This window comes from Siphateles boraxobius, unplaced genomic scaffold (assembly GCF_051911475.1).
Source record: "Siphateles boraxobius isolate OS27281-9 unplaced genomic scaffold, OSU_SipBor_1 24, whole genome shotgun sequence".
Lineage (NCBI taxonomy): Eukaryota > Metazoa > Chordata > Actinopteri > Cypriniformes > Leuciscidae > Siphateles > Siphateles boraxobius.
The window spans coordinates 11209097-11497454 of NW_027508855.1; the positions used below are offsets into that span (position 1 = coordinate 11209097).

Sequence of the window (288358 nt, forward strand, 5' to 3'; positions counted from 1 at the left end):
GTACTTATATATGTGAATGAAATGTGAAATTTAAAATGTCAGTGGTTTTAAGGCACTTTCTGTAAGTAAAACGAAAATGTAACAGTGTCAACATTCTCCTGTATTATTCACACAATAGTCATTTCAGGAATAGATACATTATCTTAAATAATCCCATGATCTGACAGAAATGTCAGGTTAACATGCTGAAATTCAGTCTTCTATAATAAAGGTCAATGCCACTGCATTGCAGGGCTCTAAATATGAATTTGCAGGTATTCTGCAGGAGGATGTAGGAATATCTATAAAACTTTACAGTGTCAGATGGATGTTGAATGTAATCACCTGTCATCTTCTTTTCCTGTCTTGTTAGAAAGAAAGGCTTCTCAAAAATGCCAAAGCCAAGAAAATCAAGGCATATGTACTTGATAAACTTATAAAGGAACAAACAACAATAACAACATCTAGTATTCGGATCAACTGGTCTTGATCTTCAGATTTAAATTGTGCGTAGCCAACGCGCGTTGACGTCGCGCATTGCGCTGACGTCACCGTCTCTCTGCTCCGGTTAGGCGCGCACGAAAGTATTGGAGTGAAATCTCACGAGCTCGCACTGGACAAACCGAACAGAAACTCTCCTAAATCTTCAAACATCTGCTAAAACAATGTCGGACCCAAAAGTAAGTGTGACATCATCTTCTATTTCTGTCCCTTTCGGACCGCGAGAGATGGTTATTTCGGGTGTTTAGTTGGCGAGAAATGTTTTATACGGGTCTTTTTTATCAGAGAGTGAAAAGCACTTGTTTTTTCCTCTACCTACGTCGCACGCCTAACACTAGACGTTAAAACCGCACTTTTCTGTTTTCTATTCTTAATATCTTGTAATTATACGCTGTCAAAGTCGTTTGTTTATTTAAAATCACGCTACACTGTTAATAGCAGCAGTACGTTAACGTCCTTAAAATGAGTTATATGTGCATTTGTGTTCGTCACTTACTTAAACATAAAAGACAATCAAATAATTGTTTTCATTTACGTAATAAAACTATTCACGGCATGTTCCAATTAAATAGTACTCATAATTTGAATTGTAAAGCTGCCATGCTAAGACACCGTTAGCTTGTGTGTGTGTGTTAGCATCGCTAACATGCCGCACATGTGACGTTCAAACTCAAAGCCGGTTTATTCGCAGCTTTCAAGTTCATTTGCGTGTTTTAACTGTATTCGCTCAGTTGTATCAAAACAGTGGATTGAGACGGGAGATTCAAACTCTTAAACATCTTTAGGCCGCTTATTAGCTTCTGTTAGCCTGGGTGCTAAATGAATGTCCACTTCTGAGAAACTATTAACTCACCCCTTTAGACATAATTATCTGATATTGAGTGATGTAAACTGTTTAGCTAAATAAACTTCTTGGTATTATTAAAATGCTGACTGAACAAACTTAACTATGAGGGGTTGAACCAGTTTAAAGCTTCACATGTGTTGAAGATCTGCTGCAAGAGTTGGAAGGAAAGCTTTTGAATAATTCAAGCAAAAAGGCCCTCATGGATGTTAGACTAGTGATTAGTGGATAGCAAGAGCATGAATTCGAGCATGAGAATTCAAGTTAACTGCTCAGCACCAGTGAGTGTAAGTTTGGTTGCAGCAGCAAATTTGGAGACAATAGGCCAAACTCCAGAGAATGGTCCCTCCAAATCCTACAGCTTTTCACTCCACTGATCTGATGAGTAATGTGGAAGCAGGATCCCCACAGCCGGGATCAGGACAGTGTGAAGCTCAGCAGAACAAATGCCAAAGTACATTTTTTGTTATTCTCAACAACAAAAAAATGGGTCTTATCCTTGATCATGTCCAACTGCAGTAAGTCATTAGCATATTTGCTTTTTGACGTTTGATTAACAAAAGCTGCTGTGATTAATTCTCTTTCCAGGAGGCACAAGATGATCATGAAGCAACCCCAGAAAATGTAGAGGACTCCAACCATGATCCTCAATTTGAGCCCATCGTCTCCCTACCTGAGCAGGATGTTAAGACCCTAGAAGAGGATGAGGAGGAACTTTTCAAGATGTAAGTCACTACCCAATACTAAGTATGTTCAGATTTAAAGTGTAAATTGCAGGTTAACCACCACAATCAATTAATGTGTTAAAGTGCTCTCTCTCTCTCTCTCTATATATATATATAAAAAAATTTCTGTCTTAAAATGCGTTAAAATAACATTTATTGGGGTTTCTTCAAAGGTAGCATGTTTTTTACAGTAACTGGGTGATGACGTCATAACAGGGAGTAGCAACCCGTACTCTGCTAGATTCCTACTGTTTGCGGTTTGACTATGGAGAACGACTGGGAGACTGAAGAGGTGGGAAACCATCAAATTCTTGATGGACCACAGCCCTACAATTTTGAACCAGTCAGGCGTGAGAGAGGGGAGGAAATTGTCAGAAATCGTGGCCCTCAAAGAGTTATTAATGCTTGGTGTGAGGAAAATGAGTGGAGGGTTGGCCAGGTTTCCTGGTGAGTAGCTAGAGCTAGCCTAGGTTAGCCTGGTGCTAGCCTGGATAACATTAGAAAACAAGCTAAAGTCTTTTCAAAATCTTGCCGTCATGTAGAATAGCAAGAAGGGACAACAACTGAAGACATTATTTACTTACATGGTGTTAGTGGTCCTAATCAGAGCTGTAGAGATGCACACAATGCACAGGCACAATGGCGCTTTTGCCGGCAGTTTGTGGGAGTTTGCGCAGTTTTTGCAATTTCCCGCAATTTTTGCAAGTTCCCTCAATTTCGTCGCATTAAATTGCATCCCGCATATTCCATCGCTTAAATTTTTAAGATTAAACGTGCCGCATAATCAAGGATGTTTGCCTGCAACAATCACAAAAACGCGTTTTTCTGGAAGGACTGTAAAATTGTTGAGACTTACCGTAGCCAGCTCTCGCTTTCGGCGAGCACCCCGAATCTTGACTGGTTTCTTCGTCCAGACTGGACAGGTAGAGGAGCAGGAATGGGAATGACGTGAAGGAATTGCATCATAAAGAAGTCGAACCCGACGTTTAAACCCCAAACTGAACCGGCGCATGTCTCCAGGGTCATAGTCGTCGGCAGTAAAGTGTTCGCCGGATATGACAGCTGACTTTGTCACAGAGGCACCAGTAAAATCAGCTTGCTTCGTAGCCACAAACTTCACCCAGGCACGAATCAGCCGTTTGTCTTTGGGGAACTTGTGGAGCCTCTCTCCCGTATTAGAAGTATTTGTACATCCCGCACAAACACAATAGTTCACCATTTTTTATTACTTGCCGTTAGACTAACGGTAACTCTAGGCTTGGAGTCCCTGTTATGACGTCACGCCCAGCCTAGTGGAAGGGAGGGGGCGTTCTTAAAACCACTGTAAAACGTACCAACTTTTCATATTCGGCATTTTGGTATAAAAAACAATGGTGGGCGGTTCTTATCTTTGTTTAATAAGCACATTGCATTATCTTCGTGAAAAATTTAACCTGCAATTTACACTTTAAAGGTACACTATGTAACTTTGTTTTTTGTTCAAATTAACTATTTAAATGAGTCAGTACAACATCAATCCTTCCAAAACGTGTTTTTGTCGAACTGATTCCCTATGGTAAGCCTCGGCCTAAAAAAAAAAAAAGATATAATAAAAATTAGATAAATACACAAATAAGAAATTGAGGCGAACTATAATTTACGTATTTGTACAGCACCGTTTTTGTATAGCACAAGGAGTCCTGCACGGGTCATATTTTGTAAATCCGCACCCGCCCGTACCCGCAGTGCTTAAAACCGCATCAGACCCGTTATCCGACAGTAGCACTAATTAAAATTCGCACCCAACCCAACCCGCTTTAAATAGAACCGACACCTGATCCGCACCTGAAATACAATCAGTTTAGCCAATTCGTAAAAAAAATGAGAATCGATTAAAATCGAGAAATCGATATTTTTTTCCAGCCCTACTTATTATAGTGTTACCAAACTATACAGGAGATAAAACATGTTTTATTTGACTTAACTGTACTTTTATTTAATCCAAAACTGCGTTCATATTTTTAAACCTGCTAAGAGTTATCCAGTCAAGAATAGGCCTAGAACTGCTTTTCTGACGGACTGATATTAATGACTTGGGTGTCGGTCCGATACTGTGCTCATGTACTCGTAAAACTAAGTTACCCCGATACAAACGCACCCGATACCACTTTATGATAACTGCAAATTTGTTATTTCAAATGTAGCCGTGCAGCAAGCGGGCTAAAATAGAAGCGATGCGCTCATTTTTTCCAGGCGCGCCTATGCCGCAGCGAGATGAAAGCATCTCATCTCAACAGGTCATATTACAAAAACCAACCGATCAACTTCAGCCTTTCCGCAACAAAATCGAAAGCTCGGCTGAACAGCTGATCATAGCTGTACAGGGCGGCTTTTTATTTCTCATCTCCATAAATATAACTAGTAGCAAAGCTAATGCAAGGGCTAGAAATCAATTAATTCTTTGCTGATACTTCCTTGTCATCATGGAGTAGGGCTTTGACTTTTTCCCAAATATCATACTCGAAGTTCGTTTGTTTATTAACCCTCTGGGGACGGATTGGGCGGTACCGCCCAAAATGGCATACTTTTACAAATGTGTCATTATCTTAAAAACTATTAATGATAGAGATGTGCGGTCTTTTTTGCCGTCTTCCTCAGATTCCGCTGAAAACAGTGATGATAAACTTACCCGGCTTGTAAACACACTTCCTTGTTGCGCAATACCACTACGTCAAAGGCCAATGAAATCGACGTTGTTTGGCAGATTCACGAGCAACAACCAATGGAAAAATTGCCGATGGAGGAATATTTCTCTTACCCAATCAGAGGAAGGTTACTATGACGTATTCTAGCAAATCGGAGGACTCTGTAGCCGTGCAAGGGGTGGTACTATATACTATTACGCAAACAGCGTTGAGTGGCAGAGACTACAGAAAGCGAACGGACGCGTCGAGTATAAACAAGGCTTTACGGAGCGAGAGCACACAGAGATATGAGAGAGAGACAGAACAATTATAATATACACATACAATTATAGAATTATTTATTGTTTTAACACTTATGATGGCAAGGAGTAAACGATTTAGGTAGAACAAGCTCTGGAACAATTACTGGAGAGTGACTGGGAGAAAGCATTGCTTAGAAAATTCGAAGCATTCCTAAGAAAAACGCCTGGGACTATTTGTAAATAGTTAAAATTTTCATTGTTCTTTACACATTTTATTTAACAATTACACATGTCTGTCAAGCAAAGGCTTTGACAAATACATTTTTTGTTCAAAAACTGTTCACTATTGTTGTGTGATGTGTGATTTTCAGAAATAAATGCCAAAAATCTAATTTCCGTTTTTGAAATTCACTAGTTTATAATACATTTTCACTCATACTTCCTTTATAAACATATTACATGTGTGCTTATGTTAGATTAGGGTCTTCTGAATCCATAGATACCAAACACATAGTGTTCCATCTCCATTACATATAGGTTATAAGCCCAAATGTAAAAATAGAGAAAACGGACCAAAAAGAGCTTAGTCCCCAGAGGGTTAATATTAATATTCGAATATATTCAAATATTAATTATTACTATTTTGACCATTAAATGCCGCGGCGCTAGGGCTAAGGGGGCTTAACCCCCAGATGTTTTAAGTAAAGCCCTGAATATTTTGTTACCTTGTCTTTCTCAGAGCAAAACAATTAATCAGAAAAACAAATTTGAATTAGATTACAGCTGCCGCGATTAACTTACCTAATCATGTAAAGTGCATAGGCTATTACGGTTTTATTTATATTTTTACCTCTGCATTAAAGGTACTTGCAACGTGCTTTTGCAGCTTTGAGAATTGTAGCCAATCACAGACATGTCTGTTGAATCGCATCGGCCAATCAGATGCGTTTAAATTAGTTCCTGTGCTGAAGATGTGTTTTGCGCGAGCTCACCGTCACAGAGTTCTACACTTTTCGCAAACCTGTCATTATTATTGGCAATAAACTTAAGATGCAAATAAGAGATTCTCGGCAATGTATTTGATATTCTTGATGCTGATATGATGCACTCCATTACGCACCGCTCTGTTTGTTTTCATGATGACTAAAAGTTCAGCAGTTTAACGTTAGCTCATCGATGTCAAAATGATTAAAGAAGCCGGGGTGTACCGTTCACAGAAGGATGTTAACAAAACGAATACCTGGTAAAATGTAAGTAGCGCCACACGTTGCTTTTCAAATTGTCAGGAGTGTAGATTTCGAACTCCTCGTCAGGAGTTGTTGTTGTAGGCGTTGGCGCGGCCATTGTTTGATATACAAAATAGGCGCTGTACTAACCAGGACACTAACGTCACCTACAGGAGCCCAGATGACCAATAATTGCCTTGCTAATGAGCTCGTGATTGACAACTTCACCAGGCGTGAAAAAGCCTCGGAATCTGAATTGTGCACGCAACTGTGCAACTTTCAGAGAGCGCATTAAGAACCGGATTAACCCGGTACTTCGGTACCACCGGTTCTTAAGAAAAGCTGGTACCGTAACTGTTTAATTTTTTTAGTATCGACTTGGTACCGAAGTACAGTGTCTTTTGACAACACTACTGCATACACACACATCCTGACTCTGGCTGTCACAGCTCGACGCAAATAAAGAAATACTGCTCATATTATTTAGAGTGCTGTCACTCTTAAAGTATCGGTACTAATAAAATTTCATATCAATAAAGTTTTTTAATAGCAGGGTATCGCAATACCTTTCTAGTACCGGTATATCGCGAAACACTATTACAGCAGCCATATCACCCTGTAGCCCAAGACTGGTTGCCCACTGAAGCTAAGCAGGGTTGAGGCTGGTTAGTACCTGGATGGGAGACCTTCTGAGAAAACAATTTGCTGCTGGAAGAGGTGTTCGTCAGGCCAGTAGGGGGTGTTCACCCTGTGGTCTGTGTGGGTCCTAACGTCCCAGTATAGTGACGCGGACACTATACTGTCAAAGAGCACTGTCCTTCGGATGAGACGTTAAACTGAGGTCCTGACTCTCTGTGGTCATTAAAAATATCAGGATGTCCTTCGAATAAGAGTAGGGGTGTAACTAGTGCTGCCGCGATTAGTCGACTTAGTCGACGTAATCGACCATGCAAATTAGTCGACGGCAATTTTTTTAGTCGACGTGTCGTTTTACTATTGACCGCCTATTTATTTTTGGTCTCCCGTCTCAAACGGCTGACTTTAATTCACCTCCACACAGCAGTCTGTGCGCCGTGCGCGGCCTGCTGGTTAATCTGCTATCCTCTTCCTTCACGTTCCCGCCCCGCCTTCACTGCTTTGATATGAAAAATTGCGGAGGCAGGTGACGGTGCTTTCAAAGTGGGCTCGTTTGCTGCGGTCCGAGCGCGATTGTTCCCGGCGCCCCCCGCAGCGTTGGTCTGTTTCACACTCAACTTAATTCTATCGAACACTGGTGCGTTTGCGTGCATATTATGCCATCGCAAACGTGCACGGCGCATGATAGAAAACAGAACGCGGGTCAGTATTGTGTTTTTCAAACGGACTCTTTTGAGGAGACAATGGATTTCCAAATGTGTTGCCCTGATTCCACGCGCAAAGCACGAATACACTGCAGGCTCACTCTCGCTCGTATCCAAGGTAAATCATCAACACTATCATCCCTTACATATGTTTTTTTAACTAAATACATCATAATAAGCTAAAACGCATGCGCAGGTTACTTTACTTCCTGAACAAGTGCGCACCTGAGTCCGTGTTATTTTCACATTCACGCAAACCGCGGCACGGGCCCGCCATGCACGCAAGTGTAAACGCGAGCTGCATATCTGCCTGCCTGCTTTCAGCGCGACTCATTATTAGGCAGAGCTATGCGTAGTGGGCTAGACTCTTTCAATTCCAATTTATTTGTGTAGCGCTGTTCACAATATCAGAAAATGCATGTATTGCATCTACTTTACAATTCAGAGTGATGTTATCAGTTATGCATTTCAGAAATGTACATAAAAAATTTACAGTAAGCTAATAAAAATTTATTTAACAGCATAGATGAACAAAGAGCTAATTTAATTAATACATACATGTTTGTTAATAGAGGATTAGATTAGGACTCCGACTAATATGGTATAGCATAATGGAAATGCAGATAGTTAATGCTTTGATTGTTAATACATAATGTTTTTGAACAGGTGACATTTTATGTTTTGGCCCTTCAGTTAAGTTCAAAATTAAATGGACACAATGAAATAACAAACACTTGATTTTTTTTTTAAATTAGTCGTTTAGATTAGTCGAATAATTGAAAAATTAGTCGAAAGATTAGTCGTTAGAAAATAAGTCGTTAGTGGCAGCACTAGGTGTAACCCCGGCATCCTGGCCAAATTTGCCCCTTGGCCTCTGTCCATCATGGCCTCCTAATCATCATTATATACTGATTGGCTTCATCACTGTCTCCTCTCCACCAGTAAGCTGGTGTGTGGTGGGCGTTCTGGCGCAATATGGCTGCCGTCGCATCATCCAGGTGGATGCTGCACATTGGTGGTGGTTGAGGAGATTCCCCCTTCCATGTAAATCGCTTTGAATACCCAGAAAAACACTATATGAATGTAACAAATTATAACACTACTCGGATGCCTGTTAGTTGGAATGTGTAACTCGTGTTCCATGGAAACTTAACCCAATTAATTCACAAAGATTTATTAAAATATCGTTCTCATTATAATGTTATGTAGGGGTGTAACGATATTCAAACCGAACCGAAAACCACGATACAGAACCCACGATACGAACCGCGATTCTCTCATGGCATACCGAACATGCCCCGCCCAGCCCTGGCTCATCGGACCTCATGTCTTATGTGTACACAACGAAGTCAGTTTTGTAGCCTAACCACCATTAACACCATATAATAGCAAGCCCCATGTTTTGTTACTTTCAATAATAAGCAAGGTGTAATCTTTCAAATTCTGTCTATTTGATCTCGAAATTCAAACAATAAATGGCGTTTTGGCGCTCTTTGATGTGGCGTGACAGATCGCTGTACTAGCTCCTCATTTCAAGCGGCAGCATGGAGCGCGAGTAAACACGATCATCACTTCCTCAGTTACAGAATAAACATGAATGGACACCTGAAGGTATGTTGAAAGATACAGTATACTTACTGAAAGGCATCACCACTCATGTAATCGCTCAATCTGTGTTTCAGCAGCGGAAAGACGTCAATAAAACAGCTTAGTTTTTCACATAGCATTATATTTACCTCAGCAGGGAAGTCATCCAAATTAACTCTTGCACTAAATAATATGGCCTATATTAGGCTATATTTCACTTGACCTATTAATGATATCTTGATTATTTAATATGTTTAAAATATATTTCATAAAAATGACAGCAACTGTGTAAATTATTATATTTCAATATACGAATTAGAGTAAAAATACAAGTTAATGCAAAAACTGCCTCATGTTCAGTTTACATGTTTTCATACAATGTGTTGGGTGTTGATTTTTATATCTAAAAAATAAATAGCATCTGAATTTAGGCTAAAAGTCTAGGCTCTGTTGTTAACCTTAATGTTATAGTAATGTGCGGGCTCCTTATATAGTTTACACCATTAGCATATCTTTCTTTTTTTAATCCTTGCTTGTTAATCCGAAACGTTTAATTGTATCAATTTAAAGACAAAGACACAATATTTTCATTAAACCACTGTTTAAAAAAAACAAAAAAAGCAATTTTAGCTTTCTAAGCCCCACCCCACCGAACCAAGATTTCAAAACCGTGGGAAGAACCGAACCGTCAGTTTTGTGTATCGTTACATCCCTAATGTTATGTAAAATGAGTCACAATCATAGTTATAAGTCGTGCATTGTTGTTTTGGCTGTGTGCGCTGAATGAACACCGGTAAACTGAGTTAAACCGTTAAACTCATCGAGACGTGGGTCTGGGAACCACGTTCATTTTCTCGTATTTGAGACGTGGTTTACGAATGCCCAGAGCTGTTTATTGGGTGCTACGAATGTCTATCAAATGCGCCTGTGCGTAGCTCATCGCCAATCGTTTCAATTATACCAGATGACGTATGTAGAGCGACAGAAATTAGACGAGGAAGACGACGATGGGTCAGAGATTTGTGTACACGATGCTCTTTTTTTCAAAATAAACTACTTATAACAATATCTAAGGCTGCATCGAAAGGTAACTTCGGTCTGCTGCCATGTGGGATCCATAGGTATAAACAAACTGCTTCGGTGTGTCGCATAGACGTCGTCATCGTCTTGCTGCCTCCCCGTTCTGTGATTGGTCCCCTCGCTGGTCCATGTAATCCAGGCTGCCTAGCAGCGTGAATAAAATCGTTAATTCTTAACCAAATGCATCCTATATGAGATCAATCAGATATAGGCCTACACAAAATAAACACAATATTTCAACTTCCATTTGCACAAAGCAAACGTGTGATCAATCATGAAGTTGCAACTAGCCTTTTAAAGGCTAAACTGGCGTGCTCCCTTAATTTCTCGTGTCTGCTTTACGTGTTTTGCAGTTGAGCGGCACGCACACTTATGACCTTGCTTAATCGACCATCGATAAGTTTTGATTAAATTATCAACAATTAATCGATTATTTAAAAAAAAATGCATTTTTTTTAACAAATAATATGACAAATACAATAAAATATACAAGTGAAATAAACTGCTTTAATTTTTTTAGCTGCAGCTTTTCAAGAAAGAAATTGAACAAATGTAAAAGATAAAACACTACATAGACTTAACTGTATATTAGGGGTGTAACGATTCATTCGTTTGCATATGCATCGATCTTGAAACATGTATTTCGAATCGTGAATCGTTTATTTCGGTCAATATTAGATTTAAAATGCTAATTATCGAATAATTTGTGATTCTATATCGATTCAGTGCTTTAAAACATATAAACATTAAATGACTACATGCGCGAATTGAGGCGTTGTGCGGCGTCATTTCGCGTCCACACCTCTCTCACATACTCGCTGCACTCTTACCATCTTTCACTGGATTTCGCTCGCGCTCGGTCCCATATAGCTCTCATCTACAGATTTTTGAGCAATCCATGTTTGAGCTCTCCTCAGGACAGCCATTGGTGTTCACATGAGCAGATGACAGCTCTCTATCGAGAAAGCGAGCCATTGATAAAGCTGCCAGATCATTGCGCGGGCACTGCTATGAAACAACGCGCTCGTTGCGTGGAAACGTCACCGTTATTTTCTTTAATATAAGATACTGAAGTTTTACGGAAATGGGTCATACCCGTCCTGAGCGGTTAAAGTAAAACCCCACTTAGTCAAGGGTGCGCATTTATTACATGGAAAGAGAAAACGTATAATAGGTGTCTAAAATGCACACGCTTCCGATTAATCATGAATGATGAATGAAATGTAACTTAATGTCGTTAAACTGAACTGATGAAATAACTACAACATTAATTACACTGAAATAAGAGCGCGTGGTTTATCCATCAATCAGATGCGCATTAAAGTTGCATTCATAATCGTTACTATAGCACAAGTAGACACCCGGCGCGTTTTCTTTCAGAACCACAAGGAAAATGTTCAGTCGGATAAAGAGAACAAAGAGTAGCTATTCCATGAGGAAACGTTAGTTAAGGTTTAGTTGGGAAAGTTCATGGTATTTTTAGTCTCACAATGGAAGGATGTTTAATGTACCAGGAACACTTTAAGGTTGTGTTCCTACAAAATAGTTAGCATGATGAACTAACTATACTTTTAAAGCCTTTTTAAATCTTGGTTTACATTTTTACAAATGCTAATTTATAGGCTTTGGAAATATTTTTTATAATAATAGATTCATTAACTGACATGAACTAACGTTAACAATAGACAATGTCGTAATTTTTTTTTTTTTGTTCCCACTCTGACCCCCGAAGGCAGCTGTATAATTCACACCCTGACTAAGACCCATTGGGGGAAGCATTTAAATAATCCTATGAATGCATGTAAAAAAATAAGAATCGAATTATTCGAATCGCATCGAATTTTAATGTGAATCGCATCTTTCTGAATTTGCAAAAATCGTTCTTGAATCGAATCGAAAACCTATGAATCGTGAATCGAATCGATTCGCTGCCTACCCAAAGATTCACAGCCCTACTGTATATTCATCAGTATTCATCAAGGATACTCACCAATATGGGCATTTTGACAATTTTATCTGTTTGTCTGTTCGAGTGCAATGGTATGCAAAAGAGATCTGCTGCGAGAACTGAATTTTTGCTGACATTTATCTTCAACATTGTTTTTGTAGGAGGGCAAAGCTTTATCGTTTTGCCAGTGAGAACGACCCTCCCGAGTGGAAGGAGCGCGGGACAGGTGATGTCAAACTCCTGCGACACAAAGAGAAGGGTACCATCCGCCTTCTCATGAGGAGAGACCGCACCCTCAAAATCTGTGCCAACCACAACAGTGAGTGTAATCGTTATCTGTCCCCCTGTTCATTTTCCAATCATGTGCTGGCTTTAACTCATTAATTTAAATCCTGTGCTCTAGTTATGCCGTTGATGGAGCTGAAGCCCAATGCAGGCAGTGACAGGGCCTGGGTGTGGAATACACATGCTGACTTTGCAGATGAAAAACCCAAAGCAGAGATGCTGGCTATTCGATTCCTTAATGCAGAGAGTGAGTACAAATGAACATGTCAAAACAAATCTCAGGGATCTTGTTAAAGTTAGACTAATGCCTGGTTCACACAGGACGACTTTAAAGTTGTCAGCTGATTTTCCCTGAGAGACCCCACACACGGCGATTAAAAAATCACGGGTCTAACAGTTTTGGTTGCAGCCACACGGCAAAATCAACACATCACACACGAACCGATTTGACTCCCGATCATTCCCAGGTCAGACGGAAAATCTTGCAAAATCCCTCGAGATCAAACGTGACTTCTGACTTCAGAGTAAACAATCATGGCGGACAAAGAGGATGCAGTGGCGATAGTTTGTTTTTAACCGGAAAAAAAAAACTTTATCAAAAGAAAAGGCGATGGTCAAAGAAGTGGAGACAACGCTAGCATGGATGGCTAATTTGATTTTGTTTCCCGGTGCTTCCTCCGCGCCTTGCTTTCTGATTGGCTACACGCCAGTCCACAGGCTGCGTGCTCGTTTGTCTGCGGGGGGCCAAAAAAAATCCAACATGTTGGATATCCCCAATTTGAGATTGGAGCGTTCCCGACGTCCTTCCGAGCAGACGAGAGCAGTTTTAAAACACCACACAGCAGGAATATCTGATCAGATTGTTTTACGTTAATCGGAGCATCCTTAAGATTGTCGGAAGGGGTAAATCGGGGCTAAAATCAGCCTAATTATCCTGCCGTGTGAACCAGGCTTTAATTGAAGCCCTACAAAATACAGAAAGAAACCATAGTAGCGATAGAACCTTTCTTGCATGCGAGTGAATCAAAAATATTAGGTGGGGACTTAATTCTATCTATTGTTGATTGGATGGAGATAGATCTGAATGCAAGCTTGTAGTTGATTGTAATAATGGGTTGGTTTTAAGCTGGAGAAGTCCGGCAACATCACTAGACAGAAATGTCCTTTCTCTAGAAGATTACAAGGTCAATTTTTGAAAAAATTTAACTCATGCATGGATGATTTATTTATAAGTTAAGATGCATTTAGAAAATGGATACTTTTCCATTTCCTGCATACTATTATGTATGCATACTGCATAAATAATTACAATTATACCAGTTGTGAATGGCATAATAAATACAATGCATTTTAAAATGTAATTTTATCATTAGTGTAATAAAATTCTGCTTTTTTTGTGCCCTTTTGTTTCCTTTGTCTTGCAGATGCACAGAAGTTCAAGATGAAGTTTGATGAATGCAAAGAAGAGGCCAGAAAGTCTCTAGAAGGTAAGATGGTGGCTTTTTCTACCAGGATTATTGCAGACTCACTCTGTTTAAGACTGACAAATCCAGCCTTAGACTTTTTCTGTCTGCTACAGTAACATGAAGATTGTTACAAACTGCCTTGCCATTCACTTGGGAGGAGACCGTATCTTCTCAAACATTTGTCATAAATTTGTGTAAGGCTTGAGTTGGAGTACTCTTTGAAGAGCCTTCAACTTAACTGTTTCAATTTCGTTTCACAGGTAGCATGAACAGCCCTAACAAAGTGGCAGAGAAGCTGGAGGAGCTGTCTGTGAAAGATGACAAAACAAAGAGTTCAGAGGACAAGAAAGAGGAGGTGAAGGAAGAGAAGAAAGAGGAGAAGGCTGGTGAGGAGAAGAAATGAGCCTGGAACGTCGCTTCATACGGATCCTCCACTTGCCATTTACCCCTTTTCTACAACAGACTCTGAAATTGAAAAATTGGACACTTTTGTTTTTTTTCTTTTTGGCCTCTTGACTTCACAAGACCTTGGTGCCACTCTTAATGCGTCCATTTCTCAATCATCAAGATGTTGTGAGCTTTTGTCCCATTCACAAACTCTCATATCGCCCTTCATTTTCTCATTCATTGTGGACCAGTCGTCAGTCATCATGTATTTGTGTATTTACACGACATGCTATGATACAAGGCTTGTGCTATTGATTGATTCCCACATTGGGTAACTTCTTTTGTTGTTTTTCTTTTGTACTTTAAAGAGTTATATTGTGAGCGTCTAGATGAGCACTGTCTGATATGAGAGCGGGCTGTTGAGTTGATAGGGAGTATGAGTATCTGCGATCTTTGACTTTTCCTTACAATAAAGTCACATGAGGAACATTTGGCTTCTCTGTGGCTTGAATTTACTCTTGAATGACTAACATGATTCATTTTCTGTGGAGGGCTGCATCTGGCAAAAAAAAGACTGCTCTGAATACCTGAAGGAAGTTTTATTATGAGTATGACCCTTATATTATGGGTGTGACCCTCTTCTGTTTGAATTGGAAATCAAGAAAATAAAGAATGGTTGACTCCGTTATCACTTGAGTGTGGAAAAGCAGCGAGGTTTTAAATAGTTGAAAACCTGTTGTCATAATGCATAAGCGCTTTTTAAAAATATATAGGGAGATAAGTAAACTAGGTACTGTATCACTAATGAAATACGGTTTTCATTCCATAAGGGTTGTTACAATTTCAATTCCAAGAAACAGCATTGATAAAGTTTTATAGGCCATGTCTAAGGTTTATCCTATGTAATATTACAACGACTGCATGCACAATAATTTGGTCTCTTAGACATTGTTTTGCTTTTTTATTTTGAATGTACATTTTAGCAATTGCGGTTTTGATGTGTTTGAACCGCACAATTTCCACATTCCCAGTTTGAGTATTTTTTTAATAAAAGCAGAAGGGTCGCTTAAGTTGCATTTGGCATGTGATGAATGACTTGAACTCTCACATTTTATAGTGGTTACTAATGTACATCATGTAAAAGGATTGTGATCAAATTAAAGACTGATGCTTTGTCATACATCAGTGTCTGTATGGCTTCCATTCAAAAGCCTAATGGGGCAAATAAGATTTTTCAGTTTGTGTAATAGCATATGATTTGGAGATGTTAGTCATCAGACGGGTCTTTGTCTACTCATTTGATAGCACAATAATACAATTTTAAACAGTTGAAAAAAAAAAACAAGTTTAAAATCATACTGAATGATTTAGACAAAAAAAAACGTCATATTGCAGCATGTTATGTGATTTAGATCAGTACATTTACAATTGGTCAGAAGTGAGCACTTTTGATTTTTAACCATAAACATTATATACAAGTATGATTATTGATATTAGATTGTTGTAAATAATATATAGCAGGGTATTTTAAATCCATAGATTTCTTGCTTCCGTAGCTACGCACCGGCAGCAGCTCTACGCGGAACCTTTAAATTTGAGCTAACCGTTGTGAGACGGATCTGTTTGAAGGACGGAACCTAAACAGCCACGTAGTATAGGCAAGAGCACGTCTAAGGTTGGTGCTTAGTTACTTTTTATCATCTATTCTAATCTCCATACTAATAATTCACCATTGCACGCGACGACTGGTATGCAGAAGCGTGGCCGCGTGTCAGTGTCATGCATCAGTTGCTTAAGGCTTTTTAGATACCGTGCGATGTGGCTAAGTAGCTAAAAGACTGATGCTAATGAGATCAGAGATTTATAATGCTAAACTCACTTTAACACCGTTTCTCCAGTGGTTTTTCACTTTTTCCGTGCTGCTGGCTATTTATTATGATTGACGTGTTTGTTGCTGTGCTTTCATTTTCAGTTCATTGCACTGAAATAAGGGACATACTCTCTGTTGAGCGACAGATAATCAAAAATGCTGTTGTCAGTCTGATCTGTCTATATGTGATATTATGACAAGGTTGCTTTGAAGTAATGACAGCTTTTTTTGCATGTCAGATGTCTGATAAGTGTCTTAAATCGCATTAGTCTAGAGTTAAACTCGTGTTAATGGTAAGTCTAATCCTCAAGCATTGTGTGAGACAGAAATCTCATTCCTCCACCATAACGACACTTAATGATGACACTTCATGATGCCTACCATGACAGTGCTGAAAAGTTTATATAAGGAAGAATATATGCATACATTTATATGAAGGATTATTCTGTTCAATCTCCTGCTGCTTTTATTTTCTCATGAAATTGTTTTGTTTGCCTATAGCTCAGTACGAGTCATCACCACCTGTCAGCAAAAGTGTCCAATATTTATTATAAATATTGACAAATAAAGCATTCACTTCAGTGAGTGAATGGAGACTAAATATTTAATATAAAGCAGATTTTTACTTTAATGATTGAATTTTCTTCGCAGTAAGACAGACAACCATTGTGTTGACGGCTCAAAATGTTGACAGCTGACTGTGTTGACTAAAGCATATATTGCATATCACGCATGCATTAAGCACTACAGGAACTGTTTTCTAATGCATTGGAAACCTAATAAAAGAGGACTATTTTAATTGTATCGCTTTTCTCCATACGAGACTTTTGTATTACTGTTTTTATTATCTAACATTTTAATCTATATGAATTGTTCTGCTATGGTTGGAGCGGACAAATGGTTTTAGAGGAATTAAGTGATAGTAGCCCCCTTCGCACCGGGTAGTCATAGGTGTTGTTATAGTTATAGTGGGTAGTTGAATGTCATGTCATAATTTCTATAAAAAAGGAGAAAATCAGAACATTTTAGTGATAATATCTGATTCATTTCCTAAATGGAAATGTTGCTGTTTTGAAAGTTAATAGCAGGTTTAGATGTGGAACATGTTTTGTCCCATGTCTCAAGAATCAGTGAACTGTCATTTAAAGCACTGTTGTTTGTACTAAGTTAAAAGTGTGAAGTTATTTTCCCTCTTTCTTGCCCCAAATTGAGGTGGTATGAATTAGTGGGCTGGTATGTAAAAGGTTGTAGGTAAAAAAAAAAAAAAAGTATTTCTGAGGGCACTTTATATAAACGCAGATTAAACAACTAGTGCCACTTCCAGCAACACTAACAAAAGTATCTCACTGGTCACCGTGATTTTGCCAAGTAAGACAGTTCCTGGATCAGCATATTTTGTTGATTCTGGAACAACATTCCTGTCCAAAAATGTAGTCCTATCCCTACCCCTACATAACCCTTCCCATAACTTATCCCCAAAATCACAGGGAAATGATATGTGAAAAACACTGATGTAGAAGGATCTAACCCTGATTGTAAGCCTAAACTTGAGAAACTATAAACTTGTCGCTCAAATCTGATTGGTTGATTGGAATTTTGTTCCAGGATCAGCAAAGATATTGATTTAGGAATATGTTGTGAATCACGTTCACTGTATATCACCATTTAGCCCTTAAACAAGACTGCTTTAACTGTGCAATGAATCTTGAACCCTTCTCACAGTATGGATGATTTTAGGTAATGTTGTCATTCCTCAGGTTCACCAAGGACTGAAGCCGTCTGCACCATCCAGGCCAGCCTGCAGTCTCAACCAAAGTTCACCGAGCATGAAGTAAAGTTGAATTGAACTAGTGAGGCTCAGCTTATTTTTTAATGGATGCTAGAACAGCATCTGTATTTCAAGAGATATGGAAAATGGAAACATTGAAACGGCCTCAATTGAGGCCATCCCTCAGCATCCAGACAGCAATACTGTAGAATCTCTGAAGTCGGAGCGATCACCCGTAACAGAGAAAATACCAAATGGTGAGTGTTTTTATTTTTTTTAGATGAAATTTGATGGATGATTTTTTAAGTCAGGGGTTTTCAAACGGGTGGTGACTCACAGGCTAGTGGAAAAGTTCAGAGCAAAACAAAATACATTTTTAGTAATTAATTAATGCTTTTAATTTAAAATTATGGAGAAAAATAGTGGGCTAAATTGTGCGCATGATTTACTAATTTGTTCCCTCGATTTATAAATCGTGCGCACGATTTACTTTTTTCTTGCATGTCATGTGTGGGGCTCCGTATAAAATAAATTATTTAAAAACATTTATTTCAATAAATAAATAAAAAGGTGGATTTTAAATAGCTAAATAATAAAACCACTATTAAATAAATAAATAACAAAAAAATAGGCTACATCCAACAGTACTATAGTGAGTAGAAAAAAAGCATAGTGTAACGTAAAAGAAACTAAATATTTTACACATATTTGTAATATATTTTATAGATTTTTTATAATTTGGTCTTTATGGTGTATACAAATATACAATTTATACTCAAAATGTGAGCGCATGCAGGATTCACTGTTAAGCTTGTCTTATGAGAGTTGTTTGTTGTCTTCATTTCATTCAAAACTTGGAAAAATTTCAAAGTGAACATTTGCTGTTTACTGTGTCACTTGGCTTTGAGATGTTTTTTCTTGCCACGTTTCAATGCTATTTGTTACCATATTAAGAAGTTTTTTTCTCTAGATATATCCACAAACTTCCCCCTCACTTTTAGTGTCAGTTTCCTGAACTGTCCCTGTAGCTCGATTAGGCTGTTTTACTTGTTCTGCAAGACTTGCACACAGGAGAACATTCGGGCTATGCTGGTCTCTAATTATGAAAGTTGTGAATGACCAAAAAGCACCAATCATAACCTCATAACATGGATATAAACAGGCTAATTTAGGCCGTGCTTTGTACTTTAAATGTTTACAAAGTAACATTTTACCCATAAGGAAAAGAATAATGCTTTGGACAAATATGTTCAAGATGGTCCCCCTTAATGCTGGACTATTCACTTTATATTAGTAATAGATGCTTCTGTCTGCAGAATAAATGAATCATGGATGACAAATATGTCTATGAACGGGCCATTGTTTTCTACAGAATTGTTGGTAACAATCAGGTTCAATTTGTTAACATTAGTTAAATGCATTAGTTAACAATGATAAATAACAATGACAAATATGAGCATTCTTAGTTAATGTTAATTTCAACATTTACTAATACATTATTCAAATCAAAAGTTGTATCTTTTATTAATATTATTAAATGGACTTGAGCTAACATGAACTAACAATGATTAGTTGTATTTTTATTAACTAATTTGCAAAGATAAATAAATACGTTAACAAATGTATGGCTCATTGTTAATGTTAGTAAATTCATTACTAATGGGATCTTATTGTAAAGTCTTACCAAATAGTTTTTGAGTGGAGTGATATTTACTAAAGCATAAAAAGTGCTATTTTGGGTAATACTTTTTGATAAATATGTTAATTTTATTTTATCACATTTTTACTTAATTTTAATAACTTTAGATGCAATCATTTTAAATAACTTTTTTTAGTGTTTATTTTTAGCAAGACCTACAGTTGTTAAATGACCAGTCAGTAATTTTATTTTTCTGTATAGTAATTTATGTGGTCCATAGAAGGCTAAGTGCACATAACGGGTCAGACAGAACAATGAAAGTTGTAATGAACCAAAATATATTTCATGATATGTCATCCATACTGATGCATGGTATGTATTGGCCTGTGAAACACTAAAAACACCTGTAAATGTAACGCTGTTTGCTGAATCCCTTCTCTTTGTTGTAGGTCATATCAAAGCAGAGCTGTTGCCAAACGGAGAGGCCGTGGTGGAGGGTCAGGAAGCTCACGGAGGCAGAACCCCACCTCTGGCAACTCCTTCCCCGGGCAGCCGCCTTGCCGAGTCCCCCCTGAGCGCACAGCTGGATCCAGGTGTGGCCTCTTTCCCTGAAAGCCTAGAGAAGTCTGAGGCAGCTCTTGCAGAGGGCTCTATTCACAAGGGTGACGCATTGCAATCGCTCAGACTAAGTATTCCTATGCAGGAGACCGAATTGTGTAAGCATACGATATTGGATAACCCCCCCTCCCCCCGAATCACCCTCGTCCCTTCCTGTTGTGTTGTAATTCCCCCCAGTTTGGCTTTTGAGGCTGATTTAGGCTAACCGTCCCTGTTTGCTGTATCCTATTTTTGCCTGCTTCTCCATTTTGGCTTGCAGAGAGATTTTAATGGGGATCTCTTCATTGCATAATGTCCTAATTAATTATTTTAAGGCTAATTAGTCTCTCCAGTGATTGTTGGTGCTTTGATTTCTTACAATTCTGTGCAATACCGTGGTTGTTGTGCTGGTTTGTGATTCAGGAAAATTTTAGCTTTTCTGGGAACAACATAACAAGATGTATGTTGTCTTGCCAGTATTTAAGTCAATTTGGCTTGGATGTGAAATATGGCTGAACTAATAACTAACTGACGCAGAAATTGAAGTGTGCTTTTCTCTTTTTCTAACTAAGGCAGATGGAATGGCTTATTTTGGGTTGCAGAGATCACATGGTGTTTGCTCTACCAGGATGAGCATGAAGCTTCACTCTTAAAAGACTTGAGATGGGAATCATGAGACATTTGAATGATACTGGTTCCATTTCCACTTTACAATTCCCCTAATGATTCTAATTACTGATTCCTCTGGTAATTTTGCTCTGGAAAATGCTCAGCAGCCTGGTTATTATTAATTTCGGATTTTAACAGAGCAGTAATAACAAATCAGATTTTATTATACAGTTCCAGCAAGAACAACAAAAAACACCTTACCATATTTATTCTTTTTAGCAACTTATTTATTTAGACCAATACTTTGAATTTAGTTTTTCTGTGAGGCCATTGTACTGAAACATATAAACCACCAAAAATGTTAATAGCATTAAAACTAATAATAATGTGTGCATATAAGACACTCGATCGTCATCACAACTTTAAAAAGATGAGAAAGATGACTGTGGATATTGCGTTATAACAGAACTAGTAAGTTCTTGTATTTTTAAAAAATGGAACCAGTTGTCAAAGCCATCGCTAGAAATAGCATTGTCAAAGAAAGCATGTTTCAGGATTGATGAGCTGTATTATCAGTCTCGTATAATCAATAGCCTGTTGCATTCAATCTAATACAGCTTGGTTGACAATATCTGAACACCTGCCTATTTTTATGTAGCAAGATTTTTTGTGCATTTGTTGACTGTGTCTTTCTTGTAGCTTCAAAAGAGCCATCAGTGGAGATGGAAAATGAAGAAAAAATTCGCCAGGAAGCTCGCCGGCGTCTAGAGGAACAGCTCAAACAATACAGAGTACAGCGGCACACAGAGAGAGTGAGTCAGCGAATGAGAAATTTCAGTTTCTATGAAATGACAGATATTGAATTAAATTAATAGTTTGGCAAAAAAAATTAAAATTGGCATAATTTACTCACCCTCATTATGTCTTCTGAAGTCATAATATAATTTTGTGAAAGGAACAGACCATATTTTAAGTCCAGTGTATTTAAATATGGCACATGAAGAAGCATCACACTAAATTGACTTCAAGAATGTTAAACGATAGGTTAATTGAAAAACTTTTGGTTTGATATTCACGATTTATTTATTTATTTAAGGGGGGTGGGTAGGGGGTAGTGGGGGGTTGTAACAACAAGAGGGTGGCCAAATCATTTGAGTAAATAATTTATTTAATATTAGCTATAGGTGGACTTGATGGACTTAATGTTAGAAATAGATAAACAGTTCAGTGTTTGCTACTGTTTCCTGTTTTACATGTCTTATGTTTAATCGCCATTTCTTTGTCTCGTTCAGAGTCAGACCAGGCGGTCCACTCCTAAGAGTCGCCTATTTAGCACTTTGGACCCAGAGCTCATGCTCCATCCCGAGGGTCTCCCAAGGGCCAGTACTGTTGCCATGACTAAGGAATACTCTTTCCTGCGCACCAGCGTTCCTCGTGGTCCCAAACTGGGAAGCCTAGGAATCCCTTCCAGCAAGGAGAAGAAATCCAAATCATCTCGGTCCAGCAAGATCCACTCTCTCGCCGACTACAAAACTCCCGAAACTGACGTTAAAAGCACAGAAGCACCTGGTGGGGTAGTTTCTGCGTCTGCCGACTCATCGTTTAGCTCGCTGCATTCCTCCATCAGCTCAGTTTCGACCATTTCGCAAATCAGCATCAGCTCTGAGACCAACACCCATTCGGAAACATCTCAGCTAATCAGAGACAATGTCTCTGAGGTGGATGGCAGCGAATCAGGTTTCAGAGCTGACGGTAATGACAGCGATAGCTCGTCCTATAGCAGTGTGTCTACTACAGGAACATATAGTATGTTAGCTGCAATGGCCAACAAGCCAAAGGCTCCATATACTGTTGAAGGGAGAGAGATTGCTCCAGAAGCCATGGGCAACTTTCCATCACTGCAGGAAGTCCTGCAGGCAGCCACTGAAGAGAGACACATGGAAGAGCTGGAGCAGGACAGAGAGGGCAGCATAGAGCCTCGCAGTCGCAGGGACAGCTTCTCCAGCAGGTATGTGCCCGCTATTTCCACCGGTTAGTCCATTCCCTAAATATCTGTAGACCTTTAGATGAACATTTTTATCTAACCAGTCCATTAAACCTTCATGATTGAATTATGCGTTTTCAGTGTGTCATTTGGGAGTTCTGTGATGGGGACTCATGATGAGATGCTGCAAGTGCTGAAAGAGAAAATGAGGTTAGAAGGACAACTGGAGTCTCTTTCATCCGAGGCCAGTCAGGTGAGTTAACCTGGGACTAAGCATTTGTCCAATATTTGCTACCTGCTACCAACAGAATACAAAACTATGTATTTTTATTAGTGGTCAACTCATTTTTTTAAATTGTCTGATGCCCATATTTAGAGAGGAGATTGGTTTAAATATTTCTAGTTATGTTTTAAATATTTAAAAAATTGTGTGTGCATACACACACACACACACACAAACAGAAAACGCATACACAACATTGCTGCAATATCACTAATATTTTTTTATATCATATTTTATTACAAAAATATTTAATTTTAATAATCCTATTATAGTATTTTTTTCACAAATAAAAACGTTTACATTTTTTAATACAAATACAAAATAAAGTAATCACTGTAACAACAGCCACTCAGTCAAAGTGACTGTAACAAGAGCCACTCAGGCTCCAATTAGATTTTTTTTTAATGTATTTTAGAGAAGTTTCTCCTTTTTATTTGATCAAAATACAGTAACAAAAAAAAAACTATACAAATATTATTATAAATGTAATTAAACGTTTTTTATTTTAATATATTTTAAAATGTAATTTATTCCTGTGATGGCAAATCTAAATTTTTAGCAATCATTACTCCAGTCTTCAGTGTCACATGATCCTTTAGAAATCATTCTAATAAGGTGATTTGGTGCTCAAGAAACATTTCTTATCAATGTTATCTTAATATTATATCATCATTTTTTCTTTTCAGAAATCTTTGATAAATATAAAGTAAAAAAAACATTTATTTGAATCACAGTTTTATTGTAATATTATTTATAAATGTTCACTGTCACTTAGATCAATTTAATGCATCCTTGTTGAATAAAAGTATTAATTTATTTTAAAAAATCTTACTGACCTCAAACTTTTGAACAGTAGTGTGCATATATACATGTTTATATATTTATTGTTATGAATATACTTCTTAAAAACATGGTTGAAACCACATGGGTCATCTAAAACCATACCTTCATTTCTAGGCTCTGAAAGAAAAAACGGAGCTCCAGGCACAGCTGGCTACAGTAAATGCTCAGTTGCAGGTCCAGGTGGAGCAAACCCAGGCCAGTCAGGAGAGGCAGAGCACCCTCACCTCTGAGGTCACCACGCTACGCTCTAACTGCTCTGCACTGGAGAAGGCTATGGTGGATCTCCAGGGCAATCTGGAGGGGAAGAACGCCAGCCTGGCCTCGCTGGGCAATGATCTGCAGCTGGCTGAAGAGCAGTACCAGAGGCTGATGGTCAAAGTGGAGGAGATGCAGCAGAGCCTGAATACCAGAGACAACACAGGTGAGGACAAAGTGGTAGATATACATGTCAGGGTTGAGCTTGACCAGTTGGTATACTTAGTATCAGTCTCAAAGTGTAAACTTTACACAGATATCGAACTGAACTGAACTGGACCAACACTGAACTGACTTGAGTTGACTTGACTATCATTACTCAGGACGGTTAACATGGTGATAGTGCTTTTGCCCGCTAGTACCAGTAGATTTTAGTACATTTAGTGACCTGGGAACTATTTCAATCACTGTTAAAAAATGATCTAGTAACTGACCAAAATATTGGCCAAGGTGATTGATTGGATTTTTCTGGTTTAAAAAAAACAACAACCTGTTGATAAACCCGTAACTGTGCTCACTTGACTGGTCAACATAAGTAACCTTGAGCTTGGGAAAGGCACTTTAAAAATAAAACGTAATGATTATATGAATATAAATAAAACTTAATGAATAAATAATAATAATTATAAGTGAAAAAAAAATAAAACTTAATGATTATATGAATATAAATAAAACTTAATGAATAAATAATAATAATTATAAGTGAAAATGTATAGAAATATACATTCTATTTATAATAACTGTAACATTATAATAATAATAGTATAAAAATCTTTACGTACTAGGGGTTAAACGACATTTATTTGATTAAAGTCAACTTCTATATGTCGCTGAGACTCGAACGCAGGTTGCCTTGTTCACAGCTATGGCATATGACACAGCGCTGCCCACAAGGCTACTGCTCCTACATAATAGCTTATTTTTATCAGTTCTTTTGGTCATTAGGTTTCTCACAGATTTCTGCTCGTTCTAAATCAGATACAGAGAAAGTAGCACAGTAAAGATTAAATGTATATGAATGCATTTGATTGCATGTGAATTAATTGTACCTGGCAGCGTCTCTCTACTAATAGTGAAGTTGTGGGTTTCAGTTACTAAGAAATATATGCTAGAACCTTTCATCTTCTAAGCTGTATTATTGATAAATCACAGAACAGCGTCGACAATACATTTCTGTGCTACTAAATGTGTGTGCTACTGTCTGTGTCTTAACTTAGTGTACAATAAGCTGTTTAAAACGTGCATTCACATGATCAATTTTGAGCATCCAGATGGTATAATCAAGCGTATCTTGTGGAGCGCTCTCGGAGTATGCATTTATTTGTCATTTACCCACTAAACCCATTGGGTCGAGTTTACTCACTTTAATTAATTCTTGTCTTAGTCTAGGTTGTGTCCCAGCTGCATTTAAACATGCTGTGGTCAGGCCGCTACTTAAGAAGCCAAATCTTGACCCTTCAGTATTATCTAATTTTAGACTAGTTTCTCATCTGCCTTTTCTGTCAAACGTTTTGGAAAAAGTTGTTTTTATACAGTTACAAGCCTTTATGCAGAAAAATTCTGTGCTTGAAAAATTTCAATCAGGTTTTAGATCACGTCACAGTACTGAGTCAGCAATGCTCAGAGTACATAATGACATTGCCTTGTCTGTGGATGCTGGGAATCCTGCTGTTTTAGTGCTTTTGGACCTCACAGCGGCGTTTGATACGGTGGACCACGCAGTCCTCCTATCTCGCCTTGAGCATTGTGTGGGCATTCGAGGTTTGGCCCTTCAATGGTTTAGCTCCTACTTAGCAAATAGGAGCTTCTCAGTTATGATTGGTGAATGCTCCTTGTCAGCTGCTCCTCTTTCTTGTGGGGTACCCCAGGGTTCAATTCTTGGCCCAATCTTGTTTTCTTTATATATGTTGCCGTTGGGAAGTATTATAGGAAAGCACAATCTGTCCTTTCATTGTTATGCTGATGATTTGCAGATTTATTTGCCTTTAAAACCGAATGATAGTGTCACACTTGACTCCCTACTTAGTTGTATTGATGATATTGAGTTGTGTTTGTCACAATTTTCTTAGTTTAAACAAAGCAAAAAATGAGTGTATCATCTTCGGTAACCCAAATGGTTCAGCGGTGAGTTTGGGGGCTCTGGCGCCATACCTTAAGCCATCTGTCAAAAATCTGGGGGTTATTTTTGATTGCAACATGAAATTTGACAAGCAAATTAGCAATGTTGTCAAAATGAGTTTTTTCCAGCTTCGTCTTCTAGCTAAAGTTAAGCCTTTTCTTAACAAGCATGATCTAGAAAAGTTGATTCATGCTTTTATTAGTTCGAGGTTGGACTACTGTAATGCTCTTTATGTTGGTTTAAATAAAAGCTCCATTGCATGACTTCAACTTGTGCAAAATGCTGCTGCTCGGCTTTGACTGAGATTTTAACTCTGCGTGAGCACAGCCGGTCGTTACGGTCTTCAAACCAGTTTGTTTTAGAAGTCCCAAGGGCAAAGTATAAGCGATGGGGTGATCAGGCGTTTGCAGTTGTTGCCCCGAGACTCTGGAACAAGTTACCCCCTGAGTACAATTACGGAATTACAATTACAAGTTACCCCCTGAGTACAATTACGGAATTACAATTACAAGTTACCCCCTGAGTACAATTCTGGAACAAGTTACCCCCTGTGTACAATTACGGATGAAACTGTTTTTAGGTCTAAACTTAAAACCCACCTGTTTATAATGGCTTTTAATACGCAGTAGTGGTGTGACAATTTCCCTGTTTTTGTTTCTTTTCAATTTTACTTTTCTTTTTTGATTTTCACTGTTATATGTATTTATTGTATGATACGTTTTATTTTTTATGATGTGAAGCACTTTGGATACCTGACGGTTGTGTAAAGCGCTATAGAAATAAAGTTGATTGATTGATTGATTGATTGATTTGTCATTTTAATGGTTGAAAACGGAGCATAAAAGTGGACTTCAGGGATTTCTTATCCTGTTGCGCCCTCTATAGGCCATGGTCACCGACTAGTCGACGTCAAGTTTAAAGCATCATGGCAATCTGTGCAACCCCTATTACATACGTTTTCACGTCTCTCTCTATACACCTTTGTTCAAATGTTTGGGGTCAGTGATTTTCTTTTGGTAAAGGCAACAAATTGATGCCTTTATTCAGCAAGGATGCATTAAATTGATCAAACGTGATGGTAAACACATTTTTTAATGTTACAACTTTATTTTTTTATTTTTTATAATTTCTGTTCTTTTGTACTTTCTATTGATCAAATTATCCTGAAAAAAATGGTCAGTTTCTACAAAAATATTAAGCAGTACAACTGTTTCCAGCATTGATAATAATACGAAATGTTTCTTGAGCACCACATCATATCAGAATGATTGCTGAAGGATCATGTGACACTGAAGACTTGAGTAATGGTGCTAAAAATCCAGTTTTGCCATCGCAGGAATAAATTACATTTTAAATATATTGAAATAAGAAACAGATATTTAAAATTGTAATAATATTTCACAATAAATGTAGCCTTGGTGAGCAGCAGAGTCTTTAAAAAATAAAACATTAAAAAGTATTAACCCCAAACTTTTGAACAATAGGGTATAGCATGTTTTGACACTCTCCATGTTGTTAATTCAGTCCCTCCAGTTTGACTGGTCTGTTCAACCCCTTTTACATGCCATGTTCGTTGTTTTTCCACTTAGTCTCTGAGTTCCGACAGCAGATGGGAGGCCTGCAGACACAGCTTCAGCGGGTCCAGAGCGAGAGGAACGCTCTGCAGAGCAGACTGAAGACCTCGCAGGCAGAAGTGGACTCCCTGCAGCAGCTCCGCATCTGGTACCAGCAGCAGCTGAGTATGGCACAGGAGGCACGTGTGCGACTGCAGGGAGAGATGGCAAACATGCAGGTATAATGTGCCGTTGTAGGTGAAGTGCGATGGAGTATAAATTAGTTTTCCCATAACATGTATACTACCATTCTCAGTTTTGAGTCTGTAAGATTTTTTAAATCTTTTTGAAAGAAGTCTTATGGTCACCAAGACGGCATTTATTTGATCAACAATACAGTAAAATTGTAAAGCATTATTACAAAATAGCTGTTTTCTATTAAAGTTTTTTTTCCTTTTAAGACAAAGCTGAATTTTCAGCGTCATTACTCCAGTCACATGATCCTTCAGAAATCTTTCTAATATGCTAATTAGAAAGCTAATATCTAATATCTTTGGTGCTCAAGAAATTTTTTTTTATTAATGTTGTAAACATTTGTTAAAATTTGTTTTGTGGAAGAGAACTACATTTGCAACATTATAAATGTCTTTATTGTAACTTTTGATCAATTCAATGCATCCTTGCTGAATAAAAGTATTCATTTATTTCAAAAACTTACTGAACCCAATCTTTTGAACGGTAGTATATGTATTCAAAATCAGAAAGTTAATCAGAAAGTTTCAGATGCAGAATGGCCATCTTTAGTGTGCACTTGTTTGTATATTTACTTTCAGGCCGGTCAAATGACTCAGATTGGTGTGTTAGAAAATCTGAAGATGGAGAACGTAACTCTATCTCACAAACTCACAGAGACGAACCATCGCTCTATAAAAGAGAAGGAACGGATTGCTGTACAACTACAGAGTATAGAGGTCTGTCACCTATTTTTAATTTAGTTTTTTACTTGAGTTAATAAACAGTGAATAAGTTAAAGAAGGAAGATGAAATTGATTAAATCTAAATACCATAAACAATAATATTAATAATAGATTGATTCTTATCCAGGCGGACATGTTGACTCAAGAAGCATCCATACATCAAATCCAGGAGGCAAAGACGATGGTGGAGGAAGATCTTCAGCACAAGCTGGAAGAGTTTGAGGAGGAGCGAGAGCATCTCCTCAAACTTGCCAATACAGCCACAACACTGGAGAGAGAGCTAGAGCAGGTATCTAAACACCAGTATGATTGCACACACACACCCACACATATACACACACACACAGTTGTAGATTCAAACCCATCAGCATTGTGCTCTTGAACAAGACCTTTAATCCAAGGTTGCTCCAAGAAGGTTGCTTCCTTCTTGTAATATGTTATTTTGAATATAAGCATTCCCTAATGACGTCAAGTTAAGTCACCTTTATTTATATAGTGTTTTATACAATGCAGCAGCTTTACAGTGATAAAAACTGGAAAGTATTGATCAACGATACAAACAGTATTCAATTCTGCTGTAAAGCAGCTCTAAAACGACAATAGTAAACCGTCATTCAGTTGAAAGTAGTTCAGTGTTGATTTAGTTTGGTACAATAACTGTGTAAAGTTCATCAGTTATGAAATGAGGTCAATTAATCTAAAAAGCAGCTCTGGAGAAAAAAATGATGCCGTCATCTAGCTCAGTTCAGTTCTCATATAGTGCCAGTGCATTGAAGTCAATAATATTACCGAATATAAAGGGTCCCCTTCAAAGAAAGCCAAAAGGTGACAGTGGCGACAGTTCTCCTCTGGCCAGGCGAACCTACATGGTGTGGTTTAATTCCAGGCCGCATCACAGGTCAGATTGTGGATTGATATAATTCAGAAAATTTCATCCAGTTCCTTCCACTTGAATATCGGGATACATTACTTGAGTATTTGGTGGGGAGGGCATGGGGTTTGCGTAGGGGACTTTATTTTAGAGGACTTTTTTTCTCATGGTCTTTACTGAGGATCTGTGCCGATGACAGTCTTGTCGACAAGGTCTTTGCAGGGGACCTGTCTCTACGGCTCGTCTAGTTGTCATGGTGTCCTCTCACATTCAGGGCTGTTGTGGTCGTCTCTAGGTGCAGGTCTACCATCTGGTCTGGATGCGGACTAGACCTGGTAACCTCGGGATCAGAATGAGACAGACAGACTAATATTAGCGTAGATGCCAGGCTTCTGACGATGTAACAATTACATCGGATGGTATGGGAAGTGTTCCCGGTTCTGGTTGACCTAATTTATGCAGCCTAATGACTCAAACGACTCAACTTCTTCTCCATCCAGGTCAAACTCATTCTCTCCCAAAAAGACGCCCAGCTGGAGTTGTTACAGCGTGAGCACTTAGAGCTGATGAAGCAGCTCACCACTACTCAGGAGAATCTCCAAACCAAAGAACAGGCCCTTAATCAGCTGGAGGCCCGTTACCAGGAGCTCCAGGCCCAGCTGGAGGAGCTACAAACTGACGCTACAGCTAAAGAAGAAACCCTGCAGTATCTCCAAAATGAGAAAATAGTCCTGGAAGTGGCTCTGCAGGCAGCAAGGGCAGATAAGAGCGAACTGGATGAAGGAGCGGAAAGGCTTGGAGAGGAAGTGCTGTTGGCCTCAGACACACTTGACCAGCTTAGACAGGAAGTGCAGGTTAAAGCAACCCAGGTGAGAGGTTTGAATCTGAGTGATGTGCTTTTTTGTAACTGCAATATTAGGATGGGTTCAGATTGCATCTTTTCTCTTTCTCTACAAGATTGAAGCTCTAAAGCAAGAGAATGGCACCCTCAAAAAACAAGCACAGAAACTGAAAGAGCAGTTCATGCAGCAAAAGGTAGGTGGCCCAAAGATCAGAGTTCCTTTAAAATATATACTCCAAACAAATTTAGATTTATTGAATTAAGATGTATGTATTTGAATTGCATTTAAAATTCTGTTACACTTTATTTTAAGGTGTCATAGTATGTAAATATATAATTACACTGTAACTGAGTAATATTAATTAACAACATGTACTTACCGTAGGATTAGGATTTGGTTGAGGGTTATTTGCATGTAATTTTGAATAATTTTGTGTTATCAATATGGTAAGTACATGTAACATATGTAACAAGGAGACTGTAAAATAAAATGTTTCCAAAAATTCTGTTAATTTGGATTACACTGTTTTAAACAAACTAATAAAGTGATGCATATTTGTCAGTCAGACATTAATGAAATGGGTAAGATTTCTGCACTTAAAAATAAAATCATGGCATTTTTTATAATTTACCACTTGATTATATTTTATTTTTAATAATATTTTCAAAATGCATTTATTCAAATTGCTTAGAATCAGTATAAATCTGTTAATTGTGAAAAAAATAAAATTCATTCGGTTAAAAAATATAAACGTTAAAATATAGCTAGCTGCGGAACAAGCAATATTCAATTATTTAAAATGAATGAGACTGAAACTAATTGGATTTATTGATGATAAATATATATAAAACTGTTTATTGTGTATTTAAAACATATTTAGTTTATTAGTTCTATTATAGAAATCTTATTTGTTTCTTACTGGTTTCATTTATATATGACTGACAAATATGCCTTGTTTGTTGCTGGATAAGACCAGTTGCGAGGAGGTTTTACCACAACAAAATAGTCAAAAGGGTTTTGGCAGAAGTGTCCTTAATCTACCGTACTCTTTCTTGCAGGTGATGGTCGAAGCTTACCGGAGAGATGCCAGCTCCAAAGACCAGTTGATCTCTGAGTTGAAGGCTTCTAAAAAGCGTCTGGTGGCGGAGGTGAAGGATCTGAAGCAGGAGCTGTTAAGAATGCAGGGAGAAAAGAAGAGTGCAGAGCAGGAACAGGATCGCCTTCAGAAGGAAGTGGAGAGAGTCCAGCAGCAAATGGTCAGCCTGGAAGCCCATTTACAATCCGTACAGACAGAGAGAGACCAACTTGACTCTCAACTGCAGGTACGCACCCACTGCATTACTAAGATCATCTCGGTTGCAAGGATACAGACTTTTTCCTACGTAGAGACAGTGCGCCACGCGTCAAAATCTGAAAACAACTGAAAACAACGCTCACTCGGTGGGGGGGTGGGGGATGACAATTGACTTTGTGTTGCGTGAAGCTGCCTCCTTGTTATAACAAAAAACAGAACAATGTCTAAAGGCTGTTATGTGACAGGGTGTACATCAAACAAGAACAATACCCAGAACTAAGTTTTTATAAGCTGTCGACCCCCCCAAAAAACGAGCGCTTAAGGACACAAAAGTGGATACAGGCAATTGAGACAGAGCGCAATGTGTCTTATTACTCTGAGAACTAAGCCCACTTGAGGGGAACGTTATCAGCAACAGGATATGCTAAAAAAACAAAAACATTTATTATTTTTAACCATGTCAAAGGATTATTTCAACACCCTATGTATTACTGCACACGTAGGCATACTGACTGTGTCAGGATCCCACAATTTACTCATTCTTCCTGCTGATGCTTCACATCTTATTGCCTGTACCCACTTTTGTCTCCTTAAAGGCTGGCTTTTACGTTTTGGTAACTTATAAAAACTTAGTTCTATTTTTTTTTTTTTTTTTCAGCTTGTTTGCTGTACACCCTGTCACATCAGCTTTTAGGCATTCTGTCTTTTGTTAGAAGCAAGAAATGACAAGGAGGAAGCTTCACGCAATTCAATGTCAATGGAGAGTGTTGGATTGTCGTCCCCTGCTGGGGGCGTGGCCTAAATGCTCTCTGTCTCTCTCTATACACCTTTGTTCAAATGTTTGGGGTCAGTGATTATCTTTTTAAACAAATCAATCCTTTTATTCAGCAAGGAAGCATTTAATGGAACAAACGTGATGGTAAAAACATTTAAAATGTTACAATATTTGTTTTTTTATAATTTCTGTTCTTTTGAACATTCTGTTCATTAAATAATACTGAAAACATCTATCAGTTTCTACAAAAATATTAAGCACACTATTTTCAGCATCGATAATAATAAGAAATGTTTCTTGAGCACCACATCATATCAGAATGATTGCTGAAGGATCATTTGACACTGAAGACTGGAGTAATGATGCTGAAATTCCAGTTTTGCCATCACAGGAATAAATTACATTTTAAATATATTAAAATAGAAAACAGATATTTTAAATTGTAATAATATTTAACAATATTATTGTTTTTACTGTTTTTTTGTATAAATGTAGCCTTGGTGAGCATCAGAGACTTTTTTTTTTTAAACAATAAAATGTATTAACAACCCCAAACTTTTGAACAATATTGTATATAGCATATTTTGACACTCTCTATGTTGTTGCTTCAGTCCCTTCAGTTTGACCAGAACCATCTGGCATCCGTGACCGAAGAGAATGAAAATCTGAGGAAGAGGATTGAACAAATGCAAGATGAAGCCAAGACGTGAGTCACAATCACACCGCCTCTTCTGCCATAAGGGTTTCCATAGTGATAGTTTTGCTGCTCAGTCTTTGACATCACTGATATGTGATGTGACATATAGACAATAGTGCCGAAGTATTCCACCAGTTGTACATGTTTGCTTATGATCTTGCGTCTCAAGATTAAAGCATGAGGGTTTGGGATTTATTCTTCCTATTTCATCTATTTATTAAACAAATTAAAAATGACCCTGAATGTTGAGAAGAACAATGGTGAAGTAGACCAACATTTTTTTGTCTAACTTGCTGTTATGCACCTGCTCTTCCCTCTTCCAGGGCTATCTCAGAGCAGAAGGTGAGGATGAAGCGTTTGGGCACAGATTTGACCAGCGCACAGAAAGATATGAAGGCCAAGCATAAGGCCTATGAGAATGCAGTTGGCATTCTGAGCCGCAGGCTACAGGAAGCTCTCGCCGCCAAAGAGACAGCTGAGGTTGAACTTGACAAACTCAAAGCTCAGGTTTCAGAGGGAGGAAATAGCCAGGAATTTCAGGTACACTGGTACATTTATTTCACAATTACATTTATGCATTTGGCAGATGCTTTTAATCCTAAGCGACTTGCAATGCATTTCAAGGTACACATTTACATAGTTCTCAGTTCTTGCTTTCTCTGGAATCGAACCCATGACCTTGGCATTGCAAGTCCCAACGCTCTACTGTTGAGCTACAGGAAGGCTCTAGTGATGGTCTACAATATAAACACTAAAATTTAACAGTTGCATAGTTCCTAAAAGCATTGGGACACCAAGTTTTTAACAGTGAAAGAATTAAAATCATTAAGAATTGCAGTGGTGCCGTGAGTAACTACAGTGGATCTTATTTTCTAATAACTGATTTGTGTATTTTTGCTTCAGGCCAAAGTGGAGTCCCTACAGAGAGAGCTGGAGGCAGTGAGCCAGAGTAAAGCCATGCTGGAGAAAGAGCTACAGGAGATCATCAACCTAACCAGCACTGAGCTGGAGGAATATCAGGAGAAAGTGATGGAACTGGAAGACGAGGTGAGCGAAAAAGTATTCTTAATGGCTTAATATATAGCAAACCTGCATGGTTTGGTAACAATTAACATGTTTACATGCACATCATTTTCTCAGGTCAGAAAATTGTAGATAATCTTTTTTCTGAAATGAATATGCTACTGTTCAAAAGTTTGGAGTCTGTAAGATTTTGTTTTTGAAAGAAGTCTCTTATGCTCACCAAGGCTTCAGTTATTTGATCAAAAACACAAAAGAAATTGTGAATAATTATTACATTTTAAAATGATTTTTTTTAATTTTTATATATATTAAAGGGTCATTTTCAGCTTCCATTACTCCAGTTTTCAGTTTCAGCTTCCATTACTCCAGTTTTCAGTGTTACATGATCCTTCAGAATTCACTTTGGTCAATCAAATGTGTCCTTGCTGAATAAAAAAATAAAAGAAATAAACCTTATTACCTAAACCTAAACCTTTGAATGGTATTGTATATGTATGTGTATCCCCACTATTCTCTTGTGATTCTAGAGATGGTTACTCAGTTAATTCATAGTATTTCGGCTCAATAATTCAATGAACTCTGATTTTGACTATCTGTACACTGATTTGCACATTTCTTTTAATTTTTATAAAAATAAATGGTGTCCTCCTTGCTCCAAATTTCACTGATAGTTTTTATTTCATTAAAATACTTGTAATATGATGTATTTTTTAAGTGAGTTTTACATAATGGACAATCCATTGCAATTTGTGAAAGAAGTGGTGTTATCAAAATGTAAGAAATGTTTTTTCACTTTTTTTGGCACAGCTCCAAGAGTCCCGAAATTTTAAAAAGAGGATTCGTCGCTTGGAAGATGCTAATAAGAAGCTTACGCTTGAGCTAGAGCATGAGAAAGGGAAACTCTCCGGGCTTGGAAAATCCCACAGTGCATTGCGGGAACATGCCAATATTCTAGAGGCTGCACTGGCAAAGAGAGAAGCAGATCTTGTCCAGCTCAACTTGCAGGTGTGATGCGACATGTCATGTCATCATTGACGATACTTTAATCAGTGGAATTGAATAGTTTAAAAAAAAAAATTGTTTTGTTTAAACATCTCTGTAATCTTTCTCTCCAGGTTCAGGCAGTATTAAAGCGTAAAGAAGAGGAGGACCAGCAGATGAGACAGTTGGTGCAAACGCTGCAGACTGCTCTGGAGAAGGAGAAAATAAAAGTCAAGGATCTGACAGAGCAGGTTAATATATGGTTTAACATCTGCATAGCATTTTCAGTTCCCCTTGAGAACTCCCGAAGGCTTTGGTTTATTTTGTTATGTGCATGTGTGTGACCCGTGTGTTTGTACGCTTTGTTCAGGTGGCGGAGGCCAAGCTGGAGGCAGCCCATAACCGCAGGCACTACAGGGCAGCCATGCTGGAGCTCAGCGAGATCAAGAAAGATCTGCAGGCCAAAGAGGAGCTTGTCAAAGCCCTGCAGAAAGAGGCTAAGACACTTGCGTAAGTTTTCCAGACACTCTGGGTTACAGTATCACAACTGCGTCGGACACTCATAATATAGAACTGCTGCCACACATCAAGACATCTGGACATGAGGTCCAGTTTTTTTTAGAGTGATGTACTGATGCTTGTAAAATATGTGAAGAACTGTAAACGCAGCAATGGAGATCAATACCTAGATTGCTTAATAAACAGATTCAGATGTGTGTGACTTCTCAGATTGTGGTGGTGTCTTTTGTGAATTTCTCTCTCTCTCTCTCTGACAGAGCTCAAGATGAGAAGCACTCTGAGGAGGTTTCTCATTTCCAGGAGGAATTAGCTGATGCCCATGCTCAACTTCAGATCCTTCAAAAACAACTTGATGATGAGCTCAACAAACAACCCCTCACTAACCAAGAGGTACAGTGTGGCTTTATTGCAAAAGCTAACTCTCTGTTTGAAACTTCACAGAGCCTCTTTCAATATATTACTGTTATGCCTTAAAATGCTTTCTGGGTAGGCAGGTTGCAAGGTTTCACAACCTAGTTTTGAGTTAATGTGAATCAGTTAAGTGCAAGAGTTGGAATCCTCCCCCCCCCCTAAAAAAATCATCATTGCATAATATAATATAAACTATATTATCGGCAGGGAATAAATATTTAGAATTGGATATACAGTGCATGCATGTAGACAGCACACTCACGCAAAGCAATATATACTATACAGCAAATCTCAACTTGTTTATATCGTCTCAAAATGTAACTATAATATTGCTATATATATATATATATATATATATATATATATATATATATATAGATATATATATAGAGATATATATATATTAGATATAGATATATATCCAAATTTATTCACATGCATACAGTATACTCTCATAAAGCGATAAAGCAAATCTCAACTGCTTGATTTTGTACCTGCACACATATAGTATAGTCACATAAAGCAATGTATGCTATATATATCTCAGCTCCATGATTGTTTATATCTTTGCAAAATGTAAAGTATATTAAATACATAATCACATAAAGGGATATATTTTTAATCTAGCAAATATCAAGCTGTAATCTGCTAAATGCGACTAAGGCATGAAGATATTACAATATTGTAAACAATCATTAACATCATGATTGTGTTTTGAAACCGTGTGTATGTGTTATACAAATATATTTGACTTGACATTATCTTCACTCTCAGAAAAAACTGTTTTTAGTACTAGTAATTTTAAGTAACTACTAATTTTACGTTTTTAGTCATTTTAGTACTTGTACACTAATTTTAGGGGTGGATAAGGTACAAAAAGTTGTTCTTTTTAAGGGTTCCTTACCAGTGAGGGTACACATTTTTGCTTTTGTTTCCCCCTGACCGTTACATTTTAACAACATGACAGACATAACGGAAGTTAGTTTCATTCATGGCTTTCAATCATGGCATGACAAATGAAAAAATACTTCACTACGTATTTTATCACACTGTGTTCCTGTCTCATTGCAGGTGGAGGATCTGAAGTGGGAGGTGGAGCAGAGGCAGCGGGAGATCGAGACACAAAAACAGCAGCTGGAGATGGTGGAACAGTGTCACCATAGAGAGATGGACACCCTGCAGGACATGCTACAGGTGCGCTGCTTTGTTCAGCACTTTCACTCAGTCAGTTACTGTTGTAAAAATGTTAGTTATTGCCCCCCCCCCCCCCCCCCCCTAAATTCTGGGCTGTTTTTTGTTTGATGTGATGTGTAGAGGATAAAGGTGGAGCTGGAGATGGTGCAGGAGGATCTCAACGGCACGCGGAAGGATAAATTCATGCTGCAGGCTAAAGTGGGAGAGCTGAGGAGCAGCATGAAGACTGTTCTCCAGCAGAACAACCAGCTCAAACAGGACCTCAAAAACAGCAGGCTCAGAAAGGTAAGACTAATGCTCATTTTAATTCAAAATTTAGACTGGATGTAGGTTTGTAATATGTACAGGTAAGTGTGTAATGGAATATTTTCTCTCAATATTTGTGTTCCCACACCAGCGGATGGATCTAAAGGGGGAATCGACCCCAGTGACGCCAGTAAAAATCCCAGATTGCCCTGTTCCTGCTTCACTTTTGGACGAACTGTTGAAACCCTCAACATCCGTCAATAAAGAGCCTCTCAATAATCTCCACAACTGTCTAAGACAGCTAAAGTAAGACTTGCACACATCATACCATCGCTTTCTATGTGAAAACTAGAGGAGAGTGTGCACCCTGTAACACTGTCCCACTATTACGACAAACTATGTTGAAACAAGTAGCAGTGAAAAGAGGAAAAAAGGACTTTTTACACCTGGTCACTTTATGCGTTTTCTCTGATCGTATAGCTATCCAATCGTAAAAAAAAAACAGGTGTAAAAATCCCCGAACCAGACCACCTCCTGAGTGATCGGACTCAAATCTGAGGCGAAACTGGGCAAATGTAAATGCATCTGGTTGTTGAAACCGCATATGTACTCCTCCCAAAATGTTAAAAAATGTATTTTAGAGCGTGTGTTATAGCCTATATAACGTTATTGCCAGATATGACCGGGCTACTGCAACACGAATCGCCGCAGATGAGCAGCTTTCTTGCGGTCTTTGATCTTGAAAAAAGATGATGATAAATAAAATGCAGCTCTCACTTTTATTGACATGAATTAAAGAACGCATATATGTGACCCTGGACCACAAAACCTGTCACATGGGTCAATTTTTGGAAACTGAGATAATTTTTCCATTGATGTATGGTTTGTTGGGGCATGACAATATTTTACCGAGATACAACTATTTGAAACTCTGGAATCTGAGGGTGCAAAAAAATCGTAACATTGAGAAAATCGACCTTTAAAGTTGTCCATTTATGTTCGCGATTGTGCTGCATTCACTCACAAAAATAAATGTTTTATATATCTACGGTGGGTAATTTACAAAATATATTCATGGAACATGATCTTTACTTAATATCCTAATGATTTTTGGCATAAAAGAAAAATCTATAATTTTGACCCATAGGCTACAATGTATTGTTGGCTATTCCCACAAATATACCCGTGCGACTTGTGACTGGTTTTGTGATCCAGGGTCACATATATTCGTTTTGCGGAGACCCATTTATGCTTCAAAGTGTAAATGAAACAGTTTTAAAAAATCAGATAGGTATCCGATCAGTAAAAACACATGAAGAGAGCAGGTGTAAACAGAGCCAAAGAAGAAATGATAATAAGAAATATATAAGCATTGTCTTTTTGAAGAGATACTCAGCTACTCATCCGCCGCAATTCGTGTTACAGTAACGCTGTCATATCTGGCTGTAACATGTCAAATAGCCTTATAATAAATGTACTATATATTATTCAATAATTTGGGGTCAGTAAAGAAAGAAATTAATACTTTCATCAAGAACTCATTAAATTGATCAAAGGTGACAGTAAAGACATGTTTAATGTTACAAAAGATTTCTGTTTTAAATAGTTGTTCTTTTGAACTTTCTATTTATCAAAGAATCATCCTGGTTTCCACAAAGAATATTAAGCAGCACAACTGTATTCAACATTTATAATAACATTTTTTTTTTCTTGATCACCGAATCATATTAGAATGATTTCTGAAGGATCATGTGACACTGAAGACTGGAGTAATGATGCTGAAAATTCAGCTTTGCCACCACAGGAATAAATTGCATTTTAAAATATATTAAAATAGAAAACATTTATTTGAAATGGTAATAATATTTCACAATATTAATGCTTTTTCTTGTTTTTTGATCCAGTAAATGCAGCCTTGCTGACCATAAGAGACATTATTTTAAAACATTAAAACCTCTTACTGACCCTAAATTATTGAATGGTTTGAATTTATTTTTTATCAAACTTTAATAGAAAAATAAATAAAAAAACACAATATATATACAGGTCCTTCTCAAAAAATTAGCATATTGTGATAAAGTTAATTATTTTCCATAATGTAATGATAAAAATTAAACTTTCATATATTTTAGATTCATTGCACACCAACTGAAATATTTCAGGTCTTTTATTGTTTTAATACTGATGATTTTTGCATACAGCTCATGAAAACCCAAAATTCCTGTCTCAAAAAATTAGCATATCATGAAAAGGGTCTCTAAACAAGCTGTTAACCTAATCATCTGAATCAACTAATTAACTCTAAACACCTGCAAAAGATTCCTGAGGCTTTTAAAAACTCCCAGCCTGTTTCATTACTCAAATCCGCAATCATGGGTAAGACTGCCGACCTGACTGCTGTCCACAAGGCCATCATTGACATCCTCAAGCAAGAGGGTAAGACAGAAAGAAATTTCTGAACAAATAGGCTGTTCCCAGAGTGCTGTATCAAGGCACCTCAGTGGGAAGTCTGTGGGAAGGAAAAAGTGTGGCAAAAAACGCTCCACAACGAGAAGAGGTGACCGGACCCTGAGGAAGATTGTGGAGAAGGACCGATTCCAGACCTTGGGGACCTGCGGAAGCAGTGGACTGAGTCTGGAGTAGAAACATCCAGAGCCACCGTGCACAGGCGTGTGCAGGAAATGGGCTACAGGTGCCGCATTCCCCAGGTCAAGCCACTTTTGAACCAGAAACAGCGGCAGAAGCGCCTGACCTGGGCTACAGAGAAGCAGCACTGGACTGTTGCTCAGTTTTGCATGTCATTCGGAAATCAAGGTGCCAGAGTCTGGAGGTAGACTGGGTAGAAGGAAATGCCAAAATGCCTGAAGTCCAGTGTCAAGTACCCACAGTCAGTGATGGTCTGGGGTGCCATGTCAGCTGCTGGTGTTGGTCCACTGTGTTTTATCAAGGGCAGGGTCAATGCAGCTAGCTATCAGGAGATTTTGGAGCACTTCATGCTTCCATCTGCTGAAAAGCTTTATGGAGATGAAGATTTCATTTTTCAGCACGACCTGGCACCTGCTCACAGTGCCAAAACCACTGGTAAATGGTTTACTGACCATGGTATTACTGTGCTCAATTGGCCTGCCAACTCTCCTGACCTGAACCCCATAGAGAATCTGTGGGATATTGTGAAGAGAAAGTTGAGAGACGCAAGACCCAACACTCTGGATGAGCTTAAGGCCGCTATCGAAGCATCCTGGGCCTCCATAACACCTCAGCAGTGCCACAGGCTGATTGCCTCCATGCCACGCCGCATTGAAACAGTCATTTCTGCAAAAGGATTCCCGAACAAGTATTGACTATTGTGTGCATAACTGAACATAATTATTTGAAGGTTGACTTTTTTTTTTGTATTAAAAACACTTATTTTATTGGTCGGATGAAATATGCTAATTTTTTGAGACAGGAATTTTGGGTTTTCATGAGCTGTATGCCAAAATCATCAGTATTAAAACAATAAAATACCTGAAATATTTCAGTTGGTGTGCAATGAATCTAAAATATATGAAAGTTTAATTTTTATCATTACATTATGGAAAATAATGAACTTTATCACAATATGCTAATTTTTTGAGAAGTACCTGTATATATATATATGTATACATATATATATATATATACAGTATAATATTTGTATTGACAAATTGTTTTAGTTTTTATTGTGACTTTTTTTTTTAATAAATGGGGTAATTTTAAGCTGTCATAGTCATGACACAAGACCACATATTTATACCCGACGTTTAAAATGAATGTGAACAAAAGACGAAATAATTTGATTTTGAGCCCCTAGTGCAATTGCACAATACCTGCTCTCCCTTTTCCACATATTTCATATAAATAAAGCTAGCACAATCACATAACAGATTGCATTCACCTTGTGGGCGTCTTCTTTCTCACTTCTCTGATGGTCATTTCTTGTAGGCTGGAGATGGACAGCCTTCAGAAGCAGATGGAGGAACACACGGTCACAGTGACGTCATTAGCCAGCGCAGAGGAGGAGCTCCAAAAACTAGGTTTTCATGACAATATCACCAACGATTCGTCTAATAAAGAAGAGAATGATGAGATACCAGGGGAGATGCAGCCCTCGTAATACACAAAGAATCCTTAAAGACACCGAGGAGAGAGTTCGGTTTTATCTTCATGGGCACTTTTAAGTTTCTTTGTTTATTTTCTTGAATCAACTGCCAACATTTGGCTTTATCCTTACCTAACCAAGATTGTTTGGGTGTAACAAAGTGTTTCTTTAAACCACAGATTTATTTTTGGGGGGACATTTTGGTGTTGTTATTACTTTTATCACTATTTATTTTCAGTTTGACGAATAGAGCGCCTCTCTCTCTCTCTCTCTCTCTCTCTCTCTCTCTCACTATGTCTATCTGATCTGTTTATCTCGCTTGCAGTTTCACAGTAGTCACCCACCTGACGTTCAGCTTTGATTTAGTTTTCTTTCTCATCTCATTAGAGGTGAGAAAACTCCAGTGTTATAGTAACTATTGACCTAACTGGTCAGGTGTATATTCTACATATCCGTTCTCACTTCCTGCATGGAGAATTCAGCAGCTGAACTGTTCTTCCATTCCTCTGTGCCTGTGAATGAGCTGACCTCTCATTCCATCAGTGGACAGATGCCTGATCTAGAGCTGTTCCCTGCAATATAATGCAAATACTATGAAAAACAAAACAATACAAGGCCCCATATTAAGCATTTTAAAGCACAGATCAGCCCAGAATGTTTTGTTTTTCCAAAAAACAGATTTTAAATCAGCATTCTTAGTTTTTCCAGGCCTCAAATCAAGTCTAGAGCGATGACAACTTAACGTCTACACGTACTCTGCACTGTGTTCTGCGTTACCAATTTAGGATCACTGTTTTGTAGCGCACTGTAATGGTACCTTGAGGTTGCACTTACAATATTATACTTCACATCACAGCCTCTTTCTGATTCAAACTCAGGACCTGAAGCTCCAGGAATGTAAGTGTGAGACTGGGGAAATAGTGGCCCTTTTTGTACAGGGTAATATCTCATACATCAGGTCATCTAATATCTGTTTTTTGTCTATGGTTTGCAGATGTGAGATCCCATAGAAAAGGTCTTGATAACAGCTGTCAAAGTTTGACGTTCTCTTTAGGGCTGCGCCTTAAAATTGATCAAATATTGAAACCTTTGAATATGTATAGCTTGAATGAACCTATAAATAAATATTTCTGTCTCAGAGATCTTGGGAAATGTAAAATAAGTTGAGGTGTTGTATGTACATTTATAATATATATGAACGGTGTTGACTTATATTGCACAATTGATAAAAGAAAACAAGCTTACTGACTTTCAGGTATGGACAGATGTAAAATATTACTTTTTGATGGAGAGATCTTGCCATTTTTTTGCCAGTGTTGATACTATGTTCAGTTATTTAAAAAACATTTTGCATCCCAATATTCTCATGGAAAGTTTGTCATTACAGCCTTAATTATTGGAGATGTATGCAAATATATTTTGAATAATGTATCTTAAGTAGGTGTCATATTTTTTTTTCTTTCCCCTGATGTGTTCATTTCACAAACTCCATCTGTCGGTTGTTTATGTGGAGCTGAACTTAAATTTGTAATTGGCTTGAACTGTTTTAAATGTGTTCTGAGATAATGACATTGATCTCCATGTACCGTGATAATATTAATACTGCTTTAAATGGCATAATGGGAAATGAAGCTTTACACGCTGACATGTACAAATTTATATTCAAATTATTAATACATACGCATTCAGCAAAAGGGAGGAAACTGTTTTTAATTCACTGAAAATATAATGTGTGTTAATTACTGACTAAAAGCACGAGTTTCTGTTCAATGTTTACAAAAAAAGTTTGTCTTTTAATTCTTTGCTTGCTAAGCATTTTTATGGGATGTACCATATTGAGTGTAAAATATAAATCATTCTGTAAAATGATCACATCATGTCTTCTGTTCCTATGCAGTGTTAATTATAATGGTATTTTATGTTATGAAAAAGTACAGGAAACAATTAGATTCCAAATCTTTATTATATTATAACAGACATAATTTATAAATTGTCAGTAACTGCCTAATGTTGCTTGAAGACATTTTGTATGATTTTAATCGTTAAAATGCAATATCTACAGATATCTTGGGATAATGTTTTAAATACTGACTTGCTATTCTTCGTATTATTGTTGCAGTATAGCTATGCATTGTAGAGTCTGGAAACATTTTATTATTAACTTAGATGTATTATTTCCGCCACGGAATAAAATAACAATAAAAAACGTAATTGCGGCTTTTTTACCTCACAATTTTGACTGTTTCTTTTTAAATTGAGTTTATCACAATTAACGGTGGAAAAGGTCAGAATTGCGTAATATATTTCGCATTAGTTTATATGTGACAATTCTGACTTTTTTTCAGAATTGCGAGATATAAATTCGTTATCTTTTTATATTTGTATTCCGTTGCGGAAAAAGGTTCCATTATGTTAGTATAAAAATTACACGAGGTAGACACGTGGGAGCGCTGCCTAAACCAATTCAAATACAAGCAAAGATACAACGAGCGAGCGAGAGAGATTTCCGGGAGGCATATTTTTTTCTGCTCAGGCGTTAACTTGAAACAACTAGCGTGATTTCCGAGATCCCCGTATTTTCAGTTGTGCATGTTTATTATAGCTCTTCTTGAATAGACCATTATCGAGCGCGACATATTTGTTCCTGTTCTGCCACAATAAGTGACAATATTAGGCATGGCTATATGGAAACTAAGCATGTAAGGAGCTCTTGGTGTGCAGCCCATCTCCACTCGCAGCCTTCATATATGTGCAGACAGAAGCAGAGGTAATATTTATATTCTTATATATGAGTTTTTAATCACTCACTTCTACAGCTTATCTCCCTTTTTGTCTTTATTATTAGTTAAGTCCAACGTTAAATATCACGTGAAGATATTTATAATCGCTATATTGTGGGATGTCATTGTCAGAGTGTTGACTTTTAATATGTGATTATTACTGATGAGGGAAGTCTGACTCTCTGAATCGGTTCTTTTGAACAGTTCGTATCAATCAAGTCTGTCATTCCTTTACGTAATGATGGAATTTAAGACATCCCGGCGTCGCATATTACATGTTATTGTTGATAAATTTGTAAAGAATAAAATACAAAATAAAAATGGCAAAATATTTGTGTAACTGATTCAGGGTAATCAAAAACATTTTGTGTTTATCTTTCTTACATTTCTGCAAATACTTCGCATGGACATATTGTGTAGAGAAATATAAATGCGTATCTTTATTCGTATCTTTTATAGCCCAAAATTACTTGAACGAATAATTCAGATCGGTTTTGTGAACCGGTTTATTGGATTCTTTGCAAAGATCCGACTCACAACCGGCGTTTGAAACGCATGAACCCTGGCCGGCGTACTGAGCAGGCGCAGGCTGTACCACACGCATGCGCAAACCGAGCTGTAAACAATGCGACCCTTCCAGAGCGTCCGCTTGATTCACACTCATATATACGTTTAAGAAATCACACATGCAAGTTTGCGCTTTCACATCACGCACGGAAGGAATCACTGTTCAGCTGATAGATGGTAAGTGTTGCAAATATCACGGGTGCTATTTTCATCATCCATGTTGTGATCTGTCATCTCCATTAATCATGATCATCTAATATACAGACAAAAACTACAATGGAATGGGTGGTAGTTTGGGCGTGACACCTCGGTTTCAACAAACTTTTTATGTTGCAGACGCATTGCCTCACAGGGGATGAGATTTAGAGGCGGTTAGTTCCAACGTGACCGGTGACACGATTTGAGCAGCTGAACCTCATGTCGCTCGTTTTTGATGTTTAACAATGTAAAATGAGCTTTATGCTTGTCATTTTAACCGCCGCGATGACGCACAATGACGTCATGCCGCGTTTCATAAATGTGAAAGAAGTAATACATTTCAACAGTGTCATATGTCATATTGGGAGAACTTTGTTTTCGGTGTTGTTTTGAAAAAATCATGGACGTTGCGTTGTCTATACATATCTAATAAAGTAAGGGAAGTGTGTCTTCTTAATTGCTACTTGGAGTTTAACCAAAAATGTATATTTGAAAATGTTTATATAAGAAATAGACACAAATGTTTTTTTGTGGTGCTTCTAGTGAAACTGTACTTCATATTTGATGGATTTTCCTTTTGTAAAATTGTTTTAGTTGTTTTGTTTATTTACCAAAATGTGCTTTTTGGTTTCACAGTGCTGTTTTAAATATTCATTTGATTTCTAAAACGTCCTGCACACACACACACAAAAAAGAATTTCTTTTTGAAAAAAAGAAGAGTATATCATTATTAGATATCATTATTAGTCTTTTAGTGCTCCTTACCAAATTTCACATTCAATATAGTCATCAAAAGCCCATTTTTATTGCCTCTGACAAAGATTTCAAGCAATATATCCAAGCTATTTCATCTTCAAAGAACTCCAAACTCATAGCTCTCAAGGCGGTACACCTGTGTTGCCTTTATAGTTTACTTGCTTAACTGATGCAATGTATTTTGATGCTCATGCCCATTTATTTTTGTAACCCCAAATGTGTTTCTTTATGATCAGGTAGCCAAAGTAGCAGAAGCATGGACGCGGTCCTGAGCAGGTTGAAGGGTCTCACTGCTGACGAGTTGAGGGAGGAGATCATTAAAGCCAACTTGAAGTGTGGCCCCATCACTGCCACGACAAGAGCCATATTTGAGCGCAAGCTCGCCAGGACTCTAGTGGAGAAGGCTGGACTTACTGAGCCTGATGGCAGCAGTGGGAACAGTGCCTCGTTGGAAGGCTCTGGGAGTGTAGTGGCAGCCAGTGCCACATCAGAAACCCCAGATCCGGTCATAGGCGAGGATGGAGATTTTGGGTACGGCATGGGCCTCAATCCACCTGAGGAGGAAGCTCTGAGTGGAATGGTGTGCCCCGGTAATGTGGAGAATTCACAGTTGGAGACACAGACACCCTCTAAAACTGCACAGGTGTCACCCACCTTCTTCTATGGGGTGTGTCCATTGTGGGAGGATGTACTGGCTAGGAATGGTAAGCAGTTTTACCTTTACTTCCCTATGAGCAATGTTCCTTGTATTCTTTGAGGAATAGAAAGTTAAAAATAACAGCATTCATTTGAAATAGAATGTATTGTTACATGATTAATGTCTTTACTGTCACTTTTGATTAATACATTTAATGCATCCTTGATGAATTAAAGTGTTTGTAGCTTCTTAAAAGTTAAGAAGGTTCTTTTGAACCATTGTGTACGTTTTGTTAAAGTCAGCATCGAGTTCTTTGTACCCTCTGTAATTAGTTATTAGCACTAATACTGTTGAGTTGTTAGTACAATAGTCTTTTACATTAAACCTGTTATGTTGGTCTAAGACTGATTTTCTTTTCATCTGCCTCTGTAGAGAGAGCCCATGTGTACACGGACAAGAAAGAGGCTTTGCAGGCCGTTAAAATGATGAAGGGGGCTCGGTTTAAAGCTTTCTCCAATCGTGAGGATGCTGAGAAGTTTGCCAAAGGCATATGTGACTACTACCCTTCGCCTAGTAAAAGCAATCTCTGTGTTTCTCCCGTCAAACCTGGCTTGGTGTTTAACAAAGGTTAGAACCTCTCCATTATTTCAGATGTAATTCCCATTTGAAAAATCTTTTTATTTTATTTATACATTGAATTAGTTTCATCCATGTTTCAAAATGTATATTTTAAATTTTATAATATAGTAAAATGTTGTACAGAATTATGATATGTAACCTTTATGTGTGTGTTTGTGTGAAATTCCCCAAACCAGACCACCCATCTATGATGGAGGCAGACACAATCAACAGGGAGAAGGCAAACAGTTTTAAAAGTCCTCGGACACAAGATTTGACGGCCAAGCTAAGGAAGGCCGTGGAGAAGGGAGACGAGATTGCCTTTACTGAGCTGGTCTGGAGCAACCCTCGTTACCTCATCGGGTCTGGGGACAACCCAACTGTAGTCCAGGTGAGCACTTTTGTACTATGATCTGTTTGTATGGAGTTGTTTTGGCTCTTTACCACTTTATACGGTGGGGTATTGGCTTATTTGCAAAGTTCAAAGTCTCTTTTCAAACTGGTCTTGTATCTTCATATTAAGTTATTTATTTCAACAGCTATATACTTTTGAGGTCAACATGAAATCAAAATAGGCAATATTTTTTTTTTTTCATGGAACATTGCAGTATTTATTATGAATGTTTTATTAGTGCACTGCACATTTTTTTAAATATTTTTTTTTATATTCATATGCCCTTAAAAATTTTAATCAAAATAACTTCCCCTCCCTCTGGCAATGAGATCTCTTCTCTTTGGAGAATGTATTACCGCAACTTCCGTTTCATGTTGACTTTATCCATGTTCTTCTTTGTATTCACAACAGTTTATTTAAAGTCTCTGAATGTTGTTCTTTGAAATGTTTCTCTACTGTAAATGTGACTGCAGGAGGGCTGCAGGTATAACGTGATGCATGTGGCTGGGAAGGAGAACCAGCCAGGCATTGTTCAGATCCTGTTGGACACTCTGGAGAACCCAGATTTCATGCGTCTCATGTACCCAGATGACCAGGAGAGCATGCTGCAGAAACGCATCCGTTATATCGTCGACCTGTACCTCAATACGCCAGATAAAGCTGTAAGTGTTACTTCTTAATCTGTCTTTATTATTTAACTGTTCAAACATAATATTGTAACATGAGAGTTGAGGTAGCAGCTTCTGCATTCATGTGCTATTTTTTTTGCTGGTTAACTTTCAAGGCAGCTTCCTAACTATAGCAGTGTGTATATAGTAGTGTAATAGTGACTGAAATGGGCATCATCTCCATTAATGGTCACTCACACAGTCATTACCTTAAAATTAATACAATTGGTGTGTTTATGCAATGTCAGAATTGCCATAATTGCGACATTCCAACTGGTAAAAAACTGCAGAAACACTGAAAATGGTACTAGTTTCAGCAGTCAAATGTAGTTAAGTAATCTCGTAATTTCTTTTTAAAAATTCCAGTAATTGACTTATTAATCTGAAAATAAACAAGACATACAAAACAGTTTGATGTATCTAGCAAAGAGTTGCATAACGTATGTCTAATGTCATACTAAATAAACTTTATTTTTTAAAGTCTATCAAAAATGCATTTGCATAACAACTGTTACTTGTTGTATAAATTACATGATACATTTAATATTGTTTCCATAGAAACGCATAATTCTGAGTCTGAGGATGTGAACAGCTCAGAGTAGAACATCTGGGTTATTATTATCTGGTAATCACGTGAACATACTCTGATAAGCACAAAAATATTGTGTAAAATTTGTTCCTACAGGCATTTGTCGTTTCTGAATAAAATATTTTAAAATCCATAAAAAAATCCATCTTGGATTAAAAACTTCACAATACATTGTGGTATTGCCTTGTGGACAATTCATTCAGTGATGCCTAAGAATTTGACAAAGACGATATCTTAAAAGCCAACATTTTGATGCCAATGTTTTATGACATATGATATGTAATGCGCTGTCTAGGTAGCTGACCTGGGAGAGCCAACTGAATGCTGTATCCTGTGTTTTATAGGGGTTTGAGACTCCTCTCCACTTTGCGTGTAAATTTGGCTGTCCAGAGGTAGTGAACATACTCTGTTCTCATCCAGACATTGACAAGAACTGCAAGAACAAATACAACCAGAAACCTTCTGAGGTACGGCAACGCTGATACGATAGCTTTCATGCTGAGGATTTCATAATTTATCAAAGCTTATTTATCAGTCATCCATTGTATTTCCTTAATTTAGGTCATTTGTGAAAGAATGAAAGAAAAGGGTAAAGTTCAGGAGGTCAAACAGAAGATAAAGGAATATTTAGAAGGTAAGCCGATGGTAAATACCAGGGGTATTCAATTAAAGAGGTCTGCTCTCTATATTTCCTTCCCAGCGGAGGATAATACTTTTTTGGAACAGTTAAACATTTCCATCGAGCAGCCGTAGTACTTTGTAAAAGAAAAAAATCCTAAACATTCAAAATAGTCGTCAAAGATGAGAATCTTTGCGAGAGCTAAAGCATTGATGTCTATTTCTCCTAAATAAATATGAATAGATCAGGCTATTATTATTATTATAAAATATTTATAATTTGCTCAAAGTTATACTAAAAACAAACAACGTTCATAATCGAATAATCAAAACTCTCATGAGCACAAAACAAAGTTAACTAGTAATTTCAAAGTTTTTTTTTTTGTCTGCCCTTTCCACCTCTAAATAATTTTCCAAATTATAACATTGTTTATCATGAAATGCTCTCACTATGCTGCTTAATAATGTTAAATGTATGGAAAAAAAACAAAACGTCTGAAGGCGTCACAAAGCTGGTTTAGTTAAACGGTCAAGTCATCTGTATGACAGATAAAAATAATTGCATTCGTTGCTTTCATGTTTTCTGCAGCGTTTCAGCAAAAGTATCTATTTTGCTGCTCACCGTGTTTCCGCTACTGTTGCTAAAATAACCGTGTCGTATGCAGCTCATAATGTGGCACCTTAGATTTTAAGCGAGAGAGAGAAGCAACGCACACAGTGGAAAGGGCTTGAATTAAGTGTGCTACATTTTTTTAGAGGATGTAAATATATGTAAACGACCAAAAGCACGTGTGGTGTGAACCGCTTCGATGTTTTGACGGGCTGTTCACTTTAATCTGTGGAAACGGTAAAATGGCGCAATTATGTCCGGATGGAACCAAGCCGGGCTCAGGAACCCCGGTCTGCCGTTTGAATACCGCTGGTATACACTTGTGTATTAATACATTTTAAAAATGTTCATTAGTTGCATTCCATATTCTAACACCTGATTGGTTTCTGATTGGCTACAGATCGATTATACATCCCCTTATTGAGAGCCACTGATAATTCCTCCCAGCCTGTTATTGGTGCACCTTGGTCCCCTGAGCCAATGGAAAACCTGTCACCACGGTTACCCAGAAGCCCAAAGGATCCAGTTATGGCAGTCAGAGCCTTTGCTGGGCCTTTAAGTCCATCTAAAGTAAGTGTTTTTTTTTTTTTTTGTAGAGTATATTAGTTTTGTGCTGTCAGACTCAACAGGTGTTAGTCATGTGTTATGACCTTATCAAATTTTTCTATAAATGAAAACCATTGTGTTGTGATAGGCGGATGAGTTCAGACGGGCGTGGAAGACTCCTCCCAGAGAACGGGCACACCATTTCCACAACATCTTAAAGTCTGACCCAGACCGTGGGGCAGAAAGAGTTGGCAGGTCAGTGCTAACTAAGATATAATGGCGCTTTTCCCGTGCACGGCTCGGCTCGGTTTGCTTTTCCACTGCAGTTTAGTGCCGCTCCTCGGCTACCAACGAGAGGAACATCTGCACCTTCTCTACTGACCAATCACCATGATTCAGCCATTTCTTTTTTCAAGTTTTTTTAATTTTTTCAAGCAAGTTGTTTAATAAAAATTGTGCGAACAAATAATACTGCACTGTCTGTTGCTGACTATTTAAATCTAGCGGGTTTGGTGTCTCGTGTTGCAAATCCAATGATGCTGGTGGTGACGATTCTCTTTGACCAATCAGTGATCTGTAGTGTTTTCACATCACATTTTAGTATCGGTACGGTATGCTTGGAACCTCAACAGAGGTGGTACCATTTAAACCGAGCCGTACCATGCAGTGGAAAAGCGCCAAAGTGATCTGCACCAAACCGTATCATACAGTGGAAAAGCGCAGTAATTGAAGGAAGCTAGACATTACTTGTACATCACAGACGTTCATTTTATGTTCTTTAGGCATTAATAGAGAACTGAGCATTGATTAGATATTGGTGTCCTGTCTGTGAGCAGAGATCTGGCCCATGAGCTCGGTCATCCCTGGGCAGAGTACTGGGATTTCCTGGACAGTTTTGTGGACCTGCAGTCATATGACGGCCTAAAAGTGCTTGAAGAATACCTCAGTAAAAAGGACTTCAGGGAACGCGCTCATGAGGAGACTGGAGAGAATGAAACCAGCAACAGGTTTAAAACCCCATCTCCTGGTAAGACCACTGACTCTTAACATACCTGCAGACTTTTGGCAGATTTGCTGTTCTGATTACAATAGGCCATTCACCTGATTCATGCAAATCTGAGGAGTTTTTATTTGGTGAGGGGTTATGTGAATTGACTGTTTTCACAAAAGTTTTGATGGCATTTTCCAGCCTATGGTGTACTTCGCTCTGCTTTCAAACACTGTAGTTGTAGCTGAGGCCTAGAAGAGATCGGTTTTATGTATAAATATACATACACAAAGTTTTAAGTTTTCTATATGTAAATTGTGACTGGCTAGCATGTAAAATGATTTTATTGATGTGTATATGTGAGCAGTTATATTTTGGGGACTGGGGAAAACTTTTGGATTTCAAAGACCAAGGGAAATCCTTCAGTCCATGAAATGTCCTCTTTGAAATTTCAGGCAAACTGAAGAAGTTCTGCAACTCTATCTCTGTGGGGGCATTTCTGGATGAGGGTGATGATATCAGCCTGGAGGAGATCAAGAACAGGCAGAATGCTGCACTCACCAGTATTTCTTCTGTGTGCTCCAAAGATGGCCTGAAGGGGGCGGTAGGGGGCCTTGAATTTCACATCCTACCAGTTTCCCACAGCGCTGACCTCATAGAGGCAGCGGCAGAGCAAGATTTACTGCTCTCTGAGAAATCCTTGATCTCAAGCAGTAAAAATGGCCTGTGCGAACAGGGCCCCGGGGACAGGACACCAAACGGGGACAATATGTCCCCTCGCATCTGCAGTTCCTCAAATTCCTGCATGCTGTCACCAATCTCAAACCTAATGGCTGAGTTTGAGAGGATGTCTCTGTTGGATGAGCCAGAGAGGACAAACAGGGAGAGAAGAAGGAGTGGCGGGAAACGCCACAGAGACGCCCAGGCCACAGAGCTTGCCTCCGGACTGGGCCGCCTCTCACTGTCATCAGAAGATGACTCTGTGTTTGAGAAAGACAGGACGTCTGTGTTACGAGCAGCTGAGGAGGATGGAGTGGAGCAAAGAAATGAAGTTGATGGGAGGTCCAGTGCAAGTTCAGATGAATTCTTTCTGGCCAGTGAGAGGTTAGAACTTCTGAACCAACAGACTATAGAGACCTCAGGGGGTGAGCGCACAATATGTGCCAGATCAAAGTCCTGGGATCATGGGGGGAGAGACCTCAGCTCCTCAGGGTCTTCTAGCTCTTACAGATCACTTGACAGCTCTCAGGACTTCATACTGCGGACCCCTCCCAGAGTGACGAAAAGACTCTTCATTGAAGGGTGAGAGGAGCCCTGATCACTTTGATATTTCCAGCTGTATCAGAGAATTTCTAAATTGTGATTTCTAGACTAGAAAAATAGTGGAATGAAATATTAAGACTCTTGTAGTACACTTCAGGGGTGGTTCCAGGCCCTTTTTAGGGGGGTCTCAGCCCCCCTAAAACTATAATCGACTATCTGAACGATTGGGCCAATGCTGCTTCCACTAGAAGGTTTATAATTTTCACGTTTTTAAGGCTTGTCAGTTTAACCATTCAAATGATTTTAAAAGCGCGAAAGAGAAAAACGCGCTGTGATAGATCGTTGCATACACCTGAAGCGCACACACAGACCGTGAGTACCGAATTCAGTTCTCTTTCGCGTCTTGAGCAAATACACACAAAATTATGTAAAGATGCAAGTCTTGATAAGTATACACATAAACCTAGTCGGTTATGACTTAAGTGAGCATAAACAGTTCAGATAATTATTGGATGCGTTTTAATATAAGATTCGTGCGTTAGGTCTTAAAGTGACAGCAGCCTCATATACCTTCTGTTTCTCCCAAAATGTTAAAGACCCCCTGTGGTGAAATCACATTTTTAATGTTTTTTATATACCTATTTGGTGTTTTTAATATGCTTTAAAGCAAACCATGTGCAAAATCATCAGTCAACACCATCAGTTTTACCCAAAAACTCACCCTCAAGCCATCCTAGGTGTATATGACTTTCTTCTTTCAGCCAATCACAATCTGAATCATATAAGAAAAAATATCCTGGCTCTTCCAAGTTTTAGAGTGAATGGTACCTAAGGCCAGAGACACACTGGCAGCGTGGCGTAAGCGTCTCAGCTGCGTGGCGTGTCCGTTTTTATTTCGGCTCGTATGTTAACAGGTTAGAGCTTGCACACTACCTGCGTGACACGCGCGTCTCAGGCGCGGCATGAGCCGCGCGGAAAACGCGTGCATGCTAGAAATAGAACCGACGCCTATTTTTCACGCGACACGCAAGCGTGTTGGAAGCGTTTCCAGGCAAAATAGAATAGGAAAAGATGTTTAACTGTTATTTTGTACACAAATACATATTAATAAATTACATTTTTGACAAATTTAGATATAAATATAGGCCTAATTTAAAAATAAATAAATAAATAGGCCTAATTATCAATTTTCAAATATTGCACCTGTCAATACAGAACGACATATTCTGTAGTCTAATTTGCTGTCAATACTGCTGTTCTGACAGTGTCTTTATCAGTAGGCTTTATATTTATGCTTAACACAAAGTATAGGGCTTGCACAACTCTCTCCCATATATGTCGAACAAGGGTGATGCGTGTCAGCAGCGCCGCGTCAGACACGCTTCTGATGTGCAAAGACACAGAAAACGCGACGCAGCCGCCACGCAGCTTACACGCAACAGAAACGCCACGCTCACGCCACGCAGCCAGTGTGTCTCCGGCCTTAGATTTTGAAGCCCAAAAAAAGCACATCCAGCTTTCATAAAAGTAATCCATACGACTCCAGGGTGTTAATGAAGGCCTTTTGAAGCGAAGCGATCTGTTTTTGTTAGAAAAATATTCATATTTATAGCTTTATAAACCATAATCACTGGCTTCCGGTAACAACCGTACGTGAGTGACCTCTGACCCGATGCATGATGTATTGATGAACGTGGAAGCGCAGAGGATAGAGCAAAACAAAAGAGTGTTCACGGATTAGAAGTCTAAAATGAGAAGTTTTGAAGAGAAATGTCAGAGGAGCTTGAGTTTGTTGCCCAGCCCTGTTTGTTGGTACCGTAAGAGAAGTTACAAAAATTGAAACCCTTGTATAAAATTTAGATTGAGCTCTTGTGGTTGTCATATTTTCTGAAGGTAAAAAAACTCCTTGACTCACTATTTGTTATAAAAGAAATGGGGGCAAAAATCCTTTTAGGTCCTATTTTGTACCATGTGTGAAAATTCCCATACACTTCTCTAGTTATGCTCCATTCAAATATATTCTAGGAGCTAGAATCTGTCTACAATGAATGAAAAATTCAAGTTTTTGGCTTCAAACATTCCCTCTCTCTTTCCTTTTTCAGTGATTCACCCAGCAACTTGGACAGAGAGGTTTTGTCAGCTTTAGGAGTAACAGATGTTGACCCTCTGAAGTATCCCAGCATTCACAAATGGAAGAGCACAATTCAGGCATTCTCCCACTTAGAAATGCAAAGGTATGTATGTGTGGCTCACTAGTGAAAGTTGTGTACTTGTTCAACCAAAAATGAAAAGTCTGTCATTTACTCACCCTTAAGTTGTTCCAAAACTGTATGAATGTCTTTCTTCTGCAGAACACAAAAGAAGATATTTTATAGAATGTTGGTAACCAAACAGTTGATGGGCCACATTGACTTCCATAGTATTTTTCTTTCAATACTATGGAAGTCAATGGGGCCCATCAACTGTTTGGTCACCCACATTTTTTAAAATTTCTTCTTTTTTTCAGCAGAAGAAATAAATTCATACAGTTTGTATTACAGCAAGACAATTTTCAACATTGATAATAATAAATGTTTCTTGGGCACCAAATCAGCATATTAGAATGATTTCTGAAGGATCATGTGACACCGGAGTATTGGCTGATGATAAAAAAAAACATTTTAAATTATAAAAAAATATGAATAAATTACATTTTAAAATATATTAAAGCATTAAAACCATTATTGTATGTAGATTGTAATTTCACTTTTTTAAAAGTTTTTTTTTATATTTTGTTCAGATTAAAGTAGCTTTAGTGTGCAAAAGAGACTTATTTTTAAAAACATTAAAAAAAAAATCTTAACAAGGCCAAACTTTTGAATGAAATTTTCCTGTTTGGCTGAAAAGTCCTGTTTGGCTATTTGTGTATATATATATATATATATATATATATATATATATATATATATATATATATATATATAATTTGTGTATATATTTATTTTTAAGATCCCTTTTGAGAGTATCTTGTGACGTGTACACTTAAGAGATCTGTATTTATGTTTTCAGCTGGCAGACTTCTGCAATGCACAAGAGCCATTTCAGGGCTCACTCAGTCACCCCTGGCTCTCCAGCGAGTGGCTTGCTGTCCCCCGTGGGCCGTTTCAGCCCAGCTCGTCACATGGGCTCACCGGACGTCTGCAGCCCCGGACGCTACAGCCCAGCACACTCCAGTTACAGTCCCGCTCATTCAAACTACAGCCCTGTCAGCTACATCCAACGTATCCGACTAAAACATTTCGGCGACTCCCCCATTTAACAAACCCTCTCCATCCCGTCCCACCCCATCGCCAGTTTCTACCGATTAGTACTTGAAATAACAAAAGTAACTAAATCCAGCGTGGGCTGTTTCAGAGGATGGAACATCACAGAGGAGAACAATGTCATAACGGAAGCCATGAAATCTGCTCAAACTAGGTTCTTAGTGCAAGGCAAACCGCAGATAGGATCACGCAACAGGCCGTCCTTCAGTTCGAATGCTCCTTGGTTCATAGAACACAGCTCTAATAATAATATGCACATCTCCTGTGGGTTTTTGAGTCATCATAGGTACTTCTGTGTTTGACACTGAGTATGTTGATTTGTGACTTTTCTAACTTGGTTTTGTTTTCTGTTTTCTGTGTGTGTGTGTGTGTGTGTGTGTGTGTGTGTGTGTGTGTGTGTGTGTGTGTGTGTGTGTGTGTGTGTGTGTGCGCGCGCTTGGGAGAAACATCTGTGGATTTACAAAACTGTGTCTTTAATGGAAATGAACAATTTCCCACTTAACACGGTCATTTAAATTGGGGGAGAAATTAAACTCAGAAACACAGAGCTAAATTAAAATAATGTAGTAGTAAATTATTTAATTATTTTCGCTAGTTAACTGTCAGTAGCACAAAATGATCATTTTAATGGCAATTTAATGTTTTTTAAGGGGGGAGTTGACTGACTGCCAGAAGTTTTTTTTATTCTTTAATTGGAGAACTGCCTTACATTTCTTAAAAGAAAGACCTTCTTCTGAATCTCGAAAGCAGGTGTTTATTCGTGCATTGTTATTGCAGCCTTATGTGTTGGGAAAAAAAGTGGTTATAACGTGTGAAAAATATTCCCCTTTTTATTTTTAAGTTAAATAAATGTGATTTATCATTTATATGTACGTATTTGCTTGCACTTTTAAATTCTTTTTGGATTTTGATGCAATTCATCATGAGCATCAGATGAGACTTGGTTGAGTTTGTTGTAAAGATATGAATCTTCATAGTTTGAGCCATACTGTGTTCAAACAGTGTGCAAAGTTGGTGATTGATAATGAGTGCGGATGGCAAGTGGGTTCTATCTTGTTACATAAATGTCATAATAGCTGTAAGACTTGATTGTGAATCCAGAGTGTTGTAAGTGCACTTTAAATGTGTTCGGAAATGTTCTAAGATCATGGTCCCTCATCCCATCTTCAACGGACAATGTTTCAACATCACCACTAGATCATGTCAATGTGATTCTCTCATTGGCTTTTGAAATGGACCCATTTTGGCAGGTCTCAAACGATTCAGCCCAGTCATTTTCAAATCAAAGCTACATGTGCAAAAGCAGAAAAGCTCCAGTTAGAGTTTTATGTGATGAATATCTCAAGGAAATTAGTTCAGAACATCCTCTGTGGTACTTTCAGATCATGTGATCTATTTCTTCGGTGCTCATCGTTCTCAGTGTAGTGCTGGCCTGTTGATCATTGCTTTGTAAAGCTTTAGTGCCTTTGGTTATGATCTGTTTGGAAGGGCCTGTGGCTCCTCTGTGCATGACAAATGCACTGATCACATACTAGCTGAATAGACCTTTGTTTTCTCTGTTATAAAGTACAGTACAGTAGCATTGGCATATGCAGTGTCTGAATACCTCTAAAATGCGATTGTAAGAAAAGAAAAAAGGTTTACAGTTTAGTTATTGCTAGTGTTGTATCAATGCCAGCCTTACTTTTTGTTAAACGATGCTTTGTAGTGCCAACACTGGTGAATTGAAAATGAGTTGCAATTTATTGTTGAGAATTTAATTATTTTTGTTGTCCTGGCCTTTTACGTTGCATGCATTTCTAGTCCTATTTTATGACAGTATACGATAAAGGAAAGTATTTGATGTTCTATTGACGAACGATAAATAAAGTGCAGTCTTGTAACTACTGACTTTCTCTGACTAGAAGAAAAAGCAAGCTTTATGGAAACTAATACATTTATATTCCATTTCGGTGCATTACACATACCAATGTATTCACATTACTATTATATTTGGTAGTACACTACTTTTCAAAAGTTTGGGGTCGGTAAGATTTTTTAAATGTTCTTGAAGTGTCTTATGCTCACCGAGTCTGCATTTATTTGTTAAAAATACAGTAAAAACAGTAATATGTGAAATACAATTTATAATCTTTTTGAATATATTTGAAACTTTATTCCTGTGTCGGATTTTTTTGGCGTCATTATTTGAGTCTTCAATGTCACATGATCCTTCAGAAATCATTCTGATATGCTGATTCAATAAAAATGTCTGATTATTATCAATGTCAAAAACAGTACTGCTGCTTAATATTTTTGTAAAAACAGACTTTTTTGGAATTCCTTGAAGAAATCTTTTGTAACATAAATATATTTAATGTGACTTTTGATCAATTTATACAACCTTGCTGAAAAAAACAACTTTTGAACCACAGTGTATCTTATGAAAATAGACAAATGTCTGCATAATATTTATCCCAGAAATAAACGGGTATCTTTTGCATAAATAACAAAAAAAAATTCTGAGCATGTCCTAGGATTATTTTTAGTATTTAATGTAATTAGTATTGGTTTACTGTATGGAAATAAAAATGTGAAAATTGTGTATGGTTCCAAAATAGGCTTAATGTCCCTAATCATACAGATCATTTATTAAGCATCACAATTTTATTTCGAACTGAAAGATGACTTTTTTCAATGCATGACACAAACACTGAATGACAACTCAATGAAAAACTTTTACTGTCAGTTTTCTTTGTGTACAAACAATCATCAAACATTAATACGGAGTCATCCTCAGTGGCAAGATTCACACATTTTAGCAAATTCCCACCTTGCCTCTAAAACAATCATAAACGTAACCACGTAAACAGTGCAAACGGACACCACCTGCCTCAACAAGGCATGCAGAGTTTGCAAGATGCTCCGGTAAAAAGACACCTCATTATAAACGTAAAAAAAGTACACTTGATGGTTACTTCCACCTTTCCATCACAGCTATTAATCAGACAAAGCATGGCACAGGAGTGTCTAATTGGAGAAATATCAATAATCCTTAGCTTGTCTGTTTTAAAAAATACAAAATTAGTACACTCAAGACACTTAAGGAGAACAGATCACCACGGCAACAGATTGTAGAGTTGCAAAGGACATTTTTCACAGCAATGTTCTCCTAAACTGCAGCCATGTATGATTATTGTTAAACACGCTATACGAGGTGCTGAATTTGAAATCACGTTCCGTATTGTGGAATTTTTGGAATCGAAAATGGCATATTCATATTTCAGACGGCGTTCAGCAGAACATTTACGGAAATGTTTAGACCCTTTGAAACTCTTAACATCTGTCCATCTCAGTTATCCTTCAGTTCTCGGCTGTAATGAGGCCATGCTGGTCTAGCTTGAGAACGTCAAGTCCGGGTGAGTTTATCTGGAGGCATGAAGCCGGAGTCTCCCAGCGACCGGAGACCCACTCGGCCACTGGGACGAATCGTCAGCCAGGTGATGCTGCCGTTGTTCAGGCCCATCCTCAGCCAGCCCTCGGGAGGAAACTGCAGAGCCCTGGAACAAACACATGCTTTTAACAGACACTTTATTTGAAACAGTGTAAACCATGACCTCAGCATTTAACTGACAATGCAAGTCTATTGATCGATCAGATTATATGTGAAAATGATTTAAATTGTAATTAAATTATTTACAGAAAGCGATCAAAGAATGCTCTCTTTATAATTTCTAGAGCTGTCAATCACAGCGTGAGTTAATTAGTGAGTTCTTGTCTCCTGTCAAAACTCCCGTCATAATCAATGATTCTTTAGTCTTATTTACATTGTGTTGGCATTGTTAGTTATGATCAAAATATTCGTGAGAGTGCAGAAATCGAGTTGAAATCATTATTTCACATGCAAAGGTGTTAGCCAATCATAGCAGTGGGCTTTGCATTGAAGACTCACAGCAGACATAAAGCGTTCAAATGGCTTTTATTTACTAAATTATGACAATTTATGATTTAAAAATCCTACTACCATCATACTATGCAGATGCTTGTGTCTGAGCGGTTTCTTACTGTCCAAACTCTCTGAGATATTATGGTCTCTAGATATGGCTTAAGTTCATTGAATGTAAGTCTATGGGCTTTTTTCATATGTTAAACTTTAACACTGTTCACAACATTTAACAACATTCTTAAACACTGTTAAAGGTTAAGTGTTAGAGGGATGAACAACAGCAATCGTGATGTTTGACTAAGCAAGAATCAATGATAAAAGGTTGCAAAGCTTTTTATGAATTCCACATATTCAATATGAAAACCCATTTCTGGCACATAAGGAAAGAAAAAAAAATCATGCTTTGGTAAATCATTATGACATAAAAAGAAGAATTTATGATATACTAGTCATAATTATGAGATCAAATGTAAAAAATAATCTAGTGCTGTCAAATCAATTAATCACATCTGACGTTGATGTTTTTGGTTTATATGTGTGTGTATATATAATGCATATGTACATTACACATATATATATATTATATATATATACATTATATATATATAATTATGAGTTAAAAATTCATATATATATATATGTGAATTTATGAATTTTTAACTCATAATTTTCACTTTGTCATGACTTTTGATCTTAAACCTTTTGTCTCATTATGGCAAGTACCTCATAAATCTGACTTTTATGATCTACCAAAGCATTCTTTTTTTTCTTATGTGGCAGAAATGGGCTTCCACAAAACTTCTGCAACCACAATAACAATACAAAGTGATCAGAGCATACTTACGATTTAACTTTTTTTAAAGGACAGGCTATTTCAAGAGGACAAAAAGAAGAATAAAAAGACTGGACTGAGTAGCAAGCGAACACAAACCTGCACACAAAATAGCGGATGACATTAGCATGACAGACGATAATCTCGAAGCTGTCCTCCTTCTGCTTGGCGTCAGCTCGGTGGATGTACCGGCGGAACGCTGCCTCGATCCGTGCGCCGTCCTCGTGGTACTGCTGAAACCAGCACAAGAGTTTCACAACCATCCATGTGAGGACAGGAAGGACTCCACGGCGCACCCACGACAAAACCAAACTCAGCATTCCTCATCAAACAACAACATTTCAGACATCAGGCTTTAGGATGACCAGCAGAAAAATACTAAAGAAACAAAATGTGCGTTTGATGTTTGGTGACGGGATTTGAGATGGTTTCATTGTGGGTTTTGTGCGCCAGCAGTAACATAAGCGGTGTGTTCTGTTATGAGCTGAGTCATCAACAGAAACTCGACACACAAAGACATAGACTTAAACTTAGACTTCAAATGAGTGATTATGCCTTCAGATGGGCTAAGTAAGACTTTGTGTATTGCACTGACCGCTGCCTCTGGTTTCCAGTGACTGACAGGTGGGACGGGCTCTATGGGCGCACCCTCTCGCAGTAAATCACAGCTTTCAAGCTCCACACCTAAAACATAAGTGAAACAAATAACCATTCTGAATCTCTACAATGGCAGCACTTTACAACATGAAATATCAATTAATAATATTTAATTAGCACACATTACAGGAATGGTTCAAGCTAAAATTTGCAGATCGAAATTGGTAGGTCAGTTCTAGGGAATGGCGATGTTAAACTGGTATAATTTTAACAACTGGTATAGATTTTGGATTATCACCTCTATCGCAGTTATGTTCATGTGACATTGCAGTGTTGTATTGTCATGAAAGTTTATTCTTTTTATGCATTTTTAGGCTTACCCGTTTAAATTTTAAACCGTTTAAGCACAATAAGACGCGAAAGACAATTAATTTGCTATCCGCACGCTCTTCTGACAGACATTTACACCTGAAGAGACTGAAGAGAGTGCTGTCACACAGCACATAAGTATTGAATTGAGTAATTTTTCCCTTTTTTTTTAGCCTAAACAGACAAATACATACAAAAGTTTTGTTGAAATGTCAGTCTTGGTAAAAGAATTCATATAATATAGAAAATAAATGAATTTCATCTGAAACATTGGCATTGTAACAACCTTAATTGTCTGCATAAGTATGCATACATCCCGGCCATTTTGCCTTGTATGATTTATCCTATCGTAATTTGATCAGAATATGACTGTAGAATGAGACTGTACCTGGCAGGTATTTGCTGATGATGTTGGCTGTCTCTGTTGCTCTGGTCATGGAGGAGTGGATGATCACATCGTACTTCAATCCAAGCGCTGCTAATCTCTGTCCTGTAAACTCAGCCTGTTCACGTCCTGCAGCCAAAACAGGAAGCAACAATTTTTTGGCCTAATGTAACTTCTAATGGATTAGATTCGGCATTTCTATCATTTTAATGTGTGCTGAGGGATCAGTACCTAAAGGCGTCAAGACCCTCTCTTTATCTCCATCCCCCTTGAGGTTGTACTGAGAGTGTCGGATGAGGCATATGTAGCGTGTGGCCTTGGGTTTGTTGTTCTCCCCATCTGGATTTCCGCTGTCACCAGCACTCTCCTTTCTCTTCCCGTTCACCATAGAGGAGGGCTCACGTCTGAAAGCGTCAAAACACAAATTAGGCCCACTGAACTCAATTTAGTAAGCAATGACATTGGTGGTTACTGCAGTAAATACATACACTACACTACAGCAATGTATAGTTGAGTTATACTGGGAGAAACCTGACAGTTAATTAGACACTCTTTAGAGACTGTGCAATTGGTTTAAAGACATTTAAACACTCAGTATTTCAAACAGACCCATTTTTATTATTGAGTGAGTTCTGAGAAATACTGTTTAATCTGTTTTTTTCTCATGAACATTTTCATAGAATGTGTGCACATGATATCTATTATGATTATGAAGCTTGAGGGTCAATGTGACCCACATATTTCACAAAGGCACAGACCCGAAATAAAGGCATTTTATTAAAAGATTTTATTACAGCACCGACAGACATCGACCGAAGCCAACAGACATGTTCGTTTTGTAGGATCAGTCAGTGTGTATTTTGCCACTGGTCAGACCTTGTTTTCTCCGACTGAACATGATCCATTGAATTTTGTCAGGTTGTGGGATGTCTGAGAAGGGACGTCCTGTAATCTGGTGATTGTCTGCGTTTTGGTGCAGTGTAAATTAGCCATAAGTGTATTTTAATTTACATTTATGCATTTGGCAGAAGATTTTAAACATACACTGTATTCAAGGTGTGATTTTTTTTATCAGTTAAAAATACCTACAGTACTGTTTATAATATTCACAATTTAACACAAAGTGTGAGTAGTGTTGATGTATTTTTCATCGTTTCCCTTATTTTTTATTAATTTTACTAAATCCAGTTAGGGTCAATTTGATCCCCACCATAAAACTTATCCCTATATTTTGAAAAAAATACAAGGGTATATCTGAGATTGAAAACACAAGTTGGCAGACACTTTCTGACAAATTAACTTATAAGAAAGCACATTAGGCAAGTAGAGACTACTAGTGACAATTAACCAAGGGTACGTTTCCCAAAGCCAACTATGGTCTCAGAGCATAACGTTAGTGTTCAATGGAACTTGCAACCATAGTTGGCTAATTATGCTTTTGGGAAACGCTCCCTAGGTCTGACTACAACTTCCTGAGCCAATAAGATCAGTGACAACATTTCAATCAGTGCCAAATGTACTTAAAGACCTGGGATCAAAGCCAAGGGATTTAAGATCAAACTTTAAACTGGGTGACCAATTAATTATTACCAGTGATCCAGGCATTTTAACGTTAAGATACCTAAGGCTGCCCCATAACGCTAACTGGCAATATAACGTTAATATTCCTCCAGAATCCTGGGAATAGAATGTAAATACAATAGTAACGTCAATAAATCGGAAATAAATAACCCTCTATTTCTTACTTGTCCCAATTATAATCCCATCCGTTCGCTGTGGGCCATGCTGAAGAAGGCTGAGCTGCGTGCACGGCAGCCAGAGTCTTTCTGAATCGGCATCGCTCTCCGAAGTACCCGTGATTATCTGCCGCGACCGCCGCGCACACCAGCACCGCAGATCCACCGGCGAATCCGCACGCAAGACTGACCGCTTTCCGAAACGACATGACTCAAAAGACAGGACAGGAATCAATGCAGAGTAACTAGCGGCTGCTCTTCTGCGGTATGACCATAGACTGTAAAAAAATATGACGCACCACTCCGCTGAGGGAGTGTCACTGTTTCCTCCGTTCTCACAACCTAAAGCAAAATAATTGACAGTCACTTAGACCCTGCCATCACAAATATGTATTTTTTCCCTAAACCATGAGTAAGAGTGTATTTGTACTGCACAAATAAATGGTCTAGTGATATAAACTTAACTTCCAAAAGCAGTCACGACTTTATTTTTGAAAAAAGTGACTAAACGGCACATCCATTTTCAAAATAAAAGCCTCCAAAATACAAAGTAACGTTAGCAGTTTACGTTATGTCAGTTTTATTGTTCAATAAATTATTATTCAATAAAGAGATTATTTGAAATAAATAAATAAATACATTTTAATATTTTAAAGTTTTAAATACACTTAAATACCAATGGTATTTTATTCAATTAATTCTACGTTTTAAAACATATTGAACTGAATACTTGTTTATTTTATGATTTATATAATCTTTCTGTGTCACTTTATATAATTCCTTTTAAGAAAAAAAATCTCTCTACAAAAGGTAATGCCTACATTAACACTCTCTAATAAAAAGAAATTATGATTTATATTTTGTGTGATATTATATATTTCTATTATGAGTTTGTATAGAATTGTATATTATTATTATTATTATTATTATTATTATTATTATTTATTGGATGATTATCGTAACAGTTGAAACAGTTCCAAATATGTTTAAATATTAATTTATATAATTAATATATAATATTCAAATATTCAATTAATACGTTTTCAAAACACATTGGATTAATTTAATTACATATTTATATTATGATTTATTTGATTTCTGTTTTGCACTCAATAGATAGCAATACATATGCCACATTAATACCACTGGTTTACTGTCCAATTAAACGAAATAATTATTTATATTTTGTATAATGTATTGTGTATGTTGCTCCAGACCTATAGGTGGCAGTAAAATGTCAGCAAATGTGGGTTTATGTTTTGATATTGGTGGCGACATGTTTTGCTGTTGTTGATTAAAAGTGTTGTTCTACTTCGTTTGTGCGTATCATATACCCTCATATCTGTCTCTTGCGTTATAGTAAAGATGGACACGGATGAGGAGGGAGACAATAATGACTTCGATCGCAGCTTAGAGTCAGACATGCTGGAGACAGGTGGGTTCATAGCTGGACAACTATGTGAACTTCAGTATGAATATTATGGACATTATTTACTCACGCACACATATTTGCTTAGTCTAAATGCACAGCATATGACTCTCATGACAGCTTTAGTTTGCTATAAAGACTTTAATTTGAATAGACTGCGTCTGACTGTCCTTATGTGATTTATCATTTCAGAAGGAAGTATCACTAATAGAGTTACTTCCATATCTCAAAAAGTGATTCTGCATTTTGACCTGGACTGCTTCTATGCACAAGTTGAGATGATCCGAAATCCAGCTCTCCGAACCAAACCTCTTGGTAAAACACCAGAGTATAAACTTTAAAACACATCACTAAATATACAACAAATATGTCTCGGTACAGTTACTGAGATAATACAGACCAAAAAAAACACATGAATAGTTCTGCAAAACAAATGCAATCATAAATATACAAATGTGCACAGTCAAGTAAGTAAACTGACTACAAATTCATCAAAATACTCAAATTTCTTTCCTATCCTTCTGATGTAATACCATACTTGCCTCTGTCTACATCTTTGGTCTCTTAGGCATACAGCAGAAATACATTATTGTGACATGTAACTATGTGGCGAGAGAACAAGGCGTGACCAAGCTGATGTCAGTGACTGATGCAGTGGAGAAATGCCCACAGCTGGTGCTAGTGAAAGGAGAAGATCTCACCAATTACAGAGAGATATCCTACAAAGTCACTGGTCAGATCATACTTTTTTTTTCTTTACATATTTTATTATGCGTTTGTTAAGTGTATATATTTGTATATTAAATATATGTATTATATATAATTATTAATAACAATGAATATACTATACTATAATTAGTTATATATATATATATATATATATATATATATATATATATATATATATATATTGCATATTCTATATACTACAATTCAAAAGTTTGGGGTCGGCATGTTTTTTTTTACAGAAATAAATACTTTTATTCAGCAAGGACCCACTAAATTGTTAAAAAATTACAGTAAATACATTTATAATGTAACAAAAGATTTCTATTTCATTGATAATAAGAAAGGTTTCTTAAGCACCAAATCAGCATATTAAAATCATTTCTGAAGGATCATGTGACACTGAAGACTGGAGAAATGATGCTAAAATCCTGCTTTTCCATCACAGGAACAAATTATATTTTAAAATAGAAAGCAGTTCTTTCAAATCATAATAATATTTCACAATATTACTGTTTTTTTTACTGTAGTTTTGATTAAATACTGTAAATGCTACGTTGGTGAGCAAAATAAAATTCTGTCAAAAAGCATTAAAAAAAATACATTTTGAACTGAAGTGTATATTTGGATAATGCTAAACTTTTCAATGATTTGTCTGCCCAAGACTTGCTGATGTCATACTGCCCCCTAGTGGAGAGGCTGGGCTTTGATGAAAACTACATGGACGTTACAGAAATGGTGGAGAGAAGACTGAAGGAGACCCGTATTTCAGATCTCTCCTTCAGTGGACACATATATAAACATGAATGTGAGTCGTAGCGCCACTTCAAGATAGTACCAACGGTTTTAAAAACAGTGGTTGTAGGGTACTGGTTACAAACCTAGACTAGTAATTCAAAGTTTGCTGTTTCAGACCCCATAAGTGGCAGTTAACAAATTGGAAGAATTCAGCGTACCGTTTTTCTTGTTGTTTTTCATGTTCAATGGGAGAATTGCTAGAGATTTCCAGTCATTATAAATCATCATGCTCATCTTCAGGTGTGGCAGTTGATGAGGAGAACGCCCGACTGGCTGTAGGCTCTGTGATAGCAGCCGAGATGAGACAAGCCATCTTCAGCATGCTGGGACTAACAGGCTGTGCTGGCATCGCTAGCAACAAACTCTTGGCCAAGCTGGTGTCCGGCACCTTTAAACCCAACCAGCAAACCACCCTCCTGCCGTACAACACTGCTGAGCTCATGAGCAGCCTTACAGGACTTATCAGAGTGCCTGGTAAGATGACACATAAACTCACCCATCTCATTCCATATACTGTTTATATTCTGTAAACATTGGCTGTGTTTACAGGGATTGGTTACAAGACACGTGAGAAGCTAAAGGCTCTGGGTCTGGTCAGTGTGAGAGATCTACAGTTATTTCCTCTGCCTGACCTGGTGAAGGAGTTTGGTGAAGTGACCGCTAAAAGAATTCAAAAGCTCGCCTGTGGCATTGATGAGTCTCCAGTCACATCTGCAGGTCCTCCTCAGGTATGCTCCATTATTATTATAGATCCTTCAGGCGTAGTCTTGATCGTGCAATTTTTTCTTCTGAGGGTGTTATCGGTTCTTTGTTTATGAATTACATTACATTTTACATCGTTTAGGCATAAACTTTATCCTCAGTTTATTATACAAGAGCCAACAATACCATAATGCCAGTGTCAAGAGTAAGCTAGAGTGATAAAGAATCTTTATCACTCTACCTTACTCAACAAATATTGTACATTTACTTTGTAGAAACATAACTGTTTTTGAAAGAAGTCTATTATGCTGCACTTATGTGACTAAAAATACAGTTGAAACAATCTCAAAATGACTGTTTTCTATTTTAATATTTTTTTAAATGTAATTTATTCCTTCGATGTCAAAGCTGAAATTTCAGAATCATTACTCCAGTCGTCAGTGTCACATGATCCTTCAGTAATCACCCTAATGTGATGATTTGCTGATCAAGAAAAAGTTTTTATTATCATGAGTTTTGAAAACAGTTGTGCTGCTTAATTTTTGTGTGGAAACTGTGATACATTTCTTTCAGGATTCTTGAATGAATAAAAATGTCAAAATAACAGCATATTTTTGAAATAACATGTTTTGTAACATTATCAATATAAATGTCTTTACTGTGTCTTTTGCTTAATTTAATGCATCCACGGTGAATAAAAGTATTAATTTCTTTAAAGAAAATCTTACCTATGAACGATAGTGTATACAGTATATCCAAATATTTGTGAAGCATATCAATTTTTAATTTTTACAAGCTCTGATTCCCAAACAATGCAAGAATGATGCTGCACGAAAGATAAAATCTGTCAAATAAATTATATATTTCAGTCTCTCAGCGATGAGGACTCGTTCAAGAAAATTTCAACACTAGAGGAAGTTGTGAAAAAAACTGAGGAACTACTCACCAGCCTGACTGAGAGGTGAAAACTATATTTTACAATATCAGAGTAAAGTAAAACACAATAGACTTTTGTAGGCATGTCTGTTGTTTGTTTCCCTGTTTAAATGATCTGTAGGATGCAGAAAGACGGCAGGCAGCCACACACATTCAGACTAACGATTCGACGATACACGGTCACTAATCGCTGGTTCAGTCGAGAGAGCCGACAGTGTCCGATACCCAACCACACCGGGCTCAAGATCACATGCGGTACAGTTCTGCTCTTTTGCATGCTTTAACTGTATAATGCCTTTACGGTATGTACACAAATTATTGAGAGATGATTGTGCTGTGCTGTTGTTATTCATATTCACCTTTTCTTTATCTTAGGAAACAGTGAGGCTGTGCCCCAGTTACTGTCATTGTCAGTGAAGCTCTTTCATAAAATGGTGGACACACGTGACCCGTTCCATCTGACCCTGCTGAATGTGTGTTTTAGTAACCTGCATGTTAAAAGCTCCAGCAAGAGCTCCATCGCCTCTTTCTTCACACAGAAATCTCCTACAACAACACAAATGACATCTCAACGGCAGGTCAGTACATGTGATTGTCCTCATTTTAGAGTTATTAGTTCTGATAAAACATAATAAATATCTGCTTTTTTAACTATAAAATACAACAAAAACTCAGCCTGTCTTCATTTTCAACCAAACTTATGCTAAGGCTTTCTGTTTTTCCAAAGCCATCTCTGAACTTAACTTTGATAAAAGCTTATTAGGGACTATTTTTTAATAATTCTGTTCACCTTTTATTTTATTTATATTTATATAAAATAAAAGATTTCGTATAAGATTGTTTTAATGTTTTTGAAGTTTTTTTATGCTCACCAATGCTTGCATTTTATTTGAAAAATACTGTAAAAAAAACATAATATTGTGAAATAATATAACAATTTAAAATAACTGTTGTCTTATTTTAATATATTTTAAAATATTATTTAACTCTGTGGTGCATTTTCAGCTGCCATTACTCCAGTCTTCAAAGTCACATGATCCTTCGGAAATCATTCTAATATTCTGATTTGGTGCTTATTATTATCGATATTAAAAAGTTGTTGTACTTCTAAATCATTTTATTTTTTGTGAAAGAACAGCATTTATTTGAAATGAAATAGTTTTCTAACATTTTAATCTTTACTGTCACTTTAGATTAATTGAATAGCTTACCTCAAACGTATGAACAGTAGTGTATTTATATATAGGGCTTGCTAACTGCAGTTATGTATTAAACTTTTTATATGCTGATTTAAGTCATTAATAACTTGAAAAAACCAAAAGTTAACAGAAACTGTCTTTTGAATTGTCACTAGGTGGAAACTGATCTCTGTGAGTCTGTAGCAAATTCCCAGTTTACTCAGGCAGATGTTTTACATAAAGAAGATAAAACATGGAACAGAATTAAACCAATAGAACACATGTTGATATCTCCAGCCCAAGAATCACAAACACAGCCAAATTCAATCAACCCAATATCTCCCATGCAGCCTGTTTATGAGCACTCAAGAGTTACAAACATGAACATTAGAGAGTCTTGTATGAGCAACGTTCCAGAGGAGACGACGTGTTCCAAGCTGCCTCCAGGTGTCGATCCGGAAGTATTCAAACTCCTTCCTGAGCACATTCAGAGGGAGCTGATTACCAGTTTTCAAAATAATGACTCTGCAGAGCTCATTTACGGATCTGCTGACACATCTTTTGAAGACGATGCAGCGGATCATTCCACGTTGACTTTTAAACAACCAAGGACACCTGAACGCTGTCAGTCAGCACTGAATTATCGCAGAAATTCTACTTCTCATAACCATGAACTCGACAAGACCTTGTCATCTGCTCAGTCCACAATGGAATTACATTCTGGGCTCATCAAAGACACGGAAAGTCATGATATCCCACCCACCACTCAGGCACCTCAATCAGATATCCCTGCAAATGTGGACCCTCATGTATTCTCACAACTTCCTGCTGATGTGCAAAGGGAGTTGCTGATAGAGTGGAAACAGCAGAAACCGGTCCTCAAAATCCCATCCAAACACTCGCATAAAACCTCCAATACCAAAGACAAGAAGAACGCTGCTAAAGGCAACCAGTGTAACAACATAATGAAATACTTTAAACCCAACTGAGGACAGAAACACTTAAGTGTCTGTTTTTAAAATCTGATAAAATCTGAATCTGTTTATAAATGTTAAAAATTACTATGTAAACCATATCTTTGTAATCAGTAGTACAGAAATATGTAAATTCTGTAATGATTTACTTGCCCTCATGTCAAACCTGCATGATTCACTCCCAGGGGATGCTGGGAAACAAGGTCCCCCTGGTTTTGAACAATTAGGGTGAGTAAATCATTACATCATTTACATTTTTCTGTGAAATATTACTTTAAGGATATATGTTTTATTTTGTTAATAAACCACTTGCCTTTAAATAACCATTTTGATGAAGTCTTATACACAAGAGCTGAACAGTTTGTTTTCATTTAAAATAAACTTATAATAATAGAGTTTTGTAATATAAAAATACTGTACTGTTCAAAAGTTTGGGGTCGGTAATGTGGTTTTTTTAAAGAAGTATGCTTACAAAGTCTGCATTTATTTGATCACAAATACAGTAAAACAATAATATTAAGTATTATTTAAAGTACTATTTAAAATAGTTGTTTTTTTAAGGCCTGGTTTCACAGAAAGGACTTATTTTAAGTTAAATCAGGACATTTAAGTAGCTTTTATAAACGTGCCTTAGAAAAACATTACTGGTGTGCATCTTGAGACAAAACAATGGCAGTGACATTTTAAGATATGCCAGTCCAAGTTGCTTTCAGTTTAAACAGATCAAACATGCATTTTAGCCTGGGACTAGGTTTAAGCTTTGTCTGTAAAACCAAGGTTAAATTGGGACCCTTGAGAATGAAAACTTTTTTTAGAACCATCTTATTTTACTAATCTAATGTAAACATTATTTTGAAAAACCGTATCCTTTTTTGCATTCATGGTTTTTATGAAGCTTTTAATTTCATTCCTTATCTTTTATTCTGGGTAGAATCTTTACCAAAAAAAAACTGGTTTAAATTTAAAACCATCATTGCAAAAAATGAATATTGCATACTTGTGTAAATTTTAAGACCTTTATTTAAATATATATATATATTCCGGTTGCTTCCGGTTGCAGTTATTCACTATTCTTTCGCCGCATCTTCTTCCGGCACACCACACCACTATATTCAATCTATCATAAGCTCTATCCGATCGCTGCATTTTCCAGCATTTTCTCCATTGCACCTCACCGGTTGTCAGGTCGTCTTTGAGAATGAAAGGTGCGAAATTAGCCGTGGTTTTGGGCATGTTTTTGGCCCTCGTCCTGCTGACCGAGACGGCGCGGAGCAGGAAAGACTCTAGTAGTCAGAACAGCTTCAGGAGGGCGGCCAGTGGCTTCTACCAAACCCTCAGCAATATCTTCGGAGAGGAGAACATTAGGGCGCTGTACAAGGTACATATTAGATCACGCGATATTGTCTTGTTAGCGCTTAGTTTTTTTGTCTTTTTTTTTTTTTTTTTTGCCGGTGCATTACATTAGAGCATACCGAGATAACTAGCTTTCAGTGGCCGTGTCTCAAAACCTAGAGACCTGCCTACCTAGAGCGAGAGCATTCTGTTTAATGCATCGTTCTGTTTATATAGGTCACTAGCTTGTTACGCTTCATAATAATAATAACTGATTTAATAATGGATTGTCCAATGTTATATAGTAGCCTACCTAATAATAATGATTTATTATTTGTCTTAAAATTGATATTAAGTTAAATGTCTGTTATTAAATGTAATATTTTAACTGTATATTTAATTTATACTATAAAATATATGAACGTATATGCAGTTTTAATGGACATTGTTTACTTTTTGAATGGACAACTATTTATTTGTAATTTTGCACATTTCACCCCTTATTCCATTACTAAAATGGAAAAAACGTCATTCTTATTACTGTAAATGAAACTAATATAATAAATATGTAATATAAAAAAATCATTTATATAACAAATATGTGAAGTAGTTATACATTATTTTAAATAATAGAGTATAGATGACTTTAAATTAATCATTACTGATAATAATAATTACAAAAAAACTAAAATGTCACGCATTATGGCAATGAGACAGAAGGTGGAATACGCATATTTACTCATAAAAATATTGTCACAGTGCAAGAAATCTTAATGCGTGATATAAATCTAATCTAAAATAAAATTACTTTAATCTAAAATAAATCTAATCTAATTTAGATTAAATTTAATGTAGATAAAATGAAAATGCATGTATAGATAGATTTTTTTTTTTAAATCGAGTGATTTTCTTCTGTGACCCGTACTTGTGTTAATGATATTAAATGAATATCATAATTAATAGATCATTGCATCTTTTGCATTCTTTATTTATTTTAAAAAATCAATTTTTTTGCAGTTCTTTGCAAAAACTACAGAGAGGTTCGTTCATGGAGTCGATTCATTTTTGGACACTTTGTGGAAACTCTGGGTGGATCTGCTTGATGTTATGGGCATTGACTGTAAGTCTGGATCACACTTTTATGTCATATTATGAATATATCTGCAATGTCATATCGTCACTGTTTGTGTATAATGCAAAAATCATGTCCTTAATTTATCTCTCTTTGCTTCTTTTCCATCCGTTTTCCTCTCTCTCCTCAGCCTCTAACCTGACGCACTACTTCAGCCCATCGTCCGTGTCCAGTTCTCCTGCTCGCGCGCTCCTCCTGGTGGCAGCCTTGCTGGTGGCTTACTGGTTCCTGTCCTTGTTCCTGAGTGGCTTCTTTTACATCCTTCACGCGGTGTTCGGCCGTTTCTTCTGGCTGGCCCGCGTAGCACTTTTCGCCCTCTCGTGCCTGTACATCCTGCAGAAATTTGAGGGCGACCCAGAAAAGGCGGTGCTGCCGCTGTGCTTTATCATGGCTGTGTACTTCATGACGGGACCGGTGGGTGCGTACTGGCGGAAAGGGGGCGGATCTGGAACTCTGGAGGAGAAGATCGACCAGCTCGATACCCAGATCCGCCTCCTCAACATCCGCTTGAGCAGAGTGATTGAAAACCTGGAGCGCTCCAGTGACCAATGAAGTTTTTCGCCCCAGGCTAAGGCTTAGAGCTGGGGTTTGTGGGATGGTATGAGAAGAAAAAAGTTTGTTTTTTTGTCCCCTTTTTCTCAGGATGTCCCAACGTAGTAAGGCAAGCATTGTATGGAAATTTGATTAATTCTCCAGTTGATAAACTGAAATTAGTCCATTATGTTCGCCCTGTTGTCGTAGAATGTTTTAATAGTGTCCATTTCTACTGTAGCCGCCCATTTGTTTTTTGAGTAAATATCAGGACTTTTTTTGTATACTGTGAGTCTGTGTGTGTGTTCAAGCCTTGAGTTGAGTGTGTTATTCCATTGCGCAGTGTTACGCCTTTCACATAAGCTTTGTTTGGGCACTTTCTGTAAGTGTGTGTGTGTTATTTATAAATCAGGAAGGCAATGCAATTGAGAGTTGATTTAGAAACACTCAAAGTGTGAAGATTAGTCAGTATCACTGCATTTTTTCATCTCTCCTTTGTCTCTTCTTGAGGTCACCAGAGGTTACTCTGAGTTCAGGACCGATCGGCACTATCGGGGATCGAGATGTATGTGGAAATCGCTTTCAGAAAGCAGCTAGTCATCAGATTCATGAGGATATCTGACCAGTGTTCCTGGCAGCAAAATAACGGTGCTGCAATCTACACCAGTGTCTCTGTCCAACTTCAGCTAAGAGAGAGAGGTGTTCTCATGTGCTAAGATAAGTACGTACAGGGAGAAACCTGGTCATGCACTTTGTTCTCAGCATGAGATCATTTGATCAATTGTATGTACCATTTTAATATACTTCTAGAAAGGGATTGATTGAATAGTGTGCTAATCCCACTACATATTAGTGCTGCTTAGTAAATCATTTTTAAAAAGGTGGCCTCTATGGTTTCATCCACAGTGGCATTGAAAATGAAATGCCTGGCAACTAATTGAACCCGGGTGCTATCTTCTCTGTTGCCTCTCATTCACGCTCATCCATTCCTGCTCTTGCAGTAAACCTTTGTAGCTGAAACTAATTTGCATGTTTTGTTTTTTTATATAATTTGAACATTTAATCACTGTTTCATAGATAAAAATTACTGTAATTTTACTTTTTATATGTTTTTTCATTTTAAGAGAAATTGTATTAATGGTCAGTGTTTAAGTATATTTTCATTCCATAATATGCCATGAATTGATTTATTTATTTATTTTTGATACACGATTAGCACAGCAATATTTGAAGTAAATGCATTCCGGTTCAAAAGTTTGGAGGGTTTGTAAGAAATGAATACTTTTATTCAGCACTCAATTGAATAAAATCGTTCTTTTGAACTTTCTGTTCATCAGAAAATGCTGAAAAAATGTATCGCAGTTTCCAGAAAAATGTTAAGCAGCACAACTGTTTTCAACATTAATAATAATATAAAATATTTCCTGAGTACCAAACTGATTTCTGAAGGATCATGTGACACTGAATACTGGAGAAAAGTTAGCTTTGCCATCACGGGAATAAATGACATTTTGAAATGTTAAAATAGAAAACGGTTTATTTTAAAGAAATATTTCACATATTTGGTACAAATAAATCTCAACGACCCCGAACTTTTGAACAGTACTGTAGTGTGTTTTTGAAAGCTGGGGACATTTTATGTTCTTTTTTTGCATCATTGTAAAAGTGTTTATTTTCAAATCAAAGTTATCATTATTTTCTTAGACCTGCCAATGACTACTGTAGTGAAACTCAAGCCTACTGGAAATCAGTGCATGCACCATCATCAGGACATTTTTTACTGTATGAATATGTTAAGGATGTTACCCGGTTTATACATCATACAAAATAAGCACCAGCTTTTAAGGAATCTGCAATTAGCAAACATGCGTGTAATTGCAATGTACCAGCATTATTGTAAAAGTACTATGGACAACTGAGAATAATTATACAATATACATGTTTCAGCAAATACTCCTATATTTTAAAATAGTCATGTGTACCTTGAATATATGTGAATGAGAAGCCACAGTGATATACCATGGAAATTAAGTTTTATTGTTAGCTATGATTTCAAGGTGAAATGTTATAGATATTTTCCTTCCCAAACTGTTTCATAATTCAGTTGAAAGTTCCAGCACCAATGTCATGTCCTAAATTTATTTGTGGAATATAATGTATTTTATTTGTTACATCAAACATAAGGGAGATGTTCTGACTCAATAACTGCAAAGACCCAGTTCTCTCTCACATTGTCTCTCCAGTTGAATGCACCAGTGCCAATTATTGTGTGTTGAGGATTTTGCGTCATTAACTGATCTGTATTAGAAAGCTCGGAATCTTTGTGAAGTCTAGACATTAACTGGTATCTTTGCATAGTATGCCTAGATTTATATATCAGGTTTGCTTTTGTACTGTATAATTTTTATCAGGGTTGTTCACCTGCAATGTTGCTTCCTGTTGTATTATTTGCGCTGTATGTGTCATATTTTTGTGTTTATGAAACTTAAATGATTTTCTCTGAGATTAAACGGTGGTCCAAAAATGATTTAATAAATGTAATATACAATTTGACCAAAAAGTCTTGGGAACTCTATTATATATATATATATATATATATATATATATATATATATATATATATATATATACACGATATTACAATTTTGAGGGCTCAACCTGACCGACAGTAGTGTCATTTATATTATATTTGCTCACACTGCAGTTTGAGATTTTTTAACATTTATGAAAAAGTTGCTTCACCTAACTTGGATTTAGGAGGTTATGTGTGACACAACAGACACTTGTTTGAACATTGCTTCATTTGTCTGTTCAAATGGCCTCATATGAACTCTCTAAAGCTCTAAGTGGAGAGGGTTCAATCATGTCTGGTCTGACACGCAGCCAACCCACTGGATGAGTTTAAGCAGGCATCCTAAAGTTGCAAGTGCAGTTCGGAAGGAATTCTGTTTGCTTTGCAAAAACAGTTTATGAAACAATCAGTGGTGCTGAAGTCCGTCCACTAGATCAAATGCACAAATGAAAAAACATGTAATGCTGGCATTGCAACTCATTGATAACCGAGAGGTGAAAGCTTGTGATGTTAGCTGTACTTGGCATTAGATTTTGCCATCCTCATGCAATTTAACATACTGTACATTAAAAATGTCACTCAGGTGAAGGTTTCTAAAATAAAAAATCAATCATACCTTTTTTTTTCAGTTTACATTGTCGAAGACACTGACATTTTCTTGCAAATTGTATTTCGCCAGATGCATCTGTCTAAAAGGCTTATGCAACATGTAACGATTAAAAGAAGCACTGTGCCTTTAAGATACCCATATTTGGCTTGTAATGTTGAGCATTGTTGCTTTTTTATTGGTTGTGCCCAGAGGGTGCAGACATGACCCCGTTCCCATTGCTTTTATGAAAGCAAATATTTAACGCTATATGGACTCCACTTCAGTCTTACTAGGACACAGACAGACAGATAGATAGATAGATAGATAGATAGATAGATAGATAGATAGATAGATAGATAGATAGATAGATAGATAGATAGATAGATAGATAGATAGATAGATATTTCAAGGCGGTGGACATTGTCATTTCAGGCAAAGTATAAAATAAAGATTGATATGCAGTAATGTAATATGCATCTAGACAAATAACAATGGCCAAGAAGTTAACTAAAAACCAAAGCTGATGGGTTGCAGATCCAGCAGTATATTTTGAAATCACTCATATACATTTTTTTTAAATATAATTTCAATGAAATTAAGCACATTCATGATTTCTTTAAGTTTCATCACAAACAAACAAGTTTAGATTGTCAATCCGTGGAGCAACTTCTATTTCCCAAATGTTATACAAATATTGATTAAATTGGCCTTAACAATCACTGACTCAGCAAAAGTTTTCAGCAGCTCTTTATATAGCTACTATAATACCTTCCTTTGGTGCTAAAATGTTTAAAATAAATAAACAGACTGCATAAAATTCAAACAAAATTTATGGAAAATATTGTAGACAGACACACCTTTCGCATTTTTTCCTTCCCCATCAGATCATGTTGCAGGCAGGCTGCAAGCTCTTGATTGGGCACACCTCTATATGATCCCTTCTTCTATTGGCTGGGCGCTTCAGTGGGCCGAATTGGCGGAACGGCTGTGTGACTTCTGATTGGTTCGCTTCTCCGTCTGTCCATGTTGCTTTCTCTCGTGCTGCGGTCTCGGCCGATGTGAGGCCAGGTTTAGGAGCCAATGGAATAAAAGAAATGCTAATTTCGGAGCAGTCCGATATTCCTCCGCCAAAACCTAACAGCTTTATCCAAGACCCTTTAGATTTCAGTGGTCAAGTGCAAGTATTTCATATTATGCTTTAACCAGATATATTGAAACACGTGTATATATATATATATAGTTTAATCACGATAAAGTTTGAAGTTTAAATAACTGACTGAAGACTTATGTATGTGCTACATTGTTTTGTATGACCCTTATCAGTTGACAGCACTTAATTTAATGAACTTAAGTTCATTAAAGAAAAGCCCGGAGTGCCCCTTCCGTGAACAAATTTATTATTATTTTTTTTTTGGAGTGGACTCAATCAAACAAACAAATCGGTTCACAAACACCGCTATAAACGATTCATTCGCAAAAGGGGCTGAATGAATCTGTCCGAACGGTTCTCGAGTCACTGACTCATTGAACCGATTACATTTTTTAACACATTTTTTTGAACTTTTGATCAAAATATCTTTTTATTATTAATTTATATTTACGTTTTTATTTATATCCACATTACGTTTAAATTACATTGTTTTAAAATACATGTTTTAAATGAGCGAGATCATGACTGCGACAAAGTGAACTGGGACAGTTTAAATGACAACACTCTTATTGCCCTTTGAAGTGATAGAAAAGGAAATTAAGCTACTAAATACATTTAAATTAAAACGCTATGTAGACATCATGTGCTCATAATGGTTTATTTACACGTTTAAAATCATATATGACAACGGGATGTCAGGGACGAAGACATGACGTTATTATGTCATGACGTCGAATAATAAACCAATTCTCAGAAATGAACTGTTCCAAAGAACCGATCATATCTATGAGAACCGATTAGCAGAAATCAGTCGGACTTCCTTCTCATCACTATCTGATATATGAAACATATACTCCTTACAAATGCAAATGCTATTTTTAATAAAATATACAATTTTAATTACATACTTATTAATAGATAAACACTCAATTTTTCCTGAATCAAATATTTGTGTAAAAACCTAAGTACTACATGAGCAGCGGAAGAACATGTGGGGTAGGCAGGGTGGTGTGCGGTTGCGCGGTAGGAGGAGGGGCTTCCGCTGCTGCTGGTTGATTATGTGCTGCTGACGCTCAGAAATGATCCATGTGTCTGACCTGCACCAATACTCGATCAGCGGATCGGCTCGTCCAACTCCCGTAGTGCATTTCTTTCAGTCTTAATAGGTTATTCACGAAATACCGGCGTGTGTCATCCGATCATGTCTAAAGACACGGAGGCCAACAGCGAGGAGATTATGGAGTCAAAGGTGCTCTGGTACCCGGACTCTAAACGAAACACACAGATGGACCGATTCCGGACTATAGTGAACCGGGACTTCGGGTTGAATCTGGGTGAGTAACGTTAGAGCCAGGCTGGGCTAGAATGAAGGCAGACTAGTATTTCAGCTAACAACACACCCCTACAGGAAAACAAAACATAGTACTATGGTCTAGAGTTAATCTCATTAATAGCTCTGGGATTGTCATGGTTTATATATCATGGCCACATTTATGCAAAAACAGGTAACGTAGTTTACCCATGCTTTCAGATGCAATATTTGGCCCTCTACATTTTCTCCAGGGTCCATTTTGTGTATTTAACTCTTTCAATTGCTTAACAAGGGATGTCTGGACACATATTACTGGTCTTTCATGCATGCCATACTGCTGCGTCTCAATGCATTGAATGCATTAAGACATTAAGTGTTGTAAAACCAGTATTTCAGATCAGACATAGAATTGCTCTAACTAGATGTCACACCAAATGTTTTCATAGTATCATCATGTACATGCATCTCAGCACGTATGACATCATTTTCATCTATGACAAACTGCTTTAACATCTATTCTTTAAAAATAACTACTACTGTATCTATTTGTATGTTACTAGTACTCATATTATACTATAGAATATTTTTTTAGTTACTGTTCATAAGATACAGTTCATATTTAGATTTTCCTGACATGCTAGTACTTACTAATTTGCTACTATGGGATGGACATCTGTGGTTTAGATGGCAACAATACACTTCGATTGGAATGTATTATAGGCAAATGGAAAATCTTACTAGTAAGATTAAAAATGTTTCATTAAATGTTGCACTCACTAGTACCTCACTGATATAGTAGGTTCCATACTTGTGTCTTCAACTGATACCAGTTAAACTGGAATTGATACTAGCAAATATTTAAAAAATTTAATACATTTAAGAATTGCCAATGTAAAAACCCACAACGGTTGACTACTAATCTGAATATTGCATGGACATGGAAACATGCAATGTTCAGATTAGTGGTCAAACATTTTTTTTTCAGTAGTTAATTCTTAAATTATTATATTTTGACCCCTATTTCTTTTTACTTATTTGTTACCATTCAAATAATACTGGAAATTTTAAATTTCTAAAAAAAAGTAGGGGGCCAAATGTAATGATTTAGGAATTACCCATTGAAAAACCATTAACAGTTGACCACAAATCTGAATATTGCATGGACCAAGTCCTCATTTCTAACGTCGCTAAACTAAATTAAATAATGGCATGTATTATGTCTAATGTTACCTTCAATAAATGTTTCTTTTATCTTGAAGCCAACTATAATGACCTGTATCAGTGGTCCGTGGACAGTTATCCGGAGTTCTGGGCGCAGGTTTGGACATTCTGTGGCATCGCCTGCTCAAAGATGTATGAGGAGGTTGGTTTATTTTTTTCAACCTTTTGGCCTTCTTTATACAGTATTTTTTCAGATTTAAATATACAGGTATTTAAAAGGTTTTTTTTTGTTTGTCATTTCTTGTTGTGTAATGAGTGTTATTTAGGTTGACAAATATTGTGAACCTTAACTAAGAAATTATTTATTATCTTGTTTATCTGGAGGTAGACGTGCAATATATGACATAGATGATGGACAAATTCATTAGTCACATATGAATCATGTAGATTAATCCTAACTAGTAAACATTTATCAATTTATTTCCATTGAGTACTGTCTGAACTACTGTTGAGAATTTTTAAAGCTCATACCATATCTCTGGCTGAGAAGGTGTGTTAGGGCTTTTCCGTCTAAGAGAGCTGTCATGTGATAAAACATAATAAAATAACAGTCTATATAGGGCTTTCTATATACAACCTTCTCAACCATTTTATTTTTACTGCATGCTCTCTGTTAATTATTTGCTGACTCAAAGTTCGTTTTATTATTCGATTGTATGACAACATGGATTGCGGCAGGTTTTTGTAGTAAAACGAATAGTTCACTCAAAAAAATTATCCCATAATTTACTCGCCTTCAAGCCATCCTATGTGTATATGATTTTTTTTCTTTCAGCCGAACACAATCGGAGTTATACTAAATAATATCCTGGCTCTTCCCAGCTTTGTAATGGCATTGAATAGTGGCAGAGTTTTTGAAGCTCCAAAAAGCGCATCTATCCATCCATCATAAAAGTTATCCATAAGGCTCAAGTAGGTTAATAAATGCCTTCTGAGGGGAAGCAATGTGTTTTTTGCCATATTAAATATCCATATTAAAACTTTATAAACTACAATCAGCAACGGTCGTACGTTGTATTATGAGTAAATTGTGGGATAATTTTTCTATTCCTTTAGAAACTATTCCTTTAACTAGATTTTTACATTTTCTGAAATTGGGAAGGGTATGTGCCTACATCACGATACTAGGGTGGTAGCCAAGATGTTGCAACAAGTTTTCCAAGGTAGTTAACCTGTAGTCTTCTCTCAAACCAGTGTTATTAAAACCACTTATTAAAACCATTTTTTGTTCATTGAAATAAAGCTGAAATAAAATAAAATATATATGAGTAAAAAATAAAGCTGAATAGAAATATAAAAAACTAGTAAAAATCCTAAAAGCACTTAATAAAATGACTAAAACGAACATTAAAATGAAAAGTTTAATATTTCAAAATATTAAAGTTCCCCTATTATGCAATTTTTAAAGGTTCCTAATTTTGTTTAGGAGGTCTCCTACAACAGGTTTACATGCATCCAAGGTCAAAAAACACTTCCATTCTCTCATAATATACATTGCACATGCTCATTATTTCTTAAAGAGTAAGATAAATAAATTCGTTGAAGATTTAGTCTCTGTAAACCCCTTCTTTCTGAGTGCTACTCTGCTCTGATTGGTCAGACTGCCCAGGCTGTTGTGATTGGTCTACCGCTTAGCACCGCTTAGCGTGTGTCGTAAACTAAACGCTTATTACCATATCTGAATTTCAGCTCCGGAGGCTTCCTCAGCACTTGACACACAGTGATACGAACAGTAACGATGCTGTCGTTTTTACCCCCCTATTAATTCCAGCGCAAGTCCTCATCAAAAGATTTAAAGCGCTGAAAACCACGTCTTCTCAACATGTCAACAACACAAACCACATTCTCAAATCCTCTTCCAGGCCTCAGCTATAACAATAGGGCGGTTCAAAGTAAACCATAGACTGGCATTATGCAAATTTGTTACATTGTTACATAGGCATGTTCAGGAAGTGAGGCTGGAATTTCTGATGACTCATTTCGGTGGTTCAGAATCAATTCTTTATTTTAGGTGACAATAACTTTATTTGGTGAAAGGTAATATTTGAAGAAGCATAATAGTAGGAACTTTTAATAAGTATATAAAAATACTAAAATATTACTGTCTCAAAATGACAAATAGTTGCTTGCAAGAAGAAAAATGTGCTCTATTAAATAGGATGACGTGTGATTCTGCTCACTCTCTGTTTCAGGTGGTTGATGTTTCTAAAAGGATATCAGATGCACCTGAGTGGTTTAAAGGCAGCCGGCTGAATTATGCAGAGAACCTTCTCAAACACAAAGACCAGGACAAAGTGGCTCTCTATGCTGCAAGTATGAAAACCAATCTCTGAACTACCCAAGTTTATTACAATTTACATTAATTACATAGTCAGCATTCTGTGGCCAAACTGTTTTTTGTTGTTGTTTTTTTTACACAAACTGTATAATTGACTATTTCCTTGGTAAGCACATATTCTGCACTTTGGTAGTTTCATGTCTCCCGTATCACACTTTGTCTTCTTGCATCTCAAATGAATATTTCATATCCAGTTATAAACTTAAACTACTGTTCAATGTTCAAAAGTTTGGGTCAGTAATATTTTTTAATGAATGCTTTTTTCCCCAGCAAGAATACAGTAAAACTTAAGTGACAGTGAAGACATTTATAATGTTACAAAATATTTCTTAAAGGGTCCTTAAAGAGTCTTAAAAGTCTTTTCAGGTTTTTAGTGATCAAATTTAAGGCCATAAAAACTCTTAAATATTTTACTTGGTATAAGAAGTCTTAATTATCATTTCAATAGGTCTTAAATTTTCGGGAAGGAAAAACAGGAATCGCAATTAAGGGTGCTCCGATTGATCGGTCGCCGATCATGATCGTCCGATAATTGCTTTGGGATGTGTGATCGCCGGTCTCTATAAAGGCCGATCAAGAAAAGCCTATCAGGTGACGCAAAACTCGCGAGAATTTTTTATGCCCTGGTAAAAATGGCTTCACCGGTCTGGCAATTCTACAAGGTGTGTGAAAAAGACAATTCATTAGCAATCAATCTGCAATGTGTGTACCGTGCCGCGGCCGCTTGTCAAACTGTGCAGCCCCTCTGCTCAACCCGTAAATAAATCCATCGATCTGCAAACTTCGTTTGAGTTCTTAAATAGTGTAGCGGTAGATCTTTTGCCAAGCGTGTCAGAGGTTACGGGTTCTAATCCACACTCGTATAGTTTTTTTCTCTCTCATCAAAACTGAATATGTTCATCAGTGGTTAAAGTATATCAAGCAGGGACACGTTTGTGTGCATTTCATTTTGTGATTTCACTGGAATGAATAGAGAGTCTCCACAACGGCGATAGATGGAAGCACGCGTCCGAGTGAAGACTGCGCGAGCCACAGAGAACAACTGTATCCATGTAACTGATCGCCGTGGCAACGAGCGCTCAGCTTGAGTAAAAAACACCACATTTTAGCGCTAGATTTCTTATTTAATAGCGAACTAAATGTATTATGTATATTCAGTAGTTTCATTGAATGACTTGGACACCTGGACATCACCACTGAAGTCATAATGACATAATCCGATTCAGTAGACCTGAATGCAGTGGCAGTAATTCATGTGATATAAAAACTGATGACCGTGACTCACTCCACGCTCTCAAACTGCACGCTCAGGCAATACTATTTATCTAAGACCTACAACAACTTGTGACATTGACCGTAAACCCTGGTTGACAATGCAGCTTTTTATTTTGTCAAACAGTTCATTACATATTTTATCAACTATATCTCCATGACCAGATGCCACACAAATATCTCCGGATTCAAAACATGGCTCTGTATCTCTGCTGATCTCCTTGAGCCATTGTCCGTGTGACCTTATGCACAAATGGCTACTTTAAAATAGCAACAGCACTGTGTGTTTTATCTTTATTGATAGAATCTGTCATTGCAAACCTCTGGCTAATGTAACACTAAATGAATTATGCTGTCTGTAATTTGATTTGTGGTTTTAATGTCCATGTAGGGGCACGGGGCGGGGGCTGGGTGCACATAGTTGTGCTTTTATATTGTGATTGATGTCCTGATGCGGTCCGGGATTGAGCGGATGTAATTACCAAAGTGGCATCTATCAGAAGTGTACCTGCGTCATAGGTTTGTCTTCGTGAAACGGGGATCATTTACCTAAAAGGATTCTGATTAAATTTAACACTTTGGCTCCATCCAAAATCGCCCACTCTTTTAAGTATGTACTTATTTTGAATAAGCAATAACTTCATGACTGCGAAAAAAGTATGTTATATGTAGTATGAATGAAATTCGGATGAACTACATTCGCCATGTTGTCATTACCATGTGACATACCACTGGCATTCATAAATCCTCTCTTGTGGCCTCATGGGATATTAAAGTGTCCATCGTATGCACACTGCAGAATCTGGTTGGAAGTAGTCAATCATCCAGATACATTTTGCCTACTATTTTATGAGTACTGTAAATTCGAGCATACTTCTCTTGTCAGATAATGTTTTTCGTCTACTATATAGTAAAGTATGGAATTTCAGATCCAGAAATTATTTCAGTTGATTTACTGATTACACACAGTAATGGAAAAAAATTACCCGAGTTGACAATATATCAGTTGCACCACAGTCACAGATGGCAAAGAATTCTCTTGTTGCTCATTAAAGTTAGTCTGTTGATATTTACTGATAATCTAAGCCTAAGGTTAATTTATTAATGATAATAATAAACAACAATCATTTTACATACAGTACCATAGGTTTGAGGTGTCAGTAAGATATTTTTTGTTGTTGTTATTGTTGTTGTAAGAAAATAGTACTTTTATTCATCAAGGATGCATTCAATTGATCAACAGTGTCAATAACACTTATAATGTTACAAAAGATTTCTATTTTAAATAAAAGCTGTTCTTTTGAACTTTCTATTAATCATAGAATCCACAAAAAGATGCATCATGTTTACATGACATGACATCATGTCAAGTATCAAAAATATTAAGCAGCACAATGGTTTGCAACATAAAGCACCAAATCAGCTTTTTGGAATGATTTCTGAAGGATCATGTGACACTGAAAGGTAATGTCGGCTGAAATTCAGCTTTGGGATCACAGGAATAAATTACATTTTAAAAATGTATTAAAATAGAAAACGGTTATTATAAATTGTAATAATACTTTACAATATTACTGTATTTTTTATTTTAAAAAAATGCAGCCTTTGTGAGCAAAAGAGACTTTTTCAAAAACATTAAAACAATTTTACTGACCCTAACATTTTTAATGATAGTGTTTATTATTATTATTAACTTTTTTTTATGTCATGTATTTTTGGCATGATTGAGATTTGTTTCTTAAAGAGATTTTTGTGTGTATGTAGCTGAGGCGAATGAGGAGATCGTCAAGGTGACTTTCGGAGAGCTGAGGCGTGATGTCGCTCTCTTCGCTGCCGCCATGAGGAAGATGGGCATCAAAACTGGAGACCGGGTCGTAGGTGAGTGTCACCTCCCTGTGCTTTCTCAGTCACCCGTTTGAAACCCAGATGACAGTAGTGGGATCAGGAAATACAAGTCAATACTTGGCCAAATACAAGAAAATCTAACACACTGTTTTATATAGCATCAGGCTTGGGCGCACTAACCTGTTTTTCCTGCCCTCTTTCTTTGCTTATTCTTTCTGTCCTCGTTTGTCTTGATAAGTGTTCCAACTTTGGGAGCCAGGCAGTCGCTCCTAAAATCACAAACTCCCCTTTTCTGTCTCAGATTTGGGGTTCAGCCAGGGCCATTCATGGCTATTGATTGGAGAATAAGTGTAGTGCAGTTATTCCATGACGGGGGTAATTAGTCTTTTCAGATTTAAAACTTAAGTGCATTCAGACATTTCCAAGCTGAAGGTTGGTTAGAAGCTCAGATGCCTGATTCGCCCTCTACTGTGACCGCGTGTGTGAGTAATGGTGTCTTTATGTGGGTGATGGGAGAGGGGGAAAAAGAGACTGTGTTATCGCTGATGTCATTCTGGGTTCATTATCTGCAGTGTTGATCATCTCTGACTTGTATTGGCTGTAAATGGGAGGAGGCCATTTCAGTGATGTACACGCATAGATTTATTCATACAAGTCCATACAGAGTAATGGAGGGGAATGAGTAAGATGGTACTACAGAATGTTTTACATTTGTACTCCAAAGAGACATTTAAGATCGTTTTATGAGTCACATGACTGCATGACATGCAGATACATCATACTGTTCTTTAGAGATGATTTGAAAATCCACAGAAGGCTAAATCTGATAAAATAATCTTTTGAGGACATTCTGAAAAGTAAAAGTATCATGAACTATAATCTAGATTTTAACTAGACATTAAAAAGTGTTCAGTGAGCAATCAGCTTGGTGAAATTAAAAGTACATCTTTGTGCCTGTGACCAGTGTTTACCATGGTTAATGACTGATGATCTAAAAAATAAGTTGACTATTAAAAAGAACAACTGATATATCTATATAGGCTATATATACATACACATAAATGGGTTGGACAGTGAAATTTAAACACTGGCCAATATAGTGTTGGAGGTTTCATACCTATATATGTTTTGGCCTGGTTGCCAATCTTCACTGATTTTACATTCAATCAGTAAGAACAGAGTGTGAAGGTTGAATTAGCAGAGCAACAGCACTGCTGTACATAAAGCTGTATACAGCTGTACAGCGCGTCTCACTGGCTCATCTGTGACCAGGACAACAAGTCTTTGTGGTGTATCGAGAGCTATGGTATCCAGGGTAATGTCGGTATACCACCACGTAGGTACAAACCACATTAAGCAGGAGTAACTGTCGAAGCAAGAGGAAGCTGTCTGAAAGGGATGTCCAGGTACTAATTCTGATTGTATCCAAAAATCATAAAACCACAGCTGCCCAACTCACTGCAGAATTAAATGTGCACATCTCTCCTTTCTCCACCAAAACTGTTTGTCGGGGGCTTCACGGAGTCCATATTCATGATCTGGCTGCTATAGCCGAACCTTTGGTCACTCGTGCCAATGCCAAATGTCGGTTTCAATGGTGCCAACAGTGCAAATCATGGGCCGTGGACAATGTGAAACATATAATATTATCTGATGAGTCCTCCTTCACTCTTTCCCACATCACATCAACATCAGTGATGTTTGGGTTGCAATATAATGGCATTCCCTACTGTGCTTGATGGGTGCAATTTCACTGCCAAGGACTACTGAACCATTCTGGAGGACCATGTGCACCCAATGGACCATGGTTCAAACATTGTACCCTGAAGTTTATACCGTGTATAAGCATGATAATGCACCAATGCACACAGCAAGACTTCTGACAGAATGGTTTGATGAACATGAAAGTAAGTTGAACATCTCCCATGGCCTGCACAGTCACCAGATCTAAATATTTTTAAACACACAAACACAACCTTCCCTTAGCAGAACAATAAAGTGCATTCTGTTCAATACAGTTTGTCTATAATAATGACAATAATTATTATTAGCTATATTTAAATACAGAAGTGGTAATGACAGTTTAGGATGTGTTTACTTTACTGTTTTTATAAGTACGTCTACGTGGATGCAAACATAACTGTGTTCATAGAGGTGTGTCTTTTCTGAGCAAGTGTGTGTTGTATGAAGCAAAAGCTTAGAAGTTTACAAAGGCTGAGTATATTGATCCTGTTAGGGTGTGCGGTTCTGTGCTCATAAAGTGTGTTTCTCTCAACTAAAATGTCCTTGTCTGTTCCCTGATTCACAGCGTGTGTGTGTGTATGAGTAGGAGTGAATAGATGGCCACTTTGCTGATGAGGCCAGGCCTTATTGTCGCAGTATCATTTAGCTAATGGACACTGTTTCTATTCTGTATCTTTACTCTCTCTATTTTGCTCAATACACAATATCATTTACATTAAACCAAGTGTTTTGGGAAGGTGATTTCTTATCAAAGTAAAAAATGTATATACATTTAATTTATAGTTCATTTAATTGTAACATTTGTGTCTTTGCTTCAGCTTTATTTTAAATGTATATATTCAAGCTATTTTCTTATCATCTTTTTTCTCAGTAAATCTTGATTATAACCTAGCCAAGCAACCACAACTGTTTCTGCTAAACTTTACTCCTTTCTATTCCAAATTGGATGCTCAACTTAAATATTATTGCCTTCACGAGTCACTTTGGTAAAGTATATTTAAATATACTTCCATTTTTAGTAAAACTGCGACTGTAAGCATTACTTTTTAGGTGCTGTATTTATCATTTTCCCCCTTGTGTAATATTTTCAGTTATCGTCTCTTTTGCCAGTAAAAAAAGCACAATATTTCTGAAGATCATTTTAAACATTGTGCCTGCTGAGTGCTCACTAAAATAACTTGCATCTCTTAAGAGTTATTCTTGGACAATTCAGGTGATGCATTGCTGTTTCTAATGTAATTTTGTCTGATATATTCTCACTCTCTTTACCTCAGGATATCTGCCCAATGGGATTCATGCTGTTCAGGCCATGCTCGCTGCAGCAAGTATAGGAGCCATCTGGAGTTCAACCTCTCCAGATTTTGGTGTCAATGTAAGAGCTTTACATGCACAGTGGTTGTATAGTATACTATACTACTACTACTATCGTAAACTACTACTTTTATTGTATGAAGTATGCAGTTAGTGTGTAGAAACAACTTCATTTTTTCTGTGAGCTCTGGATCATCAGAACATTTAACATGCTATACAGGCTAGATCAGGTCAGAAAGGTATTTCACTTTCACAGTGATCCAGGGAAGTTCAGAAAGTATGAAATTATAATGCTGACAGATTTCAAACACGCATGCACAGCCACTTTTTTAAAAAATTTTTATGGACACTACCGTTTATAAAGTTTGGGGTTGGTGAGATTTAAAAAAAGTCCCTTATGCTCACTAAGGCTGCATTTATTTGATTAAAATACAGTTAAAACATTCATATTGTGAAATATTTTTATGATTTAAAATATCATAGAATAGAAAGTTCAAAAGAACAGCATTTATTCGAAATGGATATCTTTTTGTAACATTATAAATGTTACTGTCAATTTATTGCATCCTTGCTGAATAAAATAGATTATTTATTTTAAAAATGAAATGCTCTCAAGGAACACTGATGTATCCAGTCAGTAGCAAGGAGAAATCCTTTTCGTCTGACAGCGGTTACCTGATGAAGGAACCTCAGATTTGGTTTTCGGCAGAAAGAATGCCTCCATTTTTCCCTCGGCTGCCAGGCATTGCTGACCCGGCATTCAAATGCCCACATGCTTTCATACTTACACTGGTGCAGTTGTTGTCATGAGCTTCCACTGTCTTGTAGTCTTATCTGTAAATGCATTTATCCCACAAGCGAAAGTGATAAATATAATGGTTATATTGAATTGGCCATATTATTGCAACATGTCGGCTCCCTCTTACAAAAAAGTAGGCCATCTAACCCATCAATTCTCACTGTCTTCAAATGTGTGTGTGACCTGTGAGCTATGTCAAACACTCTGTCAGACATGCACGCACTTTGCCACTCTGTGTCTCTCTCACATACACTCCTACGAGGAGATTAAAGTAAGTCTAAAGCCCCCCCCGGGCTGTGGTTATTCCATTAATAGGACTGCCTTTAGCAGTTAAAGCAACATAGATTCACCATGGCTTATTAACTAAAATAAACATCACATTGCTGCAATCCACTTCTGTTCAAATGTTTGAGGTCGGTAAGATTTAAAAAATGTTTTTGAAAAAAGTCTCTTATGCTCACGGAGACTACATTTATTTGATTAAAAAAATGAAGATAATATTGTGAAATTTTATCGCAAGTTAAAATATTTTCTATTTTAATATGTGAAAATGTAGTTTATTCATGTGGTGGTAAAAGCTGAATTTTCAGCAGCTATTATTCCAGTCTTCAGTGTCACATGGTCCTTCAGAAATCATTTTAATATGCTGATTTGGTGCTCAGAAAACATTTCTGATTATCTGTGTGATAATATTTTTCACGATTCTTTTGTAAATAGGAAGTTTAAAAGGACAGCATTTATTTGAAAATCTTTTATAACAATGCAGAAGTCTTTACTGTCACTTTTGATAAATTGAATGCATCCTTGCTAAATAAACATAATTTTTTTTTTTAAGAAAACAAATCTTACTGACCCCAAAAGTTTTTGAACAGTAGTGACTATATAGTGTATATAGAGCATATCATTTTTTTGTGATATACATTAATATATAAAGTTAAAAAAAAATGCAGCCTATTGTGTGTGTGAATCATTACTCCTGTGTTTTACCTGTCTTTCATGTCTCTTTTCCTCTTCAGGGAGTGCTAGACAGAATTTCTCAGATCCAGCCCAAGTTGATATTCTCAGTAGCAGCTGTTGTGTATAACGGCAAGCAGCACGACCATATGGAGAAACTCCACAATGTTGTTAAAGGTATAAAGCACACATTTCATCTCACGCACAGCTAGATTTTTCCCATCATGTTATCTTGTTGATATTTTTGCATGTCATTGAGCTTCATATAATTGCCCCCCCCCCCCCCCCCCCCCCCCCCCATCATCTCTCTCAGGTCTCCCTGACCTGAAGAAGGTTGTGGTCATTCCATACGTTCGCTCTCGACAAGAAACAGACCTCTCCAAGATTCCCAACAGGTCTGTGCATCTATGTGTGTGCTAACAATCACATTATACGTACAAGTTTTAATTTTAATCGGCAAGAATGCATTTCATTGATCAAAGTTATGACATAAAACTTTCTATTCATTAAAGAATCCTTAAAAGATGTATCAGTTAATATTAATATCATAAATATTAAGCAGCACAACTGTTTTTAATATTGATGATAATAATAAGAGATATTATTCCATAGCACCAAATCACCATATTAGAATTAATTTTGAAGGATCATGTGAGAATGAAGACTGGTGGAATGATGCAGAAAATTCATCTGTTGTGTTATTTAATATTAAAAAATAAATCTGATTTGGGTATATTCTATTTAACTTCTTTACTGTTATTTAACCCGTGGCTATGAAAATGGCACTATAACTGCTACTTCAAATTCACACATTTGTATGGAATCTAACTTAAGATGGCTGAATACCCTGTGAAGTCAGTTTTTCAGATAACCTTTGGGTGTTACATAACATAGCTCTTGTGTCTGAATCACTTTTGTGGCATTCCTCACTTATAAATCACTTTGTCTAAATCAAATTTTAAATGTTTGTTAGCCCTTGTTAAACTGAAGACTAGATCAATTCTAAATTTCTCTATGAAGTTCCATACAGTATATGGGTTTTATATTGTCTGGTTAGGATAGTCAGTCCTGAATCTTTGTCTCCTGTACTGTTTTTTTTTCAGTGTGTTCCTGGAGGACTTTTTGGCCACGGGTAAAGAAGGGGATCAGGACCCTCAGCTGGAGTTTGAGCAGCTGCCCTTCTCTCATCCTCTCTTCATCATGTACTCCTCTGGCACCACAGGAGCTCCTAAGTGTATGGTGCACTCTGCTGGGGTGAGTGTGTGTTGTGCACTGTGCGATGCCCCGAACATGACGTATAAAGAAAGAAAATACCGATTGCTAATATTTGTTTTGCAGGTATACAAATATCAAAAGCTGAATTATCAATTTACCATGTAAAAATTTTGCTTGGGGCAGTGTTGTTATTAACTAAAACTATTAAAGCTGGTTATCATTAATTGAAAAAAAGCTAAAATAAAATATAAATATCAGTCAGTTGCCATGCAGCATTTCTCATTTTTAGAATCTCATCAAGTACTGAAATTGCTAAATATAAATGTTAAAAAAAACTATAAAAATGTCAAGCATATAACAAAATTAATGAAACTTACATTTTAAATCAAAGCAAAATATAAAAATAAAAGCTAATTATATAATATAATAAATACTATAATATTATATAAATAAACTAAAATAACACTGATTTGATGGGACCAAATTAGTTTGTCTGGCCAGTGCGAGCCAGGGCTAACAATATCCCGGTCAGGGCCAATAGCCTCGGACCTCTAGCACCGAGGCAAAAATCAAGTTGCGTTTCCACTGTCGGACCAGAAGCGGCGCAGAGCTACCCTAAAACACGCCTCCATAGGATGACGTCACTCAACCTCACCATTTCACCAGCTGACTGAAAACTAGTTAGATCGCAAAATGAGCATGACTGAAACAAACTTAAGATTCCAGCATCGATATTTGACCAATGTTTACAATATTTTTTTTTTTTACAGTGACAGCAATTTATTAATTTGTGTCAGGAGTGCACATCAGTCATGCTGAATCAAACTGGTATTTACCGTTTCACATAAAAAGAGAACACATACCTATTCGAATGCACCTGCTTCCATTTATTTGCGATCCACAGGCTTAGAAAAATACTGATAAAATATGTTTATGTCACATTTCTTTAGAAAGAGTTAGCATTTCTATTCATTTTCCACAAAATTATGCTATCTAAGTAGGTTTGAACGATCTCTCCCGTCTCTGTATGCCTTCAGTCAGAGCCACAGAGGGAGCTCAAGGACAGAAAACACAAAGTTATGAGTTGTACGAGTTAACCGGAGTTCATGTTTTTTAATAAACTGTACTGTACTTTAACATACTGTATACTGTACATGCATATGCTTTAGTCCGGTATCAACAAAGGCACAGGGAAGAGATAGATGAAACATGAAACCAAATAAATACACGATTATAATCATATATGGTATGAGGGAACGCAAAGCTTCTTGGCGGAACGCAAAACATTTGCAAGAGAACGTAAAAGCATTGAAATATATTTTTTACCTCCCATCCCATATTTTTTTTTTATCACCATGTCCCTTTAGGGGCTCCGTGACCCTTCCACTTGGTCTGCTTCTTAGACTACTGAATCATTTCTCTAGGTTGTGATTTCTGTACATTAATGCCAACATCACATTAAAAAAACAGTTCCTTCCTAATGCATGTTGGTCACCACAAGCAAAATCTGTTGAATCAGCAACATAGACCACTAGATGGCAATAAGAGACCATATTAAAACCTCTATGACTCTATGAGCCAGATGGGATGAGCAATTATGTGCACCATTTCAATCCGTTCTGAATGCATTTCCTGTATAATCCCAACATTAGGGACACAGCAGCCCACATGGATGTAAATCGACCTTGGTTCCTGTACACATTCCCACAAATAAACAGGTTCCACAGAAACTTCATCTGAAAAGCAGTGCTTGATCTCTTTTTTTGTTTTGTGCTTCACAAACACTTTATATGTGCTTGGATGGTGTGTGTGTATAGCAATGTGTTTTTTTTTATTTTCACATCTTCACAGCTTTTCCCTTCAGCCTTTGCAGCGTTTGTGTCTGACGCCTCTCTTGCGTGTTAGACAATTAGAGCGCTGTGTCTATGAAAACACACAATCATACATGTGTACACATGCAGCCGTATCTTTTGCTCTTCTCGCTCTATGGATGATTAATATTCAGTTGCTTTTATGAAAACAGTACTTGTGCTAGGTTATGGCAATTAGATAATGAATGAACACACACATAATTAATGCTTTCACTAGGATACAGGTTAGGCGCATACTACAGGGTTTGTGATGTGATTTTTTATATTTTTTATTTTATTTTTTATAAATCCATGCAGTGTCGCTGATCCTTTAGTTTGGTAATTAGGTCGTTCCCTGCCAGCCAGAATACATATGAATGTATGACACCAGCACAAGAGAAAGAACTTGAGGAGAACGTGACATCCTGAAAAACAAACGCAATCCTCAACTAATGTTTTTGTTATGTCTCCTCTAATATTATAGATTTTTCTTAGCCATTTTTCCACCAACCTGTCTCAAGGTGATTTTTAGTGAACGTATGAAGTCATTTCCCCTCAGATTCACACAGATGTCCTAGCAGAGTAACCACAGGTGTGGTTCATCATGTTAACTATGAACATGTTCAACGCCCAGTTACCAGTCTGACCCTTTTGTTCTCCATTCCCCAGGGCACTCTCATCCAACATCTTAAAGAACACATTCTACATGGCAACATGACCTACAATGATGTCATCATATATTACACTACGGTATGTATGTTCGACCTTAGAGGCCGTAACTACACCGTCATGGGGGAAAACGGTACTCCAATGACGTCCATCAAAAGTAGCCGTGTATTCTAAATTGAATTTTTTTTTTGCAAGCGACATATACACTAAAAGAATCTTACTGACCCCATTCTTTTGTTAATGATTTTTAAAACCTCAATGCTCGCCAGTGTATATGATCAAAAATATGGTAAAACAGTAATATCGTGAAAGATTATTACAATTTAAAATAACTGTTTTCTATTTTAATACATTTTATAATGCATTTAATTTCTGTGAATTTTCAGTGCCATTTCTCCAGTAAAATATTCTAATTTGCTGATTTGGCTCGAAAGAAACATTTAATATTTTTGTGGAAACTCAGATACTTTTTTCAGGATTCTTTGATGAAAAGAAAGTTTAAAAAAAACAGCATTTGTTTAAAATTCTTTACTGTTTTTATTTTAATCTCTCTATCTATCTATCTATCTATCTATCTATCTATCTATCTATCTATCTATCTATCTATCTATTTCTCTCTCGCTCGCTCTCTCTCTCTCTCTCTCTCTCTCTCTCTCTCTATATATATATATATATATATATATATATATATATATTAGGGGTGTAACAATATATCGTGTCACAATATATATTGCAATACAAAAATGCAACAATATGTATCGTGAATAGTTCACCCAAAATAAAAATTACTGTGTGAGAAAAAAGTTTTTTGGAGTTTTAGTGTCAGTACTACATTAAACTAATATATAATGTTGAACATAATGTATAATAATGAAATGGGGGGATATTTGTGGGTCCTGATAATGCCAAATGTCTTTTTATCAGTAAAAAGTGGCCTACATTATTTTGAATATATCTAGTCAGTGAAAGAGTGCAAGCATATTTGTCTAAAAAAATTCTTTATTTTCAGCTTCAGAATCATGAATATTTTTATTCTGGTGTCTCTATTGTCCTGTGCATTGGGTTTACAGCAACGAGTCCAAGCCTATTCATTTACACCCACAATGTAATACCATATTTAGCATTTTAATCAACAGTTAATTTTTTGTTAACCTTTTATCATATGTCTTGGAGTATCACAATAATATCGTATCGTGAGTTCAGTATAGTGATATGTATCGACCCATGACATGAGGGCATCGTTACACCCCATTATAGATCTTGTATTAGTCTATGATTAATATTATTTTGTGCCACCCCCACAGCCTTGGTTATTACAATGAAGAAAGTAATCTCAGAGGCAGAGAACATTATTACATTTTGATGAAAGATTATGAACAAACTTTTTTCTTAAGAATATCGTACACTTATGAATCGTACACAGGAACAACAGGGTCATTAATTAATAAATCAGGTTAACATCCTACTCCATGATGTCTTTGTTAGGAAAATGTATTTTCTTTCCTCTGTGTCTTTTGTTTGCAAAATGAAGGTACACATAATTTTGAATATTTAGTGTGTGTGATATTCAAAGTAATATTTGAATTGAAATGGTCCATTTTGAACACTGTTTGTTAAACCTTGTGAAGTAGTTATGTTTATCTACAGAAACCTGGTCAAATACAAGACAGAAATTCTCTGACCCAATCTAAAAACAGCTTCTTTTTTTATGTGCAGACGGGCTGGATGATGTGGAACTGGCTTATGTCCTCTTTAGCTGTTGGGGCTTCTGTGGTCCTGTACGACGGCTCTCCTCTTATGCCCAGTGCCAATGTGCTCTGGGACCTCGTAGACCGTTTGGGGTAAGTGTGTGTGTGAGAGAGAAAGACACTCTAATGAAGGTGTCACAGTCAGTCGCTTCTGTCTGTCTTTTTCCTCATGCTCGTGCTGTAATTGGCCGAGGTGTGGCAGCGCTTATCACTAGCATCTGCTGTGCCCTTTGTGTAAATGACACCACATCACCACGGCAACCTGATTTAAAGAGACCGGTCTAATTGGCCACCTCTAATGTGGCATTGAGTTCCTTTCAGAGTTTAGCTGTTATTGATCAGAAAGGATCGAAGTGCAACAGACAATGGAGTTTCTTTGGATCACACCTTGTGTGTATCTGTGTGTGTGTGTGTGTGTGTGTGTGTGTGTGTGTGTGTGTGTGTGTGTGTGTGTGTGTGTGTGTGTGTGTGTGTGTGTGTGTGTGTGTGTGTGTGTGTGTGTGTGTGTTTGTGTGTGTGTGTGTGTTCATTTTCAGTCTTTCTTGGCTGCTGGTGAAAGCTTCTATTCTTAACTTTCATTGTCTCGCCTTTTCCCAAGAGCGAGAAAATAGACTTTTTTTTCCCCAGCAGATTTTAGGAAAGAATAGGTACCCATTTTTTATTACTCACCAGACCCATGTGTTCTGCTTGAATCACTTCAGAGACATTCATTTTTAAATATTTTAATTAGGCCTGTCAATTGATTAAAAATAAAAATGTAATGCACTACCATTCAATAGTTTGGGGTTTAAGATTTTTTCAAGGAAGTGACACTGTAGACAATTATGTTTAAAAAAGTACATTGTTGCATTTAAAAAAAAAATTAATAAATGCTGCTCTTTTATACTTATCAAAGAATCCTGAAAAGATATGACTACCATAGTTTTCACAAAAATATTAATATAAATGTTTTCAACATTGAGAATAAGAAATGTTTCTTGATCACCAAATCAGCATATTAGAAAAATTCAGCTTTGCCATCACAGGAAAAAAAAATACATTTTAAAATATATTAAAATAGAAAACTGGTATTTCAAATTGTAATTATATTTCAAATATTTCTGTTTACTGTATGTTTAAACCGTGATCAGGTAAACCTTGGTGATCAGAAGAAACTCCTTACAGACTTTTAAACGCAAGTATACAGGATTTAATGAAATTAATTGCAAAAAGACCTTAAATAAAGAGAAATTTTAAAGACAACATTGTGGTAAACAAGTAAAGTATTTCTATAGACATTACAAAAAATTACTTTAGAGGTCAGTTGTTTTTTATAATGTTTTTTTAAATTGTTCCATAAGCCTATCACAGTACTGGTCCACAGCAATTTATTTCGCAATTGAGTCGGTTAGTGAAGTCAGTCTGAATGTTCATGCATGACGCATTCTCCCATTCACTCGGTACAATTTTTTAAGTGATGGTCTATGTACATGTTTGTCTTTGGCCATTTCTCTACTTTTAAAGTATGTCTTAAAGCCCCCATGTTCAGTTCCATGCAGTTGCACTCTGTCTTACTGTTCTGAATGCAACAATGCGTCCTGCGTGATCTGATTCTGTGCAGTCTGTTTTTGGTAAATGTGATTTGGCGAGGCGTGTTGCCTGTAGTAGCAGCTGAGCTTCGAGCTTGAATTGCTTTAATCACAAGAATATTTCTTAATGTGGAATTTACTTATGGGTCAGGTGGCATGCTTAAATAGTGTTTTTTTTCTCACATTATTTTAATTCATATTATTATTTAAATGAATGTGTTAAATGAATTGTCCTAATTTTGAAAAGTAGCTCTGGTTTGTATCTGAGAACTGTTATGCAAGTTATTCCTCTAGGCTTTATAGGGTTTATTAAGAGTTCAATATGATGATAAAAAGAAGATTAGAGGATATGGTGTTGTTCAGTATAGATCAACAATACAAAACTGGTATGCACATCTCAAACACCCAGATTGGGCTCAGGTGCAGGACAACAAAGTAACATAACCAAAAAAAAGAACTGTGAAGTCCACACTGAAAATAGCTGCTCCAAATAAATGTATTTATAGCACAACGTTTAAACCATCAGGCACAATACCAATGTAGAATAAAGTCAACTTTAAATAGAAGCAGGTAATCCCCTTAATTGGGCCCACATAATAAAAACATGTGACACATAATCCAAGTAATGTGACAAAAAAGAAAATGAAATAATAGCAATATCAAAAATATAACAAGATCTATATTACTGATTTTAAAAAAAAAAAAGGATATGAATATGAAGAAATGTCTCAATCACTATAAAAAAGGCTTAATATCAAAGTCCTCATTCAACCCTGATGGTGACCAAGTATTTAAGGTATAAATCCAAAAACATTCCCTCTTTAATAATTTCTTCTCATAATCTCCTCCTCTTGAGTTTTTTTTTGTTGATATATTGTAAAACACTGATGTTATGACCTACTTGTCTAAAATGAGACGCTATAGGACTGCGCATATCTCCGGTCCTAATATTACTGTGATGTTCGCTAATACGAGTACGCAATGGTCTGGACGTTTTACCAACATATGCAAGACCACAAGGGCAACGAATGAGATAAATCACATGAGTAAAAGCACAGGTATTATTACCACGTATCGGAATATTGCGGCCAGTGCGTGGATGACTAAAGGAATTGCGCTTATGTGTAAAGTCACACTGGACGCAGTTGACGCACCTGTAATTGCCTGGAGGAAGAGTTGGAATAGCTTGTTTTACACGTGAAGGAAATTCAGATTTTACAATCAAGTCGTGAAGATTGTTTTGACGTTTAAAAACCAATTTCGGACCATTTTCAGTGGATTGTTGAGAGTAAGATTCATCTGTGCTACAAACTCTACGTACACGCTTAAATAGACAATTTTGTTTTTCCTTCTTTTAAACTTCAAATTGAAGCACTTTACGAGCAGAATAAAGTGTTTTATAGACCGGCCATTTTTAGGTAGGAATATGGCCGGTCTATAAAACACTTTATTTCGTTTGTAAATTGCTTATTTAAAAACTAGTAACACAGCAAAAGTTTGGTACACCTAAAAATGGAAACTACAAGATCTCAAGCTTGATACTTTAGTTTTTTAGTCTTTTTCAAATAATTTGCAGATCGTAGTTAATACCCATTCATACCCTTGTAGTGTGCAGACTTCTGAGACACGTACTGACACGTCGTGCTGTAGGTGCCACGACAGATTTCAACTTTGTTTTAAGACTTTGGTCATCTAGTTAAGTTGGCTTGTGAAAGCCAACTTACTGAAATCCTATTTAAACTTATTATTATTCTTTTTCTTCTTCTTTTTCTTAACCAAAATTTTCTGACTGCTACTCCTCCTAGAGCTTTAACTCTACAAACTCCAAACTCGGGTCAGACCTTCAGACTGTTCTGACTTAGTGTGCTATATCTTTTCAGACTGATTTGACTTTCAGATTTCTTAAAAATTAATATTAAAAATCATAAAAAGCCCATTGACTTTCATTGCAACAGTTCAAATTGAGCCAAGGCTACGGTGGCCCAGCAGTGTACAACACAAAAACTCAAATCTAAACTCCCTGAAGCCCAAGACTCAATTAAACTACCATTCTATATGTACTAATGAACTTATCTATCTATCTATCTATCTATCTATCTATCTATCTATCTATCTATCTATCTATCTATCTATCTATCTATCTATCTATCTATCTATCTATCTATCCATCTATCCATCTATCCATCTATCTATCCATCTATCTATCCATCTATCTATCCATCTATCTATCCATCTATCTATCCATCTATCCATCCATCTATCCATCTATCTATCTATCTATCCATCTATCCATCCATCTATCCATCTATCTATCCATCTATCTATCCATCTATCTATCTCTTTCTATCTATCTATCTATCTATCTATCTATCTATCTATCTATCTATCTATCTATCTATCTAATCTATCTTTCTTTCTTACTAACTAATCTATCTTTCTTTCTTTCTTTCTAACTAATCTTTCTTCTTTCTTTCTTTATTTCTTTCTTTCTTTCTTTCTAACTAATCTTTCTTCTTTCTTTCTTTCTTTCTAACTAATCTTTCTTCTTTCTTTCTTTCTTTCTAACTAATCTTTCTTCTTTCTTTCTAACTAATCTTTCTTCTTTCTTTCTGTCTTTCTTTCTTTCTAACTAATATTTCTTTTTTCTTTTTTTCTTACTAACTAATCTATCTTTCTTTCTTTCTAACTAATCTTTCTTCTTTCTTTCTTTCTTTCTAACTAATCTTTCTTCTTTCTTTCTTTCTTTCTTTCTTTCTAACTAATATTTCTTCTTTCTTTCTTTCTAACTAATATTTCTTCTTTCTAACTAATCTTTCTTCTTTCTTTCTAACTAATCTTTCTTTCTTTCTAACTAATCTTTCTTTCTTTCTAACTAATCTTTCTTCTTTCTTTCTTTCTTTCTTTCTTTCTTTCTTTCTAACTAATCTTTCTTCTTTCTTTCTTTCTTTCTAACTAATCTTTCTTCTTTCTTTCTTTGTTTCTTTCTTTCTTTTTCTTTCTTTCTTTCTAACTAATCTTTCTTCTTTCTTTCTTTCTTTCTTTCTAACTAATCTTTCTTCTTTCTTTCTTTCTTTCTAACTAATCTTTCTTTCTTTCTTTCTTTCTAACTAATCTTTCTTTCTTTCTTTCTTTCTTTCTTTCTAACTAATCTTTCTTCTTTCTTTCTAACTAATCTTTCTTCTTTCTTTCTAACTAATCTTTCTTCTTTCTTTCTTTCTTTCTTTCTAACTAATCTTTCTTCTTTCTTTCTTTCTTTCTTTCTTTCTTTCTTTCTTTCTTTCTTTCTTACTAATCTTTCTTCTTTCTTTCTTTCTTTCTAACTAATCTTTCTTCTTTCTTTCTTTCTTTCTAACTAATCTTTCTTTTTTCTTTCTTTCTTTCTTTCTTTCTTTCTTTCTTTCTTTCTTTCTTTCTTTCTTTCTTTCTTTCTTTCTTTCTAACTAATATTTCTTCTTTCTTTCTTTCTAACTAATATTTCTTCTTTCTAACTAATCTTTCTTCTTTCTTTCTAACTAATCTTTCTTTCTTTCTAACTAATCTTTCTTCTTTCTTTCTAACTAATCTTTCTTTCTTTCTAACTAATCTTTCTTTCTTTCTAACTAATCTTTCTTCTTTCTTTCTTTCTTTCTTTCTAACTAATCTTTCTTCTTTCTTTCTTTCTTTCTAACTAATCTTTCTTCTTTCTTTCTTTCTTTCTTTCTTTCTTTCTTTTTCTTTCTTTCTTTCTAACTAATCTTTCTTCTTTCTTTCTTTCTAACTAATCTTTCTTCTTTCTTTCTTTCTTTCTAACTAATCTTTCTTTCTTTCTTTCTTTCTAACTAATCTTTCTTTCTTTCTTTCTTACTAATCTTTCTTCTTTCTTTCTAACTAATCTTTCTTCTTTATTTCTAACTAATCTTTCTTCTTTCTTTCTTTCTTTCTTTCTTTCTTCTTTCTTTCTTTCTTTCTTTCTTTCTTTCTTTCTTTCTTACTAATCTTTCTTCTTTCTTTCTTTCTTTCTTTCTAACTAATCTTTCTTCTTTCTTTCTTTCTTTCTAACTAATCTTTCTTTTTTCTTTCTTTCTTTCTTTCTTTCTTTCTTTCTTTCTTTCTTTCTAACTAATCTTTCTTGTTTCTTTCTTTCTTTCTTTCTTTCTTTTTCTTTCTTTCTTTCTAACTAATCTTTCTTCTTTCTTTCTTTCTTTCTAACTAATCTTTCTTCTTTCTTTCTTTCTTTCTTTCTTTCTTTCTTTCTAACTATTCTTTCTTCTTTCTTTCTTTCTTTCTTTCTTTCTAACTAATCTTTCTTCTTTCTTTCTAACTAATCTTTCTTTCTTTCTTTCTAACTAATCTTTCTTCTTTCTTTCTTTCTAACTAATCTTTCTTCTTTCTTTCTTTCTTTCTTTCTTTCTTTCTAACTAATCTTTCTTCTTTCTTTCTTTCTTTCTAACTAATCTTTCTTCTTTCTTTCTTTCTTTCTAACTAATCTTTCTTCTTTCTTTCTTTCTTTCTTTCTTTCTTTCTTTCTTTCTTTCTTTCTTTCTTTCTGTTTCTTTCTTTCTTTTTCTTTCTTTCTAACTAATCTTTCTTCTTTCTTTCTTTCTTTCTTTCTTTCTAACTAATCTTTCTTCTTTCTTTCTTTCTTTCTAACTAATCTTTCTTCTTTCTTTCTTTCTTTCTTTCTTTCTAACTAATCTTTCTTTCTTTCTTTCTAACTAATCTTTCTTCTTTCTTTCTTTCTAACTAATCTTTCTTCTTTCTTTCTTTCTTTCTTTCTTTCTTTCTTTCTTTCTTTCTTTCTTTCTTTCTTTCTTTCTTTCTTTCTTTCTTTCTTTCTTTCTTTCTTTCTTTCTTTCTTTCTTTCTTTCTAACTAATCTTTCTTCTTTCTAACTAATCTTTCTTCTTTCTTTCTAACTAATCTTTCTTTCTTTCTTTCTAACTAATCTTTCTTCTTTCTTTCTTTCTAACTAATCTTTCTTCTTTCTTTCTTTCTTTCTTTCTTTCTAACTAATCTTTCTTCTTTCTTTCTTTCTTTCTAACTAATCTTTCTTCTTTCTTTCTTTCTTTCTAACTAATCTTTCTTCTTTCTTTCTTTCTTTCTTTCTTTCTTTCTTTCTTTCTTTCTTTCTTTCTGTTTCTTTCTTTCTTTTTCTTTCTTTCTAACTAATCTTTCTTCTTTCTTTCTTTCTTTCTTTCTTTCTAACTAATCTTTCTTCTTTCTTTCTTTCTTTCTAACTAATCTTTCTTCCTTCTTTCTTTCTTTCTTTCTTTCTAACTAATCTTTCTTTCTTTCTTTCTAACTAATCTTTCTTCTTTCTTTCTTTCTAACTAATCTTTCTTCTTTCTTTCTTTCTTTCTTTCTTTCTTTCTTTCTTTCTTTCTTTCTTTCTTTCTTTCTAACTAATCTTTCTTCTTTCTTTCTAACTAATCTTTCTTCTTTCTTTCTTTCTTTCTTTCTTTCTTTCTTTCTTTCTTTCTAACTAATCTTTCTTCTTTCTTTCTTTCTTTCTTTCTTTCTTTCTTTTTCTTTCTTTCTTTCTAACTAATCTTTCTTCTTTCTTTCTTTCTTTCTAACTAATCTTTCTTCTTTCTTTCTTTCTAACTATTCTTTCTTTCTTTCTTTCTTTCTTTCTTTCTTTCTAACTAATCTTTCTTTCTAACTAATTCTTTCTTTCTTTCTTTCTTTCTAACTAATCTTCTTTCTTTCTTTCTTTCTTTCTTTCTTTCTTTTTCTTTCTTTCTTTTTCTTTCTTTCTTTCTAACTAATCTTTCTTCTTTCTTTCTTTCTTTCTAACTAATCTTTCTTCTTTCTTTCTTTCTTTCTAACTAATCTTTCTTCTTTCTTTCTTTCTAACTAAACTTTCTTTCTTTCTTTCTTACTAAACTTTCTTCTTTCTTTCTTTCTAACTAATCTTTCTTCTTTCTTTCTTTCTTTCTTTCTTTCTTTCTTTCTAACTAATCTTTCTTCTTTCTTTCTAACTAATCTTTCTTCTTTCTTTCTAACTAATCTTTCTTCTTTCTTTCTTTCTTTCTTTCTTTCTAACTAATCTTTCTTCTTTCTTTCTTTCTTTTTCTTTCTTTCTTCTTTCTTACTTTCTAACTAATCTTTCTTCTTTCTTTCTTTCTAGCTAATCTTTCTTCTTTCTTTCTAACTAATCTTTCTTCTTTCTTTCTTTCTTTCTTTCTTTCTAACTAATCTTTCTTCTTTCTTTCTTTCTTTCTTTCTAACTCATCTTTCTTTCTTTCTTTCTTTCTTTTTCTTTCTTTCTTTCTAACTAATCTTTCTTCTTAAACTTCTTCAAACTTATTGGTCCAAACTTTCACAAGCCAACTTAAAGTTTGTCTCGACGAACTTTTTCTAGTCTTTAATTGTGTTCACTATCCAGATGAGGGAGCAGTAATGAGCAAAAGCAAATAAAGTTGTAAGAGAGCAAGGCATTGAGGAACTGGAGCAAAAAATAAATAAATAGAAAAACATCAAAATGTCTCCCCACTTTCACCATGCACTGTTTCATCTTTATTTTTTAACTCTATGTTTCTTATTTTCCCTGTTCTCTGCAATTCGGTATAAAAACAATCGCAAGCTCTTCCTCTATGCTGTCTTTTTTTATATTGACAAGAAACACCTCTCCTGTTGTTTTAAGTAAGTTTGTGAGGGAATGTATTCTGGGAACACCACTTCAGTCCAGGTCTGTGATCAGTTGTGTAGTGTATTTTTAGAATGAATTTGTAGACATTTGCCTTTGTGATACAAATCAATTAACAGACTGAATCAACCCATCTACCCCTCTTCTGCAGACAAGCTAGAACTCTCCCTGATGTCCACCACATGATGAATAAAACATGTTCTCTCTTTTGTCCCTCTATGTTTAGTTGTACAAATATACTGATCCTGGATTAGCTTTTATCTTCTGCTGGTCCCCCTTCAGATTAATTATGTTTAATGTTTACAAATGATCAATATTCAATCAGAGGGCAGATGTGGTGTCCATGTAGATGAAGGAAAATGTGTCAGGGAAACCTCTTCTGGACAAAGGGCCATTGTGAAACTTGGTCATGCTAGACAACTCTTTCTTTGTCCCATATTGTCACTGTTGGTAAATAAATGTTATTTTTGTTTCCTTAACTGTGCTGGTGTAACCCCTTTTATGTTGTTGTCAATATCAACATCAGGGGTGCCAAATCCTGATCCTGAAGGTCAACCTTCCTGCAGAGTTTAGCTCCTACACATCATGCCTGGAAGTTCCTAGTGATCCTAAAGAGCACGGCTGTATCCGAAATCACTCCCATACCCTTTAATATTTACACTATTTGTGGGGACAGCCATTTGTAGTGGTGTCCGAAGCCATAGTGGACGTTATAGAGTACACTCATTCAATCCCATAATGCACCTCAATAACGAGTGTACAACTGATGTAAACTCAACGGCTAGAGAATACCCATAATGCACTGCGATTGACGTGTCGAACAAATTCCCGCGTCCTGCCAGAAGATGGCGCCTGCAGCTGAATCATCCATCCATCCATCCATTTTCCAAACCGCTGGTCCAATGTGGGTATAGAATAATATCATCAGGTATCATTGATTATAAAATTGTTTAATTAAGGTTTATACATGCTAGTTTCCGTGACAGAGTTCAAGATAAATATTTTCATTACTACTGGAGCTGCCAGTTTGCTAAGTTTCAAATGATTTAATAAACAGCAAGCACAAACTATACAAAAGCGGCAGCCTTTCCGGTGAACTCAGTTTCCGAATTCGCACACTCATTTTCATTCACTCCTTCAAGGGGTCTATATTAGTGGAGTAATGTGGGGATTAGTGAATGAGGGTATAGGGGACAATTTTCAGGTCTGCTTTATCAGGGCTAGAGCTGGGGTGTCCAATCCTGCTCCTGGCGGGCCACTTTCCTGCAGAGTTTAGCTCCAAAAACACCTACCTGGAAGTTCCTAGTGATCCTAAAAACCTTGATTAGCTAGTTCAGTTGTTAATTGACCCTTCGCAGGGAGTTTGATTGACAGGCGATCTGACCAATCATAATCCGCCAACTCCGCCATTTTTGTTCGACAAAACAGTCAGGAGAGTTAGTAGATTAACGCTGGAGGATTTGAACTTGAAAAACAGTGTACTGCTGTCTTTCCGTGGTTAAAACAACATTCCTTCTTATGTTCTTTCATGTTTATTTGATGCTTTAAATTAACTAGAAGGAAGAGATGATCAGTTCACAAGCAGCTTTAAGAGGCTCTACAGCGATCTGTCACAACACATTAAAGAGCCACAAAATGGTATTTATTGTTTAAATTTCTTAAAAAATGACCAAATTTGAAAGTTGAGACTTTGTTTCATATCAAAAATAACCTGGTCTGTCCTGTCTGCCAGCACGTTGTCAGTGTCCTCTTTGCGCTGAGATGTATTTTTCACTGTGTGAGAACGTGGTGTGTGACGTGAGAGTGGCGTGGCTTGTCGGACATAGCAACAGTAACTAAAGGAGACGGGTCTTTGCAAACGATTAATTGGGGCAAGAGCTAAACTGTTGAAAGTTGGCTATCCAGGATCATCATTGGACACCCCAATATACACCAATGCAGTGCTGGAGACCAGTGTCCTGCAGACTTTAATTTCAACAGTAATTTGCAAGTAATTATGTACATCTTGATGAGATTGTACACCTTGATAAGTGTTTGTTTATAGTTGGAACTAAAGGCTGCTGGACACGGCCCTCCTGGATTTGAGTTGTAGAGGTCTGCACCATTAAGCTGGGGCCGGGCCATTACACAATTGGGGGTTTGTCCGGGACCCGAATTGAGCTGGTTTTAAAGTGAAGACTGAGCTTATTACAATCCAGATAACAAAATGTATGCATCACTACTCATTTCGGGCCAGTGGAATTTGTTTCCATAACTTTCACAAAACATGGCCACGTTAAGTTAAAGCAGGGGTGTTTAATCCAGCTTTTGGAGGTCCACTGTCGTAGACTCTGCAGGACAGTGGCCCATCAGGACCGAGTTTAGACACCCCTGAGTGCCGTTTCTCAAGGTTTCATTGGTGATAGCTGATGGATCTCCCCTTTGAACCTCCCACCTGTTGGTTAAAAGCCCAGATCTTTCACCAATAAGCCAAGTATCTAGTCAGTAGTACCAGGCTAAGATTTGGTCTACACATATATTGTGATGGGAGTCTAAATTATATTTGCTTATATTAATATTTTTCTTCTTGAGGACAAAACTCCAACAAAGCCAGTTTGCATGCTTGACTCATTTACCGGTTGTAATTTTCCATGCGCAGATGGGGCCAAAATTATGTTCAAGTAGCCATGGCTTGTAAGAAATTAACTGTCTGAATAATTAGACGAGCTTGACTGCTTGAATGTTAGAAAAATTAAAAATCCCGTCATAAATTTAGTGGATGGACTATGTAGTAAATCAGAGGTTCATGATGTCATAAACGAAAGGAACACATCAGTGGTTGGTCGTATCATTAGATTGGCACTGTCAAGTTTTCCATTTTTTCCCCCCGCCTGACTGATATCTTGCTTGTGAAATCACGTTCTATTTCATTTTGTATCGAATGCTCTTCCTACATCCTAAATGACCCATTACTAACCAGGCCTTGCCAGCTGCCACCAATCACACACAAGCAGGACGTTTTCATGACACCTATCTACACAGCGGATGTCTCTTTTTGGAAACTATAGAGAGAGAAAAACAGAGAATGACAAATAAGTTTAGATGGATACTTAATTACATTTATGTGTAGCTTCTGATATTTTGCTCATTATTTGTACAGGTTTTGCCCTTAAGTCTGCTTATAATGTTTTTTAAGACAAACAAAGGTTAGTTTTATCTGACTATATTCCACACGGGTTCTCAGACCCTTAAATTAAGTCCCTCTGTTTTGAATGGATAACCTCTTTGAATGTAAAAGGAGTAGTTGCTGTATACTTAAAGGGATGGTTCACCCAAAATTAATATTAAGTCAACGTTTACTCACCCTTTTGTTTTAGTGTCGAATGCCCTTCTTTCTTTCATGGGCCACTAAAGGAGGATTAAAAAAAATTGTAATTTAACAAACCAAATGTCCAATTCGCGATTGTCCATATGAAACTGTGGATTTTCAGATGTGGGCGTGGGCAGACCAGTGTGGGTATATGGATGAATGGAAATTCTAGGTAACACTGTATTTTAAGGTGACGTAGTTACACGTTACTACATGTACTTACTATAGTAATAACTTCTAATAAATGATATGAATTAAAATACATTAATATACATTTATTTATAAATTATAATCAATTAAATCATAATAAATTATGCATAATTGCAAATAACTAACCCTAACTGTAACTCTATAGTAAGTACATGTAGTTCATTTATATCACTTAGTACTTGATTTCCATTACACTAGCGTAGTTGTTGGAATGGAAACAAGCTTTTGGAGCTGTACAATGTGAACATTAGTGTACATTGACCCCCTTTTTTAAATCTAATACTTCGGTTAGACTTATTTTTTGAGGTTACAATTGTGCTTCGATTGCATTTAGGAATGGGCTGGCAGTTTCATGTATTATACAGCCTGTATAGTAGTAAGTTTGTTTTACTGTAATTCTGCTGTAAACAGTGAAACTCTGTGCTAGACAAATGGAGATTACACTAACACAACCATGTTGACAGCATTTAAGCTTATCTGTGCTCTTCAGATATTACGCTGCCATGACCTCCACCTCTGATTTCTGACCGTGAGTGATTCCATCAAGAGATAGCTGACCGAGGCCACTGCAGGTCAACAGGCCATTTAGATCAATTCCACCTCATTGACACTGAAAGTGTTCTCCTCTTTGTTCTAAACCAGGGAGATCTAGATTGCTGTGGTTTTCATGTTTGTCTGAGATATGGCCTAGTGCAGTGATTTACCAACCAGCGGTACACATATCTCACGTTCTTTAAGGACATTGCCCCTTATTGTACCTCCTAACTTACAGTTTTGTTTTGCAAACTGTAAGAAAGCCATTTTTATCTTTAGTTTATACATTCAAAATATACACCATATTGTTAACATCAAATTTTTTTTCCATTATATTTTTGTGTGCTGACAGAATCACGATTTTTGGGACTGGAGCAAAATGGCTGTCTGTTTTGGAGGAGAGAAATCTGAAACCAGGTGAGCTGCTGAATGGTTGTCATCTCTTTTGTTTTTCAATATCCACAATGTGACTCTCCTTCCAGGACTCCCTCTGAAAGGGGCCTTCCTGGTAAAGTAAAGGATGAGTAAATAAGGTTGTCACTATACACTATTTCAGTTGTCATTACCAATACCAGTTTTTTTTCGTATTTCTTAATATCAATTTTGAGACCGCAGCAAAATTAATATGTTGTTGAACACTTCCCTTTATGTAAAGTTTAATATAAATATAAAATATCTTAATATTAATATTAAAATTAACAAAATAAAATAAAAAGTTACACGTAGCTGTCAAATATTTCTCAATTAAACTTTACTTCAAGGTTTTTAGCCAATAATATTGTTTGATACATTTTAATGATATAATAAACTAATGCAAAGTCATATTTTTTTTTGACACATCAGTTTTTTTTGTCTTGCCTTTTTACATTTACAAACCTACATTTAAGTGTGCACAGAATAAAGGCTGTTCCCCACTTTCCCAGCAGTCTCTAGATGCTATTGGTTCATTCACTAAATCGTGTATGTGTGCATGTGAATATTCAATAATAATGAGACAAAATGAAATTGAATTAAAATGCAAATTACAGTGGAAGACGGGGTTTATCCGTAATGTCTGTCATGAGAGCAATTTAAAAAAAAAAAAAAACTTGAAAATGAATGAAGCTCGAAAACTAGAAATGAAAATCGACCCCATTTTGTCAGGATACACGGCTACTTATGAATGTCTATCAATGGAAAAAGATTTAGTTGCGCCCATGCTAACTAGCCAAAACTTGACCCCTTAGACACAACTAAATAAATAACTTGTGCTGTGAAAACTAAATAAATTTAAGTAATATTAAATTAAATTATATTAAATCAAAACAAATAAATATTACAAATCAGTTCATTAAAAAATATATTTTAACAGTCCAATTAAATATCAAAAATAAAAACAAATCATGCCTTACAATGTTTCCTGCTAAATATTGTGGTTTGCTACATCACGGAATTAAATTTATGTCGTCTTTGAAGCTCTTGGTGTGTTTGAGGAGTTGGGGGATTTATTTGTTTTGCATGTGTATGGTTCAGAGGACTGTGTGTGTTGGAGGTCAGAGACGTGCTTCCTGGCCCTCTGCTGCTCTCTTTGGCTGCTTGACATTTCAGAGCGACACCTGTTAGCCTATGGGGTGTGGCACTACCTCTGATAACCAGGAGAGGCCCTCTCTACACAGGACCCCAGACGGGTGGCCTGGCATGTCGCCTGCATACATTTCAGCACAGTTTAATGTGGTTCATAATTCTGATCACTCTGAGCCATACCCATCTGCCTCCATACTAAAATCCATCTAAATAAATTATACTTCAGGACTTTATGATTTCAGAACTGTGATAGTTTTATCCAACTGTGATAGTTTTATTCTCATATATTTTTATTTTTATTTTTTATTCTTATAATTTGTAGTATTATGTTTCATGTTGTATTTGTATATGTCCACTGGAAGCCTCAGTACCAAAACAAATTCCTTGTGTGTGCAAGCACACTTGGCAATAAAGCTCTTTCTGATTCTGATTCTGATTCTGAAATCGGAGCATATTATAAACGTTTTACTTTATATATATATATATATATATATATATATATATATATATATATATATATATATATATATATATATATATATATATAATTAAAAATGTTTATGAGGTTGTATAAATATATGTATGGTTATTCTATATATCTACTGTTAGTAGTTATGGAATGAAAATGTAGGGACTCAATCTGAATTTAAATATTCGTGCCCAATTATTGTGGATGTTCTTTTGATGCTTTGCAATGTGTAATATTTCAGTAAATGCAACATTTAGTTAACATTGTGATTTGTTTATTCTTTTCACTAATACATTTTGTTGTACTCTGTCCATTTGTAGCCAACACACACAACCTGCAGACGCTTCACACACTCCTGTCTACAGGATCTCCACTGAAGCCTCAGAGCTACGAGTACGTGTACAGCTGTATTAAGAACAATGTGCTGCTGGGATCCATATCAGGTGGGCTCTTGTTTCTTTCCCTCTTTTATTTTATTTCATTGCATTGCATTTTCTCCTTCATTCCTTAAATTACCTGGGTTTCCCCTCCCTTACATTTCCCTTTTCCTTTACCTGCTTTTCACCTTTATTTATTTATTTCCTTCCTTCCTTCACTTTTACCCTCTTTTCTGCATTTGTCATGCTTCCCCCTTCCTTCTACCTGCCTTTCCCTTTCCTCCCTTACTTCATTTTCTGCATTCCTTTTATTTCCTTCATTTGTTTTCCTGCCTTTCTCTCTTTCTTTCTTTCTTTTTTATTTTTCCCCCATCCTATCCTATCCTGATCGGCCCATTCTTCACTTACCCTAATCATCAGCACTCCAGCTCTTATTGATAGTAGTGTGTGTGTGTGTGTGTGTGTGTGTGTGTGTGTGTGTGTGTGTGTGTGTGTGTGTGTGTGTGTGTGTGTGTTCACAGTGTGATCTCATGCCTGCAGGGCCCTGTGGAAACAAATTAGCATCAGCGTTAACAGCTGTGGTGGACTGCTGATTTTGTGTGCATGAGTGTGTGTTTGTGACTGGGGTCTCGCAGCATGTTTCTCTCACACACCACCTGTGCCTAGTTTTTCCCTGCGGTTTCACCGCAGAGCTTTGCTCTTATGGCAGGTCAGCGGCAGCCTGCTACAGTCATGTTATTCAGATTTAACCTTTCAGAGCTATTTGTTATTTAACTTCTTGTGTACAGTGCTTGTTCCTGATAATTCTTATTAGATATGAAGTTGCTGCTATGATATTTTTAGTCTTTGCTTTCCATTCCTTGATGCTGATTGGTCATTAGCCACTTTGCATTTACGATAAAACATTACTGTACATCAGTGAACAGAAGTTGAAGTGTTAATGGTTTCCATGGTAAATGTTTGCAAGATTTTAGTCAAACTTATTAAAAAAAAGTAAAAAATATGACCCAATATGTGATTCTGAAACACTTGTATAGGCGATGTAATCTTATTATCTTAAATAAGTGATTTTGATGCATTCAGAAGAAATGTTTGCGCATGTCTACCATGAAGGCTTTTTGATTTGCCATTTGGCTCATATTTGATGCATGACAGCAATCTCATTGAATTCTGACATGTTTGCAGAGCACATGAGCCTCATAATATTTCAGAAAAAGCCTTTGACTGACGTTTCTTGACTCCTGAGGTTTTTGAAATGTCAGGCTACATAAGATGCCTGCTGGAAAACAGCAGCTCAGATACACAATGCTCGTCTTCAGTCCTGATATATTGATAAGATATTCGCTTTGTCCAGGTTCAGGGCTTCTCCTTCCTCCCCTTAGATATGTGACTTCTGCCAACCCGAGGCAGATTTGACCTTGACCCCAATGTCAGGCAGAGCATATGTGACAGGGCTTGTTTCCTGCTGCTCCTGTCACAGTGCCAGCCAGACTCCTGAGTGCAGAGGGGCAGCTGGCAGGAAACTTGAGCACTTTCAGCCACCCAGAATCACCTGAATCCAATAGACCCCCCAATATCAGCCACCATCTGTCACATACACACATAAACACACATACATGTATTGTCCCAGCAACCTTTCTCTGTTTTTTTTATTTCTCTCCTATTTTCTGTCTCTTTTATAATCTGACTTTACAATCATTACATTTGTCAATTACTGAGACCCATTTTCATCTACAGAGATGTCTGTTTGACATCTCCTCTCCATTTTCCTTCACGAAACCTCATTATTTTGAAATATTGATTGTCTCGCTTTTTCTTTTGGCTTGCAATATCAATTTGCAAATATCTCTCTCTCTCTCTCTCTCTCTCTCTCTCTCTCTCTCTCTCTCTCTCTCTCTCTCCACTTTTCTCTGTGCTGGCATTATTATGACTGAGCATCTGAGCTGCTCACACATGTTGTCTTTATGTTGGGTGACTCATTAAATATAGGCCTAAACTTACTCTACAGAAATACGAGAATGCAAACGCTTCTAGCTACACAAGCATACGTTTGTGTGTCATTGAGTTTCAAAATGTGTCCATGCAATTCATAACACAAGTAAATTGCTTGCTACTGGAACATTTTTTATTTAAATGTTGTTCATTTTGTAATGTCGCTACTTTTATGTAGTTACTTACCAACACTTTTTTTGGCTACCAAAACAAGCTTTTTTTAGTATCATGTGGACCAGTTTCATTCTTAAAGAAAGACCTGAGGTTGTTGGACCAAACAGATATTCAAGCACCTTTGTTTAGCTTGTTCCTTTTGTTCATGTTTGATAAACAAATCAATAAGGAAGGGCTGCAGTATAGGAACTGCGATCTATAGATAAATGAAGGCAGGAGAACAAAGCTACCAGAAAACTATGCCAACAAGTTTGCATTAATGAAAACATCCATCAGTTCCCTGCTTTGAAGTGTCTTTCCTATATTATGGAACAAGGGAAGATCTGTTTGTCTTTGCGAGAATTTCAAACCAAACCTACGAGATTTTCTTGCCTTGAACATGTTGACCACCTTTAAAACTGTATATTAACATCTTTAGTGTTTCCTCAGGTGGCACAGACATCATTTCATGCTTCATGGGTCAAAATATGACGGTGCCTGTTTACAGAGGAGAAATTCAGGCCCGAAATCTGGGCATGGCTGTGGAGTCCTGGAGCTGTGAAGGTGAGATAAAGCTCATGTTTATCTCTGATTTTATGCTCTAAACTATATATATATATCCACTTTAATGACTGTCTGTCATTAATAATACATCAAAGAACAAAAGACAGAGAAAATCAATCACTGCTCTTGACTGAATAACTTTTGTAGCTTTAATGAGGATTAATCTATATTTAAATGATCATTTATGCAGTGAAGACTGTATAGTATTTGGTAACTTAATTCAATGACTGTATATTTCCTACCTGTTGGATCAAATATTTAAAAAAAAATATACTGTCTTTATGTTGTTTCTACATTAATTTGGAGATAAAGGGTGAAATTATTGCAATGTAAAAATATATGAAAAACTTTAATGTTAGGAGCGATTAATTACAGAAATCTGCAATAAATTTTTTGTCGGTTGACAGCACTAATATAAATATGCTCAACACACATATACATATAATGTATGTATACTGTAAGTATATGTTTGTATATGTATATGTGTGTTGAGCATATTTATATTAGTGCTGTCAACCGACAAAAAATGTATTGCAAATTTCTGTAATTAATCGCTCCTAACATTAAAGTTTTTAATATAGAAGGATTTCTGAAGGATCATGTGACACTGAAGACATGAGTAATGGCAGCTCAAAATTTTGCTTTGCCATCACAGGAATAAATTACATTTTAATATATTAAAATAGAGAACAGTAGATAATGTAGATATATTGTATAAATAATATATATATATTGTATAAAAATGTTATATAAAGCAAATATATATTTACAATGTCACCTACAATAATGCCAATGAACTACATCAACTGGGAAAATAATTGTGATTAATCTCTGTTGTCTCAGATCAACAAACCTCTTAAGATGTATTTGTGATTTAAAAAACAGTAAACCCCGTTTAGGGGGTTTACCTTCCGTACTTTGTGTTTTGCCTAAAGTTAACACTTAACCATGGTAAAAACACTGCCTTTGTATCTTCAATAATGCTGTTATGTTTGGTGTGTTTTTCAGGTAAGCCTGTTTGGGGAGAGAGTGGTGAACTGGTGTGTTTGAAGCCCATCCCGTGCCAGCCGACTCACTTCTGGAACGACGAGAATGGCAGCAAATACCACAAAGCCTACTTTTCCACCTTCCCAGGTAACCCTTCACATGACATCACTCTATATCTGTTTCAAAACCTAGTGAGCAGCCTCTATAGACAGCAATTTTAGGCATCAGTCCAGATTGCATAGCTTCAATCATTCACTCCGCTACCTTCCTTCAAAGATCTTGAGTTGAGAAGTGGTCACAGGGAAGTGCGTTTTCTGACTGATTTAGAAAACAAACAAGTCGTCGCTTTGATTTAGGAAACAAACGTGCTACTTCAGCTTGTTCAGAAGAGGCTGCAGCTTTTCCGCTGTATTGATTAAATGATTTCTGAGGGCAAAAGGGAGAAAAAAGAACCTGACAGCTTTTGTTAGCACAGGAAAAATCTACTTCAAGCCTTATTGCTGACAGTTTGGAGAAGTAAAGGCCAATCAGGGCAGTTCAGCTTAATTAGCGTTTCAGGCCGCCAGCGGTCAGACATCTCTGCTTAGATGCACTATAGATGCTTATTTCTCTAGCTATTTGTTCATCCTTCTCTATATGTTTATTTGTGTCTCTGTACCTCCTCATTCAGGATTCTGGGCCCATGGCGATTACTGTAAGATAAATCCAAAAACGGGAGGAGTCGTCATGCTGGGGAGAAGGTAAGTTTCACTTTGTTTTGCAGATTTTGATAATCTTCTCTAGATTCTGCTTAGATTTGTATAATATTGCCTGTGTTGTTGTACGGTGATTCTCTGAGATTGGTTATGCTCCTAAATTATATACTAAAAAGCATTATTGTTTTGTTTGTATTTTCAGTGATGGAACTTTAAATCCTAATGGTGTTCGGTTTGGGAGCTCAGAAATTTATAACATTGGTGAGAAATAAACGTTACACTTGTACACAATTAGTAGACTTAATTTGAGCTGGTTTGGACCAGACCAAATTCACAAGTCATTTTAACTACAGTAGATTATTGTATATGAAGTATGTTGACATCCACCAAGCCCTTTTTTCAAAATAGCCAGTATATTGGTACCATAATGGTTATAAGTTCATATATGCTACCGTTCAAAAGTTTGAGGTCAGTATGTACTTTTCTGTTTTTGGAAGATGTCTTATTCTTATCAAGGTTGCATTTATTACAGGATTTATTTGAAATGGAAATAATCTGATCACATTTTAACACTTTTGATAATTTAATGCTCTCTTGCTGAAAGTGGCAATTTCTTAAAAAAAAAAAAAACTTTTAAACAGTAGTGTACATTAATGTTTTTGTAATGTATTGGTCAATGTCAGATGACATTGGTCGATATTAAATATTTACAAGAGGTTTAATAAAACCGTAATCGTTAGCAAATCTCAAAATAAGTATTGTACATTATATTGTTGTGATGCCAAATTCACAACTCTCAAAGATTTTTTTAAATCTACCTTTTATCGATTATCAGCAGCCATAACATGAAAATAATTATCGCATATATAATTATTTAGAATGTGCTAACATCATAGTTAGACAGTGTTAAAACCCTTGTTATGCCTCTCTTCTTCCAGTGGAAGCCTTCGAGGAAGTGTCCGACAGTCTTTGTGTCCCTCAGTACAACAGTGACGGAGAAGAGAGGGTGATTCTGTTCTTAAAGATGGGACCCAATAAGACCTTCAGTCAAGAGCTGGTGGCGAAGATCCGCCGCGCTATCAGAATAGCTCTCTCTGCCCGACATGTCCCAGCATTGATCCTGGAAACCAAAGACATCCCGGTAAGCACAATTGCACTTTTCTTCTTTTTGTAGCCATTCTCTCACTTGTCCTTTCTCTGCTTTATTTTCTGACTTTTTCCGTCTGATTGACTTTACATTTCCTTCGCCTGTAGTACACTATTAGTGGAAAGAAGGTTGAAGTTGCTGTAAAGCAAGTGGTCGCGGGTAAGGACGTCACTCAGCGAGGGGCCTTCTCGAACCCAGACTCTTTGGACCTCTACAAGAACCTGCCTGAACTCCAAAACTTCTGAACAACAACTCCTGAAGGTCCAGCGCTTCTGTCTTTGAAGGGTTCAGATTCTCTGGACACTGTTGGAAAATCTGAAGGAATTTATAGAGCTCTCAAACATCAAAGCTTTTCTGCACGTTGTGGCTCAAACTAAGCTACCGACTGGTACCGATGGAGTGAGTCTGTACACAACATACTTCCTCAAAAGTGTAACTGGGTTCCTCTTGGGTAGAAAGTTGACAGTGCCATTTTATGAAATTCCAACTTGGATCTTAAAGGGACATTTTATCTGCTTCTGTCATTGCGTCCACTAAGCATTATGTACCAAACTCTAACAATTCCCAAATCGGTTATCTTAATTTACCAGATATGTCATTCCCATATTTTACCTCTCGTATTTTGATACAATGTCACTTTAACCTTAATGAAGGTGTAGGAAATCTGGCCATGTATGTTTTGAGGCTTTACAATGACACTGTTTATGCTCCTATACCTATACGAGTCATATACAAAGATATGTTACTGAATGTTATGGATTTAAGGTGAAACCATGACTCCTAGGAATACCAACTTCTTGGGTCAAACCAACTGTTAGCTGGAACCTCTAACTTTATCAGGCAAGGTATTTTCCCCGCTTGTACCTGAATTACAAAATGTTGGCGTAATATATTCAATTTAACTTTTTAATTTTTACCCCCCAAAAGCACGACTTCCTGTCTGAAAACTAGACTATATTTGTATTTTTGAATGATATCCTATCAGTAAATAGTGATTCATCACATCTGCTGTATTTGTATAGTATATTATTCTGTCCAGAACTACACTCTGTTGTCCACTGAGTGTAGATTTGAATTTAAGCTTATGTAGCTCTCTGGCCAAAAAGAGTTCTGTATATTTTTACATATGTACTGTATATATTTGATCTGTATATGCAGCTGCATGTTGTGTGCTACACTAGATGCCGCCTTCACAATGACTCTATTTGGTCTCTCTTTCGGTATGCCTTATATCAAGTTGTGAAAAGTTTTCATCAACAACTGAAGCTCATCTTCATTCTCTGAGCCATTCTTTGTTACAGTATATAGCTTTATCTTTGTCATCCCCAAACACATCTAACAATCTATTTCTTCATATTTCCCATCAACACATCCAGGGACTGTCACTGTAGGCATTGCCCATGAGAGATTCCTCCATCACGTTCCAACCCAATAAATTTATCATCAGAATGCTGCGTACATGTGAGAAAGCTGCGTTTGTTTGTTGTTTGAGGTTTTGAAAGTCAGCAAGACCATTTCAATTACATGACATCCGGATAACCTCATAATATTACGTTATTAGATCATAAGGTTCTATGATGTTTGCATTAATAGTAAAGGGAACAATTCTGGGAAGTCCACATATGTGGGTTGTAAACAAGAAACAACAAAAAATAGAACATTTTGATTTATCTTGGATAAAAATCAAGCTGTCAGACGTGTACTGATGATGCATTTATACTTGCTTTGCAGCATATCACAGAGACATTTATCAGCACATTTCACAGAAGCTGTGAACAAGCCACCATCCAGAAAATACTTTTTTGGTGATATTGAGAGAGGATATGCTGCAAACGCTCACAACAAAAGCCAGAAAATGTGCTGAATTTGAAATCATTTTAAAATCATTTTGTGCTAGTAATGTTATTTCAGCAGTTGTTTACAACAGAGACCAGTATTGACATACTTTTTTATGGGTATTCTTTTTCTTTCCTTTCAGGTTCAGGTAATGTAATCTGGGTTTGCTACATGTTCAGCCTGTGAGTAAATCCATTTGACCTCAGTGAGGACCCCTTACTTGGTTTCCTAAAAGAAACTATGCACTACAGACTTAAACAATGCATTTTATACAAGATGGCTGTACTGTGAGGACAGACATAATGAAACTCAAAAGGGTGGACTGGCCCTTTAAAAGGCTCATTTTCTTTCAAATTGAAATCATTTGGTATAGTGGTGCAGATGGCAAGCAGTTGTGCAGATCGCTTGAATTAAATCAGTCCTTATTTCCGCTTCAGACAAACAGGGACGGGTCTGTTTCACCTCATGCCCACCCTTGTGCCACCATATGCCCCATATCTGCTCAGTTTTGCTGACAGAAATTTCCTGGTCTGGGACTGCGGACATAAGGAAAGCTACCAAATCCTTATTTATTGATAGTCAACTGTGGATTTTGCTGTACGTTATCACTTGTCACAAACCATTTTTGTCCCCCAACATTTAATTTGTCCTTACTCTCAGCAAGTTCATGAACATTCCATGGAAATTTATTCCATTGTATTACAGTGTTGTTTCATTTTCCTTTTTGATACATGGAAACAGAAATACTGGAAATAATTTTTCTCGATATTGTATTACAATAAATGTATTAGGTGTACTACTAGTAAATGAAAGGTGCTTTCTTCTCGGTGGCTAACGTAATATTCCTGCTTTGAAATAATATTACTCTACTTGCTGCATGTGAATAATGATTACTAATATAGTTGAAAATATATTTGTTCTGAATATATGCGTATATACTGTATATCAGTGGACCGACCGCTTCAGTTATGTCCACTGGCAGCATACATGCATTTCATGTATAAAGATGCTTACTGTAGTCCTAATTAAACAACTAAGAATTTATTGTGGCTTGCTGTGGTTTTATTCATCTCACATTTTATGCTTGCTTTGATCATTCAGATGATTAGATATTGAAGACTAAAATGTTATTGTTTAATGTTATTTTTTAGTATTATTTTTCTTTATTCATTTTAAAAAATAATAATAATTTCATAATGTATTTTGTGAAGTCACACTATGTTTGTGTATGTGTGCTGAGCAGAGAGCTAGTAGAGTTATATTTTGCTTAGAGGCATGCAATGTTCACTTAGCAAAGAGTTCAAATGATGATTATACTTCAAATGTGTACAGTTGGTATGCTCTTTGCAAGAAAATGAATGTTTCAACTGATGCAAATGTACCATTTGTATACCAGTAATGTATACACTGAGAAATAGTTTCTTAGTGTGGAAGTGGATTGTACCATGTGCATTAGGTATACATTTCATTCTTAAACATAAGCTAAATGTTTTTCTACCTTACAAGGAAGTTGTAAGTCTCTCTGTGGTGTATATAAGCTCAATCTTACTGTACCACCTTAGAGAAACATAAGGCATGATGGGTTGCGAGGAAGGAGAAACATAGAGATGATGGGGGAAAGGGAGGGGAAACCATTTACAGCTAGCATGATGGGATGAGAAGATAGAGAAATGGGGAATAGAGAGATTGGAATGAAGACCTCCTCTCATGTAGCCTTATTCTTTTATGCCTGTGTTTCTCTCTGTCTGACACATGATACATGATAAATAGAAATCTATTGGCAAAAGTAACTGGTGTAGCTTCCATCATTCAGCAATAATAGGGGGAAGCAGGATTTTCAAATCTACAGCTAGTGTGTGTGTGTGTACGCACTATAATATAATATACACTATACTATATATAATTGGCCTTCACGGTCAACAGGTCTCAATAGAGCACCTTTGGGATGTGATGGAACAGGATATTCGCATTATGGATGTGCAGCCAACAAATCTACAGCAACTGTGAGATTCTATCATATATACATATACACTTTAGTTTAAGGTTCAATTCTCACTATTAACTTGCTTATTAGCATGCATAATTCTAGGATATTGGCTGTTTATTAGTACTTCTAAAGCACACATTAATGCTTTATTCTGCATGACCATATTCTACATCTCTAAATTCTAACTAATACCTTAACAACCACCTTACTAACTATTAATAAGCAGTAATTAGAAGTTTGAGGCAAAAGTCGTAGTTGATAGTTAGTTAAAAGTGAGAATTGGACCCTAAACTAAAGTGTGACCATAATATTTATCCATATATTTTATGTAAATATGTCCTATTTATTTAAATTATTAAACTATAAATGTGTATTTGAGATGTATTAAGATGACAAATATTATACACAATTATTAACAATCTGAATAGTACAATTTGAACTTTGTTATGGCACAAACAAAAACAGCAGTTTCATTTACCATCCAAACTTTTTGGATCATGTGGAAATTTGTTTAGATACACAGCCTTTGACATCAATAAAATAATTATAATTATATATAATATATAATAGCCTATTTGTTTGGATATTTGAACTTTTGCTTTTTATTATTAACATTTAATATGTTTTTTTCACCCTGCGGACCATGAACATATTAGATCAAACCTTATGAATCCATTTAAACAAAACATTACAGCCCACCCCTAAGGATATTGAATTATGAAATATGAATTTGATCAAATTTATATAGGCATTTAAATGTAATGGTAAATCTTTTTGGTACCCTTTTGGAAGCAGGTTGAAGGTTTATTGCTATTCTCTTAAACTTAGAGTAAAACGAAGAGTACATTTTTCGCCGGCCTGTCACAGCATGATCCCAGAACACCTCTCAAAAATAAAAGGTGCAGTGAGACGCTGTGGTCGCCTCATTTGAAACCAGATTCATCTCACTCTCCACCCTGATGTTTTCAATCTGATGATCAAAATGAAATCCTATCTGTGTGAGAGAGAGAGAGAGAGAGAGAGAGAGAGAGAGAGAGAGAGAGAGAGAGAGAGAGAGAGAGAGAGAGAGAGAGAACTTAAATGAAAGGTTTCAAAGATCAGACAACACGATCGCCATATGAATGCCATCATTTGTAGTAAGAAAAGACGAGACAAATTTGTGCGGGTTCAATTTTAAGGCTCATTGAAGGAGGAAGGGAAGAGAGGGCCGGAGGGTCAGGTGCGCGAGTGTGTGTGAAGTATTGTCACCCGTCTTCCTAGAGATGATTGAAATGTTCAGGCTTGTCTGTCAGCAAATTGCCTCTGCTCAACGTGTAATCTGCCGACTGGCACTTGCAGAGAGCGTTTTACATCTAAGTTTGAGTGTGTTTAAATGGAAGGGTAGGGGGTATTCATTTTGAGGCGGATGGAAAAAAAGGAGATGGGGTCTGACAGAAACACAGAGGGGAACGGCGTGATGAAGGACGTTCCTGCTGCTCTTTTGATATCTCTGATCATGATAAATCACAGCATCTTGAAAAATCTTTATGATGTAGCCTCTGATTAAAACCACAATACAAAATATGTGCATACATATAAGCTTGCTTTCAAAACTTTTACCTTTAAATGGTGCATCTTAACTGTCATGGCACCTCATACCGTAAGGGACTGCATTTGAAATGCTATAGAAATGCTCCATGCAAATAGCTTTCTGAATAAGAGATTCGACTGAGTTGAGTTTTTTTTACACACACACACACACACACACACACACACACACACACACACACACACACACACACACACACACACACACACACACACACACAGAGAGAATGAGTTTGTCCATATATCTTTGGCTATGTATAATATATAGATCTTTTACGTTCATTTAAGCATTTTTACTCAAATAATAGGCTACTCAAAACAAATATCACAGATAAGTAAAGACAAATCACAGTTAAGAGAAATAAATATTATATATAGATAATGTTTATACAAATACTGTATTTACTGTACTTAATTAGGGTACTTTTAAATACTATTTAGGCACAAACAAGCCTCTTTGTTTACATGTATTGGCTAAAATAACGAAGTTTACTGGTATCATTTATTTAAAGATGTTACTTGGATTGGATTTTTATTTAAATGCATCAAATTGAGTGCAAAATGCATTCTAAAAGATGTATCATTAAAAAATATATTTTAAAGAAATTAACACTTTTACTCAGCAAATATGCATTCAATTGATAAAAAGTGCATTAAAGACATTTATAATGTTACTAAAGTCTTAATAAATGCTGTTCTTCTGAACTTTCTATTCATCATAGAATCCTGAAGAAAAATTATTTCCACAAAAAAATATTAAGCAGCACATGTTTTTAACTGATATTTTTTTCCCCCTTGTGCACCAAATCTGCTTATTAGAATGAATTATGATGCTGAAAATAAGCTTTGCCATCACAGGAATAATTTCTATTTTAATATATATTGACATAGAAAATAGTTATTTTAAATTGTAATAATATTTCACTGTTTTTCTTGTATTTTTCATTAAATAAATGCAGCCTTATGAGTCTTTCAAAAACCCTAAAAATATTGTAACTCCAAACTTTTGAACAGTAGTGTTCTATAATATCTTAAGGTTTAAATATTAAGCTGGTTAAGTGTGCTGGTGAATAATGAGGCCAAATGTCAGTGTGCACTGATCAGTATTCTTTGTGTGAGTTTGTTCATGTATCTTGATGATATGCATGTGCTGCAGACATATCAATGCATTGGTTGTCAGTTCATCTGTGGGCAGGTGGTGAAGTTCATGTGTGTATCAGAGAAACAGATGAAAGTGGAGAGTTCCCGCTGGTGATGTAGTTGAGTCGAATAAAGAGCAGCCGAGTGCATTTTCCACTCCATTACATTCACTGTACAAAAGCCTGTAGCTGCTTCCAAGAGAACAGCCCTAAACCACCCTCAACCACACACACACACACACACACACACACACACACACACACACACACACACACACACACACACACACACACACACACACACACACGCTCAAAATCATACATGCAACATCTTTATCACATGCATGATGATGCTAAAACATATTGCTAATTTCAAATAAATTTAATTTTAAAAGTCAAACCACCACATAGGGCGCATGAAGGACCCTTCAAAAGTATCATTTAAAAAGCTCACAAAATGCAGTGGTAGCCATAATAGTCTTTTCAAATACCAACTGAGAGCTGCCTGACATGCTTCATATTTCTCCCTCTCAACTGGTCTTTGGTCAGTAGTTTTCTTAAGAGCACTCACGGAATGAGTCAGGAATAGAAAAGGGTTTGCACAGAAGTGGAGGGTCACAGTCACAGAACACTGCAGATGCTCTGCGTTGAGAAAATGTGATTAAAAGTATGCTGTTGTATTTATATCTTTCCAAATTCTTGTATTTTGCTTTGCACTGGCGAGAGCATTTTAGAATGCAGGTTAACAGCATATTATGCAATTTTATAATGATAATAATAACAACAACAAATTATGGAATTTATACATTTTATTTGATATTTATTTTATTGAGGAGGAATAACCCCTTGAGATGGACCATCTCGTTTTCGAGGGGGTCCTCAAATCTAGATACAAAAACTGACCTTACAACAGCTGTCAAATAAGACATAACCAAAAACTAAACAAAAAACAAATACACAATAAGAAAAAAACAACATACTTTACAATAATGGTAAGTACAGAAATATATAACTAAAACCAATACAAACAAGACATTCACTCATCCAAGACTCTCTAAAGGTGACGCACTCATCCCTAAACAAAGTAAACACATGTAATATGTACCTAAACACACATCTAGACACAAATAAACTCATATACAAACAAAAACGTATGTGCCATGCCAAAAATAGGTTACAATGTGTCATGTTAAGCAGAAACACAGGAAGCAATCGCGAGTATAATACAATATTTATTTTAGCACAAAACACACAAGTCCAGGGTGCAGTGAGCCAGGTGGAGATAGGTGACGCAGGGACTTCGATGGTCAATACCGGTGACGTGCAGACAAACGGTGAGACGATCCAAATCCACACGGAAGACGACGAACAGGAAACACCAGGCAGGAACACGAACCAGAAGACAGGGGAACATCAAACAACGATCTGACAAAGGTGAGAGAACAGCGGTGAGTTTAAGAAGCGTGGTGAGATGAACTGCAGCTGGTGATTGTAATGATGAACAGCTGGAGTGGATCAGGTAATGACATACAGACACGCCCCTTGCACACGTGCACTCATACAACAACATAAACACAAGACTAGAAGGAACCAGCGAATACATCTACCGTGACAGTACCCCTCCTCCTAAGAACGCCTCCTGGCGTTCTCAGACTCCCTTACCTGCCGATTGTAATCATCGATAAGGGAGTGATCCAGGATGTCCCTAGCAGGAACCCAACTTCTCTCCTCCGGACCGTAACCTTCCCAGTCCACCAAGTACTGAAATCCGCGTCCCCTCCGCCTAGAGTCCAGAATACGGTTGACCGAATATGTGGTCTCCCCATCTACGAGCCGCGGTGGGGGAGGAACCGGGACAGGCGGATTAATGTGAGAATGAAAAACGGGCTTGATTTTAGATACATGGAACACGGAATGAACCCTCCTGTACGCAGGAGGTAGTTTGAGGCGGACTGCCACCGGACTAATAATCTTGGTGACAGGAAACGGGCCAATAAATTTGGGAGCAAGTTTATTAGAAACGGTGCGAAGAGGAATGTTCTTAGTTGAGAGCCACACTTTTTGACCAACGACGTATACGGGAGGCTTTGACCGGTGGCGATCGGCCTTGGCCTTGGTGCGCGCCCCCACCTGGAGTAGAGTCTCCCGGGCTCTAGTCCAGGTGCGGTGACACCTCTGGACAAATGCGTGAGCGGAGGGAACCGCAACCTCGGATTCCAGACTGGGAAAAATTGGTGGCTGGTAACCTACACTACACTCAAACGGAGATAGGCCCGTCGCTGACACTGGCAACGTGTTGTGTGCGTACTCCACCATAGACAGTTGTTGACTCCAAGACGAAGGATTTCTGGAAACCAAACATCGCAACATTCTCTCCAAATCTTGGTTGGCTCTCTCTGTTTGACCATTGCTCTGGGGATGAAACCCAGATGACAGACTAACCGTCGCCCCCAGTAATCTACAAAATTCTCGCCAAAATTTGGACACGAACTGGGGTCCCCGGTCGGAGACCACGTCTATCGGGAGGCCATGTAACCGAAAGACATGATCTACGACCGTAGCCGCTGTCTCCTTAGCTGAAGGTAATTTGGGTAAGGGAATGAAATGTGCTGCCTTCGAGAATCGGTCCACCACAGTTAAAACTACTGTGTTACCCTGGGAGGGTGGGAGGGCGGTAATAAAATCTAGAGCGATATGGGACCAAGGTCTCGAAGGCACCGGCAGCGGTTGAAGTAGCCCATCTGGAGGTCGATTGGAAGACTTACCCGTGGCACAAACAGAGCAAGCCAAAACAAAATCGCGAATGTCACGAGCCATAAGTGGCCACCAGAATCGTTGCTTGACTAGAAATCCAGTGCGATTAATTCCTGGATGACAAGCTACGTTGGAGCTGTGACCCCAGTGGATAACGTCAGACCGTAAGCCCTCCGGCACAAATAATCGGTTCGGTGGACACCCGGGCGGAGGCGTTACCCCTTCCAAGGCCTCTTTGACCTTCGCTTCGACCTCCCATGTGAGTGTTGAAACAAATACGGTTTCGGGTAAAATACACTCGGGAGTGGACGGGCGACCGGAAAAATCAAATATACGAGAAAGTGAGTCGGGTTTGATGTTCTTAGAACCCGGACGATATTGGAGAGAAAAATCAAAACGACCGAAAAAAAGTGCCCACCGAGCCTGCCTGGAGTTCAATCTTTTAGCAGTTCTGATATATTCGAGGTTCTTATGATCAGTCCAGACGATAAAAGGTACCCCCGACCCTTCTAACCAGTGTCGCCACTCCTCCAACGCCAACTTGACTGCCAACAACTCTCTATTACCAATGTCGTAATTACGTTCGGCTGGAGATAAACGATGGGACAAAAACGCGCAAGGATGCATCTTGTCGTCTACAGGTGAACGCTGAGATAACACCGCCCCTACTCCCACCTCTGATGCGTCGACCTCCACCACGAACTGACGTGATGAATCAGGGGTAATTAGAATGGGGGCTGAAACAAAGCGGCCTTTGAGTTTCTTGAACACAGTCTCGGCTGTGTCGGACCACCTGAACGCAGTTCTGGGGGAGGTCAAGGCAGTCAGAGGCGCGACCAGCTGGCTGAAGTTGCGAATGAATCGCCGGTAGAAATTGGCGAACCCCAGAAACCTCTGCAGGGCCTTGCGGGAATCTGGACTTGGCCAATCCACCACAGCCTTAATCTTCTCAGGGTCCATCCGCATCCCCTCAGACGACACGATGTATCCTAAAAAAGGAACAGACTGTGCATGAAAATCGCATTTCTCCGCCTTGACAAAAAGCCCATTCTCTAGCAACCTCTGAAGCACTCGTCGGACGTGCTGCACATGCTCCTGGAGAGATGCAGAAAAAATCAATATGTCATCCAGGTAGACATATATGAATTGATCGATCATATCTCGCAACACGTCATTGACCAGTGCCTGGAAAACTGCTGGGGAGTTGGACAGCCCAAACGGCATGACCAAATATTCAAAGTGCCCCCTAGGGGTGTTAAACGCAGTCTTCCACTCATCACCCTCCCTGATGCGGACCAAATGATAAGCGTTACGTAAGTCCAATTTGGTGAAGATGGATGCTCCCTGCAACCTCTCGAAGGCTGAAGACATCAACGGCAAAGGATAAGTATTCTTTACCGTGATGTTATTCAGCCCTCGGTAATCAATGCAAGGTCGCAGAGAACCATCCTTTTTCCCCACAAAAAAAAACCCCGCCCCCGCTGGAGAAGAGGAAGGGCGAATGAACTTGGTTGCTAGAGAATCAGAAATATATTTCTCCATAGCCTCTCTTTCAGGAATCGAAAGCGAATATAACTTGCCCTTAGGCGGAGACTTACCTGGGAGTAAATCTATTGCACAGTCGTAGGGACGATGCGGAGGGAGAGAAGCAGCACGAGACTTACTGAACACTTCCTTCAGGTCCAGATACTCCGCGGGCACGTTAGACAAATCCCCTGCTTCCTCCTGAAACACAGAAACAGGTACAGACGAACAAGCAGAGACGAGACAAGACCTATGACATTCCTGACTCCACTCCAGCACAGATCTATGTATCCAGTCCACTCGGGGGTTGTGTTGAATGAGCCATGGGTGTCCTAGAACAACGGGTGCCAGGGGTGAATCCAGAATAAAAAATGAAATAGTTTCCGAGTGATTGCCAGAGGTGATGAGAGTGATTTCTTCAGTGGATAATGAGATGGTGGGAAGTTCTTGTCCGTTGAGTGCATGAACTGCAATCTGCTGTGGGAGGGGTTTGATGGGAATCTGAAATCTGCGTGCAAAATTATGGTCCATGAAATTACCTTCGGCCCCCGAATCCAACAGTGCTTGACAATCGTGCTGGTGGACTGACCATCTTAGTCTTACCGAGAGGAGGGTGGAGGTAGATCTTGTCGTGGATGAGGTCTTCCTGGCGGAGATCCCACCCGATAGTAGCCTCATGTTTACTATCGGGCTGGGCCTTTTACCGGACAGTTGTAGGCGTAGTGTCCGGCTCCTCCGCAGTACAGGCAAAGGCCCTGGGACCTCCGCCTCTCCCTCTCCTCCCGGGAAAGCCGAGCTCGACCCACCTGCATGGGCTCGTGATCGTAGACGGGGCTGACCACGTCCCTGCCGCTGGATCGTAGCCCGTTGGCTGCCTCAAGTGTGCGGGTGGGCGTGGCTCGACGCTCGACTCTGGACAGCCGAGCGTCCACCCGCAGGGCCAGATCAATGAGTCCGTTGAGGGTAGTGGGAAGATCCAGGGCGTAGATCTCCTTCTGGACGTGGTCAGCCAGCCCATGCAGGAACATGTCCCACTGCGCCTCCTCGTTCCATCCACACTCTGCCGCCAAGGTCCGGAACTCGATGGAAAACTCGGACACTGATCTTCTTCCCTGCCGTAGCTCGACCAATGTTCTGGCCGCCTCTCTTCCAGTGACCGCACGGTCAAAAACCAGTCTCATCTCGGCGGCGAGGGTCTGGAACGAGGCACAGCATGGATTTTGGTTTTCCCACACCGCCGTTCCCCAGAGTGCCGCTCTCCCAGTCAATAGCGTGAGCACAAACGCCACTTTGGCTTGCTCGGTCTGAAAAGTGTGAGGTTGCAGGGCAAAGTGCATAGAACATCGAGTCAAAAAGGCTCTACAAAATGACGGTTCACCTGAGTATGCCTCTGGGGTGGGTAGCCGGGGTTCTGACTGGGAGGGGCTTCCTGATGATGCGGGAGGAACGGCCGGTGTGGGTGGCGCAGTGGGAGGTCGTAGGCGCTGGATCTGCTGGGTGAGCTCGGACACCTGCGTCACCAGGGCTTGAACTGCACGGCCCGTATCTCCAATCTCCTTCTCTTGCGAGTCCATTCTACGGATGCTGTGATGGATGAACTCTTCGAGTGAGGATGACGAGGCGCTCGCTGCTTCCATACCATGGTCAGATCGTTCTGTCATGTTAAGCAGAAACACAGGAAGCAATCGCGAGTATAATACAATATTTATTTTAGCACAAAACACACAAGTCCAGGGTGCAGTGAGCCAGGTGGAGATAGGTGACGCAGGGACTTCGATGGTCAATACCGGTGACGTGCAGACAAACGGTGAGACGATCCAAATCCACACGGAAGACGACGAACAGGAAACACCAGGCAGGAACACGAACCAGAAGACAGGGGAACATCAAACAACGATCTGACAAAGGTGAGAGAACAGCGGTGAGTTTAAGAAGCGTGGTGAGATGAACTGCAGCTGGTGATTGTAATGATGAACAGCTGGAGTGGATCAGGTAATGACATACAGACACGCCCCTTGCACACGTGCACTCATACAACAACATAAACACAAGACTAGAAGGAACCAGCGAATACATCTACCGTGACACAATGACACCAGTAATTTTTTTTTAAAATTAATAAAAATAAAAAATAAAAAATATAAATAAAAAAAAATTAATTCATTATAATGAAAGTAATGGTTTAAATCACCATGGTTCTGTCACCTTGGGTTGCAATGAAGATGAAAAAAGTATAATATTGTAGCAGTAGGCTATTTATTAACAGAACTGAAAACACAATGAAACAAAACAACCTCTACTCACGCGACGGAGAACGGACAACTCAACAAAACAAATTGAGGACTTAGGGTATGTTTACACGTCAACGATATGCTTACAACGGAGAAGTTTTTCCTTTGAGTTTTCCGCGTACATTGTCAAAACGATCCCCGTTCACACGGATACGCGAAAACTACTATAAAGGAACACGCAGTACGCATGAGCTTCACGTCATCGTTTTCACAGATTCACGTTTTTTTTTGTTTACACGGAGACAGTTTTCAAAAACATTTACCTGTGACAGGTAAAGACATGTATTGATTATTCAAGTTCATAAGACCAGCAATATGCATTAAGAAAGTTAATAATGTCATTTTTGATTTCATGTTGTCTGTTAGTAATCATATATTTGGTTTCAACTGTTTTGCCATTTTCAAAATTAAAAGTCTTTTCCTTTTGGCATCTGATTAATGTTATCTATATATTCATTCGATTTGTTGGAAAAGCTCAAATAAATTAAGTCAGTGTGCTGGTAGAGTAAGGAAATCATTCCTAAATCCTCTTTGCATTGGTGATGTTGTTGGCAGCAGTGTAATCCTCTCTGACAGACCCTGGTGCTTTCGAGTCAAAGCTGCTGAGGCCACAAACTTCTGGATATTAACATACACACACATCCGCACACACCTGTCCGAGAAGAGAAGGGAAACTGCCTCTTTGTATGTAGCATGTAGTATGTAGGCCTATCTGTGAGCACATAGGGTATACACAACTACAAACCTCATCCCCCTGCTGACCTACACCTTCCCGTAGTTTAACTTGAATTACATTTGTGGATTTAAGCAACTTGTATTCATGTAGCATTGTATTCATGGTGAGCTACACATTTTATCAGGTCATGCATTCCCATCGGAATCGAACCTGTTTGAGCTGGAGGAATGCAATATGAGTATTTTTTAGTGTTATGTTATGTTCGTATGGGGCCCTAAAGGGATGATAGGTGAAAAAAAATGTAAAACATTTTTTTACATCACTGCTTTTGTGTTCTCTCGTAAAACTTTTGTGTTGCCCTGAGAAACTTTGCGTTCGCTCATAAAACTTTTGAGTTTCCCCCAGGAAGCTTTGAGTTCGCAAACCTTTCGTGACTTAAATATTATAGGGTGGGAGGAACAGCTATGCTATAACACAATATTATGGGTAGAACACAATTTTGCGAGAGCGTATTTGAAAGCGAATGCAAAGTTTTGCGGGGAGCACTTCTGCAAGAGAAGTTTTGCAAGCAAAAGCAGTGAAATATAGTTTTTCCTCCCATATTTTCCCATCACCATGTTTCCTTAGGGGCTCTGTATATGCGTTCACCATGTGTATAAATGAGTATGTGGACATGAAATATCGATTTTCTCATCCACCAGACAAACACCTTTGATGATAAATGGGACGGAAGCAAATGCAAGTGCAATAAAGTTTAATGAACAGGAAAAAACTCTCAAAACACTCAATACTGACTCAAGACAAGAACACAGAAGAAGATCTCTCTCTAGGGCCTGGGTCTGACCAGGAACACAGACAGCAGGAGAGCGTGACGCAGGGACTGAGACAGGCAATCCAGGTGAGTGTGGATGGAGAAGATGATCAGTGGAGAGACGGAGATGAAGCGATCTGGAAGCCAGTGAGAAGAGGAAACATGAGGAAACAGGAAACAGGCACGAGACACGGGAAGCTTCAACAACGATCTGACAAACACAAGACGAAAGACATGGTATTAAATAGAAAGGCTGATGGTTTGCAGCTGCCGGTGATAACGCTGGTAACGCCCACACGAAACACTCAGTACTAACGAGACACACCTATACACAAGACCAGAATGAGACAGTGGATCTACCAACCATGACAACACTATAATAGTATTATACTGTTCATAGGGATCATGTTCACTACAATAAGTAACTTAGATACAAGATGGTAACAGTTGCATTTGTATGAAACAAGAGCAATTAAAAATATAGCGGCATATATATGAAAAATATATATGTTCCTAAAATGTTAGGAATTATCTGTCCGTGCTGAATGCAGCGCAGTTTACCAATTTTTGTCAGTTTTCCAGAAATTTTCTATAGGAAAATGTGCAATGGTGTAATAACAAACCTGTATATTTAATAACAAAATCTATAGTGCATATATGTGGGAAGCATAACTCTAAACCATAGATATAAGCATAAATTACCTCAACAATCGCCTTTGGTCATGAAGTCATATACACTAACAAATCAATGATTAGTTTCACAGACATAAACTGAAATGTTCGTCTATTGTTCTCTGAGATGCAGCCAACGGAAACAAAGAAAGCATCACATTTCTATAAATGACATGCTGCTTGAAGCATGTCCCAACCCAGCGGATGTCATAGCTCAGTGACTTTGGAGCCTGTTCACAACATCAACTGTAGCGTTTGAATGTTTTATCCTCATGCGTTGAGATTTCCTTTGTTTGCCAGCCAGCAGGGGTGTTACTGGAAGCGTTGCTGAGGTGTTGCAGTTCTCTAAACCCAGTCTGGATTAGAAAGATAACATTCATAATGTTCTATGCCTACTCACGCTGGTCGTGAGGTTTTGAGTGTTTATGCTGTACATGCTTGAGTGTGCGCAGAGCAATTTTAAGCAACGATGTAAAGCAGGTAAATGCTACACAATCTATACTACAACGAAGGATCTGCTGTTGTGAGTTTTAGATTGCAGACATTTTGCGCTAAATTGCAGCATAAACAGAAATCTATGATTGTAGGCCATGCTATACATTATGTGCAACTGTATAGATGTAAACTGTTTGTATTCACTTTGGGTGATATTTCATATCTATTTAGCTTCTTTTTAAAATTAAATTTTGACTACTTGACTACTTATATATGAATACATTTGCCATTAGGTCATTCTCAGATTTTTTTCTCTACAGTTCCAACTAACAGGGAACATTCTCAGAACTTAAACTAACTTTGTGGCAACGTTCTCTCAAAGTTATGAACCAACATTCTTCCAGTAATGTTAATAAAACATTTGTTCAAAGTTTTTTACTTATAGATTCATGGAACGCTTTTAAGTGGAACGTTTAGATGGATGTTCACCTGACATTTCTACCTGACATTGACATTCGTTTCAGAATGCTTAGAGAAGATTCAAAAGTAACATTGACATTATGTTTGCAAAAAAATTAAATGGAATGTTCCCTTAATGTTCGCATAGCCAAAAAAACATTTTTAAAACATTTAAAAAACTGATTTAATGAGAACGTTGGCAAAACATTCCTATAGCATATTTTTTAGCTGGGATTGCCCCCAGAACTTTCAAGACTTACTGTAACAAAATCCAATGTTTTAATAAAGATATAGAAAGCTACGTGTGTCTCTACAGTTTAAACTGCTTTCAGTTTATTACTTTTAGTTTATTTATCATGGCCTCTTTTTCTATAACATTAATGATAATGCTAATATATCAGTTAAAGGAATATATTACTGATTTTGTGCAGATGCAGATGTTACTGATGGCCTATAGACCTTATGCCCCAGAGAAACAAGCATGCAGTCGTCTTTAGAATTTTGTGTATGAACTCTCATTTTTGCTGTAGCTCTGTATATTTCTATTGCATCGCTGTCGAAGAATAATTCTCTGGATTTACTTATTGTAGAGTTAACAGAAGTTCTCATGAGCATTGTAATGTTTGAAGCAGATGTCATACCAAATGTCAGTAGAGATTTTAAAACGAGCGGTTCATTCACAAATCTGTAAGATCTTACCTTCATGCTGTGGAAATACCGAACAGAACACAATGAGCATAGCGCTGAAAAAGGGCGGGGCTGCATAAGGTCTGTGGGACAAGAAAGGTTGGGAAATACTGTGCTCCAGTTGGTTCATAAAGATTTGCACTTGAGGGCCAAGAAACCCCAGGGATGGGTGCTGTAGGTCAGCTGCTCAATCTGAGCCAAAATAATAATAAAAAAACAGCATTGCTGGACACCAGCATATGTTGTGTTTTGGATGCTGGTTTGTTGGCGTTCCTAACAGGATTCAGCAAGGCAACCAGCTTCACCAGAGGCATGTTTGATCATCTTCACCCCTTACGTTTTTCTGGTAAACATGGCAGTGCACGCCCTTCAGCTAAACCACCACACCATAAATCAGTCTGGATCAGCATTTTAATTCGTGATGCAGGACTTTCAATAGGGAAGTTTGGGTTTAATCATGTTTGGGTTTATAATTAAGAGTTATTTCATCATTTTGAGTCACTTTGACCCAAAAAACACAGTTTGTGTTTTATGCACTAAAGTCAATTTTTTTGATTTTTAATATTACTATTATGTTTGTACTCAAACTACTTTTGACAATATAATTATTGAAATTTTGCAAGAGACTTATTTTATCTGCAAGTGCATAACTGTAACGAACTGCTCCGAGACAAGAAGGTTGAGGTTCCAAATGCAGTTTTATTGAACAGATGGTAATCCAAAGTCGCAATGCAGAAAACAGTCAAGAGGTCATAAACACCGGGTAATCAGTCCAAACAATAACAGGATCACAGAGACACGGCTAAAAGGGAAAATCCAAGGACAGGCAGAGATCAAAAACAAGAACACAGGAATAACAGACAGAATGCTCAGAATTGCAGTATAAACAATAAACAAGACGCAGAGAATGACAGAAAGAACCAGGCTTATATAGGGTGAGCAAAGAAGAAGATGAGACACAGGTGAAAACAATGAGTGCTGATGAGTCCAGGCAGAGAATTATGGGAGATGTAGTTTGTGAGGGAATGACAATATGGCTCTCAAGTGCACTCCAGCTGCTGATCGTAACAACAACACTCAAAATGTATTTCTATGTCAAAGTGACTGAAAATGATGGAACACACACTTCTTATACAGTCCATCGATTTCGAAGATGACGTCACTTCTAGGGTGCGTTGTTGGAATGTTGAGGCAGCCGCTGCTGTCGGCGGTGCCATTGAAGGTGGCTGTGAAGCCCAATCCGGGAGCCACATGTCCTGCCGCAGTCGGGAGATATGTGAATGCTGAGTCTGGGTATGGATATAGTTGTGGCTGTGCGTGTTGGTGTTTGTGCTGATGTAGCTCAGTTCTGTGTTGAGCACGCTGTAATTCGATCTGTTGGGCCCCCAGATCGCATGCAGAACTCCATGCCTGACGGTTGGCAGCTGTTGTTTCCAGGACTCCAGGGTTGATGCCACAGCTTTTCAGGGTCTCCTTGAGGTGGTCCTTGTAGCGACACTTCTGACCCCCAGATCTCCTGTGTATATCTGCCCATAGAAGTCTTGCCGGGGTAGGCGGTGGGAGGGCATGGGGATAACATGTCCAACCCATAGCAGTTGCCGCCTAGCAAGGATTGCCTCCATGCTCCTGGAGTTGGTACCCTGTAAGATGTTCGTGTGGGGGATTTTGTCTTTCCATGTGACACCTAGTATGCGCTGGAGGCATTTGATGTGAAAGCCCTCAAGACACTGAATATGCCTGCGGTAGGGAGTCCATGCTTCTGCACCAAACAGGAGGGTGGAAATGCAGACAGCCTGGTAGACGGCCGCTTTCGTGAAGGTACGGAGTTCTTTATTAACAAAGACTCGAGATCGAAATCTACCAAAGGCAGAGTAGGCGAGATTAATGCGTGCCTGGATCTCGTTGTCCATGTATGAGGCAGGTGGGTGTTAGAATGCTTCCAAGGTAGCAGATGTGCTGAACAACCCTTACTAGTATGCCATGGATGTAGAATTCAGGGGGTGTGGGGGTGGGGACCGTGGTGTGTGCAATGATCTCTGTCTTTTGGATGTTGACTTGTAGGCCACAAGCTTGATAGACTGCACATACTACATCCAATGTGTGCTGCATTGCGGTAGGGCTGTGGGCTAGGAGGGCACAGTCATCAGCGCATTGCAGTACATGAATTGTGATGGCGGTGCACTTGGTTTGCAGGCGGCAAAGGTTAAAGAGGTTCCTGTCCAGACGAAACTGTATGCAAACACCCTCTTCGGGGCTGAGGGAGCTGCAGGAGAGGAGGGTGACTGCTGCCAGGAAGAGGTTGAAGATCACTGGAGCCAGTACACACCCCTGTTTCACTCTAACCTGCACAGGAAAGGAGGGGGATTGAGATGTACCCACAATCACACAAGCCTGCATGCCAACATGAAACTGTTGTAGGGTGTACAGAAATCTTGGTGGCACCCCAAACTTTTCCAGAATGATCCAAAGGACTTGATGGTCAGTGGTTTCAAAAGCCTTTGCCAGGTCGATGAAGGCAATGAACAGGTCTTTGAACAATGTGTGAGTCTTTCAAGTCTTGTGGAACAGTTTTTTGTGCCCATATTATCTGGATAAGTTGGTGGAGGTTTTTGGTGAGCAGGTACCTGTTGTGTTTGTCTATTTAATACTACACAAATCAGAGTCGATACAACGATGGGCAATTCTTCTTTTTGTATTTTTACTATGCAACAACCGTCAACAGGCTGGCCAACCAAATTCTATCCAGAGTTAACCTAGAGTGGCCAAATAGAGCTTATTCCTGAGTTTACTCTTAAGTGCATTCTACTCAATACACTACACTTCCTCCCCCCTTAGATAAGGAAATTTTAAACAAACAATATGTCTCTTTTAACAAAATTTTTTTTTTTTCAAAAGGAACAAACTTATGCTACGGTATAACTATAATGTCCCACTTCAGGTTTCTTTCCACAAATCCAGACGGGTTGGTGGTTTCCGTACCCGGGTAGGATAACGTTTCTTTTCACAGGTTGGAGTCAGTGCTTGTGGCACTTCACTGGAAACTACAGTATCATCTTGAAGTGTTGTTGCATCACTTCCACTGAAAACAGTATCAGTAGTGGTGAATGGAACACTCGCAGGAACACATTCCAGATGAACATCTGATCTTCTCAACTGATCAATGTGTCGTCTCCAGATAGTATTTGGTGCAATCTCGACTGTATATGAGAGTGGTCCTGTTCTTCTTTGACCTTTGCAGGTGTCCATTTATGATCTCCTCTGTAATTCCTAGCAAGCACACTCTTTCCTATTTCCAACTCTCTGTTTTCTCCTCCTCCTTGTGATTGCTTCATCTGTCTGTCATGTACAGTCCTCCTCAAATTGGGTTTCAACAAATCCAACCTTGAACATAAAGCTCTACCCAGGAACAACATGACAGGTGTTCGATTTTTGGTGCAATGAGTTGCATTTCGATATGCAAACAAGAAATTTTGCAGCTTCTGATTCAGTGTGATCTTTTCGCTTGTCATGGCCCGTAGTGCATTTTTCAAGCTTTGCACAAATCTCTCAGCTAAGCCATTTGTGGCTGGGTGGTAGGGCGCTGAGGTCATATGTTTGATTCCATTGTTCTTTAAGAAGATCTGGAACTCCTCAGATATAAACTGTGGACCATTGTCACTCACCAGCTGTTCTGGTACACCAGTCCTTGCAAAAAGTTCTCTCAGAACCTTTACAGTTTGGGCGGCGGTTGTGGAGGTCATACTGAACACTTCTGGCCACTTTGAACACGCATCGACCACAACCAGAAACATGGTGCTCATGAAAGGACCAGTAAAGTAGAGTTGTGACGTTCGTGAACGAACCGATTCTTTTGAACGGCTCATAAACATGAACGATGGGAGCCGAGTCACGGCTGGAGGGGAGCCGTTCTTTCTGTCGTTCTTTTTTTCCTATGCGTGTTTCACACAGATGCACACAAATTAGCTCCTCAGTTATAGGGGAAGGGGCGCACCCAGCGCAGGGGTACTACTGCCTAACAGCATGATGATAGTAGTTGTGCATGCGCGCCCATCCTTTACGTGAGTACTCCAATGGAAAAAAAAACCTACGTGCCTTTGTCATTGGGTAGGAGCGGAGCCAATGACTTGTCCGCGCTGCCGTCAAGCTGGCTTCTTAAAACTGACTAAATATTTAAAAAGAGCCAAAAGAGATTTTTTAATCAAAATGTTCTTGTGTGATAACAATGTTCTTGTGTGGAAGTGTTACTGTTTGTAGTAAAAGCTGTTTTGCACAGAAATTCATTGCAGCCGGCTTTGTTTTTTATGTTTATTTGTGAGTAGGTATTGTATGAATAACATAAGTCAACATAGCTCTACACATACACACACTTTGTACTAAAGGTGAATCCAAAATAGTGATGTCACTTTCTAAACAGAGGGATGTTGTGCAACCCTATGGTATATAGTCCACACATGACAAATGAGGTAATAATCTATATTTCAGAAAAATTCAAACTCAGATATTGGTGTGTGATATCTGAGTTTAAATTATTTGACTACAAATCTCACCTCATCATTCCTCCCAGTGATTTTTCCAGGATAAACTGAGATGCCCTCAAGCTGGCTTCTTAAAACTGATTAAATATTTAAAAAGAGCCAAAAGAGCCGTTCTTTTGAACGGCTCTTTGTAAGGAACGGATCGCCAAGATCCGGATCCCCTCAAAGAGCCATAAATCCCATCACTACCGCAAAGTCAACATGGATTCTTTGCCACGGTAACGCAGGCCACTCCCAAGGATGTAGAGGTGCAGCCTTTGGCATCTTTTGCACATGTTGACATCCTGAACAATGCATGGCGAGCTGCTCGATCTGCTGATCTATTCCAGGCCACCATACAAAGCAAGTGATTTCATCTTTACCACCCCTAGATGCCCAACATGAAGCTCCTCCAAAACTCAAGTTCGCATTTTAGGAGGTACAACAACTCTTAATCCCCACATGATGCAACCACCATCCAGAGTTAGTTCATCACGGTGCTGATAAAATTGTGTGAAACAAGTCTTCTGCTCTGCATTCCAGCCAGACTGTATAGCTAAATATACCAGAGACAATGCAGGATCTCTCCTGGTTTCTCTCCGAATCATTTTGTCAACAGGAGAACTCTCAAGCTGAGCAATTGTAAAAATATCCAAAGGTGTGCTTACTTTCTCTGACTTTGAATCACACCCATCCAATGGTAGACGTGATAGCCCATCCGCATTAGCATGTCTGTGTGTTCTTTTGAATTCAATCTGATATCTATGTCCTCCAAGAAACAACGCCCACCTTTGAATCCGTGCTTCTGCAGTCAGTGGAATTCCTTTCTGAGGATTGAAAATGGAAACCAACGGCTGATGGTCCGTAACCAAGGTAAAGTTGTTTCCATACAGATACTGATTGAATCGTTTTACGCCCCATACCAGGCTCAAAGCTTCCCTATCAATCTGTGCATAGTTCTTCTCGGGAGCACTGAGGGAGCGTGATGCGAAAGCTATGGGGCGCTCCGTTCTATCACCCATCACATGTGACAACACCGCCCCTATGCCATATGGTGAGCATCGCATGCCAACTTTAGTGGCTTGTGTGGGTCATAGTGAGTCAGAACTGTGTATGACATCACTAGGTTCTTTGCTTCCTGAAAAGCTTGCCTGCATTGCTTTGTCCACGTCCATTTCTTTCCTGCTTGTAACAGGGCATTTAGAGGATGGAGAACAGTATCCAGATTTGGCAAAAACCTGTTGTAGTAATTGACAAATCCAAGGAAGGACCTCAATTGTGAGACATCTTCCGGTTGTGGAGCCTCTGCAACAGCTCTTAGCTTGTCATGACACTTGTGCAGACCATTCGCATCAATTTTATGTCCACAATACGTGATGGTGTCTTTGAAAAACTCACACGTGTCACGTCTTGCTCGCAGTCCATACTCTTCCAATCTCTTTAAAACCTGTGCTAAGTTCTCCAAGTGACTACTGTCACTGTCACCTGTGACGGTGATGTCATCGAGGTAACATTGGGTACCAGGGCAACCCTGAAGTACCTGATCCATAGCCCTTTGCCACAAGGCCGGTGCTGAGGCGACGCCGAAAACAAGTCTGTTATAGCGATACAAGCCCTTGAGAGTATTAATAGTCAAGAACACTTTTGAGTCCTCCTCCATTTCCATCTGTAAATATGCTTCCGCCAAGTCAATTTTACTAAAAAGCTGTCCACCTGCAAGTGTAGCAAAAATATCCTCTATTCTTGGTAGTGGATATTGTTCTGCCTGCAATGTCTTACAGTTCCATCTTTCTCGACAACAGGAACAACTGGAGTTGCCCAGGGACTCCAGTCAACCTTTGAAAGTATTCCTTCAGCTTCCAACCGATCCAGCTCATTTTCCACTTTCTGGCGAATAGCATAGGGAACAGGCCGCGCCTTGTGGAACTTGGGTACTGCATTCTCATTCAGGGTTATCTTTCCTTTTATATGCTTCAGCGTTCCTATTCCTGACTGAAACACAGCTACAGCCCCATCCAGCAATTTTTTAGTTTCATTTGGATGCACTTCGATGAAGGAACTGTGACTTGCAGACTTTTTATGGATCTCCAGTCAAGCTGCAACTTTCTCAACCAGTCACATCCCCAAAATGCTGGTCCCTCCGTTCATACTATGTACAGATCTAATTCACTCTGTTGATCATTGTACTTTACAGTCACAGGCATCACCCCAAGAGGGATTATGGGCTCACCAGTATATGTTTTCAGTTTAACAGGCGATGGCTTTAATTTAGTCGTTTTAAAATGTTTTTCAAACTCATGCTGTGACATCACTGATACAGCGGAGCCTGTATCCAATTCCATTCTGATTGTCTGTCGATTCACTTGAGGTGTAAGCCAGATTGCTTGTTTTAAGTCACTATTCAGACTGTAGATTTCTAAGTTTGCCAACCCTGTGTCACTTTCTTCATCTGAGTTTTGGGCAACAACATGCACATTTCTACTTTTCATTTTCTGAGCCTTGTCCTGTCTCGCTTTTTCAATGTATGGTACATCAGACCGACATGCTCTTTGTATGTGTCCAACTTTGTTGCACTTTCTGCACATTTCTCTTTTGAATCTGCACTGATTTGCTTTGTGTCCACCCCTGTCACAACGGTAACACAGTTCAACTTTTTGCATAGTTCTTTTAGGTTTACCTGCGGTGGTCACCTTGTTTACAGACATTTTCACTCCTGATCTCAGCTCTACTGCATCTCTGGCAGCCGTTTCCATGGCGACAGAAATTTCAACTGCACGTTTGAATGTTAGATCTGCCTCTGAGAGCAATCTCTTCTGTATACTCTCTTGTGAAATGCCACAGACTAGACGATCTCTCAGCGCGTCATTTAGTCCGTCCCCAAACTGACAGTGTTCTGACAATTTCTTTAATTCAGCAACATAAACTGCGATTGACTCTCCATCATTCCGTTTATGAAATCTGAATCGTTCTGCAATGAGCAGCGGTTTTGGTGCTAGATGCTCTTGCATTATCTTCACAATGTTGTCAAAACTAAGATCAGCAGGCTTTGTGGGAGCAGTGAGGCTTCTCAGCAGAGCATATGCTTTCCCTCCTATCGCGCTCAACAACACTGACACCCGCTTTCCATCATCGATGTCATTAGCTTTGAAATACTGCTCGATTCGTTCACAGTACACAGTCCAATCATCCGTAGCATTTTCAAATGGATCAATCTTTCCGATATATCCTGCCATCTTAATTCACTTACTAGTTTGTGCTGAATCTACCCCTCAATCTCCGTGAGGCTGTGTTTCATCTCTTTTTTTTTATCACTTCTCCCAGAAAAAAAAACGCCCATCCGGAAAAACAAACAAACTAGGAGACAGCGCTTCCATATGATAACCAAAAATCCTCGTCGCCAACTGTTGTGTTTGTCTATTTAATACTACACAAATCAGAGTCCATACAACGATGGGCAATTCTTCTTTTTGTATTTTTACTGTGCAACAACCGACAACATGCTGGCCAACCAAAATTCTATCCAGAGTTAACCTAGAGTGGCCAAATAGAGCTTATTCCTGAGTTTACTCTTAAGTGCATTCTACTCAATACATTACAGTACCCGCCTTTCTTTAGAGCTTCTGCAGGGATTCCATCAGGACAAGCAGACTTATTGTCCTTGAGGCTTCGTACTGCTGCGAGGACTTCTGAGAACCTGGGCGGGTCATCTAGCTCATACAGTTGGGAGCATTGTGCAGGACAGTGGGGTCAGTCGGATTATTTTGATTGAGGAGGGTGTTAAAATGTTCAGTCCAAGACTCAAGAATTACTTGTTTGTCCTTGTGCAGTATTGTGCCGTCTGCAGATCTGATAGGGGTGATTCTGCGTTTTTGGGGTCCATATAGTGATTTTATTGCATCGTAGAAAGCTTGAGAGTTGTTGTTGTCCGCATAGCCTTGGATTTCATGGGCTTTCCTGAGCCACCAGTCATTCTCCATTATGTGAAGCCGCCGTTGCACCTCAACACGGAGCATAGAGAGGGAGATTGTGGACTGGAGATGTGAACAGTGAAGGCTTTACGCTTCTCTTCCAAAAGTTTGGACACACACACACGCACACACGCGCACACGCGCACACGCGCACACATGCACAATAAACAATTTTAAAATTTATTTTTGCAAACTTTTTGTTATTTAATATTATGACTCATGAACAATATTAATACATTATCAAATTTATTAGTATTTCTGAGGTTGCAATTTTACATTTTACTCTGTTGTGGTGTTGGTTGTCTGGTATAAGATATATAATCCTCTTTAAAAGGAGTCATTGCTCAGTAGTCTGTGGGAAACTCAATACTGTCAGAATTAATGAATACGGCTGGTGTCTTCACCCAGTGCTTCCACTAACAAACCCAGCAGAGCCAATGTCAATTTTTCAGTACTTGAAAACATAATACATAATTCTATTTACAAGACTATCTCTTTAATAACCAGTTCATCTCTGTATGCATCTTCTCTGAAGTGTTAGTCACTGTCCTTCAGGTGGATTACAGTGAGACAAGATTTAATTGGTCTAAAAATACCAGGTTTGTGTGTGTTTTATGGTGCTGAGGTTTGGTTAGGTCTTTCCTGTAAAGGCCTCATGTAGATCAACACAGTGTTGACATCTGTGTTGTTCAGAGTAAATTGGCTAAAGCTGAGAGAAATCGACTGATTCATGATAGACTGTCAACTAATTTAAACTCAGAACTAGAGAGCAAGAAAAAATATCTCAGGCTGCAGGTTTCCAGGTGAAATACAACTGGAGGAGGACTGAAAGAGGACATGCATCAGATAAGTAATAGAATTATAAAATATGTAACTAATAAGATATGCTAGATATGTAACTAATTATCTTTAAGTCTGAATTTGAGATATTCCTGTAGCTCAAAATGCGAGCATAGCATTAACAACTCCAAGGTCATTGGTTTGATTCCCTAATGAACTTGAATAAAAAATTGAATGCAATGAATGTCACTTTTGATAACAGCGAAATGCCAAATGCATAAATGTAAATGTTAAAGACATTTATAATATTCATAAAATACCTTTTATACAAAGATAACCAATTTAAAGGGATAGTTACAGGGAAAGAAACTCATACAGGTTTGGAACAAAATGAAGGTGAGTAAAAAATGACATAATTTTATATTTTTGGGTGAACCATCCCTTCAAGTCTTTCATAGGTTGACTTCCTGAAAGTATAAAATCTGTGGTAATGTCACAACATTGTTCTATTTTGATCACTTTTGGCTCCACCGATGGTGTCGTTTTGGGGCAGGTCTGGCTGAACAATGGAAGCTGGACAGAAAGGCTTTTTTTATTGCTTCAACAGAAAGGCAGTCATAACTGAAATTTTTACAAACAAAGACTGAGAATACAGCTCAATTTTCACGACATAAACTGGGCAGAAAGTGTAGTGTTTGTACACATGTGCAATTCCATTTAGTGCCACTAGGGGTGACCATATATACACTTCATCCTCAAAGCAGAATCAAAGTTGAATGAAAAGCTAGCTAGTTATCTTGATTTTTTAGCAGGCACATGTTAGACAAGTTCATTGATACATAATAGTTTGTCAGAGAAAAAAGGGGAAAAAAAGATTTATTTTTAAATAAAAATAAAAATTTAATTCTGTTTGCAAAGAATTCTAACCTTATATTAGGGGGTCTTTGAATATTATGTTGCACTATGAGGAGGCCTTTGTGTCTCAAAAGGTGAAGCATTATGGCATTTACCATGTTTTGTAACATTTAGTTTTCATACATGGTCTTTTTCGGCAGCGTTTGTGTTCTAAAGTTACAGTCTTTTCATAGTACAATGAATTGTTTTATTTCAAAAGATCAAATAGCGTTTGATTCCCCATGACCCAGTAAATATATATTAAAAAAAGGCCTTTGTACACAATGTAATTATTGTTAAATGTTTTAGTGCTCACAAGTCAGGGTGTCATTTTATGGCTCAAGCTATTTTCACTATGTGGGCTGTTTAATCTTATTTAAACTACCCATTAAGTGCAAATTGAGTTATTTGATAGCCATTGCTCTAGAGGGTGGCTTTGGCAGTCAGGTTTGTCTAAGATTGTTTACATCAGCATTTTATGTGGTTTAGACCAATCGGAATGCTTTACAAATATGCAAGGAGGATTTTTATGCCTAGTGTAAACATGGATAGTCTATCCTCCAAAATGGCCACCTGTGTGGACCCCTCAGATGATCCTCATTATCCCATTAGGAATCCAAGCCATATTCAGTCTTGCTCTCATAGACATGCAGAAAACACTGTATACTGAATATTCATGACAACCTGCCACTTACTGGATGTGTGTCCAATAACTGACAGTCAGAGCTAAAATGTTTCCCCAGCCTGGGAGGATCGGGTGTGTCTGGTGGGTTCAGATATTCCTCTGGGTGTTGTTGCATCCAAAAATGTCTCTGGCACATTTGGCTTGTGGAGCGAAGCTTATTTTTGTTCAGACAAGGCTGCTTAATGGCTATTACTTGGATTAGATGGCAATCTGTGACGGGAGAGCTGCACGGAGCAGGGACACTTTAGCAAACACAAGCCTTATTTTGAGCAGTCCAAAAATAAATAAAGCACCTGAGAACTCATTATCTCAATGAAGAGAAAATTTAATCTAAACTCTTCAAAACTCAATCTTGTCAAAAGCGGTTTAGATATTCAATAGATGACATCATGACAGTGGATTGATCTCTGTATGGAGTTTGGGTTCCTTGCCACTACTGTTGCCTTTGCCTTGCTTAGTTGGGGTTTAAAAGACACTTGATTGTCAGTGATATTTTTGACTGCACTGACACTATTGGATGAGAACAAAACTTGAACTGAATGGTGCTATTGTCTTCTGTAAAGCTGCTTTAGCTGAATCAAATTGGTTTCATAATTGATGATCTCTGCAACATGGAGACTGTTATTGAACTGAACTGAATCAACAATTGCACTGACTCAAGCTGAATAATGACACTATTGTTTTCTTGAACTTATTTCCAGAAACGACGAACTATACACAGTTATTGAACTTAACTGAACCAACATTGAACTGATTTGAATTAAACAATGTTAGAGGTGCTTTACAGCAGAATTTGAATTTGCCACATACAGTGGGTGCGGAAAGTATTCAGACCCCCTTAAATGTGTCACTCTTTGTTATATTGCAGCCATTTGCTAAAATCATTTAAGTTCATTTTTTCCTCATTATTGCACACAAAGCACCCCATATTGACAGAAAAGCACAGAATTGTTGACATTTTTGCACATTTATTAAACAAGAAAAACTGAAATATCACATGGTCCTAAGTATTCAGACCCTTTGCTGTGACACTCATATATTTAACTCAGGTGCTGTCCATTTCTTCTGATCATCCTTGAGATGGTTCTACACCTTAATTTGAGTCCAGCTGTGTTTGATTATACTGATTGGACTTGATTAGGAAAGCCACACACCTGTCTATATAAGACCTTACAGCTCACAGTTCATGTCAGAGCAAATGAGAATCATGAGGTCAAAAGAACTGCCTGAAGAGCTCAGAGACAGAATTGTGGCAAGGCACAGATCTGGCCAAGGTTACAAAAAAAAAAATCTGCTGCACTTAAGGTTCCTAAGAGCACAGTGGCCTCCATAATCCTTAAATGGAAGATGTTTGGGACGACCAGAACCCTTCCTAGAGCTGGCCGTCCGGCCAAACTGAGCCTTTCGGGGGAGAAGAGCCTTGGTCAGAGAGGTAAAGAAGAACCCAAAGATCACTGTGGCTGAGCTCCAGAGAAGCAGTCGGGAGATAGGAGAAAGTAGGAGTAAGTCAACCATCACTGCAGCCATCCACCAGTCGGGGCTTTATGGCAGAGTGGCCCGACGGAAGCCTCTCCTCAGTGCAAGACACATGAAAGCATGCATGGAGTTTGCTAAAAAAACACCTGAAGGACTCCAAGATGGTGATAAATAAGATTCTCTGGTCTGCTGAGACCAAGATATAACTTTTTGGTCTTAATTCTAAGCGGTATGTGTGGAGGAAACCAGGCACCTGCTCATCACCTGTCCAATACAGTCTCAACAGTGAAGCATGGTGGTGGCAGCATCATGCTGTGGGGGTGTTTTTCATCTGCATGGACAGGACGACTGGTTGCAATCGAGGGAAAGATGAATGCGGCCAAGTACAGGGATATCCTGGACGAAAACCTTCTCAAGAGTGCTCTGGACCTCAGACTGGGCCGAAGGTTCACCTTCCAACAAGACAATGACCCTAAGCACACCGCTAAAATAATGAAGGAGTGGCTTCACAACAACTCCGTGGCTGTTCTTGAATGGCCCAGCCAGAGCCCTCACTTAAACCCAATTGAGCATCTCTGGAGAGACCTGAAAATGGCTGTCCACCAACGTTTACCATCCAACCTGACAGAACTGGAGAGGATCTGCAAGGAGGAATGGCAGAGGATACCCAAATCCAGATGTGAAAAACTTGTTGCATCTTTCCCAAAAAGACTCATGGCTGTATTAGATCAAAAGGGTGCTTCTACTAAATACTGAGCAAAGGGTCTGAATACTTAGGACCATGTGATATTTCAGTTTTTCTTTTTTAATAAATGTGCAAAAATGTCAACAATTCTGTGTTTTTCTGTCAATATGGGGTGCTGTGTGTACAATGGGGAAAAAAAATGAATTTAAATGATTTTAGCAAACGGCTGCAATATATAAGAAAGAGTGAAAAATTTAAGGGGATCTGAATACTTTCCGTACCCACTGTATATGCCGAAGTTTGGATCATTGATTCAGTTTTTTCCCTGTTTATACTGTGAAGCTACTTAGAGACAATCTGTATTGAATAAAGCATACATTAAGGAGGCTTGACTTGATTGCTAATGAGAAGCTTTCACGTTTTTTCTATCCGTCCCATGTGTGCTTGTCCAGGGGTGAGGTGAGAGGTTAAACAGGTATAGGTTAGTGCTATACAGTATGTGCCCATGCAGTCCTCATGCCAGGCAGGGGTGTGCAGACCGTACCCGTCTGCCATATGTACATGTTGATAGTGTAATAATGATCGGTAAAATGGGTACCATCTGCCTGCAGGCACGTGGCACCCAGGCCATTACACCAGATGGCATCAACTGCGCCAGCTGATGTGGTAGTGTTAATAAACAGAAGTTTATTAACAGTCCTCTTCCTCTCTCAGTCGCTCTCCTCCTCTCTTCTCATTGTTCTCTCCATCTTGTTCCTTCTCTCACACTGTCATCAATGGCCCACCCTCTACTTTCTTATGCTCTTTCTTTCTCTCTCTCTCTCTATCTCTCTCTCTTTCCACCCTTCTTCCTCTATGATGAGACAAGCATCTGGGAGATGACACCTCGTTAGCTCTCCTCTCCAGTTCGTTGTGACTCCAGTAAACGGCACAGTTACAGAAATTTGTGTTGTGTAGAGTGCAAACCCCTCATCAACTTTAATTAAAGAGCTTAGGATTCTGCTCCTCAGCCAGTCCAACCTGATGCCTCTCGTTTCTCTGGTGTGTTGGGGGTGTAGTGTGTGCCCATTAACCCTTTTTGAGGCCCCCTCAAGGCAATATGAGCAATATATTACTCAGCTACTTTCAAGCTGCAAACATTTATATTTATGCATTTTGCAAATGCTTTTATGGGGACTTACAATAGAAAGACAAAAACAATTTGTCAGATTTAACAGTTCATTGTTTACAACGCCATATTTAGAAAGCTACACTAGGAAACAAACTAAAGCGGAGTTGCAAAGAGGAAGATTTTTTTGATAATATAAAAATATAATATAATATAATATAATATAATGTAATGTAATGTAATGTGATGTAATATAATATCATATAAATGTCAGGTTTTGCTGCCCACGAGGCTTTTGGTGTATATACTTGAATATACTTGATTGATTAAACTCTTCGAAAACACTGATTCATTCAGGAATTAAACTAGTAAATTATCCTCTTACTATTCTTAATAATTTTACAAATATTTCTATGTCAGAAGTAGTACAAGTAGTATGCGGTTCCAAATTCAGCACATTCTTAAGAGTTAATCACTGAATCATTCGCACATCCGAATCGTCAGAAGCATTGGATCATTCAGGAACTAAACAGTTCTACTATGTGTTGATCAGACATGCGCAGCACTCGGTTCTGCTTTGGATTTGTTTGGAACCATCTTGGTTAGCGGGGAAAATAGGGAAGTGAACCAGCAATATTGGGTTTTAAATGTAAGTTGCTCAATATTAAAGGGTAACTAAACCCTAAACCAACTTTTTTTAGTTAATGATCTGTAAGAATGGGGCTTTATTAGTGCTGTCCATTGATTTGAGTAACTTTTTTGACATTTGGGTATAAAGTGTTTTAATTCTACAATATATGGTGTAAAAACGTCTGAGTGCTGCCCTCTTCAGGTTGAACGGTGGCTAATGCAGTTGAATTTTCCTATTGGATGTTTGGGGTGGCAGGTGACGTAAGCGGTGGCAGGTGACGTAGGCAGGTTCCAGCTCACCACTCCCTTGGTACGAGCTACCACGCCCTTGGCAGTATAAAAAACATATTTTTTCGTCAAAACCACCGTAGCGAGCGAGTCAGGAGTTTGATTTGCGAGTATTGAAAACGATCAGGATGAATGAATGAATTAACTGGACTTTACACTCTGGTCTTGTCATATTTCATAGCTATACCTTGGGTATCTCCCTACAACATCGTTTGTGTGCATCTTACATCATCGCAAACGTGCACGGCGCAAGCAGAAAACACTACGCGGGTCAATATATTGTGTTTTTTATCAATTTGGTGCTATTATGCATAGCTGAGTAAACAACACAGGTTTACTGTGTGTGTGTGTGTGTGTGTGTGTTTGTGTGTGTGTGTGTGTGTGTCTGTGTGTGTGTGTGTGTGTGTGTGTGTGTGTCGCATAAGGTGTGTTTCCGCTGCTTGCAAAAGGAGATAGTGGATTTCCATTAATTTGTTGCCCTGATTGCATGCACTACGTGTGATGTGTTTTATTTAACTAAATACATCATAATCGGCTAAAACACATGCGCAGGATACTTTTATTCCTGAACAAGTGCACACCCCCCGGGTCCGTGTTGCTTTCACATACACGCGAACCGCAGCACGGTTCGGGAGCAACCGAACTCAGACCTTCTCCTCCAGGTAGTCTTGGGTTCGGTACCCCAGTGCGCACCTGGGTCCACATGACAGCGTTCACATTAGAGATTTTTCATGCAAACCGTGTCCCGTTCCGAACTAAACTGCCATTGTGAAAGCCCCCTCAGTCTGACAGCAGCTGTCAATTAATCTCCATCTCCGCTGGGCTCTGCCCACTTTTCCAGCATTTTTCAAATATTGCCAGTGGGTGGAGTCAGGCTCTGACCAGGGGTTTAGTTACCCTTTCACTTCTTTTTTTAACTGAACTGTTACAAAATTAACATTATGCACGCGGCAGTAGGCTACCGGTAATTCGGGCATAATTTGCATGCATATAGGCCTACTACAAAACCATGAAGAGGGTCAATATAAGACAAAAACAGCATGCATATACACACACACTACATAGCCAGATATCCAGAGGTTTAATCACCGTGTAGTCAAAATATGCAAGACAAATAACGGCTCATTCTCCTCAATGAATAAGAGTAAAAAACAAAAAACAAAAAGATAAAGAGATGAGATTTCCTTTATTTAGGCCTACTATAAATTCTGTAAACAACATTATAGTCATTTTTAATGTGGCCAATATGATATTACAAGTAGGCCTGAAATGTTTTTACTCAATGTGAAAACAGCCAGACCTTTTTAAAAGCACCTCAAAACATCAATATAATGTAATATAATATAATTTGAATAATCCCCTAAAGAAATTTGTTGAAGAGCCCTGATATACTATCTTTTTATACTGATTATTTATTGGTCAGTTATTATTTTATCAGCAAAACAGTGAAGTGTACACTACTGTTCCAAGTTTGCGGTCAGTAAGTTTTTTTTTGAAAGACATAAAGGATGCATTCAATTGATCAAAAGTGACACTAAAAACTTATATTGTCACAACAAATTTACATTTCAATTAAACACTGTTTTTATTTTACTTTTAATTGATCAAAGATTCCCTTTTTAAAAAAAAGAAAATTTTACCATGGTTTCTAAAATATAAGCTATTAAGCAGCGCATCTGTTTTCAACATTGATGATAATGCTAAGAAATGTTTCTTGAGCACCAAGTCAGCATATTAGACTGATTTCTGAAGGATCGTGTGACACTGAAGACTGAAGTAATGGAGCTGAAAATTCAGCTTTACCATCACAGGAATAAATTACTTAAATGTACTTTATTAAAACGATTATTTAAAATTAATTATTATATCTCAATAATATTAATGTTTTTACAGTTTTTTTATGTTAAATAAATGCAAAATCATATGCCTCCACACGTTTCAATGGTAGTGTAATACTAATACATCTATTTTTATGGGTTATTCAAGGTGTCAATCACATGAATGCATAATTAGATAGCATCATGTCATTTCACAAATTATTAAACTATTTGCTGTTTGCCCATCACCTTTAGTATGGCACTGGATGTGGTTTTGTGAAATACTGATTTTTTTCTACTGAAAATACTTTTCACCCACAAGCCATGCTCTGCATACAACAGATTTCCCTGTCCTTGTAACATCCAATCAAATATTATTTTGTCAAACACTAGAGGCAGGTTGACTCTCACAATGATTTCTATTTGACTTCATGCATTGGTCAAAAATGTAACACTGTGCCTCTGAGCTGTAAAAGACATACACAGTACCTGGCTGACTGTAGAGTGCCTGTAGACTGTAGGCTGACACGGTGGGACCCCATATCTAAGATGTTTTAAAGCACTTTCTTACTGTGCCAGTGATGTTTGTTTCTCTCTGATGAGAGTTTGGTGATTTATTTTCATGCATCAAATGAGAGAGTAATAAATGCACAAGCTGCCACATAAATGAGCTGTAGCTTTTGCATCCTGAGACCTAGTTTGAGTATAATTATATGTGTATCCGCTTCTATACAATCATCTGTATATAAATTCTGTCCGAACCTGTTCAGATAGAGTGATATTTAGCTTTCATGTGCGCACAGAGTCAGCCCCTCATTTTCTAATTGCGGCTCGTCCTAGCCATCTGCCACACACTCGTCTACGTCTCATCCCTCTTTTCTGTTCATTAGCACAATTATTTTCCCTCCGTTTGTGAGCGCAACTCCTTCTGGTCATCCAACAGTCATATAACATTCCTGGCACCCACTAATGGATCTTTGTGTGCTGCGAATAAATGTGTGAAGGCTGTTTCTGGATTAGGCCTCAATGTGTTTTGTTCTTCACTCTTGAGTTTCATTATTACAGAGTGTTAAATTCGGCTCATTAGCTAAACAGCTCTTTTGGCCAAAGCCCTCATGTCGATGAGGTGTTTTCATGGGGTTTGGATGGCAGAAGCATTTTTTGAGACATTTTGTAAACTGAGCATCATTGATTTGACTATGCGAGTGTGAAGTGATTGAAGGTTTGTTTAACATTCTCCGTTCTTCACTCTGAATGCATGAATACACCACATTCCATTGAGGAATGGTCTTGTGCGCTTTGTGCTAGTATGTACAGTGAGAGCTAAGTAAATGTTTACATTCGGGAGTAAATAAACGTAAAAAACAAACAGATATAGATCTGCATGATGAGACTGAATTGATTTATACACCCAGATAAACAAGCCAGCGGGTGAATAAGAGGAGCGTAAATAACTAAAACAGCAAATTGCCGATTTGATTGCAAGATGGCCCAGTCAAGTTGGATGTATTCTAAATCACTGTATTAACATAATTCAATCTGACTTTACAGAGCTCTGCTAATCAGCATGTGTCACGCTGGAACTGCCATGGGACAGAAGGTGAATGGACTGGTCTTCATTGAAATTCATTGGTGTGTGTACCGAGCATGCTCAGTTGGACTCCTCCCCAACATGCCTCATCATACTGCAAGGTTTTAGCCAGACTGATGAGCAACGTTCGTCACCACAACGACCAAAACAACGTCTCGCTCTGTGAGTCTGCCTTGCGGGCCATCCCACGGGACGCAATTATATGCAAATGAGGGTAATTAAGTCCTTGCACACCGTGAGACGAGATCAAAATTAATATTTGCACTCTTCTTAATAAATCTGTCGATCTCTCCATCCCCTCTCTCTCTCCTTCTTTCTGCAGGTGGGACGCTTTCTCTGGGGTAATCTTCTGACAAGTGAGATGTTTGCTTGAATCACGCTTCACTAACACTCCCCACTAACAGCAGAATCATGGGAAGTGTGTCATTATTGTTATTACTTCTTGTTTATAATTCGCATTATCATTATTTCAGTGATTGGCACACGGCTCAGGGGTCTTGTTTGTTGATCGGCTTACTTTTTGACAGAATTAGACCTAAAAGCCTAAAAGAATGTTTTATTCAGATAACTTATCACGGGGGGGGGGGGGGGGGGAATGTGGAACTGGAGGGGTTAGTGTTTGCTGGCTCACAGATAAAATTATCATAAAAGTATTAGGGATGAGTCACGATTTTTGAATATTCGATTAGTTGATTTTATTACAGAATATTGAATAGGTTGTGCGATTATTGTCTTTAAAAAATCCCATGTTTTCGGTTCTGATGAGGTGACACGTTCATGTAACCAGAGGCTGGCAATGCCAATAATGCATCTAAAAGCTGTCAATCAACTCTCAGACAACAGAAGAAGATGCACAGTGAGCGGAGTGGTAATATTTCCTCCAGAGCGGAGAACGCATTTCTGAAGATTACGCGCTGCTCGCTCAGAACGCCCGCAGTGACATGCTGGTTAGAAAATATGTGAAATACGTGCACGACTAAAGTTTTTTTCTATTCGACTAGTAGTAGTTAATTTAAGCCATTAGTCTAATCACATATTTATATTGATTTAATTACTTAAATATATATTGGAGAGAATCCTAAACCATAATGAGCGTTTTCGTAATATATTGCCTAAAAAAAAACCGGCCAAAGTAAGGATTATGCATTAAACATTTAAATTGTTTATTGATAAACTAGTGTTTCCTATCAGTGTCGGCTGCAATGATAAAGTTGACGATGCTGACTCGCCATCTTCGCAGTAGTGAACGCGCCTAAAGAGAAATGCACACTTCATACGAATTAGCCTACATAAGCAGAGAGTAGCCAATTTCTTTTCGTTTTTAATGGTTTTGTTTAAAATTAGACATTTCAAGCTTTCTATAGATATATTTCTCAGGTCTGTGAGGCAAGTAGCTTATAAGCTGAGTTTCGGTTCATTTATGAGACACGCTCCAGTTCTCGCGCCGGTGCCTCAGTGTCCTAATTATATTATCTACTATATTTGCTTCTTATTTATTAATCTAGGCAATTTGTTGATGAAACATTGATTAAAATGAAGATACAATTTATACAAAACGAAATTCACTTTAAAGAAAGGCTTTCTACAAAACAAAACTTAATAAGTGGTCAAAATCATGTCTGACCCATTCCAAATGTTTTCCGATATATTGGGCATCTTATGATCCTATCTTACTCATCTCATGCGGTTCCCTTTTTATATAATCAACAAGTGTTATATTATTTAAACATATATGAAATGTATGTCACACCGCTCCACTTTACTCACGTGCTCTGGTGTGTGGCCTATACATGCATGTGCGTGCATGTGGTGGCGGGGTGCGATTTTCGAATAATAATCGAATAATATAATACCCAGCGATCTTCGAATATTATTTTTGCTTGAAATACCCATCCCTAAAAAGTATATAATAATACGAATTAATGATAGATGGAGACTGGGGTTTAAATTTGGAAAAGGAAGCCATATTTTTGTATTATCCAGCCATGGCTATAGAGTAAGCGACATAATGTTTTCCGTTGCTTAGTTTTACTTTTACAGCCTTAAGCTGGATAGTGCCAACTAAAATGGCAGTGCTACATATGGAAGATCTCTGTGGTAGATCCCGCCGTGTCTAGTCAATATCATTACAGAGATGAGTGGACTCTTGTGAGGGAAAATACTCAAGCTCGCCAACAGAGAAGCTGTACCATGCAAGAATAGTCACCTTCATTTATATAGTGCTTTTAACAATTTAGATTGTTTCAAAGCAGGTTTACAGTGATAATAGGAAATTAAAATAACAGAGATTGTTTGGCTTTACAGCAGCTCTAGAATAAAGTCATTGTCCAGCTAAAGTTAGTCTTGATTGATTCACTTCTGTAAGACTGGAAAAACTAGTTGAGGAACGACCACTCCTTGAGTGTACAAAGGACCTTGCTGCAAATTAACTTTTCAAAAGTTTTGAACTCCCCCTCCTGCACTATGTCTCACCTCCCTCATCCTAATCTACAATTCTTCCCCTCATCCCCCACTCTTGCAAAGTTCACCCAAACTCACACAAGAATCTATATGGTTTCAATGTGAACAATTATCATACAGTTGTATACATGTTTGGTAGCATTTTAAATGTCTCAGTGCGACTGGTACACATGTCTCATTCCCAAAGAAGTAAACCAAAAGGTAATAAAGTTCTTAAGAGTTTAGAAATATCTTGCACACAGAAGGGTGTGAAGGGTTCAGGCAAATGATCCTCTGCTCTCAAAAGGTGTAACCTCTGAATGCAAATTTCCATTGTTAGCACATTTCCATGTAAAAGAAGTTTCTGTCTATATAAAGAAATGCAGCAAAGGGCTCAGTGCCTTTCTGTACCTCAGATCAGCCCGTGCATGCTGAGAGTCGCACGAGACTGACATTTCTCCTCTTTATTCCAGAGCATTTGAAGTTTTGTATTGATTATCTTTGAACTGATCATGAAATTGTAATGATACATTTACCTGACATAATAACTTGTTACATTTTATTTTTCTAACTGATTTTGACATTATTAGTTAAAAGGAATAGTCAAACATTCACTCACATTTAATGATGCACGGATATCATTTAAACCTTTTTCAGTTATGGAGTCAGATGAAATAACGAGTTAATACATATGACAAAATGTATTGAATTTAATCAAAAATACTTTGCCGCGAGAAAAGACATTAACACGCAGAGACCTTCCGTGCTGGTCGGATGCCGGACTTTGGGCCGATCGAGCGCGAGTTTACATTTCCGTTGCAAAGATCATTAGTTATTAACTTAGGGGCCCTCAACAAATGACTTGTCTGGCCTTATAGATTTTTCATGCAGCTGCTGCGTTTTGGACCAGCTGTAGTTTGTTTATTAAGTGTGCAGGGCAACCACCCATAATAGCATTACAATAATCTAGCCTTGATGTCATAAACGCATGAACTAACTGTTGCACATTTGTCATTGAGAGAATATGATGTAATTTAGATATATTTTTAAGATGGAAAAATGCGGTTTTAGAGATACTAGACACGTGACTTTCAAATGAAAAATTGGTATCAAAGAGCACACCCAGTTTCCTAACCGACGGCGAAGACTTGACAGAGCAGCCATCAAGTGTTAAACAGTATTCTAGGTTATTACGTGAGGACGTTTTGTGTCCAATAATTAGAATCTCTGTTTTTTCAGAATTAAGTAGTAGGAAATTACTAGTCATCCAGTTTTTTATATCAGCTATGCATTCTTTTAATTTTGTGAATTGGTAAGTTTAATCATGGCATGCGGCAATAGCGGCAACATAAACTTTCAGGGTGGAGGGAGACAGCCTTCGCTCCAGCCCTTCTTGCAGAAAAGAGAGCACAATGTTGATAGGGCACCTACAAGGTTCTTCCCTGCAGCAAGAACACCAATCAACAAAGAGGTTCCACTTCTAAGTGAAAGTGTCAACTACTTCTTCTGGCGGTAGGTCACTTAGTTCCTTCCCAGATTGTGGCCCGTCTCTGATGAAACCGGTCCTTCCTCATGGGATTCCGCCAGGGAGGGGCTGTCGTGAGAAGCATGAGTTCTGGGAACCAGTTCCGGGTGGGCCAGTAAGGCACTACCATCAAGACCTGCTTCTCGTCTTCCCTGACCTTGCACAGTGTATGTGCGAGCAGGCTCACTGGGGGAAACGCATACTTGCGTAGGTCCCAGAGCCAACTGTGTTCCATTGGATTTATGAGGAGAATAGTCTCCGAGGACGCGAACAGGTAAACCTTAGCGACACCGAAGCATTCACAAATCAGCTGGACTGTCTGAGGGTGGGGTCTCCATTCTTTCCTGGAGGTACGCTGTCGTGAAACTGGCACAGAGCAAGTTGTATTGCTAGCAACTCGAGGCAATTGATTTGCCACTGCAGGTCTCCAGGCAACATTCCAATTCATCATTCACTGATTAATAACGTAGAACGTGATAGAATGATAGGGAACTATATTAGTTTCTACTATATCATCGTTCAATATCATTCTTTTTATTCTAATCACACGCTGCAGTTTTAACGTCTGCTGGTTTAAATGGTGGAGCTCTTTTTGTATGGATGGATTCTGATTGGCTTTCACTGTTTTTGAAAGTGATTCCAACGATATCGTTTCTCTGTGCCATTATCGTTATAATTGAGGTGTAGACAGTGCTTTTCTGTTATATATCAAGCATAGCGTCAGTTCTGGCAGGTCACGTTATTCAAGCTCAAATCAGCTTACTCTCAGCTGATCCACGTCTACCTATAGGAATACGACGCCTATCACTGTATACTTATATAAGCTCCCTCAGTATTATCAGCAGCTATCGCGTTTCTCAGGAGCTAATTACCCTCCTCCATCCCCAGCTCCTCCTCTATCCCCAGCTCCTCCACTCGTCAGTCAGGATTTGGCATTCTGATTCCCCTCAAATCAGAATAAATTCTCGAATTATGTTGTACTTTAAAATCTTGAATTAATGATATCTGCATACATTCATTAGAGCCCGAGCACCGATGGTGAGAGGACCCTATTGGAATTGCTCCGTTTATGTTGGTTCTGTTCTGTTTACCCTAAGGGGGTTATTGCTGCTCTCCCTGCTCTTATCCATGCTAGGCTGCATAGATGCGCAGAGAGTTCTTGCCCAGAACGAAACCATACCGCCGATTTGGCTGCATTTTTCAGATACTTTTTAGGTGCGTGTTTCCTCGTGAGACGCTGGAGTAGGCTACTCAGTTTTTTTCAATAAGAGATCCAGTTCAAAGAAACATTCGCACCTCCGGTTGTGTGCAGATTGATGTCTCGTGACACCCATATTTCATCCAAAGAGGCTAGTAAACAAACGATGCCAGACAGGCTCAATATGGAAATGTGCTCTCGATGTCTAAAAGACCAGGAAGTTATGACTGCACACGCTTTGCGGCTTCGTTCCGGGTAATATACTCCCAACACATTCAGTCATTATAAACGGACCACGGTCAGGGCCAAATTGACATCAAATGAGGGCTTTGAATTAGCCCTTCTCGTCGGCATTGATTTATGCTCAGTGGTAAATTGCATCTCCTGAGGAGACGCGCATTTAAACAACAGCTTTTCAAGAGCGTAATTGATCTGGTTGTAAGAGATCCTGAAAGGGCTGGAGGCCCTCAGTCAGGAAAACATTAATTTCTGTTCAAATTGAAGAGAAAGAAAAGCATTCATTTCAAAGACCGATTGCATTTCGTTTATTTCAAAGGCAGAGATGTTTTAACAAAGATTACTTGCTTAATAAACCATGGCTAATTTACATATCACAATCTCATTGGGTGTATTTTGTAATATTCATTTTTATTCCTCTGTTATGTGACACAGGAGAGCCAAAAGTGGCTCTCCTGGTTTTTGCCAGTCGGTTTGATGGCCTACATGATGGCGTTCATTTGCATCAGTTAATTATTTAGTTGTGTGTGTCTTTCTTTCTTAATTGGAATATAGGCTGTGTAATTAGTATGCTGGTGTCGCATGAGTTTACGATGGCTTGTTTCACTAACTAATGAATGGTATTTCATGAGAGCCTTGTGGTGTGTAACACAGTGTTGCTGGTCTGTCCGCCCCAGCGATGTGCCTGCTAGCATGCCCTCTGAGCCCTGCAATTCACCCACTGTTAATGAGATTCTAATGTATGCGCTACAGTTCAACAAGCACGAGGCTGCCTTTCTGCACCAGGGCTCATGTTTGGTGTGTCAAGGGTGTGTAGGTGTGTATCTGTGACAATAGTGTTTGCGTGTGTTTATTCTAATGAGGATCATTGCAGTTTCTGCTGATTGCTGTCCTCTCTAAGGCCAGGTGAACTTCCTCAAGCGACGGCCACATCTTGCCATCATTATTTTAGGAAATCGTTGTAGTCATCACAAACAGCTCTTTATAAAAGCACTTTTTTTGTTAACTTCATCATTACGCAGTCTCCCAAGATCATAAATGGTGTCCCAAAACTGGCATTTTAACTGCCACTGCTTGCTAGTGATGGGAAAAGGCGCACATATGTTTTAGATAATTTTTTTTCACAATTATATCTTTACTGTAATATGTTATTTTTAGAATACATTTGTGTGCATAATTGTGTTGTGAAGAGATTTTACTTTATATATTTTTAAAAATTTGTTGGGAAATGTTGAATCCATAAATGGACAGCTTTGCAGTTTTGCAACATTTCTCCAAATTACACTGTTGAGCACGATTGTGTACAGAGAGGCTTTAAAAGCTGCTAGATCTGCTTATTTTTCAACCCTATTAGAAGAAAATAAACAAAACCCTAGGTATTTATTTGAAACAGTGGCTAAATTAACGAAAAATAAAGCTTCAAGCCCAGATGTTTCCAAGCAGCACAGCCGTAATGACTTTATGAACTTCTTTACTTACAAGATTGATAATATCAGGGAGAAAATTATAACTATGCAACTGTCTACTACAGTATTGCACCAGGCAGTACATTGTAGTCTCCCTGAGGAAAAATTTGATTCATTCATTGCTATAAGAGAGGAAGAATTTTCTAAACTCGTTAAATCATCTAAAACATGCATGTTAGACCCTATACCGAAAGCTATTGAAAGAGATGCTTCCAGAAGTCATAGATCCTCTTCTTAATACCATTAATTCATCTTTGTCATTAGGATACGTACCAAAAACTTTTAAGCTAGCTATGATTAAACTACTTGTTAAAAAAACGCAACTTGATCCTTCAGAATTAGTCAATTACAGGCCGATCTCGAATCTACCTTTTCTGTCAAAGATACCAGAAAAGACAGTATCCTCACAACTATGTTATGTTTGTGATTAGAGTCATTAGAGTCATTAGAGTCACAAATGATTTGCTATTATCATCCGATCGCTCTCTATTAGTGTTACTTGATCTTAGTGCTGCATTTGATACCATAAAAAAAGTTTAGTATGGCGTACCACAAGGCTCAGTACTAGGAACGTTGCTGTTCACTCTGTACATGCTGCCCTTAGGAGATATCATTATGAATCATGGCATTAGTTTTCATTGTTATGCTGATGATACTCAGCTTTATATTTCTTCACGCCCTGAAGAAACTTACCAATTCACAAAATTAACGGAATGCATAGCTGATATAAAAAAATAGAAGACTAGTAATTTCCTACTACTTAATTCAGAAAAAAACATATTCTAATTATTTGACTAAAAACTTCCTCACATACTAACCTAGAATACTGTCTAACACTTTGATGGCTGCTCTGTTAAGTCTTTGTCGTCGGTTAGGAACCTAGGTGTGCTCTTTGATACCAATCTTTCATTTGAAAGTCACGTGTCTAGTATCTGTAAAACCGCATTTTTCCAACTTAAAAATATATCTAAATTACGTCATATGCTCTCAATGACAAATGCGGAACAGTTAGTTCTTGCGTTCATGACATCAAGGCTAGATTATTGTAATGCTATTATGGGTGGTTGCCCTGCACGCTTAATAAACAAACTACAGCTGGTCCAAAACGCAGCAGCTAGATTTCTTACCAGAACCAGGAAGTATGACAATATTAGCCTGGTTCTGTCAACACTGCATTGGCTCCCTGTTAAACATCGTATACATTTTAAAATATTGCTGATTACTTACAAAGCACTAAATGGATTAGCTCCCCAGTAAATGAGCAAGCTCTTAACGCATTATAGTCCTTCACGTCTATTACGATCTCAAAATTCCGTCAAACAAAAATTAGGTCAGCCGGAACCGGGAACACTTCCCATAAATTCGGATCTGATGAAGGACCTGCGCCTGGACATGATGACAACGCAGTCCTGAAGTGTCAACTAGTCTCTCCCCTGTAAATGCCTCCTTCCCTTCCCTTTACCTCTGTACAGATAAAATGTTGTCTGGATAATTCTGGTTCACGTGGCTACGCGAAAGCGTTAAAAAATTCTGTATTATAATTTTTTCGAGGCTTGTACCTTGGAACCTATTTCATGGTTTGCGTTCTCGAGCCACCAGGCACTGTTTTGTGCAAATGAGTGGCCGGATCGCATTAAGGGTTTTCTGAACGGTGTCGTTTTAGCAAGTTAAGTTAACAACTAATGAACGTTGCGACAGAAGTGAGTCAATCAAAATTAAATTTAGCTAGACAATAACTTTATTCTAGAGCTGGTGTAAAGACAAAACAATCTCTGTTACTTTAATTTCCTATTATCACTGTAAAGCTGCTTTGAAACAATCTATATTGTTAAAAGCGCTATATAAATGAAGGTGACTTGACTTGACTTGTTCTGCCTAAACAAAATGCTTTTTTATTACTAATGGCTTCCTAAAGACATGTTTAAGTAAAAAAAAAATAACATTGTGAATATTAATACTTGGCTCTCTGATGGTTAAGCATGTATATGTATGTGTGGTGTGTGCATACTGTAAGAATGCAAGAAAGTGAGACAGAGAGATACAGGAGAGCCAATCGTATTTGTTCTAAATGCACAATGCAGTCCATCGAAAAATCTGGGCCAAAAAACATCGATCCCAAAAGCTGAGCCTGGCGATTAGTTTTGGGAAGAAACAGAATGCATCGGATTCACTTGCTGCATTCATCATTCACACATTCAATAGCTGGAAATATTCTGCCTCCCAGAGAAAAAAATAAAAAGCATGGTTGCAAATACACCTCCTGTAATCATCAAAAGGGCCGTCTTTGTTTTAAATAGCTTTTAATCAAAAAGATTTATAATAATGCAATTTTCTTGGTGTATTTTAAAAGAGCTCACCTTTGATTTCCATCAAGACATTATTTCAACTGTTTTGTTATATGTTAATTTCTTGACAGTAGATTCACAAATCAAGACATCAAATGCATGGATTAAAAGAGGAAAAATTGGAAGGTGTTAGACATTTCAAATCTTGCACTGCTTGTGCTACTTAGACCACACACAGAGAAAAGGTATTCAGTTAATGTTCACTAGGGGTCCCCATTGCACCTCTATTGATCACAGAGACACTATTACTCATGCTGAGGTTCCCACTAAATATACATTTTCTCATACTTCCAATACATCCTAAAGTACTTTACTTTTGAATGCCTGTAGCCAAGGTCATAGTTTTGTAAAGATGTAAAGCATAGTAAAAGAAAACCACTCAAACCAACCACTGTTTCACTTTGTTTTGTAGACTGGTTTTGAGAGATTTTGAGCATTTAATGCTGGTGAGGCCAGGCTGAACAGCATCTTAAACTAAACCGCTAAGATCAGCAAACCAATTTTTTTTGTTTGTTTCAACAGGTAAAATGTAAGCCTGTCAGCATGTTAATATGAATTTAAGTCATATGTGTACAGCCATAAATCAATTTTAACATCTAAATCCAAACTATCCTGTCTTGTAAGGCTGTAAAACATATATATATATATATATATATATATATATATATATATATATATATATATACCTTTTTAAATAAACATTTGAACAGAGTACGTAGAATTTGCGTTTTGTAAAAGTAAATGTGCTTTTGCTCATCTATCTGCCTCTTAGGTTGCAGAGATGAGGGTTTCTTTGCTTGCGATTGGTTGTCTTTTTAGTGCACCTGTTCTGTCGGAAAACCCTATTGGCTAGCTAAGATGTCACTCATTTTCGCCTCTTCATCACGCGCTTCCCGCTCTTAGCGCTGGAGTATCAGCTTGACTGTTGGCCTTTCTGTCTCACGAGAACTGCGCGAGTAAGTTCATTTAGGCAAAGCGAAGATAAAAAGCAGATATGTTAAGGCAAAAGCAGCGTCACAGGAGAGATGGGAACATTTCTGAGAGAGTCATTGGCGACCGCCGGTGGTTTTGCGCTCCCGTGCGCCAAGAGACGGATTCATAGAACGCGCGTCTACCGTTCTCGCGCGGAGAACACCACCAACTTCTTCGGCGCGTGACTTCATAACGCCACCGGTCCGGACCTTTATACTTGTGTTTTAAACTTTATGTATTGAAGGAATAATAACACGAGATGAACAATGACAGTGACTTTCCCGAGGCTTATAATAACGCTTTACCACTTTAATAAAGGGTTTGATTCTCGCTTCTAACGAAATTTTGGTGATAGTTAAAGGACACGGATTTTTTGAGGACCGCAACAACGAGAACCTGCTGCCGAACCAGTTACATTATCACATGACTTTCCATAGGATTATGCTATTTATTCAACCACTTCTCAAACTAGACAATTCATAATGTCGTTTTTGGACAATATACTACAACTCAGAAAGCCAAAGATGATCGCTTTACAGATGGCGTTCCTGCACGCGCTCCTCGCCTCGTCTCTCCACGGAGGTAAAGAAACATTTACGCACATCCAAAACTTGTTGCAAGATGGCAAATAATGCAGAATAAATATAACGAGCATGATTAGAAGAATCACAAGAGTCAAACAACAGTTGTTAAGAGCAATGTCAGTGCGCGTTCATGTCTTTTATCGAGAATGCAAAAAAGTTGGTGCAGACTGCTTTCTATTCCACTTGACCCATTTTAACATCTTAATTTACACTTGAAATATTTATAGATGTATACACACACTTTTGTGGTAAGTGGTTCGTGCGTTTGGTTGCTTGGAGAGACTGTGGCGCGCAGCGACAGCAGCGGTGTGGTTTTGTTGTGCCAAGCGTATAAATAATAGAAATGTTGGTTTCTCACCTTGTTGTTTTGCAGTCCTAAAATGAATTATGCATGCGTGTAGTTACATAGCAAGACAGAGATGGTGAAATGGGATGATTGAAGCGTCCTGCACCGAGTTTTCTAACGAAATATCGCGTGGAAACAACAATTTTATGACAGTGACACGAGCACACTGAAGTGCAATATTTTAACGGTTTATCTATTTATTGTTATTCTTTTATTTTTTACATAAGAGGATTGTGCGTAACTTAAAGGTCTTTAACATCAAAAACGTATTATTGTGCAAATTAAAGTCAGTTCAATTTCTTCTCACAGGAGTATTTTCTCTTTGTAAATCATTTATAATAGCTTGTTAAATGAGCTGGTTTGGTTACAGTGAACAAGATGCATTTCGTTTCATTCATTTCAAGATGCGTTTTTAAATATATGGGGGCAGTACTGGTATATTTGAATGGTTATCGAATAAATACAAAGATATTTGCTATGCTAAAGGTGAGCCACCCTATTTTCACTCTCCACAAAAGCAAGAGACAGTGATGAAATGAGCAGACTTGTGTTGTGTCCCGGCAGCATGCTGTTTTTATTAATCATCTCCAGCTGAGGACCCACAGTGGCCTTCACATCTATTTTTACTTATACTATCCCAGCAAGTCTGAAACTGGACATGTCATACAAACAAACAATTAGGCTGTGTGGGTGAGATAGAGACGGACAGAAAGTGTGGGGGATTGCAAAAATTAGACAGTATGTGTTGAAGATTTTCCAACGTGAGGGATGACAAGTTTGTCCAAGTGTGTGAGGGCTTGGATGGTATTAGAGATGTTGACTCTGGAGACAGCACTTGCTGATCAAGCACTGAAACTGTCATCATCATCATTACTGTTTTCCCCCCCCCCAGCCTCCGCAGCAAACGTAGCCTCACACTGCTGTGTGTAATGGACTGCATGCAAAGACTACATCACTAGCAAGTTGAGACAGCATGTGGTTTGAATGCATGGAATTGTATCCGTTGAACTGTGCAATATCCATGGGAATATTTGCAGATTTGTGTTTGTAGAAAACCAAGTTGTTGTGTGATTTATTTATTTATGTTTTTTTGTTTTAGACTACAGAATTGCTGACATATAGTAGGATGGACAGTTTGAATTGTGCAGAAAATGAGAAATGGAAGCAAGAGGCGGAAAACAACTTATAATGTGCATGTGTCTGTGTGATGGTGGGTGCTGAGCCAGTGTTTGATGACTGAGGAGACAGATCTGTAAGCGAGTTACACAAAATTTGCAATTTGTCTTCAATTGAATGCCTGAAAACGCACCTGTTCTCAACAACGCCATCGATAAATCTGGGGGATGAAAGGTTTTTGTTGCTTCAGGGAGTTTTAGGAGCTTAATTGACAAAAGCAGATGGATGTTAACAGAAGGACTGTCTTCCAAGTAAGGTTTAGAGCAAATTTTCCTAGCTGTGCGAAAACTGACTGTGAAACATCTTCTGCATCTCCTCCCTTCAGCGTCTGAGGGCAGAACTGTGTTTCAGGGCCGAACCGCATCTGAACAGTTGTAACAAAATCAGTGTGTGATTAAAACTGTCAGACTATCAGGCTGTCAAACAGTTGCCCCCCCCCCCACACACACACGTACATGCGTAGACACACACTGGCCGTGCCTGTGAGCCAGGCCGAGCAAAGGGCCCATATGTTTGAGGGTTGGCTGACACCAGGGAGATGATTTGCTCTAGGGACACTGTGAAGCCTAAATCTCTTTCGCTCTCTCTCTTCCTACTCGCTCATACAAACACACACAGCCATGCAGGCATTCAGGCATGCTAATGCGCATAGACGCAAACCCTCTTGGTTGGTTTTCTTGCTCACAAACTTTCTAGCAAAGCAATAAATTGTGCATTTTTGCTTTGTTTCTTAAGTTCTTTATATCAAATTCCAAACAGTGAGATTCACAGCTAGAAGTGTGAGAGCAGTGAGTGTGTGCTTTTAATAATCTATATCCAAAGAGGGGTAATCAAGAAGATATTTCCCTACAGATTGGCATCCAGGGAGAAAAGGATAGTGGACAGGAGGGGGGCAGATGAGTGAAAATAATGACTGTGATCATTATCTCCTATGATTTTAATTGAGATAATGACCCAGAGGAAGACAATAAAACTCCCAAAGGAAAGATTTATTCTGTCATTTCCTCCTTTATTTTTCTCCTTTCAATTTCCTAGAAGTGACTACATGAAATTTCATCAGTTTTGATAGCCCCGCTTCCACGATGGCTCCGTAACCCAGAACAATATTCAGGAGTCTAAAGGTAAATGTTTTCTTAGAATTCCTCTGTTGTGTTCTCATACGAAATACTTAAATGCGATTCTGTCACCTCTAACCCTCAGAGGAAGAGAGAAAGAAGTTTGCCTAGACCAAAATAATTTTCCATTACAACTACAGAAAGACCAGTTAGCAAGTTCCCATTTTGCAAGCGTAATAAAATTGAAAACTTTCATCTCAGCAAATTGATTTCATTCGGATTCAGAAAGGAAGAATGAAGAGGAGGGGGAAAAAAATCATTAGATCATTGAAGCATGACTATACCATGGGACTTTTGGAATTTGCGTATAGCGATGAGAACACACACACACAAAACCGCTTTACTTTTATTAATTCATTCACTCATTCTGTGAATTTGTGAATTAGATTTTTGCATTAAGGAAGGGCAGCAAAAGCAATGACTTGATAGATTGATAAAAAGAAGGAATTAATAAATTGATATTTGTGTCTCAAGAATATATGCATATCTCGATTTTGTTGCTTTGTATAAAGATACCCCCCCCCCCCCCCCCCCCAACTTGCTATCTTGTTGCAGGCTGCTGGAAGGTATTTTTCTGTCATTAACGAGACTCGGCCGGCAGTTCATTTAACACATACATGCCCCCAGAACGCCTGAGAAATTATTGGCATTATCATCAGCTAGACTCCACATATTCTCGCGCTCTCTTCAGGATGTATTGTAGCCATATGGTATTGGCTCTGGAAATTAGAGTTGCACTTTTGTGTTACTAGTTGGCTATCATTCTCTTTTTCTTTCTCACTATGGCAATTTTCTCTATTGATTGGACTTGGGTTCTCTTTCCTGTGAGAAAGGGAGAGCAAAGGAGGGGAAAAAAGAGGATACTAGAGGTGTTAGAGGTGGCTCTTGTTTGTGTAGATGGAATAATTAATGCTCATTAAGAGGGTGATGAGAGGCTTAGGGGTGATGCTACTTGTTAGGATAATTAGACTCAAATAGGCCTCATTATGCAAATTGGGAGGAAGTATGATTCTGTCAGTGTTTACCTGAACTCTGTCGTACCGATGACCTCAGATAGAGATGACATTGTCGAGTGAAGCAGAGTATCTAAAGAAAAGACGAAGGGGGGATAATGAGCTGTTATAGGGAGAGAGGAAATAAAATAAAGGATGATCTATTTAAGAGATGTGAATGAGAAAGACGAGTAATGAGATGACAGAAACGAGGGAGGATGGATGAAATCTGTAATCTGTAATCAAATATAAGCTCTGAGGGCAATAAAGAAGCTGCTCCATTTTCAAGGAAATGAAATGTTTCTAAAATTATTTTACCGTAGAGAGATCAGTGGATAAGCCTTTCAGGGCAGCTCCATTGCAGAGAGAAAAACAACTCTCTTTAATAGGACAGGTGAAAATATTAAAACAAAATACAATGCCCCCCCAAGCAGCAGTGGCAATGCTAACACCGTGAAGTCATTGTGATTGTGAAGTCATTGTGAAGACCACTGGATGTGCCAGTATTCTCACATTCCTCTAGAGAGCACTTGTGTAGTGGTCTGCAAAGCATTTTAAGGCTCTAGAAGCCAGAACTCGGAAATATGTTGCAGGTATGGGATTTTATGTATTTATGAAGCTTGTGTTCTCTGTAGTTGTCCGTAAGGCACCGACCTCTACTGTGGCTGAGGTGTGTGTGTGTGATGGATCGAGGCTCTCGTTAACCACAGGCCTCAGTGGGTGATTACTTCTCAACATGTTGCCTGTCCTGCTGAGTTTTGGCACCATGACACACACACACACACACACACACACACACACACACACACACACACACACACACACACACACACACACACACACACACACACACACAGATGAGACCTAAATGACTTTGCTCAGAGTTTGGTGGAGCGCTCTGTGAGTGTATATGTATAGCTCATCTTGGCACCAGATCACTCCATCACTTTGCCTGGCATAAGTTCTGTCAGATGGTCTGTCTGCTTGACGTGCCCTTACTGCTCTCTGTGCGCCTGCGATGCAGTAATAGATAAATAATGCTTCTGTTCTACACATAAAAGCTACCTTGGTGAACAACTTAAAATAGAAAGAAACAAATTCCATTCTGCATGGTGCAAGACTACATTCTGAATCTTTTGCGATGACTCATAAGCGATTTCTGGTTCTCTCTGTTGGTGGCCAGATGAACGACTTTATTTTTTGTTCTATTAAATAGATTTGATTGAATTTTTTTTTCAGTCAATTAGTATAACAAGCAACAGATGAAGTGACAGCTTTTATCTATGGAAATACACAACTGTATAGATTGTAGCTGTTAGTAATCGACAGGGTCAGCATTTAAGAATTTTTTTTTTAGCCTGTCGACATTTTCACTAGGCCATCCACAAAGAAATGTATATGAGTTATTTATAAAATATTAGTTTTATTGCCATGTTTTTATATTTGCTTATAGGCATATATATATTTTTCACTAAATCAAGTTTTTTTTAACTAAAATTATTTTTGTGTTTCTTACTGTCTGTACTCAATTGGCATGAAATTAACATTTCTATCTGTTTAGTAAATGCATGTTATAGATCTTTTTGTGAATGATTTATCCATGTATACGTTTAATTCTTTTTTTTACTTGTTTTTTAATGTTTAATGAAAATCTCACAACTGTGTCTCATTACTTTGTCTCTGGTGACGTATGTTGGATTTCTCCAATCATCGAGTCTGCTTAATCCTCACCCCTTCACAATCAACTCAAGCTTGTATTCATTTGAGCACAACATACACATTTAAAAAAATCCAATGCATAGAACCAAGTCCCTGCGATACAGGTTACATTTTTTGATGATCCGTTACTCTTGGATGTATGTCACAGTGCAAAAAAAGAGATCTCTCTTCGCAACTTCAATGTATACTTTTCAGTGGGCAAATGACTGAACACTTATCAGCTGACGCAAAACTATGTCACACTGGTCCCAGAGCAGTGGACCATGCTCTTCGTTGAGCCAATGTGTTGCAAAAATAAAACAAAAAATTTTAACTAGTGCGTTATAAATACATGTGAAACAAACAGGTTTTGTAGCACAACACACTCTTCCTCAAAATTACCTTTTGATGTTGTGAACACTGACATTAAGCTTGGGCGTGTTTCATGCAGCGGTTGATGATTATAAATATCATGGAGATTGTAAAGCATAATTTGTGCCATCATGGACATTTGTGATAAACTTTTAGCATTTCTGACTGTACCGATCCCTGAGATAGTCACATCCGTGTGTCTATAATAAAGCACCTCGGCTAACGCCTACGTCCATGCATCACATGGACACACACGCTCACAATGATATTGATGCACATCTGACATTTTGAGGCTCCATTCGTCTTGAGAGTTGGGGTTGAGGGGGTGTGGGGTGGGACCGGTGACATTTCATGCAGCCATAATGTTATTCATTATGGCAGAGGGGCATTGGAGAGGGTACAGCGGGCACTGCTTGTGTTTGCCACAACCCATCTGTCTCTTTGCCCCCCTCTTATCCTTTCTCACTCCCCCTCTCTCTCACTTTCTGTGGGTGAAATGGCAGCAGCGTTTTTCGTTTCACCCCGAGGCCTCAGAGATATCCCTGCCTGCTTTCCCCTGATAAGACAAACCTACAGCACTTACCTTTCCCTCGTTCCTCTGCTCTCTCTTCTCCAGCTTCTGCTTTTGGAGGCAGAGAGGTTTGTAATCTTTGGGGAACTTTATGTAAGTGCAGTAAAAGAGAGCTGTGATATTTGCTTTCACTCAGAATTCTGCTGTTGGTACCTCTTTAAAGTACCGATGCTTTAAGTGGCTCTGCTAACGTGTTAGGAGTGATTGTACAAAGCCAGTTATTGTTACGTAGCCAAGTAAATAGACTGCCATTGTTTAAAAGTACAAAGCAGCGTATAATATAAACCTTGTGAAATGATCACCTTGTCATATTTTAAGAGTTTTGTTTTGCTTGACCTTGGTTTGAACCAGTTGCATCTGTAAGAGGACTGATTGAATGCTTAAGCAATTATTCTGCTATAGCTAGCCTAGCGTCCACTTACCTACCTTTCTGCAAATCAAATAATTCACCCAATTAATATTCACAAGGCCAGCTGATAGGGTTTATAAAGTGTCCCACAAATTTTCAAAACAAACTTACTGTAGGCTCCTAATAATGTTTCTTTTTTCACTCCAGATTACCTTTATTAACTAGCTTTTTAGTTTTGTGTTTTTTTTAGTTCCTATTTAAAATGATTAAATTTTATTTATTTTAAAGTATTTTATGTATATACATTTTTATTTTTAAATATTAAAAACATTTGTCATAGTGGAGAAGGGGAATGCTGGAGCTTTACCAAATCAGCAAAATGATTTCTGAAGGATCATGTGACACTGGGTGCGTCTCAATCAGCTCCCTAGTTCAGTAGTCAGGAGGGCACTGATCAGGGAGTTGGCCATTTTTAGGGATTTCTCAATCGCAAAATTTTTTGCTCCCTAAAAAGTCCCACAATGCACCATGAAAACCAGGGAGCATCGATGCTCACTTTGTTCCCTTAACGGAAGTTCCCTTACGAAGGGAACTCAACGATGCGTCCATCGACGCCATGGGAACGCCCCCAGCGTGACTGCGTCTGAAGCATCTATGTCAACTAGTCCAATGGAAAGAATGAGCGTCACGGGCGGGTGACGTCATGACCAGGATATGATAAAAGCACATCCGGTGCAAACCGGCATTAGCTTCTGTTGCCTCAGCAAGCGATCTGTGTCAAACTGTCTGTTATATTTACTGTTGTCTGTCTGATATATATATATTTATGGAAACTAAACAATTGCACAACTCTGTGTTCTCCCTGCTCGCGCTATTTAACGAGTAGGGACACACACGAGCTTTGTGTGATGGGTTTGGGAGTAGAGCATGCGGTATCAGCCTCCGAGGGGGCTGATTGCCAACATTGTGAGAAGCTTTCGCTTCGCATGCTCCGCTCCCGCCTGTCACTTTCCGAGGAAAGTGGCCGGGCTCGCAATTCTCAGGGTGACAGGTCCCGCGTCTGCCGAGGCAGCGCGGAGAATGCATTCCTGTGGATCGCGAATAGGATCTCTTTACGGGGTTGGAGACGGGTCCGCGGATCTTATCTCCTCCCTTTCCACGAGGGATCCAGTGCTCTCTCGCCGGTCTCGGAAGCCCGCGCTGCGGTCTCTTCCGCCCGGGGAGAGAGAGAAATCAATGCTTCAGTGCTCTACCTCCGAGGAGGTAGATGTGCTGGGCATTGAAAGTGACACAATCATGGGGGAAGTGAATTTGCCATCTCTTTCCCCAGCGTATGAGAAATATATATAGCCTATATATATATATATATGATAGTTTATATATTATATATAAAATAAAGTGAATATATATAAAAAATATATATAAAAAATAATAAGCTGGTGGAAGTGTTTACTAAGGCTGTAGATAAATTAAATATTTATGGCCAGCAGAAATAAGGGGGCACTCGTCCTAAAAATAAAATAAATTTAACGAGTTTCCTTCCCTCTATTTTTCCACCTCCATCACGGGGCCTTCCATTTTTCCCGATCTGCACAGCGAGCTGTCTAGATCATGGAAAAAGCCTTACTCCTCTTGTCTTTTAGCCCCCACATTCATGTATATTCAGATATTTGGGGGTTAAGAGGGTATGGCTATGGGGCAATACCCCGGGTAGAACAGACGCTTGCGAGCTATCTGTCTCCCGGTTCAGTATTGTACCTGAAGGCGTCGGCTTCTCTCACTAAACCATTAAAGAAAACTATTTTTTAATCTAGTGGGAAAAGCATATATGGCAGTGGGTCTAGCATGGGCCTGCTTGCACACCATAGCAGTGCTACAAGCATATCAGGCTGACCTGCTGCGGTATTTGGACAGAAGTGAGGGAGTTTGGCCCGATGGGGTTTGAGAACTCCGTCGGGCCACAGATTTATCTCTCAGGGATGGCAGCCCTTGTGGTCACTGAGAGACACCTCTGGCTCAATTTGATGGGAATCATAGAGAAAGATACAAGATAATCTCTCCCTCGCTATGTCCAACCCCCTGGGGCTGCTGGGCGTGAGCAGCTCCAGCCGTCTAGTTTCTCATACACAACACAGCAGCCAAAGCCTTCAAAGCAGAAGCCGGATCCGAGGACCGTTCTTCACGCTGAGAAGGCTGCGGCTCAAAAGAAAAAAAGGTCCTGATGTTCACGCATCAGGCCTGTGAGGACAGCCCCGACCGAAGTGGAGCGGTGTACACCTCATTTTACGGTGCCCGTTCCATTTCGGGGTCCTCACGAGACCGTTCTGCCAACCCTGCCACCCTCGGTGCTTCAGGGCGCAGCGGTCTCCAGCGAGTCGCTGATGCTATGCTGCGGCACAGCATCGGTTTCGCGCCCTCTGAGGGGGGCCTTAGAGCGGCCAGTTCAGGTAGTTCCTGCCATTATGTTTCAGGCTCCGGAATTGGCTGTCTCGATAACACCAGAGACCAGCCTCGAGAGGCTGGTTCCCTTAGTAAATTTTCTGGCAGCGTGGAAGCTTCTGCCGAATATTTCTCATTGGGTCCTGCAGATTGTAGAGAAAGGATACAGAATCCAGTTTGGTTCTCGTCCTCCTCGTTACAACGGGGTGCTGCCCACAGTGGTGCATCCCGAGCAGGCTCTGGTAATGGAGCAAGAGGTAAAGCCCTGTTAGCAAAGGAAGCTATAGAGCAGGTGTACTCACCCGACATTGCGTCGGGTCTTTACAGTCGTTATCTCATTGTTCCAAAAAAGGATGGAGAGCTGCGTCACATACTAGATCTTCGTCTGTTGGAGTGTTTGGTGCTGGAACTCAATTCCAAAATGCTGACACTCAAACAGATCGTGACTCAAATCAGATCCGAGGACTGGTTTGTCACGATAGATCTAAAAGACGCATACTTCCATATCTCCATCCTCCCTCAGCACAGGAGGTTCCTGAGGTTTTCTTTGGGGCAAAGAACACCAGTATCAGGCACTTCCTTTCGGTCTAGCTCTATCACCCCGCACATTCACGAAGCGTGTAGACGCAGCTCTGGCCCCGCCAGGCTGCAGTGCATATGCATTCTGAATTGCATAGATGAACAGTTAGCGGTTCGGCACCGAGGTGTCGTTCTCGCTCCTATGCAGATGTTGGGGTTGAGGCTCAATGCCAAGAAGAGTGTGCTTTCTCCAGTACAGAGAACCACTTTCCTTGGTGTGGTATGGGATTCAGTGACGATGCGGGCCACTCTGTCGCCCGTTCGTGTAGCTGCTATCCTAACAGCCACGAAAGAGCTGAGGCTAGGCCAGTCACGCACTGTAAAACAGTTAGAGAGACTGTTGGGTCTTGTGACAGCAGCGTTCAACGGGATAACTTTTGGCCTGCTGTACATGAGACCTTTACAGTGGTGGCTCAGGACCAGAGGGTTCTCCCCGAGGGGAAACCCACTTCGTATGATCAAGATCACGCGGCGGTGTCTCCGCACCTTGGTTATATGGAGGAAACACTGGTTCTTAACCCAGGGTCCGGTGTTGGGAGCTCTTTGCCATCGAGTTGTGATATCGACAGATGCTTCCCTCACCGGCTGGGGAGCGGTATTGGAAGGCCGCTCAGCTCAGGGCTTGTGGAGGAGTCATCATCTCTCTTGGCACATGAATTGCCTAGAGATGATGGTCGTCTTCAATGCGTTGAGACATCTCCTCCCAGACCTGAGGGGCCATCATGTGTTGTTCTGGAACAGTGACTGTTAGGCCTCAGGGCAGCAGCGTCCAATGTGATACCCTTTGACCTGCTGTACGTGAGACCTTTACAGAGGTGGCTCAGGACCAGAGGGTTCTCCCTGAGGGGAAACCCACTCCTTACGATCAAGATCACGCGGCAGTATCCCCGCGCCTTGGTTATATGGAGGAAACTCTGGTTCTTGACCCACAGACAACACGTTGGTGGCCTCTTATTTTGGTCCCTCAAGAAATTACGCTGTCTGAGGGCAGTGTATATTCCGGGGGGGGCCAGAATATTGGAGCAGACACCCTGTCGAGGCAGGGGCTGAGGCCAGGGGACTCCACCCCGAGGCGGTGGAGCAAATATGGGAGTTTTACGGCCAGGCAGAAGTGGATTTGTTCTCGTCTCAGCATACGACGCACTGTCCACTCTGGTTATCCCTCACTCAACCAGTCCCCTCGGGGCTGGATGCTATGGTGCAGACGTGGTCGAGGCTACGTCTGTACGCATTTCCCTCCGTTGCTCTGCTCCCAGGAGTTCTGGAGTGAATCCGCCAGGATGGAATAAGCCTATTTAGTAGCACCACCCTGGCCGAGCTGAATTTGGTTTGCGGACCTAATTTTTCTCCTCGACGGACCTCCCTTGGAGGTCCCGATCAGGAGAGACCTTCTGTCTCAGGCAGGGGATGCAATATTGCACCCCCGGCAGGGGATTTGGGAACTGTGGGTTTGGCCTCTGAGGGGGCCCAACTCATAGAGAGTGGTCTCTCAACCGAGGTTGTTTAGACCATTCTAAGCTCCAGAGCTCCCGCTACGAGGAAACTATATTCACTATTTCGAGAGTTTTTCACTTCTTGGTGTTACCAGCGTCAGTGGGATCCGGTTAACTGTTCAGTAAACACAGTATTCGAGTTTCTGCAAGAACGCTTTGTATCAGGTCTATGTCCTTCCACGCTTAAGGTATAATATGTGTGGCGGCCATTGCGGCTTTCCACGCCCTGGTGGGTAGTACATTTTTGGGTCGAGACCCCCTGATCACTCGTTTCCTTCGTGGCACTTTGAGGCTGAGGCATGCAACTTGCACTAAGGTGCTGGCTTGGGACCTTGCAATAGTTCTAGAAGGCCTATCTGGGGCTCCCTTCGAGCCCTTAGATTTGGTCTCAGAGAAGTTCCTTTCTTTTAAGACTATTTTCTGCTAGCTATTTCGTCCCTATAAGAGTCAGACCTTCAGGCCCTTTCGGTCCCCACCTGCCTTGAGTGCACCGGGATGGCCAAGGCAATCTTACCCGAAACATGGATATGTTCCAAAGGTGCCTACCATTATTCCGAGGCCTATTGTGCTGCAGGTTTCTGTCCTCCCCCATTGTTCGGACCAGGAAAAGCTGAACCTCTTGTGCCAGTGCGAGCACTGGACACTTATGTTCATCGAACTTCTCTGTCGAGAAAATCCAACCTATTGAGCATATAGATAGTCGAGACTATTCTTCTTGCTTGTGAGTCTTCTGGCCAACCATTTGGTGGTCAGGGCTCATTCCACTAGGAGTATGGCTTCTAAGCGTATTATCTGGAGTTCTCTCCAAGACGTTTGTGATGCGGCGGGCTGGTCCTCACCGCTCACATTCATGAGGTTTTACAGCTTGGACCTGGATGCTGCCCCAGGTTCTCAGGTGCTTAGTGCTTAGTTACAACAGACTGACACTCAGGTACTTGGAATTCTGGCGCTTTGGGTATTCTCGTTCCCATGGCGTCGATGGACGCATCGTTGAGTTCCCTTCGTAAGGGAACGTCTCAGGTTACTATTGTAACCATAGTTCCCTGAGAACAGGGAACGAGACGATGCGTCACCCTGCCATACTTCCTGCATCCCTGTGATCGGCTTGCTTCGGCAATTTTCGAAGCTAATGCCGGTTTGCACCGGATGTGCTTTTATCATATCCTGGTCATGACGTCACCCGCCCGTGACGCTCATTCTTTCCATTGGACTAGTTGACATAGATGCTTCAGACGCAGTCACGCTGGGGGCGTTCCCATGGCGTCGATGGACGCATCGTCTCGTTCCCTGTTCTCAGGGAACTATGGTTACAATAGTAACCTGAGACGTTCTGATGCGCCAAACTTAAACCACATGAGCCAACTCAATGCACCTAACATCAAGCGATAGATGTTTTTTAAAATACAAACCATTATTTTATTATATTTCAGCAAAAATTGCATTGCTAGACAGGTAATGAACATAATATAGCTAACATAATTTATTTAAGGCTGAAATGTTGCACGTATATGTAACAAGCAAAGCACTTATGATAATGTACTTTAACAATATTACTGTTTTTTTTTGTATTTCTAAATCTAATTGGCCCCTAAAATAGGTTTTATTGTTGCGCTGATGTTTTGTTTTTGGTCACTCTTGTAATGTCACCATACGCTTACGGACTCCTCTCTTCAATCCACGGGTTGTTATACTGCACAGAGTTCTTTCCGCTCTCCATATCTTTCTCTATCTCTCCCAGCTGGCTGTTTAAGTGCTGTTTACTCGTTTGCCATTCCTGAGAGAGGTAATTAAGGATGGTAGAGAGAGAGAGAGAGAGAGAGAGAGAGAGAGAGAGAGAGAGAGAGAGAGAGAGAGAGAGAGAGAAATCAGGGAAGGAGAGTTGGTTTTATTACCACAGAGTTCCACTTGCAGTCAAATGCTCTGTGTGCCTTTACTCTTCTGCCTACCTCTCTTTTTTCATCCCCCCTTCTCCCTCTCTACCTGACTTTTTGCTGTCATACAGCTCTTCTGCATGCACTCCCTCTCAATTTTGCTGTATTCTGTCTTCTACCTGTCTCTGATCTTTCCCTTTGTTAAACCTGTTCTCTCTTGTTAGGACAGAAAGGAGGTCCAGAACTGTGCGGTAGAGTGTCGTTTAGCCCAGGGCTTAACCTATAAGTATCCCTACAAGCAGACAAGATAATTCTGTATGGGTTTCTCTCAAGAGGGAGGGAAAAGAGAGTGAGGGAAATTGAGAAAGAGAGAAAATCATTGTTCAGGACTCAATCACGTCTCTATAGATCAGAGTGAAAATCTTTTAGTTTTGAGCTGCCACTCTCTTCTCTGAAGCCTGAACACGAAGAGAATCGCCCTCTCTGGTTTTCCTTTTTCACTTTCTCTCATCATGGATAAAATGATTATTGCTTCTTGTGCTTTACAGGTTTAAACTAATCCAAGTTTCTTTCCAAACTGTTCTGAAAGAACTACATACACACAAAGGTTCCCTTTCAGTCGATAACGTCGGACGTAGTCGACGCGACTGAAATGGGATCACGCTAGGGAGCCTATCATCTTCGAGTACTATTGAACGAGCCAATGTAATTGGCGTGCGTGATTCGCATCACACACTCCGCCCCCGCGGCGCGGGTATAAATACGGAAGTGGGTGCACGCACTAGTTGCCTTTCGCTTCGGAGCCGATCGTTTGATGTCTCTGAGAGTGCTGTTGTCTACAACGAGCGAGTGTGTCGGTGTTCTTCAGGAAGACTCTCCCAGTGCTGGTGTTCTACAGCGCGAGTGCAGCGGTGATCGCGAGCTTTGAGCTCTCAACTGCTGTTTTAACAGCAACAAATTTCTAAATGTTTGTGTGTGTGTTGATGGCTGGTTAGAGGGCGGAAAAGTGAGTGCTTCACTGTTTCAGTTCTCTGTTCAGTGTTGCCGCGGTCATTTCCCTGTGTGCTCCGGCACTGGTGACGGTCCTAATTTCTGAAAGAGCAACACGGGTGCGTTTGCGTCTTTTTCAAGATGTCATTCCGCCCGTGCGTTTCTGGGTGCGGTCGTTCCCTGTCTCTCTCTGATGGTCACAACTGTTGTGTCACGTGTTTGGCTTACAGCACGCTGAGACAGCTTTTGTGGACAGCTCATGTTTTCACTGTGGGAACATGACTGTCGCAGTGTTGAGGGCGAGACTCGCCTTCGTTCGCGGAGAGCGAGTCCCCATTACCATGCCCCACCCTCGGGTGCTGTGTGGGATGGGTGACCGGAGGATAGTGTTGGATGTCCCGCCCGGTAACCATTCCCTGTGGGCTCCTCACTCCTCCCTTCCACTGCAACCACTGGAGCCTCCTGTGTTTTCTGCTGGTCCATCTGTAATGGGTGGGCCAGCGGTTTCACTCGGGGCTCCCCTGGAGGACAGGACGCCGATTGCAGCATCAGAGGGTGAGCTGACTTCTGGAGATGATGACTCGGCTGCATTGTCTCCCTCCGGGAGTTCAATGTTGCCCGAGCCGGATCCAGAATTATCAGCTATGCTGAAACAGGCCGCCGAGGCTGCCGGGCTCGAGTGGAACCTCCACCGTGTCCCGTTCAGTCTCGGTTGGAATCTGGAGTTTGGTATCTTGGGGCGGGCCGCGCTGGTTCTCAGCTCGCCGCCCCAGTGCCTTTCTTTCCCGAAATGCATGGAGAGCTTATCAGGTGGTGAACAGCATCTTTCTCTGCCAGAAACTGCCTGAATAGCTTTTCCCCCTCATTACCCTTGATGGAGGAACGGTGAAGGGTTGCGAGGTGTCCCTCCATTGGAGCGGTCTGTCGACACAGGTGCACCTGTGTCCGGCGGCCGCTGCCTTTTGGGGGGATCCTCGTCTCCCCCCTAAGGCCTGTGAGTTTCGTCCGTTCCGACGGGCAGAGCTTACAAAGCCTGTGGGCAAGCCCCTTCCTCTTGCGTGCCATGGCGTTGCTGCAGGCTAGGGCACCCATGGCATGCACGAGGGTAATCCAGACCGTGCGCTCATAGGTGAGCACCGCACTGCATCCGACCTCACCCTCCGGGGTACGGGTGTCGTAGCGTGCGTGATCGGTCTGGCGATGTCCACCTTGGTGGTCCAGTAGCGCCTTCGTTGGCTCAGCCTGGTTGGTATGGCGGATGCGGACAAGGTTCGGTTCCTGGTCTCCCCAATTTCCCAGGTTGGGCTGGTCGGCGACGCGGTGGAGAACTGCATCAAACAGTTCTCTGCCGCTCAAGCGCAGACGGAGGTCATCCGGCACATCCTGCCCCGGTGGCCAGCTGCTGCCTCCACCCGCCGCCGGTGGCAGCTCCTCCGCCTGCTCGTCGCCGTGGGCGTTCTCCGGCCGCCGCTCCTGCTGGCCCTCCGCAGCAGCCTCCACCCAGGCCTCAGCAGGGAGCCGGCCGCAGTAGAGACGCCCAGCCCGCTCCAGGCGCTGCCAAGCCAGGTGGCAAGCGACAGCGAAAGCATTCCGGAGCGGGCCGCCCAGGAATGGATGAGATGCTCTTGGAGTGGCACGTTCACTCCCTCCCCCCGGGTGAGGGCCGGGTGAGCCTTTGTTTGTGTGTGTGTCTGTTCCGCCGCTGGCTCCCTAAAAAAAAAAAAAAAAAAAGCGGAGCAAGCGGTACCCACACTTCAAAGAGAGAGCAATTTCATCTGTTCCTGGGTCCCAAGAGGGCCAGTCTGGCGGGTGTGACCCTGTATAGCCTTACACCCCTCAGCTCCCCCTTGGTCGCCAGCAGGCAGCTTGGTGCGTTCGAGGACCCGGTCATCCGCCTTCTCACGCGCCCCCTGCCGCTTGTGGAGACAGGTAAGTGTTGCACAGCACACTAACACCACTCTCTCTACTTTGCTGCCCCACCTCAGGCTCGGCTACCCCGCTCAAGTCAGTGATAGTCATCACATTAGGTGTTGAGCAGACGTGCTCCTGAAAATTCAGTGATATTCATCACACCGAGTGTTGAGCAGTGCTCCTGACTTGTGCGTGCTTATCTTATCCTGCTGGCGAAGGATTTGTTATAGCCGCTCCTCCAGCCGGTACGAAGGCCAGTTGTAAACTCGTTCTTCGTGCTACTAGGTGGTGGGTCGTGACCATCTTGGCCCAAGATTGGTCTGCAGCTTTGACCTGAAAGACATGTGCTTCAGATCTCTACCTCCCGCACCGCAGGCCATCCTGTGTGTTGCGTCTAAGGGTGGAGTATCAGTACAGTGTCCTTCCCCTCGAGTGCTCCAGAGCCCGTTGGGTCTTCAGGTCAACTGGAAGAGAGTAATCTCGCCCACGGGCTGAGTATCTCTTTTCTAGTTTTGGAGAGGTACTCGGTCCAACATGTCTCTCCAATGAGAATGTGTTCAGCTGGTGTTGAAGTGAGAAAGGGTCCCACTGAAAGAACTTTCAGAGGCTCCTGGGGTATATGGTAGTCGCAGCCTTTGGCTCCCTCCATATGTGACCGCTTCAGCGCTAGCTTCACGATCGAGTCCCGAGGTGACCGTGGCAGAGCAGCTCACCCTGTGTGACTATAGTTCATCCCGGTCTGCTGCCAAACCCTCTTCAACAGAGCGGCCATGTACAAAGGGCGTGTTTTAACGGGGGCCTGGGCGACCCCCGACTACACGGGCATTCGTGCCTCGAGTTGTTAGACATTGCGACCGTTGCGCAAGCTTCCCCTGCATGTCACAAACTCACCCGTCACCTCCTCCTTGGAGTCAGACGCTTCTGAGGGCGCCTTATTCCACTCCTCCCGCTTACTCAATCGTGCCGCCATCGAGCCTCACGACAGTTATAGCCAGGGCAAGTGGACACTCCATCCCCTGGGTCCGGCTGGGTCATGACCATTCCGGGGCCGCTCAGTTGCCCCCCCGGTTTTATTTTTCCGCCAGTGTTTGGGTAAACCGAGCGGACTACCCTTGGACAAACACTGGGACTCAGCGGCCCGCAAAAATGCGTTTAACCCCAGTGAGCCTTCTAAAAGTGACTGCGACTCATGGTCGCCTTGCGCCTGCAAGTCAGTGAAATCATCACTCTTCATGTTGAGCAGATTTGCTCCTGAAACTCAGTGAAGTTTCATCGCACTCTGGTGTTGAGCAGCAATGCTCCTGTAGCTCAGTGAGTCCATCACAGGTAGCTCAGTGAATTCATCACACGCAGTGCTGAGCAGAAATGCTCCTGGTGCTCAGTGAAGTTCCTCGCACTCAAGTGTTGAGCAGAAATGCTCCTGAAGCTCAGTGAGTTTATCACACTCAGGTGTTGAGCAGTAATGCTCCTGAAGCTCAGTGAACTTGTCACACTCAAGTGCTGAGCAGAAATGCTCCTGTCGCTCAGTGAGGTTCCTCGCACTCAAGTGTTGAGCAGAAATGCTCCTGAAGCTCAGTGAGTTTATCACACTCAGGTGTTGAGCAGTAATGCTCCTGAAGCTCAGTGAACTTGTCACACCCAAGTGCTGAGCAGAAAATGCTCCTGAAGCCCAGTGATCTTCACATGTTGTGTTGAGCAATGCTCCTGTCTTTTGCGCCCGTCACTTGCACCTACGTGCCATGTCAGGAGAGGAACAGGTCTTCATAGTTGCCCCTCATTGGCCCAACTAGACCTGGTTCCCTTCAACAGCCTTCCTGACTTCCCCTGGAAACTCTTTCGGGGACGGGGCACGATGGCACACGCGTTCTTCCCCCGGAGATTCCGGGCGGTCTTACATCTGAACGCGGAGGTTCAGGTGGCTATCACAAGAACATGTGTTAGTTACCATCACTTCTGCGAGCACCCCCTAGAATTGGGTAGCGTGCTTACGCCTTTAGAAGTGGAACCTAGTCGTTGAGTGCGTCTTCTCCCCTGAGGAGATCCTGAAAGCTTTCGATCACTTCAGTGCTCTCTTTCCTGCAAAATGGGTTGCAGTAGGCTGTTTTCCTAAATCACCCTCAAAATGATGTTGCCTCGGTGTTTAAACGACGCTCATCGTGTTGCAGAAGTATGCAGAAGCACGTTCTGATCGTCAGGTTCCTGAGGAGCAAGGTCTTGTAAATCCTTGTGTCCCTCTTTATCCTCTTGGGCCTTGTCCCTGGTGCGACTGCACTGCAGAGACCGCCCCTGAGCCACTGCAGGTAGTGAGTTAAAAATTCTGTTATATCAGTTCTCCTGCTCGCGTGGTCTCTACTAGAGGGTAGGGACTTGCTCGCTTTCGGTCAACGTATTGTGCCTGGAGTCTGGGCCGGCTAACTCTCGCAAGCTGAGACCCCGGCTCGGATTGTGCCCAAGGTTCCTACCTCTCCCGTAATAGGAGCAGGTGGTGAGCCTGCAAGCGCTGCCCTGGAGGAGGCAGATCCAGCCCTGGCTTCTCTGTCCGATTCGCTTGGACGTGTACAGAATGCAAGTCATAGACCTCAGACCAGCTCTTCAAATATCTGTTGGAATTCAGCAGAGAGGGAAGGCTGTTTCCATGCAAAGTTGCACTTAGTGCTTGCCTTCATTTCGGCAAAGATCCGAGATGCAACATGTCCACTTAGGTGTTGAGCTCCTCTATGATGAGTGTAAAGTGCTCCGCCTGGGCGTTGACGATATACTTTGCTAAACAGATTCTAGAGTTGGGGGCTGGACGACACCTAGTTGAACCGCTGCTTCCCGTGGGCTCCCTTCTCATGAAGCCAGTTTCACCGTGAGCCCGGTTCAAGTGTCGGCTTGCGGCGCCATTCCCCTCCTATGGACTGGATACGTGCGCCTTTCTACTCCAGTTGAGTTCCCTCAAAATTGAACCCTGTTGAGTTCCTCCACACCCCTCCGACGTCGGACGTGCGGAACGTCTGGTGTTAGGCCTACCACTCGTAAGCAGTGTGGAACCTGTGTTAGGCTGGGTCCATATGTTGCGGTCCCTTCGGTGACCCCATATGTGTATTCTTCCACGATACGGCTCCCTGCGGTGAGCCCGTGTCTTCCCTCGGCAGAGTCTCTCTGCCGTCACTGTCCGGTGTGTCTCCCCCCGTCTTAGGCTGGAGCCACCCCAGTGACATTCCATATGTTAGACTGCCCGGTTTCCGCCCAGTTCATATGGGTATTCTCCACATTTCCTCCCTCGGGTTGGATGTGGCTTCCGCAGCGTCCCTTCCTTCCAACGTACGGGGAACGCTTTCCCAGTGGTCCTGTAGGAACAGCAGTGACTTCCCTGGCCTAAGCCCTGTCCTTCCCCGCCTTAAGTTTGCGGGGGCATCAGGAGGCTTTGGTTTAGGCACTGGAAGGTGGCAGCGTTAGTGGCGTGTTCAATGGTTGATCCCATTTCAGTCGCGTCGACTACGTCCGACGTTATCGACTGAAAGGGAACGTCCTGGTTGCGTATGCAACCCACCGTTCCCTGAAGGAGGGAACGGAGGACGTAGTCCCCTTGCCACTACCGCTGGACCACCGCTGACCCCGGGTTACTCTCGGCTCCTCAGCGAAAAGCAACTAGTGCGTGCACCCACTTCCGTATTTATACCCGCGCCGCGGGGGCGGAGTGTGTGATGCGAATCACGCACGCCAATTACATTGGCTCGTTCAATAGTACTCGAAGATGATAGGCTCCCTAGCGTGATCCCATTTCAGTCGCGTCGACTACGTCCTCCGTTCCCTCCTTCAGGGAACGGTGGGTTGCATACGCAACCAGGACGTTCTCCTATTAGTTTGTATCCTACAGGATGGGTTTGTGTTTGTGTTTTTTTATGTGTGGGAAGGCTAGAGGCTGTGTGTAGAAGGATTTTCTGGAGTGTATATAATTTTTCAACTGCATGATTTCTTCTTTTCACACACACATGCAAACATATGCAGGACATAGAGCATTGAAAGATCTTGAAATGATGTGGACATTCCCTTTTAAAAGTGGAAGTAAGTGCATGTGTATGAAAGTGAGGTTTTGTGTGTGTGTGTTTCTGAGGGAAAAGGAGAGCGCTTGTAACACTTTCAACATTCAGTGAGTGTGTAATTGTCTAAAATAGCTTTGCGTTCCCAAACTCCCAACCATATAATCACAGTAGAACAACGCACTGAACATTAAGAGAGTGAGAAAGTCAACTTAAGACAAGTTAGAGGACTCTCATCATCTGTCCATGCACTATTCATCCGCCCAATTTCCTGTGTAGATTCTCTGTGCACCTGACCTCTGAATTCTGCTGAAAAGTGTTTGTGAGTAATTTGCCTTTATGATAATCTGAAAGTGGAGAGAGTGCTAATGTGGCCTGGCAAGCTTCTCTGTTTACAGAGTGAAAGAGAAAGAATAAAAGGATGGATGGCATCAGTTTCTTCCTTAGCCTCCTCACCTTTCTTTCAACCCTAACCTTATCCAATTTAATCATTCATTGTCTTGTTTTTATACTTTGACGTCATTAAAAATGGCAAAAGGTCAGCTGTGGTTAGCGCATGTCTTCCAACATATAAAGCTGTGGTGCTTATTAGGGATGTTCATTTAGTTTTTTTCCTGACCGACAACCAACGCTCATTCACCGTTCATTAAACGCTAACCGAAAAGATTGTTAAATTAGAACTACATAACATTTTTTATGTTTTATTCTAGTCTGTGACCCATTACAAATTACCAATAATAGTTTTCCAGGTTTTAGTTTTGCATGTGAAAATAGCAGTATAAACAACCGAACATGAGGATTCACACAAACTGTGCGATAAGTAGTATTATATGAGTTTCTGTTAATTTTTGTGACACGCTCCACAAAAAAGTTCACGGTAAGGAAACTGAGATGGTAGAAAGCGGCATCCTGTTTCTTTTCTTTATTTTACAAAAGAACAATGTTTAGTTTTTATTATTGGAGATTGGGGGGAGAAAACTAAACATAAATTTGCTTTTTTTATTGAACAGTGGTTTACTGAACAAATTGTGTCTCTGTCTTTAAATTAATTCAGTTACAATTAAAAGTTTCTTAAAGATAAAAAAATGATCTCTGCTAATGCTGTAAGCTATTTAGGGAGCCCTTACTTGCACATTACCATAATATTAAAGGTTAACAACAGAGCACAAAGTATTAGCCTAAATTCAGTTGCTATTTATTATTAAATATAATAATCATCACTCAAATAACAATTTATATGCAAACATGTAAACAGCACATGGCACAGGCAGTTTTTTCATCAAGTTAACATTAACCCTAACACTAGATATAATACGTTTCAGTAAGTTGTACTGTATCTTTCAATATACCATCAGATGTTCATTCATGTTTATTAGGAAGAGATGATCGCTTTCACTTGTGCTCCGCGCGTGTTCCTGCTTTTATTGTTTGAATTTCGTGATAAAATGGACATAATTTGAAAAATGACACTTTGTTTCTTATATGTGTACCATAACACCCCTAATTACTATTTAATCAAATGTCAAGTAAGATAAATTAGTTTTGTGAAATAAGGTGAAGTGAGGTCAACCTTAACAATGGGCCAGGGCTGCGAGGGGCAGGGGTTGGCTGCGCATTCGTTACGCCATGAGAGTATTGCGGTACATACCGTGGGTGGTATCATACACTGTTCGTTTGTTGGCCAAAGGAGGACTGGCCCCCCGACTGAGCCTGGGTTCTCCCAAGGTTTTTTTTCTCCATTCTGTCACCTGATGGAGTTTTGGTTCCTTGCCACTGTCTGCTTTTTTTTCTCCTTCATTCGCCATTGGCTTTTGGCTTGCTTAGTTGGGGACATTTAACATTTAATTTTGAATTTAACAATACTATTACAACTTTACTTTCCTGTTATCTCTGTAAAGCTGCTTTGAAACAATTTGTATTGTAAAAGCGCTATATAAATAAAGGTGACTTGACTTGGTGTACTGCGGTTTTTCAGTTTGGTTTGAATATCGTTACACCCCTAAAGTGTTAGTGTTAGTGCTGTCTAGATGTTAGTGCTGTCTTCCTGTTTAGAAATTCGCGGCATGAGGCTAGGGTGTTCTGGGTGGTTGGCAGAGCATTGCTGTATGGTTGCTAGGTGGTTGCTTACTGGCACAAGTCGAAAGAGCCCACTTCAAAGTCTCTGATATTCTGGTCCCTAGATATAGTTTGGGTCCCTCCTTCAACGCAAGTCTGTGGGATTTTTTCCCAACCAGTTTTATTATCTCCCTGGTGAAAATCATAGGTTTTATTCCTTAGAATAGCACACTTCTCAGAAAGCTGCACTATTTGACGTAAGGGTGTCACGATTTCGATTAAATCGATACAATCTCGAACTTCGAATTAAAAAATGGAATCGTCGATGCTGCCACGCCTCCATGTCACGTCCGGTCGGCGTGCCAAGCGGAAAAAAACACGCGTGTTGAAGTGCTGCGAGTCTATGGTCAACCTCCTCTAAGTTACCTACAGCCACTCAAAAGATAGCATGGCAACTGCAGATGCAGGAGACCCATCAACACAACTTGAACCCCCTCCTCCTTCATCGAAGTTGCACATGTGGACGTTTTTTGGATTTCCATTGAGTTATGTTGACAACGTTCGCGCTTCAAAAAAGCCACAGTTTGCAGACATCCCAAGTCTCGCGGAAGTTCCGGAAGTCTCCCGCATATTGATAGCGGCTCCCTGATGCACGCAAATTATTTAAAATCTCCCGGAATCTAGAGTGAGCGAGCAAGAGCGTGTATTCGAGACAGAAAAAACTGCTCCAAACCGTATAGCGCGCGCACGGCAGAGAGGGAGAGAGGGAGAGACCTTGCGTGTGTGCCTCATAAAGCGCATGTAAGACAGAGAGCATCCTGATTGGCCGGTTTCAGCTTTAAAAAAAGTAAATGTAAAAATCGAGAATCGAACCGTGACCTTAGAATCGAAAATTTAATCGAATCGAGGATTTGGAGAATCGTGACACCCCTAATTTGACGAATCATTCATCTCTGCAGCACAAATAGTTAGGGCTGGTCCGAATACCTTTTTTTGAGCTTCCAAGCTTCGGTAGTAATGAACATCGAATATTCGAAGCTTCGGAATCTCTATAGCCCGTTTCACACAGCGTGTTGACCCCCGGAAATTGCAGGGAAATTGCCAGAACGCCTTCTGTGCGCCTTCTTCTAACGCCTAATGCGCTAGTTTATGATCGAATCAGAGAAAAAAATGCACAAGCGTGGTTTCTCGAGAGAGAAATTGCAGCTCATAAGCAAACTATAGACGCTGCTGAGACATTACATGTCACATCGATGTCACGTGTCTTTACGAGTTTTTTACGGGTTGTGTGTGAACACACTCTCTGATTCCGGAAAATCACTGGCAGTGTGAATGATCCAAAATCAAACGAACCCGGGTGAAATCCCGGGTCACTTTATCCACGTATTTTCCGTAATCTCTGTGTGAAAGGGGCTTATGTCTCAGACAACCCAAGTCTCCAGGAGTCTCCAGCATATTGATAGCGGCTCCCTGATGCCTGCAAATTAGTTCAAATCTCCCGGAATCTAGAGCTTGCGAGCCAAGTGTAGCCACGACAGAGAGCGAGAGAGCGAGAGACCTTACGTGTGTGTGCAAATGTGCGTGTGTGTGCAAATGTGCGTGTGTGCCTCTTGAAGCGCATGTGAGAACCCCCCCGCCAACAAAACCGTACATACATCACCCCCGTCAAAACAACCGAACAGCCTCCGTTCATCAACGACTTCACAAGGGAGTGCAGTGTCGTATTTGGTGCAATATAGATAGACAGGCGAGATGCGACACGTTAAGAATTAATAAACTTTTAATAAACTACACAACAAAGTAGGGTAGATTTAAATAAAGAAGTGGCGCGCCTCAGGGCTTATGCTCCGAGAATGGACTGCTCTAGTGATATAAAACACACACACGTACAGGTCTTTTAACTTAAGCAATATTTTTAATATTTTTCTCACTGACAAAGTAGGGTAGATTTAAATAAATAAAAACGAAATTTAAATAAATAAAAACAAAATTTAAATAAATAAAAACAAAATTTAAATATAGAAAAACTAAATTTCTCCTATATTTCGCAGTAGATTAATTTAGATTGATAATAATGAGTAAAAAGGATAATACATTTTGTTTTTATTATTCTGTTTTCCACAATGTCAAAGCAACGCAGCTTAACCCAAAATAGAAGCTCAGACATGCACTTCTGTCCATTAAAACTCCGCTGTTCATGCGCTCTAGCCAGAGAATACTCCCGTTGCAGGAACACTTTTAGTAGTCCAAGAAGAAGCAAATATATTTATTAAGTAGCTATAACGAAGTTATATGTTAAGTATTATATTTCACCAGACTTTATAGTGTAAAACATATTCAAGTGCGAATGAGAACCGTTTCAAGGGGGATGCCAGGTGTGCAAAAAAACTAAAACAAAAAAAAAACGAATATTCGAATGTCACATTTTCAAATGAAATACCAACCCACCGAATGAATATTCGAATATTCGGGTCCAGCCCTACAAATAGTACAGTTCATTACTTAGCATTAGGGTTTCGGACAATAAAACGAATATATGAAGTAGTAATAGTGATTCCTGCCTTGGCAAGCACCCCCAATAAACACATGGTTCATGTTTTTTGCATTGTGTGCATGTTTTGAGAGAGTTTCCTTCTAGGTTATTGAGCCAAACCCAGTTGCTTAAATTCCAAGATATGCATATGCAACGTATACATGTTTGTACCAAAAACTGCATTGTCTGGAACTCGGCAGAGCTCAGGGACTCTCCTTATTTCCTCCCTCATCTGCCTACACACACATCTCACATTACAGAACCAGTAGACTGTGAGAGGAAGTCCTTTCACAGCACAATGCAAATGTATAGTAGTTCAGATATTTGATAGTGAATTAAACATTTATAAATAAATTGAACATTTTAAATTCAGCATATTTGTGTACCATTTATTTGCTAGAATTGATATTTTTTGTTTCAGACATCGTCCATTCTGCTCTCCTAGATATTGGCATTGGCTATTTAAAAAACACCCATATCTCTGTTAATCACTGGTGCTGATTGGTCAGTGCAAACAAAGTGAGTGTGTGTGTGTGTGTGTGTGTGTGTGTGTGTGTGTGTGTGTGTGTGTGTGTGTGTATATTTGTCAAAGGGTATAACCGGGCCAGACAGGCTAAGTGTTGAGAGAGAGAGAGAGAGAGAGAGAGAGAGAGAATACTATGATTCAGAGAGAGAATCAGTGGGCTAAGATTACATGTCAGTAGTACAGTTTAAATGTGAGTTTTTATTAAAACGGTCAATAAACAGACAAAAGCACTTAATTTTTACGAAGACCAACATAGCTCCTCTGAGAGCTGTTACCAGGCAGGGGAATAAATAGCATGAATATCAGCATAATGGCTTTGGAGGCGACAGAGAGAGAGAGAGAGAGCCAAGCGCTTCCCCATAAAAAGAAAACAGTCTATCCTAAATTTAATCTCCTTCTCTCCCAAAGCTAGCCATGCTGTGATGAGAAAGCACAGAGCTAATGTGCCTGTCTGTCTTTCTGTAGAATTCTTTTCATGTTTTCTCCTCTTTATATTTTTGTTCTTGCGTAATGTGGTGCCTCAGATATTTGGAGCAGCAGTCAAATTCAACTCACATCAGAGAATTGTGGGTAGTCCAGTTTAGTCTCTGAGTAAGCAAATTTGCTGAGATTTTGGAGCTTAACAAGTGAGGGCCCTGATGACTTAAATTCTTTTGCATTTTCATTTTCATATTCACATTCGTATTTATTTTCAGCACGTGTGTGTCTTTTTATGTATTTACTAGCACTGCCCCAAACCTGTTTGACTTTATTTCTTCTACAAAACACAAAGGAAGATATTTTGAAAAATTTTGATAGCCAAACAGTTTTGGTTACCATTATATCCATTATATAGACTAAAATCCATTAAATTGGCAAAAAAAAAACCACTGAAACATTTCTCAAAATATTATCTTTTATGCTCCACAGAAGAAAGAAAGTCAAACAGGTTTGAAGCGACAAGATGGTGAGTGAACAATGTCAGAACTATCTCTTTAAATATCTCAGCACAGTCTAGTGTTATTTCAAACTAGTCCCATTTTCATATGTAGTGCAGGTGGTTTGAATACAACATAAAAATCTGAAATGTGTGCCAGAGCAGTTTTAAATTTTGATTTAAGCCATGTGAATAAAGTCTTTTAAATTTATAAGATTTCATTAAACCTACACTTTTGATTCTGCTAAACCTGATCGGTTTTTCTAAATTCGTATTTTTGTCTTCTTCAGGAGAATGTAAGTCATATGGGTTTAAAGGGACATGAGGGTGAGTAAATGATAGGGGTGTAACGATACAAACTGCGACAGATCAGGATTTGTTGTTAATCACCTTGTTCATGAAGGCTTGGTCTAAAAGCAGTTATTTGAAGTAAAGTATTTGTTTGGATCTGTGTAGCATTGAAGGCTACAGTCTCTTTGATACAGGAACAATAGTGAAGACAGTCCTCAGTTGACATGTGTATTTCCAAGTTCAGATACAGAAAAGCATTAGTAGCACAGTGGACCTGATCAGACATCAAACCCACAGTGTTCAGTGATCCATCCAAACATTATATTCTGCTCATTTATCTGGATATATACTATTCTTTTACCCATCTTCAGGGAGACCAAAGTCTCTCAGTCTATGTGTTCTGGCACATTTTGACCTTTCTCTGTCTGTAGAAACCATCACAGCTGAGAGGGCACAACATCTCTCTCAGGTCTTTGGTTTACCAAGAGTTGAATCTGAACTTCCTCAGCATGAAGTATTTTTATGAAGCTGTGTATCAGGGGTTAAAATAATTCTCGCAAAAAGTCTGAAGAATCTTTTTCTGTGAAAATCTGCTCAGTCTGTGGAACCTGCTTTGGTCTGTTACACACAGCCGCAAATTCAGTGAGCTTCAAATCCCTACCTGTGAGTCCTGACGTTTTCTCTCACATCCCAGGTGAGAGACGCCATCCTTGTTTGAGTCTTGGCTTTTCTGAAAGGAGATCCAAGAGTTGAATGCAGACTAACGTTAACCTTGATTGAATTTGACTCTGAAATCCCAGTAGAGACGCAGAGAAGGACAGAATGCAAAGAAAGAGTTTAACATGAGGGGACACCCCCACACATGAGAATGACAGGAAGAGAAAGACAAAGAGAAAGGGAGGGGTAGTCTGTGAACCATGTTCATTTTAATTAATCTCTTCTGTTAGTCAGAGCTGTATTTTTAGTAGTATTGTGAGTGAACTACATCTGGTCCCTGGGCCCCAAGGGGTAGCAGGCCAGTCTACATACTGAGCGTGTCTGTGTGTGTGTGACTACATTCTGTTAATGTGCTTGTGTATGCGAGTCTGTGTGATTTATTTATACACTTTTGAAGTCTTTAACTTTTCCCTCCAAAGTCCATATTATGAAATTACCAAAAAACAATGGAATTTTTTTTAAATTTTTTTTTACAATTTGTTTTTAGCCAGATGGAGTCACACTGATTGTGACATCCTACTGTACAGTACATGCAAAAGGCAATAATGTATTATCACAATATGAGGTAAATCCCTGCCTTTCTACACTGACGTTCTAAGTTGTGCAAAGCGTTTCTAAGGATGCTGATTTTTAGAAGGCGTCTGTCTGACTCTGAGATGGCAAACGGGAACATGGTTTTTGTAACATTAGCAACACATTATATTTGCTGATTTAAACCAGTATTTCCACTTGCCATTGTGCAGCGTTTACTAGAGTAAAGTTGGCCGAGTGGATCAGGTGGTCTGAGCTGGTGTGATTGAGTGGAGGCGGGGCTAATATGCATATTCATTAATCCACGTGTAATAAATTAAGCAAGGGTGTAGTTACAGTCAAGTTATTTTATAGCATGAATATTTTTTTTTAATTTTTTTACAGAAAAGGAGGTTTAAATATGTCATTTTGGTGATCAAAGATGAGTTTAAAGGGATAAAATGATTGACTCTAGGGGGACTTTAATGTTGGTTTACCATCAGTTACTGATGTCAGTAAGTACAATGACATTCCTTTTTAAATGACACATTACTACAGCTTAGTGATCATACATTCTCTGGGTAGAGCTTTTTGTTGTAAACATTTATGTATGTCTATATAAAAGTACATCAGCCTCTTTTATTTCAGAAGAGGCAAGAATTTTCTCCATTGAAATTTCATGGAATGGCCCCTTTTAATGTCATGTGTCTGCTGTTATTGATGTGTCAGTGTGTCCCTTATTCTTTATTTTTTTCCCCCTTCGGTATATAGGTAGATTGAAATGGCTGTAGGCTAGTGATTAATTGTGTTTTGAACATTTTTAGGTTAACTTTGTGTTCAGCATGCATTTTAATTATGTCACTTTTGACCTCTGAAGTGTGAAGTAAACATTTGTTTGTTTTAGAGTATTTTGAGTATATAAGTGTGAAAGCAGTAATAATGTAATATTCTTGTCAGCTGTAGTAGGACACCCTGGTCTCACCTCGGCTAGCACTCGGCATGAAATCAGAGCAGAGTGAAAACACATACACATGCTTAAGCCAGAAAAATGTTGCTGTTTCTGGCATTTATTTTTTGAAATCAAGAGCTGTGCAGGATAAAAAGTAGGTACCAATATATATATATATATATATATATATATATATATATATATATATATATATATATATATATATATATATATATATATAATGTGTAAATATATGCATGTGGTCTCAAAATAAGTCTTGGAAAAATGTCTGATGTGATCCAACTAGAGCATGACTAAATCCAGGTGCTGTAGGTCAAGATTCATAACATACTATATGACCAGCAACCAATGTCTGGAAAAGTACCAGTGCGATAGACTCATGATATCTGGATAATTCCTTGAAAGCTTTATTTTTTAGCAAGGGTCTCTTTGCTCAAAATGAACAAGGAACAAGACTTTCATGGTGCGGGGGTGTTAATAAGTGGAGAGAAGCTCTATTGCTGCACTCCCTGGCAGTAAATAACATCCCGATCGGTTTATCCTACGCAAAAGTCTGACCCAACGTACCTTTAAATTGCTCCATAAGCACTGTTCACAGAGAGATTTCCTTTAGCAGGCAATTGTTGTATCATGGCCTGTGAGTAACGCTCTCTTTCTCTTGCCATCTCTCTCATCGTCTTGGTACATGTTGTGCAGAATGGAACGTTTGGCAGTCATGCATGGTTGGCCGGACCAGAGTGGCTCTCAGATGGTGTTTTTTGGACAAGTCTCTGGAGAGCAAAAGGGAGGACGCAAAAAATGGCCATTGTCCAGTGGTGTTTTGGACCCATGAGCCTCTCTTGGGTCTCAGTCAGCATGTGCAATCACTTGCTGCCTGCTTCAAGCCTCCTGAAGTACTGGCCAAATGAGACGTCTTCTGAGGATTGAGTTGGACCCTTACTCTCAGGCTGAACCCCCCCCCAGATTAAGCCAGATTATACGTGTCCTTTTCCTCATCTTTAGCCTCTTTTCACCCTCATCCATTTCAGATCTATCCACTCTACATATTGTTCCCCTACCTTCTCCAACCCATCTTTTCTCCACCTGAGTCTTCCATATTCTTCATTTTTTTGTTCTTTACTTCTTTCCCCCTCTGCTATTCGGCTCTTTGCATGTGTGGGCGTATTCTCAACACAGCCTACGAAGTGTGTGAGTGTGCTACAAATCTGTCTTCTCACTGCTCCATCCAGCGGAGAATAAAATAGTCTTTTTTATTTTTCAAACATAAACTCCTTTGGACAGGAACGGAAAGACGCGCACCAAACAGGCTGTTAGATCGATCTGCCACCCCAGGGATGCTTTGATTTTAGAGGCTTAATCAATGTGTTTGTAAATGTATACATCACCAACCCTGACTTTTGCAAAGTTGCATGTTGTATGGAACTTGGAACACATGTACGTATATGCTTGTGCCTTTCTGTCTATTGATATTGTGTTTCTGTCAGTTAAACAAAGCTTACAATGCTAAGGATTGCTGAGACTCTGCCTTGAGTTCTGGTCATGAAAAATATATATTTGAAAATAATGCACTGGATGATGACTGAGAATCGCACTGTCCTCCAGAATCCACATTGTTTAAGAAAGTTGTTAAAGGAATAGGTCAAATTTTTGCATCCTATTGCTCCACTTACTTGACATCTGTTTAATCTGTTTAATGTTCTAGCTGGTGTTTATATATATATATATATATATATATATATATATATATATATATATATATATATATTTTTTTTTATCTTCATACTGTAAATTTTATATTAGGCTAATCTTTTGAGGCATGCCATACATACGATGGCCATGATTTTGTAAGTTATGTTCCTTTATGGATTTTATTTTAATAATTATGTTTCTTCTTATTTTATCACAGTTATGTACAATTACCTTTTTTCACATCGTATGTCATTAAATAAATCTTTATTGCATTATTTTTGTTTTGTGTTACCATGATGGTGTTTTGTATTTGTCTGAATGAGACTGTGCACCTTCTATTTAATGTATAAATATTTGTCTCAGCTTGTGCAAAATCTACTTGTAATGAACTTTGATTCATTCATGTGGTTTTTTTCTTTACCCCATGTGTTATAATGGTGGTTGTCAGTAGATGTTAATGTACAAAACAGATTTTAATAGCAGCTTGCCTTGGCCTTGCTAATTCAGTTGAATTTACTGGTTTAAAATGTAACCTTTCACTAAACAAATAGTTTTAAATAGTAAAACTTACTGTACATGTTATTTATTCAATGTTTACATTTTGTTTTCTATATTTTAACAGAATTTTTCTGGGAACCGCAGATTCCATTTTTTGTTGTTGTAAAAATGGCAGAATTATTTTGACAGTTTATCCCTAAAGGTGCATATAGTGGTTCTTCAGCTAGCGTTAGCATCACTGTTCTTTTCGTACTTTAAGTTCCAATACCACAATGGTGAATGCCATACTGATGTATACACTCATTTTTTGTCTTTGTCATACTTTCTGTCTTCTGATTTCAGACCTTTTCTGCTTTTTCGGCCATGGTTCACATTCTTTCAAGATGGTGAAATACACTAAGATGGGTGACCTGCACCATACAAACATAATTTGGTTTTATAGAAAACTATTTTGAGTACAGTCTTCATCTCATGTGAGTGTACTACACCATTCAGATGACTCTTAACCAAAACCTTTTAAATTAGCACCACACTACTGAATGCACCTTTAACCCCAACCCATAAACTACCCCTTAAATCATGGGCAAATGATTGATTGATAATATTGTTGAATCTCCATTCCAAGCCCTAAGCGTAACCTAAAACACTTTAATTGTCCTTAAACAAACCTTGGTTGATATAAATCATCTACCAGGCCTAGCACAATTGCTGATCCAGAAACACTTCACTTAGCAAGTATGCTATTGCTAGAATTTGTAGTACATTATCTTCACAAACATTGTATTTGCATTTGTGCTAAACAAAAATGTGTGTGTGTGCCATAGTGCTTTGATAATATATGCTAATAGTTTGTTTTACATATCTATTCTGTACTTTGCTTTTTGCTTTGACTTGCTTAGTTAGCACTAGTTTTTGTTAAAAGCGTCTCATTATGACCAACTGAAAGAAAATTCAATGTCCCGTTTAATTCTGAAGAGCTGAACAGTATAATATTAAGTGTAACCCTTTATTCTGGCTAAGTTGGCTGTGCACTGAGAGGGGGGTATAGGAAACCAGCCTGTATCTAATCAGAAGGGTTGACTGGCACTGGTTTCAAACCCATTGCGTACACCATGATGCATGAAAGCTGAGCATCTGCGCATTATTGTGTACTGCTCATCAGTACAATCGTCTGAATTCTTACGAGTAACAGTAACATTTTGTTGGTGACTCATGTGTATGCTTCTTATCTAGGCTTTTTGAACTGTTTTTATACAAGTAACCACATAAATATCTATTTTCCCTTCTTTTTTAATGCTTGGTTTTGGGAAAAGGTGATGATAATAGAATAGTGCAAAGGAATGATTTTTTTTTATTAAAGATACAAAACCTAAAATAAAGACCAGTGGAGAAGCGCTTATTACTCCCAATGCGCCTTTTTAAAATATTCTTCGATTTTGTGTGGTTTAATGAAGCATGTGTGACACAAGTGCTGAGCTCAGCAAGTCTGTCTTAGAAAAGAGAGTGTTTCTGTAAGAGGTTGGGGGGACAGAGGGAGGGTGCAAGAGAGTGAGGGGACAAGGGCACGAATAAAACAGTCAGCAAGGACAAGATGATGTGTGAAAACTTTAGCACAGGACATAGGAGGCAGAAATGGATTACTATTTTTTTTGTCTTTATATTTTTTTGTGACACGCTGTCATTTTAAGGGGGTCTTTGTTGTGATACATTAGAGAGATTGAGCGTGATTCAAGGTGCCGATATACTCACAGCGAAGTTCTTTTTTCGGTCTTCGCTTACAAGTTTGAAATACCTTTTGAGTGATATATTTTTAATGAACATCCTGACCCTGTCCACGCTTCTGAGAGCAACGTTTAGATGAATATGTAAGTATATGCTGTGTGCTTTCCTCTCAATAACAAAATAAAAAAAACAAAAATGACAGCGGTGAGAAAACTGCATTTCAGAAAGCATCTGATCAGAAACTTCGCATCCTTTTGATTTTCCGAGCAAAAACTGTCTACAGGCTTTTATAGACAACCTTGGCATTCGAGGAAGATCTAGGTTTTGTCATTTTTTTTAGGTTTTGTTACAAGTTGTTCACACATTGGCCATGTTTTTTGTGCCTTCTTAATAACCATGTTAGTGCGCTCTAGATTTCAACCTGTCTGCTTTTCAGTCTTATACATTTTTGTCAGTTCGGGTTGACCTCAAATGGACTACATCAGGAAAATTTGGAAGTTGCAATGTTGTCTCAGCCCCTCAGGGTAAGATCTGACACGAGTAGATATCATAGCAGGGTATGTCAGCATGAGTCGAGAACTGAAACGGCCACTTACGCACGCACTACTTTAACATGCCAGTGATCAAATTGTCACTGAGGGAGATTTATGAGTGCGATCCTCTCTACTCACAGACTTCAGATCTCACGCATTAGTGCATGAATCTGATGATTAGTGAGTTAGTTCCCTCAGTTGATCCATCTAATGAAACAGTCATTCAGTCTTAATGGCAGATCACTGTCCAAAAAGACTGCTCAATTCCCTCAATGGGACCTATTTTTAGCTTGACTGCCCTTTTATGCCAGCAAGAGCTGCTAATGGAACTTCACCTCCATTTAGGGTGAGAAAACCCTTTGGTTGTTCACCGTGACCTTCATCAGTTGCCCTTTCAACTTTTCTGGTGCACTTTTAAGAGCTGTGAAAAATATAAAGACAGTCAATAAGGAATATAGCTAACTGTGAGCAAAGTCTGTTATTGCACAGATTACTGCCAAGTTAGTCCCTGAGGAACCAGTGACCATTCTTACAATGTAAAGGTGTTTTCCTTAACCAATCACTTTAAATCTATTCGTCTTTCTGCAGCAAATTCACTCAAAAGGTAGATTCTAGAGAGGAGCTAATGAATTTTCTCGTGCAGTGTGAACTTATGAATAACGCATGCAGATCTCATTCTGATTTATTGGCTTCTGAGGCTCAGGCTGGTGAAAAGGAGAGGTGTACAAGAAGAGATTACATATATTTGGGTGGTCATAAATTATGTTGGATTTGCATCTCTGTGCAGCTTTGTAGCACTTTATTTTGTAGAATTTTTGCTTTGAGATGTTAAGATGCCCAAACTGTGCATAGTGTCATCAATCAAAACTTCATCAGTCATAAGGAATATATTGGACAGTGCTCCAAGGAATCCAGCTGTCTTGAATTGCGTCAGCGGTTGTTTTTGTGCGCCGTCTAGAGCCTTACTCCCAAAAAGGCACAGCATGGTCTTTAGTGATGAATCAGACGAGCAAATGAATGGCCCAATGCAGACAAAAAGTCCTGGGAAGAGAGATGCATAAAGGAGGAGGTACTTGGAAATATATAATCTCAAAGGGTATGTGCTGTCATCAACAGAAAAAACCCCACTGCATGACCAGTGTATTATGTAACAATTCATGTCAAGAACAAATAAGGACTTTTCACACTTGGTTAATCCTGGGTCATCCTAAACCCTGGGTAAATGGAATCCTGGGTTATCTTGCTTCATGTTTCACACTGTTAATAGTTTACCCGGGGTTAAACATTTATCCTTGGTATTCATAAACCCTCCAGAGCAGGGTTTCAGTGCTAACCCTGCTTCTAAATTACAAGTGTAAAACGGTTTTCTACCCAGGGTTAAAAGTTCTGGTGTCATAGGAGAAATGTTAAAAATTCCACAAAAATGTTTTGTTTTTCTTTGTAATGTTTATATTAACTTTTTGTAAAAGTGTCATAAATGACATAGGAATAATTTATTTAATAATATTATCAAGAAAAAAGTAGAATACAAAGCCACTTTAAGTGCAATTAAAATCATTTTTTGAAATTGGCCTTTTTTATTTAAATTAATATTTGATTTGGAGTCCAGATTCTACGTTATTCTTGTTATTAATTGACGTACCAAATGATTTTTTACAATATATCATTTGGTTTAAACTTTTTAACCCGTTTGTTGAATACATTTTATAATTTATTTTAAAGACTTTTAAATAGTCTTTTTTTTCTTATATTCAGTATAAAAGCACCATATAATTAAATCTGGAATACGTAATATAAGCAGTAGGATTAAAAAAAATAAACACCTGAAATGGCGGTGTGTAAAGAACACATAAATAAGTTTTATTGTGCTGTAGTCACAATATGCATACTTTTTTCTGGTCATCTCTAATGATTAGATCAGGGTCTCAATGTAAAGACATAAAAGCTCTGAATGGTACCACGGGAGCACATGCACAAAGTAATTAGCTTGAAGCGCCGATAGACCGCTTCCCATCAGATTAGGCAGAGATTAGCATCATAGTGTGATTGGATTTGCAGATTAGTGGCATGGCAATGGCAGATTCTCTGTTTTAATCCAGGCAGAATAGTCTGATAACATTAATATCCTGACATAAAGCAGCTTATGCTGTAATAGCTGATACAAACATTACATTTCAATGACCTGATCCATTAACAAAAGAACGTGCCACAGATTATATTCACACTAGAATGCAGAGAACAGTATAGATTTTTCCATGCTTGTGTTTTATAATGCTAGTGTAATGCATTGTCCCTTGGGCAACACTGAAGTAAATCTATTTATCTGTATGTCTGTTGATCTATCAGTGATTTACTTGGTGCTTTGGGAGTTTTAAAAATTCCGTTTTATTGTGTTGGCACATTTTCTTTACAGACATCTGCTATCTGATTGTCTAATTACCTCCTATGTGGAGTTACCACAGAGCCAGACTTGTGCGCTATATTCCAAGTCTTCTGAAGCCATATGATAGCTTTGTGTGATGAACACACCAAAATTTAAGTTGTTTTTCTTTGAAAACCCCTTGTTTTCATTGGTGCGTTTGTGAGAGAAGTAGATATATGTTATTTGTGAATGAAGTAAAATTTTTCAAAGAATCAAATGATGTGAATAAACCTCAATATATATTTTTTGCCACATCATCATGATTCAGTGACATCACAGTGATGACCCTGCACTTGTATGACATATGGTTGTGACTGCTTAAGTATGAGATCTGTGTGTATACATGAGTTAAGAGGATGAAATGAGAGATGAGCTCTCTCTCCCCGAGCTCAAGAGATCTAACCTCTCTCAGTCTGCCTCAGGGAACATCAGTCAGTTTCAGTGTACTACAGAGGCAACAGTTTTCAGTTTTTTTGTATGTGAGAGATTGGGTATGTTTGTGTTTTTCCCCCTCTACAACTAAGAAACTCTTTAGGAAAGCTGCATTATGAGCGGAAAACAGGCTAGCTGAAGATCTTCAGTTGGCTAAACACTATGACATGTGTCTCACAAGCCACTTCAAAACAAGTCAACACACACACAAAACCACTACTGTCCACGAGCACATTTCTTTCTCCACACACAAACTAACAGGTTCCATCGGATTCACACATTGTCACACTAGTAAAACACAACAGGATGATGATCGTCATTTGAGGAAGCTCTTTCCCCCGAGGCAGGCAGTAGGCCAGTGGTTTCGAACTCTACAATTCAAACATGTACCTGAAAGTCATATCGAACATTTCCCCTTATAATCTGCAAGGGTGAGGTGAGGACTGACATGCAGTGACCCCAAGAAAGTTCTCTCCCTCTCTCAAGTCAATAAGTGGCAGAGTAAACAAAGTTTACTTCATAATAACTGGACATGTTCAGCTACCGTGGTGTTTAAAAGTTTGGGGTCAGTACTATTTTTTTTCTTTAAAATATTTCTATTTCACATAAATACTGCTCTTTTAAACTTTCTATTTGTCATAATTTCCACAAAAATATTAAGCAGCACTATTGGGTTAAATCAATAAGTAATGTTTCTTGAGAACCAAATCATCATTTTAGAATGTTTTCTGAAGGACCATGTGACACTGTATATAGTCCACAGTATTTGACAAATAAAAATTTTTAATTAAAAAATAGATATTTGTTGTTTTATAATTTAAATCCTAAAAAACATTGTGAACTTGTCAACCTCTTTGTGAACTTGTGTTGTGCTTTAAAAGTGTAACTGCATTTTCTTCAAAATTATACAGTTTATTTTGTTATCTAACACAATGACATTCAAACATTTTTAAGTAACATTTAACCCTCAGAGACCGACGTCATCGTCGACGACACCACACGGCACCTCCGATTAATATTTATTTTATTCGACGAGAGATTTATCGATTTTCTTACCGTTTTTTCCAGCAGAAATCTAACGAGCTAGGCATCACGGCGGTGTCTTTGGTGTCTTTCTAGCCTTTACAGAAGGTTTTCTATCCAGCCTGGAACTTGTGCATCCTTTCAGAGTTTTTCAGCAATAAATCCAAACGCTTTTATCCAAGTATGAGCCTCTTGATGTCCATAATTTATAAATATTCCGTCATTTTTGCCGCTAGCTCGACGCTAGCTGCCATTTTGGATATCACGTGATGTTTTCACGTGATGGTTGTTGACCAATTACAGGCTGATCCGTCGTAAACATTGGTGTGCGTCATTACGCAATTTTTGATGCCATGCAGGATGATGGATTTTCAGGAGAACAGAGCTTTTTGACAGATGAGGAACTAGATTACCAGGATAGACCCAGCTGAAGTGCCATTTATTTATTTACTATAAAAAAGTATTATAGTAGTATAAATGTAGTATAAAAGTATAAAAAGAATATAATAAATAAAAGAATAAATAAAATAAATAAAATAGAAATGCAAAGCCAGTGGCACCAGTGAATTTCATGAGGCCCAAAACGCCTGGACTTCTTTTGGAAAAATGTAAATAGTTTTGGTTCTGTACAAGTTATAATGTTTATTTCTGTGCTCCAGGACTCCAAAGACATGAACAAACTGTTTTCCAGAGGAAATTTGCTTAGCTTTTATTTATTTGTGTGTGATTTCAATAAATATTTGAGTGATTCAATTTCCGATTTATTTTTTCATTTGTCTTTGTGGTCCCATAACTTATTTTACATTCAGGTGACATCAATGCAACACAAATATGCTGAAAGTTCAATTTGTCCTGAAAAAAAGAGGTGTCAATTGTCTGTGCACAAAAGGGTTGATGTTCTCTTATGAGAGTATCTCTCGTACTGCTCGTAATATCTTACGCTATGGGGAAAACCTCTTTTCCACGAGATATTGAAGCCAAAAATTATCCTTTAATTTTGATTAATGTAAAACGCTGTGCGGCAGCGTGCAGACATAGGCAAGACGGCTCGCGCGCCTATTGGCTGCCCTGCGGCAACAGCAGCAAGCCTATCGAGAGAGGCCCTGCGTGACGTGACATCCAATGGGGGTGCTTCGTGCCCATTTCGCCGCGTCCCGCCAGAATAGGCGTGGCCTTGGCCTATAAATACGTGCGACAGGCTGATACAAACTGATTTTCATCTCTTCAGCGAAGCACTACTGCATCGCTGGATCCGGAGTGAGAAGCCACGCCGTCTGATAGTAGGCCTTCTGCGGGACGAGCCTTCGAGCCTGAAGCCGCTGGCCTTCACCTCGCCGCCTTCAGCCGCCGTACCTGCTACGCTTTCCGGCGTTAATATCCTTTTTCACTGCTAGAGTGTGTGTTCGCCGACTGTGTTCGCGACTCACACTCTCTCTCTCTCTCTCTCTCTCTCTCTTTATCTAAAAGAGCAGCGTCTTTTTGAAGACGCTTCGTTCCTGTGGAACTATTGCCATGGTGACTCTGAGGACTTGCCTGGCATTTTTTCTCCGAGTCTGCACTCCCGCCCGCTGTAGTGCCGCGCCGCAAAGCACCGTATTCAGCGGGTCCTCGAGCCTTCTCCAGGCCGTGAAAGCTCGCCGGTTCGCCCGCCAGCTTCACCAGCTTCAATTGAGTCGCTCACTGACGGACAGCGGCCGCCGCGCGCCGCCGCTTCCGCCATTAGTGACGACAAGATAGCTGCATCGGTAGAGGAGGCCAGCTATTGCCATGGTGACTGAGACTCCCGCCCGCTGTAGTGCCGCGCCGCAAAGCGCCGTACTCAGCGGGTCCCCGATCCTTCTCCAGCCGTGAAAGCTCGCCGGTTCGCCCGCCAGCTTCACCAGCTTCAATCGAGTCGCTCACTGACGGACAACGGCCGCCGCCGCTTCCGCCATTAATGACGACGAGATAGCTGCATCTGTAGAAGAGGCCAGCTGCTATATCCCCGCGTTGGACAGTGAGGATTGGGTGAGCTCTGTGGATCTCCCCCTTCTGCCCGCGAGTCGTCAGGGAAACGGGCCAGCATCAAAACCGCGGCTAGCTTTCTTTACGTTATAAGAAAGCTACCCCGCCCCCGCCCCCCGTGGGCATGCGTCACCGGCGAAATGAGGAAAGAGTGTATTTTTAGTCCCGCCGAGGCCGGACCAATCTCCATTTCTCAAACATTTCTCAGCTCCTCTTAGTTTGAGCGGCTGAAAATGTCAATATTGCAGCAATGAGCCTGTTGTATAACACGCACGCCTGCAAACAAACGCCAACACACACAAAACTGTGATGACGCTCTATTATGTGCAAAACCGTAATATAAGCAAAATGTGCAAAACCTACAGCCATCGCACGGGAGACCCGTGTTCGATCCCAGCTCTCGCAGCAGATAAAATTTAGTCTCGCCGCGGCTAGACTTGCACTGATACTTTTCGCTCGTTCAGTTCCAAGAAAATGTGACTGTTCCAGTGTATTTTGCAGTAAACAAGTCGGTACCATGGCCCGCTTGCCTGCACACAAATGCCATTTCCACGGCGACCCAGAAAAATCATATAAGCAATGTATTTTCTGGTATTCCGGCCATAGCCGATGGTGTTATGAGTGTAATAAAAATGCCCACAGCCCAGTGTTCATTTCTACACACAAACACAGCCCGCCACAGTGCAGGGCTCGAACATATGAAATCGACTCATGTCAATTGTGCATTAAATGTAGTGAATGTGCCCACAACCCAATGCCCACAAACACTACACACTGCATGTGCCACGTTTTCTGTAAAACGAAACCAACACACATACAGTCAGCTAAGACCCACGGTGTTTAAGTCTCGCCGCGGCCAGACTCCACCGAAACCTCTCGCTCGTTCAGTTCCAAACAATTTGACTGTTCCAGTGTATTTCCCAGTAAACAAGCCGGTACCACAGCCCGCTTTTTTTTATTTTTTTTTATTTAACCTTTATTTATCCAGGTAAACTGTTTGAGAACCACTTCTCATTTACAAACATGACCTGGCCAAGAGGCTACAGGAATAAATAAGAACATACTGTACAGCTGTACATAGTCAAACACATAACACATAAACAAGCAACTAAATTAAAAAAAGATAGACAACAAAGGGGAAAAAGAAAAGGAATAGAGTGCTTAAATATGTGTGTATAAATATGGTTCATGATTGTCAGCAGGAACAAGAGTCAACTATGTAATTTTCTAGGTTTTGCTTAAAGGTGGAGATTGGGATCAGAGATGTAAGTTTCAGGGTATTTTGTAGTATGTTCCAGTCATGTACTGATGCAAAGCGGAAGGCATTACGTCCAAAGGTAGTAGAAGTAGAGGGGATACTGAATTTAATCAAATTACTTGCTCTTGTGTGATAGGTGTTATGAGCGGCATGAAGTAGGGATGACAAATAGAGAGGTGCCTTGCCCAGAATTGTCTTGTATATGAGGAGAAACCAATGATGGAGCCGCCGGGTATAAAGGGAGGGCCAACCCACCAGTTTATACAGGTCACAGTGATGAGTGTGAAAGGGTGCATTAGTGGCAAAACGGATGGCTGAATGATAGATTGTGTCAAGTTTTTTTAGAGCTGTTTTTGGTGCCATTCTGTAGATAATATCGCCGTAATCCAAAATTGGCAGTACTGTTGTCTTAACGAGGGTGCATTTGGAAGCATGGGTAAAGGAGGCTTTATTACGGAAAAGAAAGGCTAGTCTAGCTTTGACTTTTGTTTGAAGGTTATTGATGTGTGTGATGAATGACAGGGATGAATCCAACCAGATACCTAGATATTTATATTCTTTGACATACTCCAGAGCCATACCGTTCATGCAGGTGATTGTAGGTGGAGTCTCTGTAACCTGTTTTCGGCTAAAAAGGATACATTTTGTCTTACTGGCGTTAATACGGAGGTGGAGACTGTCAAAGAACTGCTCTATATAGGTGAAGCTGAGTTTAAGACTGGAAGCCGCAGAAATGGGAGAGGAACCAACTGAGTACAAAATGGTATCATCTGCATAAAGGTGAATCCGAGAGGTACCAACAGCTCTGGATATATCATTGATGTAGATAGAAAAAAGGATTGGACCCAGGATGGAGCCTTGAGGCACACCTTTAGAGACAGTAAGTGGGTCTGACATATTGTTGTCAACCTTCAATTGCTGGACACGGTTGGTGAGATAATTAGCAAACCAATCACAGCTAGAGGATGTGCTTGCCTGCACATTAACGCCATTTTTACGGCGACCCAGATAAATCTAATAAAGAGTGTATTTTCTGGTGTCCCGGCCATAGCCGATGGTGTTATGAGTGTTGTAAGAATGCCCACGTCACAGTGCCCATTCCCACACGCAGACACAGCCCGCCACAGTTCAGGGCTAGCACAAATAAAATCGACTCATGTCGATTGTGCAAACGTAGTGAATGTGCCCACGACACAGTGCCCACAAACACTACACAGTGCGTGTCCCACGGTTTCTGTAAAAACGAAACCAACACATATTCAGTCAGCGCAAGCCGACGGTGTTTTCAGTGCAGTAAATGTGCCCGCTGTCCCTCGCCCACATTCACTCACAGACACGCTGAACCCTACGGGGTTTGTCCCGCTCGTTCTCTCTCCACAATTTGTCATAGAGAAAGCGAGTGCGAACAGGCTGCCCGCCGTGATCGGCGCGCCCCCCGCCTCACACACTTTAAACACAGTGTTCATGTCTCAGCACACCGAAGCTCTGCAGCGGCTATGCCGCGGCCAGACCCGGATATCATTCTGCCTCTAGCTATCCACGCGAATGCATGGGCAATGCTTCCCGGGGTATCAGAATGGGTGTTGAACACTATAAAGAGAGGCTATTCGCTACAGTTCGCTCGACGTCCCCATCGTTGCACGGCGCGTGTCGAAACCACGGTGGACAACGAAGTATCTCATCTACTTCGAACCGAAATAGCGAAACTACTGAGCAAAGGGGCCATAGAACCTTTATCTCAGGCTCAGAGCGAAGGGGGTGTATACAGCAGATATTTTCTGGTACCGAAAAAAGACGGGGGTCTCAGACCCATTCTAGATCTGCGACAATTGAACAAAGCGCTTCTGAAACGCAAGTTCAAAATGCTGACAACCAGCAAAATCCTCGCGCACGTGCGCCAGGGAGACTGGTTCATGTCAATAGATCTGAAAGACGCCTATTTCCAAATACAGATTGCGTCACGTCACAGGCGATTCTTGAGATTCGCCTTCGAGGGCCAGGCATATCAATACACAGTCCTACCGTTCGAACTGTCCCCAGCACCCCGTATATTCACGAAGTGCATGGATGCGGCTCTCGCACCCCTGAGACTTCAGGGCATGCGAATTTTGAACTACTTGGACGACTGGTTGATTCTAGCTCGATCACGATCAGAGCTCATAGAACACAAGACCGCATTACTCGAGCGTCTCGAGAATTTGGGTCTCACAGTCAATTGGGCGAAGAGTTCGCTGTCTCCCAGCCAGAAAATCTCTTTTCTGGGAACAGTGATGGACTTGCTGTCTATGACAGCACGTCTGTCGCCGGAGCGAGGACTGAACATTCAGCGCGCCGTGAAATCCTTCCGCCGCGGCTCTATAGTCCCGCTCAAACGGTTTCAGAAAATGCTGGGCCTCATGGCCTCAGCATCCTCAGTACTTCAGCTGGGCCTGCTTCGCATGCGCCCACTGCAGTTATGGCTGAAAGCACGAGTTCCGCCCGGGGCTTGGGCCCTGGTCTGTTTCGCCTCAGGGTCGACAGGAAATGCGTTTCGGCTCTGAAACCTTGGAAAAAAGCCGACTGGTACCAGTCAGGCGTGAGTCTGGGGACTCCCTCGAGTGTGATGGTGGTGTCCACGGACGCCTCCACCTCGGGATGGGGAGCGCTGCTCGAGGGCAGACCGTTCTTTGGCCAGTGGTCAGAATGGGAGAAGCTCCTACACATAAACTGTCTAGAAATGCTGGCAGTAGACAACGCGCTAAGGCGCTTTTGTCCCCAGATAAAAGGCCGCCACGTCTTAGTCCGGTTGGACAACATGTCAGTGGTGGCGTACATAAATCACCAGGGCGGCGTCAGGTCCCGAAGCCTTTACAGGCTGACGAAACGCCTCCTGGACTGGCTCAGCACAACCTGCTTTCACTGAAAGCAGCGCATGTGCATGGTCACCTGAATCTGGGACCAGACAGACTGTCCAGAAACAATGTCCCAGCAGGGGAATGGTCGCTGCACCCGCAGGCGATCCAACTACTGTGGGAGACATTCGGCAGAGCGAAGGTGGACCTGTTCGCGTCCCAGGAAAACGCTCACTGTCCGAACTTTTTCTCCAAGAGCAGGGATGCGCTGGCCCACGTATGGCCCCGACGCCCACTCTATGCTTTTCCCCCCGTCTCGCTCCTGCCTCAAGTGCTGGAACGAATCAGGGAAAATGGATGCCCAGTGCTGCTCGTGGCTCCGCTATGGACGAACCAAACCTGGTTCCCAGTCCTGATGCAGCTGACCAGCACTGGCCCGTGGCCGATACCGGTGAGGAGAGACCTCCTCTCTCAGGCAAAGGGCTCGATTTGGCATCCTCGCCCGGAGTTATGGTCCCTACATGTGTGGACCATCAACGGGTACCCGCTAACCTCCCGGAGGGAGGGTTAAACACGATCACGCAGGCTAGGGCCCCGTCTACTAGACGGCTCTACTCCTCGAAATGGTCAGTGTTCTCTGCCTGGTGTCAAGCTCAGGGCTTTTCACCCGTAGACTGCGGGGTTACGGAAGTGCTCTCCTTCCTTCAGGAGCTGCTGGATAAGGGTATAACCCAGTCCACGCTCAAAGTATACGTGGCGGCCATAACGGCGTTTGCAAAACCGACGTCTGGCCAGTCACTGGGGTAAAACGACCTCGTCGTGCGATTCCTCAGGGGAGCTCGGAGGCTGAATCCTTCCAGACCTCCCTCAGTCCCTATGTGGGACCTTTCTACGGTTCTGGAAGCCCTGAAAGGTGCCCCATTTGAGCCAATCCATTTGTCAGACATGAAGCACCTGTCTTTCAAAACGGTATTTCTTGTGGCTCTTGCTTCAATGAAGCGCGTGGGGGACTTACAAGCGCTTTCAGTAAGTGCGTCCTGTATGGAGTTTGGGCCTAATGACTCAAAAGTCATACTCAAACCAAGGCACGGGTACGTGCCAAAATCCCTCAACACACCGTTCAGGGCCCAGGTTATTTCCCTGTGCGCCCTCCCGGTGAACAATGAGGAGGCGGATGCTAATCTCCTTTGCCCCGTCAGGGCGCTGAGAGCTTATGTGTCCCGCTCGTCTGTCTTCAGGCAGACCGAGCAGCTCTTTGTTTTGTTTGGTGGACACTCCAAGGGACTGGCCGCATCAAAACAGAGCCTATCCAGATGGATAGTCGATGCCATAGCGCTGGCTTACACTTCTAAGGGCCTGCAGTGTCCTATGGGGGTCAGAGCGCACTCCACGAGAGGCGTGGCCTCTTTGTGGGCGTGGTCTAGTGGGATTTTCCTTGCATGATATCTGTATGGCGGCGGGCTGGGCCTTGCCGTCTACATTTATAAGGTTCTATAACCTAGAGGTTCCCGCCTTACAGGCCAAGCTGCTGTCGGTCTAGAATTCAGTACTATCTGTCCCGCTGCGCCGGCGCAGAATGCTGAGTTTTGATTGAGTATCGCTCACTGATCGATGGAACAGCTCCATGGGTGTTGAATAGCCCGTACTTTTGCCCAGTTCAGGCTGAACGCATTCACCCTGTCTGCGGGATATACTGTTGACATAACTAGCTCCTATGGGATGCTATTTCATGGGGAATGATGCTGGTAGCCTCTCTTCTCCGACTCTCTGTGAGTCTACGGTGATTATGCACTATATGAGCCCCGGGCTACTGCCCTTGGGACTTTGGTGTCGGATCCCAGTACGCACGGCGTCTTACATTGTGTTCCCCATAGCGTAAGATATTACGCAGTACGAGAGATACTCTCGTAAGAGAACGTACTCGGTTACTAACGTAACCTCGGTTCTCTCTAGAGAGGGAACGAGTACTGCGTATCTTGCCGTGCATACAACAGCGCTGGTTCGCTTCAGCGATGTAAACCAGTTTGTATCAGCCTGTCGAGCGTATTTATAGGCCAAGGCCACGCCTTTTCTGGTTGGACGTGACGAAATGGGCACGAAGCACCCCCATTGGATGTCACGTCACGCAGGGCCTCTCTCGATAGGCTTGCTGCTGTTGCCGCAGGGCAGCCAATAGGCGCGCGAGCCGTCTTGCCTATGTCTGCACGCTGCCGCACAGCGTTTTACATTAATCAAAATTAAAGGATAATTTTTGGCTTCAATATCTCGTGGAAAAGAGGTGTTCCCCATAGCGTAAGATATTACGCAGTACTCGTTCCCTCTCTAGAGAGAACCGAGGTTACGTTAGTAACCGAGTACGTTTTACAAGCTTTTTTAGTGAATAACACCAGACGGAAAATGTATTGTAAAAATACCCTTAGGTCTCTGAGGGTTAAGTGTACTTTCTGGGGGCAATTTTGTTTTTCTTGAAATCAACCTGTCACTTTCAGGTGTCTTCAAAGGGTCACATCATGTGTGGTGAACCATACCTAACTTGTAACGACCTAGTTCTCTTAGAATGCATCACATTTTTTGATTGATTGGGGATTCCTTCTCCTTACACTTTAAGGTCACTTTTCATTTTATTTTATTTGACTCTTAATGGTGCCTTTTCATTATTGATGTCAGTAATATTAATTGACCACTAGCAGCATTTTGTGGCTTGGTGACAACTTGGGAGGAGAATGCATTTGTTGTTGGATGTACTTTTTGTAGCTTTACTTCTAAAACTAAACATGCACATAATGGCATTTGTGTTTGACTGCCATTGGGTCAGTTTCACAAATTCAGCCAGATTCCGTTCATAACTATTGCTCACCATGCTGGAGTCCACTTGAGCCCTTTCAAGTGTCTTTGTTGTGATTCCTTGGTGTGCACCTGACTTTAGAAAGTTTTACTCCTTAAGTTTTACTCTTAAAGTCTGACTAGGTGATTGAAAGTTCTCCAAGATTTCCCATACAAGGACAGTCCAACATGGGTTTTGTTGATGACATCGTGATTGAGTGATTCTTTTTCGGCCGATTTATTTGATGATCCAATAAGGACAGGACCATTGTTATGTATAGACTATAAAAGCAACATTTAGAAATGGTATTAATAAACCACAGGTTATCTTTGGCCTCCTTCCATGTATTAAGTGCTTTATAGGTCCGATTAAATATGCCAGCAGACAGCATATGATGGCTGATGTGAAGAACAACCAAATTTGTTGGCACATATTCTCAGAATAATAGTGAGAGAGGACAGTTTGAAGCATGGGTGCTTTTTGCATGTTATATTTATCTTGAGTATGGGCACTCTTCTTGTTGATAATGGTGAGAGAGAATGGGGTTGTAATACAAAATGCAAGCCTGATTTGAACCTGTCCCCATGTGAGCACCATAGCATGTGTTATGTAAATACTGCAAAGCCATGACTCCAACAAGGTCACCTTTATCATCAACAACTTCTTCTTATGGCCATTTATTCAGATGGAACCCAGCTGAAATGTTCACCTGCCCTTTATAGGTCTCTATGGATGCTCAATGGCACAATTATGTAGAAAATGGAGCGCATGTTCATATTCATATTTTACCAGCCATCAAATTATCTAAAGATCTGTATCACAGGAGGTCAAGGACAGGCATGCCTGTAAGAGGATAAAATAGCGAAGCAGTTTGATAATGTTGTTTACTAAGTAGTCTGGGGTCAGGTAATGTTGATCTACAACCACTTTTTCTTGATGTCGCCTGCTGAGTTGGTTCATTTGTGTTGTTTTTAAGTGGCGTACACAAATAAGTACAACAGAAAGTAACAGTGCAGAGTCTCTAGGAGCTTTAAAAAAGTTTTAATTGTATCTATCTATCTATCTATCTATCTATCTATCTATCTATCTATCTATCTATCTATCTATCTATCTATCTATCTATCTATCTGTCTATCTGTCTGTCCATCCAAATTCGGCATCTTGTTTGCTACCTCAATTCAAATTCAATTCAAATTTAATAAAATACAAGACATTCTCATTTCGATTCTAATTGGTGCACAATTGTGGTGGTGGCATTTATTGCATCTCTTTATGACATTGATTCTCCTTGAAGTCAGACATCAGTAAGCTGCGAGAACATCAGTCTTGGCTCCAATGCCAGTCAGGAATCTCTTTCCCACTCTGTCTCCCCCTCTGTCATTCTATTTGCCATGCTGTGGACCTTTGATGTTGAGTATGACCTCTAGTATTCCGCTCCCCAGCGTGTGGGAAGTGCCACTGTTGGAATTGGCGTTGAAGTAGCCAAGTGAAGGGCCTCCATAGTGTGTTTCAGACTCCAAACGCCATACACATACACACACATATAACATGACCATGGTGGTCTGACTGAGGCATCCATCCCTTCTGTTTGGATTAGCGTAGAGAACAGCCAAGAGGAAAACAGGGGGTAGGGGGCCGGGGGCAGGGGACAGGGATTGATCATCAGTTTGTGTGTGCATTTGTGTGGAGTCTGGTTCATTAACACTCATGGACAAGGTTTTGGCCTGGCCATTGCCGGATGTAGCACTCATTTTGTTAATTCTGTTAATGTGTTCATAGACTGTGATGTCTTGAGTGGCCTGGGGCGCTCCTTTGTCTTTCTTGTTTTCTTTTTCATTGACTTTCTTGTAACTTTGGGTCCGTCTCGCCACAGCAGCGAGGATTCTGGAACCCATACAGAGACGCCGGGATTCTTTCACCATGGAAACCTGGCCAAGCAGTTTTTGAAATGACTGGCTATGGTCCTAGTGAGCTCTCTCTTTTTCTCCCTCACTGTTGCTTTCTTATTCAATCTTTGTGTATGTGTGTTAATTAAAGCAGAAATGCACTTGCGTTTTTATTGTGCTTCAATGGTTTAGGAGGAGATGTGCTAGAAAAGTCTGGCGCAGGTCCAGCGCACATCCATGTCCTACCACCAATTTACTGCTCCTCTTTTACCCCCTCACAATCACTCTACTGTGTGTGAGAGGCCGCAGAGGGGGCGGGGCGGGATGGAGGAAATGAAAGGAGTATGGACAAGCAGGGATGGAGAGTGCATGACAGAGGAGGAGACAGGCCCAGGATTTTGCATGTTGTCTTTATAAAGTGGTCCTCAGTGGAGTCTCTCTCTCCCTGTTCATGATTCTCCTCAGGAAAAAAATCACGAGAACACAGCATCATTTTTCTTTTATCTATAACTTTATAACTGTTCTAGTAGTAGTAGTAATGTTGCACATTATGTTATGTGAACAAAATGATACTTGGAATTAATAAAAAAAATCCTGAAAAATGTATGATGGTTTCCACTAAAATCTTAAGCAGCACAACTGTTTTCAACTTACCTAGTGAAAAAAACCTATACCAAATTGTATTTAAAATACATTTATTTCATACTAAGTATACTATAAATCCATTAACATATTTACTGACATATTGCTTGAGACTTATTGATATAAATATTTTATTCGGAGTACTTTATTGCACAATGCACATTACTTAATATTAAGCCTAAATTGTGTTTTAATATCACGATTAGTAAGGATAGTATGATCTCTGTATAATATCAGTCTTTAAATGCAAGATATTTAAAGTGTACCTAAAGTATACTTGCAATAGTTCCACTTTAGCACAATCAAATATACTTAAGTATATCTTTAGTTGGACCACAGCACTATTTCTGGATAACTAAAGTGCATTAAGTAGGCCTACAAAATTAGTTGTTCCAATTTATCAGAATTAAAGTATGCCAATTTAGTATGACAAACCTACAATTGCAGGGTATTTATATTAAGTACATAAATATGTAAATCTAACACTTCATGGTTTTGTGAGCAGTCATAAATATTTTGTTTGAAATTGTTGTATCGTGGACAACAATTCACCTGCTATAAATGCCATCTGTTCTGCAATAGATTCATGAATGATAGTTGGAAATTGTATTTTGTGTACTTCTCCACAGGTCAGTGTTTCGGGATGACAGATGCAAGTAATAAATGTGATTTAGGAACCGTTTCAGAAAAAATTCAGGGTGTTTTGTTTATAATCAGAAAACTGGTAGTGTAAAATGTCTCTTGGACAACAAAAGTGGGTGTTTTCAATTTCCCAAAGACCAGTTTTGACAAAGCTCAGTTGGCAGCAGAGATCAATGTGGCTGAATGCGTTTTCTCAATGTATTATTGTGGTATAAATGTAAATAATGGTTGTTTAACCCTCTGGGGTTGTGCTTTTTTCACTTATTTATACACATGTTAATGGCAAATGTGTAAATTCACTCTATATAGCACAAACAGGGCTACCATAATATGTGAGCAAGATATGCACTATGCACTAAGATATGCAATATGTACATGTTTGTATTTTTGAGAGAATTTTGTTTATGCATGGTTATTGAAAAATCTAAAACTTAAAATCTCTGAAATAAGGCCACAAAACACATACTAAATATGTGTCCACAAGACTTTTGACTAATGGATTTTCTCGCCCAGGATTTTTGCTTCAAAATGATCTAAAAATCATCCTGCCAAATCATTCACATAAAACAATACATTGATTTAAATTTAGTAAAACACTTTTTGTTTGGAAAGGCAATATCCAAAATGTGCGTGACTCATGTATAATGGTCTGATTCACACCTGTGAAGACAAAAGACCTGCTTAATGAGCCTGCATAATGAGCTTTTCACAGGTGTGTCACTGAGCCACAAGAAAGAATACAAGGACACAAGAAAAGAAATATATATATACTACAAAATTGGTTCACAGTTGGAAACATCTAGAAAAAAATAGTATTTTTCCACTTGTATTTTTGCTTGCAAATTGTATAATATCCAAGGTGAACATTTCTATTAATTGTGTAGTTAATTATTTTCAGAAAGTTTTGGATATGTATCCTCTCCCCAAATTTGTCACTAATAAAACACAATACAAATAATTTGAAGAGAAGAACCTTTTAAGATTTTGTTTACATCTACCTTGTAAATATATTATTTGCTATTTTATTAAAAAGGTTACAATTACAGCAACAATTAAAATAACAATATTTCAAGTGTAATATTTCTTTTTAAAAACTAAAGTATACATTTTATCATACATATTTCAAAGTTAAGGATTCATTAGTTTGAATAAAGCCTAGGCCTACATTGGAACAAACACTATAATAACATCCTAGTTGATGACTTTATTTTTGACAAAACAAACATAGCCTAATAAATTTAACATTTGAGCAGAAATTGGTGAACAAACCTTATTCAATGTGGCAGTAGTCTAGTTTACAGTAAATAGTTAATAATCTATCCAAAACTAGTCAACGAAATGTTGTTTTTCATATTTCGTCTGTAACATAGGCATATCGTTTGTTGTTTTAATGAGGCTATATTAGGGCATCGAAATAGTTTAATACGTTGCTAATACAAAGACATTTTAACGTTATTTCAACATATTTCAGTCGATTTTCCCTCATCTCAGTATAGCAATAGGGTTTGGTAAAAACTGTTCAGTTCATTCATTCACACACACACGCGATTCATATTTAAACAGTCTTTTTGCGGTTTACATACACTATCATATCGCAATTAGAACAATAATAAAAAAAAAACTTACTTCTCAGATGGATCCGTTGCTCTTCGAACTGAAAATAAACCAGCACATGTTCTGAGATAAATGTCCCAGGATTATTCCTCACACAGCCTCGCAAGAGGAAATAGTACATTAATCTGATGTTTACATTTGTTGTGTTATCGTGTTTATGAGGGGCGTTGACACTTTTCATGTGTTGCTTCAGATCATTTGCGTTTGAATACCGTGCGCTCTCCGTGGGCGTGTCACATTTAGGGCTGGGTATCGTAACAAAATTTTCGATACCGATACCGATACCTTGACTTCGATACCGGTTCCTGAACGATACTTTTTTCGATACCAATTTTATCAATATAACATTACCTAAAAAAAAAAACTTTTATTTTTTCAGTTTGTTGACTTTTTTACACTCATATTTTGAGTCTGTAAAAAAGCACCAATGCTAAAGTTTTCTATGTTTCCTAATCATTTAACAACATGTATTCTTTACTTCAATGAGCTCATTGTTTCTGCCTTAACTTAATGCATTGTTTAACAATGAAACTGAATGAAAATTAATTGAAATGCATTACACACAGTCACCCCTGATAACAGATCACTCTAAATTGTAATTTAGACACATGCATTTTCTGTAAAGCTCCTTTGAAACTATATGTTTTGTGATAAATGTTTAAAATATTTTAAACATATATAGAACTATTTCTCATGTCTGTGAGGCAGGTATCCTATACGCTGAGTTTTGGTTTATATGTGACGGGCTCCAGTTCTTGTAGTCGAAGGCTGATAAACTTTCTACTCTCGAGTGTATTCTGTGCGCTTTTAAGTGCCTTATCAGATTTACCGTGTTACCGGTCTTGGCAGCAATTATCTTGTCGAAAATATTGCATTGTGTGCTTATGGCATCGAGTCGGGTACATAGGTACACTTTTGATAATTTCCACATATTTTCTATCTATCTGGGTTGGACGCTTACACACACAGACACACACACACACTACAGCCTCACGTGCGACGAGCCACGTCTCTGGGCAGCCGCGTAAACTAGTGTTTTTCCGCCACAACCAATCAGGCTGCATGTTTATTGTTTCACTGACGAACTTGGTACCGAAAAACAAGACATGTTTCGATACTCGGTAGTATCGAGGCAATTCGGTCGGTACCTAAAAAGTACCGAACTCGGTACCCAGCCCTAGTCACATTAGCAGAATAATGAGCTGAGCGAACGATAATGAGATCAACTGACTCTCTCTTTTTTTATAGATTACATAAACAGAGAATATTTATTTTAGTTTTTTTTTGTTTTATATTTATATATATATTTATATATATTGTTTTATATTTATTTGAATTAGATATTTTAAAAGTAAAAACTTAAATGATTATAAAGATATATTGCTCATGCTTGTGTGAATAGTATTCGCTGAGCTTTGTTTAAGTTTAGAGACGTGCTCCAGAAAAAAAGTTAACGGAGACAGACAGGCAGAAAGCACACCCTGTTTATTTTCTTCATTTTACAAAAGCACACGGTTTTGATGTTAATGTGAGTGTACACAAAAAAAGAAGACCCTCTATAGTTTATAATCATGTATTGATTTTATTTATATGACCAAAAATGACGGAGTATTTTAAGTCTATGTTGCTGCTATGTGGGAAAAAAAAACAGCAAAACGCGCCGGCGCGTTTCTGGACCCCAGAGGGTTAAATCGTTGTGAGGTTAATGTCACTCGGTCTCAGGGAATGAACACAGGTGTTCGATGCAGGAAAATGTTGTCAGACTGTAAGATTCGGATCTAGGATGTGAAAGGGGTACCAAAGTATGCAAATGTGGGCATGCTTTCATGTACACTATTTCTTTCTCTCTTATTTAAATGTGTATGCTCTTATACGCCCTGAAGCCTTGTGTATAGGTACATGGAGTGCAAGCCCTCTTCTTGTTCTGATAAAGATTCTTTTCCTGCCTGTGAAGATAAACCATGAAGCTAGATTTGCAAAAGTAGATGAGATAAGCTCAGATTTGTTAGCCAATACAGATAAGATGCACTCTGCCTGAACTGAATTTGCACATCTCACCATGACCTGATCTAGCTTGCTGTGCTCAGCTGTGGCTTTGGCATAACTCCTTCCTGTCCTCTTCTGTTTCGGCGTTTTCTATTGTGGAGCCTGTCACTATTGAAAAGCCATCCAGGATTGGCTGCAGCTGTAATAGTCTTGAAATCTACACATGATCCACTGTGTTTTGCCATAAGTCCTGTCCGATGAAAGAGTAGCTGTTCACCGGCTGTGTTAATTAAGCAGCCGAGAGTTTGTAGATAGCTGGAGCTGAGAGGGTGATTGGATAATGTTGTGTATATGCACTCAAAAAAAACCAAAAACAAAACCTCAGTGAACTTAATTAAATGGAGGCAAACTTTTTAATTAAATAAACTCTTTGCAGCAAAAAATAATTTGTTATAGTTTTGCTGTATGTACTTAATGTTAATTTTTCCAATTAATTTTGCCTTCTAAATGCAATGGCAAAATTAAAAGGACTGAGTGGGATTCACATATACAGTACTGCTTAAAATTACTATTACATATACTGTTATATATATTTTTGCATTTTTAATATTGTTTATTTAGTAGTTTGTTTTCTGACATGCAATAGTGCAGTAACTTTAATTTAAAATTGTATTGTTTAGTTAAACGATTAAATTGTCTATCTATAAAAATAGGTAATGATAGTCAGTCACAAACTGCATGGTAAAATGTCTGTAGTTCTACATAGTCTTCATTCTCTGTGGAATGCAACTATCTACATTGGCCATTGAGAGAAAAAAAAGGCATGACAAGGCACAGCTAGGCTACTTCAGCTTTTTTGTAAAAAAATTTTTGTGTATTTTCATGCATTTGTTTTTTTTTTGGCCGTTGAGAGGTAGAAAGATGACATGGCACAACTACTTCAGCTTTTTGTCAATTTTAGCACGTCAAGTCATCTTTATTTATATATAGGCTAGCACTTTTTACAATACAGATCGTTTCAAAGCAGCTTTACAGTGATAACAGGAAAATAATGCAACAAAGTTTATTTCGGCATACAGCAGATCTTGAAGAAAATAGTGTCCTTAAGTAAGTTCAGTGATGGTTCATTTCTGTTGAAAAAAAAGTTATTAATTTACTTTATTTATACAGTTGCGCTGGAGAAAACAGTGATGTCATCGTCCAGCTCAGTTCAGTTCTCGTACAATAGTGTCAATGCAGGCAGATCAATAATATTGTTGAATATTAGGCCTAAGTGTCCCCAACATAGCAAGCCATAGGCGACAGTGTCAAGGAACCAAAACTCCATCAGTTGACAGCCTGGTTTCTCCCGAGGTTATTTTCTCCATTCTAAGTCTGGGGGCCAGTTCTCTTCTGGCAAACGAACGAACAGTGTATGATTCAGGCAGCATTTCATTCAGAATATTTTAGTTGGACATCAGAGTCATCACACTAGAATGGAGACGGGTTTGTTAAAGATCAGTGCCACTGTCGTGTTGATGAGGCCTTCACAGGGGAGTGTCTAGTTGACACAATCTCTGCTGACACTTCAGGTCGTGTCTAGGCACAGGTCCACTATCTGATCTGGATCCGGCCCGGAAGAACTATAATGCATTAACAGCTCGCTCAAGTACCGGGGAGCTAAACCATTTAATGCTTTGTAAGTAATCAGCAAGATATTAAAATGTATACGTTGTTTAATAGGGAGCCAATGCAGGTTTGACAGAACGGAGCTATAGGGTTGTAACGGTATGAGATTTTCACGGTATAATAATCGTCTCAGAAAATATCACAGTTTCACGTTAAAACAATCGTTATTATTATAATCATCAGCTACAATGACCCTTAAATGAATGAAAACAGATAGGGTTTTTTGGTTGAACATATGGTTTATTAAAACAATTTTTTTTAATGAAAAAAGTATACCTTTTGAAAAAAAAATAAAAAAAAATAAAGCTGCACATCTCCCATTTGAACAAACATATCTAATCAATTAAATTCATAAAACCTTAACTTTTTTAATTCTTAATGTATTAATTATTATTTAAGATAATTATAAGATAATAGAGTCTTATGAAATGTATTCTATTTCCTCAGAAAGTCTTGTCTGATATAATATATGGATTCTATGAATGGATTATGTCTGGATTCTATGATTTAATACAAATATATTATTGAAAATGCAATCAGATGAAATGTAACAACTTTTGTTCACAACAGAGGTTTACTAAATTAAAACACAGACAAAAAAACTATATTATTTCTTAAATAATGTTTAAATAAACTTTATTATTTTTGTTGTTGGTATAACTTTAAGTTGGCTACATTCTATTGTACAATAGTAATATATCTGTCGACTAAATATATTCCGTTGGCTAATTACAGTTCCTAACGTTAACCCAACTGATGGAAATAAATAATAACTGAACTTGTAACAGTTTTGTTGCAATGCACAATATTATGGTGAAATTAGATCTCGTGTTTGTTGACTTAAAACCTAATTATTGTTGTATAAGCATAACAAGCATCATAGCAAAAAGGCTAACAAACGTAAGAGACGAGTTACCCACAATTAACATTAGCCCTTCATTCATGACAACATGGATACCGTAATCATTCCACAGAGAGAGTTGCATACCTTTATCTTTTGCTCGTTTCTCCTCTTCTTCTTTTCTTTTTTTTTTCTAAATTGTGCACCTGATGGCTTTGACCTTTTCCTGTCCATCTCTGTTTATCTGGCACTCGGCAATCAACAGATTTCCCATCCCCCGCCCCCCAACACTGTCGCTCACGTCACGATTCATGACCAGAAGTCAAGACTAAACCAATTCACCTTGGTGAGTTGACCCACATAATCGTTTTGTATTACTTATTTTTATTAGCCATTTCACACAATTCAGAAAAACAAAAATTTGCAGGAACTATAGGCCTGTATTTATAATATTATGAATGAAATCTGCGTTATTTTGGAAGAAAGTTGAGGTGTTGTGAGTGACTTTAGCCCACTAATTCCATTAGAGTATTGCTGATACAGTGCTCCTGCTACGCGCTGCCACGCCGCCTCTGCGTGCGGTGTGTGAATGCTCTAATCTGTTAACATGGGCGCCGTAAAAAATACGCGCTGCTAATGCGTCACACACGGCACCTTCTCAGCAAGCAGGGGCGCCAATTCCCCACACAGTGAAATGATAGATAATAGAAAACCGCTTCGCGGCGCAGAGGATTTTTTTCTTAAACTGCTTGTGCCACCCACCATGTGACATGAAACAGTGCCGCCCCGGGCGACTGCCGGTTCGCCCGTGCCAAAAACCGCTACTGATTTCAGTCATTATTTATTTAAGCTAAACCAAACTTTTATTTTGACAGGTTGTACTAAACTCCTATGAGTTTCTGTCAGAGTGTATTTGACGACGATTCTTTTAAATAAATTTATGAAATGCTCATTTAGTTCTCTCAGAGCAGATCTGGATATGTTCATGTCCTCATATAGTGAGTGAGACGGCAGACGCTTTAAACACCATGAGCATTACACATACTTGAGTATGTACTAGGCGAAACGGCGCTGCTCATTCACACAGACACAGAACAAGCAGAATATAGATTTACAGTATATAGCAGTTTTTTTGCGCTGTATATTAAGACACACTCATATAACGATTTGATTTATTGCACAGCTATATTTTAGATTTATTCATCCATCTATCAAATTGCGCATTTTACGTGAGATCTGCATTATATTGTAAATTCCCTCAGCAACACGTTAATAGCACAGCCTTAAGTTATAAATGGATCTTTGATCACGAATATGGGAGAATATGTTCAACGTATTTCCTCCTTTTGCAGCCACTCTTCGTCCACATTTCTGACTAAACTAGATATCCATCTTCAAGGACAACCCCGCGTTCGTTATTCGGATACCCAAAGTATTCCCATACTGTAGATTTTAACTTTTTTTTCGGCCGGGGATATAGATTAGAATTCACAGCCTCTGTCTCAGACATTCTCTCTGTTGCACATGTATGGGTGGAGTCTAAGCAGTCAAGTGGAAAGAAGTTGCATATGCGCATGTGAGATCTGGTTTAATTAAAACTTAATTAAATCGTGGATAAGCAAATGTTCACGATATGATAATCGTGCAAGTCAATATCATGATAAACCACCGTACCTGTATACCGTTACAACCCTACCGGGCTAATATGGTCATAGTTCCTGGTTCTAGTAAGAACTCTAGCTGCTGCGTATTGTACCAGATGGGGTTTGTTTATTAAGTGTGCAGGGCAACCACCCAGTACATTTTGTAATTTAGATATATTTTTTAGATGGAAGAATGAGGCTTTCAAATGAAAGATCAAAGAGCACACCCAGGTTCCTAACTGACTACGAAGACAAAGAAGTGTTAGACAGTATTCTAGGTTACTACGTGCAGAGATTTTTTGTCCAATAGTTATAAACTCTGTTTTTTTCTGAATCAAGTAGCAGGAAATTACTAGTCATCCAATTTTTATGTCAGCTATGCATTGTTTATTTTGTGATTTGATCAGTTTCGTCGGGGCTCAAAGGAATTAGAGCTGAGTATCATCAGCATAACACTGAAAACTATGTTATGTCATGCTTCCTAATGGTATCTTCCAAGGGTAGCATGTACAGGGTGAAAATCAAGGGTCCTAGTACTGAGCCTTGAGGTTCTCCATACTGAATTTGTGATTGGTATGACATCTCTTCATTTACTGCTATAACCCTTTCGCACGTACGATCACACCGTTGTGATCAGTCTTGGCTGGTCCCTGGAGCGTACGATCTCACCGGTTTCAGACACTTAAATATACATAAGTACTAGCAAAACAATGATTTTGAGTTTGTAAAATACACACTGATGTCTATGGAAGCGGCATTAATAATAATTTCCATTATAATAAGACAACACTTTTATTCATATCAGATACACATTGTGTAAGTAGCTTTACATGTTACCCTATTCTTCTCCCAGTTCACCGGCCACTTACTTTCATGTATTTCGTGAGAAGTGGAGCAGTTGATGTGTTGTAAATCCAACAGATCCGATTCTCTGAACTGTGAAACAAACTAACATGGCGCCGCCCATTGCGCATACAGCTCAACTAACGCAATCGTTATAAAGGTGTTTAAACAAGAAAACACATCCACTTGCACATATTTGACAATCGGAATATCAGGGTTTCATGCTATAGCTAATACATTTGTGTATATTTTTAATAAAAAAGGAAAAATTACAAAAAAGCAGATCATCATTCATTCAGCGCTGTGTTGTGTTTGCGCTGTGCCACGTGACAAGCAATGACGCGTCACCATGGAAACATTAAAGTGACAAGTTCTAACTAACGGTCGCCTTGAAAAACTCAAGCTGGGGGGTCAGCTAGAATAATATTCTAACTGACTATATTCCGTTATCAGTTTATCCCTTTCACACGTAAGTTTAAAATATTACCCCCCCCTACTTAAAATCAATTTGCAGATGACAAAGAAATTGTTTAAAACTAGCTAACTTTAGCTAACTTTATTTTGTTTTGATTTTCCCTTCTGGGATTTGATCTGGATTTCCCCCTTGGGGTTAAAGTGCAATCAGAAAAAACAAGCCAAAAAGACAATTACATAAAACATCTCAAATTAAATATAATGTGTTTTTTTATAATAACAACGTCATATTATTTAATGGTATAGATACAAATGTAATAAATATGTAATATAGTTATCATATTTAGCAAAATACTCCCCTCTATAGCAATTTTTTAAAACATTTATTCCAACTAACGTGCTATGTTCTTTAAATGGCTTTCCTGGGGTAAATGTAACGTTACGTGACATATTGTTCTCCAGCTGTTTTATGGACCTCTTTCCGCGGTTGAAAAACACTGATCGATCGATTGTATTACATTTCGGTAAGTTGAACTGTATCTTTCAAATTACTGATTGATCATTCGTGTTTATTTTACTGTTAACTAGTAGTAAGGCTGGGTGATAAAACGATAACGATAATTATCGCAATATATATGTATACATACGTATGCAATATTAATATTTCAGCCTGCACTGTAAACTGTGCTGAAGATAACGTGCCACCAGAGTTAGGCAACACAAACCTGTTTCAAGATTTGAAACAATATGCCCCATTAGCACATGCAGAAACTAAGAAATACATTTTTCTATTAAGATATTTATTTTGTTAAGGAAAAATGACAAATGTTTGAATGTTCTACCTGAGATTTGTGAAATGTTCAAAAATGTTGACAATAAAGAGTAGTTTAAAACCACAATTAATGCTCTGGTTTCTACAACTTTCACTTAAAATCTGCCTCTAAACTTGAAAGAAATAAAAATTTGACATTTATCGTGATCGATATCGACTGATATAAAACAATTATCGTGATATTTTTTTTGGCTATATAGCCCAGCCCTAACTAGTAGTAAAGAGTAACAGATGATCGGTTCACATGGCGCTTGAACTGAAATCTGTCAGCGATCTGTCACATCACATTTACAAGCGCCAAAACGGTGTTTATTGTTTGAATTTCGTAATTAAATTGACAGAATCTGAGAGCTGAGAATATGTTTCATATCAGTAGTAACCTTCTCTGTCTTGTCTGTCGATGTCAGTGTCCTCTTTGCTTCGTGATTTTTCTCTGCGTGAGAAAATGGATGTGTGGCGTGAGAGCCTATAAAAAGTGACAAAAGTTTCACTGTGAATTCGTGAGAGTTGGCAGCCCTGCGGATGTTTTTGTAAATGTTTTTGGCGGGTGTGCTTGTGCTGCTGCGGCCTTGTTCATTTGCCATGTTGTTTGTGTATCTCTATGGCAAACGCTGACCCTGTTCGTAACTACGGGAGCCCAGAGGGGAGCGTCGGCGGATTTTAAAGAGAAAAACGATTTTCATTCAAACAAGTCGACGTCAACTACACATTCCAGTTAATCGATAAAATCAATTTATCGCCCAGTCCTAGTGGTCGATGGTATCAAATGCTGCACTAAGATCCATTAACACTAATAGAGTGATACAAACACGATCGGATAAGATCAAATTATTTGTAACTCTAATGAGAGAAGTCTTAGTACTATGATATGGTCTAAATCCTGACTGGAAATCCTTGCAGTTACCATTTTTTATTTCTAAAACGGAACATAATAGTGAGGTAACTGCATTTTCTAGTATTTTTGACAGAAAGGGTAGATTCGAGATTGGCCTGTAATTGACATTCTCTTGGATCAAGTTGCGTTTTTTAAAACAAGATGTTTAATAATAGCCAGCTTAAATGTTTTCGGTACATATTCTAATGACAAAGATGAATTCATGATTTTAAGAAGAGGATCTATGACCTCTGCAAGAATCTCTTTCAGTAGCTTAGTTTGTATAGGGTCTAACATACATGTTGTTAATTTAGATGATTTAACTACAGTAGTCAACATCTGAAGTGGATAAAAACCTTACATCAAAGTTATATATGAACAATACCCGCTCTTGTCTTAGGACAACTTTGATGAACTTTTTTGATCCACTTATTTGATCCACTTCAAATGTTGACTACTGTACTTTAGACTATTCTTCCTCCCCTATAGAAACGAATGAATGGAATTTTTCCTCAGGGAGACTACAATGCACTGTCTGATGCGATACTGTAGTAGACAGTTGCATAGTTATAATTTTCTCCCTAATATGATCAATCTTGCAAGTAAAGAAGTTTATAAAGTCATTACTGCTTTGCTGTTTGGAAACGTCAGAAGTTCAAGCTTTATTTCTTGTTAATTTAGCCTCTGGATCAAATCAATTCCTAGGGTTCTGTTTGTTTTCTTCTAAGTGAGTCGGATAATAAGCAGATCTAGTAGTTTTTAAGGCCTTTCTGTACGCATTCAGAAATTCTGTACTCAGTATCTCGAAAACGCCACGCTGATATTGATCCTCGTTTTAGTCCTCCTTTTGTCCCAAAGTCTGCTTGCCATGGTCCATAATGTTTGAACGAAACAACAACAGCGTGAGCGTGCCGCTAGACATAGCGCACTTGACTACTTCTGTCGCCATGGTTACTATGGCAGTACGAGTGGAAACCAGGGATAACGCGGATATACATTTGATTGACAGGCGACAACTGAACATGGACATGCCATTATTTAAAATTGGAATTTCTCTGAAATTATAAATCTTTGGGAACTTTTGGTATATTTTAAATACACAACTACAGGAAATATAGTGATATAAGTGATTTTTGGATATTTTATTACAAAAATCTTATATATTGTAGCTTTAAGGCGAGACACGGTAGGCAAAAACATCGTTTTTTTTTCACTGGTCAATTTTGAGATTTTAGGATATTTGTCTTCAATAACATGTCTTCTTTCAGACTTGTGGTGAAAAAAAAGTCCAAAATACACATTTAGGTCTTTATTCTACTACACTTTGTCTGTTTGCGTCTGTAGATTTCTCATAAATTCATCAAAAGTTGTCTTTATAAATCATCCCTCTGCTCCGTGATCGCGACCTGCACCCTGTCATCACACACACTGTTAGAAAGCTCTCTTACTCCTGTACAATACTGCCTGATCCAAATATGGTCATTTCCTTTTTATCAGCAACCAATCGCGAAAGTAAAAGGGGGGATTTTACTCTAAATGCGCGATCTCATTGGCTGATGCTAATTCTTTAAAGCCCGTTTTCTCAAAATGACTTTTCTCTCTCACTCCAAGTCCGAAATCTCCACGTCAGTAGCACCTATATACACCAAACTTTCCAGTCTTGTACCTAGTTATATTATGAAGACATTTACAGAGGGATTTGTAAATATATTATTCTTAGCCTGATTTACATAACATTTTATTCCAAAAAACATGTCGAAAATCATTTTTTTAAGGCTATTGGCAGTATATTCTGATTTACAGGATAACAAAAGTAGATATCCATAAGTCCCTCTGTAATTTTTTTCCCATCTAATATGTGAACACAATGAAAAAATAATTTTGAACCTGGCTTTATCCAATACTCAGATTTCGTTTTTTAAAATATATGCAGATTTGCGCATATTTAATTAGATAATGTCTAATTTGCATATTTAAACATTAAATTACAGAAAACTTGTAATACATTTTTTTCTCATCTTAATGTAGGTAATCAACTGGCAAAGTTTCATGGTGATATCTGCTAGTTAAAAAAAATACCCTATTCACCTGTAGTGTCTCGCCTTAAGCACAAAGGAACAACTGTGTCTAACTTGTTGGAAAAGAGAGAGTCAATAGTGTATGTTGAAACATCGAGTTCTTCTAAGCTATCTGGGATGCCGAGGAGATTAAATTGATCAGGAAGATTATTTATACAGCAATCTTTAGAGGTAGAAGTGGTAGTGATTTGCAGCCTTGGCTAAATTAAGTATACACAAGACTAGATAATGATCTAAGATGTCATCGCTCTGCTGCAAAATTTCAACGGCATCTACATTGATTCCATGTGACAATATTAGATCTAAAGTGTAAGAAACGTCTATGAAGTGCACACATATTTATGTCAAGCATATAAGAACTTTTATTTTTTTCTTTGTTTGAAAGTTGCCTTTTTCACTGATGTAATTATTGGTCTTTATTGTCATTTCAAGTGTCCATTTCTGTAAAAAAAACTTGAGATTTGCTAGCTCTCACTTTCTCCCACTTTTACACTTTTCTTCTTCATCTGCTCTCATACTCTCTGGGTTACCACTTATTAGAGTGTATTTCATCGGTCTGATGAGGCTGAGTATCCAGCCAGTCCTCTTAAAAGGGTCAGTGACTGTAAAGCTCTGGGGAATTTCATCATGGAAGTTTGGCCTGCAAAAGTCTGAAACATCCAGAAAAGGTCCATTAAAAGATTAATTAATCAAGCACATATACAAAAACAATGTAGTTTACTTTATTAACTTATGTTTTTAGCTAATTTAAAGTTGACATCCTATTTTACGGATATTTCCACTTCAAAATTTTAGTGGAAAAGATCTGCAAAAGATCCGGCCCTACATTTTTTCTTGTTTGAGAAGTTGTTTCACTTGGATATATGCCACAATATAAAAAGACTATCACAACTTTTGTTTCATGTCGACTTTAATATAATTTAGCTTTTTGTTTTTTACTAGACAGGAGGGTGAAGGGTGTCGAACCTTCATCCTTCAGAGATCACTACAGCTTAAGAGCATGTGCATTCCTGCTGTACCACATGCTTTGTGTCAACAGTACACTGCTCTCTACTGAGGGATTACAAGCTAAAGCATTACCACCAGTACCACATACAGTTTTAGCATTGTATTGCAGCACTCAAAGTTCAAACAATTTCAACTTTGACCCCATTTGCCATTGACAATTTGAAGCACACACAATTATTACTGGAAAATTGGAGTAACAAGTTGAGCACGCTTTCTGCATTTTAGGTACTTTGAGTGGTGGAGCAATGCTGTATAGTCCTAGTCAAGTATGCCAGAACATGGTATTCACCTGTATCCTTCAAAACCTTTTGCACTCAGAACCGGCCTACAGGATGGGAAATTGCGCTGTGAAAATTGCATTCGGTATGAGAGAGACCGAGAAAGTTGTAGTGGAAGTTTGTCAGACATTACCTGTGGTTTGTATATTTCTAGGGTTAAAAGACAGATGGAGGAGAAAGAGGCTGAGTATGTGTGCGGGTCTCATATTTCATATTTCACAGTGTTGAAGAATGGACATTAATCACATCCAATGTCATCTATCAGAGAGAGCGAGACAGACATTAAATCAATACACACACAGTCGCTCGCACACATGCCAGATGTCTGTCAGATGGTGCTAGGGCACAGATGCTGAACAGAGGTAGAGTCGTGTCGTTTATTCCCCGGTCGCATCTCTTCTTCTCTCCATTTCTGGTCTCCTCCCATCTGTAGCTCAGCCCAGTGACGAGCTTGCATGACGAGATGAGTGACCTCAAAATACCCTCCAGCAGCTCAACAAATAGATCCGAAGAACCACCATGCATATTAAATAGTGATAGACTGATATATTTGGCCATTTTAAAATGATCAGCCTGTAACTCTGCCCTCCTGGTCGATAACAGATGTCATTCTGCCTAGTCTCAAAATCTGGTCAAGGGATTTTTCAGTTCCCTTTCGTTGTCACTCCGAGTTACGTCGGATGACGACGAATGGGGTTTCGCTTAGAAAGCCTATCAACTTTGAGTATTACAAAACGAGCCAATGGCAAAGAAATGCCATGGGTCTGCGGAATTTGCATGGCGTAACTCCGCCCCACCTCGTGGGTATAAAAGGAGGAAGCCGGCAGCAAGCAGATATGTTTTCGCTTCGGAGCCAAGTGTATTCTTCTCTCCACAAGCCATCTCTGAATTGTCAGCTTTACAAACGAGTACCTCGAGTGTTGGTGTGACGGCGATCTACGGCGAGAGCGTGCTTCCTGCTGATCTGTTGCAGTGGTCTGCCAGTCGGTGCGTTTCTCCCCGGGTGCTTCAACACTTGAGTTTTCTCTCACTAAAAGAGCTTACACGTGGCACGTCTTTTTAAAGACGGCTCGCCCGTGCATTTCTGGTTGCAGCGGACTGGTATCGGACTCTGATGGGCACGAGCGCTGTCTAGTGTGTTTGGGCTTTGATCATGCTTGAACAGCGCTCGTGGGTGACTCATGTTCTCGCCGGGAACGTGATCATCGCGTCATATATAGGTCGAGACTCGGTGAACTCGCAAGAGTGAGAGTCCCCTCATCCACCCCCCGATCTTCGGCTGGTGGCCAGGGTGACCTGAGGGTTACGGTCTGGATCTAGGCGCCGACTATGTGTCCGTGTCCCCAGCCCCCCTCTTCAATGACGGTGCCCGCTAGTGAACTGCTGATTCCCGCGAGTCTACCCTCGGTGGCCCGCGTGTTTCAGTTGAAGCTACAGAGGAAGATGCCATGTCTGTTGCAGCATCACTAGGTGGGTTTGAGTCTTCTGGAAGTGAGGGCTCGTCACAGCTGCCACCTTCCGGTGTGCATACGGCTGTGCCTGAGTCTGATCCGGAGATGACGACCATGCTTTCCTGGGACGATGGGTTTTGGGTAAGGCCGCCGACCCTCGTCCACGGCAAACCCCAATACCTCTCTTCCCGGACGTGCATGATGAGATCTCGAAGTCCAAGAAGACCCCCTTGTCTTCTCGGGACCGCTCGCTGATCTCATCCGCCTTTCCTCCCCTCGATGGGGCCGCTGCCCATGGGTACACTGGGGTTCCCCCGGCTGAACGCTCTGTTGCGATGCTATGTGTCCTCAGAGTGCTTCTTCTCGGCGCAATCCTAAGCACCCGCCCGTGGCCTGTAGTTTTTCGTCTACGCTTGTGGCGAGATCCTATAGCGCCACGGGACTGGCAGCCGCCTCACTGCATGCCATGGTCATTCTGCTGGTCCACCTGACCCAGATGCTCATGGACCTGCACGAGGGCGGGACTGACCCAGGGCTCTTCACTGAGCTGCGCGCCGCCACTGACCTTGCTCTCTGAGCGACGAAAGTGGCCGTACGCTCCCTGGGTCAGGTGATGCTCACCAGTCTGTGGCTGAACCTGTCTGATGTGCTGGATGTCGCGCGGACCCGTCTGTCCGACATTCCCATATCCCAGGTCGGCCTCTTCGGCGGTGCGGTTGAGGGCTTGCCCAACAGCTCTCAGCCGCCCATGAGCAGAGTGAGGTTGATTCTGTCCCGACGGCCCCGCCGTCCGCTCAGATCCCTCGTCTGCCCACCGCCGAAGGCGCCCTCCCGCGGCTCCCACCCCGCCCGTTCACGGGCCGGCTCTGGGGGCCGCGGGCGGACGCCACAGCCCTCTCCAGCCCCGCCCCCCGCTACACGCCGGGTTAAGCGGCGCTCGTGAGACGGGCACCTCGGCGATGGAGCAGACTGAGGTTGATTCTGTCCCGACGGCCCCGCCGTCCGCTCAGATCCCTCGGTCTGCCCACTGCCGAGGGCGCCCCCCGCGGCTCCCACCCCGCCCGTTCACCCGGGTCGGCTCTGGAGGCCGCGGTCGGACGCCACAGTCCTCTCCAGCCCCGCACCCCGCTACACGCCGGGTTAAGCGGCGCTCTTGAGTTGGGCTCCTCAGAGATGGGACTCAGTTCTTTCCAGGAGTTGGTAGCAGGACCACTCCTTTCCCCGGGGAGGGCCGGGGAAGAATCCTTATTCTCCAAAGAGCTGATTCTCCCGTCTCTGAGCACAGAGTTCTCGGACGTCACAGAGCGCCGCCCACAAGCCGTGCTCTCCTCGTCCCCCTCTGTCCCAGAGGTGGTTGACATGGCGTGCCGTCCACGGACCGCTTCGCCGCTGTCCCCCTCTGTCGCCAGACCTCTGGCAGAGCAGGCCCCCGCGGGACGACCAGCCTGGTCCTCCCCTGGCCCCCTTTGCCAGGGCGCGGTTGCTAACTGTGCCCCCTCTCCGGGCCGCTATGCCGTCCACATCTGGGCCAGTTACTCCGCTTCGCTGCCCCTCCGGGGGGACGCCTGTGGCTCGCATGATCCCGTTGGTTCAGTTCCTGGGAGCCTGGCTAGAGCTTCCCCGTCTGTCCCACTGGATCGTGCGTACCGTCAGGCTCGGCTATGCGATTCAGTTCGCACGGTCTCCTCCCCGCTTCAGGGGAGTCCGCTCCACTTTGGTCGGTGGCAATGCCCCTATCATGAGAGCAGAGATTGCCACCCTGCTGGCGAAGGGTGCAATCGAGACTGTCCCTCCAGCCGAGATGAGGTCCGGCTTCTACAGCCCCTACTTCATTGTCCCCAAGAAAACCGGTGGGTTACGGCCAATCCTGGACTTGCGCGTGCTGAACCGCTCCCTTCACCGGATGCCGTTCAAGATGCTCACCGCCAAACGCGTTTTCGAATGCATACGGCCCCAGGATTGGTTTGCAGCGATCGACCTGAAGGACGCCTACTTTCATGTCTCCATTCTTCCTCGACACAGACCGTTCCTCCGGTTTGCTTTCGAGGGGCAGGCATACCAGTACGCGGTTCTCCCTTTCGGGCTAGCCCTGTCTCCTCGCATCTTCACGAAGGTCGTCGAGGCGGCCCTTGTTCCCCTTCGAGAGCAAGGGGTTCGCATCCTGAGTTATATCGACGACTGGCTGATCCTAGCTCACTCTCGAGATCAGGTTTGCGAACACAGGGACCTAGTGCTCCGGCACCTAGCCCGTCTGGGCCTTCGGGTCAACTGGGAGAAGAGCAAACTTTGCCCCGTGCAGAGGATCTCTTTTCTCGGTATGGACATCGACTCGGTCGCCATGTCCGCGCAGCTTACGAGCGAGCGCGCGCAGTCACTGCTGACTTGCCTAAGACAATTCGAGGGCAAGAGTGCGGTTCCACTGAAACTTTTTCAGAGGCTCCTGGGGCATATGGCATCTGCAGCCGCGGTCACGCCGCTCGGATTGCTTCATATGAGACCGCTTCAGCTTTGGCTTCGCGACCGAGTCCCGAGGTGGGCATGGCAACACGGCACGTTCCGAGTACCAGTTACTCCGACCTGCCGTCAGTTCTTCACCCCGTGGTCGAACCTCGATTTTCTCAGGGCCGGTGTCCCCCTGGCTCGAGCTTCCCGGCATGTTGTTGTCTCAACAGATGCCTCCACCACGGGCTGGGGCGCCATGTGCAATGGACATGCTGCTGCGGGCTCCTGGACAGGACCCCAGCGGCTGTGGCATGTCAATTGCCTCGAGTTGTTGGCAGTACGCCTTGCCCTGCACCGCTTCCGGGCGTTGCTCAGGGGTCAACACGTACTAGTCCGCTCAGACAATACCGCCACTGTAGCGTACATCAACCATCAAGGTGGTCTACGCTCCCGCCGTATGTCACAACTCGCTCGCCACCTCCTCCTATGGAGTCAGAAGCATCTGAGGTCGCTTCGAGCCATCTTCATTCCCGGAGCGCTGAACTGTGCAGCCGACGAGCTCTCACGGCTTCAGCCCCTCCCTGGAGAATGGCGACTCCATCCCCAGTCGGTTCAGCTGATTTGGGACCAGTTCGGGGACGCGCAGATAGATCTGTTTGCCTCTCACGACTCGACCCATTGCGCCCAGTTCTATTCCCTGACCGAGGGCACGCTCGGCACGGATGCTCTGGCGCACAGCTGGCCGCAGGGCCGCAAGTATGCGTTTCCCCCAGTGAGCCTTCTTGCGCACACTTTGCGCAAGGTCAGGGAGGACGAGGAGCAGGTCATTCTGGTTGCCCCTTACTGGCCCAACCGGACCTGGTTCCCCGAACTAGTACTCCTCGCGACAGCACCTCCCTGGCCGATCCCTCTGAGGAAGAACCTTCTTTCTCAGGGACGGGGCACCCTATGGCACCCTCGTCCCGATCTTTGGAACCTCCACGTGTGGCTCCTGGATGAGACGAGGCAGGTTTGAGTACCCTACCACCAGCGGTGGTGGCTACCATCACTTCCGCTAGAGCGTCGTCCACGAGACACGTCTATGCGTTGAAGTGGAACCTCTTCGTCAACTGGTGCTCTTCTCTCCGAGAAGACCCCCGGAGATGCTCGATCAGTGTTTTGCTTTCCTTCCTTCAACAGGGGCTGGAGCGAAGGCTGTCTCCCTCCACCCTGAAGGTCTATGTTGCCGCCATTGCCGCACATCATGACCTCATCGAAGGTAAGTCGGTGGGGAAGCACGACCTGATCATCAGGTTCCTGAGAGGAGCGAGGAGACTGAATCCTCCTCGTCCTCCTCTCGTTCCCTCTTGGGACCTCTCAGTGGTTCTAACTGCCCTGAAGAGTGCTCCCTTTGAGCCCCTGCAATCAGTTGAGCTTAAGTTCCTGTCTATGAAGACAGCGCTCCTGGTTGCACTGGCCTCCATCAAGAGGGTTGGGGACCTGCACGCATTCTCCGTTGACGAAGCGTGCCTGGAATTTGGGCCGGCTTACTCTCACGTGATCCTGAGACCCCGGCCTGGATATGTGCCCAAGGTTCCTACCACTCCCTTCCGGGACCAGGTGGTGAACCTGCAAGCGCTGCCCTCGGAGGAGGCAGACCCAGCCTTGGCACTGCTCTGTCCAGTACGCGCTCTCCGCGCCTATGTAGACAGAACGCAGTGTTTCAGGACCTCAGACCAGCTCTTTGTCTGTTATGGTGGGAAGCTGAAGGGAAAGGCTCTCTCCAAGCAAAGGTTGTCTCACTGGATAGTGGACACCATTGCCTTGGCTTCCAGCAGCAAGGTCGACCGTGCCCCCTTGGTGTGACTGCCCACTCCACCCGGAGTGTGGCGTCCTCTTGGGCTCTAGCGCATGGCGCCTCGCTAACAGACATCTGCAGAGCTGCAGGCTGGGCGACACCTAACACATTCGCCAGATTCTATAATCTCCGAGTGGAGCCTGTGTCCTCTCGTGTACTCGCTTCAACCAGCTAGTACCGGACCCGCTCAGGTGTCTTCGCTTGCTCGCCATTCCACTCCACGGACTGGATACGTGCGATATTTTTCTCAGGTGAGCTTCTCCGAAAGCCCTGAGCTCCTCCAGCACTCCTGACGTCGGCGCCAGTGTCTATTGCCTGTGCGTCGGCTAGGTGCCTCCCGTGTGCATGGTCCCTCCTCTGAGCGACCCCCACATGTGTATTTCCACTGTAAGCCTCTCTGAGCGTGTGTCTTTCCCTTGGCAAGCCACCTTGCCTCCCCTGGGGTTGAAATATTCCACCTGCGGCTGGACACCCCAGTGTTTCCCATATGCTTCCTTCGGGTCATATGTGTATTCTCTAAGTCCCCCCCCTCCGGGCTGGCATTAATTGCATACTTCCCCTAGCTTGGGATATGCTTCCCAGTGTACCTTGGTATTCCTGTGTTATATGGAGTCCTTTGTCCAGGCTGACAGGGATCTCGATTTACGCAGGGCACTGGAAGACAGCTGAGAAGGTGGCGTGATTAGACTGGTAACCCCATTCGTCGTCATCCGACGTAACTCGGAGTGACAACGAAAGGGAACGTCTACGGTTACGTATGTAACCCTCGTTCCCTGAGTAGGGAACGGAGACGTTACGTCTGCCTGCCACTTTCCGCTGTACCGCGGGGATCGCCTGAGCTCAGTCTTGGCTCCTCAGCGAAGAAACATATCTGCTTGCTGCCGGCTTCCTCCTTTTATACCCACGAGGTGGGGCGGAGTTACGCCATGCAAATTCCGCAGACCCATGGCATTTCTTTGCCATTGGCTCGTTTTGTAATACTCGAAGTTGATAGGCTTTCTAAGCGAAACCCCATTCGTCGTCATCCGACGTAACGTCTCCGTTCCCTACTCAGGGAACGAGGGTTACATACGTAACCGTAGACGTTTTTTGTTATATTGTGTAAATTAAAAGTGTAAGTTTCCAGGCTTCTGTTTTCTCTTTTCTGTGTTTTTATGTATATTATATTGCCTTAAAGTAAAAAAAAACAAACATATTGGCAAACCACTAATATTACATTATTATAATTACTGTAATTTAATGACCTTTCCCTTAAAAAAATTAAAGGGATTACTCTTTATTTTTCTGTAATTTAATTAGTTACTTCTGATGTAATTGCATTAAATACTGTATAGACTATAGAACAATTCTATATAAACAATAGTGATATGGTATAATGTTAAAATGTATGTTTTTAATGTAACCTTCTCCCTTTACAAACTTCAAATAAGCAGTCTAATAAGAAAAGTAACACAAAACAGTAAACTACAATCACATCTATCAAATCCAAATTTGATTCAAAATCGAGAAAACATTTTTTATGGAATCGTGACCTCAAGAATAGATTTGAATGAAATCGTGAGATACCAAAATATTACCACTCCTATAAAACATGCTGTTTATGTAAGTATGTCTGGTTAAACAACCCTCTACAATGCGAGTCAATTTCACTCTGGGCGATAAAATAATGTCTATTATCGCGTTTCTCTCAAACACGCAAAGAGAGAGAGCGAGAGTCTTATATACCATGCAAAATCGACACGCTACATGTAAACAATATACTTATTATGCTGGTTTCTCTGGTAGTGGGCGGAACTAATGCGTAAACGGCAATCTCATTGGATGGCACTCATCCCTGTTTTAATTTCAGCAAATCAGTTCGAGCGAACGCTGACAACGTGATTAACATTCTTAAACCCGGCCGCTCATGTGTTGTATAGTCGTAGTAGGATTATTATCTTTTTTTGTAAATTTTTTTTTTACAGAAACACTGAATGACCAACAATATCTTAAGCACCACCACCAGTCCTAAGTTCAGTTAAAATGACAAATATGCATTCATGCATGATTATCAAGTTTTAGTTCTAAATACTAAAGTTTAATTATCATAATATCATAATATAATGCTTGATTGACTGAATTTAAAAGTGTACATTTCGGTTTTTAAAAAGCTGCCATTTTACAAAGATAAGATGATTTGGTGGAATATATATATTGTGGCGGGAGGAGCAAATGACAGACACAGTGGGAGTAATGTCAGGCCTCGGAGAGGCATTTATTAACATAAATGTCCAAAAATGGGGAAATCAAGTGTTAAAACATAAGGGGATCTGGTGTCCTCGTTGTGCCAGGGAATCGTGAAGGACGGGTAGTGAAGAGACGGGATGGGTCCAGGTAAGGGGACGGTGTCCGGCGGTCGCATGCGCTTCTCTCTCTCTCTGGTCTGAGGCGCGAGGGGACGCGGCTTCGGCATCACGACTTGTCCTGTTTAGCCATGACAACTTGAGGAGAATAGCGGCCTAGCATCCTAGCCTGTCAGCGTTATCACGCATGATTCTCCTTTCGGACTGTGGGTCGGGCGACTCACATCTCCGGCGGCGCAGGAATCCCTCCGCACTCCCTTCCTGGACCCATGAGGACATCAGCGTGCAAGCACTGGGAAAGAGACCGGTCTCTCGAGGAGAGGCACACTCAGCATTTAACAGCGGTGGTGATGAGGCTTCATTATCTTCAGGCAGAGATGCTCACAAGTCTCTGAGCTAGAGTCCAAGTCAAGTCTCAAGTCTTTGAGCTAGAGTCCAAGTCAAGTCTCAAGTCTTTGAGCTAAAGTCCAAGTCAAGTCTCAAGTCTTTGAGCTAAAGTCCAAGTCAAGTCTCAAGTCTCTTGTGGTTATAATAAGTGTTGCATCACGTACAGCGACCCATCCAGGCTGCTTAGAACACTGCATAGCTATTAAGGAATTCAAAGCATGTAATATGTTATTATGACTCCTTTATCTAATAGCATACAATATAAGCTTTGATTTAGGTATATAATCAGTGTAAACAGGCTATTTCAACATGACAAAAACACCAAGAATACTTTACTTTTAAGTTAATATCTGTATCTGTAAAAATTGAGGTTCTGAAGAAAAAGGACTCTCATGTCTGTTGCTGAATTATAATGAAAGGCCTTGGCTCCTATTGTGCTGGCTCTGTGGAGCCATTAGACCAAATATAGAAAATGTTATAGCCTACCTCACAGCACTAAAATTGACATAGTGCAAAACATCACAGTAGCTAAATGCAAAACACTATTGCAACCAAATGATGTGAAATACATGGTTCATATATTTGTGGCGGCCCGCCACACATTGATTTTCGATTTATTTTTTTATTTTTACTAAGCCTATTTAAAATCGTATTTGAATGCAGAGCGCCGTAGCGCATTCGCGCAGCACTACCTCTCGCACTTCTCTCTCTCTCTCTCGTACACCCACCTCTCGCGCTCTGGAACACCATGAGGTGCACGCGCGCAGATACCCCATATTTTGCATTGAGCGCTTCTTTTGTTTGGCCCGTCTTGTTTGAAGTTTTTAAACCCAAAGCTGACGATGAATGGCACAGCAACGGCCGGTGCAGTCGACATGTTTGTTTGTTGTCCTCTCATGTGTGGCCGCGCATCCGCACGTAGTACGTGTTATGTAGGCAGGTTTTAGGTAACGGGTCAGAGGGAGGGGAATAACAGCGTGCTCATCAGACGTTTCCTAAAAATAAACATTGTTCACGAGTCCCGCTGCTCGAGTCCGAGTCGAGTCTGAAGTCTTTCGAGGACGAGTCTCAAGTCGAGTCTGAAGTCACTGTGTGTGCGACTTAAGTCGCACTCGAGTCCGAGTCTCAAACTCGAGTCCCCATCTCTGTCTTCAGGTGTGCCTCATCACACGCCGCCAGTTTTCCTCGTCAGCGCCCCTCCTCTCCAATCACACTCCAGTCGGGAACCTGGCGAAGGGCGTAGAATTAAGGGACGGGGTGGCGCTGATTACCAGGGAGAGGCAGTCGATCTTTCAGTTAGTATATTAGTATATCAGTATATCATTCTGGCGAGTAACCAAAAATATTTACCAGTCAATGGCTATTCTATTGCCAAGGTGTGTGTAGAGGGTTGTTAAACCTCAGTGGGCATCACTTTTGTTTCTCTTAGTGGAAGATGAAGTCTTTCTCCCAAAGTTGCAAGGGGCTGCTTAGGGTATGTGTTTGTGTGTTTCTCTTTAGGCTGTCCCAAACAGACAAACTGGAAGTGACAGCATTGGCCGCAGCAGGTGACAACACCAGCAGGTGGAGGTGCAAGGTGACAGGAGTCAGGAGTGATTCAGTGACTCTATGAGTTTGTGTTTGTGTGTGTGTGTTTGTGAGGTTTGTGCATGTGTGCTTATTTGTAACAGAAATAAAAAGAATAAGAAGCACAGACAAGCTGAGTCAGTTCTGATTGGTTGTGGTTGCCCATGACTTGTTGGAGTAATAGTTCTTAATTATACCTTATGATTAGCTCCGCCCTGTAATATCGAACACTCAGGTACGCTTTTCTTGCTTTCTGAAGTATTACAGGTAGAGAATTTCATTTTACTTGGCAATGTAGCCTGTCATTACATCCAATTAAATTCTGAAAACCTACGTTTTAGCCTTTCTTTTTGGTGTATGGTGAAATCAAGTTCCCTTTCAAGGGAACTTCGAGCTGCGTCAAACGCTGCGGGAACGCCCCTGCGTTGTGCGTCATGAAGCACGTATGGAATCAGCCCAATGGAGAGATGAAACGTCATAGGCGGGTGACGTCATCGACCAGGAAACTATAAAGCACCCCAAAAACACAAGCGCATTAGCTTCTGTGCTTTCAGTCGCGCTACATGTGAATCTGTCCCTGTGTGATATTGTCTGTCTTACATACCCTGCACCACACAAACAATTTATCCCTATATATATATATATTGAGAGATTATGGCGGACGAACAGCAGTTTAGAAAGTGTGTTCCTCCCTGCTCGCGTTATTTAACGAGCGGGGATACACATGATCTTTGTGTTGTTTGTTTGGGAGTTCAGCATGCCCAGTTTGCTCTCGAGGGAGCAGACTGTGAGCATTGCGAGCGTTTGCCGTTAAGGACGCTCCGCTCCCGCCGGTCGCTCTTTGAGGAGAGCGGTTCGGTGCGCGCTCCCCGCGGTTCGGGTCCCGCTTCTGCCGAGGCAGAGCGGCGGCGCTTATCGTGGGGATCGCAGATGGATCTCACAGCGGGGTTTGAGACGGGCTCTGCCTTATCTCTCCCTTCACCTGTGAGATCCAGTGCCTCAGTCCCGGGTTCGGAAGCACGCGCTGCGGTTTCTTCCGCTCGGGCTGAGGCACCAATGCTGCAGCTATCCAGTTCTGAGGAACTTGATGTTGTTAGTGTTGAGGGAGATGTGGAGGATTCGCCACCCCACACTCCTAAGAGTGATGAGCTTATGGAGGTGTTAACAAGAGCTGTTGAAAAACTTAATATTGAATGGCCAGTGACTAGACAGGAGTCTGTTTCTAAATCAAAGTTGGATGAGAGATTTTTGCCGTCACGTGTGCAGCCTCCACGCCGGTGCCTGCCGTTTTTCCATGATCTCCACACCGAGGTGTCGAAATCATGGAGAAAACCGGTGTCATATAGAGTGTTTAGTCCCCAGACTTCAACATACGCTAATATTATGGGAGCCAAGGCTCATGGTTATGGTGCTTTGCCTCGTGTGGAAGAGACGCTTGCGAGCCATCTCTCCCCCGAAGCAGCATCATCTTTTAAGGCACCGGCATTACCCACCAAGCCTTTAAGAAACACTTCGGCTTTAGTGGGTAAAGCATATTCGGCAGCAGGTCAGGCTGCGTCATGTCTGCATACTATGTCAATCTTGCAGGCATACCAGGCTGATCTGCTAAGGGACATGAGTGAGAGTGAGGAGGTCAGTACTGACGTAGTTCGTGAACTGCGTCAGGCTGCTGATTTATCCCTGCGTGCCACCAGAGAATCGGCCAAATTAATGGGTCGTTCTATGGCAGCTCTGGTGGCCGCAGAAAGACATTTGTGGTTAAATCAGACTAATATTAAAGAGAGAGAAAAAGCTTTTCTTTTAGATGCTCCTCTTTCTCCCATGGGGTTGTTTGGTGATGCTGTGAATTCAGTTATCGATAAATTCCAAGAAGAAAAGAAACAAACTGCAGCTTTTAAAAAGTTTCTTCCCCTTAAAGTTCATGTCCCTGGGGCTGCTGGGCGGGAGCAGCCCCGGCCGTCTTCGAGCTCATCACATAGAGCGCAGCAGAGGCAGAGTGTCGCGTCTCGTGCTCCCCCTGCTGGACAGTGGGCTCAGCCGCGACACTCTCAGCCGAAGCCTTCTCCCAGTAGAACTGATCTGAGGACAGTTATATTGGCTAAGAAGGCTTCGGCTAAGAAGAAGTCCTGACGCCAAGCCGTTCAGGATGCTGAGGGTGGTCCCCACCGAGGCGGAAAGGTGTTCACCTCTTTTTACGGTGCCCATTCCTCCTCGGTGCCCTCAGGGGCTCGTTCTGCCAACCCCGCCTTTATGCCGGGGCACAGACGATCCCAGCGAGCGCTTTCCCGAGGGACGCTCGCTCCCTCTGAGGAGGGTCTCAGAGCGGTCAGACCAGTTGTTCCCTGCCGGTGCGCCGTTACAGGGCGCTGCGTCTGCTGCTCAAGTTACACCAGAGGCCAGTCTCGAGAGGCTGGTACCCTTAGTAGAATTTCTGGCAGAGTGGAAAAGCCTTCCAAAAATATCTCATTGGGTCCTGCAGACAGTAGAAAAGGGTTATGCTATCCAGTTCAGGTGTCGTCCACCAAAATTCAGAGGGGTTCTGCACACAGTGGTGGGCCCCGAGCAGGCTCTGGTATTGGAACAAGAGGTGAAAACGCTCCTTCAAAAAGAGGCTATAGAACGGGTTCCTCCTCCCAGTTTGGAGTCAGGTTATTACAGCCGATATTTCATCGTTCCAAAGAAGGATGGGGGGTTGCGTCCAATTTTAGACCTGCGCATATTGAATCGCTCGGTAGGGAAGCTAAAATTCAAGATGCTCACTATCAAGCAGATCGTGTCTCAAATCAGGTCCGAGGACTGGTTTGTCACGATAGATCTGAAGGACGCATACTTCCATGTGTCCATCCTTCCACAACACAGGAAGTTCCTGAGGTTCGCCTTCGGGGGCGAGGCGTACCAGTACAAGGTTCTTCCGTTTGGCCTAGCTTTATCTCCCCGCACTTTCACGAAATGCATGGATGCAGCACTAGTGCCTCTGAGGCTTCAGGGCATTCGTATTCTCAATTACATCGACGATTGGTTGATTTTAGCTCAGACCGAGCAGATGGCGGTTCGGCATCGAGATGTCGTCCTCGCTCATATCAGAAAGTTGGGGTTGAGGCTGAACGCAAAGAAAAGTGTATTATCTCCTTCCCAGAAGACCACTTTTCTGGGTGTCGTTTGGGATTCGGTATCGATGCGGGCGCGACTCTCTCCGACCCGCATCGCTTCGATTCTCTCAGCTGTGAAACAAGTGAAGCTAGGCCAGCTACTCACTGTCAAGCAGTTTCAGAGACTGTTGGGTCTGATGGCAGCAGCGTCCAACGTTATACCTTGCGGCCTGTTGTACATGAGACCGCTACAGTGGTGGCTCAGGACCAAGGGATTCTCCCCGAGGGGAAATCCGCTCCGCACGTTCAAAGTCACGCGGCGCTGCCTTCGTGCTCTGGTCATGTGGAGAGAAACTTGGTTCCTATCCAAAGGTCCTGTGCTGGGGGCTCTTTGTCGTCGCATAACGCTAACGACGGATGCTTCCCTCACAGGGTGGGGGGCGGTCATGAGTGGTCGCCCAGCCCAAGGTCTGTGGCAGGATCATCATCTTTCGTGGCACATAAATTGTCTAGAGATGTTGGCTGTGTTTCAGGCTCTGAAACACTTCCTAACAGACCTGAGAGGCCATCATGTGTTAGTTCAATCAGACAACACGTCGGTGGTCTCTTATATAAATCATCAGGGGGGCCTGCGGTCTCGCCGGCTTTACAAGTTGGCCCGTCAGATCCTCCTGTGGTCCCAAGGGAAGCTACTATCTCTGAGAGCAATGTATCTCCCTGGGTATTTGAATGTGGTAGCAGACTCCCTGTCGAGGCAGGGGCCGAGGCCAGGGGAATGGAGACTCCACCCCGAGGTGGTGGAGCTCCTTTGGTTGAGTTTCGGTCGCGCCGAGGTGGACCTATTCGCTTCCAAGGAGACCACTCATTGTCATCGGTGGTTCTCCATCACTCTTCCAGCCCCCCTGGGGTTGGATGCTATGGTGCAGCCGTGGCCGAGGTCACGTCTGTACGCCTTTCCCCCGATTGCTCTGTTACCAGGAGTTCTGGAGAGGGTCCGCCGGGACGGGGTCAGTCTACTACTAGTAGCCCCGTTCTGGCCGGCCCGAGTATGGTTTGCGGACCTGATTTCTCTCCTGGACGGTTCTCCTTTGGAGCTCCCGGTCAGGAGGGATCTACTCTCCCAGGCGGGGGGCACGATACTTCACCCCCGCCCAGAATTGTGGAAACTGTGGGCTTGGCCTCTGAGGGGGCCCAGCTCATAGACTCCGGTCTCTCAACCGAGGTTGTTGAGACCATTCTTAACTCCAGAGCTCCATCCACGAGGAAGCTTTATGCCTTGAAGTGGAAACTTTTCACTTCTTGGTGTGGAGAACACCTGCAGGACCCAGTTAACTGCCCAGTGGGTGCAGTGCTGGAATTCCTGCAGGAGCGCTTCTCCACAGGGTTATCCCCCTCCACACTAAAGGTGTATGTGGCGGCACTAGCTGCTTACCACGTCCCTTTCAGTGGAGTTTCTCTTGGGAGACACCCGCTTATAACTCGTTTCCTCCGTGGCACTTTGAGGCTGAGGCCAGCAGTTCGTACGAGGGTGCCGACTTGGGATCTGGCCATTGTATTAGAAGGTCTTTCCCTAGCTCCTTTTGAACCTATCGAAGAAGTTCCCGAGAAGTTTCTCACTTTTAAGACTATCTTTTTGCTTGCTATCTCTTCACTAAAAAGAATCGGAGATTTGCAGGCTCTGTCGGTTTCACCCTCGTGCCTGGAATTTGCACCTGGCATGGTTAAAGCTTTTCTGCATCCTAGACCAGGTTACGTTCCTAAGGTTCCTACTAATATTGTTAGACCTACGGTTCTGCAGGCTTTCTGTCCTCCTCCATTTATGTCATCGGACCAGGAGAAACTTAATTCACTCTGCCCTGTTAGGGCATTAGACGCTTATGTCCACAGAGCTGCCCTGTGGAGGAAATCAGAACAACTTTTTGTATGTTTCGGGCCACCCAGGAAAGGGTGTCCGGCGTCTAAACAGAGAATGAGCAAGTGGGTGGTTGAGGCTATCTCACTTGCTTATGAGTCGGCTGGCCAGCCTTCACCTTTGGTTGTCCGAGCTCACTCTACCAGGAGTATGGCTGCTTCTAAAGCTCTTTTGTCGGGGGTTTCCCTGAGTGATGTTTGTGATGCGGCTGGATGGTCTTCACCGCATACTTTTATTAAGTTCTATGACCTAGACTTAAGCTCTACCCCTGGGGCACAGGTGCTCTCGTCCTCTGTGCGCTAGTCTCACATGACGGTCATTTGGTCCTATGGCGACGTGGGTATTCGCGTTCCCGCAGCGTTTGACGCAGCTCGAAGTTCCCTTGAAAGGGAACGTCTCGGTTACGTATGTAACCCTAGTTCCCTGATAGGGAACGAGACGCTGCGTCGCTCCGCCATACTCCCGGCACTCCCGTTAGCGCTTCCTTCAAGCCTATCAGAAGCTAATGCGCTTGTGTTTTTGGGGTGCTTTATAGTTTCCTGGTCGATGACGTCACCCGCCTATGACGTTTCATCTCTCCATTGGGCTGATTCCATACGTGCTTCATGACGCACAACGCAGGGGCGTTCCCGCAGCGTTTGACGCAGCGTCTCGTTCCCTATCAGGGAACTAGGGTTACATACGTAACCGAGACGTTTTCAAAATGATATAGTTGCCATGATGAATTTACCATCAGGGCACAGTCTTTCATTTGAAAACATAATCTAACCTTCATTACAGAACTCAGCCTTTGTCATTTTAATGATATACATCAGCAATAGCAAGGATAATAGAATTTATTCAAGAACTATTATATATACATATAAAATATATACCTGGGCCAAGCAAAAAAGCTAAATATTTAGTCTTCTAAACATTTTAATTACTAATCACTGGTAAGGAAATGAGAAAGAATTGCACAAATACTGTAGATGTGGTGAGCAGGACGAGGCCGAGGGCCGTGGGAGAACTGCGCGAGGCCAGTGGCGTGATTACTAATGAGCGTCACCTGCGCAACGCACCGGTTTCGTATCTCTCACGGAGGAGCGGAAGCATAAAAAGAGGAGTGACGACAGTGGAGATCGAGAGAGGCCAGGCCTGGACTTGTGTTGTGTTTGTTTTGTCATATGTGACTGCTGTCTTTTACTTTCATTTTGTATTTGTTTTATTTTGTTATTAAATTGTTTAAATGTGCGCCGGTTCCCATCTCCTCCTTCCCATAACATCTGAACTGTGTTACAGTAACTTTATCTCTTTCACAGAATAGCCTTCCCCAACACACAGACAGTTTTTTAAAAGGGAGAAGAGTCAGTGTTGTTCTACTCAATGTCAATGGCTTCAAACAGTAAACGAGTAGTATGTCTCCCAGTTCTTTTGAGTTTAATGTGAGACCAAATATTCACTATAGGGTTCAATTCTGGACCAAAACATGAGCCTGATGGTTCTCAAGCCACTACTTAGTTATCTTTGCAGTTTAGGCAGGAGCATTGACTTGTTGAAAAATAACATCTAATCATTCCTTTTAGTTGACAACTTTAACATTTATGGGAAGCAAGCCATTTTGCAATATTCTCCTGAACTCCAAATCATTAAATTACTTTTCACAGTGAAGTAGCTTATCAATTCCAGTAGCTAAAAAGGCTTCACACACAATGACACTCTTCCTCCATGCTTCACTGTAAAGATGTATTTATTATTATATATTTCTTAGATGCTTTCTTTCTAAGACACTGCTCTGGAAACTCGTGTTTCATTGTGATTCATCACACCACACATAACTTCCCATATTCTGCTAAAAACTTAATTCAGTCTTTGATTTTTTTTCTGAGAGAGTAATGGCTTAAGTAGTCCATTTGCTAAAATTTTGCTAATTTCCTGAACAATAATTTTTGGTTAAGACAATTAAAAGCTTAGTGTTTAGCCATTTTGGGCTTGGGCCATTTTTGTGTGTGTGTGTGTGTATATATATATATATATTTATATATATATATATATATATATATATATATATATTATTTGTGTTAACCACTGCTGCATATCTGGTGAAAAATCAGAACCTCAAGCTACCTTGAAGGTATTCTTAACACCGAATTAAAAGGAAATTAATTCAAAGAAGCTTAAAGGGATAGTTTACCGGAAATGATGATTCTGCCATAATGTATGACTGCCTTTCCTCTGTGTAAGATAGAAGAAGAATGTGGGTTACCAAACAGTTATGGTTACTATGACTTCCATTGCATGGACAAAAAGAGACATATCGACATATATTATTTTGTGTTACACTGAAGAACGAAAGTCTTACAGGTTTGGAACAAAACGTCTCGGTTACGTATGTAACCCTAGTTCCCTGATAGGGAACGAGACGCTGCGTCAAGCTGTGGGAACGCCTCTGCGTGTGTGCGTCATGAAGCACGTATGGGATCAGTCCAATGGAGAGACGGAACGTCATAGGCGGGTGACGTCATCGACCAGGAAACTATAAAGCACCCCCAAAACACAAGCGCGACAGCTTCTGATAGGCCTGAAGGAAGCGCTAACGGGCATGCTGGGAGTATGGCAAAACGACGCAGCGTCTCGTTCCCTATCAGGGAACTAGGGTTACATACGTAACCGAGACGTTCCCTTTCAAGGGAACTCGAGCTGCGTCAAGCTGTGGGAACGCCAATACCCACGTCGCCATAGGAGCAAATGACCGTCATGTGGGAACTAGCGCACAGAGGACGAGAGCACCTGCGCCCCAGGAGTGGAACTTAAGTCCAATTCATAGAACTTAACAAATGTATGCGGTGAGGACCACCCAGCCGCATCACAAACATCACTTAGCGATACTCCTGACAACAATGCTTTAGAAGCAGCCATACTCCTAGTAGAGTGGGCTCGTACAGCCAAAGGCGAAGGCTGACCAGCCGACTCATAAGCAAGTGAGATGGCCTCAACCACCCACTTGCTCATTCTCTGTTTAGACGTTCCTGGGTGGTCCAAAGCACACAAATAACTGTTCTGATTTCCTCCACAGGGCAGCTCTGTGGACGTAAGCGTCTAACGCCCTAACCGGGCAGAGAAGGTTAAGTTTATCCTGATCTGATGACACAAACGGAGGAGGATAGAAAGCCTGCAGCACTGTAGGTCTGACAGCATTAGTAGGGACCTTAGGGACATAACCTGGTCTAGGGTATAGAAAAGCCTTAACCATACCAGGCGAAAACTCCAGGCACGAGGGTGCAACCGACAGGGCCTGCAAATCTCCGATTCTCTTAAGTGAGGAGATTGCAAGCAGAAAAAGAGTTTTATACGTGAGAAATTTCTCAGAAACTTCCTCAATAGGTTCAAAGGGGGCCAAAAAAAGGCCCTCTAGTACAATGGCCAAATCCCAAGTCGGCACCCTCGTACGAACTGCAGGCCTCAGCCTCAAAGTGCCACGAAGGAAGCGAGTTTTAAGTGGGTGTCTCCTAAGAGAAACTCCACTGAAAGGGACATGGTAAGCAGCTAGTGCCGCCACATACACCTTTAGTGTGGAGGGGGATAACCCTGCAGAGAAACGCTCCTGCAGAAACTCCAGCACTGCACCCACTGGGCCGTTAACTGGGTCCTGCCGGTGTTCTGCACACCAAGAAGTGAAAAGTTTCCACTTCAGGGCATAGAACTTCCTCGTGGACGGAGCTCTGGAGTGAAGGATGGTCTCAACAACCTCAGTTGAGAGACCAAATTCTATGAGCTGGGCCCCCTCAGAGGCCAAGCCCACAGTTTCCACAACTCTGGGCGGGGGTGAAATATCGTACCGCCCTCCTGAGAGAGTAGATCCCTCCTGATCGGAATCTCCAAGGGAGAGCCGTCCAGAAGAGATATTAGGTCCGCGAACCATACTCGGGCCGGCCAGAACGGGGCTACTAGAAGTAGGCTGACCCCGTCCCGGCGAACCCTCTCCAGAACTCCTGGTAGCAGAGCAACCGGGGGAAAAGCATACAGACGTGACCTCGGCCACGGCTGTACCAGAGCGTCCAACCCCAGAGGGGCTGGCTGACTGATGGAGAACCACAGATGACAGTGCGTTGTCTCCTTGGAAGCGAATAGGTCCACCTCGGCGCGACCGAAACTCAACCAAAGGAGCTCCACCACCTCGGGTGGAGCCTCCATTCCCCCGGCCTCGGCCCCTGCCTCGACAGGGAGTCTGCTACCACATTCAAATAACCAGGAAGATACATAGCTCTCAGAGACCGTAACTTCCCCTGGGACCACAGGAGGATCTGACGGGCCAACTTGTAAAGTGGACGCGACCGCAGGCCCCCCTGATGATTTATATACGAGACCACCGACATGTTGTCTGACTGAACTAACACATGATGACCTCTGAGGTCTGCTAGGAAGTGTTTCAAAATTTGGAACACCGCCAACATCTCTAGACAATTTATATGCCATGATAGATGATGGTCCTGCCACAGACCTTGAGCTGGACGACCACTCATGACCGCCCCCCACCCTGTGAGGGAAGCATCCGTCGTTAGCGTTACGCGACGACAAAGAGCCCCCAACACAGGCCCTTTGGATAGGAACCAGGTTTCTTTCCACATGACCAGAGCACGAAGGCAGCGCTGCGTGACTTTGATCGTGCGGAGGGGATTTCCCCTCGGGGAGAATCCCTTGGTCCGGAGCCACCACTGAAGTGGTCTCATGTACAACAGGCCGCAAGGTTAAACGTTGGACGCTGCTGCCATCAGACCCAACAGTCTCTGAAACTGTTTTACAGTGAGTAGCTGGCCTAGCTTTACTTGTTTCATAGCTGAAAGAATCGAAGCGATGCGGGTCGGAGAAAGTCGCGCCCGCATCGAGATCGAATCCCAAACGACACCCAGAAAAGTGGTCTTCTGAGAAGGAGATAATACACTTTTCTTTGAGTTCAGCCTCAACCCCAACTTTCTCATATGAGCGAGAACAACATCTCGATGCTGAACCGCCATCTGCTCTGTCTGAGCTAAAATCAACCAATCATCGATGTAATTGAGGATACGAATGCCCTGAAGCCTCAGGGGCGCTAAAGCTGCATCCATGCATTTCGTGAAAGTGCGGGGAGATAAAGCTAGGCCAAATGGAAGAAGGTTGAGAACAGGAATTCAAAAATCTTTCATCTAATTTAGATTTTTCTCTAGACTCCTGCCTAATAGCTGGCCACTCGATGCTTAATTTAGAAAAACAGCACGAGTGAGCACCTCCATAAGCTCCTCACTTTCTGGAGAGCAAGATGGCGAATCATCGACATCTCCCGCATCCAGACTAACAACATCCAGATCCTCAGAACTGGATAGTTGCAGTACTGGGGCCTCAGTTCGGGGGGAAGAAACCGCAGAGCGTGCTTCCGAACCCGAGACTGAGGCACTGGATCTAACAGGTAAGGGCTGAGATAGGGCAGAGCCCGTGTCAAGCCCCGCTGTTAGATCCATCTGCGATCCCCACGAATGACGTCGCCGCTCAGTCTCGGCAAAAGCGGGAGCCGATCCGTGGGGATCGCGAACCGAACCACTCTCCTCAAAGAGTGATCGGCGGGAGCGGAGCGTTCTAAGAGGCAGACGCTCGCAATGCTCACAATCAGCCCCCTCGAGAGCTGACTGGGCATGCTGCACTCCCAAACAAACAACACAAGCTGTGTGTATCCCCGCTCGTTAAATAGCGCGAGCAGGGAGGAACACACTTCTTAAATTGTTGTTCGCTCGCCATTGTCTCTCAATATAATATATATATATATATATATATATATATATATATATATATATATATATATATATATATATATAGTTTTTTGAAATAGTGAAACTCCTGCTTAGTGACAGACAAAAACACTTGAGACAGATCCACATATAGCGCTTACTGAAGTTAAAGAAGCTGTCGCACTTGTGTTTTGGGGGTGCTTTATAGTTTCCTGGTCGATGACGTCACCCGCCTATGACGTTCCGTCTCTCCATTCCATACGTGCTTCATGACGCACACACGCAGAGGCGTTCCCACAGCTTGACGCATCTCGAGTTCCCTTGAAAGGGAACTAAATTAAATATTAATTTTTGGGTGAACACTTTTCTGATAAGGTTGTGAATATAAGTTAGGACAGGAGGTATGGAGCCAAGCAAAAATTTGTCCATCTGGTTAAGCATGTACATTCTGTTTGTTCTTTTTTTTTATTAAAAGACTTAAGTTTTAACTTATGATGTTTTTATGAAGCATATTATTAAAGACATTCAAAAGGAATATAGTTCAAGTCAGACAATTATTTAAAATTAGATCAAATTAAATAATTCTGTCATATATCTATCAGACTCTGGTGCTGTTCCAGGGGCCATTAATTTAATGGACCCCAAAATCTCTTCTGCACTGAATTGGACTATTTATCATCACCTGTCTTGGCAGGGAGATTCAATCTAGATACTGAGATTTGTGAATTGATGCCATTCTGTCAGACACAGAGTGAGCAAATTCTTTAAAGTATCATTAATTATCATGGAACATCATGGGTTTTGTTTGTAAACATACAGGCTAGATGTAGAAGTGTCTGTGGGATGGAAAACTAAGTAAGTAAGTTGCCATACAACTCTCACAACTCCTAAACAGCTGCAAACTTTTCTCTTCTGCCTCTCAACACACACACACACACACGCACACACACACACACGCACAAACACACACACACACACACACACACACACACACACACACACACACACACACACACACACACACACACACACACACACACACACACACACACACACACACACACACAGCACTGTCTGTAGCATGACAGCCTCACTGGTGTGACAGTAGACAGAAAGGCCAAAGAGAGTGACTGTTTCAGCTCTGGTTCTGCTCAGAGGGTTCTCCCTCATGAATTTGAACTCCTCTAGAGTTCTGTTACAGAATTCTGAACTGTCTGGAGAATTCTACTTTCTGTCTGATGTTTGGTGAGTTCTGGATACTTTGAGTATTTTTTTAATATATATATATATATATATATATATATATATATATATATATATATATATATATATATATATATATATATATATATATATATATATATATATAAAAGCCCCCATAAAGAATAAAATGGCAACAAAATTACCCATATTATACCTTATTGTATAATCTTTCTGCAACATCTTGGAGATCACATTAGCTCTGTTCTAAACTTATTGAGCTTTCTGCTACTTACATTCTAATTCAAGTGAGGCTCATAAGTGACCTTTTGAAGTTTTCTTCATAGACAAGAACTCAGCACAGCACACAGACAGTGCTTAAGACTCAGCTCAAAGTACGTTGCTGAGTTAAATGTGCTATAGCATAATTTACAGAGATATTGGGAAAAATATGTTTTAATGACAATTTTATCAACAAATAATTGGCCAACATTAGGTGTTTTAGGAGGCAGCAGTTCAGTTTCTTACCTTTGGAGCCAAGTTTGCGATACCTTAAAGTACAGCATATGTAAACAGTTCACTAGGAACAGAAAATTGTCCCCCCTTGATATGTAAAAAGAAAAGGATCCATATGCACTACCATTCAAAACGCTTGGGGTCAGAACCACTAATTTGAGATGCATTTGAGATGATTCATTCCTCTGGAGTGTCTAACCTCCCTTTCACCTGTTTTTTGGCAGTGTGTGACTGCTACAGTGTGTAGATTTTGAAGCAACAGAGTACAGTTATAAGGAGAACCCCCTTGTGTCTGTGTCAGCTTCTTTCATGATCTGTAATGAAACAAACTGTTTTGAGAACACTAAGAGGCTTCCCTCTAAATCGAGTGTTATACAGGAGTGATGGGACATGCTTGTGCATTTTTTCCAGTCTGGAGGACTTTAATGGCCTTCATTGGCTCAACAGTGACAGCCCAGTGTTGGCAGTCTGTGTTGATCTTATAGAGCACTGTACATTCTAATCATATTCATTATGGCAAGATTATACTGTCTCGTGTAATTACTGTTAAGATTATAACAACAATAAATATACTGGCAGCATATCATTCTCTCTCATTGTCTCTCTCACTTCGCTGATCTGCTAAAGGACAAAGAAAGCCCAAAGCTGCTTGATTTAGATGTCTGTTATGATCACTTATGAATCAACTGCCTCTGGCTATATGACTGGGACGCCAACTATCACGCTGACACACACCCTCTGTACTGTTGTTTTGATGCAAAGAGATTGAATTTGATACTTTGTTGCATCATTGTATAAAATTAGAATAATTTGTCACTTTTTGTTTAAAAAAATGTAAAGCAGTAGTTCTACATTAGTGGGATCTGTTCTGATTGGGTCACAGAGAGATTTTAATTATTAATTGCAATTAACTAAACTATACCATTCCAAGGTTTGGGTAAGATTTTTTGTTTTGAAAGAAATTAATTATTTATTAAGGGAGGATGCATTAAATGAATCAAAAGTGAGCGTAAAGACTTAAAATAAATTCTGTTGTTTTAAAATTTCTATGTATCAAATAATTTTTTCCCACTTTGATAATAATAAGAAATGTTTCTTGAGCACCAAATCAGCCTATTAGAATGATTTCTGAAGGTTCATGTGACACTGAAGACTGGAGCAATGCTGAAAATTCTGCTTTGATGACAGGAATAAATTAATTTTCGAAATATATTAAAATAGATATATACCTGTATATATTAAAAAGTTATTTTAAATTGTAATAATATTTCACATTACTGTTTTACTACATTTTATGATCAAATAAATGCAGCCTTTTCTGAGGATAAGAAAGTTCTTTAAAAATTTAAAAAAAAAATCTTACCTACCCTAAACTTACAGTGTATTTAGAAGAAAACACTCTCCAGACGCTATTGACGTCATTAGAAGTGTTTAAATTGAATGACAACATGAAACGGCTGCCTGATATGCTCTCAACCTTGAAAAAAAAACTTATTTTAATAATGTTGCATTATATTAATAATATTAATGTTTGAATTTTGTTTCCATTTACACCACAAACAATATTGTTACTTGTACAATTTACAGTAAAATCTGGCGAAACATGGCAATTACCAAAGACATAAAGTGTTTTATGTGACGGAGGAAGTGTATGTGTGTTTGGGGCAGTCGAGGGAAGCAGAGGAAAGGTTTTTCACATGTTAATGTATTTTTTAGTAGAATTAGGGAATTTCATTGGCACACGAGGCTGCTGGTGGTGTAACTGTCTAGTGTATTTCGCTCGTCTGTATCACCCCGGCTCTGGCTGTGTGTTTTGGTTAATTGCCACCCTGGTGGTACCATCCCATATCAGTGGGTGGTGGCCATTTTAAATTGCTTTTTCACACCTTTGGTGGGAATGAGGTTTCAGACTTACATGTGCTCAGCCTGATACACCCAAGAGAGAGCAGTGTTATAGATCCTCAAGCAAATTGCTCAGACTTTTTCTTACACTTTCTCTCTTTTTCTCTGTTTGAAGTCTTTTCAATTCCTGTATCCTGAGTGTTAGTAAAGTTAGATTACATTTTTCAACTGTTAGCCTCAGAATGTAAATGTATACGAATCACTAAAAATTAGTTTTTTACTTTGATAACACAGGTAGAAAATGTCTTTTCGATGTCTGTATTCATCCAGAAGCACTAAGTGTTTAGAGCATGTGGCATGAAGGCAGTGGCATGGGCATACGTTTTGTAGTGGAAAGGCTGTAATGGATTTTTCGGGACATCATGGCACTGTGAATACTAAACTTATGAATATCTATTATTATTATTATTATTATTATTATTATTATTATTATTATTATTATCATTATTAGTAGTAGTCGTTTTTGTTGTAGTAATAGTAATACTACTACTACTACTGCTAATAATAATAATATATAGGTAGAATCAATTATAATTACCATTTATAACAGTTGTTATTATTATTATAATATTCGTAAGTGTAACCCCCTAAGTTCGAACCGCCCGCTCTAAGCGGGACTCGATCCCGGGCCTGTCCGCATGGGAAACGGGCCCTCTAACAAGGAGGCTAAAGACCGCAGTCTCTAGCGTCAGTCGCTAGAGCGCATCTGAGATTAGTAAGGTTCACTTGCACAGCTCACACTAGCCTACGTCTGTTACATAAGCACACTTATCCCAAATTATTAAAATAGATTAACTATAAAAAAACAATCTTTTCTAAAATGCAGAACTTTTCTAGTCAACCATTAAATATTGCTTTTTAGATAAGTAAATTACACGTTGTTTTGTTTAGTTCAGAATCGTGGGAGAATTGTGATCTCTGTTTGAAACAAAAAAACTCAATTTACCCAGATTCGTGCAGCTCTAACAGAAGTACCTGTACATATTTTAATATCAGCTCACTAATTTCGGGTGAGTAGCTTTTCCCGCACCCTTGCACGACGGATTAGCCTACATATAAATTTACTTCTTCATCAGGTTGTTTGTTTTATTTATGATACTGCCTAAATTTTGCACACTCTCGTTCTTTACCGTTCTTTAAAAGCCCTAACAATACGGATGGCAGGAGTTTGCCAATGTTGGCTCTACTGTAGGTCCCAGTAGAGTGTAAATTTCTGCTTTAGCCAGCTCAGAATCTGATGGATCTCTCTAAGTGTGTTTGCACAGCACATTTTAATCGATTCTTAAAATGTTCAATTAGGGCCAAATCAATTTGCACAAGGTGGTGACGATCAAAGTCAGCATACACTTCACACACACCTCTGCCTCTCTTGGCTACACACACAGAATACAGCATGGTATTCAGTGCTATAATGATATTTTTCCCCCTTTGTTTCCTACCCTTTCTTCCCTCTTGTCTTTAATTGGATCTGTTTTCTTTGTTCTCATAGGTGTCATTTACATACGGTCGGTTTGGACACCCGAAGGGAGTGTGGCAGTTTAGCTTTGTCATGTCTAACTACAGTGTTCATATCCCCAGGATTCTAGTTTTGTTGCCATGGCACCCATGCCAAACTGACCAGTCAGTCCAGTGTCTTTCACCTCTCAAAGGTGGCATACTTGTTGGTGTTTTAATTTTTTTTTTCTTTTATATTTTGGAACTTATCAAAGTTTGCCCATGTGCCAGGTTTCTTTTTTGTCCATACAAATACGTATACAAATACATATATACCGTTCAAAAGATTAGGTTTGGTAAGATTGTTTTTTTTTTTTAAAAAAAAGGAAAATGCTTGAGGAAAATGCTTGAGGAAAATGCTTGAGGAAAATACTTGAGGAAAATGCTTGAGAAAAATGCGTGAAATTCCTGCAAACTTTTATTCTGTACCATGTTGGTTGAATGATTAAATGAATTCATACAGATTATCAGATCAAATCAGTAATTTGAAAACTTTCTGTAAGACTGTAATTTCACAATCAGAATGAGATATTCAGCGCTACCGTGTCTTCCCTCTTTCTCTCACTCTCTCTGTCTCTCTCTCTCAAAATGTGCAAATGGCTTGCGCCTTTCAAACAGCTTGCGAGGACAAAATGAAAAAAATGTTTTCACAGCTTATTGCACTCAAAGTGTAAATTGCAGGTTAAAGTTTTTCACGAAGATAATGCAATGTGCTTATTAAACATAAATATAAGAACTGCCCACCATTGTTTTGTAAGTTTTTTTATACCAAAATGCTAAATATAATATGAAAAGTTGGTACTTTTTACAGTGGTTTTAAGCCCTCCCTCTCCCTTCCACTAGGCTGGGCGTGACGTCATAAAAGGGACTCCAAGCCTAGAGTTACCGTTAGTCTTACGGCAAGTAGGCTAGCAATTATATTGGAGGAGACCTAACTCGGCAAGCAAAAATGGTGTTGATGAATGAAATAACCCAATTGTAAACATACTCGTGTGTGCTGGCTATGAGATTACTGTGATTCTGCCTGAAATGAGTGTAAACTATTCGCAAAACAAACGGGTTCAGGCAGCATGCATCAAAACCAGGATGCTGCGTGAGGCACGTCAGATTAATGGATTATTTGATGATGATTTTTACTTTACACACCGTTTTAAACTTGTATTTCATATAATATACAATAATGTCATTTTTACTTGTTATATCAAATGTGATAATTAATAGTACATTTAAAATATCAAAATATGCTCCCCATACACATTTTAAATGAAATAACAATGTCATAATATTGTGAGATTTACACCATTATGAAAACAATATAGAATGAATCGACATCCTCTGTGATCGATTCGTGCTTGGGTTGCATTTTTCGACAAGGCAGCACAAATCGTCTGAACACCGGTCGCGGCGCGGGTCGAGCTGCTTCCACTAAACTCCAAAACGCGTTCACCTCACGGAAGCACATACTCTCCAATGCTGATTCCATTGGGTGGCATAGCCCACACAAACACCTGTCAAACACAGCGATAGGGACATCAATCTCTTTTTTTCTTTCTGACAATGAGCATCGCTAATTAGTTGCGATTTAGCACACGCAATATCGCGTTCTGTCTGCAGATGCCAGCAAAAGCGCCATCGTGCCTGTGCAGTGTGTGCATCTCTACAGCTCTGATTAGGACTACTAACACCATGTAGGTAAAAAATATCTTCAGTCGTTGTCCCTCCTTGCTATTCTACAAGATGACAAGATTTTGAAAAGACTTTGGCTTGTTCCCTAATGTTATCTGGGTTAGTACCAGGTTAACCTGGGCTAACTCTAGCTACTCACCATGACACCTGGCCAACCCTCCACTCATTTTCCTCACACCAAGCATTGATAACTCTTTGAGGGCCATGATTTCTGACAATTTCCTCCCCTCTCTCACGCCTGTCTGGTTCAAAATTGTCCATAGTCAAGCCACAAACAGTAGGAATCTAGCAGAGTATGGGTTGCTACCACTGATCTATATAGAATGACATATAGATCATTCTATATAGATCAGTGGTTGCTACTCCCTGTTATGACGTCATCACCCAGTTACGGTAAAAAACATGCTACCTTTGAAGAAACCTCAATAAATGTTATTTTAACGCATTTTAAGACATACATTTTTAAATATTTACATTTTGAGCAGTTTAATCTACACATTAATTGGTTGTGGTGGTTAACCTGCAATTTACACTTTAAACCATCTAATACACACACAATGTTTTTAAATGTCCTCCTTTGTGAGTATCCTTGTAAACAAAGTCAGTTGTGTCCCAAGTCAATGTAAACAGTTGAGAAAGAAAACACATGTGAATCAGTATATTGGATCCATGCATTAGCTCTTAAAGTGACAGAAGCCTAATAAACCTGATGCTGTCTGTGTCATTGATGTTAACCAAACAACAAAATACAGAGAAAATAATTTACTGCTCTTGACCTTATAACTTCTCTAACTTTAATTGTAAGGATGCATCTGTATTAAATTTTTTACAACTATCCATTGTTATTTTACATTTAAGTCCTTCCTTCAATTTATGAAGTATTTCTTACCTGAATACAAATATAGGAGTAAGGGGGAATTCCCACCAGTTTTCTGAAACTAAATTCAGGTCCTGTATCGATTTTCTCTCACTTCAGGACCACTATCCTCAAATATGATTGACCATTAGCATACAGTTTGGATTGGCGGTATGGTTCTGTTCTGGGCAAGAACTCGCTGCGCATCCATGCAGCCTAGCATGGATAAGAGCAAGGAGAGGAGCAATAACCCCCCTTAGGCTAAACAGAACAGAACCAACATGAATGTATTGCAGATATCATGAATTAAATATTTTAATATACAACATAAATCAAGAATTTATTCTGATTCAAGGGGGAATCAGAATGCCAATCCTGACGAGAGGAGGAGCTGGGGATGGAGGAGGGTAACTCGCTCTTGAGAAACGCGATAGCTGCTGATAATACTGAAGGAGCTTATATAGCCCTTTAAGGATGCTGTGATAGGCGTCGTATTCCTATAGGTAGACGTGGATCATCTGAGACTGAATCAACTAATGCGAGCTTGACTAACGTGAACTGCCAGAACTTACGCTACACTTGATTTACATTTTATACATGTATATATATATATATATATATATATATATATATATATATATATATGAGTAATATACAAGCACATATGCACCAGGTAGTGAAATATGACAAAAGTTGGAACCAAGAAAGACAGGATGGATAGATAGAAAGATAGATATAGAAAAAATTGGAGAGAAGCTTGGTGATGGATCGTTTGCTGTTTGTGCCAAAGGTCAAAGTTTATTGGGGCATCCATGTGGCGTATAGTTTTAGTGCTTAGTCGGAGGCAGGAAGCCGATTAACCCGAAAAGCTTCCTGCAGGGTTGTGCATTTCAGTTAGCGTGTGTTTGAAGGAGTGTATTCCAAATGATGTCTTGAAAGGCCTATAAATCATTCTTTTTTTTTGCGCTCCCGACTTACTCTGTGATGTCATAGTGAACGTGGATGTGTCTGAATTTGATACAGAGTAAAATCTGCTTTGAGCGTGTGTATGTGAGTCAGATAGCAAGGGTCAGAAAGTTTGAGAAAATTTGTAAATGTGCACTTGCTACAAGGTCACGGTTTTTGGAAGCAGAACGAAGCAGCTGCTCTTGCCATGAGGGGCCAGAGGACAAACGCCAGAGGAGAATTCTTTTATCCAGGCGTAAAATACCATATGATCCGTCAACTCCATTACTGCCCGAATAATATTCACACACTCGTACTTGGGTTCTTCAGCCTCTTTATTTGAATGTCCTGAGGTCCCTGAATACAGCTGTGTGTTCTTATGCCATCTCTGGTTTCATCCAGGATCTTTGGAATGGTGTTTAGTTTTTAGAAGTCATTTGCTTCAGCCTACAGCATATAAATAATTGTAGGGCCAATGAAGGGGCTAGGATAAAGTGGAAAGGATGGAGTGCCTAGCAACTTTCATCTCACAGCAGGCTTTGTTTGTAGTTTGCAGACTCTGAATAAAGACTAACTGAAATGGAACCTTATAAGTAACTGTTTGGAACAATATAGGTGACAACCACACAATAATCTAATAAACGTTTCAAAAGTTATATACTTTTTAATGTTCTTTTGATCACAGTGTTTCCCACGGTATTTTGTGAAACTGTGGTGGGTGGACCTCGGTCCCTTTAAAGAGAAAATGGTGTACATTTTTAAAGTTAAATTCATCAATCTGGTGCACTTTGATAGTTCAAAATTAAGAGTTCCAAGATCCAACCCATATTCACTGTGAAAACTGAACAAAGAAAAAAGTCTGTACATTGACTTGTACCTGAACTTTAAAGGTGACTCAACTCTTTTAGTTTCATTACACTACTTAATAATAATAATTTATTATATTTAAATAAATAAGTTATAATATTATTCCTATGACTGTAATAGCCATATATTGTAAAATAAATGCACTGAAAATAAATGAAACTTTCATAATTAGTTTTATCCTAATTTCTATACTTGAAAGAGATAAACCTGTAAGCTTTTATTTTGACGGAAACTGCAGTCGAGGTTTTATGTAGGCGGAAAACAAGTTTTACAATTGTGAACACGTCTCATTACAAATCTAGTGAAATGCTGTAATCATCAACTTTGCAAATGTAAAAATAATGCGTAACTGCGTTTCCAAATGTATGCTAAACTCAGCATATGCACAGATAGCGTGCACTGCATTCATTCACTGTGAACTGAGGCACGGAGCTGATCATGTGAGCGAAGTGTGCACTTCTCTTTGCGCAGTGCAAACAGAAGTTTAAATATATTTAAACTAAATATATAGACGCTCCGCTAGTCTAGTTAACACTGTTACTTCAGTCTTGAATGTCACATGATTCTTTAGAAATCATTATATTATATTAGATTAGAAATATATAGGTCTCCACACAGGCACATATTTCTATACAACTTCTATATTCTACTTTGTTTTGAGTAATATCTGTGAAATAATCAGTACTTTCTAAAAAGAAATCACATCTTTACACATTTTTTTATGTAAAACTTAGGGATGAGTCGCGATCTTCCAATAGTCGAATAGTCGAACTGCGTTCGAAATTCGATCATAAAATAGCTTTTTCGAATATCATTATATATTTTCGCGCAATTCCAATGTGTCGTAATTGACGGCGCGCCAACTCTCACAGATCACACAGCAGGGTATTTTCCTGTCGGGGACACAAGGTGTCACTAACATGAATGAAACTCCCTACTGCGCGATCTAGGATACCAGTGTTTTATACTGTGGCGAACAGGACGGCCGAGGGACGTGAGAGAATGGCGCGAGGCCGGTGGTGCGATTGATAATGAGCAACACCTGTGAGCACACCGGTCTCGCATCTCTCACGGAGGAGCGGAAGCATAAAGGAGGAGCGACGACGTTGATGATCGAGAGAGGAACAGGCCTGATTTTAGTTGTGTTTTTGTATTTGTGTTTTATTTTAGCCAGCAGTCGTCCGCGAGGGGCTGCTGGCCGTTATGTTTTAGTTTGGGTAAGCCAGCAGTCGTCCGCGAGGGGCTGCTGGCGGTATTTTAGTTTGTTTGTTTTATTTTAAATAAAGTTTATTTTGATTGTTCGCCGGTTCCCGCCTCCTTCTTCCCTGAACATTGCTACACTGGTGCCGAAACCCGGGAAGAGGGAGGAACGCGCTGTCAGAGAGTCCTCGCCGCTGTGGGGAATCCGCGGTGTCATCGAGCATGGTGCGCGAGTCGCCGCCGCTCGCCGTGGGCCGGAGCCTGCTGCCATCCGCCAGAAGGGGAGGAGCAGGGAGCGGGGGACTCGCGGCCATGGACGCTCGAGGCGGTGCGCTGGAGAGAGTTGCCGGTTGGACGGTCGAGCTCGCTGCCGGCCGCCTGTGTATTGGAGGGGCGGCTGCCATCCGGGAGGGAGAGGAGGAGTCGCCGCCGCTCGCCGTGGGCCGGAGCCTGCTGCCGTCCACCAGAGAAGGGGAGGTGCAGGGAGCGGGGGACTCCTACCGTCTGCCCAAGGCACCCGAGGAGCCGTCGCCGTCCACCGGGCGGCGGAGGAGCGTCGAACCGTCCACCGAGGGCCATCCAGCGTCACCGCCAGGCACCGCGGAGGAGATCGCCCAGCTGGTGGGGGACCAGATGGCAGCGCGTTGTGGGAACCGGACCATTTTTTTTTTTTTTTTCCTCTCTCCCCTCTCTCGATCTGTCGCTCCTCATGCTTCCGTCTCCATTTCCCTCGGCTTGTCGGTCCATACCCCCCAGGGATCGCCGCCGCCGGGGGGGGGGAGTAGGCACAGGCTCGTGGGTACCCCCCGGCCTGTGAGGGGCGATGGGGGTATGTGGCGAACAGGACGGCCGAGGGACGTGAGAGAATGGCGCGAGGCCGGTGGTGCGATTGATAATGAGCAACACCTGTGAGCACACCGGTCTCGCATCTCTCACGGAGGAGCGGAAGCATAAAGGAGGAGCGACGACGTTGATGATCGAGAGAGGAACAGGCCTGATTTTAGTTGTGTTTTTGTATTTGTGTTTTATTTTAGCCAGCAGTCGTCCGCGAGGGGCTGCTGGCCGTTATGTTTTAGTTTGGGTAAGCCAGCAGTCGTCCGCGAGGGGCTGCTGGCGGTATTTTAGTTTGTTTGTTTTATTTTAAATAAAGTTTATTTTGATTGTTCGCCGGTTCCCGCCTCCTTCTTCCCTGAACATTGCTACATATACATAGTGTAAACAAACAAAAGAAGAAGAGCACCGTGACCGTTAACTCTGCGCCCAACAGAGGTGGGTAGTAACCTTTACTGTCTATGTAACCGTCTATGGAAGTAACAAAGTAGGCTACATTTACTTCCTTACGTTGGGGCGACGTTCCTCTCGTTACTTTATTTTAATGCAATAAATGCTGTTAAATGCGTAGTTTATTCCAAGTGCGCTGTATCTTTTTTATGGGCATGAGTGATGCTCAATTCACAAATGAATCACTCTTTTGAGTCGATTCTGTTCAAAGACTTCATCAAACAAGTTGGCAGATCTGTCTAAATCGGTTTGCGAATCAGTTTGATTGATCTGTTCAGTTTCCTGCACGCACTGAATCGTCTGAAGCGCTTTCAATTCACACACGGAGTCGTAACAGGAAGATTTAAGAACATCAAGAGCGTTTGAATGTAGTGGCCGTGGGCCTACAGTCTAGTGAAAGCAAATCTGCAAATGCATCATATTTTTGCCAGCGATGAAGATCTAGTTGAACATCTTCGTATGATGTCTGTGAATGAATGATTCCACAGGACGATACATTCGAGTTAATTTCATTCAGGTAATACATTTTACAACCAAACAGATTATTACGCGACGATAGCACTACTACAAGTATGATGACATTATCCGTTTTTTGGACATATTCATTTATAGGCTAAATTAAATAAGCTACCATTGTCCACAGTTTATGAAATGAACACCCACCATCCCGCGGTAATGTGTGTGTATTGCGCAGTGGCATCACACGAATAGTTTTGATTGAAACTAATTTGTTTAAAAAGTAGGCTATTGCAGTAACAAGGCAGGTTCGCATATAATCATTATGTCATAATGTCATGATGACATTATTTTTTTTATCTAACGAGCATCTGGTTTGGCGAATGCAAAAACGGACTGTCGTGCTTATTGTTTTTTTCTTCTATGTTAACTATGTTAAAAAAACGACGAAAACATGTTACTTGTTCAATTAATAAACAGGTTGTTTAATGACAAATCGCTAAAGATGAAATTGGCCTCCCTTTCTGTCATTGTGAGTGTGCGTTTTTTTTTTTTTTTTTTTTTTTGGATTTTCGAACGATAATCGACTTTTGCTCCTCGATTTTCGAATGCAATTTTTGGCAGAAATTCACATCCCTAAAACTATTTTTTTCACACTTATATTATTGAGGTATAATCTGTTCCAGTTAAACCCACTCCTAAACAACATGTAAAACAAAACAAACTGTGGTTGGTTACTTAAAATGTTAGTTCGGTCACTTCCTGTAACCTATGCTTGACCAGAACAAACTGCAATATGTACAACGCCATAGTCTGGCTAGGAGAGACTAAGAGATGTCAAGTATTTCACTTTTTATGGTTGGGATAAAACCTGGGATAAAAATGGAAGAGATAGCATAGGATTTATCGTGTGTCACTTTATCTGCCATAATGAAATTGATTGGAGGTTAAATTGGCTGGAATAAATGGCCAGAAATACAATTCCAAGAACCCAAGGGAAAGATTTTGAACTCTTCACGCTGTATATTCGAGTTGAAGCTTTGGGTGATGCCGTCTTGCCTGCCACAATGAAATCTTCTGCGTTGTGAGAAATGTTTGACATTTGAAAAGTGGCCTGAGAAAAAGAGAGTGAAAGTGAAAGGTTAGAAATGTGTGGGGTGTCGTCAGCCTTGGGACCAGCGGCTGAAACAAATCAGAGCGGAGGTGTTTGGGCTTAGAATTATGATCCTCTTTGTAGCCCTGAGAGCGCCATAAAGAACGGACTTGTGACACAGAGAGATGCTGTTTTTGGGACGATGCTGCCTCCATCTGCCGAAGCTACGTGCTTTATAGCGTGCAACCTCCATATCGCAGCTCCCCAGGGCCGCCACAAAACATTGCACTTTTTAATTCTTTCTTTTTTTTGTGTTAGTCCTCTGGGGCACTGCGAATTATGTCATGATCTTGTGGTGAGGAAGAAGACTTTATTCATCTATAATTTCCTGATGAGAGACTCATTATGTATTACAGCATTAAAGGAATGTTCTGGTTTGAATGAAATATAATCTTTATTTGAGACGTAATGTTAACTACCACAGAAAATAGCTTTGACTTGTCCTGCAGTTTCTTATAAAGAGCAAGAATCATGGTTACAGTTATAGGTGACCGAATCTTATTTTCTTCATTAACTTGTATTAAACCCATTCCTTTGTTGCATCGTTCAGTAATTATCTTTCCCATCACCATCCTCTCTTCTTCTTAAAGACACTGGGTCCACAAGGCCTCACTTGTGTTTTGTCTCAGTGTTGATTTGAAATGAATCACTGAAGGTGTATCTCTCTCTGAAGGGATTATTATGTGTTCAAACTCTTGTTGTGAGACGCAGCACCATACCAAAACTTCATTATATTTTCACACCTTTCAATGCTTCACTCCCTACCTGAGGAGAGAGAGAGAGAGAGAGAGAGAGAGAGAGAGCCAGAGAGAGAGAGCAAGAGAGAGAGAGAGAGAGAGAGAGAGAGAGAGAGAGAGAGAGAGAGAGAGAGAGAGAGTAACACAATAAACCTCTGTTTCTATTCCAGACAGCTGCTTGAGTTTCTGTTGGTCACCATTCAGTCAAAAACATGCAAATGAGACTCTCTGAATCAGCATGACATCTTTTGTACTTGTATCTCAAAAATAAGAGGGAAAACAAGCAAACAATAAATACAAGAATAAGAAAGATTGGGTATTACTGTGTATCATTTTATTGTATTATGAGATGTGGTCAACTCTTGCTGTGTAAAACATGTGATATTGTTTTCCGCTCCTGTTCTTCAGAACTTCAGTCTTCAGAACTTATATGATGCTAAAGAGACACGTGGGAAGAAATTTATTGTAAACCAGCACTGCAGTGAATTTCCTATTTTTGCTTTTTCTTCATTTTCTGCACCATTGTCTGCGATTATTTCAGTTCAAATCACTTAAAATATAGACAGATTGTTACGCCCCGTCTAGGGGAAAGGACGCAACATAAAAAAAGAGGAAACGATACGGTTTATTTTAAGGGGAAAGCAAATGAAACAATATTTATTGAATTTTAACAGGTTTATAATACAATTGGGGACTTTACGTCAGGAGCCGACAGCCCAAAATAACAAACAAAAAGTAATTTGTGTGTACCTCTTACTGCCCTACACAAAATAAAATAAAATAAAATACAATTACTATAATCAAGATTATAAAAAAGTTGAGATAGGAAATCTCCTGTGTTGCAAAATTGCAATTCAAAATCTAACTCTCAATGATGTCATTGTAATTCAAATATACATTGAAATCGGTCTTTTTTGCATTTATCTGCATATTAAATTGTCCTTGGTCTTGCATTTAATCACCTTTAGCTGCCTTTATGCTGCAAATGTGGCACATGGCATGTGCTTGTCTGTTAGAGCAAAATGTTGTCTCATACTGCCTCTATCAGTACAGATCTAAAATTATAACAGGAAAGAACTTTAAATTTAGGGTCTGATTCATTGAAGCATTTGGCACACTCCGTCTGCTTGGCAGATTATCTTACATTTGATTGGCAGAGTGATCTGATAAGCTCCATCAGAGACTTAGCGGAAAATGCAAACAGGTAAATACGAACAGGGATTTTACAATGATAGAGGTAAAGAAAAAAAACCTTAGAGAAAGGTGAATGATTGATTCTATGCTTTAATTAAGCATGAGTGAGCACAGATGTGGTAGAGCTTCCGACTGTTGCCTACATACTTTTTCTGAAAAATCAGATTGCATGACTGTAATGCAACTTGTGGGAGTTATGTACACAGATTTTAATTTGCCAGGAAACAAAAGTTTAAAAGATAGCTTTTGGGTTGATATTGTGTGCACAATATGGTGCCACAATATACTGTAAAACATGATCGCAATTTTAAAGGTAAAATGCGGTAAAAAGGGTTAGGTAACAATCTGTTAATTGGTTAACTGTAAGTTACTTTACTGCGTATGGAGAAACTGTAATACATCTTAACAGAACATTTCAAAATGCTGTTAAATTTACAGTTTTTGGAAGTGAAAAAGGACACATCATCTTATAATTTACAATTTACCCATAAATTGACATTACGAGAATTCTCTGTGACTCTTAAAATTTAATGTTTTTTCAAATAACTTTGTTTCTTCTTAGTTTATTTCTTTCTTCTCAGAATATATGTATATTAGGGTTTTGTTATGTCTTAGGTAGTGAAATTAATGTTTATTGGATTATTTTAATATCATGTTGCCATGATGGTGTTTTGTATTTGTGTGCATGACTCTGTGCACCTTCTTTATATTAGTATTTACCTCAGCTTGTGGTAAAGAGACTTGTTTTTTTGGTGGTTGTCAGTGTATTATAAAGGTACAAAACAGATTTTAGTCCTAGTCAGTAGGTTAGTATATCAATTAGTATATCATTGTTTTTTTACTGTAAATTTAAGTTCAATCCATAAAACCCAAAATGTTTCTACATTATTTTTTACAGTAAAGTTCCAGCACCAAAAGGTGCCTATTGATAATAAAAGATTATTATTTTTGTTTTCCAGTGTAACTACCAAATGTCTTTGTGTATAGATCTGCCGCGATAGTCAATAAATCAATTAATCACACAATAAAAAAAACTAGAAAAAGTTCGTCGAGACAAACTTTAAGTTGGCTTGTGAAAGTTTGGAACAGAAAGTTTAAAGAAGTTTAAAGTAGTTTGAAGTTTACATTAGTTTAATATGTAAATTAGTTTAAAATGTAAATTAGTTTGAAGTTTAAAGTAAATTGAAGTTTAAATTAGTTTATAGTTTTAATTAGTTTAAAGTTTAAATAAGTTTAAATTAGTTTAAAGTTAAAAGTAGTTAGAAGTTTAAATTAGTTTAAAGTTTAAAGTAGTTTGAAGTTTAAATTTAGTTTGAATTTCAAAGTAGTTTGAAGTTTATATTAGTTGCTAGGGTGTTCTGGGTGGTTGCTAGGGTGTTCTGGGTGGTTGCTATGGTGTTGCTAAGGTGTTGTAAGGTATTTTGGGTGGTTGCTATGGTGTTGTTAGGGTGTTTTAAGGTATTTTGGGTGGCTGCTAGGGTGTTCTGGGTGGTTGCTAGGCAGTTGCTATGATGTTCTAGGGTATTTTGGGTGGTTGCTATGGTGTTGCTAGGGTGTTTTAAGGTATTTGGGGTGGTTGCTAGGGTGTTCTGGGTGGTTGCTATGGTGTTGCTAGGGTGTTATACGCTATTTAGGATGGTTGCTAGGGTGTTGCTAGGGTGTTTTAAGGTATTTGGGGTGGTTGCTAGGGTGTTCTGGGTGGTTGCTATGGTGTTGCTAGGGTGTTATATGCTATTTAGGATGGTTGCTAGGGTGTTGCTAGGGTGTTTTAAGGTATTTTGGGTGGTTGTTAGGGTGTTATGGGTGGTTGCTAGGGTGTGCTGTGTGGTTGCTATGGTGTTGCTAGGGTGTTCTATGGTATTTTGGGTGGTTGCTATGGTGTTGCTAGGGTGATTTAAGGTATTTTGGGTGGTTGCTAGGGTGTTCTGGGTGGTTGCTAGGCAGTTGCTAGGGTGTTCTACGCTATTTAGGATGGTTGCTAGGGTGTTTAAGGTATTTTGGGTGGTTGCTAGGGTGTTCAAGAAAGAAAGAAAGAAAGAAGAAAGATTAGTTAGAAAGAAAGAAAGAAGAAAGATTAGTTAGAAAGAAAGAAAGAAAGAAAGAAAGAAGAAAGATTAGTTAGAAAGAAAGAAAGAAAAAGTAAAAAAGAAAGAAAGAAAGAAAGAAAGAAAGAAGAAAGATTAGTTAGAAAGAAAGAAGAAAGATTAGTTAGAAAGAAAGAAAGAAAGAAAGATTAGTTAGAAAGAAAGAAAGAAGAAATATCAGTTAGAAAGAAAGAAAGAAAGAAATATTAGTTAGAAAGAAAGAAAGAAAGAAAGAAAGAAAGAAAGAAAGAAGAAATATTAGTTAGAAAGAAAGAAAGAAAGAAAGAAAGAAAGAAAGAAAGAAAGAAGAAAGATTAGTTAGAAAGAAAGAAAGAATTAGTTAGAAAGAAAGATTAGTTAGAAAGAAAGAAAGAAAGAAAGAAAGAAGAAAGATTAGTTAGAAAGAAAGAAAGAAATAATTAGTTAGAAAGATTAGTTAGAAAGAAAGAAAGAAAGAAAGAAAGAAGAAAGATTAGTTAGAAAGAAAGAAAGAAAGAAAGAAGAAAGATTAGTTAGAAAGAAAGAAAGAAAGAAAGAAAGAAGAAAGATTAGTTAGAAAGAAAGAAAGAAAGAAAGAAAGAAGAAAGATTAGTTAGAAAGAAAGAAAGAAAGAAAGAAAGAAAGAAAGATTAGTTAGAAAGAAAGAAAGAAAGATTAGTTAGAAAGAAAGAAAGAAGAAATATTAGTTAGAAAGAAAGAAGAAATATTAGTTAGAAAGAAAGAAAGAAAGAAAGAAAGAAAGAAGAAATATTAGTTAGAAAGAAAGAAAGAAAGAAAGAAAGAAAGAAAAAGAAAGAAAGAAATAAAGAAAGAAAGAAAGAAGAAAGATTAGTTAGAAAGAAAGAAAGAAAGAATTAGTTAGAAAGAAAGATTAGTTAGAAAGAAAGAAAGAAAGAAAGAAAGAAAGAAAGAAAGAAGAAAGAATAGTTAGAAAGAAAGAAAGAAGAAAGATTAGTTAGAAAGAAAGAAAGAAAGAAGAAAGATTAGTTAGAAAGAAAGAAAGAAAGAAGAAAGATTAGTTAGAAAGAAAGAAAAAGAAAGAAAGAAAGAAGAAAGATTAGTTAGAAAGAAAGAAAGAAAGAAAGAAAGAAAGAAGAAAGATTAGTTAGAAAGAAAGAAGAAAGATTAGTTAGAAAGAAAGAAGAAAGATTAGTTAGAAAGAAAGAAAGAAAGAAAGAAAGAAAGAAAGAAGAAAGATTAGTTAGAAAGAAAGAAAGAAGAAAGATTAGTTAGAAAGAAAGAAAGAAAGATTAGTTAGAAAGAAAGAAAGAAAGAAGAAAGATTAGTTAGAAAGAAAGAAAGAAAAAGAAAGAAAGAAAGAAAGAAAGAAAGAAAGAAAGAAAGAAGAAAGATTAGTTAGAAAGAAAGAATGAAAGAAGAAAGATTAGTTAGAAAGAAAGAAAGAAAGAAAGAAAGAAGAAAGATTAGTTAGAAAGAAAGAAAAAGAAAGAAAGAAAAAGAAAGAAAGAAAGAAAGAAAGAAAGAAAGAAGAAAGATTAGTTAGAAAGAAAGAAAGAAAGAAGAAAGATTAGTTAGAAAGAAAGAAAGAAAGTAGAAAGATTAGTTAGAAAGAAAGAAAGAAAGAAAGAAAGAAAGAAAGAAAGAAGAAAGATTAGTTAGAAAGAAAGAAAGAAGAAAGATTAGTAAGAAAGAAAGAAAGATTAGTTAGAAAGAAAGAAGAAAGATTAGTTAGAAAGAAAGAAAGAAAGAAGAAAGAATAGATAGAAAGAAAGAAAGAAAGAAAGAAGAAAGATTAGTTAGAAAGAAAGAAAGAAAGAAAGAAGAAAGATTAGTTAGAAAGAAAGAAAGAAAAAGAAAGAAAGAAAAAGAAAGAAAGAAAGAAAGAAAGAAAGAAAGAAAGAAGAAAGATTAGTTAGAAAGAAAGAAAGAAAGAAAGAAAGAAAGAAGAAAGATTAGTTAGAAAGAAAGAAAGATTAGTTAGAAAGAAAGAAAGATTAGTTAGAAAGAAAGAAGAAAGATTAGTTAGAAAGAAGAAATATTAGTTAGAAAGAAAGAAAGAAGAAATATTAGTTAGAAAGAAAGAAAGAAAGAAAGAAAGAAAGAAAGAAGAAAGATTAGTTAGAAAGAAAGAAAGAAAGAAGAAAGATTAGTTAGAAAGAAAGAAAGATAGATTAGTTAGTAAGAAAAAAAGAAAAAAGAAATATTAGTTAGAAAGAAAGAAAGACAGAAAGAAAGAAGAAAGATTAGTTAGAAAGAAAGAAGAAAGATTAGTTAGAAAGAAAGAAAGAAAGAAGAAAGATTAGTTAGAAAGAAAGAAAGAAATAAAGAAAGAAAGAAGAAAGATTAGTTAGAAAGAAAGAAAGAAAGATAGATTAGTTAGTAAGAAAGAAAGATAGATTAGATAGATAGATAGATAGATAGATAGATAGATAGATAGAAAGAGATAGATAGATGGATAGATAGATAGATAGATAGATAGATAGATGGATAGATGGATAGATGGATAGATAGATAGATAGATAGATAGATAGATAGATAGATAGATAGATAGAAAGAGATAGATAGATAGACAGATAGATAGATAGATAAGTTCATTAGTACATATAGAATGGTAGTTTAATTGAGTCTTGGGCTTCAGGGAGTTTAGATTTGAGTTTTTGTGTTGTACACTGCTGGGCCACCGTAGCCTTGGCTCAATTTGAACTGTTGCAATGAAAGTCAATGGGATTTTTATGATTTTTAATATTAATTTTTAAGAAATCTGAAAGTCAAATCAGTCTGAAAAGATATAGCACACTAAGTCAGAACAGTCTGAAGGTCTGACCCGAGTTTGGAGTTTGTAGAGTTAAAGCTCTAGGAGGAGTAGCAGTCAGAAAATTTTGGTTAAGAAAAAGAAGAAGAAAAAGAATAATAATAAGTTTAAATAGGATTTCAGTAAGTTGGCTTTCACAAGCCAACTTAATGAGCTCGATAATTTTTCTGGCCGCGATAATTTCCACTTGCATGCTTGTTTGTTTTCCTTATCTCTATCTCTCTCTCTACCAATGAGACTGGATGACAACTCTCGGGGAACCCTCTTGTCAGTTGGATATTCTTTTGTGTGGGGAGGCGGCGCTTGTCAGTCACATGGCAGGGTTTCCCATACGCTCATTTATTTGTGGCGGCCCGCCACAATATCAACGCTGACCGCCACACATTGATTTTCGAATGTTTTTTTTATTATTATTGTTTTTTTTACTAAGCCTATTTAAAATCGTATTTGATTGCAGAGCGCCGTAGCGCATTCGCTCAGCAGCATATTCGCTCAGCACTACCTCTCGCTCGTCCCTTTCTCTCTCTCTCTCTCTCTCTCACTCACCCGTACTTCTCACGCTCTCTCTCCCTCACTCGCTCGCTTGCTGGACATAGACTGCAATTCACTTTTGCTTTATTTGAACAAAGCTTTATCATGGTGAAATTATTTTTCAAAAGTTTTTTGCATATGGCTTGTTGGGATTTTTTTTTTTTGTTTGTTTGTTTGTTTTTTTACAACTGGCAGTTTTGCCTGTTATGGAATGTATCACTATTCATGTCTAAGCCTAATGTTTAATATTTTTTGAAGTGCAATTTTGTTTACATCCATTTTATTTATTGTTTTTGGTATTTATTCAAGTGCATTTTTTGTTAACAGAGGCTGAGAGTTTTCCGTTTTCAGTGTTAAAGGGGTCATATAATGCCATTTTTGTACAAGCTAATATGAATCAACAAATGTTGATATTATGGTGTTATCTGAGACTTGGCTGGGTAGATCTACTCCTGATAGTTCCCTTACGAAGGGAACTCAACGATGCGTCCATCGACGCCATGGGAACGCCCCCAGCGTGACTGCGTCTGAAGCATCTATGTCAACTAGTCCAATGGAAAGAATGAGCGTCACGGGCGGGTGACGTCATGACCAGGATATGATAAAAGCACATCCGGTGCAAACCGGCATTAGCTTCTGTTGCCTCAGCAAGCGATCTGTGTCAAACTGTCTGTTATATTTACTGTTGTCTGTCTGATATATATATTTATGGAAACTAAACAATTGCACAAACTCTGTGTTCTCCCTGCTCGCGCTATTTAACGAGTAGGGACACACACGAGCTTTGTGTGATGGGTTTGGGAGTAGAGCATGCGGTATCAGCCTCCGAGGGGGCTGATTGCCAACATTGTGAGAAGCTTTCGCTTCGCATGCTCCGCTCCCGCCTGTCACTTTTCGAGGAAAGTGGCCGGGCTCGCAATTCTCAGGGTGACAGGTCCCGCGTCTGCCGAGGCAGCGCGGAGAATGCATTCCTGTGGATCGCGAATAGGATCTCTTTACGGGGTTGGAGACGGGTCCGCGGATCTTATCTCCTCCCTTTCCACGAGGGATCCAGTGCTCTCTCGCCGGTCTCGGAAGCCCGCGCTGCGGTCTCTTCCGCCCGGGGAGAGAGAGAAATCAATGCTTCAGTGCTCTACCTCCGAGGAGGTAGATGTGCTGGGCATTGAAAGTGACACAATCATGGGGGAAGTGAATTTGCCATCTCTTTCCCCAGCGTATGAGAAATATATATAACCTATATATATATATATATATATATATGATAGTTTATATATTATATATAAAATAAAGTGAATATATATAAAATATATATATAAAAATAATAAGCTGGTGGAAGTGTTTACTAAGGCTGTAGATAAATTAAATATTTATGGCCAGCAGAAATAAGGGGGCACTCGTCCTAAAAATAAAATAGATTAAACGAGTTTCCTTCCCTCTGTTTTTCCACCTCCATCACGGGGCCTTCCATTTTTCCCGATCTGCACAGCGAGCTGTCTAGATCATGGAAAAAGCCTTACTCCTCTTGTCTTTTAGCCCCCACATTCATGTATATTCAGATATTTGGGGGTTAAGAGGGTATGGCTATGGGGCAATACCCCGGGTAGAACAGACGCTTGCGAGCTATCTGTCTCCCGGTTCAGTATTGTACCTGAAGGCGTCGGCTTCTCTCACTAAACCATTAAAGAAAACTATTTTTTAATCTAGTGGGAAAAGCATATATGGCAGTGGGTCTAGCATGGGCCTGCTTGCACACCATAGCAGTGCTACAAGCATATCAGGCTGACCTGCTGCGGTATTTGGACAGAAGTGAGGGAGTTTGGCCCGATGGGGTTTGAGAACTCCGTCGGGCCACAGATTTATCTCTCAGGGATGGCAGCCCTTGTGGTCACTGAGAGACACCTCTGGCTCAATTTGATGGGAATCATAGAGAAAGATACAAGATAATCTCTCCCTCGCTATGTCCAACCCCCTGGGGCTGCTGGGCGTGAGCAGCTCCAGCCGTCTAGTTTCTCATACACAACACAGCAGCCAAAGCCTTCAAAGCAGAAGCCGGATCCGAGGACCGTTCTTCACGCTGAGAAGGCTGCGGCTCAAAAGAAAAAAAGGTCCTGATGTTCACGCATCAGGCCTGTGAGGACAGCCCCGACCGAAGTGGAGCGGTGTACACCTCATTTTACGGTGCCCGTTCCATTTCGGGGTCCTCACGAGACCGTTCTGCCAACCCTGCCACCCTCGGTGCTTCAGGGCGCAGCGGTCTCCAGCGAGTCGCTGATGCTATGCTGCGGCACAGCATCGGTTTCGCGCCCTCTGAGGGGGGCCTTAGAGCGGCCAGTTCAGGTAGTTCCTGCCATTATGTTTCAGGCTCCGGAATTGGCTGTCTCGATAACACCAGAGACCAGCCTCGAGAGGCTGGTTCCCTTAGTAAATTTTCTGGCAGCGTGGAAGCTTCTGCCGAATATTTCTCATTGGGTCCTGCAGATTGTAGAGAAAGGATACAGAATCCAGTTTGGTTCTCGTCCTCCTCGTTACAACGGGGTGCTGCCCACAGTGGTGCATCCCGAGCAGGCTCTGGTAATGGAGCAAGAGGTAAAGGCCCTGTTAGCAAAGGAAGCTATAGAGCAGGTGTACTCACCCGACATTGCGTCGGGTCTTTACAGTCGTTATCTCATTGTTCCAAAAAAGGATGGAGAGCTGCGTCACATACTAGATCTTCGTCTGTTGGAGTGTTTGGTGCTGGAACTCAATTCCAAAATGCTGACACTCAAACAGATCGTGACTCAAATCAGATCCGAGGACTGGTTTGTCACGATAGATCTAAAAGACGCATACTTCCATATCTCCATCCTCCCTCAGCACAGGAGGTTCCTGAGGTTTTCTTTGGGGCAAAGAACACCAGTATCAGGCACTTCCTTTCGGTCTAGCTCTATCACCCCGCACATTCACGAAGCGTGTAGACGCAGCTCTGGCCCCGCCAGGCTGCAGTGCATATGCATTATGAATTGCATAGATGACTGGCTGATTCTAGCGGAATCAGAACAGTTAGCGGTTCGGCACCGAGGTGTCGTTCTCGCTCCTATGCAGATGTTGGGGTTGAGGCTCAATGCCAAGAAGAGTGTGCTTTCTCCAGTACAGAGAACCACTTTCCTTGGTGTGGTATGGGATTCAGTGACGATGCGGGCCACTCTGTCGCCCGTTCGTGTAGCTGCTATCCTAACAGCCACAAAAGAGCTGAGGCTAGGCCAGTCACGCACTGTAAAACAGTTAGAGAGACTGTTGGGTCTTGTGACAGCAGCGTTCAACGTGATAACTTTTGGCCTGCTGTACATGAGACCTTTACAGTGGTGGCTCAGGACCAGAGGGTTCTCCCCGAGGGGAAACCCACTTCGTATGATCAAGATCACGCGGCGGTGTCTCCGCACCTTGGTTATATGGAGGAAACACTGGTTCTTAACCCAGGGTCCGGTGTTGGGAGCTCTTTGCCATCGAGTTGTGATCTCGACAGATGCTTCCCTCACCGGCTGGGGAGCGGTATTGGAAGGCCGCTCAGCTCAGGGCTTGTGGAGGAGTCATCATCTCTCTTGGCACATGAATTGCCTAGAGATGATGGTCGTCTTCAATGCGTTGAGACATCTCCTCCCAGACCTGAGGGGCCATCATGTGTTGTTCTGGTGACTGTTAGGCCTCAGGGCAGCAGCGTCCAATGTGATACCCTTTGACCTGCTGTACGTGAGACCTTTACAGAGGTGGCTCAGGACCAGAGGGTTCTCCCTGAGGGGAAACCCACTCCTTACGATCAAGATCACGCGGCAGTATCCCCGCGCCTTGGTTATATGGAGGAAACTCTGGTTCTTGACCCACAGACAACACGTTGGTGGCCTCTTATTTTGGTCCCTCAAGAAATTACGCTGTCTGAGGGCAGTGTATATTCCGGGGGGGGCCAGAATATTGGAGCAGACACCCTGTCGAGGCAGGGGCTGAGGCCAGGGGACTCCACCCCGAGGCGGTGGAGCAAATATGGGAGTTTTACGGCCAGGCAGAAGTGGATTTGTTCTCGTCTCAGCATACGACGCACTGTCCACTCTGGTTATCCCTCACTCAACCAGTCCCCTCGGGGCTGGATGCTATGGTGCAGACGTGGCCGAGGCTACGTCTGTACGCATTTCCCTCCGTTGCTCTGCTCCCAGGAGTTCTGGAGTGAATCCGCCAGGATGGAATAAGCCTATTTAGTAGCACCACCCTGGCCGAGCTGAATTTGGTTTGCGGACCTAATTTTTCTCCTCGACGGACCTCCCTTGGAGGTCCCGATCAGGAGAGACCTTCTGTCTCAGGCAGGGGATGCAATATTGCACCCCCGGCAGGGGATTTGGGAACTGTGGGTTTGGCCTCTGAGGGGGCCCAACTCATAGAGAGTGGTCTCTCAACCGAGGTTGTTTAGACCATTCTAAGCTCCAGAGCTCCCGCTACGAGGAAACTATATTCACTATTTCGAGAGTTTTTCACTTCTTGGTGTTACCAGCGTCAGTGGGATCCGGTTAACTGTTCAGTAAACACAGTATTCGAGTTTCTGCAAGAACGCTTTGTATCAGGTCTATGTCCTTCCACGCTTAAGGTATAATATGTGTGGCGGCCATTGCGGCTTTCCACGCCCTGGTGGGTAGTACATTTTTGGGTCGAGACCCCCTGATCACTCGTTTCCTTCGTGGCACTTTGAGGCTGAGGCATGCAACTTGCACTAAGGTGCTGGCTTGGGACCTTGCAATAGTTCTAGTAGGCCTATCTGGGGCTCCCTTCGAGCCCTTAGATTTGGTCTCAGAGAAGTTCCTTTCTTTTAAGACTATTTTCTGCTAGCTATTTCGTCCCTATAAGAGTCAGACCTTCAGGCCCTTTCGGTCCCCACCTGCCTTGAGTGCACCGGGATGGCCAAGGCAATCTTACCCGAAACATGGATATGTTCCAAAGGTGCCTACCATTATTCCGAGGCCTATTGTGCTGCAGGTTTCTGTCCTCCCCCATTTTTCGGACCAGGAAAAGCTGAACCTCTTGTGCCAGTGCGAGCACTGGACACTTATGTTCATCGGACTTCTCTGTCGAGAAAATCCAACCTATTGAGCATATAGATAGTCGAGACTATTCTTCTTGCTTGTGAGTCTTCTGGCCAACCATTTGGTGGTCAGGGCTCATTCCACTAGGAGTATGGCTTCTAAGCGTATTATCTGGAGTTCTCTCCAAGACGTTTGTGATGCGGCGGGCTGGTCCTCACCGCTCACACTCATGAGGTTTTACAGCTTGGACCTGGATGCTGCCCCAGGATCCCAGGTGCTTGGTGCAGTGTGACAACAGGCTGACACTCAGGCATTTGAAAGTCTGGCGCTTTGGGTATTCTCGTTCCCATGGCGTCGATGGACGCATCGTTGAGTTCCCTTCGTAAGGGAACGTCTCAGGTTACTATTGTAACCATAGTTCCCTGAGAACAGGGAACGAGACGATGCGTCACCCTGCCATACTTCCTGCATCCCTGTGATCGGCTTGCTTCGGCAATTTTCGAAGCTAATGCCGGTTTGCACCGGATGTGCTTTTATCATATCCTGGTCATGACGTCACCCGCCCGTGACGCTCATTCTTTCCATTGGACTAGTTGACATAGATGCTTCAGACGCAGTCACGCTGGGGGCGTTCCCATGGCGTCGATGGACGCATCGTCTCGTTCCCTGTTCTCAGGGAACTATGGTTACAATAGTAACCTGAGACGTTATATTTATATGGAGGGGTATAATTTATTTCGTACTGATCGTCGTGCTAAAGGTGGCAATCTATGTAAAAAATTGTTTGCAGGCATCAGTACAATTATCCAAGTCTGTGCCTAGACAATTTGAATTGCTAGTGTTAAAAATTGAATTATTGCAAAATTATTTTATGACAGTTGCGGGATGCTATAGACCTCCTTCTGCGCCAAAGGACACATTGTCCTCATTGTCTGATTGTTTGACTTCCTTAAAATATACTGAGTTGGCTTTAATGGGTGACTTAAATTGGGATTGGCTAACATCTGTATATGATCAAATTAAAAGTTTTTGTGACTCAGCGAATCTGACCCAAATTATAGACTCACCCACTAGGCCAAATTCTAATGTGCCGCAGAAATACAAAGCTAGTGATCACTGCGTTATTGCTGGTGTGAGAGATGCCAGGATATCTAAATGTAAATCGCGTATAATAATTAAGAGAAATCTGAAATTGTTCTGTAAACAAGCCTTTTTTATTGATCTTAATCTTTGTGACTGGACCAGAATGAATTTGATACCAGATCCCGAAATAGCGTTGAAATATTTTAGATTACTATTTTTTGACATTATAAACAAGCATGCTCCTTTTAGGAAATATAAGATTAAAGGGCGTGATAATCCGTGGTTTTCAGAGAAATTGTCTGATCTAATTCATGAACGTGATCTTGCTTGGTCAATTGCAAAGAAATCCAAAAATAGCTCAGACTGGCAAAATTTTAGGCACCTGAGAAACAAATGTGTCTCTCAAATACGTAAAGCAAAATCAGATTTTTATGTAAATGAAATATGTGATAGCTCCGCTAATCCATCAAAATTTTGGTAAGTTATAAAATCACTGTCTTCTGACTCTAGGGATACTGTTATGCCAAATATATTGAAGTTACACGATGAAATTATTAAAGACAGGAAAAGTATTCTAGATTCCCTGAATCAGCACTTTATATCTTCTGGGTTGTTGTTTGAGCATGCAACAAAACAGAGGAGACAAGAGGATTACTCTTTGTCTAGGGAAAATGTACCAATCGATTTTTATCTTGTTCCTATTGGAACCAAGGAGGTGTATGATGCTCTTATAGGGTTAAATACTAAGAAATCCGCTGGTCCTGATGGGTTGGATCCATACTTTTTAAATATTGCTGCTGAACATATTGCAGAACCTTTAACACACATGTTCAACCTGACTATTGAAAATGGATTAATACCAAGTGTTTTGAAGTCAGCTTATGTCACTCCTTTATTAAAGGGTGGTGACTGATCAAACCCACATAATTATAGGCCAATATCTAAGCTATTTGCTTTAGCCAAGGTTTTAGAAGAGCTTATAAGTGACCAGTTAAAAGACTATTTACTAACAAAAATATTTTAAATGATTCACAGTAGGGTTTTCGTAAAAAAACATAGCAATGTCACTGCCACTATGAAAGTGTTAAATGATTTTATAAGTGCTATTGATTCTAAATAATATTGTGCTGCACTGTTTTTGGATCTTTCAAAGGCGTTTGACACAGTTGACCATTATGTCCTGTCTCAGAGATTGGTGGATATTGGAATATCTCCAAAAGCAGTCAAATGGTTTGATAATTATTTGAGTGGCAGAACACAAAGTGTTCGTGTTGATGGTGTGTCCTCAAACTCATTACTTATACAAAATGGTATCCCCCAGGGGTCCATTTTGGGTCCAATTTTATTTACTATTTATATAAATGACTTGTGTCAAAATGTATCAAATGCAAAGTGTCATTTTTATGCGGATGATACTGTTTTGTATTGTTCTGCTCCAGCCTTGACAAGTGCTATTGAGGACCTGCAATCTGCTTCTAAAATTATTCAGAAGAATCTGCAGAAATTGAGGCTTGTACTAAACTCAGATAAAACTAAAATGATGTGCTTTTTCTAAATCAAGGAAAACAGAAGATGCTTGTCCAATTGCTACACTAGATGAGAAAGTAATTGAACGAGTATCAGTCTATAAATATCTTGGTTTCCTTTTAGAAGAAAATTTGTCCTTCAAACAGCATATAGAGGTTCTAACAAAAAAACTTAGAGTAAAGTTGGGTTTCTATTATAGAAACAAAGTCTGTTTCTCTTTTAGTACGAGAAAAACACTTATACAAACAACATTTATGTCAATGCTGGATTATGGTGATATTTTATACATGCATGCAAATAAATCTTCATTGAAAATGCTGGATTCAGTATATCACGCAGCACTACGATTTGTAACTAATTCCAGTTTCCGTACTCATCATTGTAGCTTGTATGAGAGTGTTGGTTGGCCATCTCTGCACAATCGCAGGCTGGAGCACTGGTATATTTTTCTTTTTAAGGCCATACTTTGTAAACTGCCTTCTTACTTATGCTCTCTTTTGTCTATTAAAGTCACTACCAGGAAATGTAATCTTAGATCATATGGGCAAACTATGTATGAAATCCCACGAACGCGCACTGTCTTCGGTGAAAGTGCCTTTAAAGTTTTTGCACCATTTTCCTGGTATAAATGGCAAAATCAGCTAAAATTGGACTTTTTACCGACAATGACACAATTTAAAATGAGGATAATGGACTATTTGAGTACTAGTTGCACATGTGCTGTTACTGAGAGCGGCTGGTGATTATGTTGAGAGTATGTTAAATTGCCAAAATGTACTTTTTTCTTGTTTGTTTTGTTTTTTGTTAATGTTTGTATATGTATTTTTTAATTTGGAACTATTATTCTGCTGTCTTGGCCAGGACTCCCTTGAAAAAGAGATTCTGAATCTCAATGGGACTATTTCCTGGTAAAATAAAGGTAAATTAAAATAAATAAAACAAAAAATTCTTTAGGGTCTAAATTAAAGGTTTGTAATATACTTTAATTAAAACTTCTCATTAGTATTGTAAGAAAACACTTATTTTACCTGGTCAAAAACAGCTCTGTTGTCAGCATGTCATTTAAGTGTATGTGTCTTTAAATGATAATAAGCTTTGCTCACCCCGCCCCTCTGTTCTGTGTGTACACCGTTTGTAACACAATAACACAATAACCATAATGCGTTGTTCATTATAAACGTGGGATTATGAATTATATTGAGAACGTTGTACATAGAAAACATGCCGTAATGTACCCTGAGTGTAAACCTTAGCCGCATTCATCGTGAAGCTAGCGATTTGCAAAGATTAATATAAATATTAATATAAAGGTTAATAAAACGTTACACTCACTTCAGTTCTTCAGGAGGTGCAGCAGGAACACGAATAGTTGGTTGGTACCGATCCTTTTTTCAGGAGCAGCTTCTTAGCAAAACCAGCTTTATACTGACCCTCCTCGTTTATAAAGCAGTCTGGTGTGTGAAATGATTTGCACAAACATAAAAGCATTTACGTTGATCGTGGGGAATATTCCCTTCGAAAACAAACTCAGCCACTGCGTCTTCAGCGGTTCGGATTTAGGAACATTAAAATGACTGCTGTGTTCCTTATTGTACCCAAGAATAGAACACCACTTCGCTTAGACTCCATTTTGCTCACAGACAGTGCTCCAGCGTACTTTTCGGCACAACACCGGTCCCGAGGGCGGGTCTGTGTTGAAACGCTGCTGTCAATCAACAATCGTGGGAGGGGCGTCCAACCGTGTGACATCACACGGTCGAACAGCTCAATTTGAGGCAGGGGAAAACATATAAGGAGATTAAAACAAAATCACTGGATGGATTTTTATCATTATATGATGGTTGTGTACAGGCACTGCCAACACACATTTGAGTACAATCAAATTGTAAAAGTGCATGTACCATTATATGACCCCTTTAAATAGTCTTCTTAATCTTTGAAAAGGTGTATCTGCATTATTATGCCATTATCATTATTTGAGATGAAAATGGTCTCAGAACGACAATGTTATCGTTTATTAATATTGTCATTTATCGCAATAATTTTTTGGACAATTTATCGTCCAGCAAAATTTGTTATCGTTTTGTGTATTTGAGTTACTAATTAAGTGTGTACTAGACTAGTACAAACTTTCTGACCTTTCAAACTTTATGCTGCAGCTCAAAGGTCTGGCTACTAAGACTGCATCTCATTGGTCAGGAATGCCTGCATAGCAGTAATCAAGTAAAGTTGTGGTCTTGCAGCTGAACAGTTTTATGTCTGATCCTGCAGTTGTTCAGGAATGGGATTTTACTGAGGTCACAGTCCTGCTGTAGTGCCATTCTGCCCTTGAGCAAGGCATTTAGCCCTGAGTTGCTCCTGTGGGACCTTTTGTGTTGGATACAAATGTCTGCTAAATGACAGATTTCAATTTCAGTGATGACTTGTTGACTTTTTGGGTCATGTTTTAAGAAGAGTTCAAATAAGTCGCCCCTGAGCACAAAAAAGGCATTTCCACCATCGCTATTACACCCTGACACTCACAAACAGACAATGGAGTTGGAAGCAATTGTGTGAATGTGAGCCAGAGGGGCTACAAATGATTCCTGTTTTTCAAATGGTAAAGCATAGTGTTGAAAATTTGTATTTAAATGAGAAGGCAGGTTGTTTAAAAAAGCAAAAATGGGCATTTCTCAATCAAATAAGTACACATCATAAGTGATGCCAATTTTCACAGCTCCTGAGTAATTTGTTATTTGCGGCTCGGCTCAAGTTTTACAGCTTCAGGGCTTGTTTCTGGGTGGTCTGGTGCCAACTGAACAGCTACTTTTGAGATAGTCAAAAGCTTTGTCATCACAAGAATAAATTACATAAAAATATAGTGTATATTTTAGTGTATATTTATAACATAATTTTCTCTCTGAATCTTTCTCTTTTTTTTCTTGCTGTACCATCTGTTGCACTCAGAACATTGACTTACTCTCTAAAGACCCTTGGCCTTAATTTAATTTGTTTCTGTAAATAAATGATCTTGTTGAACGAGATAAAACAAAAACCAGGGGATACTTTAAATTACTACAAAAATAAGTTTTGACTTGGAAAAACATCTGAAGTGTCTCTGAAATTAAATAAACATAAAGATAAATCTCTTTCTCTTTTCTCTCCGCAGTGTGTGAGAGCAGAGGTGGAGGTAGTGATCTTGTGTCCAGGTTCTCCTCATCCTTGCCCACATACCTTCCCGTGTCCTGCCAACTGCAGGGTGCAGAGTCATCCTTCTTTCTCCGGGAGGCCACACAGGAAGTGATGCGTAACGGGAGCTTGCAGACACGCAGCGAGCCTCTCTTTCTCCACTTGCCCGATGCTGGCTCCACTTCCCTGTTGTCAGTCAACTGTAGCTATGGCAACCTCACTGTAGAGGCGCCAGTACCACCAGAGCTCCTCCAGGGGGCGCTCCCACGTTCATTCCACACCTCTACACACCTCACGTTGGGCTGGAAGGTGAGAGCGCACCTGGTGAGCAGGAGGATAGGAGTTGATCGCCCTCAAATACAGGTGTTGTTTTACCTGGCAGGCCGCAGATGGGAGGATATGGATCCTCCTGCGGAACTACTCCCGTGTATCCGTGTCGTTGGCATCCGTGATCCAGGGGAAGGTTCTGTGTCAACCGCTTGTCGCCTGGAGGGAAACATGGGTATCTGTGTATCCCAGCTTGCCATCCCTACGACTTGGTTCAACGCTCCTCCGCCACGTAGACGCACACAGGAACCCGTTCCCATCACGGTTGAGTTGCACTACTCCATCCTTCCTACAGAGACCCTGGGAAAAGAGTGCATAGCAGGTAGGGCACAAGGAAAAGCTGTAGGTCAAGAAGGGGATATGCAGAGGATTGGGACAGTAACTCTCTCTTCTGGGGACAACAAAGCGCCTAGAAACCGACTTAGACTGGATGGAGACATCGAGATTCTGGCACCCCCGATCCCAGTTAAACAGGGACAGACTGTGGGATTTCAAGTACTAATGAATTCTGCTGCCACCACTGAGCAGTTCACACTGAGGTAGGACAAAATACATGCACACGCCTGTATAAAGTTTGCATGTCTTGTGCTCCTGTTCTCAGTAGGGTTGTAAAAATATTTAATATTGTATTGTTTTGTATCGACCGATATGGATAAATTAAATAATCTTGAATATTGGCTGATAACTAATATGGTATCTCTACCATAGTATTGGCTGATAACTAATATGGTATCTCTATATTGTGCATCCCTATACATTTTATATGCAGTTTTAGTAGTCTTTGCTTTTTCTGGCAAGTCTAGTTTTGTGTTGTTGATAGAGAGTGTGAGAGGAGAGTATGTCTTTCCGTTGCAGCTGAGACGATGTGAGTGATTGTGTGCATGGTTCCATTGCATCTTTATGTTGATCGCATTGTCACAAAAATAGTTTTTGTTGGCCGCTGGATTAATTTCAGGATGGTTTGCAAGAATTGTGGCTTGTATGAGAACACTGTAAATCAGGGGTGTCTAATATTTCTTCTCGACGGCCATGTTTCCTGATGGAGAGTTTAGCTCCCTCCAACACATCTGCCATGAAGTCTTTACTAATCTTTAAAAGCTTGATTAGCTCGTTCAGGTGTTTAATCAGAGCTGGAGCTGAACTCTGCAAGATGGCGGACCTTTAGGAGTAGAATTGGAAACCTCTGCTCTAAATTAACTCTGACCACTTAGGCTACGTCCACATTAATCCAGATATATTTGAAAATTACGTTTTCATTTTAATGGGGCCATGACATTGATTTTTTAAAATTATTTTAATATGTTCCTTGAGGTTCACTTATAATGTTAACAACTTTTTTTTCGTAAAAAAACAAACACAAATATATGCATAAAAACGATTATTTTCAACCCTCATTCTGACCCTCTGTCTGAAATTATCCATTTTTAAGGGGCGGCTCCTTTAAAGCTTTTCAGTGAACAGCCACTGTTATGATTGGGTAACATCACTGCAAAGGAAACAGTATCAATGCCCATTCGCTATTGCACAAGAGTTAGTGTTTTGAAAACACTATAAAACCATAATTTACAGACAAAGCATTATGAAATAATTTACTTGTGGTTTGTGAGGCAGTTGTTGTCAGATCAGTTGGCTGCTTAATCAGCGTGGAGTATATTAGGGTGCTTTCACACTGGCAGTTTAGTTCGGAACGTGGCACGGTTCGCACGAAAAATCGCTAATGTGAAGTAATGTGAACGGACCTGGGTGCGCACTGGGGTACCGAACCCCAGACTACCTGGAGGAGGTGGTCTGAGTTCGGTTGCACTCAAACCGTTAGCGTGAATGTGAAAACATCATGAACTCGGGTGTGCACTTGTTCTGGAAGTAAAGTAACCTACGCATGCGTTTTAGCTGATTATGATGTATTTAGTTAAATAAAACACATGTTAGTTATAACAGACATGATAGAACATAATAGTGTTGATGATTTACCTTGGATAACGCAGCAAATGAGACCAGTGTGAAAGCACCCTTAGAAACTGAACGCGCATCTGTATACTGTTACCAGTGTAGATGGCGTCAGTGATTATAATGGGTTCTATTTGCACGACATTACGTTCACATCCAGTGTAGGCAATTGTGAGCCGTTAATTGACTGAATGCGAGTGGGTGCGATGGTGTAAAACTATTCGTCAATATCTTGCTGTGGAGGCAGTCATATTCAAATGTATTTACGTTTTTCAAAATTGCTCGTCCAAAACGTCTGAAAAGGGTTAACTCACCTTGCTGTGCTTGTGTAAAACTTTATAAAAGCTCATTGAGATACAGAGAGACCAAACAGAATAATATTCTCACGCTATTCATCTGGCATGACCATTTTATTACCAAAATATCTCACCACTCACAGGTGCATATAAGGTCACACTCAAAATCGTCATTACATGTATGATCTTAAATTCAACTGTCAACATGTTTTGATGCGGGACAGCTATTGCAAATAAGTGTTCTGTCATCTTTTATGTGATATAAAGATTGTACAAAGTAACATTTATCTTTAGCAACAATATGAAAGCAAATAGCAGACACAGCAATGGCAGTACAACCACAGACATACAGTGTATTAGTACAATATGCATCACATGACTAAACATACGTTATTTGGAATACCTCTGTTTTCACAGTGCACACTACAATGCAAAAACGTCGTTTCCACATTCATCCACTTAGGTTAGCGTCTTCAACAAAACTCTTTTTGCTGGACAAAAACGTCTCAGTGGACGAAAAAACAAAATGTAGAGAAGATTATAACACAATTGTGAACAATCATTGTTGATTTCAAAAATTGCTATTTAATCGGAATCAAGCAGTCAGAGCAAAATATTTACACTCATAGAACTCCCATAATTCAATGCTAACAATACACATGCATGCAGTGTGGTGAACTTTAAAGTCAGTTCACAAATAAACATACTGCTGCTTGCTCACTTACTGGCAGCTTTTCATCCTGGAGGCCTTAGGGCTTTCCCAGACATGATAGATTAGACTTATTCATCAGCGCGCAGATAAAGCAGAGCTCCAGACTATCGCCGTACACGTCCCACCAGCTCCGCTCCTCTCTATCACTGCTGTTGAGTTTTATAATAGGCAATAATTTGTCTCCGGCATCAGGACATAAGGATCATTAACATGGATGAAGGAGCGTACATTGAGGTTGTTTCAGGGGGTATAACATCCAAGTCTATAATCACTGATAAGATTTTAGGTGGACATCCGTACACAGTCAATATTACTGATGTAGGTGGGCAACATTTGCTTGCTAAAAATAATAGTTTACTACTTAGGCCAAGAGACATCTTCTCGTTAGTTTTATTTTTAAAGTCTGTGGGATGCCATCTCAGTGTATTTATGTCTGGGATCGCGATTATCTGCAGGAGAGTCGCAATGGAAAAAGTATCTCCCATCTCAATTAACTTCCGTCAGCAGAGATACAGATGCATGCTGGCAGAGGAAGATGCTATTGTTTCTGCTAGTTGAACAATGCTGCGACATCAAAGACACTCCTGCTGGTGTCGTTTGGGTCTATAAAAATGTGTGATGTCTTTCATTTCGCCACCTGCTATCTGTTTAGATGGAGAAAATAAAAATGTTTTCCTCCTACCGATGATGGGAAAAGTCTGCCAGCCGTTGTTTGTTTGTTTGTCTAGAAAATCACAAATGTGTGCCCTCATTGTTGCAGAGGAGGAGATTGAATAGCTAAAAATAGCTTCATTTGTTCCCTCTAAAATCAAAACCGAGTTTGTATAGTTGGTATTTTTTCCTTGTTTATCTGTCATACACATGGAATAACAGAGGTATTTGAAAAAAAGTTCACCTTTACAGACGTTTGAATAGACCTTACAAAGTTAATTTTCATATATTCATGGTCTTCTGTCACACAATCTAGTCAAGTCAAGTCACCTTCATTTATGTAGCGCCTTTAACAATATGGACTGTTTCAAAGCAGCTTTACAGTGATAGTAGGAAATTAAAGTAACAGAGATTGTTTTGGCTTTACAGCAGCTCTAGAATAAAGTTATTGTCCAGCTAAAGTTAGTTTTGATCGATTCACTTCTGTTGCAATGATCATTAGTTATTAACTTAGGGGCCGCTTAAACTGTTCTAACAGAAAACCCTTAACGCACTCCGGCCCTCTCATTCACACAACAACAGTGCCTGGTGGCTCGAGAACGCAAACCCTGAAATAGGTTCCAAGGTGCAAGCCTTGAAAAAAAATATTAATAAATAAATAAATATATGTGTGTATATATATATATATATATATATATATATATATATATATATATATATATATATATATATTAACATTTAATCTGTACAGAGGTAAAGGGGTAAAGGGAAGGGAAGGAGGACTTCACAGGGGAGAGACTAGTTGACACTTCAGGACTGCGTTGTCGTCGTGTCCAGGCGAAGGTCCTTCATCCGATCTGGATACGACCTGCTTTGTAAGTAATCAGCAATATTTTTAAATTAAACGATGTTTAATAGGGAGCCGATGCAGTGTTGATAGAACCGGGATAATATGGTCATACTTCCTGGTTCTAATAAGAACTCTATCTGCTGCATTTTGGACCAGCTGTAGTTTATTTATTAAGCATGCAGGGCAACCACCCATACTAGCATTACAATAATCTAGCCTTGATGTCATGAATGAATGAACTAATTGTACATCATTTTTCATTGAGAGCTTATGATGTAATTTAGATATATTTTTAAGATGGAAAGATCCGGTTTTACAGTTACTAGAAACGTGACTTTCAAATGAAAGATTGGTTCAAAGAGCACACCCAGGTTCCTAACTGACGACGAGGACTTGAAGAGAACTTGCCATCAAGTGTTAGACAGTATACAGTTCTCTTTTGCGCTTGAATGAACAATAACACACAATTATGCCAATATGTCGTTTTGTTGTGTATCTTCATAACATAAGAGCAGTCTTATGATGGACGTAAAGAGTTGTGAGAGAATGAGGCACGTGTGAGATCGCGTCTCTGTCAGCAGCGGCTGCTCTTAAAGGGCCAGCAGCCAATAAAGCTTTCTGTCAGTAAAGTTAATCAAAGAACAAAGGGAACAGAGTAAATTACTCACTGCTCTTGAATAAATAACTTTTGAAGCTTTAATAAGAATTAGTCTATGTATAATTTATAATTAATGCAGCTCAGACTTTTTGATAACTTTATTCAATTTCTGAATATGTCCTACCTAAATATATGTCCTACCTGGAAGGGCACAGGTAAATATGACATTTATTATGGGTTTATGTGAGGATTGTTTGAAGTTCACTAAAATTAAAATCTGTTATATTTTTTGAAGCCTAATAAATGTTTAAAAAAATTTATAGCTTTCAATTGTAATGACGGAATCACTGTAATGTTGGATGGCTATAATTAATGTTTAAAATGGGGAGGGGGAGGGGGGAGGTCATTTTTATCCGGACATCAATGGCTTATGGATCATTATAGGTGTTATCAATCATTTAGTTGTTGTTGCTAGTTTGAGTTGAGAAATACACATTTCAGAATTATCACTAATCTGTGTGTGCATTTTCCTTTAGAACCAAGCAAGTTGACTCATGAAACCATTTGTTTATTATATCGCAATCGCCTATTGCAATCGCAATATTGACCTCAATAATTGCATTATGACATTTTCCCCAAATCGTGCAGCCCTAGTTATTACGTAAGGAAGTTTTTCGTCCAATCATTAGAATCTCTGTTTTTTCAGAGTTAAGTAGTAGGAAATTACTAGTCATCCAGTTTTTTATATCAGCTATGCATTCCGTTAATTTTGTGAATTGGTAAGTTTCGTCAGGGCGTGAAGAAATATAGAGATGAGTATCATCAGCATAACAGTGAAAACTAATGCCATGCTTCCTAATAATACCTCCTAAGGGTAGCATGTACAAAGTGAACAGCAATGGTTGGTCCTAGTACTGAGCCTTGTGGTACCTCATACTAATCAGATAAGTATGATTTAAACCATGCTAATGCAATTCCACTAATGCCAACATAAATTTTTGAGTCTATTTAAAAGACTGTTGTGGTCAATATTATCAAATGCGGCACTATGATCGAGTGACACTAATAGAGAGATACAACCACGATTGGATGTTAAGAGCAAATCATTTGTGACTCTTAATGAGAGCTGTCTCAATACTATGGTACGGTCTAAATCCTGACTGGAAATCCTCGCAGATAACATTTCTTTCTAAAAAGGAACCTAGTTGTGAGGAGACTGCCTTTTCTAGTATCTTTGACAGAAAAGTTAGATTCGAGATTGGCCTGTAATTGACTAATTCTGAAGGATCAAGTTGCGATTTTTTAACAAGCATAGTTTGTCATAGTTTATAGAGTTTAGATCAGTGGTTCTCAACCGGGGGCCTCAACAGACTTTAAATGGGGCCTCAAGATTACTTAAAATCATTTAAAATAATGTAAAACAAGCATTAAAAATCAAGTTATTTCTTAGTAATTAGTCTTACTTAGTAATTTCTTACTAATATATCTTTCTAGTTAATACAAGCTCAAAAGTATTGATGTCAAAAAGTTGAGAATGTCTGTTCTTTAATGAGACAAGTGGATATACAGAACTGTTTTTTGCATAGAGGCAAATGTGATCTGACCAGCTTATAATATTTAGATTTCTCTTGATTAACATAAGCAGATCTATGGCTTGTTTACACTACATCAGTCTCCTTATTATTGTGACAAGCTGTTAGACAAAGCACCATTCACACAGGCACACAGAACCTCAGTCAGATGGACAGATGGGTTATTTTGTTTTGTGCGTCTAGAAGGAAGTTATGAGTTTAGATGAATTAGAACATCTCATTCGATCACAGTTTTGTAAATAATTCTTCTGTCTGTCATAGTGTGTGCCACGCAGCTGTCAAACAATGTACACGTCGTAATGTGATACTTGGTGAACAAAACAGTATGTTTTTCTCAGATGATTTGCTACGTTTTTCCAATTTTAGTACTTGTTCTTAAATCAGTAAGCACAACTGTCTAAACTATTTTGCATAACTTACTGTCTAACACATTTGCTCTGTTTTCACTCAGTTTGCAAGGCTAGGTTAATTTATTTTTAGAACTTCAGCTTAGGACAGAAGGCAGACAGACAGAAACCAAACAAGACATTAACCACAAAAACATACCGTTTTGGACAGAACAGTGTTATTATTGGATAAAACAATGTAATATTAGTTACACAATAAAAAAAATAAACATTTTATTTAATGGTGGGTACTATTTGCATTTTGCAACTTGCACTACTTTTAAACAAAATTATCACTTTTATTCAGCATTACATAGATCACCATTGACAGTAAAGGCATTTATAATGTTAGAAAATATTTGTATTTCAAATAAATCTTCTTTTGTACTTTCTATTCATCAAAGATTTCACAAAAATATGTATGGAAAATAAAAAAAACTGTTTCAAGATTGATAATAATAAGAAATGTTTTTATTAGAATGATTTCAGAAGGATCATGTAACATTGAAAACTGGAGTAATGACTGCTGAAAATTCATAAATTAAATTTTTAAATATATATTTTTAAAAACAATATTTAAATTGTAATACAGGTCCTTCTCAAAAAATTTGCATATTGTGATAAAGTTCATTATTTTCCTTAATGTAATGATAAAAATTAAACTTTCATATATTTTAGATTCATTGCACACCAACTGAAATATTTCAGGTGTTTTATTGTTTTAATACTGATGATTTTGGCATACAGCTCATGAAAACGTCTACGGTTACGTATGTAACCCTCGTTCCCTGAGTAGGGAACGGAGACGTTACGTCGGATGACGACGAATGGGGTTTCGCTTAGAAAGCCTATCAACTTCGAGTATTACAAAACGAGCCAATGGCAAAGAAATGCCATGGGTCTGCGGAATTTGCATGGCGTAACTCCGCCCCACCTCGTGGGTATAAAAGGAGGAAGCCGGCAGCAAGCAGATATGTTTCTTCGCTGAGGAGCCAAGACTGAGCTCAGGCGATCCCCGCGGTACAGCGGAAAGTGGCAGGCAGACGTAACGTCTCCGTTCCCTACTCAGGGAACGAGGGTTACATACGTAACCGTAGACGTTCCCTTTCGTTGTCACTCCGAGTTACGTCGGATGACGACGAATGGGGTTACCAGTCTAATCACGCCACCTTCTCAGCTGTCTTCCAGTGCCCTGCGTAAATCGAGATCCCTGTCAGCCTGGACAAAGGACTCCATATAACACAGGAATACCAAGGTACACTGGGAAGCATATCCCAAGCTTAGGGGAAGTATGCAATTAATGCCAGCCCGGAGGGGGGGGGACTTAGAGAATACACATATGACCCGAAGGAAGCATATGGAAAACACTGGGGTGTCCAGCCGCAGGTGGAATATTTCAACCCCAGGGGTGGCAAGGTGGCTTGCCAAGGGAAAGACACACGCTCAGAGAGGCTTACAGTGGAAATACACATGTGGGGGTCGCTCAGAGGAGGGACCATGCACACGGGAGGCACCTAGCCGACGCACAGGCAATAGACACTGGCGCCGACGTCAGGAGTGCTGGAGGAGCTCAGGGCTTTCGGAGAAGCTCACCTGAGGAAAGTATCGCACGTATCCAGTCCGTGGAGTGGAATGGCGAGCAAGCGAAGACACCTGAGCGGGTCCGGTACTAGCTGGTTGAAGCGAGTACACGAGAGGACACAGGCTCCACTCGGAGATTATAGAATCTGGCGAATGTGTTAGGTGTCGCCCAGCCTGCAGCTCTGCAGATGTCTGTTAGCGAGGCGCCATGCGCTAGAGCCCAAGAGGACGCCACACTCCGGGTGGAGTGGGCAGTCACACCAAGGGGGCACGGTCGACCTTGCTGCTGGTAAGCCAAAGCAATGGTGTCCACTATCCAGTGAGACAACCTTTGCTTGGAGAGAGCCTTTCCCTTCAGCTTCCCACCATAACAGACAAAGAGCTGGTCTGAGGTCCTGAAACACTGCGTTCTGTCTACATAGGCGCGGAGAGCGCGTACTGGACAGAGCAGTGTCAAGGCTGGGTCTGCCTCCTCCGAGGGCAGCGCTTGCAGGTTCACCACCTGGTCCCGAAAGGGAGTGGTAGGAACCTTGGGCACATATCCAGGCCGGGGTCTCAGGATCACGTGAGAGTAAGCCGGCCCAAATTCCTGGCACGCTTCGTCAACGGAGAATGCGTGCAGGTCCCCAACCCTCTTGATGGAGGCCAGTGCAACCAGGAGCGCTGTCTTCATAGACAGGAACTTAAGCTCGACTGATTGCAGGGGCTCAAAGGGAGCACTCTTCAGGGCAGTTAGAACCACTGAGAGGTCCCAAGAGGGAACGAGAGGAGGACGAGGAGGATTCAGTCTCCTCGCTCCTCTCAGGAACCTGATGATCAGGTCGTGCTTCCCCACCGACTTACCTTCGATGAGGTCATGATGTGCGGCAATGGCGGCAACATAGACCTTCAGGGTGGAGGGAGACAGCCTTCGCTCCAGCCCCAGTTGAAGGAAGGAAAGCAAAACACTGATCGAGCATCTCCGGGGGTCTTCTCGGTGAGAAGAGCACCAGTTGACGAAGAGGTTCCACTTCAACGCATAGACGTGTCTCGTGGACGACGCTCTAGCGGAAGTGATGGTAGCCACCACCGCTGGTGGTAGGGTACTCAAACCTGCCTCGTCCCATCCAGGAGCCACACGTGGAGGTTCCAAAGATCGGGACGAGGGTGCCATAGGGTGCCCCGTCCCTGAGAAAGAAGGTTCTTCCTCAGAGGGATCGGCCAGGGAGGTGCTGTCGCGAGGAGTACTAGTTCGGGGAACCAGGTCCGGTTGGGCCAGTAAGGGGC

The 288358-nt window shown here is 39.9% G+C and overlaps 8 protein-coding genes, 1 long non-coding RNA gene and 1 other non-coding gene across 14 annotated transcripts in view; 8 read left to right on the forward strand and 2 right to left on the reverse strand.

Annotated features, from left to right (window-relative positions):
• Positions 1 to 505: 505 nt before the first annotated feature.
• Positions 506 to 15474, forward strand: ranbp1 (RAN binding protein 1). Its single transcript, XM_077241458.1, has 6 exons — positions 506 to 659; positions 1913 to 2049; positions 12318 to 12475; positions 12560 to 12688; positions 13866 to 13928; positions 14168 to 15474. The coding sequence occupies exons 1-6, from the start codon at positions 645 to 647 to the stop codon at positions 14308 to 14310; spliced, it is 645 nt and encodes a 214-aa protein (XP_077097573.1). The 5' UTR covers positions 506 to 644; the 3' UTR covers positions 14311 to 15474.
• On the forward strand, positions 13961 to 14090 carry LOC143749325 (small nucleolar RNA SNORA77). The gene has a single exon (XR_013206919.1). It is a non-coding gene; the product is annotated as a small nucleolar RNA SNORA77 (small nucleolar RNA).
• Positions 15475 to 15881: 407 nt separating the features above from the next.
• golga3 (golgin A3) lies at positions 15882 to 43630 on the forward strand. 2 transcript variants are annotated; one of them, XM_077241459.1, is made up of 24 exons: positions 15882 to 15969; positions 17922 to 18189; positions 20021 to 20287; positions 21477 to 21589; positions 22070 to 22785; positions 22903 to 23014; positions 24002 to 24308; positions 27851 to 28053; positions 28648 to 28785; positions 28919 to 29080; positions 30163 to 30531; positions 30620 to 30697; positions 31563 to 31826; positions 33185 to 33279; positions 33594 to 33810; positions 34174 to 34317; positions 35101 to 35298; positions 35409 to 35525; positions 35645 to 35784; positions 36051 to 36183; positions 37276 to 37398; positions 37519 to 37683; positions 37796 to 37950; positions 41608 to 43630. In XM_077241459.1, the coding sequence occupies exons 2-24, from the start codon at positions 18072 to 18074 to the stop codon at positions 41777 to 41779; spliced, it is 4506 nt and encodes a 1501-aa protein (XP_077097574.1). In that variant the 5' UTR covers positions 15882 to 15969; positions 17922 to 18071; the 3' UTR covers positions 41780 to 43630. The 2 variants fall into 2 exon arrangements, with proteins under 2 accessions (XP_077097574.1, XP_077097575.1); XM_077241460.1 differs by having other exon boundaries at positions 20021 to 20164.
• Positions 43631 to 44231: 601 nt separating this feature from the next.
• On the forward strand, positions 44232 to 58572 carry ankle2 (ankyrin repeat and LEM domain containing 2). 2 transcript variants are annotated; one of them, XM_077241462.1, is made up of 13 exons: positions 44232 to 44531; positions 46302 to 46769; positions 47135 to 47329; positions 47518 to 47711; positions 48188 to 48376; positions 49316 to 49438; positions 49533 to 49605; positions 50600 to 50769; positions 50894 to 51000; positions 51582 to 51772; positions 52189 to 53035; positions 55099 to 55230; positions 56045 to 58572. In XM_077241462.1, exons 2-13 carry the CDS (start codon positions 46322 to 46324, stop codon positions 56292 to 56294), a joined length of 2919 nt encoding a protein of 972 aa, XP_077097577.1. In that variant the 5' UTR covers positions 44232 to 44531; positions 46302 to 46321; the 3' UTR covers positions 56295 to 58572. The 2 variants fall into 2 exon arrangements, with proteins under 2 accessions (XP_077097577.1, XP_077097576.1); XM_077241461.1 differs by lacking the exon at positions 44232 to 44531 and adding an exon at positions 45131 to 45288.
• A 423-nt stretch (positions 58573 to 58995) lies between these two features.
• On the reverse strand, positions 58996 to 64679 carry pgam5 (PGAM family member 5, serine/threonine protein phosphatase, mitochondrial). Of its 2 annotated transcripts, none has more exons than XM_077241463.1 (6): positions 64152 to 64679; positions 62638 to 62810; positions 62410 to 62535; positions 61651 to 61739; positions 61155 to 61288; positions 58996 to 59837 (listed from the first exon to the last, which is right to left on the reverse strand). In XM_077241463.1, exons 1-6 carry the CDS (start codon positions 64349 to 64351, stop codon positions 59687 to 59689), a joined length of 873 nt encoding a protein of 290 aa, XP_077097578.1. In that variant the 5' UTR covers positions 64352 to 64679; the 3' UTR covers positions 58996 to 59686. The 2 variants fall into 2 exon arrangements, with proteins under 2 accessions (XP_077097578.1, XP_077097579.1); XM_077241464.1 differs by having other exon boundaries at positions 61155 to 61285; positions 64152 to 64667.
• Positions 64680 to 65386: 707 nt separating this feature from the next.
• On the forward strand, positions 65387 to 71209 carry poli (polymerase (DNA directed) iota). Its single transcript, XM_077241465.1, has 10 exons — positions 65387 to 65577; positions 65764 to 65886; positions 66140 to 66304; positions 66962 to 67105; positions 67336 to 67569; positions 67645 to 67823; positions 68667 to 68758; positions 68855 to 68988; positions 69109 to 69311; positions 70088 to 71209. Exons 1-10 carry the CDS (start codon positions 65508 to 65510, stop codon positions 70898 to 70900), a joined length of 2157 nt encoding a protein of 718 aa, XP_077097580.1. The 5' UTR covers positions 65387 to 65507; the 3' UTR covers positions 70901 to 71209.
• Positions 71210 to 71931: 722 nt separating this feature from the next.
• On the forward strand, positions 71932 to 76440 carry bri3bp (bri3 binding protein). 2 transcript variants are annotated; one of them, XM_077241468.1, is made up of 4 exons: positions 71942 to 72263; positions 73235 to 73337; positions 73480 to 73947; positions 74391 to 76440. In XM_077241468.1, exons 1-3 carry the CDS (start codon positions 72084 to 72086, stop codon positions 73899 to 73901), a joined length of 705 nt encoding a protein of 234 aa, XP_077097583.1. In that variant the 5' UTR covers positions 71942 to 72083; the 3' UTR covers positions 73902 to 73947; positions 74391 to 76440. The 2 variants fall into 2 exon arrangements, with proteins under 2 accessions (XP_077097582.1, XP_077097583.1); XM_077241467.1 differs by having other exon boundaries at positions 71932 to 72263; positions 73480 to 76440.
• Positions 76441 to 79189: 2749 nt separating this feature from the next.
• On the forward strand, positions 79190 to 119583 carry aacs (acetoacetyl-CoA synthetase). The gene is made up of 18 exons (XM_077241469.1): positions 79190 to 79525; positions 80763 to 80866; positions 82917 to 83037; positions 86099 to 86212; positions 89197 to 89294; positions 91049 to 91163; positions 91300 to 91381; positions 92090 to 92240; positions 94721 to 94801; positions 96437 to 96561; positions 109109 to 109173; positions 111109 to 111231; positions 113761 to 113874; positions 114883 to 115008; positions 115532 to 115601; positions 115759 to 115817; positions 116495 to 116697; positions 116811 to 119583. The coding sequence occupies exons 1-18, from the start codon at positions 79393 to 79395 to the stop codon at positions 116946 to 116948; spliced, it is 2022 nt and encodes a 673-aa protein (XP_077097584.1). The 5' UTR covers positions 79190 to 79392; the 3' UTR covers positions 116949 to 119583.
• Positions 119584 to 162114: 42531 nt separating this feature from the next.
• The window catches only part of LOC143749079 (transmembrane protein 132C), a 381695-nt gene continuing 255451 nt past the window's right edge, over positions 162115 to 288358 (forward strand). The window contains exons 1-2 of the mRNA XM_077241521.1: positions 162115 to 162761; positions 278133 to 279018. Of these exons, the coding sequence (XP_077097636.1) occupies positions 162662 to 162761; positions 278133 to 279018 (986 nt within the window). The 5' untranslated portion in view covers positions 162115 to 162661. The remainder of the gene's footprint in view (positions 162762 to 278132; positions 279019 to 288358) is intronic.
• Positions 260567 to 278671, reverse strand: LOC143749081 (uncharacterized). Its single transcript, XR_013206877.1, has 3 exons — positions 278528 to 278671; positions 278198 to 278454; positions 260567 to 260778 (listed from the first exon to the last, which is right to left on the reverse strand). It is a non-coding gene; the product is annotated as an uncharacterized LOC143749081 (long non-coding RNA).

What these genes read in the sequence shown, in the direction of transcription:
- pgam5 (XM_077241463.1), bottom strand. Translation starts at nt 64,351, where the DNA reads ATGTCGTTTCGGAAAGCGGTCAGTCTTGCGTGCGGATTCGCCGGTGGA. An exon ending in TGGGATTATAATTGGGACAA is followed by an intron (nt 62,811 to 64,151) that starts GTAAGAAATAGA and finishes TGACGCTTTCAG; the next exon opens with ACGTGAGCCCTCCTCTATGG. An exon ending in CATCAGCAAATACCTGCCAG is followed by an intron (nt 61,740 to 62,409) that starts GTACAGTCTCAT and finishes CTTATGTTTTAG; the next exon opens with GTGTGGAGCTTGAAAGCTGT.
- aacs (XM_077241469.1), top strand. Translation starts at nt 79,393, where the DNA reads ATGTCTAAAGACACGGAGGCCAACAGCGAGGAGATTATGGAGTCAAAG. An exon ending in CTCCAGATTTTGGTGTCAAT is followed by an intron (nt 89,295 to 91,048) that starts GTAAGAGCTTTA and finishes TTTCCTCTTCAG; the next exon opens with GGAGTGCTAGACAGAATTTC. An exon ending in GGAGAGAAATCTGAAACCAG is followed by an intron (nt 109,174 to 111,108) that starts GTGAGCTGCTGA and finishes GTCCATTTGTAG; the next exon opens with CCAACACACACAACCTGCAG.
- bri3bp (XM_077241467.1), top strand. Translation starts at nt 72,084, where the DNA reads ATGAAAGGTGCGAAATTAGCCGTGGTTTTGGGCATGTTTTTGGCCCTC. An exon ending in ACATTAGGGCGCTGTACAAG is followed by an intron (nt 72,264 to 73,234) that starts GTACATATTAGA and finishes ATTTTTTTGCAG; the next exon opens with TTCTTTGCAAAAACTACAGA. An exon ending in TGATGTTATGGGCATTGACT is followed by an intron (nt 73,338 to 73,479) that starts GTAAGTCTGGAT and finishes CTCTCTCCTCAG; the next exon opens with CCTCTAACCTGACGCACTAC.
- ranbp1 (XM_077241458.1), top strand. An exon ending in TCGATTCCTTAATGCAGAGA is followed by an intron (nt 12,689 to 13,865) that starts GTGAGTACAAAT and finishes TTTGTCTTGCAG; the next exon opens with ATGCACAGAAGTTCAAGATG. An exon ending in GGCCAGAAAGTCTCTAGAAG is followed by an intron (nt 13,929 to 14,167) that starts GTAAGATGGTGG and finishes TTCGTTTCACAG; the next exon opens with GTAGCATGAACAGCCCTAAC.
- golga3 (XM_077241459.1), top strand. Translation starts at nt 18,072, where the DNA reads ATGGAAAATGGAAACATTGAAACGGCCTCAATTGAGGCCATCCCTCAG. An exon ending in GAGAGATGGCAAACATGCAG is followed by an intron (nt 28,054 to 28,647) that starts GTATAATGTGCC and finishes ATTTACTTTCAG; the next exon opens with GCCGGTCAAATGACTCAGAT. An exon ending in CCCTGCAGGACATGCTACAG is followed by an intron (nt 37,399 to 37,518) that starts GTGCGCTGCTTT and finishes TGTGATGTGTAG; the next exon opens with AGGATAAAGGTGGAGCTGGA.
- poli (XM_077241465.1), top strand. Translation starts at nt 65,508, where the DNA reads ATGGACACGGATGAGGAGGGAGACAATAATGACTTCGATCGCAGCTTA. An exon ending in GATATCCTACAAAGTCACTG is followed by an intron (nt 66,305 to 66,961) that starts GTCAGATCATAC and finishes TGTCTGCCCAAG; the next exon opens with ACTTGCTGATGTCATACTGC. An exon ending in ACACATATATAAACATGAAT is followed by an intron (nt 67,106 to 67,335) that starts GTGAGTCGTAGC and finishes GCTCATCTTCAG; the next exon opens with GTGTGGCAGTTGATGAGGAG.
- ankle2 (XM_077241461.1), top strand. Translation starts at nt 45,231, where the DNA reads ATGCAAGTTTGCGCTTTCACATCACGCACGGAAGGAATCACTGTTCAG. An exon ending in AAAAGACTCTTCATTGAAGG is followed by an intron (nt 53,036 to 55,098) that starts GTGAGAGGAGCC and finishes TTCCTTTTTCAG; the next exon opens with TGATTCACCCAGCAACTTGG. An exon ending in TCCCACTTAGAAATGCAAAG is followed by an intron (nt 55,231 to 56,044) that starts GTATGTATGTGT and finishes TTATGTTTTCAG; the next exon opens with CTGGCAGACTTCTGCAATGC.